The sequence below is a fragment of the Periplaneta americana genome, chromosome 9 (assembly GCF_040183065.1).
Source record: "Periplaneta americana isolate PAMFEO1 chromosome 9, P.americana_PAMFEO1_priV1, whole genome shotgun sequence".
Lineage (NCBI taxonomy): Eukaryota > Metazoa > Arthropoda > Insecta > Blattodea > Blattidae > Periplaneta > Periplaneta americana.
Window position 1 is genome coordinate 11,462,596 of NC_091125.1, and position 288,358 is coordinate 11,750,953.

General features: G+C 35.2%; 1 protein-coding gene across 1 annotated transcript; it reads left to right on the top strand.

The window, feature by feature from the left end:
* Nucleotides 1–50,190: 50,190 nt before the first annotated feature.
* On the top strand, nucleotides 50,191–199,831 carry LOC138705778 (zinc finger protein 341-like). The gene is made up of 12 exons (XM_069834412.1): nucleotides 50,191–50,282; nucleotides 50,372–50,482; nucleotides 75,814–75,933; nucleotides 100,505–100,662; nucleotides 103,892–104,332; nucleotides 136,696–136,941; nucleotides 138,435–138,563; nucleotides 147,650–147,846; nucleotides 163,632–163,893; nucleotides 179,202–179,328; nucleotides 186,546–186,700; nucleotides 195,282–199,831. Exons 1-12 carry the CDS (start codon nucleotides 50,252–50,254, stop codon nucleotides 195,759–195,761), a joined length of 2,457 nt encoding a protein of 818 aa, XP_069690513.1. The 5' UTR covers nucleotides 50,191–50,251; the 3' UTR covers nucleotides 195,762–199,831.
* Nucleotides 199,832–288,358: the final 88,527 nt, after the last annotated feature.

Genomic DNA, 288,358 nt, shown 5'->3' on the forward strand with positions numbered 1-288,358 from the left:
GAAAACTTAGCCTCTTGGTATTTTATGAGTTTACTATTTGGTTGCATATTACTTACCGTAATGTCTAAGCCTTGTTAGAGTTAACATGGTGACAGTCCGTTATGATTTCTTAGCCTAGGTCAGTGTCTCTAGTTCACAATAAAATACAATTAAAATGCAATATAAAATACAATAAGATACAGTTTTAAACAATTTAAAGAACACTATATAAAATATAACATGTAAAAAAACTATATACACTTGTAGGAATGGCTGTGTTGGTCAATCGTTTACGCCGTTAAATAGGGCGGTTTCTACTGGTCCTAATTCAAATACTAAAATCATTGTCTGGAAAACGAAGCACTTGTTGAGGTTACTGAATTTCTGTAGTTGTTTATACTGTGTGTTGTTATTAAGACCTTAATGGGCTTTTCACTTATAACCAGTTTCACTCTAACTTAACTATTCAGAAATTCATTGATGTCTACTGATATGCAAGTATCGGTGATTAGACGTATGTAGTTACAAGCGGTTTAATGTCGAGCTCCGTGAATCTAGCAAAGCCGTGAGTGTCTGCAACAATTACATATTATTAATAAAATATTGATTCGATGTTGATTTATGGTTGGAACTATTAATAATTGAAGCTTATGCAGGTGGAGTGACTTACGATTTTGCTGTTTGTCATGCTGTTCTTGTTGGTTGCATGGCTTGGACTAGACTGACGAGCTCGCTCACAATATATTTATTTCTTAATGAATATCGAATGGCATCGAAGGTGGGGAGGGAGTTGGGAGTATCTGATTGGCTATTGTGTGTGTTTGTTTTGACGGGAGCAGTTTAAACAGATTAAATAGTGTATTGTTTGTGTTGGTTATTTGTTCATTAAGAAGGTGTTGTCCAGAGTTGAATTCTTTTACAATATGAAATTGCTCAGCTGTATCTATTGTAGAGTTATTTGTAATTCTTAATACTTTTAATATGTCGTTTATATTGGTTAATTGGTGGTTTTCATCGATGAGGTGTTGTGCAAATTTGGATTTATTCCTATTGTAAATGAAATCTGAGGTATGTTCTCGGTACCTAATTTTGAAATTACGTCGGGTCTGGCCTATATATGTCTTCGTGCAATTTTTACATTTTAGTTGGTATATGCCACTGTTTAAGAGGGGTTCGTTACTATTGATTTTGTTGGGAATTATGTTATTTAGTTTATTATTAGTGCTAGAAGCTATATTGAAATTTTGTTTTTTGAAGAAATTACAAAGTTTATATGAAATCTTACGTAATATGTCACACTGTGCCATTGTTTTTTGTTTTTTCGGGTTGGAGTGTGGTAAAATCATTTTTATTTAATTTTGTTTTCCTTTTTTGAATTAATCTATTGATTAGTTGTTTTTCATATCCGTTTTTCGATGGCTATTTTTTTATGTAATTAATTTCTTTGTTGTAATTATCTTTGTTTAGTGGGGTTGTGAGCAACCTATCGATGAGAAAACGGAATTTGATAATTTTGTGCGTGGTGGGGTATATGGAGTGTTTATTTATGGAGTGTGTAGTTGCTGTTTGTTTCCTATATATATATATATATATATATATATATATATATATATATATATATAATATTATTGTTGGGGGATCTATTGTTATGTTTAAATCTAGGAAGTTGAGACTGTTTTTATTACTTTGCTCTAATGTAAATTTTATGTTTTGATGCCATTTATTGAAATCATCTTGTATTTGTGTATTCAAGTTTTGAGTGTTTTCGTATACTATTAATGTATCGTCGACATATCTTGCGTAAATGCTAAAGTTAAATTTCTTGCTTAAGTTGTTTATATGTTTGTTTTCTAGGTCCTGTAAGAATATGTTTGTTAAGTATCCGGAAAGGGGGTCGCCCATAGCTAAACCTGAAGATTGGGTGTATATTTTATTATCAAATTTGAAATAGTTTTCTTTTAATGATATTTTTAGTAATTGAGTGACCTGCTGGTTAAGGTTATTCTCAAGTTGGGCTTCATTGAGCTTTTTAGTTATTATGTTAATGGTTTCATCTATTGGTATGTTTGTGTATAAGTTTGTTACATCCAGTGATAATATTTTGGTATTGTTTGTAGTTTTCAATTTTTGAAGTTTTTTATAATTTGTTTTGTATTAATGTTGTTGTATTGAGTATCTTGTGTTATATTTTTATTAAAAAAACTTATATAAATGTTTATTGAGCTTGTAATTTGGTGCTTCCCTGAAATTAACTATTGGTCTCATTGTCATTTCTGTTTTATGTGTTTTGGGAAGTGTTTTTAAGTTTGGTGCTTTAGGATTCTTCATAATAATGCTGTGTGCTTTACATTTTGGTATGAAATCTGGTGTGTTTTTATGGCGGTTTTGATTTGTTTTTGGTATGTTTCTGTGGGGTCCGCTGTCATTTCGGTGATCTGGTTGTTATTGAAAAATGCTTTAGTTTTGTCTATATATTCTGTTTTGTTCAGTAGTACTACTGAATCATTTTTATCAGCTTTTATATGTATGATGTTGTTATCATCTAGTTTTTGTTTTAATAACTTTAACTCTTTATGTTGTTTCGTAGCTGTTTTGAACTCTTTTTAGTTATTGGATCTCATATATAATTACCTATTATTTTAGCAGTACTATATTGTAAAAAATTTTTTGTTCTCATGTTCACTGTTCTGGATTATGTGTTGGGTTTCGATTGCTAAGTTTTCTATTAGTCTACTTTGTGTATGTTGCTTGGTGGATAGTTGTGTTTGTATCCATTGTTTAGGATATTTGTTTCTTGGTTGTTTAGTTTAAGAGTTGTTAAATTCACTATCCTGTCGTTATGTATGATATTGTTGGGTTGTTGTTGTAGTTGGTTATTGATTAGGTTGTTTAGTTTTCTTTGTAGTGTCTCATGTTTCCGTTTCATTACTTTACTAATTTTCTCTTGACTGTTTTGGTAAATGTGATCCCATAACATATACGTCTACATACGTCTAATCACCGATACTTGCATATCAGTAGACATCAATGAATTTCTGAATAGTTAAGTTAGAGTGAAACTGGTTATAAGTGAAAAGCCCATTAAGGTCTTAATAACAACACACAGTATAAACAACTACAGAAATTCAGTAACTCAACAAGTGCTTCGTTTTCCAGACAATGATTTTAGTATTTAAATTAGGACCAGCAGAAACCGCCCTATTTAACGGCGTAAACGATTGACCAACACAGCCATTCCAACAAGTGTATATAGTTTTTTTACATGTTATATTTTATATAGTGTTCTTTAAATTGTTTAAAACTGTATCTTATTGTATTTTATATTGCATTTTAATTGTATTTTATTGTGAACTAGAGACACTGACCTAGGCTAAGAAATCATAACGGACTGTCACCATGTTAACTCTAACAAGGCTTAGACATTACGATAAGTAATATGCAACCAAATAGTAAATTCATAAAATACCAAGAGGCTAAGTTTTCATTACATATAAGTTAGTTAACACAATACTCTAACATCTGATGATGATACATAAGTAGTATCGAAAACGTTAATATTATTTAAGAAGATAAGCACAGGTGGCCCAACAAAATTGTTTAGTTCTGAGTAATTAATTTTTTTTCTAAGCAGTACGGTTAGTTTGTCAGCTGTCGGAAATTTTCCGTTATCGTAAAAGTCAAAAAGTGTACGTCGTACAACGTATTTTTGGAAGTCGTCTAGATTTGTAACTCTTTTAGGAACATTTATATGCTTCATAGGAGAATGGAACAATTTATCGGCACCCTGTATTTGCGCTCTTTTAACTTCTCTGCATACCCGGGACACTATAGAGACATTTAAAGAACACGCCACGGCAGTCAGTGCTTGACATTTTGAAAAGTTAAGATTTTTACGCATTTCTTCAGAAGAGTATTTCCTAGAAAAATTATAAACACTAAACACCATTTTCCGAATTTTATTGACATATCCACTCGGTCCACCATTCCCACTTGTACTGGGCTCACTAAGAGACATATTAATTGTTTTGAGAATGCCAAATTGCCAACACACGAAAAAGATATTACATTACACTTTCATATACCGTACTTTAAACAGAGCCAACTGCACACAACACCATCAAAAATCGAACTGACATTTCAATTTAGTAGTCTCTCTTCTCTCCTCTCACAAACAGATGACTCTGTTTATATTCTGAAGGGACCCTTTGTTTGAAGCTGTAAGTTTATGGTTCTCAAAATTCTTACATATGATAAACATTCCTTATCGCATCGCAGCTGTATAAACATCGTCCACTACTTCATTGCTGGAAGTCAGCACAAAAGCAATGAGACAGAGGCAACTGTGATGGAAAAAATGGAAATCTTACGAAATTACGATGAAAACAGTACTCTTAATCAGAAACAACTCTCTGATTCATTAGAAATCCCATCATCCACATTAAGGAAATTATAAAAAATCGCGACTGAATCTCTGCAGCTGCGACGTCGGAAGGATGTAAGCGCAGGAAAGTGAAGGTGATAAACATGAGGACTTTGAAACACGCACGCGACAAATAACTATAAATTACTTTTTTTCGAAAGAATTGAATACAGTATATATTGTAAATGTAAATGTTTTTGACGTACAGTATAGTAATTACATAATGGAGTAATGCTGTATTACCTTTCATGAATCATGTATTTCAATAAATAAAAATGCTAATAGTTACTGTATATAAGTCAAAATTAGTATACCTGTCTGATACGCGGTCCCGATTAATACGAGGTTTACACGCGGTCCCTTGAACAGCATCTTATTGGGGTTTTACTGTATTAACCCATAAAATTGGAACCACTGGGGGGGTAGAAATGTGATTTTTGTTTCTTTGTGTTCAGAAAACATTAAACATTCATCATATATACATGCAGGGTCCCAACAACATACCAATTTTCCCAGCGCACTATTTGATTTTGAGATTTCTAAGCGGCGACTATGCAGCGGGTCTGCGTAGCCCATATGTTGCAACGCAGCACTACCGCTATTGGCTATCGCCGATAAGCAGACACACCTGCAAACGTCAGGAGGTTTGAGCGCGACTGTAATTTGTATCTTAACCCTAAGTTCGAACTAAAACTCATGAGTATGATATGTTCATACCTGCACAAGTACCTTTCAGAACCACACTCATTTCGCTGATAACTCACTCACTGCATTGGAACTACGACACATTTTACTGATTCTATCCTGATTCCACAAACACTTCAAAAACATTTCACTGTTCAAATACTTTGCACTGCCACTATAAACTATAAAACTTAACTGACAGAAACACATTTCACTTACACAACATACTTCACTGGCACAACACACTTCACTGACACAACACAATTGTTCACTGATACAATACATCAAATAACAAAATATCAATTACACTTTTTAAATAGTGTGTATAATATACTACCGTCTATTATTAAAGTCCTTAAGTCTATTTTAAATACATTTTTTGGTTATTGGTAAAGCCTTCAGTAAGTCTGCAGGTAAAGTATTCCAGTCCCTGATAGTACGATTGAGAAAAGAAAACTTTCCAGTGTCCGTCCTCTGTCTTCTTTCCTTAAATTTATATGAGTGAAAAGTAATTTGGCGGCTGCAACCTCTGTATGTTTTGCTAGAAGCGGCGGCGGTGGTACGATCATCCACTCCTCCTCTTTATCTTTCTTATATTGGCTGCTTTCGCCAGGTGGATGGCACATTGGAAAGATTGGATGTGCGCAGTGGAAGACGTTTAGAAATAAATAGCGTGAATTTGTAAAACAAATATAATTAACAATAATCAGTAACAATGTACATAAATGGAAAATGAAATAACAATAAATATGAAATGGGTGAGTGAGAATAGGACAAACTAATCTGAAATGATATCCCCAGGATATGTAAATCATGGAAGTATCACAAGGCTGAGGCCAACACACTTATACGTGATGAAACAATCTAACATGCCCGTCTCTCGACAATCAGAGACTAATCTATTAAGCATATGTTCATGAACCACTCTCTAAATATATATATATATATATATATATATATATATATATATATATATATAAACTATCTGAGTACGAATCTGAACACAACACCCAGCCAGCACTTTAACTTAATACATGATCCATACGACTATAGATACCACTCAAACTGAGTAACCAAACTATAAATACATGCACACTCAATAAGAGAGAAACTCTACCCAGCATAAGGCATTACATGACTGATCACTATACATTACCCATTGCACATATTGCTCACATAACCTGTGCAAATTGCACTAACACAAATCTCTGCACTTTACAAAATGAACACCCAACGGAGAGAGAGAGGGATGGAGACAGATACACGTAATAAGTAAACGGACGATAATTCCAATCTCAACGATCATTTAAATAGCAACAAACTCGACGTATATGATAACAAAATAGCGGCGAAGGAAACCAATAATAAAATGGAGCAGGGATTACACTAAAAACAATATGTGAGACCGTAACCGCTGCTCTATCACTCTAACCGTCTCGGAACATGAACTCACGTTTCAAATCAATCTCATAACATAATCCCCAAATACAATTTACCTCAAACACATATATATCTCAAATATGTTACTCGATGCAAATACTAAAATTTTCCCCCAAGACGTATCACTAGCAAGCGATGTTTCAAACTACGATCCACTAAAATCCCAAACACACACGACGCAATTTAACTACTCCACTGATCTATCTCCCACACGTACAAAGCCCGAGTCACGTTGACTATATCTGCCGCGTAGCAAAATCCTAAGTCTTGTTAATGTTTCTGCTGCGGACGAGAGCTTGAATCTGAGCCAACTGTTTCCGTATATCTCCCGCGTACCTGAGCCTAAGTCTTGTTAAGTGTATCTGCCGCGTACCGGAACCCAAGTGACGTTCCGTGTATCTCCGTTAAAACAGGTAAACTCTCTCCCCCTCTATCCTCGTAGACGTAATGCACCGGCCAATAGGGTTATTTGGAAAGAACAAATGAAGGGATTGATAGCGCTATCAATACTGTGACGTCTGAGAGCGCTCTGACGGATGAAGTGACGTACTATGTGAACGGCCGTGGTCGTGGGCACGGCTCAGTTTTGAACATTGCGCATAATCGAATTCGCGTTCGCCTGTCCGTGAGTGTGTCCCATTTTAATGTTGAATTATTACGACAACGCTTGAATCTTTTCCAGTGTCTTAAAATGTTCTAATCTGTAAAGATCCCAACATGCAGCACCATGATCCATTACTGGACGAACTAGTGATTTATATGCAATCTCTTTGGATTTATCAGAGCCTTTCTTAGCAAAGTGTAAATATCGTATATATAAATATGGCGTAACCTGTGTGATGCAAAAAATGACTCTGATTTTAGTAAATAATTAAATGTATTGTTTTAATTTTATGATTGTTATATGATCGTTAGCCTAAAATGTTACACTCAATATGCGAGTAATGAGAACTCTATTTCTTTTTTATTTATGGAAGCAGCATTGAAGTAAATCTGCGTGATGCCGTTTGGCACCTCTAGACTTATATGTTAACACTCTGTGTTATTCGAAATGGTAATGATGTAGAGGGCTAAAGTAAGCTCCTTTGCAAATTTATCACAATATTTTCATTTTTTTTTCTGTCGTTTGGCCCTAACTGGTGGCCTTCTATGTATTTTAGGGGAATAACTTTTGAAGAAGCTCTTGGTATTATTGATGAAAATGAAAGTGATGTTCAAAAAACATACATATAAACTCCTGATGTTGCCATTCTAACTGATGAAGATTAGCTGTTGAGGATAAGGGTGGTATACTTGATTGTACGTGGAAAACAGATCAGGGCAAGTGTTGAAATGCTTTTGTGCCAAAAGAAGAAATGACCAACGATAAACATAGCAGATTTCTCAGAATTTCGGAATAAGTCACCCATATAAGTCTTCGATATGTTTTTGATGACAAAATTAATGAATTTCTTGTAAATCGTACTCATCGTTACGCACTTTCCAAGAAAAAAAAAATCCTCAAGTTATGAAAAAAATGGGGGTATTCATTGTTAGGCCTATACTGTTGTTGAGTGGATATATTATTTTTTCTGAGAAATGCAGATACTGGAATTTGAAGACCTCGGGGGTAAATAATGTTAACCCATATTTATAAAGTTGAGAGATATGAGGAATTGTATTTTCAAAAAATATCTGCTATTACAAGTATTGATATTGGAATCTTAGGCCCTACTGCTGAATATAATTGTACATACGACTCTCTTTTAAATATTATTAATAAAAAACTCACATAATTATAGTCATTAATTTATAGACATTTTATCATATTCTACATTAGATGCGCCTATATGTATGAGGGTTATAACTGCTTACATGAAATAATGGTACAAGTAGTGGACAACTATTAACACAAATAAAATATCTTACATTGATTTAATATCTAATATTAAATTGCTGTAGTATATACTTAATAAATTCAATGCTTTTAAATCGTAGCCTTCATTTCGGCTCATTTCCCACGATACTGTTTATAATATACTCCAGAATTTTTTTGCTTGCTATTTATCATCTCCTGGCTTTCTCCTCTCTTTCTTTTATGTCCTTTTCTTTGCTCAGAGACACTGGCGGAAGTGAAATCCTTGAAAACAAAGACAAAGACTGTGTAAAAGTAGGCCAAATTAAAAAGTAGGTCACATGTTTTACATACCGTTATTTAGGCCTACCTCATTATTTTTCTTTAAAATAGGTAACTGATACAAAATCTCATAACCTATATTTGAACTCTATACTAAAATGTAAAAAAAATGATAGGCTAAGCCACTGATCACGTTTATAAAATGAGCAATGAATGTGGCGTAGTGTTGAAATTATAAATAAATGCATGTTATTAATAATTTGAACAATAGTCATGCTAATATATAACAAAATTATATTTTATAATCATTTAATGCTTTGGCATGTAAATAATATTACAATCCACAAACCCACATCAGAAACCACGCGGTACACATAGCTATACACTATCCGGGCAACTAACCTGCATACTTTATTCTGATGAATTATTTATACCAACTGACGTTTCCCTGTAATCAGGATCTTTTAGGCTGTCGTCACCATAGACAAATAATAGAGGTCGTCACTATCAAAATCATCATCGTTTTCACTGTTTTGCTCTTCATAAACACAATCATCTTTAGCTGAACGCTTATGTTTCACTACACCATTCTCCATCTTGTGATTGTGATTATTTACTACACATGCATGTGGATTGTTATAAACTATAGCCTGCATTGTTCTCCCATTTCCTAGTAGATTCATGTACTGCTTGATGAAAATGAAAGTTCTTGTTGGATATAACTGTTTGCACCAAAAACATTGAAAATATAAAATGTAAGGGTTATCATTATTTACCCCCGAGGTCTTAATTTCTCTACATACATGAGAAATGAAATTAATGGTTCCAAACGGTCTGAAGACAAAATGTGGAAATTGAAATACGTAATGGATATCCTGCAACTCATGTTTTCAGATAATTTCAGAGCCGAGGAAAATGATGCAAGTGATTGCTTATGATGAATGCATGGTACCCTGTTATGGTGCCATAGTTACAAACAATGTAACAGAGGGAATCCACTCCAATTTGGTTTGTGCCTAAATACATAAAATGGTTACTTAGTGAACTTTGATGTGTATCAAGAAAAAAAAGCCACAGAGGAATGATATTTATGAAAATTATTTTGGAAAAGCAGCAGCCCTATTGGCACAAATGATAGAAAACCTACTTGACAATGTGAGAAAATTACCATTCAAGTTTTACTTTGATAAATATTGGTTACTGTTTAACATATTGAAACTAGATAGCTGGTATGCCTTTTCAAAATAGAACGTTTATTTTCCCCATTATAAGGACCACCCTACTATCTGTGGATTTATTTTATTAGGTTATTTTACGACGCTGTATCAACATCTAGGTTATTTAGCGTCTGAATGAAATGAAGGTGATAATGCCGGTGAAATGAGTCCGGGGTCCAGCACCGAAAGATACCCAGCATTTGCTCGTATTGGGTTGAGGGAAAACCCCGGAAAAACCTCAACCAGGTAACTTGCCCTGACCGGGCAGACGCGCTGACCGTTACTCCACAGGTGTGGACACTATCTGTGGAATATTACAAGGAGGACATTTTCATCGACTCTTGTAAGGAACAACTAGGGCAATGTTACGAGTGATTCAGGTTCACAGCTAAGGCAGCTAAACTTTAGGAGTTATTTCTTCTGTACCTGACCAGACATGTCTGGTCAGGTACAGAACTCCAAAAGATATGGCAATCACCAATGGCTCTCTGCACAGGAACCAATTCAAGGCTGTAAAAAACATAAGATACTATAATAGACTGGATCATCGTGACGCTCCAACTAAGGATAAGAAGAGACGCTATTGTGCATATGAACGTTGCAAAAGACAGACTATGTTCCAGTACAAGAAGTGTAATGTTGGAATATGTATTGATTGTGTCGTTTAGTTAAATTCAAAATAAAAATTGTATTCATATCACGTTTTTCGTCAATTATTATACATTGTATTGTATTACTTTCAATTTCTAACAAAAAGTACATGAATGTAGGCCTATGTAATGTTAACATAAGAGCCTAGCGATGCCATATGGTATCAGGCATTTTTCGCGAAGTATGCTATGTTTAGTGAAAATGACTGTGTTTTTCATGTAATTAAGGACAAGTGTAATTGAGTAAAGCAAAGATTAAAAAAATGTTTAATAAAAATAATTCAGACTTTACAGGATATGCTTATAATGTGGAACCAAGCGAGTTTTTCTCCTGTATGATTATAGGATCTGAAAGATCTCAACTTTAACTGCCAGATTAAATTAAAATATATACATTACTAGATTTGGACTAAACGTGTTTTTCCCGTGGACCCTTCATATGAATATTGATGTCTTTTCATGAAATGTTCCTCGCGCAAATGATGTGTTTCAGAGAGAAGGTCCGCCTGTAATTGATTACTTTTTAATCTTTTCGCTCGCAATTTGATCTACATCTCTTCAAAATGCGCAAGTCTCAGGTAGTTCGTTGCCAATAATGCAGCATTAATATTTGGCTTCGCATATATAATACTTTCAAAATTGAAAAGCATGATCTAAAATACAAAATACAACTTAACTGAAACATCTGATTATTCATTTAAATTTAGCCAGTTGTACCATAATTACACATTATTTTTATAGTGAAGAGAGCTATAAAATAATAAGAAAGTGATTTATGCTGATTGAAGATAGATATAATGAGATATTCTTTATTTTAATAGCCAACATTGTCTGCCACATTCCTTCATGAGGCATAGATGTCTTTTCTGACCTCCACATCGTTTTATTTTCTATTTTTCAACTGTTATCTTAGGTAACATTTGCATCGAAGGTGTTTCCAACCTCTGATTCGTGGCAAAAGGGACTGCTAGATTTCGGCGCGTGAAAAATGCGATGGTTGTGAAGTTGCCGTTTAATGTTAGCTTGTGTTCTTCAAAGCTGTAGTGAACGACATGTAAATTAGCTTATGACAGCATCTTTACCAAAATTGTACTATTCTTTGTTGAACTCTCGTCTATCTCCTTTCTAAATTGCTTTCTACTGTAGTACTATACATATGAAACTGAAGAAAATTCAGATTAAACTCGCCTGACATCTACAAATTACTGGTGGAGCAGTCAGTTTCTCCGGAAACCAAACAGTTCAGATATAATTATCACAAAAATGCTACATTAAGCAACTCGTCTATTTCATCTTCTACAGAAGATGTTCCTTCCACTTCTTTATAGGATGAATGATGTTTTTTAGGCCTATAGATTTCTTTAGAATTGTGTCTACAAATCGTGGCAACTTTCGGGTATGAATTTATTTATAACTTCAGTAATATCTATAATAATGTTATATACAAATTACTCCTTATTTCAATGCTTTTTTATGATCCCTTAACGAATAACCTGCCAAGGATCTTAATGAAAACCTATCCTCACCTCCCAAGGCTTGTGCATCTCCATTCTACTGCCTTATACTTACTTACAAGTGGCTTTAAAGGAACCCAAAGGTTCATTGCCGTCCTCACATAATCACGTCATCGGTCCTTATCCTGAACAAGATTAATCCAATTCCTACCATCATGTTCCACCTCCCTCAAATCCATTTTAATATTATCCTCCCATCAACGTCTCCGCCTCCCCAAAGGTATTTTTCCCTTAGATCTTCCAACTAACACCCTATATGCATTTTTAGATTCATCCACATGTGTGTGTAGCCACCGGCGTGGCTCAGTCGGTTAAGGCGCTTGCCTGCCGGTCTGAAGTTGCGTTCGGGCGCGGGTTCGATCCCCGCTTGGGCTGATTACCTGGTTGGGTTTTTTCCGAGGTCTTCCCCAACCGTAATGTGAATACAAGGTAATCTCTGGCGAATCCTCGGCCTCATCTCGCCAAATACCATCTCGCTATCACCAATCTCATCGACGCTAAATAACCTAGTAGTTGATACAGCGTCGTTAAATAACCAACTAAAAAATAAAAATCCACATGTGCTGCATGCCCCGCCCATCTCAACAGTGTGGTTGAAGTCCAAATTCATATAAAAATAATCTTATTCCATCTGTAATCGTCAAGGACAATGCACCCTATCATGGAAAAAAATTAGATAATAATAATAATAATAATAATAATAATAATAATAATGCTAAACAACTTGCAAAGGAATGAAGTGCATGAGAAAATTCACTCTTTCTTCGTTAGGGAACTAGACTGAAGTTTTATAAAAGCAATGGCTCTATCCGTTTCACTTTATAATTTAGAAACCTGGGTATCAAGTTGAGACAACTCAAAATAAACTACAAAGCGTAGAAATGAGATATAAATAATGAGAAGCACAAAGTGATATATAAGCTTAGACTTATAAAAAACGAGGCGTTAAGGAAAGAATTAGACATCTACACAAAAATCATAAAATAAAGGACTATTGGTTACAACTACCAAGTAGACCCCAGACTATGCAAAATAGTGCAACTAAAGACCTTGAATAACGAGAGATGTCGGAAGATCAAAAGAAATGGAAGGGCCAGCAATAAAGTCATGATTATTATGAAGTCTGAACAGGCAATAAGACTAATCGGTGAAATGAAGAAGGGAGAGGCGAAGAAGAAGTGAAAGCTCTGTAGTCAAGTGCTCAGTCTTAGAAACCAACAAACCACCAAGAATATTGCCTAAATTTATATGCATTCGGTTTCGGCATTTATTTTAGTTTATTATTTCAGTAACCATTACATCTACTTGTTTGTCTTGTTTATATCACAGTGAGAGAAGAAGTCTCAATGTTAGGCCTATATGTTGTGCGGTTGAATCTTCATGTCTCAAAACCTCCATCTAATAACTCTTCACTTTATTCTTTAAACATTTAGATGTATTTATTTTGTACGCAATGCAATTCAAGAATAGGCATTAAGTGTTAATAGTAATTATTGTACTGGTATATTAAATAATAACATATACAATGTTTAATTATTGGCAATTTCTTTCTTAAGTTGAAATATTTAATGTTATTTATTTGACACTTATTTACTTACTTATTTACATACTTACTTACTCACTTACTTACTTACTTACTTACTTATAGCTTATAAGGAACCCGGAGGTTCATTGCCGCCCTCACATAAGCTCGCCATCCTATCCTGCCCTATCCTGAGCAAGATTAATCTAGTCTCTATACTACAATCATAATTCACCTCCGTCAAACCCATTTTATATTATTATCCCATCTACGTCTCGGTCTCCCTAAAGGTCTTTTTCCCTCCGGCCTTCCACTGTCACTTTATATGCATTTCTGGATTCGCCCATATGTGCTACATGCCCTGCTCATCTCAAACGTCTGGATTTAATATTCCTAATTATGTCAGGTGAAGAATGCAATGCGTGCAGTTCTGCATTGTGTAACTTTCTCCATTCTCCTGTAACTTCATCCCTCTTAACCCCAAATATTTTCGTAAGCACCTTATTCTCAAACACCCTTAACCTATGTTCCTCTCTCTAAGTGAGAGTCCAAGTTTCACATCTATACAGAAGAACCGGTAATATAACAGTTATCAATTATTGTAACTTTTAGCTTTTTTGAGAGCAGACTGGATGACAAAAGCTTCTCAACCGAATAATAACAGGCATTTCCCTATTTATTCTGCGTTTAATTTCCTCCCGAATGTCATTTATATTGTTACTGTTGTTCCAAGATATTTGAATTTTTCCACTTCTTCAAACACAAATTTACAATTTTAATATTTCCATTTCGTACAATATTCAGGTCACGAAACATAATCATAATCATATTTAATTTATGACACTATACGAATATAACTCTAAACTTTGCATTTAGTAGTCATTTGTTTTGAAATTGACAGAGATAAAATGTTATAACTAGGGACCATACTTTGTCCCAGGAGGCTACAAGTTTAAGTATTTCTGGAGATTTTACTGTAGCTGATGAGTGCGTCCATGTAGCAAGCGACGTATTTGTGTCTTCTCACGCGACTCCTGTTTTGTCAAAACGTAGACTACTTTAAAATTTCACTAGTATTCACAAATTATATTATTTAAACTGTGTAGGTTACACCAGAATACGCTATTTTTATTATTTATAGAAGAATGTAGGCCTACACTGATCAAACATTATTTACACTGTTATGTACAGTGTTGTTATTGTAATGCAAGGTGTTTTATTTCTTAATACTGTAGCCTACTTATTTTGTAAATAGTGTATAAAGAGGCTCCAGGCATTGACTACTTTCGAAAGCCGATTGTCAGAAAGACTGCTTTTCGTCGCTTGAATTTAATCTTTCTCCAAATAGGCTATATATTTTGTGAAATATGATTTTATTTTTAATGTATCAGTTTTCCTTCATTATAATAATACATTATGCAACGAGCCTATAATGGTAGTAATTAAAACGCGAGTATGTCTGTTTATGAAACGAGCGCAAGCGAGTTTCATAATTTTCATACGAACTTCTTAATTACCATTATGGGCAAGTTTCATATGACTTTTTATGCTCGACCATATTTCTAACTTGAAATTATTCATAAGAATTCATGTTATGGTTATGTATGTGAGGAGCGGAACTGACCTGAATTGTGAGATGTGCGCAGATGCGAAAGTATTGATTTTTTCCGAGAATAATTGAAAAACGAGATGACAAATTGAATTTTTTTAAATATTATTTACAATTAACGCTAATTGTTATAGTAACAGAACATAACCTTCTACGACAATATTGGATTTCCAGCCTCCGTGACTTTTCGCTAATTGTCTTTCGATTGCATATCCGAGAATAATCGATACTTGCGGTTTTATAATGGTACAAAGGTGATTTCTCATTGGCTGAACAACTGAATTATAATGAATAGGTGTACTTTAATGAGGTGCATTAAAGGGCTACTACCAGGTGTATAATTACTACATTTTGGCATGGTCGAGCTTAAAATATCATTCCTTTGATACAAATTGTCTTATTTAACGTTAAATTGTAAATGTTTAACTCTTGGAATTACATGTAACTAAACACATCTACATTTTATTATTATTATTATTATTATTATTATTATTATTTATGCTGTGTAATATCTTAAATGTTTGTATTGTATCGGAGGTGGCCCTGGCTGATCCCTCGTCCGGGGAGGCCCTCCATGTCCTTGTGTGGTCAAAAAAGTATGTATTTGATCCACAGTTTAATTCCTCTCCTGACAGGTCGCGGCCCTGTAAGGCTCGTGTGGCGTGGGTCGTGTAAATGAACCTACAAGGGAGAGGTTAAACTTAGGGAAATAAGAAGAAGATTATTATTATTTTTCCATTGTTTTCTGTGTTGCTATTATTTATATTTCCTATAATTTTTATACCGGTTGAGTGGAAGAGAAGGGCTTATGGTCTTAACTCTGTCAGTAAAAGTAAATCAACAAATCATTTAAATTGTAGAAAACATCATCGTACTATCAGTCTTTATCACTGTAATGCATTGTAAACTGTCTATGAGATTTAGTTTTGAATCATGAATAGAACGTCAACTTCAGCACAAACAAGATACTGTGACACGCGTCAAATATGACGCCACATCAGTATAGTCTGCGAACAGTTAATTTTATCTCCATACGCCTGGGACAAAATACGGTCCCTATAGAGCAGCCGTGGCGAAAATGTAATCGTGCGCCGAGCCACTGTGTAACCTGCAACGTGCATAGCACCTATGGAGGGAGGCGGACACCCGAAGGGGAAGTGAAGCAACTGTCTGACTTATTAACGGATTTTCATTTTCCTTACGTCAAGCATTTAAATATAATTTTATAGAGTATAAGGTTACAAACTAATTTTTAGTACGTGTAACGAAGAAAGAAATGAACAATAAAACGTAGGACTCATTATCATAATCTAAAGTTAACTGTCTTCAGAATGTCTCTGCGAAAGAGTTTCAAAATCAGGAATTATGTCACTTACTGCCAGTCGTAGTTGATCACGAAGGTATTTGTCTGTCAGTCGTGATCTGAATTAGGTTTTTGCTATTTTCATTGTTGAAAATAATTTTTCACAAACGTAAGTTGTAGCGAACATGGCTTCAACAGAGCAAGCGAAAGAACGAAGCTTCGGATATTTATTTTTAGGCAAAGATTTGAAAAGTTCAACATTTGTCAAGTCCTTACATCTAGCTTTCATTGTAACATTACATTGTAAATCTGTGAGTTCAAATTGAAGACCTAACCGCATTATTCGCATATCTGCTGAAAAGGATCGAAATAATAATAATAATAATAATAATAATAATAATAATAATAATAATAATAATAATAACAACACTTAACCTTTTAATGTTTCGTGAGTAACATGTAGCATGATGTCGTTTTATGTTATACAACCGTTTTCCTGGTAATACTTGTGAACAAATCATACATTTAATGTTCTCACCACATTGACAGCAAAAAAAAATGTGTCCTACTTGAAACTTTCGTTTTTTTTTAGAGATACATGGTTTCGAGAGACACATTGCGATGATACGCCACTCGCAGGTCAGAGATAAATACAAATGGAACGGAGTTTGACTCCAATGAGTGAGAGGGTGGGGGTTGGGGGAGCAAGAGACATGCACAGCTATCATTGCGAGCCACAATGTGCTCGTGAGTTACATTTTCGCCACGGCTGCTATAGGTATTCGCACCTTAAATTGCAATACAGCGCTTATGGAGTGCGTTGTTGCGACATAAACTGCAGAAGAATGCTCGCAACAGTGGCTTAAACGAAACGTCACAACTACATAAGCTTATCTATGAAACGTTTTTTCTTCATTTGAGAATTTGTATATAACTCCGTGATCTCCATGAGGGAAAATTCGAATGTGTGTATGTTGTACGATAGCTGCAAGAGCTATCTCGGCGCGTCAAAACGGAACAGAACAGATATCCACCCTTTTCTAAATCATGAATCCGGAACTAAATTAGCTACAGATTTGGGGTTTCTTTTAAAAATAACTTCCGTCTTCAAAGGACATTTCTCCCGCTTGATCCCATGTATAGACAACACCAGAAAAAGTTTTCCGCTGGCTGACTTTTTCTTGTTTTCGTGTAAACATTTTTGACTATGACTAAAAAGAAAGAGACAGTCTGCATTCTTTTATCATTCAAATGTTGATTTAAACTTACGTACGTGGAGAGTGAATGTTTCTTTACCAACAGTAAAAAGGAAAAGTTTCTAACGGATTTAATGTAGGATTTATTATGAGATATGTTTCGTGTAGCGAAGATTTTGCATTTGGGGTAAATTTTCATTATATTGATATTTAACCCTTAATTACTTCGTAAGACATTTTTCATTAACGCACACAGATGCAGCTTCAAATTCTCTACATAACTATATTATATTCATGTGTTTTAATCGATTACTATATATTTTACGGAAATGTGGCAACCTAGTTAGATTTGAAAAGGATGGCGCTTATGATGAAATTTATGAGAAGGAAACAGACTAATAGTTTCCATTCTTTGCTCTACTGCAATTTAAGATCCGAATACTCTACAGTTATAATTTACAATATAGTACAAGTAAATAACATGGCATTCATATTATTTTATCGATTTGCATTATGTTTTTCAACTTCAGTCGCAAGTTAATAATGAAAATTCAACATTTCAAAACAACTCTGAGAATCATTTACGTAATTAAATAAGACACTGCATTTTGTAGATAAAATTTACTACAACTGTAATTATAAAATTTTGCAAAAATCCCCGCACTCATTCCTGTCGGGACCGAGTAATTTCACGCAGAGAGACAGACTTGAGGATAAATTACGATGGACGAAATTTCTAGTGCAACAAACCTAAAACGTGTATAAATATTATAATAAGAGTATGATTACCTGTGCTTCAGTTTATTTTCCCAGGTTTTCCCCATCTCTAAGGAGAATGTCAGGTAATATATGGCGAATATTCGGCCTGAATTCGCCAAATACAACCTCACTATGATCAGTGGCGCGGCCAGAATTTGATTACGGGAGAATGTGAATTAAAAAAAACTGACTATAATGCATACGGTAACAAAACTTTAAAGTTTCATTACTTAAAATTATAGTTTGAATGAATCAGAACTTCTCATTGGACTAAATAGGTCCCCACCTAAGAGAAACCTAAATTAATTTGCTGCTGAATCCAAATGGACATAAATTCAACATATATTATGCTTTCTCGACAACAATGCAGTTATGCATATGCGCAATCCATTATCACATCACATGCCAGTACCGCAAAACAAAAAAATTAGTTTATCTTTCACACAACGTTTTCGTCACATATTATCCTTAAGACATAGGTTTAATTTCTACTTATAATGTACGCATGTTCATAATTCAACATGCTTGGTTTGGCAACGTAGGCCTACTCTACTGTAGCCTATGTCATAGGCAAAAACTACCTTTATTTAGTGATAATGTATTTGCTTTCTTTTTATAATATTAGGGATTTGATGTGACTTAAGTATAGGCCAAAGTACTTTAACGAATTTATTTTAAACAAATGCTCTTATAGAGATCTACTTAAGTGTTTATTTTACGTGTTAATATTTTATAAATAAATGTTCGTTTAGAGCTTTACATAAATGTGTGTATTATAACGTGTTAAGATTGTATAAACACGGACTTTGAAATAATAAAAAAATGACAAGAGGACAAGACATGGAAGTTAACAATGAAATCATGAGAAATAGAAACTTTCAAATGTTGATAAAACAGGATACCATAACCATGAAAACATTTAATCTTATAAGGTGTAATATATGCCCAATATTCGTCTCCTTGCCTAAATTCGTTCCCCACAGTATTTCGCCCATAATGTGTCGCACCCTGGTGATGGTCAATACAGACTATCCCTCTTTATGCAGTAGCAAGCGTGCTTTCAGTTGGAGCGAGTGTTATTATCTGTTTAGTTGTTATTTAAGTTTTAAATATCTGGAAGGTGGAAAACTATTCTTCTTATATATTCTCAGCAGTCTTTCACAACCTAAGGTACGTATTTTCATAACATTTTTTGCTTCTATATAGAGAGTAAAGTGCGTAGTGTAAGGATAATATTAAACGGAGTGGACATTGCAGCGTGCTTAGAATAACATGCCGCCATACGTTTGTCGTGCACATGCCTATATTTCGTCCCCCAGGATGTGTCTAAATTTCGTCCCTGGGACGGATTTCGGAATGCTACTCCCATATCATGTAATTTCAACAAGGCTGTTGTCATTTATATTTCTGCTGGGTTTCAGATGGGAAAACGGAACTTTGGAGCAAGAACGAAATTATAGAAACCGTAAAAGCTGTTAGGGAGAAAAAGGTGGGCTACAAATTGCATCTAATCGACATTAACCCACCCAAGTGACAGAATATCAGGAAACTGAATCTGAAACTTAAGATTCTGTGATCAGTCCAAAAGATATTCGGAAAGTTCCAGTGATAGAGCCATCGTCTTCCAATAGGTGTGGCACAGCACTTCTAGTAGCGAGTACACCCCATAACAACAATGTTCAGACAGCAGCAGAAAAGAAAATCTAATGAGTCTGAAAACCAAAAGCGAAAGCAGACGAGAAGAAATCTTAATGTCGACTTCTGCACCATTATCGGTTCACAACCTGCAGCCTGTTTCAACGAGAAAAAGTGCACCGAAACAAACAAACAATAAAATTTCCTGCGAGTCTTCTAGCGACAGAGGAAGTGATGATGAAGACAATGATGATGAAGATGTACGAGTTCTTAGAGTAAGTTCCAAAAGGGTGTAGTAAGTAAACGGGAAGATATTTAGAAACCATTTTTGTTGCATTGCATTCCCCACACTTCAATTACTTGTCAACATAGTCTCCACCATTATTGTGGCATTTATCGAGTCGTGGTACAAGTCTTTCTATCCCCTCATTGTAGAATTGCGATGCGAACCACTCCCGCACTGCTGTTTTCACTTCATCGTCGCCATCAAAACGTTGACCACCGAGGAACTTCTTGAGGTGCAGGAAGAGATGAAAGTCACTCGGAGCGAAATCCGGGCTGTAGGGGGAATGGTCAATTTGTTCCCAGCAAAATTTAGAGATGAGATTTTGGGTGTCACGAGCTGTGTGTGGCCGAGCGTTGACATGAAGCAACACAACTCCGTCGGTCAGCATCCCACGTCTCTTGTTCTGAATTGCGCGACGGAGCTTCTTAAAGGTCTGACAATAGGTTTCTCTATTAATGGTTTCACCCCGAGGCAAGAATTCGGTGAGTAGGATTCCTTTTCTGTCCCAAAAAACAGTGCACATGATCTTGCGTGTTGACATGGTCTGTTTGAATTTCTTTTTCCTTGGCGCTGCAGTGAGCCTTCATTCCATGGACTGCTGCTTCGATTCAGGTGTCATGTGAGACATCCAAGTCTCGTCACCTGTCACGATATCGTCAAGAAACTCATCACCTTGCTCATTGTAACGTGTGAGAAAGCTCAATGCACTGGAAGCTCGTTTGGTTTTGTATTCCTCGGTGAGCATCTTGGGTACCTATCGTGAGCACAATTTTCGATATCGTAATCGATCTGTCACAATTTTGTAGAGAACCCTTCGCGACATTTGTGGGGTAAATTCAAGGAAATCAAAGAAATTGTGAACCTCCTGTCCTCATGAATTTTTTCATCGACGCACGCACCAAACGCCATTGATCAAAGGTGGCCGACCGATACGCTGCTCGTCATGCACAGAGACGCGTCCCTGGTTGAACTTCCTAACCCATCTCCTGACCATTCCATCACTAATGGCATCATCACCATACACCGCACAAAGTTGACGATGAATGTCAGCTGGTTTGATGTTTCTCGCATTCAAGAAACGGATAACAGACCGCATATCACAGTTGGCGGGGTGCTCGAGCACTTTAAACATTTAAACTGATCACAACTAACCACACACACACACGGACTGAAGCTCTGAAACTGGATGCATAGCTTGCACTGAAGAAAAAAACACGCATGCGCAAAGTAACGATTGCAGTTATGCGACGGCTATAATTGATAACGGAACTTACTTTAAGAACACGCCTTGTAGTGTGCCCGTTTTGTGGGAAAAAAAATTGCATACGAAAAACAAGGACAGGAATTGATAAAATGCACGCAATGCTGACGAAATGTGTCCATCTTGTGAACGCAAATAATTTATTTCTGACTTGTGTCTGAATGGGTGAAACATCAAATTGAATGGTTTTAGTTCTATTGGACGCGTCTTAGGTTAAAGTGTTAAACTATGTAATTTTGTTTTGAAAGTGCTAAGAAACTTAAGAAAATATCATAGGAAGATTTTTTTTACAATATGTAATTTAAATAATTTTCTAAATGCTCTCTCACGTACTTTCTATAAATATTAGTTATTAATATACATCCTTGATGTACTATGTTTTCATTTCATTGTACTATTGAAATAATTGTCATTCAATAGTTTAAAAAGTATAGGGGACGAAGTTTAGACGGCTTTATTGAAATGTCAAAAATTGCACATTTTCATTCTTCAAGTTTTATATTCTATTTGCTTCCAAATTTATGAATTTCGAATTCTGTGCCTTGTAGTTAAATTTTGAAAGTTCTTAACTAGATTAGATTCAAGTCTTCAACTTCAATGGTCTATGAATGGTGAGACGAAACTAAACGGGGAACGATAATTGGGCACCCTACCTTATAATAAATTTAAAAAGTATCTTACAGCATTGAACAAAATGGCAAAGGATGATATATATACAAAATTCTCAAAGTTGATTAGGGTGAAAATTGTTTTCTTTTTCTGGAATTGATCCGTTCAGGCAGGCAATTTATAGGAAACTTTGTAAAATGTTTCCTCCTATTCCTTCTTCCATCAAAAAAGCCTTGTAACATGCTTGTGCCTAAAATGTAGTCACCCACATTGGACAACAGTTATTAAGTGGACGGAAACAGTAAAATTCTTTTAATAACTTGTAAAACTAATTCACTTTTCACATTAATAAGGAATGCATCGCGCTCCCAACCATTTCTATAAAATATACATCATACATTCGTGTGTTAATGCTTTCAATATTCCTGTGGTTACTTGTTGTTGTGGTTTTTTTTTGCCAAATGTTAATATCCAAACACATAATAACACGTGGTGCTTCCTGAAGAAATTATGTCTCCAAATATGTGGAAAGCAGTTAATGTTTTCAAAGCTTTTGTTAGATTAAGAACTAGCATCACACAATGCTGCAAGAATTAATTTTCGTAATGTAATGTTCAGGTGCTACAGTCAATGTAGGACCCTCCTGCCCTACAGAACAGACACCGGCGAAGTAGACAATATTCAAGTCCCTAACTGCCTGCCGTCAGGCTTGGGTTCCGGCGCAGCTAGAGAGCAGGTTAAAATTTAGGACTGGCCCATTCAGCCCGGGTTTTATAAGCTCAGTCCAGGCGGGACCCGAAAAGCCAGCCTGTGTGCTCGTATTATAGAGTGACTTGCATTCATATATTATGTTTATCTATCATGAAACAGTACTAGTTTGAAATCTAAGTTCGTTGGTTATTTAGTCACTTCAAAAAATTTGTATTTGGTGGAAAAATACGGCAGAAAATTTTTGATTAAAGTAACATAGTTTTGCAATTAATTGCACTACAGAATTTAATAAAATAATAACAAATATTATACATTTCAATTTACTGCAAAGTGTATCTGACTCAACAAAATACAGTAGTAACATTTCTTAACTTGTGACTGATTAAAAAAGAGGAAAGGAAAGGAAAGGAAAGGAAAGGAAAGGAAAGGAAAGGAAAGGAAAGGAAAGGAAAGGGGAGGGGAGGGGAGGCAAGGCAAGGCAAGGCAAGGCAAGGCAAGGCAAGGAAAAAAGGAAAAGGAAAGAGCGATACCGTGCGGTAGCCCACTCACGAAGGTAAACAGTTATGGCAGGCCTGAATGAGGTTTTGCCTGTCTCTGCTACAGAAGTTGCCCACTATTCTGGCCACATTTCCTCCAATCTCTTATGCCCAATGCTTCTACACCCTTGCCAACGTCATCATGTGAACTCTTACTTGTTTTGTCTGGTCTCCTTCTGTCCTCATTTAAAATTTCTTAAAAATCTGAGTATCACAATAGCACCCAGCACAGACCATAAACGTTTGACGTCATTACAGGCCTACTGTAAATATTCTGTTGCTTTGTGTTTTGTTACCTTTTTCGACCTTAAACATGATATTTATAAGGTTTTAATGTTTGAAGTAATTATCGATTGACCTCTACAATGGCTGATTGGTCAGACATTTAGCCTGTCACGCAGGCGATCCGGGTTCGAGTGCCAGTCAAGACAGTGACACTTGTGGCGTAAAAGGTTGCAGTTGGGATTTTCCTCGGGGTTCTCCTGTTTCCCCACATTTGGCATCTACATCATTCCGTCAATATTTCTCTATTTCGTCATCATTCCGGAGCATTACCCGAACGCCGGCTGGCTAGTCACGTGGGGTTGCCTGCTCAAAACCTAGGTACGCAGCGAACCGTAGTCAGCCGGTGTGAGTTTGGAAATGCGCCTAATTTGAGGGTTAGCGCAATAGATCGTGAAAGGTCGCAATGCCAGATCATAATGCCCCCTTTGAAGTTTCATTCCATTCCAACTTACAAAGACCTTAAACTTTATTTCTACTGTGCTAGTCAGTTTTTTAAGTTGTGTGAATTTTAAATAAGCAGTTATAATAGAGGGAGGCATTTCTTATTTTATAAATTAACTCTACTTACTCAACTGTCTGCCGCGCTCGTCAAGTTTAGTTCTGGCAACTGTAGCTTTCGCTTCGTATTTTTCTCCTACACTAAATATTTGAATTATAACCTAATCGTCTTAATATTATGAAAGTGACTATAAATTTTACAGTCTGAACACCAGATTCAAGTTATGAGCAGTAATTCAAGAAAATTGTGTATAATTAAAAACGGTGTAATTAATGGCGATTTATTGTCCGCAGTCTTGGGACCAAATTTATATTGTTTTGCTGCAAACTGAGACACGTGCCTTAATGCGTCAAGTTGAGCAACTAATTTGGAGTAAATGCTAGCAGTTGTTCGTTAATAGTATTTATCTGCTTCTGTAATTGCATTCAGTCTTCGTAAGTAGAGCTAATATACAATAATAATAATAATAATAATAATAATAATAATAAATTAATAATAATAATAATAATAATAATAATAATAATACAGTTCTTCAAGGGCACAAACCGACTAGCCGGCTGCTGACTTCACGTTTACATGCCGAAGTAGAGATGAACGATCATCCAACCAGAATAGAGGTATCGTGTGGTTAACATAATGATCCTCCCAGCCGTTATAGCTGGCTTTCGTAGCCGGATTTCGCTGCCTATCGTAGCTTTCCAAGTTACATCACGATGCTGAGTGGGAACCGATCTTATACACTGATAAAATTTCATGAGGCTGAGCTAATAAGCAATGAAACAATCGAAGGCTTAGTCTGAAACTAATGTAACTCCAAAAATTGACATCTTTAGTCTTTTTGCACAAATCGATAGCAAATTCGTTCTTCTACTTGGTCACAAAAAATCGTTACTCAGTTCTGAACACTCTTGTTTATAATACAATTCGTAGCTACAAAATATGTTTGAGACGTATTCGGGTCCCATTCCCCACTGAGAATCCATAAATTTTGGACAATATTAAGCAAAACCTCGTTGAATTATAGGTGAATAGTAAGAAAAAGGTTATTTTACTTTCACAAATAATAATTCACTAACATAACAATAACTTAAAATAATTTTAATAATAAAGTAAATTAGAAAAGGAAAACAAAATAAAAAGCGACTCTAAAAACAACCACACTTATGTAAGTATACAGTAATCAACCTCCCAAATACTGGACATACAGAAGTTAATAATACGCTAAAAACTGCCAGGCCCAGGCAGGAGTAAGCTCCACTAATACCTGAATTTAGGTCTGAAAAACCAACTTGCCAAAGAGGGGCAAAAGCAGAGGCGAGAGAGAGAGAGAGACAGAGAGAACGAGGAATAAATTAGCTCACTCTCGTTCACTATGCCTAAACAGTGACCTACTATTCATACAATAATTAATTGGAATATGTTTTATATGTTTTTCTCATGTTAAATTTTACCTGGTTAACATGTTTCAGCCTGTTATGGGCCATCTTCAGAACTGGCTGGTGCTGGTCTTGGCGCCTTTTGTTTGTGTTTCCTGTGGAGGTGTGTTTGTGTAGTGTAATGTGGAGTCAAAGAATGTGTGTGTTCTGAAATATTGAGTTATATGTTTTTGTGTGTCTATATATTTCGTATTATTCTAGTGTGTTTAGTTTCTGACTTTTTGGTTGAACATGTAGAATTTCCATGTCTGTGTTTATGTCTCTGTAGGTGTGGTTAGCATTTGTGATGTGTTCTGCATATGTGGAATGTTTTGTAGTTTTTATAGCTGTGATGTGTTCTTTGTAACGTATGTGAAATAATCAGCCTGTCTGTCCTACATATTCCGTGTGATACAGTATTAAAAGTTGTCTAATCAAGAAGTGTGATGAATAATTAATTAACAAATACAAAATGAGTATTATCTAATTAAAAACTATGACCGGAGAACCAGCTCCACAAAATCACTTTAAAACACAAGTCCACAGTCGACGCTGCATATATCACAAACACAGTCACTGTCAATGATGACTCAGCAAGCGTATACTTCACCAAACGTATCCTTATGACCGATCAGATATAAAACATAATACTTAATAAGACAGAGAGTCATAAAATGGCTATAACTGAAATACACATTTAAAGTAGTGAGCTAAAGTGGTCACAAAATCTATTAATCTAATAAACCTGAAACCTGAAACGCCCATTATGAACCAGGCAAAGATGTAATGCACCACTCGCATCAGCCAGTAACTACACTCTCTATCTCTTCACAAAATGCCCTCAACTTGGCGCTTTCTATAGTCCGGTTCAGCTTACTTAATACCCTAAGGGTGAAACCTAACCATTTTCCCCCCATTACTATATATGCTAGTGGATTATGGTGATTTTCTAGTTGCAGGTTGAACTTTCGGGTAAATCGCAATATAGCGAACATAGAAGCTCCGCCCACGACCCCTTCCACTTTTCCCCTACTAGCTCACCAAACACTCTAGCGGGAAAGAGTGGAAATAGAGGTTTTGGGTGGAGTAACATCTAGTGGAGGAAAGTGGAACAAAAAGAGTGAATGCATGCGGCATCTACGAAGCAAAAAAAAGGAACTTGGTCCTGTCTCCCTCTCTCTCTCTCTCTCTCTCTCTCTCTCTCTAGCCTCTCTTCTTCTCTTTTCCTCGCTCCGACTCTCTCTCTTTTTTTTTCTTCTTACGACTTTGCTGACGGTAGTATTCGGACTATCTTCCTAACGAAACGCACGCACGGTTTCTGGCGACGCTTTAAACCTCTCGGCTATCGAGACGAGTTGGTGGTGGAAGGGAAAATGGATCTACTTATATTCAAGGGGACTGCCATAACGTATTGCAGAAATGCAATGTACTGGGGACAATGACCGAATAACGTGGGTAGAAGATGGCGAGCTTGTGAATTTCTCTTGGTAGGGGTTGACTACGGGGTGGCATAAGTGTTAACGCGCGCTGGTAGAGCTTCATTGTGCCCGTGCCCAACTTCGAGTACAGACGAACCACGTGTTGTGATGAGCCGTACCGAAGAGTGTACTGCTTCGTGAAATTGAGGAGAAAATGTAAAGGCGCATAGATAAGGTATTGTGAGCAGCATGGCCTACTTGCTAGTCATTACGAGTGTCCGACCTGTGGTAAAAACATGAAATTAGCGGGGGCAGAGAGAGAGAGAGAGACCAGCTGCCGTGTGGCGAGCGAGATGCTGAGCGGCGAGGGTGGGGATAACTTCCCCTACTGGCGTTCGCTATATTGCGATTTATCCTAATTTTCTTTTGCCAACTTCGTTTCAAATTTCGATACTGGCAAATGCAGTGGACTCTCCTAAATTCGACTGAACAGAATTGAAATTTCAAGTCCAATAAGGGTAGTGGATGTGGCAGGTAAAATGAATACAAATTCTTATTGGTTATCCATCAACGAATATAGTACTGTACTTGCATTTCCTGCCCGCCTCGAAACTTGTGTATGCGCTTCTAGTACCACAGTGGGTTTCGACAGTTCCATCTCACAAACGGCACAATTCTCAAATAGAAAAACAAGAATTCATTAATTTAAAATCAGTGATTAATATGGATGTCCTAATAAAAAAATATTCTGTTTTCCTTTAACAAAAGTATCACTACAAGACACAGAACCAATTCCCATTCAAATGGCAAACCCATTTCTTAGTGCCCGTATAGGGGCGTGTCTAATTCTCCTACGTAAGCAGTCGAATTACAGAATGTCCAACTTGTTTTCTGTCGAACTTAAGAACTTACATTGTACTACAAATGGTAGCGATTTTGTAACTGTTAATGTTGACAGCTGAGACAGACGTTGTCGCTACTGGAGTTCCATGGAATTAAAATTGTATTCTTTAATTTCTGAGCCGGTTACTCGAAGCTAGTGAAATTTGAACATGGTAATAATTAATTAATGTCAGTATTAATATTAATACTTAATAGCAATGCTGTAGTTGGGCCGCGCCGTACCATCTAAAATAAAAAAACTCGCTGTTAACATGCCAGCAAAAAATATAGACAAGAAAACATTCGTTATGTTCAACTAGTCTTTAATACACTTTGAAATGCAGGATGTAAGATCTCTCAAAATATTTAATTTCGATATCTGGCATAAGAGTAACTGCTGACATCACATATCCTTTGCTTAGATTCGTTGTTTTATCGACAACCATGCTCTAGCACCTCAATAACAGTTGTGATCTGTTAATTTAAAGCTTACAGACCATCGTTGTATTTCTAATTAATAGGCCTACTAATCTCAAAACACGGCGCCTCAAGACTGAAGCCGCCAATAATAAGTAAAGAAATTCCATACAAACGTCGTACTGACAATCTAAGATTAGTGGTACAAAATAGAAGACAAGTAAAAAAAGAGACTGTTGAAAGATTTAACTTGTAAATATAAACATACATAACCTGTAGTGTTATATGCATCTCACACTTGTATGAACATTTCCATCTCGAAGAGAAGCGAAAGTACATTCAGGCCTTCAGGGTATATACTGACTTCAATGTGAAAGCACCAGAGCTTTGTAGTTTGTTACATAGGCCTATAATAGATTTTATTCAAATTTCAAATTCATAATGCGAAAGCGCATTAGTGAATGAACGATATCTGGACTAAGAAAAGATATAATCTTCTAGTAAAAGAATTTCTAGGTTTTTGTTCCCAAAAATGTATTGGGCCATCAGTGTTAGCATTTAACACCATGCCTTATGTGCAATTGTGGCTGCGATCTGGAAGGAGATCTGCAGAGGAGCCAACATGGCGATGAAATAACCTTGAAAAAGAAATGCAGAAGAAGTAAGAATATAGAGTGGAGTTCACGTCTCTATCAGCGCTCTTGGTGGTACTAGCTTGAACTACCGGCCCCCATGTTTTAACTGGTTAGCTCGCTTTAGCAGGAGACATAAAGACACGTGGAGCTCGTTGAGTGCAGTCCTGTGAGTTCTATACTAAACAGGAGCAGTGGCGCCTCATACATATTTAATGCCTAGTGCCAAAATTAGTGGTAGATCCAGGATACCCTAAGGGGGAGGGTAACTCTTTTTCCTACTATTTCCTCCTGGATCCGCCTATGGTCTAAACCTAAGACAAGAAATAAGCAATAATAATAATAATAATAATAATAATAATAATAATAATAATAGTAATAATAATAATAATAATAATAATAATAAAAGACGAGAATTCCATGCAAATGCATGTTTTTATAGGAACATAGGACATAGCTCAAACTTAGTACTTATCCATTTCATTACTTCTGCTTCAAAATACAGTATGTGTACTTTTCCCGTGCATATTTGCGTGTTTTCGACTTTTTAGGGATAAAAACATGCATAATGCATATTTACGTAATTTTTAGTTTAATAATGCATATAATATACATTACATTCAGTTTAAATGCATGTTTTAGTGGTTTTGTGTGGACACCTCAGTTTCTCGATTTTATGTCCCATATTTCAACTTCAAGAATCAGGATTGAAGAAGAAAAAGAAAAAACTAAATAACAGAAAAATTAAATACAATGTTAAGATTTTCACAATAAGGTGTCAGAGGACCTTTCCCTGGACGGAATTCCACTTTTACAACACTTTACCCACGACCCTCTATACACTGAGTGTCATAAATGAATTTATTACGTTGGATATTTTGAGAATAGTAAGTAGAGAGGAAATATAGAGGGTTCAAGGAAATTGCCGACAAATAATTTAGGTCAAAAGCATCTTCTTTCAGGGAGGTTGTAAATTCTCTTCCTTTTCTAGTACTAGTAGCAATTTAGATTCTTCTAAAATTGGAATCATCGTTAAACTGTGTTTGCAGTGTGTGAATATCGTAAGTTGTTAATGTGCTTGTTTATTCTGTTTGCGCGTGTTAATGTGGTTCTAATATGTTTCCAATTTAAAGATTCCAAAAGTGTACTCTTTGCACAGTGGATTACTGTAAAGGAAAATATTTTATTAGGTCAGATGAGGATGTCGTATTTTGCGGCTGTTGGAGTAAAGAGTTAAGCAATGCTGTTCTGTTTCCGAATATTTTATATGACAATTGTTCTTTGCAAAAAAAAAATTACGAAACTTGTTTAAAATAATTATTAAATTACGATGTCCGTTTTTAAGTCGTATCTACTGTAGGTAACCGTAAGGTCTATTATAATTTCAGATGAAATGTACTAAAAAATATCAAGTCGACCAACATGTCGCATCTGTTTCACATATTGCAAGAATGCAACAAAAGAAAGAATCTTCAAAGAATTTCATAGATCCCTCAGTTATCCCGTGGGAAAGTGGATTGGGACAGGGTCATAAATGCTAACCCTGACTGCGGATTCTTTTGTTCAGTGAAGAAGGTTATTTGTGGCGAAAACTTGAATGAAGAATTTGACCTGACACTGTCACAAATATGTTCATTCAAGTTTAAACCCGTAACTTCTTGCAATATAGAGAGGTCATTCTCTGCCTACAAAAACATATTGACTGACAAGTGCAGGAACCTCACAGAAACCAATTTTAAAATGTTGTTAGGTTTTTAACTGTGCAAAAAAAGTGAAGTGAAATAAGACATTTGAAACAAAAATAAAAGTGCATATTTTAATGTATTTTTTCGCTTGATCATGCGTATTTCATTGTTTGATAGTGCATGAATGCATGCATGTTTTGGGATTTTATAGTGTATGAAATTCTCGTCTCTAATAATAATAATAATAATAATAATAATAATAATAATAATAATAATAATAATAATAATAATAATAATAATAATATAATAAAATAATAATAATCACTCACCAAAATTTATAGAACTGTAGCACTTGAGCACTTCTGTTGACCAGGTTAATATGCGCGATAGATAAAACCCATTCGGCGATACTCCTGACTTGAAAATAAATCCATCATTTTTTTGTTGAAGTTGTCTATTTTACAAACAAAACTCCTCAGATTCATCGTGCCCTCTTAGTGCTAAATCTAGCGCCCCACAAAATCGTATGCAATTTATTGTTCAATTTAACACATATCTGTTTTTATCAACTTGCTCATTGTGATTTGCAATCGCGAGTCTGTAGTGTGAATTAAACTGATTTTCAGTGTTCGCTTTACCCAGCATAGACAAACTGAAGACGTTATTCATATTAACCTTTGACTTAAGATGTGTTTTTATTTTACCCCATCAATGTACTAAATCTGTCACACCCACTTTCGACCAGCTAAGTTCACCTCCGAACAGAGCACACGGGAAACAGTAGAACGCATTTTTCACATCACATCCACACAACTAGTTGTTTTTTAAATAAATATCTGGGTTGAATTTGCGAGATCTGTTAACTTTAGCACTTTGCTGCTTTTGATGAATATTTAAGTGTGGTGTAAGTCTGCCTAATTCTTTAACACGAAGTTTGTTTTCATATGTTGATGTTAAAAACGGAGATTTCAATAAAGCGCCAACCGAATTCATTTTTTAACAGTACACAACACGATAACACGATAACACGGCCACTATTACGATGACAACCTCACGACTTAACACGTTCACACTGCAATAATTGGTACTGTTGGTAGAAATAACGAAGTGAAAACTTTCTCAAGCCAAGTTTTCAAGAAACCGGGAGAGATTGTATTATCTCATTGTTGCAGTCTTCTCTCTAAGAAACTTGTTCCGACAAAGCGGAAGGACAGACAGAGCGAGAGGTAGTAAGGGATCGGCGTAGAAAATGGGGATGTATACAGTTTTACAAGCATTGCAAAAGCGGGCGGCAAATTGTGCCTGGCACATTTTAAATCATGATTTAGATGCTGAAAAGGACGAGCGAATATGAAGATTGCGCGCGCATCCCATTATATTTCTTATGGGATGTAGTGCCTGGCACAGATCCATCCTCCAAACACTGGTTACAACGTGTTTCTCTGCATAGATCATATTGACGGTAGAGTTTTTGTATAAGCGTAACTTGTTTCTCTCAGGTTTTGAGCGGAAAATATGAATTCTCCTTTTCCTTCTGTATTCTGGTAGTGCCATGGCACAACGGCACTACCTCTAAAGCCGCCCCTGAACAGGAGGCACATTTCAATGCTTTAAAAGCGTGGGCTGCGTATGGAGGCGGCATGCTGGGCGTGCGTGCTTCGTATCTCTCCGAGTATAGTGAAAGTCACATAAGAACAGTTCCTAAACAGCAAATATTGCCGTCTTATCAGTATTGCCAACTGTTACCAGATATCACCATATGAAGTAAAATCATGATCCTACATATTGAATGACTTATCGGCCCCTATCCTGAGGAAGGATAATACAGTCTCTACCATCATATCCCACCTCTCTCAAATCCATTTTAATATTATCCTCCCATTTACGTCTGCCTCCCTCAAGGTCTTTTCCCTTCAGGTCTTCCAACTAACAGTCTATATGCATTTCTAGATTAACCCATACCTGCTACATGCGCTGCCATCTCAAACATCTGGATTTAATGTTCCTAATTATGTTCGGTGAAGAATACAATGCGTGTAGTTCTGCGTTGTGTAACTTTCTCCGTTCTCCTATGACTTCATTCCTCTTATCCCCAGATATTTTCCTAAGCATCCTATTTTCGAACACTCTTAAACTCTCTTCCTCTCTCCAGTGAGAGTCCAAGTTTCACAGCCATAAAGAACAATCAGTAGCATAACTGTTTTATAATTTCTAACTTTCAGCTTTAAATATCTACACCACACATTAAATAATATAATATCGAAAAGACCCATACCACTTGATTAATAACTATAAAAATATTTCATTTTTAATAACAATATTGTTATCTTATGTAAGTTTTGTATAGACTACTATATAGCCGTCACTCAGTAAATATTATAGAAATGAAGACCTAACTTAAATAATCTCTACGCCTACTTACATAACCCCAAAAGGTTTCACTTTCATATCATCACTAAAGCATTAATCTGTATAATTAGTGACAAATACATCATGGCATTCACTATAATAATATTTAATTTTTAATAATAATAATATCATCAAACATTCTTAAGTTTTGTAATTTTTAATATTCAATACACAGAGAGCTGTACTCAGAAAATTATATACCAGAGAATCTGACCTGTAAATTCTTTTTAATAAGTCATGAGGTTTTTTAATAACCAATATTACAGAAACGTTCTGAAAAAGTTACACAAATGAAGATCGACATACTGGAATTATTTCAGAGAATCTGACCCATCTGAATTCTAAATATGTCAGCAATCCAGCAGGTCGTAGCCTTCGTGTGATATTGTTTATTGTACTAGTGCGTTTGTGTTTTGTTTTATTCTGAAAACCCAATATGTATTTCTCAAGACTGACGACAGATGGATTTTGGAAAATATGAAAATGATGTAGAAAAATTGACATTTCACTGAAAACTACTATTTTTATGAAAAACTTTGGGTTCCAAGCTTCAAAATGAGGGGTCATTTATTAAAATCCGTTTGGCCGTTTTCCCATAATTTCCATTACCAGTTCAAATTATATGTATGTATATATATATATATATATATATATATATATATATATATATATTTGAAAAAAAAAAAAAAAAAAAAAAAAACCTCATGCTGCCAGACGGAAGGTACATAGAGAAAGAAAGCGTGTCTTCAAGGGTTGATTCCAATGTCAGTGAAATCAATACATTGTCCACCGCAGTGGGGTAACGGCTAGCATGCTTGACCATGTAACGAGCGGACCGGGTTCAAACCCGGGTTGCGACAAGTTACCTGGTTTAAGTTTTTCTGGGAGTTCCCTCAGTCCAGTAAGAGCAAATGCTGGGTAGGCCTAACTTTCGACGCTGGACCCTGGATTCATTTTGCTGACATCACTTTCATCTCATTCGGACGCTAGATAACCTTAGTAGTTGACAAAGTGTCGTAAAATAACCAATTAAAACATCAACACATGAGGCGTCTAGAATCAAAATCCGCCAAGTCCATCGAAGGAAAAAAATGAGTTAAAGTTATTTTTCTGTGTATCTTCACATGGTCAATCCGATGCTGGCATTATTTTTCTGCAATATCCGCTGGATTCCTCTGAAAATGCTGGACAAAAGTTAGGATTAGTTTCAATATCCACTAGATCCAACTGAATTTCGGCCATTGTTAGTTTCAAAAACCTCCAAGTCCCTTTCTGCCAATCAGGTTGTGGGACTGCTTTACCCAGCATTCCTCAGCTGTGCGATGTTGATTTATTATTTGTGTGGTTAAGCTCTTGTTAAACCTTATTAAGTTTAATTTCTACTCTAATAATATTCAGTGAAATGGTGGATAGATAGAGCAGTGAGTTACAAAAACGTTGACAAAGAAAAGCTCCTGTAAAAAGACTAAATAGGGAGAAATGGAAAAGAAAAATGAACAGGAAACAAAGGTAGCCTATGTGTGGTTGAAATTATATTTTCATCACATAGAAAACATAATATGATGAATATAAATATTATGTACAGTATTAAATTATTATAACATACTGTGCGCCTATTCTTACCAATTAATAATTAATTACTTAATTTTGTCGGTACTCTTCTTGTGGCCCTCCTGCTATACAAGCTTGTGCCCTAAATGGCTACTCATTGAAGCACCTCTAACTATTAAAAAAGTGTAAATTACATTTCCTGTGGTTGGGCATTCATTTCTCCCTCTCGATCGCATATTTGGAGTAATCAAAAAAGAAATAAGGAAGTGATTGTAGATCCTCAAGAATATAAAGATGTTATTGGCAAACATGGAACAGTCTTTAATCTTGGAAGTGAATATGTAGGCCAGACATAATTTTAAGATCTCCTGCTATTTTAAGTTCAGTCCCTGTAAAAGATTTATTTTAAGATACTCTGCATTGAAAAAACAGATAACAGTGCAAGATGAGTTTAACTATAGAACTGACACCGTTGTTGCAAAGGTAATAATAAGAAAAAACAATAGAATTTCAAAATGGTTGATCCTGATATTCTACTGTAAGCCTTGGAGTGTCTTTGAACTCACTTAAGGTAAAAGGCGTGACCAAACTTTTGGAGAAGCACTTCGGGCCTGATTGGCAAGAGCATTGAAATTTATGTGGAGATTATAAATTCAAGAAATACCATTGAAGGTGAAGAAGAAGAAGAAGAAGAAGAAGAAGAAGAAGACGAAGAAGAAACTGTTAATCTGGGGGAAGAGGAATGTGACAATATTGTGTAAAGTTTATATGAACTTCAAAAGTGTAACATATTCAAATTTATATTGCTGTTATGTTTAAAGCATGTGCATAATCATACTTCATATCTGGGTTTCATTGCCTACATAATTTGTAAGGTGTAAGTTAAAATGTTTTCCTTTTTGACACATTTTTATGCTTAGAACTAATTCTCTTACTTTCAAAAGCCTCCAAATACACTTTTCAGTTTCAAAATCAGTTAGTAGCTATTTTAACCTCACGAATTTGTTAGTTTCAATGAAGGAACAATCCTGTAATTTGTTTGAATGTATCTAATGATAATAAAATACTTGATAAAAGCATTGTTTATATCCCAAGAATGTTTATTTATATGGAAACAGTTTTTTCCATTTTCCCACAAATTTTGTTTTATGGACTTGGAGGGTTTTGATTCTAGACGCCTCACATCATAAACTGACAGCCGCGAAGTAGGTGAAAATTGTGGTGAGAGTTACAGATCAGCTTTGCAGTGCAAGACAGACAACGAAGATTTTTTACAAAAAAAAATGCTGGCATGAGAAAAGATAGTATATATTCAGTTATGGAAAGTAACATAGGTACCCTACAAAATCACAGCACACGCAAATGAACTAAATATATTTTCTTGTTTAAATATTCACGTATTGTACTTAAATCCATTTTATTCTAACGCTATTTGACTGATACAAGGAATTTCATTATCATACTTGAAAATCCGGAAAATTATGGAATCAGATAATTTAATAAATAATATAAGCTTGACCACAGATCAATTTACACTTCACTGACTATTTTAAAGCATTTGAAAATAATTAATAATAATAATAATAATAATAATAATAATAATAATAATAATAATTTAAAATGGGTCTGTATTACCTAGTAATGTTAATAATGAATATCCTGCAATCGGATTAGCTACTAATCGGATAGCTAATATTTTGTATATTGTTGGACTATTAGTATACCTAGCATTTTACGTGGCATTCCAATAATACAGAATCAAATAGAATCAACATATTTTGTAGGCTTATATGTAAATATCTTGATTATTTGACAATTTTTACTATTATACATAACATTCCAGTAAAGATTACGGATTAAAGAATGAATAATCAAAGCACAATGAGTTGTTTTTATTGCACACTTTTTCCTCTATTTATTAGGCTACAATATTACAGTGTAACCCAAACAACATGAGGCCTAAGTCATTTCCTGATTTATTTAAGTAACTTTATTCTAGCATGTATTTCTGCCTGAGGTAAGCGGTTGTCAAATTGTCAACAATACAATTTAATTTCAACATGTAACAGAAGTCACACTTGAGCTTAAATAGTAAGTTTCCTTAAATAATAATTCTGGTTTCCGTATATTTCATCAGTGGGTAGAAAATTTACAACAAGAAATTGTGACATTTGTCCTTTTTCGAAGTTCCTGTAAGATTTTCTCATTGATTTACATGCAGTTCACGATTGCGGCATAGTAAAGCGAGATGGCGGATAAGCGTAAAGTTAAACTTCAATAGCAATAGCAAGATTATTACATTCAGGTTACCCACAATGCATGAGGCAGTGGTATAGGGATATCTTATGCGAAGTTTTACAGTTAGATGGCAGAAGCGTTCCATGCGGCACAACATGTTTTAGGGCTATATTATGTCTTATGCTACATTGTCTTTAAATTTATTTATTGGTCGTATTTATTTATAGGTCGATATGCTACAGTTGATTACGTTCTCCTGCTTGTTGGTTTTCTGTGCGTGTCAAATTATATTTATAATTATTTTAATATAATTCAGCATTTTCTTACATCATAATTTAATTTAAATTACAATAAATAATAGCGTACACTTGCATAATACTGAGCGATTCCCCTTAAGAGATGGATGGAGAAATCTGCAGTATGCAGAATATAGATACGAGTAAATTGAATATTCATGAACATGAACCAGAACTTTGAGAACGAGGTGCAGGAATAAAAAAATAGAAGATGAATATTACCTCCTTAATCATTAATATTGTAAAAACAGGATATGCAGCCACCAATGTGTTTTCTTATAGGGAAGGGACTATCGAGATTTAATTCCTCATATTTTTTTCTATAATTGCAGAAAGATAAAAAATGCAATGTTTGATAAGATGATATAATATGATCGCAGTAGTATCACGATTATTCCTATGTTTTGTAGGTTAAGAACATGCATTTTTCAATACTATGTAGGATGATTTTGAAAATTTGAAGTAAAAACATGGTTTTAATTAGTTTACAGCACATTAAAGCATTATTCACGAAATGGATTTCACTATGGATCGTCCTGGATAATAAACATCCCAGTTAATCGAGAGTTTACTGCAGGTGTAAAATGCTGGCGTAAACCTCGGAGACTTCTAGAAGTACTGAATATAATCTAAGCTAACATTGCTTGCTGTTGACGTTGCATATGTTTTTATTAATTTTTCTTTCCCCTCCTCCAAAATGAAACTGCAGCCAGCAATATTTTACTTGAAGTAGTTCTTTTTGTTTAACTTTCGAGGCGTAATTTAATTGGTTAAGTTTTTTAAAGGTTTAAAGCATATATTCAGAATATTTCGGGACCTGAATGAAGACAAAAGCCTTTCCCTGGTTTTTAAACATAGGAACACAACAAAAATTTGGCATTATGAGTTAGTTTTAAGAGTATTTATTGTACTAATACACTACATAAATCTCAATGTTTATATACCGGAAAACAAATGCACACGCAAAGCGCATCCCTCAAAGTATTGTAACTTTAATTCAGAACAAGAACAATCACTTTCTATAATTGAATCTAAACACTTCCGTCAACAATGGGATTTCCACTCCTCACAGTAACACTGTGTTCGTTAGTGCACTCCACAGACGACAATGGCAATTTACTTGGATTATTGAGAACAACAATGTACTGCTAAGCTTAACTAATGTTCACAAAGCACTATTTAAAAATCAGAACTGTCAGTTCTCAGTTCACAGTTCGTTTGCCTTGGCTAGTTCTTCTAGCTCAGTCACTCGAGTTCACAGTATCTCGAACCCCAGACCTTCAGAGACAGTCCACTGAACCTCGAACTCAGGTCCCCCAACTGCGGTCCACTGCACTCGAACTCAGGACTTCGGACGCTCACAAGACTGGCTGGCTTGCTGTTCACCGACTATAACAACAACTAAACTGCCCATGTACACTCGTGTGTCGTAATTTATAACCAAACCATAGTTACGAGAAAGTACGATGCTCGAAATTTCTACTTCTACAGATTTCTGGACGATTCTGTTCGGGAGGGTCCGTCCCCACCTACACCCCGCACAGCGAAGTACCACCAGCTTTGCGCCCCTCCTTTTCCTCGCGCCGTAGTGCACCTCCCTTCGCCCTCTCGGCATGCAGACGCTCCCCTTACGTCCGCCACACCGAAGCGACCAACGTTTCGTCTCCCGCGCGCCCTGTCGGACACGCGTTCGAATCCCGACGCAGCTGTCACATTGCTCCCTCCTTAGGGCTGCTCGTCCCAGGCAGTCCCTTGGTAGGCTGCTAATCGGTCCAGATGCACCATCATCATCTTCCCTCGGAGTTGTCGCTGGATACAGTATACCACGTCGTTGATCCGGGTCACCACGCGGTATGGTCCATCCCAACCACGCTGCAGCTTCGGTGATTTTCCTTTGGTCCTGGTAAGTCGATACAGCCACACCAGGTCGCCCTCCTGGAATCCTGCAGAGTTGGCTAATCTGTCGTAGCGCACTTTCATCCTGTCGCTGGCCATCTTGAGGTGCTCTCTGGCCAGTTGGTGCACTCCATTCAACTTCTCGGTCAGTTCTGCCACATAGTCAGTCGCTGGCTGGCGTGCCAAACAGCAGATCACAGGGCAGGCGCAGCTCTCTCCCGAAGACCATGTTTGCCGGTGTCATCCCTGTTGTATCGTGGACCGACGCTTTGTAGGCCAAAAGGAACAGTGGAACTCTGGCATAACAGTCTCGTTGATGATTGGACACCACCTTCCGCAGGTGCTCCTCCACGGTTTTGATGTAGCGTTCCACCATGCCGTCGGACTGTGGGTGGAAGGGAGTGGTCCTGGTTTTATGCACCCCCAGACGCTCGAACAATTCTCCCATCAGGTTAGATTCGAAGTTGCGCTCCTGATCACTATGCAATTCCCGGGTATTATTATTATTATTATTATTATTATTATTATTATTATTATTATTATTATTATTATTATTATTGTAAACAGAAGATGCTTATAGGTCCATTATGTATTAGTTTGTGTTATATTTGTATTGAGAGTGATGGCGGATTAAGAACTGGAATACATCTAATCCGCCATGACGTGAACAATGATTGATGAAATAAATAAATAAAATAAATATATAAATTCCAGGGGCACCCCGAATCGGCAGATGAAGTTGCCAAGTAGTGCGTCTGCCACCGTCGAAGCCTCTTGGTTGGGAATCGCGTACACCTCTGGCGATTTTGTGAAGTAATCCATGGCGACTAGCAGGTAGCGGTTCCCTCGATCCATGACCGGGAACGGTCCAGCAACGTCGATGGCGATCCTCTCAAAAGGAGCTCCCACGTTGTACTGCTGGATGGTTCCTCTGCTTCGTGTCCTTGGTCCGCGACTGGCTGGACATGTCGCACCTTCGGCACCATTGTTCCGTGTCGGTTCTCTGATGCAGCCAGTAGAACCTCTGCCTTAACTTGTCCAGCGTCTTGTTGGCTCCCAGGTGGCCTCCAGTCACGCCAGCATGCGTCTCCTCCAGCTCTTCCTAGCAAAAAATTAATCTCCTTACAATTTCAGTTGTTGCCATTTTTGCGTTCCAAAAATGGCGGGTTTCATGAGAATGACCCATATACAGTTGCGAAGCTCAATACTTACTAAATATGCAAACATAGACAGTTGAAATATGCTTCCATAGATAGTTGCTCACCACCAGGATCGCTACTATCGCCTCATCACAGACTCTTTCCCTAGCAGACGATAAAATGTATTGTATTTTTAATATCGTGTTCTTTTGAAAAATTAACACCTTCCTTCCACTATTGAAATACGAAATACATAAGGTTTATATATTATTTTCATAAAGTATATATTATATTTTATAAACTCACCTTCCTGGATCTTTCGGAAGGATAACTCTGACCTCTTTTTCTTAGAATTTATAGTGCAACAAACGTCTCCTTGTCCCATATTATTATTCAAATTATTGTATTTCAGCCATTTACAGTTATTACAACCGATAACGAACATTTCACAGTTTACACAACTTTTCACAACAATGCGAAATATGGCACAGTCAATGCCTTTTAGATCTAGACAAGGGGCCCGTTTCACAACCCTTACAAATTACAAATTAACCATTTACAAATAACAAGTAAAAGATTACAAATGCTTGTAAATTGTGTTTCACAATGCTATTTTATTAGTTTGTTAAGTCTGACGAACTTTACAAACGATGTAAGAGTAATGGAACGGAGAAAAATTCTCTCCGGCGCCGGGATTTGAACCCGGGTTTTCAGCTCTACGTGCTGATACTTTATCCACTAAGCCACATCGGATACCACCCCGGCGTCGGACAGAATCGTCTCAGATTAAGCTCCAACTCTTGGGTTCCCTCTAGTGGCCGCCCTCTGCACTACGTCATGGATGTCTATGAACGTAGGACCGAAGTCCATACATGTGCTGAGGTGCACTCGTTATGAGTGACTAGTTGGCCGGGATCCGACGGAATACGCGCCGTCTTAAATCACGTTCTCCGTTCCATTACTCTTACATCGTATGATGACGCAGAATATCTGCATGGAAATATCATATGTACTTCGGTACATTAAAATAATATATATGGTATGCGTAAATCACTTCTCCGAAGCAGTGTTGCCAACACATAAATTATATTCCCGTCAGTAAAACATCTGGAAATCCGTCAGAATCCGTCAAAATTAAAAAAAAGGACCGACACAATATACCTACTTATATATAAATAAAAAAGCAAATTTTAACACAACTTACCAATCTTGATTAAAGTAATAATTCATCCACATCATCTGTCTCTAGTTCTGCAGTTGATGTGCTGGGTTGGTCTACGCTGCGGTACGCTGCCATTGTGCCAATTTGGTTGAGAACATCGTCTGGTAGGGTATAGTCATGACAGCATTTTTTTACACGCTTAAGTCCAGCACGCACAGTTAGAATCGAATTCACCATATTAGTTTTAAGTCTATTTCTAAGGGAAGTTTTCACATTGTTGAGCATACTAAATGCTCTCTCCACGTCAGCATTCGACCACGGTAAAACCAAAATCATCATGGTAAAGTCTGAGAATTCTTGAAATGGATTTTGAGAACTTGCATCCTTATATGACGCGATATTATGCCAAAATTCAATTATGTTGGTAACATTTTGCCATTGAACAGTGGTTAATTTAGACCATTGAAAATCAATTTTTGTTATTACATTTCCAGTTAACCCTAATTCTTTGGCTAATGGGATTATACTCTCTTTAACTACTCTCAAACACTGTTCTGGTGCAATTAAAGACACTTTTTGCAAAACCTGTACATTTCTCGACAGTCGCCGTTGGAGTTCGTCTGCTAAGCAAAACAGAAAATTTTCGCACCTATTGCGAAACACTTTTTCATTATCAGGGCTGATTTTATTGTCCTTTTTCAAATCAGTTAATAAAATTTCTACTTCATGGTCAAGATAAATATTAGGGGACTTGTATTTTCTAACTTCCACGGTTAGCAGATCTCCCCTATAACCAGGCACAACAATTCGTCTAGTAATACCTACAATGAGTAGAATTAAATCTTTAAGAAGCTTCGAAGGATCTGCTGTACTTGACTGGAATGACTTATTGACTTTCTGACATTCTTCTAAATATGGTTTAAGAAATACAAGATAGTTTATTGATGACGTCACAGTACATACCATATAAGAGTTCAGCTGCGTAGCACTTATTTTGAAGTCTAGATGTATCAAAATGTGTCTGTAATTCAAGCCACTGATTTTGTATGCGATTGACAGCAACTTCAATCGATAGCCACCTTGTATTTGACTGCTGTACAATTTTAAGGGGATCGGCTCCATCATTTATTGCTTGGAATAAAAACCTATATGTGATCTGTCGAGAAGATGACTTTGAAAACCAAGAAGAAGTTTCAGATGTTAAAAATTAAATATTTCTTGGCAACATTTCTGCAGCAGAAGACACAGCTAACTGAACTGAGTGACAAACACATGGAATCAATACAAGATTACCGACTTCCTGCTTCAGTTTCTTATAGACCCCATTGTTAATGCCTACCATTACTGACGCATTGTCGGTCCCCACGCCTCTCATTTGTTTAATGTCTAACCCGTAGTCTGAAAGTAATGACTTTATTGCACTCACAATACAATCTGCATTTCCCTGTTCTAGTTCAACAATTCCAAGAAAAGTGGATACAATTGTATGTTGTTGTTTCGAATAATATTCAATGCACACAGCCAGTAGTTTTATGACAGAAATATCTGTCGATTCGTCAATAAGAAGACTAAAGTGGCCACTATCAATATCGCTCTGTAGTTCTGATTTAAAATGTTTGAAAAGAATATTCCTAATCAAACCACTACATTTTGTGCGGTGAAGTCGTAAAAGATAAGCATTGTCAGCACCTTTGAAAAATCTCTTGGTAAGATCGGAAAGATGATCAACAGACCTTATTAAGCAATGGTTAATTACAAAAAGTGAAAGAGCAGCCTCAGCAGCTGCACATTCGTACGTATGTTTGACTGGTATAAATTGCAATTTTGACTGGCGCGAAGTTGAAAATGGTTCTGATGCTTTTAAATGTTTCTTAGTTCTTCCATGATCGAGTAAATCTGACAATCGCACATTCAGACTGCACTGACAATACTTGCACCGCGCAATACTAGGGTCTCCAGGCACCTCCAACAGCCAATCCTTCACTCTTTCATCACTTAACCACTCTTTTCTCAATTTTCTAGTATAGCTCATCTTCCTTTTCTGACATGTTAAATCTGTCAATAAAACATTCACAAAGCAGTACAGACACTAATAATCGTTTCACCTTAAAAAAATACACATTCACAAAGCAGTACAGACACTAATAATCGTTTCACCTTAAAAAAATACAATGTAGGTAACGCGATATAGAAACAAACGTACACTTACGGGGCACACTGCATTCCACTATACAGAACGCACACAGAATAATGACTTACACTTTCTGATGCAATCAGCTCCATCTCAAGATTCTGGACACGTGAGTCACCTATTCGTTTTATTATGCTACCTCCACACTCTCGCCGAGTCGACCCGATTGACACTCGGCGAGTCACTTGGCGAGCGCAAACCGCGTTGTTGCGAGCGATGTACCCGTCCACACCAGTGTTGCCAACTGGACGGAAATTCCGTCAAAAGTGACGGCTGCTGTCATTTCATTTGTTTAATTTTTGCGGAATTTTACTTTTCATTGAACTGTGTCGAACCATGTTAAAGAATCTCCTTTTTCAGATTTCCTCATAGTAATCCAGTCGGAAGTTGATGAATTAATATTTTATTCAAGATTGATAATTTAGTTGTGTTAAAATTTGCTTATTATTTGTATATAGATATATTCAGAGGGCCTTATTTATTTTATTCATTTATTTATTTTATTTATTTGCTTACTCACTCACTCATTTATTTATTTATTTTTATTTATTTATTTATTTATTTATTTATTTATTTATTTTGACGGTTTCTGACGGATTTCCAAGTGTTAGACTGACGGGGATACAATTTGTGTGTTGGCAACACTGGTCCACACTCTCGCCGAGCCAAGGCGAGGCGAGACGTTCAGTTGTGACGTGTACCACTGCCATCGTGATCTAAACCAGGCCGTAATGCAGGATGTGTGACGTCACTCGATGGGTCGGGCTTTTCTATTTGCGTATACGGAGCTGAGTGAAATATATTACTTTAATGCGTGTCAGTGCTCAATTTTATTTAGTGTAATGTGTGTATAAGATACGTTCACTTCTTATTGCATAATATGTTGCAGAAATAATTACAAAACTGTGTTATTTTAATGTGAACGGAGTTTTAAATGTTAACATAACCTGTTTGCATCAACATTTTAAGTTTGGAATGGAAGCTATTTTGAGATTTAATAAAGAAGAATTATTTATATTGTGATTTTAGTTTAGCACATCTATCTTCCTTACTTGTAGGTAGAAAATTTACCACAGTCCCTCCTATGAAATTAGTGTAGGTACGTACGGTTGTGTGTTACTTCATCTGGTAGGTTAGATAAATAGAATTCAATACGACCCAGTATAGTGGGGAACAAATAAATAATACAATTAAACTGTTATTCAATGTAATGTGTGCATAAGTTCCGGCTAGTTCCATTTATTTGTTGCATAATGTGGCAGGAATAATTATAAAACTGTGTTATTTTTATGTGAAGAGAATTCACCATGTTAACATAACCTATTTGCGCCAACATTTTAAGTTGAGAACGAAAGCTATTGTGAGATTTAATAAAGAAAAATATATTTAGGATAAACTTCAGAACACGGTTATCTTCCTTACTTATAGGTAAAAAATTCACCACAGTCCCTCCTATGGAATGTACATTCGGTTATATTACTTAACTAGGGTTAAACGAGCGCTGAGGTATAATTCCGGTAACTTCTGAACTGAAAACAGTTGAATTTATTTTTTGTGGAGATGCATTTCATCCTCTATGCAAGGCATAATAAAAGCCTGAAGTAACCGAACTAATTAGTATATGCAAGGTGTATGAATACGAAGGGAACTACCTCAGCGCTAGTTTAGCCCTGGTAACATATTAAACTAATCAGACTGGAGTACCGTATGAAACGAATAAATACAATTGAAGTGTAGGCAAATTGCATTTACAAGTTATACGTAGCGTTATGCTAAATTATGATGCATAATTGCGAATATAGAAATAAGGCAAGTACTGATAGAGTAAATATAACCTATAATGTCAGTAAACATAACCTATAATGTCAACACATCAAAATATGCGTGCGATGCAACTGAAAATTGTTGAAACGTGCTTAAATGAATGTGCAAGAATTTCGTAATGAAGCGAGCGTGCTTTATTTCAATTAATTACAATATTAGATACTGTAACAGTAATGAAAACTATAAGGTATAATTTTTCATAATATACTATATGTATCTCGCTTTTAGTTCAAATTGTGTATATTATCAAACGTATTATTTATAATGTAGATTATTCACACATAAGAAGGGCGCAATAATTTAAAATTAATAAAACAAATACGGTAAACTAACAAAAATGGATTAGACAAGAGTAACATCAGTAACGCTGCACTTAGGCCTAATCATAATTTACTTTACATCCCAGTCAATGTTTCACTTTCACGTGTATATTATTACACATGTTTACTGTTTATAACACCAAAAATTCACTTAACCACATAAGGGCGCAATATTTAATCGAAATAAAGGCAGGTATTACACATACGAACTTTGCCTGCAACAACATAATTTTCACACCAAAAATAATATTATACCTTACGTTGCAAGTGAATTGTGTCTCAAGTGTCTCACAGTCACTGTTTAAAATTTTACTGACGCGATTACACTGCATTTCAGAGAAATATATGTTATTTTTCATGTACTGCAACTAATTGATATGGTTGAAAGACCGCCCTTCGCGATCAGCTGTTAAGCGAGTCACGTGGTCTGTCTTACGGCCTGTATTAGATCACGACGGCAGTGCGTGTACACGATGGAAGCTACCGAATTGCCGCTGCATCAGCTCTGTGTGCGCTTAGTTATTACAACTATTGGTAACATATCACATAAAAAAAGTCGGAAGCCTCGGAAAAAAAAAAGATGGTGGATGAAGCTATACACAAAAATCGGACGAGATGAATTTGCCGATATTACATTATTACTCATTTAGTATAACTTGTCTATGAACATTTCCAACGTGGCAACGATTTTATTATTACACAATATATCGACTCTAATGTTATCACAATATTTTAATAAGAATTTATAAATGATTAATAAAAATATGACTATTCATTTGTTTGCCAAGATAATTAAAGCCCTTTAAAACTACATATTAATTTATATTGCAGGGACATGATAGAAAATATCTTTAACGAGCAATTTTTGTGAACCATCAGGAGAATTTGATAACTTCTGTATCGCCAATTATTTCGAAGAAAGACACAACTGAGAAAAGCGATACCAGACAAATTGCGGCTCGCCATATTGGCAGCTAGAATAACTGAAATATATTGAACAGACAGTCGCGGAAATTTGATAACTGGTGGTCCTCCAGCTTCGGGTTTGGGCGAAGGACTAACAACCCATCACCGTAAAAAAGAGCTTGTTGCGAAACCTCAATATAAAATTTAGCTTTTGAAAAAGTGGAAAAATTCAAGTACGTTGGAACAACAGATAAATGACACTCGAGGGGAAATTAAACGCAGAATAAATATGAGAAATGCCTGTTATTATTCAGTTGAGAAACTTTTGTCATCCATTCTGCTCCCGAAAATGCTGAAAGTTAGAATTAAAAAAAAAAAAAAAACAGTTACTATATTACCGGTTGTTCTGTATGGTTGTGAAACTTGGACTCTCACTTTGAGAGAGGAACAGAGGTTAAGGGTCTTCGAGAATAAGGTGCTTAGTAAAATATTTGGGGCTAAGAGGGATGAAGTTACAGGAGAATGGAGAAAGTTAAACAACGCAGAATTGCAAGCATTGTATTCTTCACCTAACATAATTAGGAATACTAAATCCAGACGTTTGAGATGAGCAGGACATGTAGCACGTATGGATGAATCCAGAAAAGCATATAGAGTGATAGTTGGAAGACCTGAGGGGAAAAGATCTTTGGGGAGGCCAAGGTGTAGATGGTAGGATAATATTAAAATGGATTTGTGGCAGGTAGAATATTATGCTAGGGACTGGATTAATTATTTTCAGAATAGGGACCGATGGCGGGCTTATGTGAGGGCGGCAATGAACTTCCGGATTCCCTAAAAGTCATTTGTAAGTAAGTAATTGAGTACAAGAGTCTACACCAATGGTATTCACTAGAAATTAAAGAAGAGCCGAAAGTGGAAAATAGGAACTTGCCGAGAGCCACAATGCATTTTACAGTATTGAAGCTTAACAAAATGCGCAGATTTTTAATTATTATATAATTTGGTGTCTTATTATTATTATTATTATTATTATTATTATTATTATCATTATTATTATTATTATTGCTATTATTATCATCAGCATCATCGTACTGATATTTTGAAGTTAAAGGGCGGACTCTGCTATCCTTATGCAACTCATATCGATACGAGCAGGTTGATTTGATGTTTTATTTCACCTGTAATCTGTTTTGAATGAGTTTGGAAATTTAGAAAATAAAGTGTCACATACAGCTAGAAGACACTCTTAACAATCACCGAATCTATAAAGAGCTTAATGTCTGCTACGTGGCACGATGCTTTTGTTGTCAATTGATTTTTATGTACAGGGAATACATTACTTTCTGTACAGATATTACGGAATTTTTAACATTTTCAGTTTCTCTATCTTTGATTGAGAATCTTTTGAGTACCGGTATCTGTTACAAAAATTTGAATGCACGCTATGTCTGTTAAGATAAAAACATTTATAACGCAGTATTATATCAAGACATAGTAAGACATGAGACATGACACTGCTGTACCTTTTTTAAAATGAAAACAAATGCGCGTTGTTGTTGAACACCTTCACTGGCAGTAAGGATGCACGGTAACCAAAGATTTCCCCAGTTGCACATTATTACAGAAATTAAAAAGAAAAGGTAAAAAAATAGTAATAGCAGGCCTAATATTAATTCAATAGCCGCAATAAATCACTTTAAGAGCCGCATGCGGTCCGCGGGCCGCGTAGTGAGAACCACTGATCTGCACTTTTTGTTATTGTATCTGGGGTGACGCTCGGGTTCACCATTCGCTTCCTTTGACTCGGACACCAAAAACCGACACGGAGCGGAGCGCAGGCGAGTGCGAGTCTAGGCGAGACACGGCGAGCTCACCGTCCACACTCTCGCGCTCGCCTTGGCTCGGCTTGACTCGGCGAGAGTGTGGAGCTAGCATTAGAATATATTTGTTTAATTTTTTAACCAATGCCAAGCTATGTGTCCACTTGCTGCAGGCCTGATAAAGACAGCTTCTGTTGGGAGCGAGGTCTTATCTGGGATACACTTTTGTTATGCCGACCTTCCACCTCACATTCCAATACACGGTAGTAATCGTGTCTTCAAGTCGCAGGAAAGTTGCAACGTTCATACTCGGCGTAACCGTCAACCTCTGACTTAATTACGAGGAATTCGAAACGGAAGATTCCTTAACATGGTACAGTACGGACAGGGCTATTCAAAGAAAAAGTAAAATTCCCCAAAAAATTAAATAATTGAAAATGACAGCAGCTAAAAAAAGTCAAAAGCCGCCGATGTAAATCGTAATTTCCGCCAGGAAATCCGTCACCCGTCAAAGCCATTTTTTTCCTTCCGCTACGTTGAAATTCCGTCAATTTTGACGGAATTCCCGTCCAGTTGGCAACACTGCTCCGAAGCATGCTCGAGTGGACACGAACTTACCCGAGTATCGCTGGAAGCTGTAAAGTTACCTCTTCCCTCGCGGAGTATTGATAAGTGTGTAATATACTGTTTCAACAAGCTAGTTTATTTATATAGTGATAATTCGGAGAACAACTAAGTTCGAAGAGTTTTTCGTGTGACATAATATTGTGTGTGAAATTATACAATGGTTCCTAAAAAAAATCCGTACGATTTACTCATTCGCGGCCTGAGTTAAATCTGACGAGATAATGGCAATGGAACAGGTGACTCCTGCCTGTTCCAACTTCAACGAGAGAGTGTGAGCACCCTGATGCGAACCAAGACAGCGAGTGTTGTGTTATCGATCAGCTGAAGTCGAGAGCGTTTAGTTAAAGCGCGGTTATTTTGAATGGCAAACCTACTCCTCTCCAAAACTAAAACAAAATCTTATACAAGACATTTTCAAAATAGTTACTGTAATTCTGTGAAACGGTTAACTGGGTGCTCGTCAAGCGGTAAATTGTAGGTTTAATTTAGGTTTATTATTTTTAGTTAACGGTGTTACATATTTAGGTCTAATAATAATAATGGTAATATAATATTATTAATTTGTTTTATTCTTTTTCTAATTAAGTTTTAAATGAAGTAAAAAAAAGAATTGGTAATGTTGCTAAATCATAATACAGATTATTATTATTATTATTATTATTATTATTATTATTATTATTATTATTATTATTATTATTATTATGTGTTGTTTCTGACCTGTTCCCCATCGAGAAATAGCACCGCACGCCACTGCTTTTGGATGTTCCCATACCTTGTAGGAGAGATTCCAGCGAAACGGGACTCGAAACGACTTCAGAATACCGCGTAAGTACTATTGCATTATTGAATTATTTATTTTTGGTGCAGGGAACTTCTTTATTAAGTGCGAGTATTTATTAAATACATTCTTCGTATATAAATACTTACGCGGTATTCTTAAGTATAGCACGGGACTCATTCGAAACCTTTCATTAAATTTATGCAATGATACGAACGTGTTATTAATTCTTGCCCCGAGAATTTTACGTATACTATAAAACGTCTTTGCTCGTTGCTATATTGGCTCTTTCTTAGCTCTTTGCTACTAATCGAGACTTGTGATGAACGTTGTTCGACCGGAAGTGTTTGGTCGATTGTTAGTTTCCTTCAGTTTATGTCCTCTAATGGGGTTAGTAAAATATAGGCTAGAATGGCTCATCTGCTATTTGATACGTTAGGAGGTGAGAATTTAGGTCTGGTATATAAGAATTCTATCAATTGTTTCTTATCAAACTTACTCTTATTCACATTTTTCTTTCTTTTCTTATAGGTGTGTCTGTGGATAACCAAACGGCTCTGACAGTTCAGTCCCTGTTAGATTCTCAAAGTTTGTCGAATGAAAGTTTACCCGGCACCACTGTTGTTGCCTCTCGTCCACCAAGTAAGTTTCAAAATAACCCTAATCGTTATTGAACCTTAGTTGATGGTGTATTTATTATAGTTGAAGAAGTGTTTATTTTTTTGCCAGGCGACCACACCTGTACGTCATAACATAGATAAAATACAATTTTTCATCAGTAACAATTAGACCTAATAATATTTTTTAGGTAATAGCAACTTTTAAGCCTACTTCTGCTGCTTCTCTTCCTCAAAATGTAGGCCTACCAAAACTCATAAGTGAAGTTTCTGATAGGCCTAAAGCGTTTTGTTTGAGCTGTAAGCCTTTTTGATATGTTTGTTGAATGAAATAGGCTTAGTACTGTGACACCTTGACATGAAGAAAACTGCACATAACCTGAAAAAACAGTGTAGCGGCCGGTTCCCGTCGCCCACGCTATGATATACGCATTTGACACCTGGTAAAGAGCTTAGTTGCACCAATCTTTCAGATTTTGCCGGAAACTCCCTAAAATTTACAGGGAAAGTCATCATATTTTCAGATTTCATATGCTATTTGATATACTTAGGCCTATTGCATAAAGTTCAAAGAATGAAGAGGAATAGTATACATTACGATACCCGCGTATGAAACCGCATTACACAGAAATTGTGACGTCACGAAATGACATCAATAAAATACACTAGGGGATTGTTTTTGGTTGTGACATTCGAAGAAAATATGATACTGTTAATCAGTAAATTTATACTGTAAACAGTGGTATCGTAAAGTAAACTCATCATAAATTTCAGTAAAATATAATAATATAGGCCTACCTATACTACACACAAACTTCCGTGTCTCCCGACACTACACATTTCCTCGGCCTTATGTCACTTAAATAATCCCCTCAACCTCAACCACTAACCTCGTCACATACTTCGGCTTGGTAATAATACATGACGTCATATGACCAATCAACGATACTAGGAAATTGCCTTTTGTATGAACAAAATAAGATGAAACTTCAATATCTCCCTACACTACACACGGGAGAGAAAACTTACTTAAATCATTCAATCCATAACTCGTTGTTGAAGCCTTTTCACATTCCTCGGCCTCACGTCACTGAAATATCCCCTCAACTAATCCACTAACCATGGTCAGTTCCACGATAGGTTGGACATTGAAGTTAAAAATGAAATTTCGTGTTCAGTATATGTTCTTTATATCATTTTCTTCAGGAAAGTTCATATTTTCAGAAATTAACAGAAAAGTTCGATTTATTTAATTCATCTTTGTTTTACATATATCCGAAGGGAATATTTTTAGTGTGTACTTTTGATCTGTCAAATTTACTTTGGCAGTTTGTTGCCAAAGCATAACTTAAAATTAATAAACAAAGCTGTTCTCTGTTGTAATTCTATTAACAGAAAGAGAAGACTTTAAAATCAGTGTCAATTTACTTTTATGAATGTCAGTGAGTTTAAACATTTGCTATTTTTAAAATAAGTGTTTTTATGTAACACCCATTACAGAATATGCTTAAAGTTACTCTCTTGCTCTCAGTTTTTGTCCTGAAGGCACCAATTTTTGATAGCTAAGTCGAAATATGATGCGAAAAGTACAGTATTTTTTACATTTTTTTAAACTAAAAATAACAGATGTTTTAATGTGATGGGTGTTACAAAATTAGAGCATGGAGAACACAGGAATTCTGTATTTTGATTTATTGCAGGTAGTTCCAACAACACATTATTAAATAGGTTTCAAATGTTGGTAAATCTGAAGTTTAAGTTATCAACAGTCGTCAATACCTGTTTCCTCCAAAAGCTTACTTGTCTGAAAGATTTCCCACCAAATTTACGTTAAGCTGAATGTTTGGTCGAAAGTTCTGATTTACATAAAAATTATAGGCTACAAAGGTAAATGTACTTATGTTCTATTTTAGTTGATCATAGTACTTTTCTATTCTGTAACATTATTTCTTGCTTACTTAACAAGGAATGAATTACTGAAGATATTAACCACTAGCATAACCTAAAAATAAATGCAGATTAAGCTGCTGCATTTTTAGGATATACGAAGCTGTATGTTAACCATGCAATTATTAATTTTAACGTTTTGAGATAGCTGGATACCGTATATATTTAATTGCAGAATGGGGAAATCAGCAGCTGAGAGGCAACCTGAATGCCCTAGGCGAAGAAAATTAAATAAAGATAAAATTCTGTGGTGTTCGAGTAAAGGGGGAAAAGTAATTTTTTGTGCAAATGGAATTTTGTTCCCCAGATGAACACAAGTTAAATTATACAAGTTAGTGTGCACAAATGAAAAGAAAACTAGCAGTTGTGTTTTGTGTAGAAAAGTATTTTCAGTAAGAGTTCCAAGTTTAATTTTCATTTATCACCAAGCTCATTTTATGACATCTCCCCTTACCCAAACAACACAGATATGAAGACTATTTGCAGGAGGAGAGAGAGAGAGAGAGGGGGGGGGAGGGAGAGAGAGAGAGAAGGAGAAGAATTTACTGCTCACAGTAAGAAAACAAAACTGAAAGTTTGAAACTAAAGGGCAAAAAAAGCTGCATTAAAAAACACTAGTGTTTTCAGTGAAACGAAATTCTACTCACTAGGAAAAGCTGTCCAAAGAGTACAAATTGAGACAGCTCTGAGTATGATGCTGCTTAAGTTGTTGTATTTTGTTTTGTAATTACCGTTTTAGTAAAATTTATTAAATTCCATTGTGAGAAATATAAATTTATATTTAGCATTTGTTGAAGTGAGCATATATACTAAAAAGTAAATTTATTTTAGGAACAATATCATAAGCGAATCTGTACTTCTTGCCACACTATTTTGATTTTATGGCTGTATTTTGTATTGTTTCTATTAAATATATGTATTAATTTACTTTAGAGCGTCAGAAGTACAATTTTGAAGCTGTCAACATCATATTTGTAATTTACAAAGTGAAAGTTAACTTAAAAAAAATTGCACACTTTGAAAACATATGTCTACCATTGATATTAGGCTACCAGTACTCTTAAGTCTATATAGTGAACTACAGAAAATATATGTTCTATGATTTGAACCAAAAAAAAAAAAAAACAAATGTGAAATTTCTTCAGACAAAACACCCGTCACATTATTAAGTAACACCCGTCACATAAGGTTAATTAAATTGTAAGTGTAGGGCTTAATATTTTAATTACATCCATTATATCACTTGCTCCTTGAACTTTCCTCTCACTGAAAATAGGTAACACAATTAATTCAAACTGTAAACTTCACAGAGTTATCGGTTAACCTGTATCATTAGTTTATGCATGTCTTTTTCATGTTACACCCGTCACATTGTTTATTTCACGTGACAAATAATGTTTAGAAAAAAAAATAATTAGTTGTGTCTGACAAGCAAGAAGTGGAGATTCATTGGAGTATAAAAGAACTAGTAAAAATATTTTATTAATTATTGTATTCCAATTAAATATCGAAGAATCTCTTTCTGAAAGTAACACCCGTCACAGTGGAATTGACCCCATGTCACATACCTCAGTCTCATGACACTTACAGCTATCCTCTCATTTAACCCATCTAACCCATAATGAAACCCAAATCAGATGTCAGTCCCATTACTCACATCCACCTTGGAATAAACCATTCCCGAACACCACAGCAATCAAAATTCTAAAATCCACTCAGGCCTAAATAAAAAAATTATTTATACCAACATTGAAAACATAAAAACTCAAATCCACTGCCTACTAAACTAACAGACTTCTATTCTATAACATAGAAATGAATAACTAATGACTTAACACAACATACGTGAACATCATAGACATCATATAAGAAAATTGTTCCAACTTGTGTTATCGTAATATACACTAGACCCGGATGAAGTTAGTACACTAGAATGAATTTGCGAACAGTAGTAGGCCTACATTCGGACAGACATTCACTTATGTCCATTTTGTATTTATGTGAAGGTATTTGTCTTCAGTAGTTTTGCAACTGATTTAAAAAGCGATTAATCAATGATGCTTCGAAAGTCTTTAGTCCAGGGCAATTTATTTCAGTGCAATGGAGATTTAAATTGTTTTCTGAACTATTTGTACTACAAATACGAGTATTAGACCTATAAATTGTAGTCTGATTCTCAATAAATACTGCATGCACCCTGGATCAAAGTGACATTTATAAGTGAATTCAGCCCAATTTTACTGCTGTGTCTGAATTTCGTCATTAGACCTAATTTGCAATCTTTTATTTCCTTTCCGATTTGAGTTTAAAGTTAAGCTATGAATAGGTTACCCAGCTCTCCTTTCCAATATGTGACAGTGATTCAGTTTTCTCACCTGTAGCTATAAGATAAAATAACTTATGCATTACAAGCCATTGGAAACCAAATTACAATTCTTCCATTGCTCTGTAAATTTTATAAATCTAGCCTATTCCACTTTCTGCGCATTTGGTGATGGAAGTCATATTGTATTATGTAATTCAGCTAACATAGTGTTCTAAAAAATTATTCATTGCAGCCAGTAGTCCTGATACTAAGAATATTGTCACTAGTTTAAACTACACTAACTTAAAACACAGAATAACACTACACTAAATTAGTGTATACTAAAGAATAAACCTGACTAATGTCTTCAATTCGTTGCTGAAATGAGTTTGCTAATCGATTTTTACCGTCCTGACACCACAAAATTCGTAAGTGTAATCGTCAATTTTTTTTATTTGAATACCACCCTAGTTTAGATGATGAGGGAGAGCTCGCCAGTGTGACTGAATTTGTTAGTAGGTCAATTCCACAATAGGTTGGACAATGAAGTTAAAATTAAATTTCGTGTTCAGTGTATGTTCTTTATATCATTTTCTTCAGGAAAGTTCATATTTTTAGAAATTAACAGAAAAGTTCGATTTATTTAATTCATCTTTGTTTTACATACATCTGAAGTGAATATTTTTAGTGTGTACTTTTGATCTGTCAAATTTACTTTGGCAGTTTGTTGCCAAAGCATAACTTAAAATTAATAAACAAGGCTGTTCTCTGTTATAATTCTATTAACAGAAAGAGAAGACTTTAAAGCCAGTTTCAATTTACTTTTATGAATGTCATTGAGTTTAAAAATTTACTATTTTAAAAATAACACCCGTCACAGAATATGCTTAAAGTTACTCTCTTGCTCTCAGTTTTTGTCCTGAAGGCACCAATTTTTGATAGCTAAGTCGAAATATGATGCGAAAAGTACAGTATTTTTAAAATTTTTTTAAACTAAAAATAACAAATGTTTTAATGTGATGGGTGTTACAAAATTAGAGCACGGAGAACACAGGAATTCTGTATTTTGATTTATTGCAGGTAGTTCCCACAACACATTATTAAATAGGTTTCAAATGTTGGTAAATCTGAAGTTTAAGTTATCAACAGTCGTCAATACCTGTTTCCTCCAAAAGCTTACTTGTCTGAAAGATTTCCCACCAAATTTACATTGAGCTGAATGTTTGGTCGAAAGTTCTGATTTACATAAAAATTATAGGCTACAAAGGTAAATGTACTTATGTTCTCTTTTAGTTAATCATAGTACTTTTCTATTCTGTAACATTATTTCTTGCTTACTTAACAAGGAATGAATTACTGAAGATATTAACCACTAGCATAACCTAAAAATAAATGTAGATTAAGCTGCTGCATTTTTAGGATACACGAAGCTGCATGTTAACCATGCAATTATTAATTTTAACATTTTGAGATAGCTGGATACCGTATATATTTAATTGCAGAATGGGGAAATCAGCAGCTGAGAGGCAACCTGAATGTCGTAGGGGAAGAAAATTAAATAAAGATAAAATTCTGTGGTGTTCGAGTAAAAGGGGATAAGTAATTTTTTGTGCAGATGGAATTTTGTTCCCCAGATGAACACAAGGGTTAAATTATACAAATGACTGTGCAAAAATGAAAAGAATACTAGCAGTTGATATGTTTTGTGTAGAAAAGTATTTTCAGTAAGAGTTCCAAGTTTAATTTTCATTTATCACCAAGCTCATTTTATGACATCTCCCTTTACCCGAACAACACAGATATGAAGACTATTTGCAAAAGGAGAGAGAGAGAGGGAAAAGCTTAGGAGAACAAAGAAGCTATCAAGAAAAGAACTTACTGCTCACAGTAAGAAAACAAAACTGAAAGTTTGAAACTAAAGGGTAAGAAAAGCTGCATTAATAAACACTAGTGTTTTCAGTGATTCACCTGTGTACGAAATTCCAGTCAGTAGGAAAAGCTGTCCAAATAGTAAAAATTGAAACAGCTCTGAGTATGATGCTGCTTAAGTTGTTGCATTTTGTTTTGTAATTACCGTTTTAGTAAAATTTATTAAACTCCATTGTGAGAAATATAAATTTATATTTAGCATTTGTTGAAGTGAGCACATATACTAAAAAGTAAATTTATGTTAGGAACAACAGTTTAATATCAAAAGCGAATCTGTTTTTCTAGCCACACTATTTTGATTTTGTGGCTGTATTTTTTATTGTTTCTATTAAATATTTGTATTAATTTACTTTAGAGCGTCAGAAGTATAATTTTGAACCTGTCAACATCACATTTGTAATTTACTAAGTGAAAGTTAACTTAAAAAAATTGCACACTTTGAAAACATACGTCTACCATTGATATTAGGCTACCAGAACTCTTAAGTCTATGTAGTGAACTACAGAAAATGTATGTTCTATGATTTGAACCAAAAGAAAAAAACCAAATGTGAAATTTCTTCAGGCAAGTAACACTTGTCACATTATTAAGTAACACCCAACACATAAGATTAATTAAATTGTAAGTGCAAGGCTTAATATTTTAATTACATCCATTATATCACTCGATTCCGTGAACTTCCTCTCGCTGAAAATAGGTAACACAATTAATTCAAACTGTGAACTTCACAGAGTTATCACTTAAACTGTATCATTAATTTATGCATGTCTTTTTCATGTTACACCCGTCACATTGTTTATTTCACTTATATCACCTGACAAATAATGGTTAGAAAAAAAATAATTAGTTGTGTCTGACAAGCAAGAAGTGGAGATTCATTGGAGTATGAAAGAACTAGTAAAAATATTTTATTAATTATTGTGTTCCAGTTAAATTTCGAAGAATCTCTTTCTGAAAGTAACACCCGTCACAGTGGAATTGACCGTACCGGTACATGTACATTGCTCGCTGGATCAAGGAGGTGATGGAATGGTTCACTGTCAGTCAGGTGACCTGAAAAATAACCAATCAGTAAACCATTATATCCTCTGCATCATTCTGTGTGGATTGTGCTGATGAACTCTACATGCTCTTTAAAATTGAATAGTGTGTTCACATCTCTTTGTTTGGGCCTATCGTCATCTGCACCTTCTCTGTTGCCAAGCTGATCATTGTGAGAAATTGTCATCCACAATGTGTCACTCATTGATCTGAACAACAACACTAGGACTGCCAGTTTTCTCCTTTCCATTGTAGGCCTTTTCCTCCCTTGAAAATCATACACACCTCGCAACAGTAACTGAATCAGTCAGACAAGTTCTGTTGCTAATGTGATGATCCCTCAACGAACATTAGATACATTGAAGCTATAAAATGATAGGCTACTTGTATATGCAAGGGAGTGTATAACCAGGAAGTCTTGCACTGGAGGTATTTTCGCTTTTTCAAACCATGTGCTCTTGCACATAAATTGAGTCAGTCTTGTGTGTCCTCTCCTGGAACAAATCTCTGGATAGTATGTGTGGTCCTATCTCATTACAGGGTGAAGGGCTGTCAGGAGCAAATTATGCATGGGCAGAGTAGGCAGATGCTTTTTCAGAGGGTGGTAAATTTTAAGTAAGAAATTTGCCTCTTAAGATGAAAGGTCAATAATAATATTCATTTCTTAATGTGTTGAATTAACGCGATACTTTGGAGTAGGTCTACAGGAAGTGTTTCATTACTTGATTAGGCCCACAGAAATGTCTTTGTTTTTTTCGACATTTTGAAAGTTGGTAATTTTGAAATTGATTGAAGAGATACAGGACTTTTTATAGTACCTATTTGATTATGATACATGCTTCAGTAGTTTTTATTGGTTGTTATGATATATTGTTTTAAGTTCATATAACATCTATTATTAATCTGTAGCACTACTACATAACTAGTTAAATCAAAAGCATGTAAACCTACATATTCAATCATCTAAACATTACAAAAAATAAGTGGAAAGGTGAGAATTTTGAGGCAATTTTAAGATAACTGTAACTCACGGACTATTTTACATATAAATAATGTTGGCAACATAGACTGCAGCAGATTTACCCAAACATTGACATCTCTCTCTGGATATTCATGTGTACTCAGCATCCTTGTGTTCAGCAGAATACATCATCTCGTGGCTGAAAAGAGTAAAAAATTATCTGTGCACAAACATGATTAACAATCGTCAAAACTCACTGTATTGCGTTTCATGAATAGAGAGAGTTGTTTCGCCAGGATTTTAAACCAGTAGCAGATTAGTTTTGCAGGAGGCAAGAGGACTACCGAATGTTTCAAAAGAAACTTCATAATCCTGGTAGAACACTCATTTATGTATCATGTAGGCCTATTGCATTATCCATAACAATTGCAGAATTAGGTGGAATATTAGGTAAAAGCTGCTCCTGAGACTATTTCTTTTAAATTGTCACTCTCCATTTCTTGGTATGTTGAACGGAATTTGAACACTAGTAACCCATTTTATTACAAAACCCTGTTTACTACCAGCATGAAGTACTATAATCCTGGAACCTTTACCATTCAGCGCACGTGGAACTCCATTGGCATCACTAATTGTCCATAATTTTTAATATGTCATTCAAGCTTAGAATGTAACCTTCTCCACACAAACATAAAATACCGTATTCCTTCTTAATGCAACACTGTTGAAATTATCTATATTATTTTTAGAATAATCCCGTGACCTTTTTCATTGGACTTCTCAATTCACCTGTTTGTTTCTTCTTAAGAATTCTACTTTTCACTAATTCCAATCACTTTAATAGTTCTTTCATACACTTAATGATGGATATCATAGGTTTACCGCACCTCGCAGCATCATATTCTTTCTGAAAATACTCGTGAACCCGGAATGTAAGCTCTTTATTTTTGGAACGAATATGGTTCTCTCTTCCACCAATTAAATAAGACACTATAATTAAACATAAGATAAAACTTACAGTTCGCCATTTATGACGAATTCACAAAACCACAATTCACACCAAACTGCTTGAAATAGCAAACTGGTTATGACTGTAGCATTTGTATACAATAGAAACTACAGAAACATTAACTTTTATTTCAACCCTCCCTATACCTGCATCAGAAACAGTAATGTGCAAGTTTTCCAGGAATATGGTCAAGTAGCCTCTAAGGCTATTGAGATCAACCCTCTCTGTTCGTGAAATCACTATAACTATCATCTCCATAGAGGCCAACATTTTGGAGAAAATGGATCTGTACAAAATCATTGATTAGTTTGCTCAGCAGAAAGCTGATTATATATTGCAATTCTCAACTTTCAGTTCTCTCCTTAAAGTCAATATAGAATTCATAAGCCTGATTTTGACGTTCATTTCCTGCATTGTGTATGGGCACCCATTCCATGATCTGTGGTGAAATAGAAAATGGCAACATTTCATATGTAACAACACTTGGCAACAACCGAATGCTAATGTTATTAGTAAATAGACCATGAACCAATGTAACTTGTGTGACCATGCCCAATGACGCCATCTTCCTCGCTATGGATGGACATAATGCCGAAGTTGCATATATAATTAATTGTGGTGCACAATCTCTCTGAGCAGTTACAGATCTGGGAAACCACTAGTTTAATTTGTAATTGCGAATTCTGCAATATTAAAGTTATAATTACAGGACGGAAAAATGTGTGTTAAGACTTAAGTTCAGTGTCAATGGACTGTACTGTTGTCATTCACTCGCGTAAATAACAGCAAGAGAGAGTCTGGTAAAGAGAACCTCATCACTTCATTCAATCGATCTATAAATACTGGAATGAAGTTGTAATATAGGCCTAGTTATGATTTAAAAACTTAGGCCTACTTCAAATGTTAACTGCTACCGGCTGGATGATTAAAGGCTGCATTACACTGAACCATAATCACAGTAAACATCCGTAAATTATCGAAAGAGAAAGTTCGACGTCTCTCACTCAAACAGTTTTTCAACATCGAAAAGCTTCTTTCCATGTCACAAGATGTTAGAGGTGCAAATGAATAAATCGCCATAGTATCGTCGTTTTTCTCTCCACTCAAAATGTTACACATAACTGTATATTTTTTTTGCAGAATTTGTTGGAATTTTTCTTTCACCTTTTCTGCATGTTGTTCATGGGCTGCCTTATTTATGGTATTAAACATAGTTCCTGTTATTTTAATTCCTTTGGACGTTTCCAACCCAGATTGTTCTAATTGTTTTATAGCATCAGGCAAGATTGCAAAGTTATTATTTATTAACTGTAAATTCTCAAACAGTAACTTATAGGGAGCCAAAAAGTGTTTTTGTTTCTGGTCAGTGTTGCAAATTTTGTTTCTCTTCTGTAATATTTGTTATTCCCCTGTTACAAATACTTGTAGAAACAATAGGAACATTGCTGAAAGTGTGCTAGAAAGCCCATCATTGAGAGTGGGAGTTCGAACAGGTGAAGCATAGCAGTGAGTTCTGCGTTATACTGCACTCGATGCGGTATAAGGTACAAATTGTTTGAAAAATTTTCAAAAACTTTACAATCTATGTTTCATTGGCAAGACAACATTTTATAAAATAATTTCAAAATTCGTACAACCAACATTCAGATGTAGTTATTTTCAGATTCATGAACAACTTACCAATTCCCTAAAAGATAAAAACGTACGAATTACAGGTGATGGCCAATTTGACTCACCTGGTTATAGTGCAAAATATGTGACTTAAAGTGTAATGGACTTTGATTCAGATAAGATTATAGACTTCATAGTTCTGCAAAAGGGCCTAATTGTAGGCGATCTTGAAAAAGCAGCATGCATAGAGGAATTAGGAAATTGATAATACCTAATATGAATGGTTGGACCATCAGTTTTACATTTGGCACATGGCAAAAAGCTGACCTAAAAACCTTAAAGGCACCGCAGAAACATATGAGATAATACAAGTGTGGAAAGACAGCATCATAAATCACTTATGGTGGTCATGTGCTACATATGAAGGTGATTCTGACGACTTAGAAGACAGATTCATTTCTGTATTAAATCATGATTGTAATATACACAAATGGGGAGGAACAGAGACATAATAAAAAATGTGCACACATTCACCCATACAATAGTGAGAGGAAATGAATCGAACCTTGGAACCAGGGATTACAATGCTTTGAAAAAAATTGTATGTAACCCTGCCTTTTTAAAAGACCTAAAGCAGACTAATCAATTTTGTCACACCAGCAAACTTGAATCATACCATAATGAGAGATTGCTTTAAACCCCTAAGAGAAAACACTTTCCATATGGTGGAATGGTAACAAGAACTATGATTGCGATAATGGACCATAATTACAACATGAAAAGAGAGGTAACTGGCTCCAGACTCCAATACTCTAAAGCCACTAAACGATGGGTGGAAAAGAAAACCTACAGCTGGAAGGGAAATGCGTGGAGAGAAGATACGAGTATACAGAAAAATGTCTTGGAAGTAGTTCGTGGTTATCAACTGCTGCAATTCGATGATCCACATGTTTTAGAGGTTTCCCCAAACATAGCATTCATGCCCAAACTATGTGACTCAACAACTATGGCGCAATAGAATAATATAAACCATGTACTAATTTATTGTTGACGTGAGATAAACACGTATCTGCAGTCCCTTCGTAAGGAATAGTTCATGTCTCTCATACATTCACTCACTCAGTGAAGGCATTGACTTAAGGTACGTTTTCCTCGGTGCGGCTATTGCGATGATCATTCAACGATAATCATTGAGCACTATTTCTTTGTATTTTATATGGAGCTGTTTTCCTCCGAGCGACTGCTGCGACTCTAGAAAATACAAAGAAATAGTGCTCAATGATTATCGTTGCACGATCATTGTTGAATGATCATCGCAATAGTCGCACCGAGGAAAACGTACCTTTAAGTTACACTGGATCTAAATATTAAACCTTTTCAGTTTGAACCCTTACCAGATCCAAGTCGTTCCAATCGCTATGAGTGCGAAATTCAAAATAGCCAGGTTTTTTAAATGGAAGGGAGGGCCGGAAATAAATATTGGTGTAAGTGTACGAAATGTGAAATAATGGAAACGGACATGGAGAGTTTGTGTTGCTGTGAAATTAATAATGTTGTTTATCTAAAAAAGGAAAATATTGTCTCTGTTACGGATAATCCTTATTTTCGAACACTTTAGACACAAAGGCGTTAAATTTGACTAGACATAATCTTAGTCTAAGAATTCTAAACAAGCAGAAAAAAACTACTTACAAAAGACAATACAAAGAACAAAACGTGGCGATATGTTGTTTATAAGCAGTTTGTTGCTTGGATAAATTCGTGGACAGCAATTGGAAGAAAGAATAGTGATTATACCTTCATGTGTGGTGAATAAAATTAGAACAATATTTCCGGAACAGAATGGATTGTACACGGGATTTAAACTGGAATAGGGTTTGGGTAAGTTATTATTATTATTATTATTATTATTATTATTATTATTATTATTATCATCATCATCATCATCGTCCTTGCAGGTATTAGGCCTAGTGGCCTGTTACAGTCTCCATCCATCTTTTCAGGGGACGTCTCAAAGATCGTCTTCCATGTGGTATATAGTGGAGAATTTGTTTTGGGAATCTGGAATGGTCCATCCTATTGACATGGTTAAGCCATTTTTGTCTATAGTGGTTGAGATGTTCATAAATAGATGCAATTTTCAATTCTTTTGTAATAATAATAATAATAATATTATTATTATTATTATTATTATTATTATTATTATTACTACAGTATACGCATGTGATAGGTCTTAAGTATATTAATAATAACTGGCTGTAACATATGAAAGATCCAGGGGAAAAACGTGTTAAGTCCAAAATTATCAATTTTTTGTTTTGGATGCCAAATAATACCTCAGGCAATAGAGATTTCAGTGGTTTAATTGTGCAGAGTAAAAACTTGATTAAGCCAGAAATATTTGAAAAATGATAACTCAGATACAATAGAATGTAATGGACCTTGAAACTTTAAACTTGCTCTCCTGTAAAAACAGTAAAATGTGACTAGCACGTTCTTCCCCTGGACCCTTCATATGCATATGTATTTACTCATTCTACACTGTATGTTAAACGGAACTACAATGCAGTCTTTTGAAGCGATCACTGATTATGACGTCAGAGCTTGCAATAAGACTTTAATATTTCGCAAACTAAAAGGCATAGACAGATGTGACAAATGCCATTAATTCAAGGATTACTTTGGTAAACATCCTATAATATAATCGAATTAAAAATTTTATCGTGGACTGCTCCTTTAAATTATTGTCCAATAAATGAATATAGACTACATATTTTCAATGCAACACAGTTCTTCTGTTACACACGACATGAGAATATTGTAGTCTAGTCACATGTTACTTCTGCTCAAGTCTGCATATTGGGCAGATTGTATGTACCTTTACTATATTTTGATCTCGATGTCCTCTCTCCTTCCAATAGGCACAGGTGGGACGAGATCTCTATTATTTTTTTTTTCGAAGAAAATTTTTTTGGTGTTGATGATTTCATGTCTTCCTTTTCGTTGCCTCTGTGGGAGTAGTTTTAAAGCCTTATGTGGTTGGTGGTGGAGTTGCTGGTGTTTGAATAGATGAAGGACCAGACACAATGTATCTTGCTTCTCTTGTGGTACAAGAGATAGGCCATAATTTTGCGAAATGCTCTTTTAAAGCAACCAAAATAAAGAGCAAGTAGAACTTGGTGTGCCTTACAGAAAGGAAGGAAATTCTACTGCTCTTATTCTTGTTTATCACTCATCACTGAAGTGTTGTTTTTATTTTGACCCACACAGTTGTCTGCAGGAAACTCAACATTTTCTTCACCCATAGAAAATTTTCAAGGAAGTGATGTTACAGGGATACAATTGTATTTGCACATTTTTCTGCAATGCATGCTTCGGGTATCACATTTAGTATGAATTTGTTTAATGGCTCACAAGCACTACCGAACAGACCTACGGTACTTTTTACCCTGTAAGGAAGAAGATTGAACCTACTTGCTGGGGATCATATGGTAGATACCATCTTTTGTGTAAAATCAAAGCTGTAGTGCATTATATCTGTAAGTGTTAAAGCCATGAGGTCCCAAATTCATAGGAGAAACTACTTTCTTTATGTTGTTCTGGCACTTTGTGTCCTTATAGGCAACATGCTCTTTTTTAACATGGCTTAGATCTTAGATGATCGGCCAATCTTTGAAAAAGTATATCCTTTTCTGTCTTTATCGATTGTGGCAAGCTTCTCTATAGCAGTTAGATTTTGTGTGCAATAATTGAATCGGTCAGAGCTAAAGGCATTATGTCATTTGCAACTTTACAGGAGAAGGAAAATACATTATATCTTCAAAAAAATTTGTTGTACACATTTTTCACTCTTCAGTATTATAGAGTACTGACAGACACTACATTTTCAGTAATGGATAAATATTTAGATTTGTTATTATTTACAGATAATTGTTATATAAAATTGACATAATACCTTTTAGCATCGAAATTGATTTTCAATAATTAAATCAGTTTGAATTGTATATAACACTATATTTATTCACCGAAATATGATTCTAAAATATGAAAGTGTTAGGAAGCAGTCAATTATCTAATACAATACAAAAAAATAATTGAATTTTGAAACCTACTGAAAATTAATAACAAATACACAGTAGACAGTAATAGGTTTATTTGTATAAAAAATCATCAACACAAGTTATTTTAAAACAAGTTATGACAAAAATTAGCAAAAAAAAAAAAAAAAAAGGGTGTTGAAATACTGCACTTACTTGTCTTAAGCTTCTCCCCTGATCTTAATATCTCTTGCAGGCCTTTTCAGAATTTCTTCTTAAAAACTTAGTGCCTCAGGTTTCATGCATTTAACTCATATTTTAATATCCTGTATCTTTTTATAATTGATTGGTATTTTCTCATCATAATATGCTTTTTCTTGAGACTTCTACAAAGAAATTTTAACTCAGACTTTCCCAGAGAGACTGTGTTGTATTTTATTGGAGAAAATATAAAATCTGAAATGTTAAAACTGTTTAAAAGATGCAGGAGAGAATGCTTGCTTTTGTTTCTTTCAAGTAATTTGGTTTCATTAGAGATTGCGGTTTTCTTAAATAGTTTAGGCCACCAGGTATCGCAATGTAATATTTAATCTTGTTCTACAACATGAACTTAAACTTCCTTCTTGCTATGTGCTGTAAGTTCTATATATTCTTGGGGTTTGTGTACTCTGTCAAACTTATTAAGTTTTTCTTGAAATCGCCGAAATTTCTCTCACATGACATACGAATACCCGTGTTCAGGAAATCTATGCATTATTGTATTAAATCTTCCTTCAGCTTTAAAGCTATGCACATTCTTACCATTATATGTTTTTTATTATGGTCTAGACAGCCGTCTGAAAATAAGTCCAGATCCTTGACACTGTGTGGAACATAGTTCTGTACAAATTGATACTGGAATTAACTAGCTTCATTAGTGTCTTTTTTGCCTTCCCATTCATGATATGAGTATACTGCAAATTTCCCCAGTTTTTAAATTATGAACATTAAAAATATTCACACACGGTTGACATAGGAAGTACATTTCCTGTATTGTAATGTTCGGTAGTGGGAGAGTTTGCATGAAGTCAGAGACCACCCCACTCGAATATTCACTTGGACTGTATACTGAATAATCTTTAGACACTTGTAAAATTTTTTTGCTTTTTCACAGATGAACCTTCAACTCAGCCTTTACTGCAAGTTTTGAATTTTCGTGAGTGCTTTCCAATTTTGAATTTAGTTCTTCATTTAGAGAAAACGTGTCTATTTGAGATTCTCCAAATCGTTAATTGTAATTTTCTCGAAAATATTCCCTGTAATAATGATATTTTACTGTTGAATCAGGATCCATGTAGAGCTCATACATGGATTTCACAGTAAGACGAACATATAAGTAATGTACTTCAGTACATTAAAATAATATATATATATATATATATATATATATATATATATATATAATGCATTTTTACCAGTGTAGTGAGAAGACTTAATGTGATTGTCTATAGCAGGGATCATCAGCTCAGAGATTCGGAGCAAGCTTGCTCGACATTTTGAAGGGGCAGGAGAAGCATTCAGAGCATTGAAGGGGAAAGTGGCGACATACACAGTAAACTTCAGTTGGAATAACGTTTCATGTGCATCCTACTCAGGAAAGTGTTTGCAATGGAGGACGACACAAATAAGAATAGATATCAATGCCATTAGGCTTCAACCATTTGTGGGGAAAACCTATTCAATTATTGAATATAATAATATGGCAGAATATATTGAATCTCGTTAAAATATTTCATTAACATGCAGAGACATTAATCGACTTTTTTATGCTAACTAGTAGGCTACGCAAAATATTTTGCCAGAAAAGGATAATGATACTTGAAGAGCTTAAAAAGTAATAAGTTTGAGGACGTAAGTACATATTATGTTATTATTTCACGATAAATTCTAATCAATCTAGACTAGTGGTTCCCAACCTTTTTTGACTGGTGACACACTTTACTGAATGCCCACAATATCGTGACACACTTAATTGTGTTTATTAATAATAAATATAATAATAACCAGTGCTTTTCTTCTGGCGAAAAAGTTGGTGGAACTCTGTATAGAAATTTTATAGTGAACGGAGAGATGATTACTGTTCACTGCATGGGAATTTTGTCGTTTTTATCCCACGTTTCGTCCAACTAAGACTTTAAAGGTCTAAGCGGAATTCAAAGAAAAATTATATTAAAAACGTAGATATTCACACTCGGTTCGATGAAGAAGAATGCAACGAAAAGTACTGGAACGCCATTCCAGCGTGTTCCACGAGAAAAAAAAGTACTGTTAACTTTTGTGTAGTCTCGTACATCCATAGATAGGTCGATGTTAACACGCAATCAAAAAAAAAAAAAAAAAAACAAGCAGCAACTTGATTGGCATTAGAAAAAAAAACAAAGGTATGTGTCAAAAATCCCAACCTAGCTATGCTGGATATCCGATAAAAGATCGTTTTCGAAAACTCACCTATTTGAATTAATGTGAAGTCTGCACCTTGTGGATTGTACAGAGTTTCTCTATATGTACCCTTATGGTTGACGTAAAACATCTTCAAGATTCAACAGTCTGTCCCTTTGTTTAGATTTCAGTATTTTTATGGTATAAAATGCTGATTCACACAAGTATGACGTTAAAATGACAGTTTTAAATATATTTTTAGTTTATTTGGCACCATCGCCTGATTTGACAAAACATTTCCGTATATAGGACACTGGGGATTTTGTTTATACTCATCTCCACGCCACATAAAACCATATTGGAAGTATTCATCACTATATTAACGAAACGCAGGGAATTTTCGCTCACATTATTTGAATTAGCACTGCTATCATCTAACCCAGGACTTGATTCAGATTTCTTTTTCGAATTAAAACTTTGACCATGATAAAATAGTCGCACTATCGCCCGCTCACACGTATATACTGAAACTGACCAGTAAGTTCGGACGATTCTAAACTCTGTTTATTACTAAGTGGGAAGAATAAACGAATTACTGCACTCCAACCACGAGAAAGTCTTCGGAGACTGAGACGAAGCGGGATAATGCTGTGAATGAATGGTGATGTCATAAGATGTCATAAAGTCACACACGTGGATACTCTTATCTCTATTGGCTAGCTGTCACAGCACAAACAATAACATTGTTTATACTACCCTAGTTACAAAATTAGATCACGGTTAATCTCCTGGTCTTTTAATCTCTCCATACAGGAAATAACATATGGAGGAGAGCGCATAGTTTTTAAACTGACATAACGGTAATATCGTCTATCTACTTCGTTCCAATAGATGACGCAATAGTAAGCACATTCCTTTCACGGTTGATCTGGTTGGAGAACAGTACTAAGCATTGTTGCATTGTTCACTTTCATTCGTATTATCGCCAGGCAGAAAAATTAAACTGAGCATTGTTGCAGGTGTTCACGTTTCATTGGTAAAGTCTGTCTCAAAATAAAATGTACCATTCAAATAATTTTTCTTGGAAAGGGGAACTTTCAATAATCTATCAATTAGGAAAGTGAGCGTGCTATGTTTATGGGACTGGGGATAGTTAGATTGTGATGAATAGTATGAGTAGTATTTGTAGGTTTTCTGAAAATATCGTAATCAAAGTTATGTTTTCTGATGATTTTCAAATCTAAAAAATTAATGGATTTATTAGTTTCAAGTTCGAAAGTAAATGTCAAGTTAGGATGCAAGCTATTAAAGGAGTGCAAAATGTCTTCATGGGTGTCAGCATGACTCTCGAAAACTAATAAAGTGTAATCAACATATCTGCTGTAGGAAATGATGTTATATCTAGCAGCAAGTCTTTTGATGTGCTTGTCTTCTAAGTTCTGTAGGAATATATCGGCTAAAAAACCGGAGAGAGAGTCGCCCATTGCTACACCTTGGGTTTGTAGAAAGTACTTATTGTCGAAACAAAAATAATTTTGTTTCGTACAAACAGAAAGTTACTGCATTAATTGGTTAATGCTATTTTCATCAGTGTTAAGTTTATGCAATTTCTCCGAAATGATTTTTAAGGTTTCGTCAAGTGGAATATTGGTATATAGATTTTCGATATCTAGAGAGGCAAGTTTTGTGGATTTGTTCATATTTAGGTGTTGCAATTTTTCAATTAGTTGTTGGAAATTGCTCAAAGAATATTGTGACAGTCGAGAAACGATCTCACGACCGGCAGAAGGAGGGCGAGGTCGGCCGTAGCTCGTCGCGGCAAATGAAGTGCGCGCGCATCTGCTTCCTGGGGCATCTGCTGTGGCGTAGAGAGGAGAGGAGAGAGAGCGACTGCGGCAGAGAGGGAAGAAATCTGGAGAATTCGGGAGGTGCCATCTTCTGGACATCCGTGGAAATTTCTAGCATCGTACTTTCCCGAAACTATGGTTTGGTTATAAAAGAAGAGACGCAAGTGAGCTAGAGTTGTTGTAGTCATTGGACAGCAATCCAGCCAGTCTTGTGTAGCAGTGAAGCCAGCTTCGAGACCGGAGTTCGACTTGATTATGTCCGCAGCTGTGTGAGCGTCCGAAGTCCTGAGTTTGAGTGCAGTGGACCGCAGTTGGGGGACCTGAGCTCGAAGTTCGGTGGACTCTCTCCGAGCGTCTGGGGTTCGATATACTGTGAACTTGAGTGACTGAGCTAGAAGAACTAGCCAAGGCAAACAAACTGTGAACTGAGAACTGACAGTTCTGTTTTGTAAATAGTGCTTTGTGAACATTAGTTAAGATTTACAGTTCATTGTTGTTCTCAATAATCCAAGTAAATTGTCATTGTCGTCGGTGGAGTGCAATAAGAAATACTGTGTTGCTATGTGGAGTGGAAATCCCATTGTTGACGGAAGGGTGTAAACTAAATTATTGGAAGTGACTATTGTTGAAACAATAAAATTACATTATTGTTGGTAGAAAAGTTAACAATATATATTATCCATTTTTAGAATTTGTTTGAGGTATTTCAGCAAAAATCGATTAATTTTATGGTTGGGGAATTTATGCTATTATCAACTGGACGCATAGATAGATTCTTTTTATGGATTTTTGGTAAAGCCTTAAGAATTGGTAAACTCGGGTCCTTAGCAATATATTTGTGTGCGTCTTTCTCATTTATGATGTCCGGAGTAGATTTTATAGCTGATTTTACCAATTTTTTAAGTTTATCAATGGGATTAGATTTTATTTCTTCAATGTTATTCTTGGTAGTGAATTCATAGGTTTTACTAATGTAATCTGGTTTTTCCATAATTATAACTACATTGCCTTTATCAGCTTTTGTGTGGATCAAATTATTATGTTTTAGTTTTTCATCAAGTGCAGTAACTTTCTGGTGGGTTAATTTTGCTTCCTTAAACTCTCGTTTAGTATTGGGATCGTCTCAGTAATTCTGAATAATTTTGGAAGTATGGTATCTCAAATAATCTTTGCAGTTGTGTTCACAACTTTGAATGACATTTTCAGTCTCTATAACCAAGTTATCAATAGTGTTATTCAAATGGTGTGGAGGGTAATTAAATTTATAACCTTTATCAAGAATGTCCAATTCATCTGTAGAGAATGTAATATTGGAGAGGTTAATGGTTCTTTGTGCCACATGGGTATTCACATTGTGGGCAACTTTATTCTGTTTTAACAAAGAATCTAGCTTATTGTATAGAACTTTATGCTTTTTTTGTCATAATGGTTTCAAGTTTTTCAGGAAGGTGGTATTGAATAAGGTCCCATATAGGTCCAAAATATTGTGAAGCTGCGAGGTGTGCCTGATATAGCTTTCTGTTCAGGTATTCTTTCTTACGATATAGAAATTTGATTTCGTTGTTAATACATAAGATTTGTGCTTGCTCTTTTGTTCTCTTAGAAGCAAAATTGTTTACCTTGATATGAAATGTAGCATATTTAGGTATCACCTTGTAAGCTAAGCATTCTTTATTAAACTTAATATTTGCTATCGTATTATATAATTTAGTCTTTATGTTCAAGCAAGAATTAAACATATTTTGTGCCTGAATGACATTACAAAATTTGAAACCCATGTTGGTCCAACAAGTTAACAAGTAAATGAAGATAAAATATATAATAGGTCCTTCAGTAACTGTCTATTTTTAACCTAATGCGTAATACAAAAAATTTTTACATTAGGTTAAACACATAAGAACATATATGACTAGTGCTTTTGCTATTAAGATAGAATCTTCAGATCTGGTTAGCATATTATGAAGCTTTTTACATAAAAACATAGATGGAATGCAACATAATGAAATATAATAAAATACATGACGTGAGAAAAATTACAATATTAAAAATAACTGTGCAAACAAAAGGCAAAGTAAACATAATGACTTGAAAAACAGGCAAATGGTTGTAATACTTCAAACCTCTATAAAGTCTAGATATTAAATTATAAAAACTATGCCTTGAGATAAAAGTATGCAAAACATGTGTGCAGCTTATAAAATATGATAGGGACGGTTAAAAGAGTGAAAAGTTGCAACAGTCATCACGATGTATAGAATGGCAGCGTGTAGTGAATCTGCAAGAATCAATAAGAAATGTTTTAATAAAGGAACCTATGTGGGTCAAAAAGATTATGTGGCGATAAAACACGAGATTTTAGAAGCTGTGGGAAGAGACGAAGTTAACTGGCCGGTTAAGTGGTGGCGACTGGTGCAATGACATATAAAAGAATTACATCATGACGTAAGTGGAGCGAGAAGAGTTCCCATTGGCCAATTTGAATAAAGAGTTATTAGAATTAGGTAATTGTTCATTGAGTAACGAAATGTTATTACTAGGCGATTTAGCTATGTAAAATTTTTCTGCAACTAAATTAATGTTCCCGTTGTTGATAGGTTTTAAAATTTGTAAAGCGTCAGACATGTTTTGCATGCTTTTATCTCAAGGCATAGTTTTTATAATTTAATATCTAGACGTTATAGAGGTTTGAATTATTACAACCATTTGCCTGTTTTTCAAGTCATTATGTTTACTTTGCCTTTTGTTTGCACAATTATTTTAATATTGTAATTTTTCTCACGTCATGTATTTTATTACATTTCATTATGATGCATTCCATCTATGTTTTTATGTAAAAAGCTTCATAATATGCTAACCAGACCTGAAGATGCTATCTTAATAGTGAAAGCGCTAGTCATATATATATTCTTATGTGTTTAACCTAATGTAAAAATTTTTTGTATTATGCATTAGGTTAAAAATAGACAGTTACTGAAGGATCTATGATATTTATCTTCATTTACTTGTTAACTTGTCGGACCAACATGCCTTTCAAAAACTTCAGAATACTAGCTAATTAAAGAAATGATACTCCTGAATAGTTCATTCTTTATCTGTAATATTATTTTACCCTTAAAACTCAAGAATAATGGTATTTTGCAAACAACTTCGAATTAGTGTAATTCTGAAAATATTGAGATTATGAGAAATGTTCATATGGCATTTTTTGCTCAGAATGACTTTGGAAATAAGGTCCATTAGGGACGGTAAGCCTCGTGAATCACTCTGTATACTGTATAACATATTTTAATTTCAAATCAAAACTACAGGCTACAAAGATGCACATGTACTGCACCTCATAGAATGAATTATGTAGTGACCTCATAAATGCCTAGCGTGTTCATATGATCATGGCACATTTAATTAGTACACGTGTCATAATGAAAAACTAAACATCCTTAGCAATACAGCAGAAGCTATGATTATTCTAGAGAACTGTCAACATAAATATCCTAATAAATATCTTTAAATAATGCAATAAAAACAATACTTATACAAAGGGTTAACTGATAATTAGGGGGATGCCTTGCTCCTTATTTATAGTGCCAGCAGGAGTAGTCAGCTGAGGAGCTGTGTGCTGGTTGGCTTTCCGTATCAGTTAACCCTGAAGATGAGAAAGATGAACATCCTCGAAATATCGGTGGATCACCAACTTATGACCTGGCTGGAAGTCCGGGAATGTTTAGAGTTATCACGTCATCAGGAAAGCTTCATTAGTAGTATATATTATTTTTTAAACAGTTTAAATAAACACACGCGTGCCACTATCATATGATCACTCACAGCTGTAATGGGTTAAGATATGTGGATCATATGAGGAGACACAGAGGAAGGCAGGAAATAGGAAAGACTGGAGAAAGCTGGGTTTGCAATGAAAGACCTGTCTTTGGGCAGAACGCTAAATAAATGAATGAATGAATTGGAAATTCAGTCAATGGCTTTCCTAACATACTATGTAATGTGTCATATAAAACAATTTTTATCTTGAAGAGGAAGCAAAACCGAACAAAGTTATATTAAACTGTTTGGTTTGAAATATCAAAGAAATTAATGTCCTTACTTACGGTTCACTCTGAATACATGAAAATTCTTACTGAATAACATTATGACATGTAATGAGCAATATAAGCTAGAAATTTTACATAGAACCGAGATATTTTATATTTTAATTCATATTTTTTCTTCGGGATCAATTTAACACACACTTGAGTATTAATGTTACAAATTAGTTCTTGAGTACTTAAGTTTAAAGTAAACTGTAGGATAGTGATAGCTGCTGAGTGTGTGTGTGTGTGTGTGTGTGCGTGTGCGCGCGCGTGCGTGCGTGTTTTTTTGGGACTTGCTCACTGGAAGTGTCAACAAAATCTCCAGCACTTTTGTAAATATTTCAGAATAGCATATGCCAACTTACATCCCCTGATTGTATGCAACATTTTTATAAGTTTCTCTTTAATTGCTGCTGTGGCTTATCACTAGTGTAGTGTATTGTTTCCATCCAAGTAGGCCAGGTCGTGATGGAATTTGTGGTGGACAAAATAGTTATGTTGTAGAGGAATTTTCTTCGGGATGCTTCCATTTCCCTCTTTCATTCCATCAGCACATTCCACCTTCCCGTCACTTCATCTATCATCAGCAATAGTTAAAAAGAGGCTGGAGTGAAGTGTTGGGAGTAGTATGAGTTTTGGATGCTGACATAGGTGCAGTCACAAATTTCGGATTCTTGTTATGAACAAAGTAAGCTACAATCATGAACATGAGTGGTAGAGTTATTCCTTCTTCACATATGTACCACACAAGGCGACACACTTCTCTCACTGATCAGTTAGCTGGCAGAGACCCTGGTTGTAAAGTCCTCACTTTGGCTGTTAGGCAAATAATATTTAAGGAGAAAAATTCGCTCCGGCACTGGGGATCAAACCCGGGTCTTTGGTTCTACGTACCAAGCGCTCTGACCACTGAGGCTACGCCGAATTCAATCCACAGCACCGGACCGAATCCTCCTCCTTCAATGTTTCCGTTTGTGGCCTGTCTCCAAGTTAGGCACATATTGTGTTGATGTATATGTCCAATGTCAACTGCCATTATAGGCAAGTGTTCCACTTTGACAGTCACTTTGTCGTCATCCTGGAAACACTGTGACACAGCACACTCGTCATGTGACGAAGGAGGAAGAAGTCACTAGGTGCCAGGTCAGGCGAATATAGAGCTTGAAGTGGAATTTCATAACCCAGATCTGCTGCACAAAATGAGCTGCCCTGTTGTCGTGGAACAAATGCACCCTGTTGGTCAGCTTCCAATGGTTCTTTGCCTTTTTATTTCCGCATTTATTAATCGACCTGTCTTGCTCAACTGATCGATGTCTCAAATGTCCAGATCAGTTTAGATCTCACCAAGTTGTTGAATTTAAATTGGTAGCTGGAACACAATTTTTTAAGGTATGTTTTGCTTCTTCCATATCTCCAGCATTGACAGTCTGACTGTTTCATATGGATGTTTACAGCTGTTGTGGGACTCCTTTGTCTACATGATATATTTTTCTTTTTACTGTGTTTACTTTTTTAAAAGTTATAACGTTATTAGTGATTCTAATGTAACTTTTTTATTTTACGTCATTACTGAGTGGTTGACGTTCTATCATGCCAAATACAAAGATGTAGTTCTACGTTAAAACAAAAATGGTGCTAGGATTCTCGTGTTTTGCATCATGTCACAAATGTAGAAATATCTTACATATCAGAGCCATATATCTACTCCATCAGGGAATGCATGAAAAGCTTTCCTTAAACTCATGAACAGAGGCTAAGATAACAAATTTGTCATAACTGAGGTAAGAAAGTGGCTAAGAGACGAAACAGCAGAGTACTATCACGAGATTGTTTATTTTCTCATATCTATGTGGCATAAGATTATTGATTTGAAAAGAGACATGTGGAAAACTGCATTTGGTAGCCAAAAGATTGAGGAACTATCCTTGAATGAGAAAAAAAGTGTTCTCTCTCTCATTGAAAGCCCTTATAGTTTAATGAAGCCCCACTGTAATCAAAGCAGAATATTACTGATGTCACTATCGGAAATTTATTATTATTATCATCATCAGTATCGTCCTTGCAGGTATTAGGCCTAGTGGCCTGTTACGGTCTCCGTCCATCTTTTATTATTATTATTATTATTATTATTATTATTATTATTATTATTATTATTATTTGTTTCAGCTGCAATAACACTTGATGAAGAAGATGTGTTCCAGTGTGGCAAGTGTAAAAAGCAGTATACATCATTCTCACTGTTCATGGCTCATAAAAAAGAGCATGCCATAGGAGACCAACTTGCAGGTATGTTTAAAACCCTGGGTTAAAGAAGTCAAATTATATCCTTCGTTATTGCACATTGCTACGAGACTTCTTAGCAGATTTTGTATTTGTTCTGATGAAGCTATTATTTAAGAATAATCATATAAACAGAAATGTATATTTGTTTTTAATACACCTACAATAATACAATTGAACCCCGATTATCCGTCACCCTATTAACTGATCAGCGGATTATCCAACTGTCTTTCTCTCACCCCTTTCTTTCTTTCTTTGTTGCGGAAAAAGTACAGTAGCCTATGTGGTACTATACCTTATATTAATTCCTATTCTTTTGTAGAGTCTGTTATTATAAGCCTTTATCCTTACATATTACTACTGCCGGCAATAGGAACAGTTATTGATAGGCCTACTTGAAAGTGTTTTGCCCAAATTGTAAAATAGTCACTACCTGCTTTCAAAGAAATGGTCCCAAGAACTTCCGCAAAATTTATAGCAAACCCGTGCAGCATTCAGTCCTTATTCTACTGTTCCAGTGGGCATGCTTAATAATTTATATGCAAAATATCTTCCGCAGTTGTCAGAAGTGTTTTTTCAAAGTATCGAAATAAAAGTACAAATAATTGATCAGTTTGGAAAAAGAGAAACTGCAGCACAGCTCGCATCAGAATACTAGATTAGTGTTACAAATATGCGCGATTTAATTAAAAACAAGGATAAAGTGTACAAAGTCTGTAAATCTACAACAGGAAACCTCTACTATTCCTATCTTTCCGCATAGAATCAACGCAAGGAATTTACTTGCCCCTTATAAACCCATTGTTGGCAACCAGACTTATGGCCAGTTTTTCCAAGTAATGTTTAATTTGGCTAAACAAATGTTAAATTAACAGCTGGTTTATTTTTAACGTTTTGTTAAGATGTTTTCCATTTTTCCAACATAATTTTGTTTAAAATAACCAACACTTAACTTTAACTGTCGTTAATACTATTCTAACTACTCAACAGCAGTTGGTAATGATTTTGCATGTATAAGACAGCGTCTTATTGGCTGATATTATTATTTAAATTCTGTACTATGGAGTAAGTCATGAAACATGTGTAAAATCGTAACCTATTGCAGTAGCCATGATTCATACAGTACAGAGAATTGATAAATGAAAGTTGCATTGACTGCTATTGAATAATAATAATTATGTATGGTTACATTTTATAATGCTAAATATGAATTTCTGTTTAGAAAAATCTCAGCATTATGACCACCAGGTGACAATAATTACATGAATGTGTGTGTAGTCAACTGCACAGAAAACCCCGAGGAGAATTCCATATCATATAAAATTCTCTAATTTAAGTTCATGTATAAATTATATGTAATTTCGTCCTAAAGAAGCAATTGCTGCTGAAACATTTTATTATTTACTCACTGCGTATTTTGAAGCACTATTGACATCGGCTATAGTTGAAGAGCTAGTAACATAGGATCTAGAGTTAATAGTAGCTAGTGAATTGGAACAAGTGGCCTATTTCAACTAGGTAACATACAACTGAGTTTTATTTTAAGACATGAAAGTGATTATTATAACTACATACCGGTACCTAAGAAATATTACTAAATTAATACATAATGTGCATTCAAACATAACAAAACTTAATTGGTATATTAACTCTCATTTATTAGAATTATATTATAGCTAGCGACAAGATATGTTTGCACTGGCTTTAAAACAGAAGCGAAAGAGCTGGATTCTTGGAATTTATAATCGTTTTCTCTCCGATGGAAATTTAATTTTCCAGCAGGATAATCACCCCGCGCACACTGCCATAAACGTTCAAAGACGGTTCACGGAAAAGCATGAAAAAGAGGAAGATTGACAAATATCGAGACATCCCACCTCAAAATCCAGATCAGTTCTGGGATCAAGTTCTGGTTACCTGGGAAGATTTCGCTAAGGACCAGAACTATTTCCGCGATCTGGTGGACTCAATGCCCCGAAAATGCCAGGCAGTGATAGACGCCGATGGCATGTGGACAATGTATTAGATCCACATGTGTATTTCTTTTATTTTTCTTTAATTTGTTTGTTTATCTTTGTTTTATTTCGGGAAGAAAATTGATCTCCCAAGAGTTTTTTAAATTCTCCTAGTAGAGCCAGAGTTGCGAAATAATAAGGTCCACTACACAAAATTATAAAAATGAAGAAAGGTAACATATATAAAAATTAGTTACGTGAAAAAAAAAAAAAAGTTATCGCCGAGAACCGAACACGGGCCATAATGGCAAGCCAACACGCTACTGACTACTCCATCGGGGTGTCATGACGTAAACAGCGCGACAAGGCACATATAGCTGGTAGGCTTGAAGTCTACGGACAGCTCACATACTAACATAATCGTGTAAATATTTCAATGTTCAGTACTAGTTAATGTTTCATTTGGACTTATTTACTGAAGCTTGGTGAAACGGTCCTTACTGTAAACATTCCTCAAAGAGAAACATAACATGTTATTTTCACAACTTTTGTCTGAACAGCTGTGGTGTTATCCGCCATGTTTAACTGTTTGTTAAATGAGTTAACGGCCTGAAATCCTACATTTAAAGTTAACAAACGGTTAAGAATCTGTTAAGCCAAACTGGTGTTGAACAAATGGAAAAACTGTATTTAACAAACTGTTGAAGGTTTAACAGTCGTTAAGTCTTCTAACAATACTTGGACAAACCGGCTATTAGAGTGAATTTCTGATTAACTATCTAGCATGTTAAACACAAGACCACGGAGGAAATTATGAGGCTGTGTAATCAACTTACTTTATGAAAATATTTTATGGTACGTATTATCCGATTTTTTTCGATTAACTGTCCAGTCCACCCCTTTGATTGCCACGGATAATAGAGGTTTTACTGTATTTAGTCAGACGAGTGAACAAACAAGAATGGGTGCAAATACTTACTTTATAGCAAGGTTTTACAATACTTCTGCTTTCTCTTTATATGAAGTATAGGAAAAGGTAATGTGATGCTATAAAAATTGTAGTTTTTGGTATGTCATCTGTGTTTCAGAATACAAGATGAGTCAAGATTTTCGTAAGGGAATACCACAACTAATTCATAATGCTCTTGACAGCATTTTGGCCCAAGACTTGTTTTAATTTACATTTAATTTTGCTTTGTAATGAAGTCACTAGGGAAATGTAACTTGAGACTGTTAACATGCAGCTACTAATTACAATAAAACTTCGATTTTACATTCACTGAATTTACATTTTCCTGGATTTCACTTTATAAATTTGTAGTCTGTACTGAAAGGGTTTAAGGTCAGTGTTAAAATTTCCCTGATTTCACAATTCCTGATTATTGCTTTTTTGTGATTATACATTCGAATTTTTAAGACTTCTAGTGGAAATTCCGTTGATTTTACGCACATTTCCATTCATGAAACTTTCATCTAGCATGTATTATGATTGATTTAGTGGAGTGAAATTAGTCAGTGAAACAAGTATGGGAACAAGGAAGCAAAGCTACACTATTTTTGTTTTGACTTTTGTTGGGAATGTAAGTACAGAATTGTTTAGTAATCAACAACCATTGCAAGTGAAATTAATAACCTTCTATTTATTGCGAAAATATCTCCAAATGAAAATAAAATGAATAAAGTATTTTTTAGACATTTGTAAAAGTAGATCTTTTAACACTGCTCAAGTTTGTTAAGAATTGAATTGACTACCAGTATTGTCAGTGGTGGCTCGTGGCTAAAAATGAGTATCTGCTATAAAATAGGAAATTAAAATTTGGTTGACCTACTCACTAGTGGCATAGTGTGAAGTCCATGCTGCGCTTTTATTGCTGTAGAAGCTGTCAATTGGCGTTGCCAACACATCAATTGTATTCCCCGTCAGTCTAACACCTGGTAATCCATCAGAATCCGTCAAAATTTAAAAAAAGACCCACTCAATACATCTATATACAAATAAAAGCAAATATTAACGCAACTTCCTTAACAATCTTCGTTAAAATAATAATAATTCATTCACAACATCTGCCTCTAGTTCTGCAGTTGCTGATGTGCTAGGTTGGTTATGCATCCCCAAAAATTAAGCAATATTAAAAGTTGACAGCAGCTGAAAGAAGTCAAAAGACGATTTAAATTGTAATTTCCGCCAGTAAATCCGTAACCTGTCAAAACCATTCTTTTCCCATTCGCTACATTGAAATTCCATCAGTTTTGACTGAAAACTGACGGAATTTCCGTCCAATTGGCAACACTGATGTCAATTATTTTGGAGTTGATCCCCTCCATATTGGCAACCAGCACCAAAATTTTAAATTCGAATAGCATTCCGGTGCTTGGAGGTTGAAGAAGTAGAATAGGAGTGCAGCATCTTTGAATTAAATTTTATTACATATAGTACATATAAATAAGCTAATAATAAATGTTATAAACAACACATTTCAATTCCATAGGAAAGTTTAATAAGTAGCATAAGAATAAAATAGTCGTCCCTACATTCTGTGATAGAATTTGTAAAATAGACACAAACTCACAAATAGTACACTACTGCTTCTCAGAGATGTTGTGACGTCCGTGAACCGATCTACAAATAGTCACTCACTCCTGATTGGTTGTAGGTTTTATAACATGCCAATGGGAACGAGTCATTTCAACTCACTGCTTTGTCTTGCAGCTCACACTGTTTATAATGGGATACCGTAGATTACATCATACATCAAGAGAATGTAAGCTCTGTGCACATGTGCAAGTTTCGCTGCATTTCACTGACTGGGACTTGCAGACAACGTATAAGCTATAGACAATAGATTCTTTGTACATTGGAGCACGTAAAATGAAAAAGAGAGAAAAAAAAAAGATTATACACAGGACAGAATATTAATTGTGTGTTGCAGCAATGCAACACATAAAGAGCGGCCACCACTGAGTATTGTATGGTTGTGTGTGAAAAGTATTTTAACGTGAATTTCAACTGCTCAGACCAATAATTGTCAATTATTTCTCACCTGAAGTCACACTGCAGCAATTACACCTGAGCAATAAAGAGGTTTGAACAATACCAGATCTACTTATAAAAATTACTGTATTTGGTTGAGAAAAATACACAAATTAAATAAATTGCTTCAAGAATTAATTTATTGATGACTGTATAAAACAATTAAGAACTAAATATAATATTACAAAAAAAAAAAGAGAGAGAATGCACCCAACTTTGAACAGGGAACCTCTAGATCTGCAGTCTCCAATTTTCTACCATTGAGCTACGCCACTGCCTTTTTTAATGCTTGACAGTTAGAATTAGAGAGAATATAGCAGTGGAGAAATGAGGGAAATGTCTCAATATTTGCATGGATTAACACCTGTCTAAAAAAATAGTATACGAAAAGCATGTTTAAAATGATTTTATGTCACAAACGTCTCTGTCCACAAAAATGCCATTTTAACACATGTATTGTAAATAAATATTCAACTCAGGTGGGTCATTCCATGTGAAGTGATTCAGTGCAATTTACCTTATCACTTTCTTCTCATTTGATTTTCTGCACATGTTTAATACTCTATGAGAGAATCTCATATCTAAATTTTTATATTTTTCCCTTATCTGATTTTTGTTTTATCAGAGTTTAAAATTAAAAACCCTTACTAATTTTCACATAGGTGAGTATACATAATTGCTATTTTCTCAGGCTGTAATTGAGATATTAAGACAACTAAAAATCATTTTGCTCAAATTTTAACAGGCTTTCATGATTATATGTAACATAATTATATTTGTGGAAGTCAGCATTTTACATTCAAAATTCAAAATTCTATATCCAAAAAACCATAGGATTAGAAATAAAAAAAATAATTTCTTCTTTGATATCTTAAGATTATACTTACAAATTTTGAAATTGGGATCTGAATGAGATCTGTTTCACGGATTTTTATTCACTGGTGCACATTAAAAACTGTTATGAATTTGTCTATTAATAATTGAACCTTTGCCCGGAAAAACAATGTAACAATTTGTTATTTTTGAGAAAAATAAGAAAATGTGTTAATGGTAAACATTTCACTTTATTATTGTATTTACATAGGTTGGATAAAAAGTAATGGCAACACTGCTGTCACGTGACGATGGTGCGTTCGAGAGCTGCCAGCTGTGTGGACATGAACAAGGACTGTTAGATGAGTCAGTGCACCAGCGGCAACAGTACTCTGTCAATCTACTGCAGTGTGTAGAACGTTGACTTTCATAGGGATAATGCGAGTGCCCTAAGACCACATTTACAAAACTAGAGCAACGTTCCTGGATCAAAATTGAAGTGACATGAGGTCGTAGTGCACAAGAATGTTTTCAGGGACTGCATGAAGCATATGCCGATGCAGTGATACCATATCGCACAGTGGCACGATGGGTTAAAGCGTTCCGGAAAGGCAGGGATGCCGTTCAGGACAACCTCCATACAGGACGACCCCGCGTGGAGGACAACTCAGTTCAACTCCTTGCTTCCCTGTTGGATGCTGATCGCTGATGCATGTGAGTTAGCAATGGAAGTCTGAGTATGTCACAAAACTGTGCTTCATATTCTGCAAGACATTCTGGGTTACCGAGGTTTAACAATGGCACCGCTATTCAGACGCACAGGCCTTGTTGGACCAGTACCAAAGGAAAGATGACGACTTTCTTGGACGAATCATCGCTATGGACGAAACCTGGGCTCGCTCATACGAACCAACCAAACTTGAAACATCAATCAAATGAATGGAAGCATCCAGGTTCTTCTCGTCCGAAGAAAGTGCGCCCTACACAAAGTGCTGTGAAGGTGATGTTCATTGTGGCGTATGACATTGATGGGGTAATACTGCACCACGCTGTACTTCCAAGGCAGACGGAAAACGCGGACTACTGGAACATCCACTGTACTCACCCGATATGATCCATGCGATTATGATCTTTTCACCAAAGTGAAAGAACCACTGTGAGGGACCCGGTACAATACCAGAGATGAACTTATCCTTGCTTTAGGGCGGTCAGTACGGAACATCAACAAAGATGGACGTGCTGATGGTGTACGATGCCTTCCAAACATTTGGCAAAAGGTAATAAATAAGGGGGGGGCGACTATATAAAAGGTACGTAGATGTTGTACCCCTGTGAATAAAGCCATGTCAGAAATATCGAACTGTTGCCATTACTTTTTATCCAACCTTAGTATATAAACATATGTGAATACTGTGAAGATACGTTCATTAAGTACCCCTAAGCTATCATATTCATTGTTGTAAGGGATTGTTTGTGTCCACATCAATGGAAAAATGATGTGTACAGGGTGATTCAGACCACCCGTAACAGTAATTTATTTCGGAAACTAGTGCATTAAAATTTTCGAGAAAAAATATTTATTACTAACCACATATGAATGTTCACTTGAGATTAATTTCATCTATCAGCTCTAACAGAAAGTAGGATCAGTGGCGTATCACTTTAAAATTTCAAACGGGAGTATGGGTCAAATAGGGTACCATTTGATAGAGCTCTTCAAAACAAACAATTTTCATAGGAAACGTTTTTTTATTAATTCCTCTTCTTTCAATGAGAAAACATATGAAAAGGCAATAGGTGATTCGGACCACACAGAAGTAATTTATTTCGGAATCTAGTGCATTAAAATTTTCGAGACAAAAATATTTATTACTAAACCACATGTGAACTTTCACTTGAGCTTGATTTCAACAACCATCCTTAACAGGAAATTTGGTCAGTGGCGTATCACTTTAAAATTTCAAATGGGTGTCAGGGTCAAATAGGATACCATTTGTTAGAGCTCTTCAAAACAGACATTTCATAGGAAATGTTTTTATCAATTCCTACTCCTTCAGTAAGAAAATGTACAAAAAAACAATGCCATCAATATTGAGAAATGTCACAAGACGAAAATGTAAACAAGACAATTAATGTTTACATGTTACTGAAAGACTAGACAATTCCATTAATTTTTTATAAATGTTCAAACTGTCTGCCATTCTGAGGAGCACACACCCGTACTCTTCTTCTAACATTGTCAGTGACTCTTAACACTGTTTTATGTCATCTCTTGTTGTGGGACAATCTTAATAGCCGATGTTTCTTAGCTGTCCCCAAAAATAGAAATCCAAAGGATTGAAGTCAGGAGATAGTGCTGGCAATGCCACAGAACCTAATCTCCCAATCCATTGCCCAGGGAAGACCTGATTGGCTGTATCACATGCCACCAAAGAGAAATGAGCTGGGCAATCATCCTGCTGAAGCCACATTAGTGCTCGTTTTGCCAGTGGTACGTTTTTCAAAAGCTGGTTGAGGATGTTCTTCAGGAAGTCAGCATACATGACACTATTCAGAGCACCTTCAAAGAAATCAAGTCCAATGATTCGGTGTCCAAAGATGCCACACTAGACATTGACACTCCACCTATGCTGGCTGTCCACTTCTCTCAGCCAGACAGGACTGACTTGAGTCCAGTAGTGGCCATTATAAATATTGACATCGCCATTTCTCTTGAATGTCGCTTCTTCTGTGCAAAGAATACAGCGATGAAACCTACAGATTTTACCTGACAACTCTATTTTTGGGGACGATTAGAAAACATCATTTATCAAAACTGTCCCACAATAAGAGATGACATAAAACAGTGAATCCGGGAGACCTGCCAGTCACTTGACCACGCCGAAGTGTTACGAGTGACTGACAGCGTTAGAATAAGAGTACGGGTGTGTACTGGACAGAATGGCAGACAGTTTGAACATTTATAAAAATTAATGGAATTGTCCACTCTTTCAGTAAAATATCAACATTACTTGAAGCGTCGGCTGGAACAACGTTATAAGTTACATTTGGTAAAATTTACAGGAGCTGCAAAAATGTGTACACATACAACGTTGTTCTTATGGAATAGCAAACTTTTGAGTGGACAAATTTCACGTACTGCATTGATGGACAGTTACAAGCCAAAGAGTATAGCAAGGTAACATGACATACAACATTATTACATGGAAACACGCCGAATGAAAATTTTGTAACTTACAACGTTGTTCCAGCCGACGCTTCAATTGTCTTGTTTACATTTTCGTCTTTTAACATTTCTCAATATTGATGCCAGTATCTTTTTGTACTTTTTCTCATTGAAAGAGTAGTAATTGGGGAAAACGTTTCCTATGAAAGTTGTTTGTTTTCAAGAGCTCTATCAAATGGTACCCTATTTGACCCATACTCCCATTTGAAATTTTAAAGTGATACGCCACTGACCCTACTTCCTGTTAGAGCTGATTGATGAAATTAAGCTCAAGTGAAAGTTCACATGTGGTTTAGTAATAAATATTTTTTTCTCGAAAATTTTAATGCATTAGTTTCTGAAATAAATGACTGTTATGGGTGGTCTGAATCATGCTATATGCATAATGATGATACATTGTTTTTCCATAAAACGGTTTTCTTCTTGTATTATGGATGCGAATTAATTTTTTATGTGAAGTTAGGTGCCACTGAATATTAAAAAATACTAAAAATAAATTTGTCCCAAAATTGGTCACATTTTATTCATGGTGTGGAAGATACGCAGTTCAAGGTATGAAAAAAGACGAAGGAAACAATGGCAATACAGTACTACAATGCAGGCACAATATCAATAGTAAAATGGTCTACCGCTTGGAGTAACAGCATGCCTGACCGTGGAATGAGCTGGCCTGGGTTCAAATCCTGGTTGGTAAAATTACTTGGTTGAAATTTTTTCCGGTGTTTTCTCTGAACCCATTAAGAGCAAATGCTGGGTAACTTTCGACACTAGGCTCTGGACTCATTTTGCTAGAATAATATTACCTTCATATCATTCAGACGCTAGATAGCCATAGCAGTTGATAAAGCGTCATAAAATAAACCACTAAAAACAGTAAGATGTTCAGGGTTTTAAATGCCATTGTTGATCCTTTGTGCCATCACCATTAGTGGCAACTAAGACTCTGTAAAAGTCAGCATGCCCAGGCTTCAGATACCGACACATGTCCAGAAGATCACGTAATTTCTGGGATTTGATTGGAAGAGTACTGAAGCACAATGACTGCAAGTCCAGGTTACATAAGGCATGAAATTTCGCCATAATGTTGCATTTTTTTTCCACGTTTGAGACTTCAGGAAAAATAAAACAAGTTTTCCACAGCGCTAGCTCATTAAGATAGAAACACACTGAAATATGTCCAGGATCATCAGATATCAATTTTATTCACAATAAATCTGTGACTTTATTCTGTGATGGTCTGATGTATGCCTCGACTTTTGAAAAATCTCTGAAAAACTGCTGCTTCATAACCAGGAATTGGAATGACTGACTTGGGCGAATTTCTTCTAGGATTTGTTTCCACTTATTGTAGATCACAGCACAGAATAATGGTGTTTGTATGCTTCTTGGCTCTTTCTTGATCAAGTGATAGGTTTCTTTTAACCTTTTTCGGCCTTTCAGTGGTGTAGTTTACTTTGCTCTGTGGACCTGTTTCAGCGCACATGTGTATGTAATATCTTTCACGAGTTTTGCAAGTGTCTGATCGCTGTTGTCCAAATTTCAATTTAAAATCCGTCATGAGGATTTGGCGATACAGCTAATATTGAGCTGTAGTGGATCCATGTTTTTCTGTTTTTCTGCAGACGGAATTTCTAATCCATTTACCTTCACTGCGTAAGTGTAAGTTGCTTGTCTAAAGGAACTTTTCAGGGTATGTCGTTTGATGGGACTCGCACTATGCATCCAGACAAATACAGGGTGCGTCAAAAACACTTGGCGGTTTTTCCAATGCAATACAAATCATACCCGCTGAATATCACTTGCGGTAGAGTTGTTTATCAAAACAGAGTCCGTTACTGCTACGCAGCGCTGGTTTTGAATGCAGTTTGATACACGTCATGCACCTAGTCGCAATACCTTGGTATTGTGGGTACATTAATCATGTCCGATGAAGCATACTTCCACTTTTGTGGATATGCCAACAAGCAGAATTACCGATACTGGGCTCCCAACAATCCTCAGGAACTGCATGAACGTCTGCTGCACAGTAAAAAGATGATAGTGTGATGAGGAATTTATTCGGATGGCATCATTGGACCTTATTTCTTTGAGGATGAGGTAGGAGCAACAGTTACTAAACTCCGTGCGTTACATGAATATGCTGGAAATGCTTCTTCCGAATTTCGCCCGTGGTCATCGTGAGTGGTGGTTCCAGGTCACAAAGCTAGGATCTCCATGACCATTTTTAGAAGATTGTCATGCAAACAAAGAGCGATGGCATGTTGTCGAGTTGACTGCCTGGGACTATGACGCACTGCTTCGTGAACCCGTTCCACATTTGCTGGTGTGCGAGCCGAACGAGGACATCCAGGTGGCTTGGTATCCTTTATTGACTCCACTGTACGCCATTTTGTGCCCACAATACCAAGGTATTGTGACTAGGTGCATGACGTGTATCAAACTGCAGTCGAAACCCACGCTGAGTAGCAGTAACAGAATCTGTTTTGATAAACAACTCTACCGCAGGAATGCGGTGTTCAGTAGACCAACGTTCCATCACAACTGAACTCCAAACATACACAACACAAGGATACCCACTACAGCAGCAACATTCAGCGAGTATGATTTGTATTGCAGTGCAAAAATCGTCAGGTGTTTTTGACGCACCCTGTCTGCTTATTGTATGACTTCTGATGAAAGCTCTTGAACAGCACCAGTTTCACGTCAAAAGGCAGCAGGCACCCCTTGTTGTTGAATGACAACAGTTTTATGCGCTTCTCTTCTTGATGTATATGCTTCCCTGACATCCTGCAATCTTTTTGTTTTATTGTCTTTCTCTTCTGATGGATTACATTTAAGTTTTCGATACCTATTTCACTTCTTTGCGTTGGACAGTCAGATTTGCGTTCTTCCAAGACCTGCCATCTTGCTTACAGATACACTGTTGTACCAGCATCACAATGGTACACAAGTGGAAGAAATTTTAGGTAAATGGCAGGAGTAGACACCTTGAAGCATATATAATGTTTTTAGATCAAAATATCAGTATCTCATTTTTTGTCAGATAGCCTACATTGTTTTTCCGGGCAAGGATTCAATTTTAATACCTATTTGTCTTTAAGTTTTTGTATCATGTAGATGATTGTTTATTGGTATTGTACACTAGTTTTAGTAACACTGTCAAATCCTAAAAATTCTGTTAGTGAAGTAATTTACATCAGACTATTTCGTTTATATGAAGTCATTCCATTTTCTGCCAATAAAGTGTAATGAAATTTTGAATTCCAACCAATCACTGTTATACATCGCGATAATTTCTGCAGCTCGGTTTATCACTATCAATTTATCGCATGGTTGTTCTTTTGTTTAGTTAGTGTCGCCAACCAACTGTTTCCACATAAATCGATGAGCATGAATCCATTGTCTTAAATAAAGTGCGAAATTTTACTTCTACATATTCATCTTTTAATTCCATGTCCATGTCCATTGTATCTAAAGAAAATTACACTCCTTCATAACAATTGTTTATTTAATGAATGTATTAATCAGATTATTTGTAATTATACTATAAAATATTTCAATTAAATCATGATTTCAGCAGATAATGAAAACTTATTTCTATTATAACAACAAGAGAAAAGTGCAGTACATGTAATTAACATTTTTAAACCTGTATTTCGCTTTTGTCAGTTGGCATTATTGAATAATATTCAATTTCTTTATTGCAGTAATCGTTATTCATCTATTTCGACTACACAATGTCTGAGTAGGTTAGGTATTCATATACAGTTATTAACATTTTTTTGAGCGAATTTTATGGATATATTATTTACATTTTTATTTTATTCACGAAATAGTCCTAATAAATGTCACTTGAGGTCTGAGATTTCCCAAATAAATCTTATCTCTTGTGACATTACTATAGATAAATCACTATTAACTATTGGAATCACGAACTTAGAACCACAAACTACTTCCACCAGAACCTATTAATGAAGATGGTACTGGTCAAGCTTGGTGTCAGAGATTTAAGGATGTCACATGTAAATTTTGGTAAACAACCCCTCACTCCAAGTAGTAAGCCTGTTACATCCCAGTTGTAAAGCGAAATGCCATATTTTTCACTGAGGTATGGAAGACAAGATACATATTTAGCTCGCTTGTTATCATATATCTGCAGTGCCTGATTTGTGTCTCGCTCAAAGCATTTTGTAGGGTCTAAGACTATCGCTTTCTGGGTTCTTCTATTGATGGAAATTATATCCACCCTTCTATGAGAGTCATCTTCAGAGACACAAAGAATCTCCTCATGTACTTCCCATCCTCTGTTTCTTAGCAGGTTGGCACGATGGTGTCTTTTGTTACGCAGTAACTCCCCCTTCTTTCAGAACCCCAGTATGTGGCCAAGTGTTTCAGTCTCACTGCAGCCGGAATGGTGACAACGGATAGTACTGAAGGTTCTGCCAGGGACAGATCTCACCATGGTGACTTTGCAACACATCTTGATGGCATTGATGTATTCCGAGGACGAAAGAACTTTTTAGAGGAGATCCAGGAGTGACTTTGGGACATTCTTCATATGTACAAACACCTTTGCCTTTATGTGGGAGATGGCATGATATCTGGAATGATTGTTTTCTGAGAACTTCTCTGAGATGTTTTCCTGTAGTTCGAGGAGTAACACTGTTTGGAGCAATCTTCAGGCACATGAGAGATGTTTTCTTCTACTTTTCTAGATGTGCATCATTCACCTGTGCCAGTCGCCTACAGATGTTATAGTGTTGAATACTGGCTCTCAGAATTCCAAGACCTCTTACATTCTTCGATGCATACAGCATGGCATTCGGAGTGTCATCTGGGAGAGAATATTTCCTTGATTACACTTCTGATAATTTTATCAGTATTTTTCAAAAAAATTTGAGGAAGTTGGCTGTGTGTGGCACATTGCAAAGGATAAACAAGATCTGGTCATATATATTCATTAATTATTTTTATTTTTTGGTTTGGTTTTAGGGTTATTCCATATCAAATCAACAAGGCGCTCAACTCGACCGACTCAGATTTCTTTAAAAATTTGAGGGTTTGTTTTACCTGCCACACTAACTAAAACTACCGAGTTTCATATATCCTGTGCTTTTCGTTTTCTGTCAGCGGCATTTCAAACATGAAGAAAAATCATATTTTTGTAAGCACACCGCTTCAATTAAAATTATATATCTCAAGAACATCTCCAGATAAATTTACAAAATTTGGGTGATACATTCTTAATATGTGATAGTTTTATTGCTTATATTGTTTTCTGCATGTATTCAATTACACTAAAAAACATGGTGAAACAGTTTTCATATATTCATATTTAAAAATGTGGGGGTTCTATTTTAAGGAGAAAAATATATAGTACGCCTCAATTAGTGATATAATGAACTGATAAGTTTCAACTTGGAATCATCATAGGTTACAAAGATAAAAATTATTATGTCACTGCAAGCGTAAGCTATCCATATAAGTCGCGATAATTATGTCCCACACATTCGATGTATTTAATTATATTTGATCATATTCTTGAATTTCGCTATGTAATTTAATATGTAGTACATAATTCGAATTTTTTAAATTATTGTCTGAAATAAATTATTGTCACATGGATTTTGTTAAACCTGAAGTTCTGTAAGAAATGCTTACCTTTCATTGCTGAGATGAAATAGACTGATCATCTTTCCAGACAGGATGCTGCGTTGTTTCAGCTGCATTTTAAAACTGCTTAGCAAGTATAATACCCATCCTAAACAGCAGGACTGTATGAAACTTGTGTTCCAGGCACTGCGGTGGATTTTGCAAATCGAAGAGCAAGCATTTTTTCCTCTTCAGTATAGCTTTTTTCAGGCACATAAACGGTATTAATGTTTGGGAGATGATCCCTTGTCCAGTCGTACAATTCCCTAGGTGTAGTTATTTGTTTATCGGATGGTCTCTGCAAACTAGCACAAGCCGCAAACGTTTTAAGTGTCCCACTTACAATGTCGCATGCTCTTTTGCCATGTGATATGCAAAAATAATGCAATTCTGCTAGAAATCCAAAATCTTCTTCATGTAATGTGAGGTTCAGGAAATTTTTTCCTATTTTTATACTGAGCAGAGAATCCATCGGAGAAATACATAATTTTTGTGGTGAATTACAGATGTTTGTTTTTATGACTCCATTAGATATTTTTGAAACATATACAGCTGTAGTGTCATATTTCAGGCAGTGTGAAATTATTACCAGATTTTTAATAGAGACTGTATCGGATGACAATTCGTTATAATATATTACGAAAGTATGAATGGTTGTCTGCACATTAGCCCTGTGATATGACTGAATTTCGTCTTGGATTACGAAATAATAGTTTTCAGCATAGTCGCATAACACAACAAGCTGGCATGGCTGTAGAAATGATTTCATATCACGTTGAAACTTACTTTGTTCAGATGATATAAATGAGTGAGTCAGTAAATCACCAAGTTTCTCCAAGAGACAGTCGAAAAATTTGCCTATGGGTTTCATTATGGTCTCAAGCGTTGATCGGTCAGTCGTCATCCACTGCTTGTAGGTCACTGATTCACCGAAGTTTTATTCGAAACATTTCTCTAAACCCTCTCTTATTTTGAATGGTTCAGGACATTCTGTACATTTCCTGAACAAGCAATTTATATGAGGAGGATTGCACACCATAGTAGCCAAGAAATGTTGATAAGTTGGAAGGTATAAAGAAAAATTTTCTAGAAATCCACATAGACCTGAAACTTTAATAAATTGCTTCCGGCATAAGTTTTACATTCTGATGAGGACAAAAACCAGACAGTATAGTTCCACTAACTCCAGCTAGAATACAATTTCTTGGTCTAAGAGCTGAAAATTTGGAGAATATTACCTTCATTTCAGGGTTCGAATTTTTAAGCGCTGCATATAATTCATTTCAGCTCATGTGATTTACTCTGTGATTCTTTAATCATAACAAATATTTCTTACCAGGCATCATTCTGCTTATCTCGTCAGAACAACAGAATTCTTTAACTTTACCGGCAACAGCTGCAAGCAAGGGTTTTCAAGGTTTCGGATTTGGTGAACACAAAATTCCCTTTCCCTATGCCAGGACTTTGGCTTTCCGAATTATGTATTCGAAAGCTGAAAGAAAATCCTTTTTTATATTATTTATGCCCCAGCTTTTAGGTAGTAGTGTTAAAATGGTGATATTCTCACTTTTACCTGAATTTTGAAAATTTTCCTGCAACTGAGACAAAATTTCAGAATCAGAACTTGATGAAGGTCCTGGTTCCTCGGCGTCTTTAATGTCGAAGACTTTATCTTTTACAATATTTTCAAATTTCTGTCCTTTATATTTCTCTTGTAGCCTTTTTTTTGTTTAATAAGGAACACACCTTGGTCAAAAAGACTTGTATTTAATGAACTTACATTTGCTGTAGAATCGACGTATTCTTCATTTCTAGAGTCATTCTGAGGATTCTGCGTAATAGCATCATATTATATTTTTATTTCATTGCGACACATAGTGAACACCTTTTGTTCCTGTTTTAAATCAGGAAATACATTAAGCATCCACGATATAACACTTCTTAAATTTTTCCTCTAATTACAATGCCCTGATTTCTTGAAGGGATTGCAGCAAACATATAACTTAAAACGCGACTCCATTACATCGCACAAAACTACCACATACTACAAAAACTAACGGCACTGCACTTGAAACAGATCACACGTTTTGTATAAATTGAAGACTGTATAAACTGCCACTCATGATGGCCTGACAGATCGACGATGCAGATAAATAATCAGACAAGTACGAACTCGCACGCATGCAGTGTTGGTGTAAGATGGGTTTAAGTGCTACAAACCAAGACATTGATATATATTTTTTTTTACTGATATTCCTGAAACATTACCAAAATGAAACTTCACCAAGGGGAGAATGCTCTTACCTCTATAACATAGGCTATATTTTTCGCGAAATAATTTGTGTCCCACATTTTTAGATATTCAATGTTAAACTGTGTTTCACGTAACCATTCAATAAAGAATTCGATACTTTGATGCAAACCTATTTTTATTGAAAAGTATGATTCCTTAGCTTTAAAATAAGCCCAAGTTTAAGATTCTACCTCAGTTAGAAGAGAAGTTATGAATTATTTTTTTTAACATAGTATGCAACTTTTTTACATTTTTTCTCATATTGACAGAATTGCTGTATGGATACTGTGCATTATTGAGGGCTAAAATTTTACATAATTAATTGACTTAAGGTTCTTTACTATCCCACCAAATTTAATGAAAATCTGAGGTGGTCGGGTTGAAAAGTCCACTTTTTTGTGTTGATTTGACATGGAATGGCCCTTTAACAATATGCATCGGAGAGATTATTGAGGTCACGTGATAAATTAGTTATAATTTTCTTTTTATCTAAGTTTATTTCTACTTTGAATAACAGACCCATCTGATGTTGTAAGTTCTCCTGGCAATAGTTTTCCTTTTTTAATTGTAATACATTTACTTTTGTTGGGATTAATTTCAAGACCTATTTCTACTAGCTTACTCTCTGCCAGATTAATAAGCTCAACAGCTGATCTCTCGTCTTTTCTGATTAAAGCCAAATCTTCTGTAAATGCAAATCCATTTACGCAAGACAGGTTAGTACTAACAGCATAACTGTACTGCTTACTGATGTAATAATCCGTCAGATTTTCTAGTACATGATCTAATGCCAAATTGAATAATATAGGTGGCAATGAAGAACCTTGCAGAACACCATGCTTTACTCTGATTGGTTTACTTTTAAATACATTTGTATCTATTTGTAGTTTGTTGTCTATTAACAAGGATTTAATTATGCAGTACAAATTTTTTTAAATATATGATTTGCTAAGAGCTCGTAAAATATTATGTTCATGTCCAATCGAATCAAAGGTTTTCGAAATGTCCAAAAATTACAATGCAGCAATTCTTCTTTTTCAATTTAGGAGATTTAAGACATCAATTAACTAGAGAAGCGTTAATGTGTGTTTCTGTCAACTTCACAAATCCTCTTTGTTGAGTATTTAGGATAATGTAAGAGCGAAGTTTTGAATCAAAAACTCGTTCAATAATTCTTCTAATTACTGAAAAGATTGAAATAGGTGTCCATTCCAGAAATGGATGAACCACCAATTAAATATGTTGATATGAGGAACCATTCTATGAATGTGCCTACTTTAGAGTACTTGAAATCATCATATTTCTCACAAGAACTGACGGCAGACTGTGGTTCAGCACCAAGTGACTTGTTAACTGCAAGTTCAGACGTGTTCTGACATGCATGTTGGCAACAAAGCAACTTAGTTCTATCAACACCAGAGCCCTAAAACACCAATAAAATCAAGTGCCAATATTCAAACTGTCACTGTCACAAAGAAAAACATCATTCTAATTGTTTAAATATATTTAACTGCATCTTATGGAAAGTATATTATATATTTTTGTTACTGAAATAAAAACAATTTGAAGAATAAGAGCCCATTGAGATCCCAACTTCGAAATTTGTAAGGGCAATCTTAAATCATTAAAGAAGAAACATAATTTTGTTGTTTAATTTTTAGTCATATTGTTTTTTGGAAATAGAATTTTGAATTTTTGGGCCCACCCACTACTCATCAGGAAGAGAAAAAGGAATTGGTTAGGTCACTGGCTAAGAAGAAATTGCCTACTGAAGGATGCACTGGAAGGAATGTTAAATGGAAGAAAAGTTCAGAGGAGAAGAAGATATCAGATGATAGACGACATTAAGATATATGGATCTCATGCAGAGACTAAGAGAAAGGCAGAAAATAGGAAAGATTGGAGAATGCTGGGTTTGCAGTGAAAGACCTGTTCTTGGGCAGAACACTATGAATGAATGTAAAATGCAAGCATCCACAAATATAATCGTGTTATATATCAAATGAAAGCCTGGTGAAATCTCAGCAAAATATATATATATATTTTTTTAAATTTGTTTTAATATTTCAATTACAGCCAGAGAAAATGACATTTTTGTATATTTGTGTTTGATCAGAATCACACATTTTTTCTTTAATTTCAAATCATTATAATTGAAAACGAGATGAATAAAAATTATGAAATTAACTATTTACACTCTTTTGTGGGAAACCTGTTGACATATCAGATTTCATAAAAATTTATTAAAAATTGGATCACTTGACATGGAATGATTCGGGTATAGATGAATAAATGCTGATATTAGTCGAAGCTGATAGCCACTTAGGAATGTCACTCTGATGTGCACATAAGTATGACGATGAAATGTGACTCCTGTTCCTGGGCATTGGTTCGAATCTCTCTTCAGTCCTTGTTTAAGATTGTACGATATTTTCTCACTTGTAAGAAAAATGTCATATAATCCCATACTGAATCCTTGAACTCATCTTGCTATCACCAATTCCATAATGAAGATGTCATATAATCCCATACTGAATCCTTGAATTCATCTTGCTATCACCAATTCCATAATGAAAATGTCAGATAATCCCATACTGAATCCTTGAACTCATCTTGCTCTCACCAATTCCATAATGAAAATGTCAGATAATCCCATACTGAATCCTTGAACTCATCTTGCTATCACCAATTCCACAATGAAAATGTCATATAATCCCATAATGAATCCTTGAATTCATCTTGCTATCACCGATTCCATGAATACTAGATAACCTCACAGTTGATGCAGCATCATTAACCCATTTATGCCCAGGTGGGTCGTTTTCGACCCATTGATTAAAATTATTTTCCACGTGAATTAGTCTAGGCAACACTACGTATCTACTTTTCTTAGATGCACAAAGATACAATGCACTTGTGGAACACGCAGGAAACCAAGAGACCACGTCATTATTGCGCGGGAACTTGCCGAATAAATATGACACAACTACCGTCTGCCTTGGAGAAGAAAAAGTGAGTAAAAACTCTGTTCAATCCGTGAATTTTATTAACAATCAATGTTTCCTGCCAAGAAGATTCAGGAGAATATGTATCTTGTATGTTTTTGTCAATATTTACGCTATTTGCTGTACAGTAGGGCTTAGAATTTAGTGTGGGTCGATAACGACCCACTAAGCACTTACTCGAGGATTACCTTTCACATAGCTTTTCATTATGAAATCATTTTGTTTTCTTATTATTTTCCTTTGAGCGATGTTTTTACGAACAACTATCTCAATAGAAGTTTGTATAAGGATTAGGAGTGCTTTTGGTAATGATAATTCTGATAGCATTTCTCAGAATGTCTCAGGATTATTACCGCTTTCGTTTACATCATTGTTTTATTTGTGTAATGTTATATCTCACCGCTTTGGATGCACTCTGGATAGTTTTTGACGGACTAAGTAGTTCATAATTCTCGGCACTAGCGGCACCTATGAGAGCCGGGTGTGAATAACAATCAGAATGACCCCGTTTTGTCTTTTTATTATCTTCATGAGAGTTCTCTACTGGCCCCATCTGAAAACTGAGATCCATCATAACAGTTTCCATAATCATAAGTATTCCCTCTTTTCAGAACCACTGGTCTGACAGTAATCTATATTCTAGGATAGTTAGATTCTTCCGAAATCCCAAAACACAGGGCAGATATATTCATTGGTCTGCCTGACTCCAACCGAGCTCAAATATAAACTGCAGCAGAGTTAGTGACAGAGCTATAAGACATTGTTCAGCGTTATAATGAGGAAGGGGCACCGATATTAGAAAAGATTAGGAGCTTATCAGCATGAAATTGAAAATTCTCCACCACCAACACGTAGAATAAAGTGAGAAAGAGATAAAGGTGAGCATCACATCTAACGAACATGAAGTAGCCCCTTTACAAGAAGAAGAAATCAAAGTTCGTCTGCCTTATGTTTTCCATAAATATAATTGCAATATGAGTGGAGTACATACTTCTGATATACGTGGAACAAATGGCACATACCATTACTTTCGTGGTTATTAGATGTGTGCATGAACAATGCTTGGCTTCTCAGTCGATCATATGAAAAGTCTTTGGCTGCACTCGCCTTCGGTCACGAAATAACGCAAGCCTAAAATTTGACACTTCTCCAAAGAGTGGAAGACGAGTTCGTTCCTTCGATACCATCAAAGAACACCGGAGGATGGATCACTGTGGGCACTTAGTTATAGTCCAACAACAAAGACGGCAATACAAGATTTTGTGACAATGTAAAAGCATGTCAGAGATGCACCATATCATGAGTAGAACTAAGGACTTATGTCATATATTTTTAGTAGGTTATTTTACGGCGCTGTACCAACATCTCAGGTTATTTAGTGTCTGAATGAGATGAAGGTGATAATGCCGGTGAAAAGTGTCCGGCATCCAGCACCGATAGTGACCCAGCATTTGCTCATATTGGGTTGACGAAAAAACCCGGAAAAAAATCTCAACCAGATAACTTGCCCCGACCGGAATCCGAACCCGGGCAACCTGGTTTCGCGGCCAGACGCGCTAACCACAGGTGTGGACCTTATGTCATGTTCCATAATTTATTGTGTTTCAAATTATTTATTTCTTCCAGTACAGGGTTTCCTTATACCAGCTATAACGGCTGGGGGGATCATCGTGCTAACCACACGATACCTCCATTCTGTTTGGATGATCGTTCACCTCTGCTTCGGCATGTGGACGTGAGGCCAGCAGCTGGTTGGTCGGTCTAGGCCCTTCAAGGGCTGTAGCACCACGTATTTTTTTACAAGGTTTCCTTTCAGATGTGTGAATGTAAAATACGGTATATGTAAATGTGAATGTAGCTCTCAGGGAAATTATTCAATAAATATTTTGAAAAGTCGTATGCGTTTTTAATATGGTAACGATTTGTTTACACATTACTTTTAAATTTAACAAGTTGCATACTACGCAAAAGCATAAATAAAACAAAAATAATCAAACAAATTATAATGAACAAATTCTCGAGCAAGTGCCTAGTGGGTCATTATCGACCCACCCCATAAATTTTTACCGAAGTAACTAAATCATTATTTTCATGGTTCCTCATGCTTACAACGTCCCTCTGACTCACTTAATATGATACGTGAAACAAAAATTAAAAAAAAATAATCTGGGCATAAATGGGTTAAATAAGTGATTAAAAATATTTATATGCAAATATTATTGATATTGTGACAGCCACGTGAGATTCGATCTCGCGACTGGCAGAAGGAGGGTGAGGTCGGCAGTGGCTGGGCACGGCAAATGAAGTTGCACACGCATCTACTGCCAGGGCATGGCTGTGTGGTGCGAGGAAAAGTGGGGAAGCTGGAAGCCAGGTGAACTGATTGTCGTAACGGGAATGATCTCGAAATCATAGTTTCTGGAAAGTATGGCTTAACTTATAAAAAGCGAGCAGTCTTCGAAGAAAGTTAGTTGTTAGTTGTAGTCATTGCTAGTTTTTGGTCAGCAAGCCAGTCAGTCTTGTGTAGCAGTGAAGGCAGCTTCGAGATCAGAGTTCGACTTGAGTGTGTGTCCGCAACTGTCCGAGAGTCCAGGCGGAAGCAACGCAGTTGGAAGACTTGAGTTCGAGTGCAGTGGACTGTCCCCGGAAGTCCTGAGTTCAAGTGCAGTGGACTGTCTCTAGAAGGCTTGGGTTCGATATACTGTAAACTTGAGTGAATGAGCTAGAAGAACTAGCCAAGGCAACGAACTGTGAACTGAGAACTGACAGTTCTGTTTTGTAAATAGTGCTTTGTGAACATTAGTTAAGATTAGCAGTACATTATTGTTCTCAATAATCCAAGTGAATTTTCATTGTCATCTGTGGAGTGCAATAACAAATACTGTGTTGCTGTGTGGAGTGGAAATCCCATTGTTGACAGGAGTATTTAAACAAAATTATAGAAAGTGATTATTGTTGTAACAATAAAAATTACATTGTTTGAATTAAAAGTTACAATATATTAAAGTAATAATTCATCGTGTACACTATTCATAAATAGGTTGTACCTTAAGGAGCATGATTTGAGAATGAGAAGTTGGTACTGACTCCACTCCTATCCCGTGCTATCAGTGAAAATTAGGTGAATTGTTTGTCCAGCATGTTTATTTCATTTTTTTGTGAAACCGACTATGTTTTTATGTGCAAAATAACTTTGAATTTGAGGTGTCATGCTACACAGTAGCAAGTGGTTGATCTCGCCTTGTCATTTGATTTTAGAATCATGTTAATGAAATTATTTCATACCATGAAAAAACCAGTGATAGGTACTTCTTTATAGTATGTAAACTTTTGTCACATCAAATTATTCTATTCTCAGCTATCACATGGTAAAGAAATGCCTGTAAAGTTCACCACTTCTGTAACATGACCACATAGTAATTTATTGTGCACATGTTCATGAAACTGACAAATCTCCATCTATGTATGTACAGGTTTTTCTCTGTTGTCAACCATTGTATCTTGAATATTGACGACATTTCAGAAATTCTTCTTTATTACTTATTGTATGTCTTAACCATACAACTTGACTACGGTACAGAAAAAAAAAATCGCAAGTTGAAGTTTTTCTGGAGTGCCTGTGGTGATGATAGTGAAAACTGTTATCAGAAGAAAAATGTGACAAATTGCTCTGAACACACAGTGGAATCCTAAAATATGTTGATAAATTAATAAATACTTCTCTGTATCGATGGCCCAGAAACAGACTCTTCTAAGTCCATTTTACTATTTTTTTTTTTTCATGAGAGCTATTTTAAGCTCCTGACATTTAAAACTCATAAAACAATTTGAAATAGCTTCATAGCAACCTTATGGAGAGGAATATTCACAATTTTGTTCCATTCATATATACAGACAATAACTTGAAGACAATGAAACACAGATTTCTTTCTTATAAAAAGTTAGACTTAGAACAGTCTGGTTCTCAGTCATTGATATATCAATAATTCAGCGGAATGATTATTTCACTTATAGATACATTTTGAAGCCAGTATATTTAAATTCAAGATGTTCATCAAGAAAACAATTAATATTGAAGATTGAAAAATGTACAAATTGGAATTCTTGTAAACAATTTGAATGTTCATGTATTTTTTGGATTGAATGTGGAAATTAACGAAACATAGAAGTAGGTGCATTTTACATGATTTCGTATGAATTTAAGTAGGTAATACTGTCACAAGGTAGTGTGTTAGAAACAAAACATATTGCTTTCATCAATTGGTTATCTATTATATGTAGAATTTAATAATAATAATAAAGCGCACAAATTGTGCATAAATTTTCAAAAGATGTAATATGTAGAATTTACATTTACACTAATAAAAATTTGAATACATAATCTCTGTGACAAGAAGAAGGGAAATTCTATATAAATAATTGTCATGGACCATTCACATATCATAACGGCATTTGAAATATCAGTTTTTTTAATCGTTGACTGAAAAAATATATAATGAGCAAATATGTACAATTTCACACAGCATTATTTATTTTTTATTACGTGTTTGACAAGATCACCTTTGAAACACTCACAAAAAAGATGCTTGTCGCTCTTCCTAGATGCTGGGCAACCAGGGGATGACAGAGATGCGAATGGATACACGAACACTCTGCAGGATCGTGAGGGGGAAGTGGGACAACCCATTATATTGAATGAAACAGACATTCTAAGCTTCAGCATCGATCATGGATCCCTTAATATCAGCTCAGGGTCGCAGGTAAGTTTTTTCATTACCAGTTCAGGTGAAAAATTACTATTTTTGCACGTCATATTTTTCCAAACAGGTGGAAAATTAGTGTGTTAATATTAGAGCCCGGATGTTTGGCAAAATGCCTTTTTACTGGGTGGAAGTAAATCATTATTATCATAGATATAAATATAATTTGGGATAAATCAAAGTGATAGGGCTAGAGTGAGGAACAGTCTGTTATCAGGTGACAGAAGGTATAAGATTGGTTAGCTAGAATGCCTAAATTCAGTGAACCATTGAAAAGTAAAGTTCATTCTTATGTTAGTGAATTTGGTGTCTATGTGTTTTCAACTAATGGAACAGTTTTGTTATGTAAGGTTTGTGAAAAGATTGTTAATCACGAAAAAAGTATTTTATAAGTCAGTATGTGACAACTACGAACCATATATCAACATTGCCTCGAAGAATGGTGAAAAGAAAATGATGCTACTTTCTACAGCATTTGCCACATCTAGCAAACAATCACAATTTTCTTTAGATTTATGCAAAACATTAATTGATGCTGACATTCCTTTCTGGAAATTAGAAAATCAGTCCTTGAAAAACTTTTTACAAAAATATACAGGTGAATCAACGTTGAGGAAAATCTACTTGCCTATATACAAATTTGGATCTCCAATTATGAAACCACAGATTGCAGGAAAAACATATTGCCAACGTAATTATTGGAGGGATGGAACCCGTGGAGGATACAGCACTTAAAGCATTCTTGCTATCGTCAGAGGAATTGGAAAAAGCGAACATACAACCATTGCTCAATTGTTCACAAATTATTTGAACTTACTTTGGTGTGGCGGTGTAAAACACAATGATCTCCTCTTATCTGATGCAGCCCCATACATGAAGAAGGCTGGTAATACTTTGAAGGTTCTATTCCCTCAAATGTTTCACCTAACGTGTTTGCACATGGTTTTTCACAGAATAGCAGAAGAGATTCGCAGTTTATTTCTTGATGTAGCTAAATTAATATCCAACTTAAAGAAAATTTTTCTCAAAACGCCAGCTTGAATTCAACTCTTCAAGACTCTTGTCCCTGGACTCGTTTTGCCTCCTGAGCCGATTTTAACAAGATGGTGGGACATGGATTCCTGCTGCCCTGTACTATGCCAACAACTTCAGAGAGTTAAGTGAGGTTGTTGCTGCACTCTCTGAAGACAAAGCCGCATCCATTTGTGAAGTGAAAAAAATTGCTAAGTAGTGTCAGTGTCCGCAATAGCTTGTTGTTCATAGCAGTTCATTACACTAACTTGCCTGAAACTGTCACAAAACTTAAAAAGGGAAGAATTGCTTGTAGCATAAATGAAGATAGTGGAAGAAACTGTGCACCAACTTGAAGCTATACCAGGTGAAGTGGTAAGTGCCATTAGTGAGAAGTGTAAATGTGTAATGTCTGCTAATACTGGCTTGATAGAAATAAAACAAATTACCGGTAGTGAAATAATGAAAGGTGATTCTACAATTGTGGCAAACATAAGTCTGTATACATTAACTCGTTTCAGATATTCACCAATTACATCAACAGAAGTAGAACAATCTTTTACTATAATAATAATAATAATAATAATAATAATAATAATAATAATCCGTGGCACTACAGCCCGTGAAGGGCCTAGACCGACCAGCCGGCTGCTGGCCTCACGCCCACATGCCGAAGCAGAGGTGGACGATCATCCAACCAGAATGGAGGTATCGTGTGGTTAGCACGATGATCCCCCCAGCCGTTATAGCTGGCATTCGCAACCGGATTTCGCTACCTATCGTAGCTCCCCAAGTGCATCACGATGCTGGGTGGGCACCGGTCCCATACACTGGCCGAAATTTCATGAGAAAATTTCTTCTCCCACGAGTCCTAGGCAGGATGCCTTAGACCGCGACACCACGGCGCGGGACTATCTTTTACTCTAATGAAGACTATTTTGTCAGATAGAAGGAAAAGTTTGACACAAGAACATCTACAACAATACCTTGTGGTAATGTACAACCAGGAAAAATGTGAAACTATGTAAGTTAAATTTATTGCTAAAATACATTATGCCTTGTTTACAACAATACCTTGTGGTAATGTGTAACCAGTAAAAATGTGAGTTATGTTGGTATAATTTAAATTTATTGCTAAAATGTATTATGTCTTTTTTTAAATTTATTTGGTGCACCATTTTGCCACACTCTGATGACTTATCACACATCATAGACGTCCACCAACTGATGATGAATCTCTGCAGCTGACATCTTCTTTGCATTGAGAAATTGCATACAGCACGAATTTTCTGCTTGGACCATTGTTCAAGTCGACCCTCCATCTTTAACTGACTTTTGTCAGCAAATGCTAGTGCACAATGCTACCAATCAATATGACATTACCAACTGAAACAATACAAACATTTCGCCATAGTTAGATGCTATCTAGCTTCGATGCCATGGACAATAAATGCCTTGGAAACTTATTTTTGGGATGCCCCCTCGTAATTATTGACTACTGTGTTTAATTTATTTCCTTTGTGTAATGAATTAATTTTCTTCTCAGGTGGAAACTTTATACAAAATGTATTACTTTCTCAATGCTTATTGAAGAGTATAACATGTATGAAGGAATAATTATTCCTCATTCTAGCACAAAATATTTCAATATTCGGTAACTTCATCACTATATAATTTTATTCTAGGTTTAACTTTACTTAAGTAAAAAAAATCTTTCTTTGTTCTTAACTTCTACAATAAACTGTCTAGCCTTTATTAATCAGTTAATCTTTTGGTACTTTGATTTTTATTGTATTTGTAAATTTAATGTTAATTGTAATTATAATTGTAATTGAAGAGTTCGCAGGGAAAACGATGAATGTCACATTTCTGTTAAGGATTAGATAATGATCTAATTGAGTCTATAACTGCAAGATGTAATGCTGTTTCTATAGAAAATAAAGGAAAGGATTACTGTATTCGTGGTGATAATTCTCCTTTTTACCATTTTTATAAGAACAACATTAAATTTCTTAGTGATTCATTGAATTAGATAATGACATCAACCTTAACAAAACTGTGATATTCATCGTTTTTCCCGCGAACTCTTCAATTGTATTCTTAATGTTGTAGTTGTAATCCTCTGGTAGAGGGGAAGAGAAGGTCTGATGGCCTTATCTCTACCAGATAAAATAAATATATATATATATACTATACTAATTACTTGGATGTTTTATAGGTCCTTCCTTCTCTGTCACATGTGATACAAACTGGAACTTTCCTGACGTCTGGAGAGTCCAACAGCTCACTCAAACCTCTATCAGAAGTTTCGGCAGGCAGTAGTCTCAATGTGGCAACACTGGAAGGCCAGCCCATCATCCTGACTGAAGGATCGTATGTGACTTCTGGCTGCATGGAACAGCACCACCATCAAGGCACTGAACTGACTGGCTCAGATAGTGACAAGATGGTGGATTATGGCAACAATACAGAAGCTAACCTAGAGTTCCTAGACACATCTGCAGGCACAGTGGAGTTCACAACGCAGGGGATTGTAACGCAGCCATCTCAGGCAACAACTGGTGATGCAGAACTTTTGCTGAGCACAATGGTGCAGGATCCACTCAGCATCAAGATGGAGGATAATGTTGATGGTCAACGACTATGTAAAAATCTCAAGGTATCATCTTTATTTAGTAATAATGTTATTTGTAATATTTAAAATATTGTAATCTTATTTATTTTACACCAATCTTGGTGTCCATAAAATACGTTTCTCATCATTATGAACTCTTTACATTTAAACCACATGGTTTTTTTCTGTGAATCTCAATATATTTCATCAGCTTACAAGCAAAACACATTAAATAAAAAGTATTACTTCTGAGAAAAAGGTGTATATAATATACATAATGTGTATTTAGAATTGGAAAATGAAATATACTTAAAGAGAAATAACTTACTAAAAATAATAATATTTTCAGACTTCAGAAAAACTCCTTTTTCTTAGAAGTAATATTTTTTACTTAATGTGTTTTGTTTGTAAAACGATTTGTTCTTCATTGTTTCATCACTCATTTGGAATGTAAGCTAAAGAATTGCTGATTTTGGAAGCCTGTATTTTTCCAGGCACTATAAATGATATTTCCAGTTTTGGGAATCTCACTAATTGTATTGTACAAAGAACCTGAGACTTACTGGTAATGTCGGTATTTCTCTGATGGTCATATCTGATAAAACTTAATCATAATGGTGTCAGAAAGTGCATTTATGCTGCTTCAAGTTTTGAGAATTTCTTCTATTTAAAATCCAAATTTCATTCCTACATTGAAATGCTTTTTTGAACTTATATGTTATATCATTTACCTATAATTTTATAGCAGCAAAGGGAAACCATATCAGTTTCTTGAATTTAAAAATAGAAGAAGTAACAAATTTTTATAATTGCAATTTCATTCATTTCATTTAGTTTTCTGCCCAAGGGCAGGTCTTTTCCTGCAAACCCAGCTTTCTCCAGTCTTCCCTAGTTTCTGCCCTCATCTTTTTTTCCTCATATGATAATTGCAATAATGTAATATAAAACTAACACATTGTAATTTTTTTCTTCTTCCAGTAAACAGAATTCGCAAATTTTGTATCAAGAACATATCATCAAAAAATATTATGCAAACTCTCAATAAATTGATGCATGGATAAGTTATCAATAGATTGTTTTAAACATTATTTAATGTTTTAAAAATTGATTAACAATGCTATAATTAATACCACAACAATCACCATTGAGCATATGTTCTATAATAAAGTTACCAAATATTTGGGTCCTGATGTAAACAATGAAATGTATTAACCTGCCATAACTAGGGCCTGAGTTTTATTATCAGCATAGAATCAATATGCATGCTTACACATCTATTCAATTTTATTATTCAGAAGCGAAGAAAAGTTCTCTGGGTGTCTATAATCTGGAAATATGTACGAATGGGAGTCTGATTGGGAGTGTGTTGGGTAATTAATTAGCTGATCTTCAGAATAAAATACAATATATCAGGACTGTTACTGGGCAGAAACCTGAACACAGGTTTCAGTGTCACATTTTTGCCAAGTTAACATGTAACACCACCAGTTAGCACAACCAGAAAGCACTAATAAATGCTATAAAGTTAACAAAGAGTTAAAAGAAACAACCGAAAATAAATTGTGTTGTGCAGAATTTATTTTGTTTTTCACATAAAAGGAAATTCTTTTGTGAATTATGGATTCGAAAATTTTAAGAAATGATTTAAAATAGAAGTAGGTCTGTAATTGCTTACTTAATTTCTTTTGCCATTTTAAGGACAGAAATTATTGCTGCTTGTTTCCAAAGTGATGGAAATACCACCCAGACCCAAGTTAAAAACTTCCTAGGTCATCAATTAATCGTAGTTAGATACAATAACAAGTTATCTAACTATAAACAAGCAAAAACAGGACTGCCACAAGAAGCGTGTTAAGCACAGACCTATTTAACATAATATCAATGACCTGGCACTCAGACTTAAAAAGATTCTAAAATTGAAAGTGGCATTGTATGCTGATGACCTAGTTTTCTGGACATCAGAGAAAAATACTACAAAAAAACACCACCAATTAATTAAACAAATAACCACAACAACTCTAAAGGTGCTGAATTTATAGTCAGAGGAAAGCAACATGGCAATTAACGTCTCCAAAACAGGTTATCAATTCTTTACCCTCAAGCACAATTCATATGAATTCACATGAAAGTAAACAATACAACAATACATAAGAGTAACAACACAAAATATCTAGACATATTATTAGATAAACTAAACTGGAACTACCAAATAGAAGAAACGAACAATAAAGTGAGCAAAAGTTCAAGCATATTTAACCTGCAATCACTTGTGTTATGAGGTTCAATCTAACATTTTTATACTTTTTGCTATAATTTCTTTGTTTTTAATTTTGCATTGCTATCCTTTTAAAAATGCCTCGTTAGATTATTTGGCCTTGCTGTGGTGTGTTTGTCGAGTAGATGAGATATTTGGGAGGGGTGAAAGGAGTGATGGAAGCAATGGGTGACGCAATGTGCTAATTCCTGTCTCACAGAGCGAGCAGTCAGGTGTGTCTATTGCGAGGAGAAATCTAACTATGGAGTGATCATGTGTGTGATATTACAAAACAAGACGAGTGTGAATTTAATGTTACAGTTTAATTTAATTGAGCCTCATTGTTATTCTGGACATCATGAGTCAAACGAAAATCATTAGTTGGTTACAAGAGGAATCAGACAATGATCAGTACTCTATACCAGCTCCAGTTTCTGACTTAGATGGAGATGCTGAATACAGCGAACACAATACTACTTCAGAATATTCAGATGAAAGTGATACTGAAATGTCTAATGATAATGTTGGAGCTGGAAGGCCAAGAACAGTAAATGCCATTTACAGTGACACTAGTTATATTAAGCCTGTATTTTGTTTATTAGATGGTGTTTTATAAATAACAGTTCTGAGTGCAGAGTTATGATACTTGTATACGTAATAAAATAAAGACTATTAATAATATCTCACAATTAAAACAATAGAAAAATAATATATTATGAATGTTATGATTTATAAAAAATGATCAGATTTTAGGTACCGACAAACAATGCGAGTGATTGCGTTACACAACAAAGCATGAGTAATCGTGGGTTAACAATTAGCTGGAGTAAAATGGTGAAGCTCAGTCACAACATTTAATAGAGTCCACAAAACATACATTAAGCCAGTACTACAATATCGTGCCGAAACCCTAATTACAGCATGAAACAAAAGTCATAATGTGTCTACAAACTTCGCAGAATAGGGCCCTTAGTACGAGGAGCAGTGAAAACAACACCAACAGAAGCTCTACATCTATATATCAACCATAAACCTGTCAAAACAGAATATGAAAAAGAGCAACAAAGCTAAGGTGTAAACTTGCAGCGAAGAAAATCATGTCAATTGACCCAACACAAACCCCACCACAGGCATTGAAAATCCAACCACCTTCCAACACAAGACAGATGACATAATAGGAAGGAATAAAAACATCCTTCCCACAAACAAAACTGCTTCCATCTATAAATCCTCTAGAATACCACAACTACAACACGCATCTGAACCTTAACATGTCAATAAACAAGAAAAGACATAAACAGCGAACAGTTTGCATTATTCACAATTTATGAAAGATACCCAGAACCCGACTGGTGGAGGGTACATACAGATTGTTCCAAAACAAGCCCTCAAGAGAGTAGTGGAGTAGGTATTTATAGTAAAGAATTTGCACACTACATAACAATAAGCAAAGGCAGCACAGCATTCGATGGAGTAAAAGCAATTCAAGTTGCACTAACTAATTTAATACACAGAGCCCAAAAATTCAATACAGCAGTCATACTGATCGACTCAAATGAACAATTGACGCAATAGTATCAAACAGGAACCCCAAAAATAAAGCAATAGCAGAAAGTCGAACATTTCTTCGAAATCTAGAGAAAAAACAATAAATAATTACTCTACAATAGATCCTCTCACATGTAGGGCTATGTGGAAATGATATGGCAGACCAACTTGCAAAAAAAGGAACAAAACTTTTTGAACAACCCAGCAAAACAGCACCATTTCATGGCCTAAACGAAATAATAAAGTCAGAACTAGATAGCCAATACATCACAAAAACAAAAGCAATGTATCATGAGAAGAAGTGGATCAATATCGACAAGATGGAATGGACTATCACTCCTTACCAAGAAAAGAAGTAACAGCAAAATTTAGACTCTACATGGGACATGACTGTCTGGCATACCACCTGCATCGCATCAACATAGTAAACTCTGAAAGCTGTCCATCTGCAAAGATGACAGCTCCACAATGGACTCCACCCACCTCCTAACATATAAAGAACTAGACACAGAAAAACAAATCAAAGGACCAGGCAAGTCTCTATTCCGAAGCAAGAAGGAAGATGACATTAATTAAAGAGTCAACCATTGGAAACTATCTAACAACTTTCATCTTTCAAAAGAGATGAATCCAGATCCAGTTTTAAAATATACATCTTGATTACACAACTTTTAACACTGTATCACTTCGGAATATGTATGATAAGAACTTTCTTGTGTTAAATTTTAACATACCTTGTTAACATGTTTCGACCTATTTTCGGTCATCTTCGGAACTGGTCGTTGTTGGTCTTGGCACTTCTTGTTTCCTGTGTGGGTGCGTTCGTAGTGTAGAGTCAAAGAGTATATGTGTTTTGAAATTGAGTTGTGTATTGAGAATATCGTTGGGGTGTGTTTTCGTGTGTCTGTATATTTCATATTGTTCTAGTGTGTTGAGTTTCTGGCTTTTTGGTTGGATGTGCAGTATTTCCATGTCTGTATTGATGTCTCTGTAGGTGTGGTTGGCATTTGTGATGTGTTCTGCATATGTGGAGGTGTTTTGTAATTTTGTTATGTCTGTGATGTGTTCTTTGTAATGTGTTTGAAATGATCTGCCTGTCTGTTCTATGTAGAAGTTGTTGCAGGTATTACATTTGAGTTTGTATACGCCTGTGTGGTTGTATTTGTTTGTGTTGTTTGTGTGTTGAGGTGTTTTTGTAGAGTGTTATTTGTTCTGTATGCGATGTTGTAGTTCAATTTCTTGAATGAGGTTGCAATTGTATGTGTGTTTTTGTTTTCGTATGTTAGTGTGATGTATTTTTTGTGTTCTTGTGTTTGTGTTGTATTCTTCTGTTTTTTGTGGTTTTGTTTTGTCTTGCGTATTATGTTGTCTATTATGTTGGGGTTGTATCCATTTTCTTGTGCAATGTATTTGATTGTGTTTAGTTCTTCGTTGTAATCCTGTTGGTTCATTGGTATGTTGAGTAGTCTGTGTACCATTGTTCGGAATGCAGCTTGTTTGTGTTGTGTGGGGTGGTTGGATGTGTTGTGTATGTGCGTTGTTGTTGTTGTTGTTGGTTTTCTGTATACTTGAATGTGTGTTTGTTGTCTACTTTTGTTATTGTGATGTCTGTTGTCTGCATGTTTGTTGTTGTCACGCAGACAACATCATATATTGGCACAGATACGAAGATGACATACTAATACTATACAAAGGTAACAAAAGACAAATCCAAAACTTACATCAACACATAAACAAAATACACCCAAAGCTACACTACACATTAGAAATTGAAAACAACAAATCCATAAATTTTCTAGACATCACAATAACAAAAGCAGACAACAAACACACATTCAAAGTATACAGAAAACCCACAACAACAACACACATACATCCGAACTATGGTACACAGACTACTCACCATACCAATGAACCAACAGGATTACAACGAAGAACTAAACACAATCAAATACATTGCACAAGAAAACGGATACAACCCCAACATAATAGACAACATAATACGCAAGACAAAACAAAACCACAAAAAACATAAGAATACAACAAAAACACAAGAACACAAAAAATACATCACACTAACATACGAAAACAAAAACACACATAAAATTGCAACCTCATTCAAGAAATTAAACTACAACATCGCATACAGAACAAATAACACTACAAAAACATCTCAACACACAAACAACACAAACAAATACAACCACACAGGCGTATACAAACTCAAATGTAACATCTGCAACAACTTCTACATAGGACAGACAGGCAGATCATTTCAAACACGTTACAAAGAACACATCACAGCCATAACAAAAATACACAACACCTCCACATATGCAGAACACATCACAAATGCCAACCACACCTACAGAGACATCAACACAGACATGGAAATACTGCACATCCAACCAAAAAGCCAGAAACTCAACACACTAGAACAATATGAAATATACAGACACACGAAAACACACCCCAACGATATTCTCAACACACAACTCAATTTCAAAACACATACACTTTTTGACTCTACACTACAAAACGCACCCACACAGGAAACAAGAGGTGCCAAGACCAACAACGACCAGTTCCAAAGATGACCGAAAAATAGGTCGAAACATGTTAACAAGGCACGTTAATAATATTTAACACAAGAAAGTTTTTATCATACAAATTCCGAAGTGATACAGTGTTGAAAGTTGTGTAATCAAGATGTATAAAAACATTTATCTACAAATCTGACTTTTCAGGAATAGCTTCCTATAAAATTGACTTAAATAATTTCAGTCAATCTTGCTGACAACATGAAGTCCACTATAGTCCACTGTAGTCTATAGTCCACTGTAGTCTATTCAGTTGTTTTTCTCGAGAAATGAGGGGTATTTTGATTGGTGTTCATTATAGATGCCTGTTCCTAGTAGCCAGAGTTGGGGTGTAGTCAATATATACTGCAGGGCTGTGTCTTCTGCAACCAGTACTGATGATTTTAATTTACTTCTTTTGTGGTTTAAGGATTGACAGTATAGAAGAATGTGTTCCAGATCTTCATCATGATTATTACACCCCAGAAAAGTAGGAGTATCGGAAATGTGAACTCGGTGTAGGTACAATTGAGTGACAATGTGACTGTTTTGGCTCTTGTTAAAAATGTTTGAACATGTCTGGGCAAGTTTTGTACATTTCCAGGTCATTTGGTTTCTTTTGTACAGACTGTAAAATTTTTCCTTTGTCAGAAGAGAGCCAATTGTTGACCATAAGGCCGGGTGCACACAGAATCAGACGCGACACGGCGCGACGCTACGCTACGTTTTGCTTTACAGCGCCTCGCGACAACTGATTTGCTGGCTGTGGGATTGGAAAACTGGCCTAGGGTAGAAAATGGCGTCAATAATAGAGAACTGTCTATAAGAAAAATTATATTGTATTTGCTTATTATTACCTAAGGATGCAAGCTCCTAAAAATCTATACAATTGAAAGAGTCTTAAAATTAAAATGTACTGCACAAACGTCATTTTTTATGTTTATGACTACTTCACAACTCACAATAAAGAAAAATAATATATTAAATCAATAATGAGTGATAGTATAGAGCAGAGAATTAGGCTTACTACAAATTACACTGGTCAACAGTCATTTTGCACCAGACATAAAACTAACAAATTCTTACTAATTTCGACCTCCTGAATTAAAAAATAACAAGCAAAAAATTCAATCACTTTGGGTTATCGAGATGCACAATATAATTAATTTTCTAAGCATTTTATATAAAAAAATCATCGTATTTCGTGTGTAACTATTTTGTTTTACAAATGTGAAGACCCTTTATGTGAAAACAATATTAGTATAAGTAGGCCACCATGTTATTTATTTATTTATTTATTTATTTATTTATTCTGGTGTAGTTAAGGCCATCAGGCCTTCTCTTCCACAACACCAGGAATACAAATACAATAATATAAATAAACAGAAATAAATACACTATAATATACAAAGTAAAGCTGCTCAAGAAATAAAGAGAGAGAAAAAAAAACACTATAAACAAAGTAAAGCCACACAAAAATATACAGGTTGCAGTCACACAAACTTTAAATGAGTGATTAAGTATCATAATTAATTCCATCCTAACTAATTAACTAACATAAACAAGAAACTTGCAATTTTAATCTAGGTTAAAAAGAAAAAAAAAACACAAATCAATACTTCTAGCAATACCTAAAAAACATTAACTAAGACAAAATTTTCCAATTTAATTTTGAATTGTGATAAAGTCCGGCAGTCCCTGACATCATTAGGTAACGAATTCCAGAGGCGAGGTATTTCTACAGTATAGGAAGATGAGTATAAAGACGTTCTATGATGAGGGATAGAAAGAAGTGCTTGATGTCGGTTTCGAAGAGTTGTAAGAAATTGAAAGCGCGATAACAGATATTTCGGAGTAGAAGTATGCATGATTCTAAACAGAAGAGACAGTGAATGTATTGTTCTTCGTTCCTTCAGACGCACCCATGAAAGTAACTGGAGGGAAGGTGTTATATGGTCAAATTTACGAGTATTGCAGATGAATCGTATGCACACATTATGAACACGTTGTAGTCTCTCAGCTAAGCGTGAACTTACATTAGTTAGCAAGGAATCGCAATAATCAAAATGGGGCATTACAAGCGTCTGAATAAGATTCTTTTTTAGACTAAGTGGTAGAAATTCTTTCATATGAAACAAGGAGTGAAGTTGAGAAAATATTTTTTTGCAAATGTGTGTTACTTGAGTATTCCAATTTAGATCGCTATCCATAAAAATGCCAAGATTTTTAACGGTTTCACTGTATTTAACAATAATCCCATTCAATATTATATGTGGTATAGTACTGCTATCAAGAGTACTTCGTAGACGATTATGTCCCATTACGATTGCTTGCGATTTCTCTGGATTTAACCTTAATCCAAATTTGTGTGACCACAGTGAAATCGAATTTAAGTCTTCGTTTATTTTATTTACTGCGTCACTAGTCTCATCAGGGTGGAAATGCAAATAAATTTGCAAGTCGTCAGCATACATATGGTATTTGCAGTGTTTTATCATTTTAGTCACGTCATTAATATAAATCATGAAGAGTAAAGGTCCGAGAACTGATCCTTGTTGAATTCCAGCACTTGTTATAAGCACTTGTAGAAAGGGAAATTATTTTATTGCCCTTCTACGAGTCTATTTTGAGGGAGTGAAACAGGTTCGCGGTATAAATTCACTTGAGTTTACCTGATTTTACTTGAGATGTGCATTTCTTTCATGGTGAGCTTTAATTACATTACTGTAGTTTATATTTTGCAATATATCACCATGTCAAAACCACTTCTAGAAGCGGAAATTGTTTTATTGCCCTTTTCGTTTCCATTTGGAGGGGAAGAAACAGGTTCGCCATATGAAAACACTTCTGTTTATCAGGATATTTCTGTGGTGTTAGTATTCTGTGTAAGACGTGTATTTCTTTGAAGTGTGCTTTAATGATAATATTCAAAGTACGAATGGTTTATATGTGCAGATTTGAAGGTTGTAACATTGCTTTTTGGAATGCAATTAGGCTACACAAAATTTTGCTGCTTTCTGTACGAATTGGACAGTCGTGCTCGAGATATTTTATTTTTATTTTATTTTATTGGGTAATTTTACGATGCTTTTTCAACATTGGGTTATTTAGCTTCTGAATGAAATGAAGGTGATAATGCCGGTGAAATGAGTCCGGGGTCCAAACCGAAAGTTACCCAGCATTTGCTCGTATTAGGTTGAGGGAAAACCAGGTAACTTGCCCCAACTGGGAATCGATCCCGGGCCACCTGGTTTCGCGGCCAGACGCGCTGACCATTACTCCACAGGTGTGGACTCGCGCTCGAGATAAGCATTATAAAATAAAACGACAATCACTAGAGCCGAGGAAGAAAAATATTATACATCAACCCCTTGTACCTCAAAGCGAAGTAATTTTACCCCTTTTACACAATAAGTTAGGGTTAATGAAGAATTTTGTTAAAGGGATAAATTATAAAACTAAAGGATTTAAAAATATCCAGGAAAAATTTCCTGCTATTAATAATCCGTGGCGCGACACCCCATGAAGAGCCCAAACCGACCAGCCGGCTGCTGGCCTTACGTCCAAATGCCAAAACAGAGGTGGATGATCATCCAACTAGAATGGAGGTATCGTGTGGTTAGCATGATGATCCCCCCAGTCGTTATATCTGGCTTTTGCTACTTATCGTAGCTCCCCAAGTGCATCACGATGCTAGGTGGGCACCAGTCCCATACACTGGCCGAAATTTCATGAGAAAATTTCTTCCCCCATGAGGACTCGGACCAGCGCGCATTCCTTAACATTTCCTGCTATTAGTGATTCATAAATAAGAGAGGGAGTTCTCAATGGACCACAAATTAGAGAAATAATGGACAATCACTTCGAATCTTTGCTGGAAGGAAAAGAGACAGCCATCTGGATTGCATTCAAGGAGGTTGAATTAATTTTCTGGATAACTGTAGAAGTGAGAACTATGAAGAACTAGTGAAAAATTTACTGTTGGCGTATTAAACTAGGGGTTGTAAAATTACCCTGAAAATTCACTTCCTTCATTCACATCTTGACTTTTTTTTCCCGAGAATTGTGCGATTTCAGTGTTGAGCATGATGAGCGCTTCCATCAAGAAATTTCAACTATGGAAAAAAGATACCAAGGACAATGGAGTAACAATATGCAAGCAGACTGTTGTTGCACTTTAGCTCGTGATGTACCTGATGCCCAGTGTAAAAGAAAATGCAGAAAAAGAAAGCTGTAATCCTCTGAACAGTGAATATTGGTAGGGGGGGGGGGCGGTACAATCATCCACTCCTCCTCTTTATCTTTCTTATATTGGCTGCTTTCGCCAGGTGGACGGCACATTGAAAGGATTGGGTGTGCGCAGTGGAAGACTTTTAGAAATGAATAGTGTGAATTTGTAAAACAAATATAATTAACAATAATAAGTAACAATGTACATAAATGGAAAATGAAATAACAATAAACATGAAATAGATGAGTGAAAATAGGACAAACTAATCTGAAATGATATCCCCAGGATATGTAAATCATGTAAGTATCACAAGGCTGAGGCCAACACACTTATAAGTGATTAAACCATCTAATATGGCCGTCTCTCGACCATCAGTAACTAACCTATTAACCATATGTTCATGAACCACTCTCTAAATATATATATATATATATATATATATATATATATATATATATATATATTAACTATCTGAGTATGAATCTGAACACAACACCCAGCCAGCACATTAACTTAATACATGATCCATTCGACCATAGATACCACTCAGTCCAACTAACCAAACAAAAAAATACATGTACACTCAATAAGAGACTAACTGTACCCAGCATAAGGCATTACATGACAGATCACTATACATTACCCATTGCACATATTGCTCACATAAACTGTGGAAATAGCACTAACACAAATCTCTGCACTTTACAAAATGAATACCCAATGGAGAGAGAGAGGGATGGAGACAGATGCACGTAATAAGTAACGGACGATAATTCCAATCTCAATGATCATTTAAATAGCAACTAAACTCGACACACATGATAACAGAATAGCGGCGAAGGAAAGCAACAATCAAAATGGAGCAGGGAAAACACTAAAACCAAGTGTGAGACCGTAATCGCTGCCTTATCACTCTAACCGTCTTCGAACATGAACTCACATTTCAAATCATATCTCATTACATAATTCCCAATACAATTTACCTCAAACACATATATCTCACAAATATGTTACTCGATGCAAATACTAAAACTTGCCCCCAAGACGTATCACTAGCAAGCGATATTTCAAACTACGATCCACTAAAATCCCAAACACACACGACGCAATTTAACTAGTCCACTGATCTATCTCCAGCACGTACAAAGCCCGAGTCACGTTGTCTATATCTGCCGCATACCAAAATGCTAAGTCTTGTTAAATGTTTCTGCCGCGTACGAGAGCTTGAATCTGAGCCAAGTGTCTCCGAATATCTCCCGCGTATGAGAGCCTAAGTCTTGTTAAGTGTATCTGCCGCGTACTGGAACCTAAGTGTGGTGCCGTGTATCTCCCGCGTACCGGAACCCGAGTGACGTTCCGTGTATCTCCGTTAAAACAGGTAAACTCTCTCCCCCTCTATCCTCATGAGACGTAATGACCCGGCCAATAGGATTATTTGGGAAGAACAAATGAAGGGACTGATAGTGCTATCTATACTGTGACGTCTGAGAGCGCTCTGACGGATGAAGTGACGTACTAGGTGAACGGCCGTGGTAGTAGGCACGGCTCAATATTTAGCCTTATTGTCATTATATAAAACAATATTTTGAATAGATATAAATTCCAAAATTTCTCAAAAACAGTAACCCACAACTGTTTTTATTGTCATATTCGTATTCAGGAGGCTCAAATTATATAGAAAACATAATATCACATTATATATCATATATATGGTTTTACAGTGCAGTGAACAGTTCCGATCAGTGATAATTTATAGCGTCAATGAAAAGTGTTCTATAGTGTCAGTGAAATGTGTGCTATAGTGTCAGTGAAATGCGTCATAGTGCCACTACAGGGAATGAGATGAGAGTAAAGTGAAAGACTATTGAAACTTATGTAGAACCTATAGATAATTATGTAGGTTGTATTTTATTTTATGTTTTATTATTATTGTGTTAAATTGTATTGTGTATTATTATTGTATTGTGTGTAAAATTGTATATGTGTTGTAAAATTGTATTGTGTATTGTAAATTTTATTGTGTATTGGTTATCATTTTATTGTGTATTGTTAATATTGTATATACCACTGCCACTGGGTGCTTGCCCACTTGCAGTGTAAATAAATACATACATACATATCATATTATATCACACGCCTAGCGCAAAAAAAAAAATGTTAACATTTGTTACGCAGTGTTATTATTATAAATTATTATTCACCTGGTGCTATCATCTCAGTTGCAATTTTTCACATATTTTCAGAAACCACATTATTCTCGTGATGTTTCAAAGATTGTACAGAATGTATCTTTCCTGTACTAAATCAACTAATTTATCCGCATCGAGCTCCATTATGAATAATGTGCACTACACAACAATAGTATTTTTTGTAGATAATGAAAGCGTGCAATCATAGCCACTACTAACGCATGCGCAGTATACTGCAGCTATCAGACAGTCTCCTCACGACGAACTTCAAGCAGTCATTCGATGTTGTCTCTTCGTGTCTCCTCGTGTCTGCTCGTGACCATCGCGCCGCATCTGATTCTGTGTGCACCACATCATAAGAAATCAATGGGAGACAAGTACCACGAGACAAAATGTTGCGTCGCGCCGCGCCGTGTATGATTCTGTGTGCACCTGGCCTAAGTTTATAATATGAGACTTTACTGAAGCAAAAGCACTGGATAGAGATATCAAATTCCAAAACTTTTTGAATATGTCTTCTCTTACTCTTGAAAGCTTAGACATGTACCTTGTGCTGTCTCCTTAAACTGGCATATGTTCTTCATGGTTCATGGTTCCGTTTGCACCTGATAATCCCAATATTCTTTTTCCCTTTCAGAATACCTTTTTCTCTAAGTTTTCTATTCTTCTCGCAAACTAATTAGACTTTTGAATCTGTGCCTGTGTTTTCGTTTCTTACTTTTTTCTGAGTAGTCATATTCAGTCTCAGAGTCAATGTATGTGATACGGAACTAAACCATCTCGTTCACTTTCATCTGTCATCTGATCTTCAATTTGATCCAATACATTTGAAGAACTAGGGATAATGCTCTTTGGAAGACCTACTATAGACCTTATAGAGTAATTTGAACTGACTGGAGCTTCCTATTCGGGTTCGTTTCCGGCATCAGATTTTTTTTTTTGCCTTGCCAAAGATGGTTACAACTGTTTGAAGACATTTAGAACAATAGAAACCCCATTTTCGAGTCGCAGAACATGTAAATAAATAAAGTAATAAATTTAATAATGCATTATGTAGCAATAAACATCATACAAAATACTTGCTAAGTACCAAAATCCACAGACTTAAAAAAACTTTTAATCTCAGTACCTAGAAGGTTAAAATATTGAAATCGAAAACTAACTGAATTTCTAATTACTTTGACACTAAAGAGTACTTGAACAACTCAAGACATCATGTACAAGAACATTGGTTGAACTTTAATGGGAAGCAAGAAAGTAAATGGAATATAGTCAAGCATTTGGGCATTAGATTACTACTACTACTACTACTACTACTACTACTACTACTACTACTACTACTACTACTACTACTACTACTAGTAATTGAACTGTTATAATTATACATACGGTACTTCTGCAATATTTCAGTTGTTAAATGTTTGAATTATAGCAATAAATACCCAAAACTTGTTTGACTACGTGAGAGCACATGCCAAGGTCGAACACACTGAGAGTCACTATGGAGTTAGCAGCGAGCTTTGAAGAATTGGATTTGGCTGTTTTACTCATCAAGCGTTTATGTATACTTAGGAATTGAATTGTGCATAGCTATTTTTCCTACGCGATTTGTCGTCTCATTCCCTTTCGATTGGTATACAAATGTAATTTGAAACAAAAAATGGATTTAGCAGGTTTACACTATAAGCCAATGATATGCTATATGAGTTCAATAATTTTGTATATTGAACCAAAATGAAATATTCATTTTCTTAAAAATTCAATAATAATAATAATAATAATAATAATAATAATGATAATGATAATAATAATAATTATTATTATTATTATTATTATTATTATTATTATTATTATTGTTATTATTATTTATATATTCATCTATTGATGTTTGTGCTGGACAGCAGCAGTTGGCCAATGACAGTCCAGCACAGAGATACAAATAAAACTGTAAAAATTTGAACAATAATAAACAATAAGAAAACAAATTTTACAATGGTTAATTTGTACAAAATAAAAGGTTTCACAAATTCTTTCACCTAAAAGATATATATATACACACACACACACACACGCACGCACACACACACACAGTGAACCATAAGCAATGTTATTATTTTTTTAAGAAGTTATTCTTTGAGTTATTTCAGACAAAAAAAAAGCTCAACTCAATTTTGTTCGTTTTTGCTTTCTTTTTGAGGAAAAAGTGTTTAATGTAAAAAATTTCATAGTGTGTTCTGGAAAGCCATTGATTTAATTCCCAACCTGCTCAGTCAGTTTAAGAGAGCAGTTTACTGTGGTAATAAATGTTTGAAAAAATTTTACTTTTATATTTTAAATGTACAGAAATTTGATTCGAATAAATGTAACTTTTCGTTCTGCAAAAGAATTTTAAAATTTTACATTTGTTTACATTTAAAGGACAAAACTAAAATTCTTTCAATCATCTATTATCATAATACACTGTTCTCTTAAATCGACTGATCATACTGGGAATTAAATCAATGACTTCCCAAAACATGCTATGAAATATTTAATTTAAAAGAATTTTTATCTCGAAAAGGAATTAAAATCGAGCAAAATTATATTAAATAGTTTGTTTGAAATATCTCAAAGAATAACCCCCTGATATTAATGACATTACTTACGTTTCACCCTGTGTGTGTGTATATACAATGACACAGTTTTGTTTAGCTGTGCGATTTTCATTTTCCTGTCTCCCGCCGCTAGGAGCTTATCTGCGGCCAAGCGGCCACCCAGTCTGCTGGCACTGAAACATTTAGTATAGGAATTTGTACTTACCCAGCTCAAAGTAGGTGTTAAAAATGTCCCCCACCAACTGCTACACACTGTTGACACCTTCTTATGAAAATAATTACTTTAAGACGTTCTGCTTCACTGCTTGACTCAATTTCAGCTCTTATACAGTATACTCTTTAAGTTCATTTATTGTCTGTGGGTTTTTCGCATAAACCTGAATTTTAAGTGCCTCCCCATAGATAGAAATCGCATGGTGTTAAATCTGGACCTCGTGGGGCCCAAAAATTTTTACTGATAATTCTCCTTCCGAAAATTCGACACAATTTTCTCATGGATTTTTTGGCAGTATGAGCAATGGCAGAGTCTTGTTGGAAATATACTGAGGAACGTTCTCCATAAGTCAGTTTATCTAAAAATGGGTCAAGGATCTCATTCACATAATGCTCACTGGTAATTGTGCCCTGAGTGAAAATAGGCCCAATAATTCTGTGTTCATTCATTGTTCACCATATGCCTATTTTTTCACCTTACAAAGGTGTTTCGAGTACAAGATTGTGGAAATAGGCCCAATAATTCTGTGTCCATTCATTGTTAACCACATGCCTATTTTTTCACCTTACAAAGGTGTTTCGAGTACAAGATTGTGAAAATAGGCCTAATAATTCTGTGTCCGTTCATTGTTCACAACATGCCTATTTTCTCACCATACAAAGGTGTTTTAAGTACAAGATTGGGTTTCTCCTGACTGTAAAAATCGATGATTTTGTGAGGATACGTGTCCATTTAAATGAAAATAGGTCTCATCAGACAAATATATTAATGTCGGATCAATTTCCTCAGAATTTACTTTCTCTAAAATCCAATTACAAAAATGCAACCTCTTATTGGGATCTCGTTCATTTAACTTTTGAAATATCGAAATTCTTTATGGCTTTAATTTAAGAAATTTTGTTGCTTGATGAGAGAACTTGTAACTTACTTCTGTTTCCTGCACCAAATGCTTAGGAGATTTTTGCGGGGTGTGCTCTAGTCTCTGTCCAATCTTGTCTAATTTTTCTTCTGTAAGAACATGTTTCCTCCTTTGCATTTTACGATCCTTTACTGAACCTGTCTGTCTGAATTTTTTGGCTAACCTTCTTCTTGTAGTGGTATTAGGCACAGGTCTATTTGGAAATTTTTTACGAAAGTTCTGTCGTGTTCTTGCACAAGATTTTCTGTATTTTATGTATGTAGTAAGCATATACACATGTTCACGTAATGAAATTCGCATTGCAACAATGCCGAACACACACATACACAACACAACTAATTTAACCTTCACGCACGAGTGCAGATGATAAACTAACTCGCAACTGTCACTGTATGGCGCGGCGTTCGTTAGTGGAAGCAGACAGGAAACACACTAGCTGCGTGGATGACGCGGCAAATGAAAACCCCGCAGCGTAACAAAACAGTGTCACTGTATATATTATATGTAACATCATTTATATGTTTTTATGGTGGTCTAAGGAAGAAAACGTAAAAGTGAGAAAAATGTATAACTGAAATGGTATTTGATTACCTACATCAGAAATTGCATTAATAATTAATAACATGTGATTTTACAAAAAAAAAAAAAAAAAGTCAGTTACAAACACACTTCCTCTTTCTTCCACTCATTAGAATTCAAAAAACCAATCAGCAACCTTCTCATATCAGTTGAGTCTACTGCCAAAATATTTTCAGTTTGGAGGGATGTTGGATAGTTGTATTTAGTGCGGTCATTTTCTTCATTTCTTCCCTCTGCACATATCTCTTGATTGATTCTGAATTGATTGTCCCACTGGCATTGTAACCGATTTACTGAAGCTAGCACTTGTGGGGACAAGAATGGGCAGCTTCGAATTTCCAGGACTTTCAAAGCTGACCACATCTTAACAATGAACACATATTATACCGTATTTATGTGATTGTAATATGCACTTCTTTTTCTTGATAATGTAGTCTTGAAAACTGGGGTGCGTATAATATTCGCACTCAAACACTCCGACTTGAACAAATTAAAATTAACACTCTATTTATGTTACGAAATATGGTGGGAAACAACTGACAGAAACGTCCACTGCGAGTTCATATTTTTTCGTTTTTTGCGCACTTTTCATAATTTCTTGTCCATTTGTGACAATAATTACTGATAAGAAGAATATTTTTAACTACAAGAATGACTTAATAACATATTTTCTTTTATTGTCAGATTTTATGAATACATCTCTCAACAATTGCGCATCTTTAATTAAACCAAAAGAATTTATCAATAACACTGGTCAACAAAATTAAGCATATATTTTGTTAAAAGATAATTAATGTATGAGTCTGTTTTCAAAATTTTTCTATCACCCAAGGTTTTTTAGTAGTTATATGAAATATAGTTGAAACTATTCTAGTATTGATACCTTGTAACATTTTACTTAAAATAATATTTTCTTACCTAAAATACGTGTGAAATAGATTTTAGGCTATACTTGGCTTGAGAAAGCTCTCTTTTGAGTGTCCGGCAGTAGTCTGCCAGAATATTTGATCTCCATTTTTTTCTAATATCGCCTTTCCATTTCAGAAAAATCCTGATGAAAATGCATCCCACGTTCGTCATTCACTACCTGTAGGTTTTGAGGAAAGAAAAATTAAATGAGGATCCAAGAAGTTATTTTCAGAGACATATTACACCCCATGACGTTATAGTTCTGAATCAGCTTACTGACAAGTTTTCTCTAATCTTCTGATTTGTGGTTCCTAAAAAGTAACAGTCCATTGAATGATTCTTAGGTTCCCAGCATATCATTGGAACTGAAAAAGACATATGACGGGATCATTTTAGCCAGCCAGTTAATAGAATTACATGGAGCACAACAGATTTCAGGGGGCCCAGCTCCTATCCTCATCTATTTTGCAATCAAAATAACACTCGTAAACTTTTTTAACTAATGTAGTAAAATTCGCCTGTGTGCTTTCAAAGTTAACTAACCACAAACATAACAAAAATTGTTTATGTGATTTACACAATATTTCGAAGTATGTTTCACTTTATAAGATACTTTTACCACACTTAAAATTAGAAGAAGACACATGTTATGAAACTTGTTTCATGATTGTAAGTTCCAATTCAACTGAGAATTAATACTAACTCTCACAGTCTTATGAGGAATAAAATTCATTGTTATGGATTCTGACTAGAGACCGGCAAATCAGACAAGACTCACGCCTGTACCTGGTTGCCGTCAGGCTTGGGTTCCGGTGACGCTACAAAGCAAGTTAACTTTTAGCCTGAACCCATTGAGCCCGGGTTTTATAGGTTCAATCCAGGCGGGACCCACGAAAGCCTGCCTGTTTGCTCGTATAATAAGGTAGAGTGACTTGCATTCACGGAAGCCAGTCTGTGCTGGTTAAGATGAAACAGTACTAGTTTGAAACCTAAGTTCGTTGGCTATTTAGTCACTTAAAAAAATCTTTATTTTATGGTCCAACACGGCAGATATTTCTTGATTAAAGAAACACAGTTTTACGATTTATTGCGCTACAGAATTCATAAAATAATAAGACAATATTATACATTTCATATTCCTGCAAAGTGTATTTGACTCAACAAAATAGTAACATTTCGTAACTTGTGACTAGTTGAGAATGTAAGGGAAGGGAAGGGAAGTTAAGTTAAGTTCGTAACTTGTGACTAGTTGAGAAAGGAGAGGAGAGGAGGGGAGGGGAGGGGGAGGGGAGAGGAGAGGAGGAAATATGTTGAAAAGATATTGGTAACAATTATTATGAATATCAACAACTATTATAGAAAAATATTTCATTTTAACTTTTTCCTTATCAACAATTAAAAGCCTCATGAATACCTGTAAAATGTATAAAAGTTTTTCCTTCTTCAGAATATTGATTTGCTATTTAACTTCTGAGGGACAGATTTCTTTTTGTTTATGAAGCTGGAAGTTTGATTGGTTTGCATTAAATTTATATTACTATGATGAAAAGGAAAGTGCCAGTAATTTATAATAACTGTTGGGATTTAATGGATATTATGTTGATGAGAAATAGTTTTCTTTGTCTTTATTAACGGTACGTTTCAGAAGACAACAAATTAAGTTTTCAGTAGTTTGTCTATATCTGTAGGCTTCTTGTCAGGTTTGAATGACTTGGTTCGTATTTATCATGCATCTGAAAGCAGCAGTCTGGCTCAGGTCAGCGGAACCCAACAGTCCTTTCAGATCACTAGTAGGACTGTTTGGGAGTCACGTGCAACCACACTGCCTGCCTGCTTGAGAGGGAAGGTAGCAGGCGGGCGAACGATACGAAGCGTAAGCCCGCTTATGGACGTAAACAGTCACAGGCAAACCTGATTGACAGTTTGCCTGTCTCTGATTCTGACTTCACAGGCAACAAGGATCTAAAGTTATAGGTCAATTGTCAAAGCAATAAACTGAAATATTTTCTTTTCAATAGCATGTTAAGAACTGTATATAGCAATAAAAATAAATCAGTTTTTCTAAAATTACAAAAAGAATGGTAGGTGGCAGAAAAATTCTGACTTCATTTTTGGAATCAGCAAATGAAATTACATAAGAAACAGCAGAAATTTTACATTTAACAAAATCACTGTTGACCAGTGTAATTAATTACTGACAAAAGAGTAGCATTACGTTAGTCATTGTCAATCAATGTTCTGATACCAACCCAGACCTGTTGACCGGAATTTCCAGTTCTGATACTTCAAATGGGGATGAATGTGATATATAGTAGAGGTAAGGGAGTGCCTTCATAACTTGTCTTGATAATATAATTTTAATCTTGAATGGTCTTAAAGCACAGGTGCATATTATATTCACTAGTTTTTTTTTTTTCTGGATTTTAGGATAAAAAATTGATATGCGTATCAATAGTATAAATACAGTATTTATGCAGTCTTACATTTTCACAGCAAACCTAGTTTCGAGAAAAATTTAATTGGAACGTACAAATGAAGTGTAATTGTGAAAAACGTGTAAGTGAAGTTTTACTTTATATTATATTATATTATATTATATTATATATTATATTATATTATATTATATTATATTATATCATATATCATATCATATATATCATATATCATATCATATCATATCATTTATATGTCATATCATATCATATATATCTCGTTGCTGTGAACAATTAAGTCTAATACATTGAATAGATCGAAACCACATCCATGCATGTTAACATTTTTAATGCATCTGGAGACTGGAGAGAGAGAGATTTAGAATTTCGATTATAGAAAAGATTGTTAACTCTCGTGTTTTGATCAGAATACGTAAGCTGGTAATGCTTATGAAAGATTCACAATTTGTGTCACCTTTAAGGACCTTACATAAGAAGAGGTAATCAAATTCATATCGAGTTCTAGCATATAAGCTTCGACATTTAAAGTAATCACATTTTACCTCGTAGTTATACGAAAAGTTGTTATGCAGAAATCTGAATGAACATAAGAATATAAATTTTCTTTGAATATTTTCCAATTTTGCCGAATCAGTAATTGTAATAGAGTTCCAAACTACAGATGCATATTCAAGTTTCGGTCTCACTAATGTATAGTAAAGCATTAATAGAGAATCAGGTGTAGAAAAAGGATAAATTATTATTGACCGAATTATTCCTAAAATTCTTGTCACATGACTGTATAGTAATCAATGTGATTGTGAAATTATAATTTGCAATTAATACAGGAAGGTCTCTAATACAGTCTTTTCTGTTTATTAATATATATTATTTAGGTACTAGTTACGTTTTAGTACAGTAGTTTTTCGTGAAAATGAAATTACATAAGTTTTGATTCGTTAATTTGCATCCCATTATCATCTGACCATTTAGCAATTGAATTGATGTTATCTTGAAGAGATTGACAGTCAACATTACTTTTGATTATGCGAAAAATTTTACGATCGTGAGCGAATAATAGACAGGCAGAACTATTCTATTGTGTATATCATAAATGAAGACTAAAAATAGGAGAGATTCCAAATTTGAGCCCTGGGGCATGTCACGTACATGTTAAATGGATCAGAGAGAGTATTCGACAGTCGTACACATGATTGTCTATTGTATTAATAATTTTCAAACCTACATAGCTTACAGATAGTTCTATATTTTCTAATCTACATAATAAAGTATTTTGTGGAATTACATCATATACTTTACTGAAATCAAAATGTATTCTATCAATTTGATTCCTGGGTTTCAAGTACTGGTACAATCTGATTCAAATAAGAGACCAGGTTAGTTGTAATGGATTTGGATTTACAAAATCCATGTTGTGCAGAATGTATTTTGTTTTTTTACATAAAAGGAAATATGTTTGTAAATTATGGATTGGAAAATTGTTGAGAAATTATTTAAAATAGAGGTAGATCTGTAATGGCTTATTTCATATTTCTTTTGTCATTTTTAAACACAGGAATTATTGCTGCTTCATTAAAAATTATGGAAGCACCTCAGTTTTCAGACTCAAGTTAAATATGTGAACTAATAAATGTATAAGAATTTCAGAATATTCTTTAATTATAAAATTTGGAATACCATCAGTGCCCATTGTTTAGTCGGTTTCAAATTTTTTATTGCTCTCCTAACATCATCTTGTGTTCTGTAAGTATGGGCCTACATAGGCAGTCTATACAATTGATTTTATTGCTTTTAAACTTAAGTTTAAGCATTCTCTGAATTGAATTAATTCTCAAATGCATGGACAATACCTTTTTGATCAGTAAGGTGTTTGTCATTAGTGATTAATTTAGAAAGGCTGTTTTTCGAAATGATTCAGCATATTTCCAAAACTTCTTAGGTTCATTTTTTAAATTTTCTTCAATATTTTGAAGTAAAATTAATTTATAAGTTTTAATTTTTTATTTTACTAGTTTTCTACAATTAGAAAAAAGTTTGATAATAAATGTCAGTTTTGAATTTTTTTATAATTTGTATGTTCCTTATCTTTTTTCTAATAAGTAACGTAAGCTGTTTGATAACTATTTAGGATATCAAGATCTTTTAGTGATGGTGACTGGAACTGCCATAGATGTGACATTTTTTAACAATATAACAGAGTGAATTAGTTGCTACATTTACGTCTATATTCTGATACAATTCCAATCCTAATTATATATAATCCTTTCGCTGTAAGAAAAATCCTAATATAAACAATAGCACGTGACTGAAGTGAGGCTTCATTGGCCACTGTTTGGCGCCATAGAATCTCAGTACATGTTCCCCCCTACTGTTGTACATTCTGTGCCATGTTAAACATTTCCCGTTACTCGTCAAGTAGGTCTAACCTCACTACTATGCATTTCTTTTGCTTAGGAAACATTTACTTTATAATTACTGTAATTAAAACTCACATAACTTATTATATATATTTCAGACTATTTGTTTTTCTCCGCTTTTGAGAGGGTTTCTACTCTTATGTTTAATAACCACGCACACCGAGGATGCAGAAGCCCACGTGCTTAAGTGAAGAGCTACGAGCTCAAGTGATGCCAGTTTGTTACAAGAACAGACTACCTCGGTATTACTGTTGGTATTCATCCGCGTTCATAGTACATAACAAAATATAAAAGTAGCTTTTCTTTTACATATCGTTTCACATATGAGTGAAGTTATATGTTTCACTGTATTTAACAACTAGAATTCAATTTTTTTATTTTCAAATAATACAAGATGATAGTTTCCAAATACGGACTATATTTTCCTGCGTCGTGTGAGTGTTTCGACTGGCAGCCAATCACGGGTATGACAGCCACGTGCTTGTGTTTACAGTAGGATTTTTCTTACAGCGAAAACAGTATAGACTAGTGTAAAGATTAAAGTAATCACCTTGTTCATAATTTAAGAAAGAACTTTTTGACTATGAGTAGAGTAAGATAGTATAACTTCCAGGTTTATCGAATAATAATAATAATAATAATAATAATAATAATAATAATAATAACAATAATAATAATAATAGTCCACCACTGTGGTGTAATTAACAGTTAGCATGTCTGACCATGAAACTAATGGGCTCAGGTTCGAATCCTGGTTGGGACAAGTTACCTGATTGAGGTATTTTCCGGTGTTTTACCTCAACCAATTAAGAGCAAATGTTGGGTAACTTTCGGCGTTGGACCCTGAATTCAGCTTACTAGCATTATCACCTTATCTCATTCAGATGCTAGATAACCATAGCAGTTGATAAAGCATCATAAAATAACCAATTAAAAAAATAGTAATAATAATACTTACTTACAAATGGCTTTTAAGGAATCCGGAGATTCATTGCCGCCCTCGCATTAGCCTACCATCGGTCCCTATCCTGTGCAAGATTAGTCCAGTCGCTACCATCACATCCCATCTCACTCAAATCCATTTTAATATTATCCTCCCATCTATGTCTCGGCTTCCCCAAAGATCTTTTTCCCTCCGGCCTTCCAACTAACACTCTATATGCATTTCTGGATTCACCCATATGTGCTACATGCCCTGCCCATCTCAAACGTCTGGATTTAATGTTCCTAATTATGTTAGGTGAAGAATACAATGCAAGGAATTCTGCATTGTGTAACTTTCTCCATTCTCCTGTAACTACATCCCTCTTAACCCCAAATATTTTCCTAATAACCTTATTCCCAAACACTCTTAATCTCTGTTCCTCTCTCAAAGTGAGAGTCCAAGTTTCACAACCATATAGAACAACTGGTAATATAACTGTTTTATAAATTCTAACTTTCAGATTTTTTGATAGCAGACTAGAATACAAAAGCTTCTCAACCGAATAATAGCAGGCATTTCTCATATTTATTCTGCGTTTAATTTCCTCCCAAGTATTATTTATATTTGTTACTGTTTCTCCAAGATATTTGAATTTTTCCACCTCTTCGAAGGATAAATCTCCAATTTTTATATTTTCAATGCATACAATATTCTGGTCATGAGACATAATCATATACTTTGTCTTTTCGGGATTTACTTCCAGACCTTTTGCTTTACTTGCTTCAAGTAAAATTTCTGTGTTTTCCCTAATCGTTTGTGAATTTTCTCCTAACACATTCACGTCATCTGCATAGACAAGAAGCTGGTGTAACCCATTCAATTCTGTTATCCAGAACTTTCCTAATGGCATATTCTAGAGTGAAGTTAAAAAGTAATGGTGATAGTGCATCTCCTTGCTTTACCCACAGTGAATTGGAAAAGCATCAGATAGAAACTGGCCTATACGGACTCTGCTGTAAGTTTTACTGAGACACATTTTAATTAATCGAACTAGTTTCTTGGGAATACCAAATTCAATAAGAGTATATATAAAACTTCTCTCTTAACCGAGTCATATGCCTTTTTGAAGTCTATGAATAACTGAGGTACTGTACCCATATACTCCCATTTTTCTCCAATAACTGTCGAGTACAAAAAATCTAATCAATAGTCGATCTATTATGCCTAAAACTTCACTGATAATCCCCAATAATTTCATCTACATATGGAGTTAATCTTGTCAAAAGGATATTGGACAAAATTTTGTACGATGTCAACAAAAGTGATATTCCTCGAAAGTTGCTGCAGTTAGTCTTGTCTCCCTTCTTGAAAAATAGGTACAGTTGACCGTTTTTGCAAAACTTGCTAACTGCAAAATTTGCAAAATTGAGATTTTGATGAATTCATTAATATAAGGTAGGCCTCTACATGATATAAAAGTGGTCTTAGTAAAATTGGATTATTTCTCTTCATTATAGTGTGTCAAAGTGTGATCGTTTTTTCAAAACTTGCTTTCTTCTATAAGTAAGTCTTACAGCAAAATTTGCTTACTACAGTGTTTGGTCTCTCCTGTAAAATTTAGTTTTTTCAGTTAGCAAGTTTTGCAAAAACGGTCCTCAATTATGGACTCTTCCATTGTTCTGGTACAATTTCCTTTTCCCAAATAGCAAGTACAAGCTTATAGATTTCCCTAGATAATGTGCTTCCACTCTCTTGTATTAATTCTGCTGGAATTTGATCGATACCTGGAGACTTGTACTTTTTCAGATTTTCTATCGCAATTTCGACTTCAGAAAGTGTGGGTTCAGGTATAAATGGCTCAGCAGTTTGTATTAGAATTTCATCCCGATCATTTCTGTTTGGCCTATGTACATTTAATAGTTGCCCAAAATAGTTTTTCCATCTGTTCAGGATTAAATGAAAGTCTGCAAACAAGTCACCATTCTCATCCTTGACCACGTTTACCCTTGCCTCATATCCATTCTTAAATTCCTTTATACCCTTATATAAATCTCGAATGTTTTTATTCTTACTATTTGTTTCGACCTCATTCAGTTTTTCCTTCAAGTAATTAATCTCTCTTTTTATTCCTAAGTGTATGATTTGCTTCCTGTCTTTCATTGAAATAATTATCTCTATTGTCCTCAACTGGATCCTGTAAGAATTTCAATTTTGCCTGTTTCCTTCTTTCTACTACCATGCAACAATCGTCATCAAACCACGGTTTCTTTTTCTTAGTTTCGTAATAACCTATGCTCTGCTCAGCTGCAATTCTGATACTATCTATGATATTTTCCCACATGCTATTAACACCTAACTCTTTCTCAACTTTGTCGGAACTTCCTAAAGCGGCAAACCTATTCGAAATTTCGACCTGATTATGTTGCTTAGTTTCCTCGTCCTTTAATTTCAGAATATTGAATTTAATAGTATTAACTTGTTGCTCTATTCGCTTGGTTACTGATTGTTAGTCTTTCTCTTAATTTTCCAATTACCAAATAATGGTCAGAATTGCAGTCTGCCCCCCTGAAAGTTCGAATGTCTACTATACAAGAATTTCTCTAATTTCAACAGAGTATTGTAAGTAAAAACATAAAATTTACACTATACAAATATAAGGTATAAAAGTTAATACAAAAATTGCATGAATGTGCTTTGTGACATAAGATTTACAGTGTATATTATGAAGTTATATAAACTAATATACATACTAGTATGTCTCTGTTTATCTATCAAGATGTGATCTATTTGGTTGTGTGTCAATCCATCTGGAGAAGTCCAAATATATTTATGTATATCCTTATGGGGGAATGTTATACTTTTGACAATTAAATTTTTTGATGTAGCAAAGTTGACTGACCTAACTCCATTGTCATTATTAGTTACGTGTAGGCTCTCTTTTTCAATAGTTGGTGTAAAAATATCCTCCCGTCTTACTTTAGCGTTGAAATCCCCCAAAAACTGATCAGAAGTATGCTCCATTTCCTCATAGAAGCTATCATTTATATCGTCGTCTTTTTTTTCTGTAGGGGTGTGAGCATTTATAACTATGATATTGCACCATCTACCCTTAAGTATTAAATTATGATAACCTGTCACTGATAAATTCGATCTTTTTTACTGCTGGTTTTATTCTTTTATGAACAAAGAATCCTGTTCCTAGTTGATGATTATTATTTCCTTCCCCATATCACAACAAGTAACCTATTTGTGATATGCCATTCCCATCTAACCTAACCTCTTGTACTCCTACGAAATCTAGTCTATATCTATTTAGTTCTTTTGCTACTAATGTTACCCCTCCTGTTCTATAAAGATTAGTAATGTTCCAAGTACCAAATCTCATAACCTTATTCCTTTGCTGTGGTTGTGCCAGAGAATCAGTCCCATTCCGAGGCTTATTGTATGGATTTGTAACAAGCTGTTTTTTACGGTGATGGGATCACCCCTTATTGGCTGTCCACGACTGCTTATTCAATATATTTGCAGCTACTCTCCATATCTGGAGGCCGTCTCCTCTATCCGCAACCTGAGGATGCACCATGCCATGGTGATAGGGACTCAAAATATATGGATAGTAAGAACAATAATAATAATAATAATAATAATAATAATAATAATAATGTGGCTGCCGTTAAGAAAAGGGTTTCCCAAAGGACACAGCATACTATGATTACAAAAACAGTTCCAATACACAACATAAAATCAAGGTAAACTAAAGAAAATATACATAATATTAGAATTTCTCACCACTTCACTCTTCATACAAATCAGTGGCTGCTATTCAAGTGAAGTAGGTGAGGGCCACCTCATTTTATCAATAAATTAAAATGGAATGAATTCCTCACTAAACCATATTTTGCTCTACTTTTTAATATGTCTTGTTTGGCTTAATCCACTCAGTTAACCTCCTTCTGGAGTACTCAGAAGAACCCCTCACTAGTCAGGCCACATGGCTATCAGACCAGGTAGTGAGGGATGTGAATGCTGAAAGTCTGAAGGAGACTTTACTTTTAGCCTTCGGTAAACCTGGTTGCCATGACAACGACTTGCTTACTGTGAATTGCCTATTCTTTCCGCGATGCTATTATGAGGGTCTGTTGAAGAGCCGTTCATCTGGTTTCTCTCCTCTTGGAAAACAGAATCACTCTCTTGTATGAACATTGGACCAGGGTGGCAAACTGTAATATTTTGCAACCAAATAAGGAAACATAAAATATTGTGTAAAGAAGTTAAATATTGTTTAAATTTAAAATGTAACAATATATATATTTCAGTATTTTTTTAATGTTAGCATCTCTAGAATATTACTTTTTTTTTTTTTTCTGCAATATTTTAGGTACTACGTAATAAAGAAAGTTGGCATAAAATTTTAAACTACATTGTAGTCTATATATATTTCTTGTCATGACAAGTGCAGTGAAATGTTAAGGTGTTAGCAAGTGTATTAATACGATGAAAACATGAATCTATTAAATGATTTAGTGTGTAATCTTCTGGAGACACCGTACTCTTGTTGTTCTGTAGAAGATAAACAAGGTATTTTAAAATACGGCAGACCGACACCTCACATTAATATAACTGTGGAGCGAAGTGTAAGGTAAAAGATTTGAAAGTGATCTGAGAAGCGTAATTTTATCCCTATGGATTTATTTGTGGTGTTTGTTTTTTTTTTAAGGCATTGTATTGGTGAAAATCCTAAAATTTGTATTTATTAACATATGAATTTCAAATTTTTACCAGATCATGAAAATACAATGTTAATACAACACACCAAATTGCATTGCTGTATATTGTACCATTCCCGAGGTATTAATTTTTAATTGCTTAATTTTTGTTTCATTAATATGGACCATGTGAAGAACGGTTTCAAATTTGTAGTAATATTAAATTTAATATTTACCTCACAAGACTAATATAAACAGACTAATTTGGGATTTTTAAGAAACTGTTGTTACTTTTCTATTAAAAATGTTTAAATATTGATATGATTTTTTTACCATTTTATGTTATTTGCCAAAGATTTTTTAAAATCATATGATCATTATTAGCATTATGAAAAAAAAGCCCAAATCAGATTTTTAGTTCAGTATTTATACACAATTCCTGGAAATTTAAAGACAATTACTTGAAAACTGTATTGCGTAGTGGATTTTGAAAGCAACAAAATGCTGAAAAAAATATTAGGGAAAATGAATTTCAAAATTCAAATGTGAAAAATTGTACATTACCATCATCCCTACCTCTGATTGAGGTTCTGACTGATGTGTACTTCTATTATCAGATGATACACCATACTTGACAGTTTGTTAGAGGAAGAACAATTAAGCTCAGTTGGTAGAGCAGCTGGCTACGGACTGAAAGGTCTGGGGTTCGATCCCAGGTGGTGACAGGATTTTTTCTCGTTGCCACACTTTCAGAACGGCCCTGAGGTTCACTCAGCCTCCTATAAAATTGAGTACCAGGTCTTTCCCGGGGGTAAAAGGTGGTCAGAGAGTGGTGCCGACCACACCACCTTGGGGTCATGGAAAGCATGGGGCTCTACCTCCATGCCTCCCAAGTGCCCTTATGGCATGTTACGGAGATACCTTTACCTTTTTTTTTTTTATACATATGAAGTCTGATTAGTGTAATATGTAGCTAGTTGGCAATGTATGCAATGGAGGAGAAAGGAACTGGTCATCCTTCCCCTTATTTCCTGACTTAGTTGCCTAATGAGTGGTGCCTTGTTGCTATCACTTGTGACGTTTAGACCTGTCTTTGGACAGTTGACTAAAAACAAACATCATCCTGTTGCCCTAAAACTTACCAGAGGAGGATGCCATATTAAAATAGAAAGTTTATTCATTATAAAATACTGAAAAACGTATTTTTCCATTTTCGACCAAAATTTCACATGTACTTATTGCCTTAAGTTTTCTATTCAGCAGAATATTGCTTTGATTTATGTGTAGCTGCATGATTTTACTATATATTGGAAGTCGCATGTTCTGAAATTGATTTAAAATACAAATACAGTTTATGAATATGACTGTGATTTTGAGTTTTGTTATGGGAAAGTAATATTTATTCATTTCTTGTATACACTTTTAATTTGATGTGTTGTGTTAGATTTTTGTCTTTTTTATATCATGTGGACTTGTGGTATATATTGTGTGGAAGTTTTGTTGGAACAGTGAATTCTTCGGTGTTAAGGGGGTGTAATCTCTGAAAATGTTGCAAATTTGTATGTGTTATATGCTGTGAATTTAATGAAATTTAAGAAAATTGTGAGTATATTTCATTAATTCAATATGGCCATCATATAGCTTACAAAATCATTCGCAACATCATCAATGACATCACGGCCATCCATCAATTCCATGAAATTGCCCAAAATTCTATTGGTCTTCACCTCATTTATCTGGAATGAGCCGCCACTGATACAAATAATTTTGGAGAGTTCACTGTCTGTATAAATGGTTCTGAGAATTTGTACTATACATTTGACCACTGTAACGGCCAGAGATTTGAATGTACTGGTTGGAAAATTAAATCTCTTACAAAATTCAGCAAACAGTTTGAGATGGTACCACAAGAACATAAAAATAAACCTATCACTTCAATATCACTACCAATTTTATACTTGTGCTTAAAGTATTCACGAACTGGCTCATAAATATATTTCTTTTGTATGTTTACTTGTTGAGGTTGATCAACACTAGTCTCAAACTGAACCATTGCATCAATTATTGTGTCATTATTATGTTCTTTGTCAATAGCAATTAGATCAATATGTCTTATACTACCTACCATTTGCAGCAGTGCAGAATACCTCTTGGTGGATTTCAAAGTATTGTGACAGGCTCTTTGCAGGAAGAATAGAATGGAATATGCAGTTTATTGCTTTCACGTGTTAAATATTAGGTACAGTACCTTGTACCAGTGATACAGTGTTAAAAGTTGTGTAATCAAGATGTAGAATAGAATGTTTTATTTTCACTGGCAGAGTTAAGGCCATAAGGCTTTCTCTTCCATTCAACCAGTCTTAATCAATACAATAGTTACATATTTAAATTATGAATATTTACAATACACTTAAAAGATTCTCCAGCGATATTCTTCATTTAAGTTTTAACGACTAGTACATGTTTATTTAAATTGAGAAAAAACCTCTCTTACCGCATGATGGCAAGTATTGCAAAAGAGCATACCATGCTGGCAGATCCCAAGATGTGAGGGAGAATTTCAGTGCAGTGTCTATACTGAAAACCATCTTGAGAACGACCTGGTGTTGCTCGTAGATTTACAGTTTGCCCAATCATTTTTAGAGCCTCTTTCCAGTCCAATATTGAAATGCCTTCTCGTGTCTTTACCCATTTATTTCCAGGCTTATACTCTTGGAATAATTCAACTACTTGTTCTCTGTGTTTTAATGCATACCATTTCTTATATTCTTCACTTGTCAGAATGTTTTTTAAGATCATTCCAGATTTCTGACATGGATGTGATTGTGAGGCTCTACCATCTACCATTGATATTTATAGATTCCGAGTTTTTGGAGACATTGATCAGCTTCTGAAGTGAGCTTTCTTACAGCGCTGACAAAAGAATTTTCTTTCTTTATTAATGTAATGCACTTATTAAAATGTTGAATGAATGCCTCCCACGTTGTCTTTAACAATCCTAATCCTTTGGCAGTTGGTGAACTGTAGAGCATACTACCTAGGGTGTCATTAGGTAAATCCAGGATTCACTTCAATGTAGACTTCAGAAGGAAGTCGATATCTTTCAGAAATGACATTGGTAATTTATTCATCGGAGTTGATTGAAGGTAATATACTGATGTTGGCCAGATAATAATAATAATAATAATAATAATAATAATAATAATAATAGTGATAATGATAACGATAATGGTATACAAAAGACTGTCAATTAGTTCAATTTTTGAATTTATGAATTTACATAATTTTCAATTAGGAGTTTCTACAATAATTATTATTGTGGTATCATCTCACAGCAAGAGTGGAAAAGAGAATAATATTTCGTCATTACACCTTGAAAAACTTATGTGACACTGGTTGAAAATGAATAATGTGGTGCAAAAAGATCAAAAAGCTGTTGAGAATCATCCCTTATAATTCAGTATGTAAAAACTCAGTGGTTTCTTTTGTATAATGAAAACCTCTTTGGAAATTTGTAATGTGCTTTGCTTCTCCTAAAATATTTTGGTTTTTCTACATAGCTGCTTTTTGAGGTGCAACAATGATATCTCACTATTGACTTATTCCTTTATTAATCTTCATAAAAGAAGAAACCTGTTACTTATTTGCACTACATTTGCTATATTGGGCGGCCAGATTTATTTTCTCATAGATTGGAAACATCATCTACAATTTTTTCCACCTAAAAATCTAAATCCCTGAACTGGATATGAACCTGTGTCCAGAGAAAATCCAAGTCTATTGAAGACATCAGGTTGCTTTTCTTGTTTGTTGCAATATTGCTTCATTCCTTGTTAGGTTAATTTTGTACAGTTCTTTCTTTGTAATGATAATTTATTATTTTGATTACAGCTAAAATGCAAGTACTGTAGCAAGCAGTTTGCCAAGAACTTTGACCTACAGCAGCATATGCGAAGCCACACAGGAGAGAAACCTTTTCAGTGTGTGGTTTGTGGTAGGGCCTTCTCACAAAAATCTAACGTGAAGAAGCATATGGCCACACACAAAGTCTGGCCACTTGGCCTAAGCCAAACACTTCCCAAAGAACCAATTCAACCTGTTATAAAGAAGGATTCTAGAGGGGTTACAGGTGATGGAGTAAGTAATTTAAAAGTGTACTGCATGTTACATTTTTCTTCTTCCTGTCTTTCTCACGTGCTTGTGATTTGTGTTGTGTTTATTTTATTTTATATGCTTATTTATTTACTATTTTTGTATTGGTGTTGTAAGTCATGTTCATGTTGTGATTTTGTATTTGTGTTGTTATTTTGTAATTGCATTAATTCATTTCTGTGCAAGGACAAGTCCTTCACTGCAAATCCAGTATTCTTCAGTCTTCCCTTTTTTCCGTTTTCCTCTCCATCTCTGCATATGATCCATGTATCTTCAAAATGTGTCCTTCCCCAGTATCCCCCTCCCAGACATCTAAATTGGGGTGATAGTTTACATCTGGAATATTTTACCATGGAAAGACTCATGCCATATTTGTAGTTTTTTCTTGAGAAAAAAAAAAATGCAATAGCTTCCCTTTATTTTCCATGCACCACTCTATCTTTCATATCCTAAGTTCCAGCATCGAGGTGAGAAGAATAGATTTGACTAATGAGTCATCCACACTTCTCAAAATTCACTGCAAGGCTTTAAATATTAGTTCTATTAGGGTTTTGACCTGATCAGAGACTGGGAAATCCCATTTACTATAGCCTTGTTGTCAGCATCTTGGAGCACAATACCACATCACACATTGGACAGTTTTTGGGCTCATGTTCGGTGCCCGTGGCACGATCCCACGTGAAACTTTAAATCAACTTAAACAATATAAAATTTCTGATGCAGCGATTGATGCCATAGGATCTCACGTGTTAAAATCATCCTTAGCTATAATTAGTAATCATTTGTACCCAACAAAATTTTTATTGTAAATGATTTCCTACGTTTTCTTATCTTAATGTTTTTTCTTTTTCTTTCCAAGTGTCACAAAATTGTTTTGTTTACTTATTATTATTTATTATTAGTAGGCTGATCTATTGAACCCTTATTTAGGGCGGCTTTTGTTTCTACAAATTATCTCTATAATTGTGCTGTTTGATTTATTTTGTATTGTATTATTTTGTGTTTTGTATTTGTATTTGTTGTGTTCTTTGTGATGTGTTTTGTGTTAATTGTTTTTTGTTCACTTTTGTATTGTATCAAAATTACCACCCGGTATCTACCCATTTGTAATGCAATAAATAATTAATTTATTCATTACTGTGTTAATAATGTTTTATTCTTAAAAAAAAAAACATTGTACCACAATTTTTTTCGCTGCAAATCAATTCAGTTTCTAGTTTTACAAGTAATACTTTATAGTTTCGTTTTTGATTGATATTATTCTGATGCAATCACTTGTAACAATGAAAAATGTAGATACATATTATAGAGTATTCATTTTACTGTCGTTATACAATAACATAGCCACATATTTAAATGAAAAATGTAGATACATATTATAGAGTATTCATTTTACTGTCGTTATACAATAACATAGCCACATATTTAAATCTATCATAAATATTGTCAGCACACAACATTCTGTCTTCTGGTTCTAGGATATAAACTGTAGTAATGCGGAAGTAGAATTGATGGTGGATCGAGCTTATGTATGCCAGTATTGTCCAACAAGATTTGACTCCTATTTTGAATTGAAGACACATATGAAGAAACATTCACATCAGAAGGTGAGGATTAAAGAAGGTTAAGTTACAAGTCTTAGAACTTTCGCAACATGAAACACCAAGTTGGAGGTCTTTATTAGCTTTTTTGAGAAAAATTACTTCAATACATATTTTAATTCTTAGAAGATATTAATATATAGTGAGTCCCAGTAAACATTCGTTGTGTTTGTCGGCTGATCAGTAGCAGGTTCCCATGGTAACTGTTGCTGGTTGCATCCACGAACCCACAGCAGCTGCTGGAGGCATTGCCTGTCTTGTGTGATACATAATTTATATCACATCATTCATAGAATTTGTTTCATTAAACTTATTCATTAAATTTAGTATTGTTTTACTACACAGAACTGTAGTTATAAAGTTTTCCATGGGCTTGCTGCAGATTGCAGGTTGATTGCTCCACGTGTTAGCTGTGCCAGTCTGTCCTTGAAAACTGGCAGTAAAGGTAGTGAATCAGCTCCTCATAAATGGAGTTTGTCTCTTAGGTTGTGTTGTGTTTTGCAATGGTTACATATTCAGTGCATGAACGTATACAGATTTGGAAATGTAAATATGCGAAAAGAAATGATTTGGCAGAACAGGGCAAACTTGATAAATATCAACCATTAAACTTATGTATAGTGACGTACTCCACATAGTGTAATGGTTAACTGTTAAGCCTGTACCATTTGAGAAGTGCCAGTGATTTGAATATCAAGTGCTCAGCATTAGAAACCAATCAATGTTGTAAGCAAATTTCTCAACAGTGTTTTCATTATCCAGCTACAGTTTGTAATTTTATGCTGTTTAATCTTTAATGGTGCTCTTTGATTTCTAAAAGTAAGAACAATGTTAAAATTTCCTAGCACATTTTTCGGTATTGCTCAACTCTGTTTCCTTCATCTTTATCACTAAATAATTTTGTCTCTAAACCCATACATTAATATATAAAAAAATTGATAAATGAAGATTCCATCAAAAATGAATATAGGTTGTTAGCCCTATTTAGTACATTTATTTCATGGCAAAGATCTCTTTGTCAGACAAAATTACTAGACCAAACCTGTCATTTTGTTCTCAACTTTTTGTAAAGTATGTCACTACAGTAGCAGTCATGGAAACCTCTGGTAGAAAAGAATATAAATGTAGGAATTAAAACTCATTTGTTTACAATATTCTATATAAAATACATACTGACGTACAAATATGAGATATATAAATTAAAAATACGTATCAGTTACACTGAGACCAGTCAAAAAGGGTTAATTGGTTAGATGTCAAATGCTTGGCATTGGAAACTGACCTATAAATGTTATACTGTTTTGGGGTTACCAGATCTCTGTGATTAGCAGGACACGTCCATATTTTGAAGGTCAGCCCTGCCATCCATATTTACTTTTGAAAATTTAATGAATGTCCGTATTTTTTGTAAAAAGTTGTAATGATTTGAAATTTTGAACAATATTTTCAATTGAAGCTTCAGTTTTTCTTCCGTAGATTTTATTCAGAGGCTCAAAATTATCAAACTGTTACAATAATCTCTGGCAGCGCTCGATGAGTATAGAAGTACCGCACTCTTTGGTAGGGTTCTAGCAGGAGAAAGGAAGTTGGTAATACTGCACCATTCTAGATTGAAAGGAATTATATTGGCATATTTTTATTTTACTACTTGTGCTTGTACAGTTTGATCTATATTATCTGTTATAATTGTATCCATAAATTGTGTGTAGTGTGTAATCACAGTGAACCATGGGAAAAGAGAAGCATAAATTTACTTCAGAACTGGAGAGAAGGTACAAGTGTTTCAGAAAAGGGTGTACTGATGAAGCTGAATGTTTGGTTTGCAAGGCAGGGACATATATTTACATTGTTAACTGAGAGGACTGGATCTGGAAAGTTATATTTTCACAGCAACATAAAAGTAGTATACATAATACATCATCATCTTCGAAAATAACTGATCAGTTCTTTAAAACAGGTTCGCCATTTTTGACTGACGAAGGACATGCAGCAGAAGGAAGTTTAACCGGTCACACTGTCATGCATCACAGTAGTTACAAGACTATAGATTGTGTTTCGAAGTTACCGTCGAAAATATTTCCAGGTTCTGAAATTAGTAAAAATATAGCTTGACGCCCTTATTAATAATATAATTGGACCCCATTCTGTGAAATGAAGTATCTTGTTTTGGTATCTCCACAGATGGTAGCAATCACGGAAATATAAAAATATTTCCAATAGTTACTCAGTATTTTAATTTCAAAGAATGAGGGTTGCAAACAAAGCTCATTGATTTGATATTTGATATATTTATTTCTACAACTCTTATTTGGTAATGGGTCGCCACCACATCTCTGTAGCTCATTGATGTAAGAAGTGTAGCAAATGAAAAGGCTGAGACAATTTCTACATTGATATCAGATGTCCTTCGTGAGAATGGAATTGAAAGTAAATGTGTTGGATTTGGGGGAGACAATTGCAATTCTGGTGGCATAAACAGAGATTGGGAAAAGAACATTTTTTATAATTTGAAGTCAGTGTTGAATAAAAGCTTTGTGATGTAGGATTTCCAGCTCATATTTTGCATAATTGCATTCAGCATGGTATGGATGTTACCAACTGACATTGAAAGTATTGTCCTCAAAATATCCAACTACATCTCTATTTACACAGTTCGAAACGAGACACTAAAAGAATTTTGTGAGTTTGTGGAGATTCAGTACAAAACATTGTTGAGCCATTTGAAAACACGTTGGTTGTCATTTTTTCTTGCTATTGAGGGCATCTTGTATCCTGTACTGAAGTCCTATATTTTATCATTAGACTGCCCTCCAACACTCTTAAAGTAGTGTTTCTTTGATGATTTAAGTGAAGAATACTTGTTATTCTGTCAGTCACTGATGTCAGTGTTTCATGAGAAAAAACAATTATGAGGCATGATAATTCAGTTATTAAAGTGAAGATCCAGCTTGAAGGAACAATGTATGTATTAGACAGTAGATTGAACCACAAGTTTCTCCTCCTTAAAGTAAAAGAAGTTCTAAAATAACTAGAAGAAACTGCAATGCAGAGGCAATGTGACAAATTTACTGAAGAAGTTTGTGAGATATATTCTTCCTGCCTTGAATACCTCAAAAAATGAGCGCAGCCAATGGAAGAATTAGAAACATTCAGAAGGATGACCATGAATTCTGAACCAGATTGGTGAGAAGTTGAAGCTACAGTCCAATATGTAATTAGAAAAGGAATTAGCAGTGATGATGTGAAATTATTTGATCAATTTGTGAATCTTCAGAAATATGTGACAAAACAAAAATAAGATCAGTAGTTTATTGATATTCCAATGCACAAAAAGTGGGCAGACTATTTCAGTGGTAATAATACTGTCTGCTGTTCAGAACTGTTGAAATTGGATGAGTTTTTTTTTTCAACTCCAGCCCACAACACGAATATTGAAATATTTTTTTTTTTTACTAATTAATGTACAGTGGACAAATGAGCGCAACAAACTGAATGTGGAGTCTATTATGTGGTTGGTGTGTGTGAAATTCAATATGAAAAACTTGACTAGTGGTTAGTTTTATGACTCTGTGATGAAGAGAAAAGATCTTCTCAGGAAGTTTGGTTCATCACAGAATATAACTGAGGGCACTGAGGTAGTATAGTTGAATATATTATTTTATTTCATCTTTTTGTATTAATATAATTTATTTTTCATATTTTTTTGTGGTGTCCTGCTTTTGTCCTGCTTTTCAAATCAATTTGTTCTAGTTTTTACTTATGATGCTCTGGTAACCCTATATCAAACATGTTCAATGCTGAGCCCTTGAAATCATTTCATGTGGCCCCGTATTTGTAAGTTATGATCTGTTTGGAGCCTACAAGAGAATGACATTAAAAAAAAAATAATAAATTGTTACCAGCACATGGAGGCTTATGTGCGAACCTTCACCCTGTTCATTCTACTGTATAAGAAAAGAAAGAAATCCCAACTGTTTTGGGAAATGCCAAGACCATTATTTATGATGCCTAATAACCACACATAGCTTTGAAGTCTCCTTGCATTATTGAATGTGCTGTAAACTTTCTACTTTTCAAAGCAGAGTGAGTGCCAGATGTTTTATGATCATTAGGGTGGTAAAGTTTGTAAAAATTGAAAATAACATAGGTAGCTTTCAGTTTGCAGTTGTTCACTCTCATAGTGAGAGGTTTGTGGATTATCAGTTCTGTGATTTTTTTTGAAGTGGTGATTATGTAAGTATAAGTAAACAACAAAGCAGTGTGTTTAATTTGTAAAGAAGCAGTTTCGGTTTTTAAGGAATACAGCATAAAGCGACATACAATACCAAACATGCATCTTCATATTATGATAAATTTCAGGGCCAGTTTTGCAAAGACAAAGTATCTGAACTTAAAAGTAAACTTTCGGGACAAGAATATGTTCATTCAGTCCGAATCTCTAATCAGAGCGAGCTTTGCAATATCAAAAATTATTGCAAAGAAATCTAAACCATTCTCAGATGACGAGTTTGTTAAAGAATGCCTTCAGAGTGTTGCTGATATTATAATATGTCCTGACAAGAAAACGGAGTTTGCTAAATTAAGCTTAATGCGATAAACTGTGGCTTGCTGTATTGACGAATTAATGACCAATGTAGAGGAAACTTTAAAATTCCAACCCACAAATTTCGGGTTCTGTTCTCTGGTGCTCGAGAGTTGTGATGCTAGCAATACTGCCCAGTTAGCAATTTTCTTAAGGGGGGGGGGGGGGAGTTGATAAAGATTTCAATATTACAGACGAATTCACTGCTCTTGTCCCCCTTAAAAGTACCATTAAAGCTTTTGATTTAATGGGAGTGTCACTGAAATCTTGAACAGACTTGGTTTGAAATATATAAATCTATCTGGTGTAACAACTGACAGAGCACCTTCATTTGCAGGAAAATGATAAGAGTTAGTTAAATTACTGCAAGCAGAGGCAGCTGAGTAGGCGATATTTCTGTAATACAGTATCACTGCTTAATATACCAAGAAAACCTTTGTGCTAAATCCCTAAAGACAGATAGTGTTTTGAAGGTCGTCGTAAAAGTAGTGAATTTCATTCGTTTGCAAGGTTTGTGGCATAGAGAATTTCAGAATTTCTTAAACAGTATCAATTCAAAATTAGAAGACATTGTTTATTACACTGAAATAAAATAGCTGAGCTGTGGTAAAATATTGAAACGAGTGTTGATCTCAAAAACGAAATATAAACATTCATGAAGGAAAAGGGAAAACCTATTGCAAAATTTACTGGTACAGAATGGATGTGATTTTGCAACAGAACTGAAAGAACTTGATTCATGTCTCCAATGTAAAGATCAATTGATCACTACTATGTTTGATCAAGTGAAGGCCTTCGAAACTAAATTGCGACCTTCGGAATTACAAATAAAAAAAAAAACAAAAATTTTGTGTATTTTCCAGCACTACAAAAGTGTAATGATCAAAATTCTCAAAAGTATGCAGATATTATATCAGAGCTAGGAAACAAATTCTCTGCTGAATTTCAAGACTTCAAGGAAAATGTTACAAATTTCAGTCTGTTTTCTTCCCCTTTCACTATTAACATAGACGAGGTCTCCGAGGATCTGCAAATGGAGTGCATTGATTTCCATTGTGCGTCAGACCTAATGAATGAGTTTTACAATGTCCCCTTACTAAAATTTTATCACAGCTATTTTCCCAGGGAAAAATATCCAGGCATTGATAGACATTCACTTCACTACAAGTCACTTTTTGATAGCACATACATATGCGAGCAAGTGTTCTTCAGGATGAAACATATTAAATGTGCAATGAGAACACGAATACTGACAGTCATCGGGAGAGTTCACTTCAAGTTGCTATAACATCAATTAAACCAGATGTTGGGAGCTTCGTTCATGAGAAGCAGTACCAAATCTCACACTGAGAGAGTGCCCCTTTGCCAGAAAAGATTGGACACACCTGCTCTATACTGTATGTCATAATCTTTAAATACTGGTACATTCTATTGTATCTACACTTCACGTGACTCTCTCACTGATGCCAAACTTCTCTTCAAGATGCCAGGTAAAATTGATGTAGCAGTAGTTTCAGTAAAAAGGAATGTTCATCATACTGCAAATCTAGCCAATGGATATAACTCTGAACTCTAAATAAAGAAATATGCTGTGCATGCGTGTGCACACCTTGGTTTCTGCATGTTGCGGATAGGTGGCAGAACTGTGACTCATTTTCAAGTAGTACAGCACTTCAGCGGGCCACGCTATGCATGAGTGTAAGTGTAGTGTAGGGAATGGGTGAGGATGATAATAAAGAGGAGGAAGGGAGAAGGGAAAACCTGGTGCCGAGACGTAACCTACTCCTGTTGAATAGCACCAAGGAGACTGCCAGGCTTAACATTCCATTTGACAGACTAATCACTATTAACAGTGACATATGCCTTCTCTTCATGTGACTGTGGAGAGATTTGGGATTTAACCCAGGCGTATTGGTATATAGTCTAGTGAGCAGAAGTTGTTCACTGCCTTCTCTCCTAGTCCTGAAGTAGAAATTTTACACTAAAATTTCTGACTCCACTGGGATTCGAACCCAGGCTGACTAGTCTGGTGACAGATGCACTACCACAGAGCTAACTCAATGGACCAGAAATATACTAAGAATCAAGTGTTGCTCCATATTAATAAACTTTATCATATAAAATCACAATGAAAAAAATTGTGAGAGCTAAGTATCTACCTCATAAAAGTAGTATTATATTATAACAGAGCAACTAGAGAACTTAAAGCTGAATTAAAAACTCAACATTTCATTGGCCTTGAAAATATATTTAAAACTTTAAAAATTCAAGATAGAAAAAAAACTAAGCAAGTAACAAAAGATGTAACATTCCTTCGCCATTAAAAGTTGGTAATAAATGATTCTCATCTCCTGAAGAAAAGGCAAATATGTTTTGTGAGCTTTTACACTTTAAGTTTCTACTAAATCCTAGCATTAACATTGCATTTAACAATGAAGTTAGAAGTTTGTTCTTCAGGCTCTTCAATTGTCAGTCTTAAGTGAATTTTTCACACTTGCTGAAATCAATAGAATTAAAAGATCTCCAAGAAAGATGTCTCCTGGATAATTCAGTCCTGATTAGAAAACTTTCCAAGGAAAACAGCACAGTTAACACAAATATGTAACTGAAATCTTCACCTGACTTCTTTTCCACAAAAATGGGAAAGATAAAAGTGACTTTATAAGATTTATAGACCAGTGATTTTATTCTCTTTCTTTTCCAAAATATTTGAGCGTTTGCTTCTGACACTGATGTTAATGTAATAATGTCTGATGTGCAGTTACAATTCAATCACATTAATCTTTCGTGCAACAACTGCAGCACATAGTGATGTCATTCTTGATACTTATGAAGAAAAATCCATTTGTTTTGGTCTCTTCCTTGATACAGAGAATGCTTTCAACAAAACTTGGCATGTGGGCCCACCAAGGAGTGAGAATGTCTCTGGCATTCATTTCAGAATCATTGAGTCGAATTTGTGCAAATACACTTTCCCTGTTGTATATGAAACAATGCAAAATTGAAGTCATATCCCATTTCCTCAGACATACCTTAAGGTTGTGTTAGGTCCATTATTATATAGTATAATTTATGCTGCTGATTTTCCAGTGCTTACAATAGCTCATTTTGCTGATGATATTACAGTGCTAAGCAAAGGTGACTTCAAGACTTTTATAATGAAATTTATACCCATTGCAACAAATGAAGAATAATCATGAACCCTTTAGAATCTAAAGTTACCTTCTTTACAAACAAGAAAAATTAACTCTATCTCCCATTAAATTTGTGAGGAATACCTGTTTAGTAGCTCAGTTTCTTAGATATCTTGGCCTCACACTTGATGCCAAGCTAACATGACAGTTACATTTCACTGAAATAGTTGAAAAATGCAGATATTGTAGCTACCAACTGAAACATACAATATCACAGAACTCATCACTCACCATGCAGTATAAATATCTTGTATATTTTTCTTGATCAGGCCAGTCTGGCAATACAATTGTTCTATATGGAGTTCTGCTTCTTGCACTCAAATGAAGAGAATTCAAACCATCCAAAATAGGTGCTTCAGACACTAACAGAGCACTCTGGCACATGCAAAATACCACCCTACATGCTGATCTAGACTTTTTGGAGATGCATACAAGCCTCTGTATGACCTATAGAAGACCATCCTGAATCCTCTGATTTGCCGAATTTCTGAAAATTACTCTCCTGACCCACCAGTCAGAAGATTAAAAGGAAAAGACATACTGGTACGGATTTATTAAGACCATAAACCTGTTCTGTTGATGTGAAGACCATCTCTGGATGGCTCTCCTAATACATGTTTCATATTTTAATGATTTGTATTTAGTGTGAACACCACCATAATTGGATGGAGTTATGTAACGAAAGACCAACCAGCAAAATCACTTTTCAGAGATATTGAGATATTTAGTTGGAATAAATTATAAACTCATAATATCAATTATGTTCAAATTGAAATTTGAACTGGTTCTGAGCATACATGAGAAAATACCAAATATGATGTAAATTTTGCTATAACAAACTATCTATATGTTGGTTTGTTGTCACAAAATACAAAATGGAGAAAAAGCAAGTGAGCAAGAACTAAAACTCAGTGTTGAAACTGGAAAATAAGAAACCATGTGTTCAGGTGTTTTTTTAAGATAGTTTCAACTGTTTGCCTGCAGATGACACCAAAATCTCATTTAAAAAAAATTGCTAATTGGTCTGTTGTTGCAGTATATACAATTAAGTTCTTATTATTAAAATAAAATAACTTTCACAAATTTCAATACATTACTTTAGCATTTCAACATGATGACAATCTTTGTCATCAAGATTAGATGGATTATCAGTGGACCTCAGTACTGTTCCACAAGTGACGAAATATGCATTTATTTCGTCTGTTAATGAAACTTGTGATTGAAACAATAACATTAATAGATATAATAATTCATTGTCACTGAAAAGATTCTGCTTATTTTTATATTTATGTTTGTTGTAAATTATTCCTTATTAGGTCTACAAGTGTATCCAGAAGAATTGTCAGCAGACTTTTTCTGACCTGGATGCGTTCGTCAATCACACAAGAGTCCATGCAAGTGAAGTGCTGTATCGTTGTCATGTATGTAGACAACAGTTCCAATCACTGGCAGAATTAGGTGTTCATCAGTACAGTCACAATACCAAAAATGTTCCTGCTAAAGTAGGAAGTAGGTGAGTTAAAATAATTCTAAATATAGCTATATTTTATCTGTGTTTATTCACATTTTACAGTTTTATATACATACGTACACACACATACATATACACAGGCAGACACACACACACACACACACACACACACACACACACACACAGACACAGTGAGAGAGAGAGAGATTTTTAAAATTTGCCATTTAAAGTTTTTGGACCCAAATCGATCTTCAACTTTAAGCTTGTTTAGACTGTCTTCTGCATTGCGTCTTTTATTAAGATATTGCTGCACCCACATTCTCATTTTCTTCCTTTTCAAGGTCTTGTAACAAGCAATAGAGACAATTATGAAGCTAAATCATCTTCACCTGAGTCCATTGTCCAAGGTTTGAAAATGAGACACTACCTACATTAAAACCTCATAAACTGTTTATGATGGACTAGGCAAAGAAAGTAAAGTGTTAAATGAAATTAGCATTAACAAGTTCAGTCAGCATGTTCGGATGTTAACAGTAAACAGTTTAACATTTAACGTGTTTTTGTTAAATGTTTATCAGTGGAGACGAGGCTTAAGAATGAGATACTAACATGTCAGTATACTGCCAAACATATAGTACAGTACATGAAGAAGATAGGTGGGTCATTCCATACAAAATTTAAAAATTTGTAACGTGAAGTTCTGGATTTTTTCAATATTCTAGTAAGTGGATATCATAATAATAAATAGTTAAATGGCTTAATATGAAGTTCATCAGACCAATGCTTGAAAAGTAATGAACAGTGAAATATTCGGGGAGTTGATATGTAGACTGTTGTTAAAAATATTATTAAAATGGCATGCTTCATCTTAACAACGTAAAAATTGTGCCAATACAATGATGACTCTATGTATTTAAACTTACTTCTGAGTTATTATGGATTTTTACTTCGAGCATGTGTTAAAACTTACAGTAAAATAAAGAAATGTTAATATTTTCAAATCGAATATTTTTTTATCATGCTCTATTTTTTTACAGTGAGATAAACAATTTCTCTATTAAGACACCCACACGCATGCTTAGCGATCAATGAAAAATGCCAGATGTTGCGACATCCGCTCAATGGTACGCTAATAGATTTCATGTGAGAGTTCGTTTTTTTCCTGTTATAATCTCAGCGCAACTTTTCCCCTTCAGTTTAGAGGGTGATTTTGTTCTGTTCTGTCATTGTAACTTTTTTCCTATAGTTTAGATGGCGACTTTGATCTGTTCTGTCATTGTAAGTTGTAAGTGTTCAATATGCCTAAATTAAAGACGAAAAGTTGGAGTCATCTGTTGAATGTACAACTGTTTTGCATGGAATTACCCTGGTGCTTTCGAGCAATTGAGAACCATACTCAAGCAGGAAGTGGAAATATGTTGGAACAAGCTATATAATGATTAAAATTTTGTATTTGTTGATTATGACAAAGTAGTCAAAGTGCTGACAAAATCCAATTCTGTGTATAGTACAGTTTCTGAAACCCTTTAAAGAATTGATGCTTTGGAAGGAGCTGTATATTCAACTATTCAACTTGTGCTTCTTTAGGTTCATAGGTTGAAGCACCACTAAATTGCAAGAGATCATGAAATAGAAGACATTCTAGCATATTTAAGGAACGTGCATTTCGTTTATTGGAAGAAAAGTTAATAATCAAGATGTCCATAAGGTTGGTACATTGCTGTGGCTCAGAAGTAGAAATTGGTGAACCATCCGAAGCAATACCTACATCACCATCACCAACAAAAAGAATGAAGTCATTTCCAGAATGGCAAGAAGATAGTGTAAACAAAACCTGTAGAAAATTATAAAGTACATTTGTATTTAACCCTTCTCCGGGCAACCTACTTTTGTAACGTTGATGGGCAAGGAGGGTCCGTCGGACCCACAAGCCATTTTAATACGTTGACAGAAGAAAATCATGTTATTGTACACAATATTAGTCTTCTTTATTAATGATATTATTATAGTGACCAATATATCCATGATAATATATATAAATCATATAATTTTAGTAGTTTTTTTCATGCGATAATAGAAACACATTTAGTGTATGATCTACAATTTTTTTTACTTTCGTCGTAAAACGCACACACATTTACACAAATTTTAGGTTTTCTCATTTCTAGCACACATGCATTAGTCACATTCCCACACGTCATTACTCTCACACACTCACATGTCATCACTCTCACACACTCACACATCACTCACTGTCACGTCATCACTCTCAGACTCTCACACGTCATCACTCATCATTATTCTTACAGTTTTTACACACATGGGTCTTCACTGTGCTCATTACACATAGATTGGCCACAATTGTCACAGCTTTGTTTTTGTTTGCGATTTTTTTCATACTTGTACATATGACACCTTTTAGTGCTCTCCTGTGGTTGGGGCGCAGCTGATGGAGAGGCCTACTAGCTCTTGGCATGAAAGGAGCATTGGTCATTACAGTTTTTTCTGAAGTTCTACTCTAGGTCTTCTTTCAATTTGAGGTTGGATGAGACTTTCAGCAACAGCTACAAGGATCAACCTCCTATTGTTCTGTTTTCCAAGATTCCACGAAGCATGAAGGTTCATCCACACAACAAATGCAGCAATTCCACATACATTTAAAAGATTCATAAAACTGGAAATGGCCAGCGATTTGTGCGACTCCTTTTGTGCTATTATAGTGAAGAATAATTTGTGGTTTATTTTCTTCTTCCGAAATGGTTTGTGTGTGTGGTGCATTGCAGAAAGAACAACTGCCTTATTTGGTTTTGGTACATTGAAACCAATGTTACATTTTTTGTAAATCCGAAGATGGATAAACACTCTGGCAGTCTTTTATTTGTCTGAATCTCATATATATATTCCAGCTAAGGTGAGACCATTACTGAGGGGATTCTCAGCGAGTTCTTTGTCAGTAAAGTAATTATCGCAAGTTACATTTCTCTTTGTTCTTTGACAAGACAGTGTTTCTACAACCCTTCGACCTACTCCAGAGTGTGCCCTTACACATTTTTCTTTTCCGGTGTATGGCAGACCATTTAGGGGATAGAATGTTTTGGAGTCACAAGCCCACCATACTTTCATGCCATATTTGTCAGGTTTTGATAGCATGTATTCCTTGAAAGGACATCTGCCACGGAATGGAATAAGTTGTTCGTCAACCGTTATATCAGTAAAAGGAATATAGGCCTAATATTTTTTTAAAAATCGAATTCACATTTTCCCAGACATCTATGATCAGGGCAAACTTATCCTTCTCACGGCAAATGGATCTTGTTGTTTTGTCATCAAAGCAAATAAACGCTAGCAAAGATTTGAATCTCTTGAGACCCATGGTCGCTCTAAATACTGGAACACCATACAAGCTGTTCCACGGAATGTCATAATTAGTATAATTTGCTTTGAGGTGTCCTGCAGTTACTAGTAGACCGAAAAATGGCCGTAATTCAGTGTCGTTACAAAACTTCCATGGGTGTGCAACATTTCTTTCTAAATACAGCTGCTCAGCCTCTTGATTATTTATCTATGTCACTTATAACTGAATAAGTATAAAGATTGAAGGCATCAATAGACTTCCCAGGTGAAAGAGTGACTTTATTTATTGACTCTTTGATAATATTGTGAGCCCCAGCTCGGCCTGTCGGAAAAGGCTGAGAGTTCCACGTGATGCCATCTTTACCAAAGAAATTAGCAGTTTGAACGAATGCTTCCCTCCATATCCTAGTTCTAGACGGTCGACACTAACCTCTTGTGGATCACATTGGTGATAACTGCTTTTCTCATTGATAGATAGATCTTCATCATCAGGGGTTTTAGGGTCATATTGTGGCTCTAAATGATGATCACTAACTTCTGATGATCAGATTTGTGTTATCGGCGTTATCTTCTGGTTCGTAGCTAGAATCGTCTTTTCCTAGGTCAGATTCTCTAAGCAAATTCCGAATGGATTCTTCACACAAGTACTTATGCTGAGTCTGCCAGAATATTTGATCTAATTACTACTCTTCAGTATAACAGCATAACTAAGATCCATTCAAATATACTGTAACATCTAAAGACTGTACCTTTGTTTCTTTGACTTTCTTTGGCTTTTCCATAAAATTACTCCCATGTAAAAATAAAGTAAAGGTGAGAGATTCAATCACTCTTTCTATTATAAACTACACTGTATTATGGCTAGCATAACTTCACACTGACTTCTTTATATTTACTATAATGCATAATGGTTCATTTTTTTAAAAAATGTCGTTGTTGTTGAGCTTCGGAAATAATTGTGCCAACATTCCATTGCTGTCAGATTATCACTGAATAGTTTGAAAGAGTGAAACCTCGTTACGAAGTGAGAAAAACCAATAAAATATACTATGGTCCAATAGACCCTGCATGCCCGGTTAAGACTTTAAAGAAGTAAAAGTGTTCTAGAAAATTTGTGCAAAATACTACATTATTTTCCTTCTCCCTAAATATAAAAAACACAGAAATTAACAAAGTCATGAAGTTTCAAGTAGGTAGAAACTATAGTTTTAATTTTATTCACAAAAATAGTAGTGCCAGGGCCCGACGGACCCTGGTTGCCCGGAGAAGGGTTAAGAAGATAACATGCTAACGATGATGAACTACTTCACTGCTGAAACAAGAACAATAATAACTAAACTTCAGTGTAGCTGGGAATCTAATATCAGGAAAGAGATGCATGCTTGATCTGGAAAGAATGAGTGATGCTCTTCTAATTAATAATATTGAGAAGACATTCACTGTATTATAGGCTAATATTAAGATGCATAAAATCTAATTTTATATAGGCCTAAATTTTCTTATCTGTAAAATCTGGAAAGAATCAATAATACTCTTCTAATTCATAGTACTGAAAAATATTCATCATGTTATAGTGTCACATAGGCTAAAATTAAGATGCATAAAATCTAATTTTATGTAGGCCTAAATTTTCTTATCTGCAAAATTAGTTTTAAACTCTTCAGTTTTATGTATAGTCAACCCTGTTTGTGGATGGTTGCCAGCAAAATGTGGACAAATAATGTATTTGTGTTATGTTTAAATTATTATTTTTGCCGATAATTGTATTCTTTATATCTGTGGTACAATGTATCACTTCCTGACATGAAAATAAGTACTGTTTTTAGTTATTTTTCTGCACATTCTTTTTAAATTTTTTTAATGGTATTAAAATCTTACCATTCCACCAGATATGACTTTCCTCTTTCTATGTTAATCCCTTACTGCAAGGGAAAGTTTTGCACACACTGGTTTAATATTCAAATAACTGAAGTAGTTCTCTCTTTCTAAACTGATGTCAGTGTTCCATATCTGTCCCAGTATGCGATTTGAAATATATGCTTATACTGTAACTTTTATTCAACAATGATGTGAGTTTTATTTCCAACTTTAATGACACACCCGTCAACAATGGGTATTCCACTCAACACAGCAACACAGTAGTCATTAATGCACTCCACCGAACGACAATGACAATTCACGTGTATTATTGAGAAGAACAACAATGTACTCCTAATTTCAACTAATGTTCACAAAGCACTATTTACAAAACAAAACTGTCAATTCTCAGTTCACAGTTCGTTCGCCTTGGCTAGTTCTTCTAGCTCACTCACTCAAGTTCACGGTACGTTGAACCCCAAGCCTTCCAGATAACAGTTCACTGCACTTCGAACCGAAGACTTTCAGATACAGTTCACTGCACTTCGAACCCAAGACTTCCGGATACGCCGCACTTGCCTGGACGCTGCCACAGTTGTGGACCTACTCAGGTTCACCTTGCTTGAAGACTAGCTAGGTCTCTCACAGTTGAAAAACTAAACTTTTTGCCGCTCACTTGCCCCTTTTATTTAGTAAATCACACATTCTCGAATGTACTGCATCGTGTAGCATCTGCAAAACGTCGAGAGGATTGCGCTTCTAGAGGCTTCCCCTGCTTTCTCCGCTCAGTCGCAGTCACTTTTCTTCCCCTCTCACTTTGCACCGTAGCTAGCGTCTCGTAGTTTTCCTTCTCCTCACCTCGCACCGCGCCCCTGTGCCCACCGAAGCTCAAGCCTTGCCTGCCTACGCCCTCCCTTCTGCTCGACGCGTGCGCGACTCCCGAGGCAACCAGACACCAGCAGATCGTTTCAGACAGGTGCCACAATAATATAAGTTATATGAATATAAAACCGGTATGTGCCATATCTGTCCCAGTATGCAGAAAGAGGTTAACAGTGATGTAATAATTATTTATGATATACAGTAAGTATCATAATGTATCATATTGCAGTACGAGATGGGAAAATTGTTAAACAAGGTGGAAGACTAGTGTACAGCTGCAGCTCCACTGATAAACATTTAACAACAACATGTTAAATGTTAAACTGTTTACTGTTAACATTCCAACAAGTTGATTGAACATGCTAATGCTAATTTCATTTAACACTTTGTCCACATTATTAAACATGTTAAACTTAACTTTCTTTGCCTAGTCCATCATGAACAGTCTATGAGATTTTAATGTAGGTAGTGTCTTATTTACAAACCTTGGACAATGGACTCGGATGAAGATGATTTGGCTTTTGTAATTACCTCTATTGCTTGTTACAAGGCCTTGAAAAGGAAGAAAATGAGAATGTGGATGTGGCAATATCTTAGTAAAAGACTCAGTGCAGAATACATTCTAAACAAGCTTAAAGTTGAAGATCGATTTGGATTCAAAAACTTTGTGAGAATGTTAGAACACAATTTTAATTTAGTGCTGCAAAAATACTTCCTTTTATATCAAAGAAAGAAGCACAATTAAGAGCACTTCACTCTGCGTTTCTTGGCTTCTGTAATAACTACACAATACCGTATTTGCTCGCGTAATTTGCGCACTTTTCAATTAACTTTGGCCACTGAAAAATTGGGGTGCGTAAAATATGCGGATTTTTCAAATAAGAGGTCCTGTTCTGAGTTTATCTCAATTAGTATATGTATAGGTAAGTATTTATGGTAGGGCTAATTTTCTATACCGGTAACTTGTCTCTACCAAGGACAAGCATTGTTAAAGTAGCGGGACTTTGGGGTTTCTTTCTGAAGCAGGTACTTCAGTTGCTGGTGAATGACCTACGATGGACTGTAGGGAAGGAAAATCCCTACTACACTGAAATAAATATGTACGTAATCCCTACTACACTGAAAAAAATATGTACATAAAATGTGTGCGCAAAATACACGAAGCAAAAATAAAGTTCAAAATAATCCCTTAAAAATTAGGGTGCGCAAAATACGCGGGGGCGCAAATTACGCGAGCAAATACGGTATGTCTAGATTCTGTATTACTTAATATGATTGAACTTACTACTTGTAAAGGAAGATTAGTCCTTGTTTAATTTGGATTATTTCCTCCTCTCATGAAGCTCATCGCCTCAAATCCAAACTGTTTTGATGTGTATATGTAATTCACATTGTCCCAGACTTCCTGCTAATTTTTTTGTAGCCCCCAGCTGTAATGTGAATGCAGGTATAATAAATATATATATATTTTTCAATAGAGAGTGTTTGCACCCTCGCTGTATACTAAACGGTTAATGCTATGTTGACGTAATTGATGAAGGAACCAATCAGAGCCATTCTCCTCATGTTATTTCAATAGCGGAACCCTCTATCTCTAGGCAAACAATGTGAATGTGAATTAAGTTTACCGCAGGCCTTGTTCGGTGTTAAAACACTGTATCTCATTTTAATTTACCACTGTGGATGATATTAATCTACTTTGAACAGTTCAAAATGGACAAATTATTCAGGCCAAAGTACAAGAAGGCTCAGGAAAGAATTTTCGTTGAGATTCGAACAGATAAAAGATTGAGTCTTGAGAACCTTGCAACATTCGAATGATGTAAGAAACATTACGTAATCAGCAGTTAGAGTTCCTACTTTTCAGTTGCAGATGTCACACAGTCACTTAACCTGCATCAGTACTCTCTGGTATCTAAAATGATATTAAGGTTTTTTAGCAATACTTTATCAAACATTGTGAGTTTCCTGACCCCATAGTCTTTGTGCATCTTGTGTAATTTAATTTAATTTAATTTATTTATTTTAATACTTTACACTTGAGCTTCATTAGGCATTGCAGCCCGAAAGAGCAGAAGCTAGTGCTCGGGTGCAGTTCAGATCAGTTATACAAAATATATGACAAAATTAAGAGAGTTCATTGAGCACAATAACATTAATAAAAATGGTAAAATACATGCAGCATGTAATAATAGGGTCTATATACAAATAGAAAATACAAAAGTACATAGAGTATCAATTTTTAACTCAATTAGCTTAAACAATTAAAAGTTAATCTGATTTGTTTCTTAAATCTATGTGTGTTAAGTGTACTTAGCTCAGGGTAAGCTCTAATTAAAGCATTATATATTTTAGGTCCAAAATTTCTGTGTTCCAATCCAGCAGTTGTGTGGCATTTGGGAGTATTTAGAAAGAAACTGTAGTTTTGTCTCGTATGGTATTCGTGAGGATCAAATTTAAATTTATTGTGGTTTTTATGGAAGTAAATCAGCAATGTTTGTTTATAAATTTGTTCTAGATTTGATACACCAAATTCCTGAAAAATTAATTTTGTTGGGTAATCAAAAGGTTTATATAGACAAATTTTGATAATTCTTTTTTGGGGCAAATTTAAAGGATGGAGAGTCGATTTTGCCATTCCTCCCCAACCTAAAATACCATACTGAATTACTGATTGAAACAGAGCTATGTACACAGTACGCAGAACATAAACAGATAAATAAGAGCGTAGAATGGAAAAATTTGTGGATTGTTTTACGCAATCTGTTACACAGGAAGGACATATGCTTGTCCCATTTTAAATGTTGGTCAATAATAATGCCTAAATATTTAACTTGTGAGGATATACTCAAAGCGTTACATGAGCAAGTAGGTAGGTTACAATCATGTATTGTTATATTTCTATTATTATTCATTTTTAGTTGCTCAAGGCCATGTGATATTAATGAAAATAGTATTAATTTTGTTTTAGAAGCATTCAAAGAAAGTAAGTGAGCATCCAGCCATTCTTTAATAATGTTAATACCACTATTAGAGTTTTGATAAGTTTCATTCCAACTCGAACCATTAAATATAACCACAGTATCATCAGCATAAAAATACAGGGTATCAGAATATTTCTCAATGTCAATTTTAAGTAAATCGTTGATATATATTAAAAACAAAACAGGACCTAAAATCGTCTCCTGAGGTACATCTATATCAATGTTACGTGGTTCACTAAGGTGAGCATTTGTTTTACTTGCTTGAGTTCTGTTACTTAAGTAAGATTTAAATAATTTTAAAGCCATTCCATTAATTCCCAATCTATCCATTTTATTCAAAAGTATATTGCGATTGACTGTATCGAAAGCTTTTTGTAAGTCTAGAAAAATTCCTAGACATTTATTTCCTACATCTAATTGTTGAATTATTTTTGAAGTAACTGCCATAATAGCATCATCAGTGCACAAATTTTTTCTCAAACCAAATTGATTATCATTTAGTAGTTTATTTTTTTCTAAAAATTGTATTAACTGTGTTTTTATACATTTTTCAAATACTTTAGAGAGACTGGGTAATAGTGAAATGGGTCTGTAATTATTAAGATTATTTTTGTCTCCAGACTTGTGAATTGGTATCACCACAACATGTTTTAGGGGTTAGGGAAATACACCTTGAGAAATGCACAAATTAAATATAAAGGCAAGTGGTTTAGAAATAGCTTCTATAATAAGTTTCAGGGTATTTGTTGTAATACCATCAATACCAGGAGCCACATTATTTTTTAAACTGTTTACAATATTAATGATTTCACATTCGTTTACAGGAAACATAAACATAGATGATATACCGTAGTTTCCCCTAACTATGGTCCACATTTGTCACATTTTTCTTTGTATATTCAGTACTATTCATCCAAATTAAGTGAAATTTTGGCTTCGGACTCTTGTAAGTTTATATTAAATAAATATTGGCATATGTGTTTGAAATTATTTCATTACAAGTGTTAAAAAAATAATAAGCATTGGTACATAGTTGTATTCTGAGTTGCCCAACTATGGTCCACTCATATATTCATGCTTGAAAGCATGAAAGCATGAATGGACTATAGCTGGAGCTGTAATTATTCGTAAATCAATACATTGAGTTTCTAATTTAAGGGTAGAAACATAATCTAGCACAGAAATATTAAAAATAAATGAAAAGTACATGGATTCTTTTTATTAGTACACATTACATAAACACTCAATAAACAAGTGAAATCTGAAAGTCATTTTTCTGCAATAATGAACAACTACACTCACCGGCAAAAAACCGGGCCACCTAAAGTTTCTCAATTTTTTATGAGGTGAGAATCAGAAAATCCTTTATGAAATGAAGAAAACATTGCTTCCCAGAAAAAATAAAACTTATTCATTATCATTTGCGCTATTATTTTCAACACCAAACAATGGATATAATTAAAAGGTGTAAAAACTTACAAATTATATCAATTTTCTTCCAAATGTTCAACTGATTTCCTGGCCACCCAGATGTTGCTAATAGCGGGTATTGCCTCCCCGCGACTGTATGACTTACCATTCGCTGATTCAACCCTTCGATCAGATTCTGGATGTCAGTCTGGTCGATTCTATTCTATTCTTTACTTAGAACATTTCGGAGCTGCTGTAAGTTGCTGTGAGGAGTTAGACGACTTCTAACTCGCTTCCCTAGCAGGCCCCACACATGTTCAATAGTGTTTATATCACGACTTCTTTCTGGCCATGTCATCTTTTTCAATCCAATGTCGTGAAGGAACTCATCCACGATTCTTATAGCATGAGGACAAGCATTGTCATGCATTAACAGGACTTTCCACCAATAAGTGGGGCATATGGTACCACATGTTAAATTAGATCTTCTTCGATGTATCTTGGAGCAGTCAAAGCACCTCCATTAATGAAAACAAGTTCTGTGTGAGCTTCATACAAAATGCCACCCCATATCATTACTGATCCACCTTGAAAACTGACACGTGAACTGAAAGTATATGAAGAAAAACGTTCTCCTTCTCTTCTCCACACTCTTTCACGTTTTTCTGTAAACTAAATCTTGATTCATCTGTGAAGAACACTCGTTGCCACTCCCCCAGGTTCCAATTAGCATGATTGTGAGCAAAACGTAATCGTTCAACATGATGTTGCTGGAGCATTTCTTGGCCTTTAGCTGGTCTTCTGGAATCAGCCCACATTCATCCAGACGTCCTTCTACAGTCCTCTCACTCACGTTAACTTGTCTTATTTTCTGGAAGGCTCTTCTGGTCTCCATTTCTCGCCACCTCAGTAATTGCCACTTCTTACTATACATGAAACAACAGCTCCATTGTTCTTCACTTCCAAAATTTTCCCTGGCCACAATTCCTCCTCTCCTCATAAGTAACTATCATATAATTATGTGCCTTTAACATTAATTTAACAGATTTCGTCTTCTTTTCAACATCTGCCTCACTGTCTGTAAATATGGAGAGAACACCAGAATCATATAATCTGTATCCAATTCAATTTCATCGTTCTCATAGTCACTTACAGGGATGGTTGTTTTCCTTCTACCCTGAAGTTTTTGTTTTACCGGACCATCATTCGTGCTAGTACCATTGATGCTGGAACAGCCTGTTTCTTTGTTTACTGGACTATAATGTTAAATGGCGTTTTAGAATATAGTGAGATACCGTATTTGCAGAAGTAAATAATCACATTTATCACATTTTATTGAAACAAATATTTCAAAATGAAATACAACTATGGTCCACGAAAAATTGTGGTACATAGTTGAGGACTGACTTCTAGATTTGAGGTTAAACATTTTTCACGCAGAGTCCTTAACCTCTGCCAGTGTAATTATTACGTGAAAGTAAACACTATATAGCCAGATTTAATTGTACAAAGAATCGTATATCTATAACGTACCAGTTCTACAGAGGAGAACTTAATAAAACAGATAATCACAAACTGAATGATTTCGTGTCTTCACACATTCAACAGAATGATGCACACTGACCTTGTTAAGCATCCATATCATTGCCACGTGTAATGGTAGATAGAAGCATCTATGGGGAACATGTTGTTGTTGTTGTTTTCTAATGCCAGGCATTTGACAGTAAAGTCATTTGACCTCTTGCACTCCAATATTTTTCAAAGATATTATCATGACCAGCCCATGAAGCACAGATTTTGAGGTGTTCCGAATCCATTTCTTGGTTTGAGTTGCACAATGGGCAGTTAGGGGACTGATATATTCCAATTCTATGCAGGTGTTTAGCCAAACAATCATGGCCTGTTGCCAATCTAAATGCAGCTACAAATGTTTTTCGTGGTAAATCGGGAATTAACTGTGGATTTTGATGCAGAGAGTTCCATTTTTTCCCATGGGACTGTGTTATCAAATTTTGTTTGTTGAAGTCTAAGTATGTAGATTTAATAAATCTCTTCACAGAGTAATACGTAGATTTAGTAACAGGTCTGTAAGTAGCAGTGCTGCCCTTCTTTGCTAAAGCATCCGCATTCTCGTTTCCCAGGATTCCACAATGGGATGGTATCCATTGGAATACAATTCTTTTATTGAGTGATATTAATTGAGAGAGCATTTTAGTTATTTATGCTGTTTGAGATGAAGGTGTGTGTTTAGAGACGATTGATAGAATAGCTGCTTTGGAGTCTGACAATATAACTGCATTCCTAAATTTATTGATGTGGCATAGAAGATTCCTGAGACATTCACTTATTGTAATGATTTCACCATCAAAACTTGTTGTTCCATATCCAAGTGATCTATAAAGTGAGAAGAGACAGCACGTAACACCTGCACCGGCACCTTGTTCTCTGGAGATCAAGGATCCGTCGGTGTATAAATGAAGCCAGTTTTGTGGAGGGTACCTAATATTAATTGTCTCTAAAGACAATTGTTTCAGTATTTCAGTGTTTACTTCTGATTTCAGTATTTCTTCTGTTAAATTTAGATTATATTCTATATTTAATAGAGTTAAAGGGTTTGGTTTAATCTATGGGGAACATAATTCCATCACAATGGCGCCTTAAATGGCAAACACCTAACTCTTGGGGGACTAAGTAGTACATAATGCGTTTTGGACCATAGTTGGGTGCCTGGACCATAGTTATGGGAAATTACGATACTTTTATTATAAGTGAGCTTATAGTGATGACTATTAAATACTTTCTTTTTTATATTAGATACGATGTCATGACTTACATTAAATTTGTTTGCGATAGTTTCCTTATTTTCAATTTTTATTCCATTTCGACTTATAATTGTCTTTAATGTACTATTTTTATTACATTGTGTGTCAGTAGCTTCGTTTATGGTCTGCCAAAATTGCTTTGGATTGTTTTTATTTTTGTTGAATTTTTCAGAATAATATTTGATTCTCTGATTTTTATTACATTAGTGAGAATATTTCTATATTTTCTGTAATAATTTAATAAAACAATGTTTTGTGGGTCATGTTTAACTTGCTTAGCGAACTTATCCCTAGATCGTATTGATTTAACAATACCTGTGGTAATCCAAGGTTTAATTTTTTTGTACTTACTTGAGAATTTGAGAGGGACATGATTAGAATATTTACAAATTAGGTTACAGAGTATTTTATAAAAATTATCGAAACATGTATCTGCATCTTCATTGTAGAATATCGATTCCCAATTCATATTATTAATATGAGATATTAGGCTTTTATGGTTTATAATTAGCTTATAATTGTCCGAAGGTTCAGTGGCTTCTCTGCTAATACTTTTATTACCGATTGACAACAATGCAAAAGTCATATAATGATCTGTTATTGCACGTGCGTAAACTCCAGGTATAACATTTAAGTTATTTCCCGTTTTTAGGAAAATATGATCAAGACATGAATTGGATGATGTATGAGTAATGGAATTTAAGTATTCCACGTATCCATATTCATGCATGATATTTAAATACGTGTTGCCAAAATTATCTAATCTATTTTCTAAGATTTGAATGTTTATGTCACCCAGAATAACATGGTTTTTTAAATCTTTGTATATTGACAAGAAGCTTTCAAAATTTTTCAGAAATTCATTTTTGCATAGTTTTGGAGATCTGTAAATTGCAGTTTGGTGAACAAGAGTATTATTATTAAGTGTTAATTGAAAATGTATAGCGTTTCAATGGGAAATGTCAATATCACTTAAAGACACTACAATGTTTTTCTTAAAATATACAACTATACCATCACATTTATTATACTTATTACTTTTAACAAATTTTTTATAACCATTAATATCATAGCCAGAGTCGTGATCAAGCCAGGTTTCAGTTAGGACTATAATATCAAAGTAAAAGAAAAAATTATTAAGTAAAACACAGAGTTCGGAAAAATTTTTGTTGATGCTACGAATGTTTAAGTGAAATATTTTAAGATCTGATAGAATATTGGTAATATACTCATTGCAGTGAAGTAAATCATTAAAAACCATTGTGTTATTATTATTATTATTATTATTATTATTATTATTATTATTAAATTTACACTGATGGATTTCATTTAATATAGTATTACTAGCCATTGTTAAGTCAATTATATTGTATAATTAAACATTCCGACACAATAGTATTTACAAATTATTTACATCGTCAACATTAGTGATTTTACTCACGGGACTGGCTTCATCTTTTCTTGCAAATATTTTACCATATCTTGTCCAGACAAATTTATAATTCTTCAGCCGTGCTGTATCCCTTGTCTTGTTCAAAAGGTCTCTGATCACTGCTGTCAGTTGATCACCTGCCGTGATTCTTCCTTCCGGAAGTTCCCTGTTGACTTTCTTTGTCGCAATCCCAGGGCCGCTGTCATCTTTCTTGGCCTCATTCCTGAACAGCTGGAGTCATTCATCACGACTTCTCCTCTTTGTGAAGCGGATGACAATAGGACGCGTCTTTCCTAGCCTGGATGGTATACGCTTACATCATGTTGCACCAATTCACTACCGCCTATGACTTCCGATATTTGGTCAATGACTTCATAAGTTGATTGTTCATTGATCTCCGGAACTCCAAATAGCATTATATTGCCTCTGCGTGTGTACTGCTGCAGATCACTCACTTCCTGTTTGAGATGGTCATTTTCTCTCCCTAGCCTCTTCATCTCCTCCTGCATGGAGTTGAGTTCATGTCTTGTGTGCGCCAATTCCTCTCTAAGATTATCGAACTTGGAAGACATGAATTCAACTGATTTTCTTAGTTCATTGGCCTCCATCTGCACTGAAGATTTAAGATCCTTAAACATAAGTTTGAGGGTGGAAATAATCTGATTGTCCTGATCCTTCCCACTTCCTCCTTCACAGTTTGCACCCTTGTTTCTACCCATCGTTAAGACTGTAGTAACTCGCACCACGGAGCACACAAAAAAACCCGACTGCACTCTCCGAGCTTCTGAACTGATACTAAAATTGAATACATGTGAGAAGAACATATCACTAGCATAGCTTAGGCAGTAGTGCTTTTGCCTGCTAATCTGTAGCTGCTCTTGGTGTGGGTTCGAGTCTTGCCAGGCCTGGTTACATGGTTGGGTTTTTTCTCCAAGTTTTCCCCAACTGTAAGGCGAATATCTTGACCTCATCTCATCAAATATATTCTCGAATGCTAAATAACCTAAAAGTTGGTACAACATTGTGAAATAATGAATTAAAAAAACCATACAATGACAAAAGTTAATTAAGATTGCTTTTTTTCAGGTTCTTTCGTTGTGCAAAGTGCAAAAGCAAATTTTCATCACCTGAATCACTAGACCATCACATGGCAGTTAGCACCCATAGCTACCCCTGTCCACACTGTGGAAAAGTATTTGCTTGTGAACGATATCTACGACGACATCTTCCAACACATGGGACAGCGCAGTCCTTCACATGCCAGCAATGTGGCAAAGGCTTTCGAACTGAACAGTATCTCAACACACACATGCTCACACACAGCACTCATAAACCTCATGTGTGTCAGGTTCGTATACTTTGTTATAGAGTGTTATTCAGAGTTTATACTTTCATAGAAATAATTTATATCTCCAAACTAGCTTATGTCTGATTCCTTCTCCTCCTCTTCCTATTGTCGTTTTCATTAATACCTCATACAGTTGAACTTGGTTATAGCCTAGATCTTATACACCCAGATTGCTTGGCATTATAGACTTTGATGATAACAACTTTTGTCAGGTTTACTATGCTGCCATCTAGTTGTTACATAAGGAGTCACGTAATAACTTCCATTTGAATTGTATTAGCGTCTGTACTGCCATCTTGTGTTCGTTTATGGCGGATGGGTGGCGATCCTAGCGGTTATTCTCTTCAAAGTGCAACAAATTTTAACATAGGAATGAGTAATCTACAGTGAAACCTCTCATTTACGGACATCAAAGGGATGTAACAATCTATCCGCATCTGGGAGGTGTCCTTTATTGAGAGGGAGGCTCCCCATTATAACGATAAATTTATAATGTACAGCTGTCAAAAGAAAAAGTGGCCGCTCTCCTGAAACTATGTTCCCTTCGGGTATCTTCGCTACAATTCGGAGACAGGCGATGTTTCATGTTGTTGGACCACGATGCCTGATATCTACAGTTATAATTGAAGTATTCTGTGTGTTATCGATAGCATAATGGTAGCGTTCAGGCCTCTTATTCATGAGGTCCTGCGTTCGACTACAACCACGTGCTTTTTATGTGCTTTTTATGTTCTTTTTTGTTCTGTTTTTGAGAGCGACAAACTATACATAATGGCTCCTTTCTCTTTTACGATTATTTTAGTAATTAACATCAGGTTCATTAATATATTATGCCATGACTTTATCATTATGATATTGTGGCTGCAAATGGAAAGAAAAAAGATTTTATTCTCAATAAAAATATCTTTCGTGGCATAAACAAAACAAATTTACTGGCGTCGGCCTTAAAACATTCAAACAATTAAGCGTTCAAAAAACAAAACAAAAAGCCACAATTCAATATTTACTCTATCTTCCTCTTATCTCGATCATCTTGCAGTCGAGTGGGCATGGAATTGACTAGTCTTTGCAAATAGCGACTGTTTTAGACACGATATTCCAGGCATTCTGAACATACCCACATACATAAGTGTTCTGTCCATGGGCAGGTCTTTCATTGCAAACCCAGCAATCTCCAATCTTTCCTATTTTCTGCCTTCCTCTTAGTCTCCGCATATGATCCACATATCCTAATGTCGTCTATTATTCTTTTCAACCAGAGACCCAACCAATTACTTTTTAACTTTCTAATCAGTTTCAGCATCATTCTTTCTTCACTCACTTTTTCAAACACAATTTTATTTCTTATTCTATCTGTCCACTTCACACGCACCGTTCTTCTCCACATTCACATTTCAAATGCTTCAATTCGTTTCTCTTCATTTCGTCGTAATGTCCATGTTCCTTCCCCATACAATGCCACACTCCACACAAAGCACTTCACTAGTCTCTTCACTAGTCTCCAGAGGTCCGTAGAAGATCCTCCTTCTTCCATTAAAAGCTTCCTTTGTTCATGTTTGCATTTTTTCTTGGGAAGGATAGGCCTAAATGCGGTAACATCCCGTTGCTTTCCGTACAACACTATCTCTTTCGCATCTTATTAAATTCCAGGGGGCCCAAGCGTGGAGATGAGTAGAGTGGATTTGACTAATTGGGCCCTCCGGACTTCACCGAAAGTCATGGCAAGGGTTAAATATTAATTGTATCAGGATGTTTGACCCTATCACAGATCGGGAAATCTCAATTAGCCTTTGCCCCCCGCATCCTGGACTAGCTTCTACGAATCATCAGAAAATCTTCCAATTTTTCCGAAAATGTTTCCACACTTTTGCCCTCGTAGCTCAGCGGACGAACGTCGGAATTTAGATGTCAACGTCTCAGGTTCAATTCCTCGTTACTCCTTTTCATTTTATTGTGGTTCAAGATAGTATAATGTAATAATACAAAAAGAAAAACTAATACCAGTATTATGCAACTGGATTTTTCCAAACCTAATATTAAATTTATGTTATTTATATCGCTAAAGAACGATTACAATATAAATAACTTGAATATTATTTATACAGTATCACTAAAGAACGATAACACAATATAAATGATAAATATCGGTTTGTTTAATTAAAGTTATGTTTTATTTAACGACGCTCGCAACTGCAGAGGTTATATCAGCGTCGCCGGATGTGCCGGAATTTTGTCCCGCAGGAGTTCTTTTACATGCCAGTAAATCTACTGACATGAGCCTGTCGCATTTAAGCACACTTAAATGCCATCAACCTGGCCCGGGATCGAACCCGCAACCTTGGTTGTTTAATTAATATAAGATATTATATAATACGTATTTAATTATCTAAATAAAATAACCTATTTTACAAAGAAAGATGCTTATTTGTGTTATAATAATTACTTACATAAAATACAGATTATTTATATTGCGAAAGAACAATAACAATATAAATAACTTGAATATTATTTTATAATGCTAATGAAGGAAAACAATATAAATGATAACTTGAATATTATTTATATCGCTAAAGAACGATAACAATATAAAAAACGTGAATATTATTCATATCGGAATTTCACAGATTTATTACAGATGTATTTAAGAAATTGTAGAAGGATAGTAATTAGTAACAGTGTCCTATTTATTCTTCTTGGAGCCAAATTTGTAACTTTTAAAAGTGTGGTTACTATGTTGAAGTGTATGTGTTGCAACGGATGCTTGATTTGTTATGTATGTGAGTCAGTTATGGGATGTTTGATGTCGTCGCAATGTCGTAATTATAGTTTGATTGTGTTTGTGTGACTATTGTGTATTAATTTATGATGTATGGTACGGAAATCTGCATATTTGTGTTATAGAAGTGTTACGTATGTGTGTTGTTAATGTTTTTGTATGTTTCAAATTGATAACTGATATTTGTTTTGCAATCGCAATGCCTAATTTACGGATTGTTTATGTTTTGTTTACATCACGTAAGCTAATTAAATTTTCTTTTCCATTTCTCTTTATGCTTATCTTTTTTGTGTATAAAACTATAGCCCTAACATACATATGTAAAATAGGGCTAACCCCCATTGGAGATACTGTAACTACAATAGTAATAATTATTATTCATATCGTTATAAAACGATAACAGAATACAAATGATGTCTTGAATTTTATTCATATCTCTAAAGAACGATAATAAAATATAAATAACGTGATATCCATCAAGAACGATAACTGGATATAAATGATAATTTGAATATCATTTACATCGCTAAAGAACGATTAAAAAATAAAATAAAAACTTGAAGAAGGCCCGAACCCAGAACCTTTGAATCATTAAACAAGCACTCTACCGCTGGTCTGCGAGGAGCAGATATGGAACACTTTCATAGTTCCGGAACTGCTTGTACAAGCACATGCATCGTGTAACATCGCCGCGACCCGAAGTGGACTTTGAAAATATTCGCTGTTCACGAGTGCGGCCACTTTTTTTTTTTGACAGCTGTACATTATGTATCCCTTCACGCTTTAAATTAAATGTGTTACTGTGGTTTAATTCAAAATACAGTATACTGCAGTAAATTCTTTGCAACTTTGAACTACAGTAGATAAGACCAAAAAGGAAAATACAATGCTATGCCATGCAATTTTATTCTAGGTCTACAGTTATGCATACTGTAATTTACAGTTTTCAACTTAATCTTTACGTTCAGGTGTCATGTCTCTCGAAACAGAACAACTGATTAAAGTGAAGAGAATAATTCTACTAACCCAATCATATGTCGAATACAATTTCACAATCGCAAAAACCTTGAACCCATCAGACAGGTTAAATTTTATGACTCTGTTTATCCACCCACTTTCAGCTAACAAGGGGTAGCCGGCTGGGCTAGTGGTAGCCTACAAGACCCTTATTATCTTCTTTCATGAATTTATGTACAGTTCTCAAAACTAAATTTTCCATTCTTGTAACACATTAGGTCTTGAAAACCAAGTTCTGTCTGCAGTCAGGAGGTAAAGAAAGCTTTAGGACTGTGAAACAACTCTCCGTTTCCGTGTCTGTGTCTGAGAGTCTGTAAATGAGAGTTAAATTTATCATTATTTTGGTTAGAACATAAAAATCTGTCTGTATTTGAGGATTGTCCGTATCTTGGAGGTGTCCATAAGGAGAGGTTTCGCTATATATGTGATCTGGGGTTATAGTGTCATCAAAGGGAATAAAGAAATGTCAATGTAAGGAAAATATTACATATTTTGTACACTACTATAATTGAATTTATAATCTTAATAGACTTACAGTACAACTTCTTTTAAATACTTTACACCATGCTTATTTTTTATTATTATTTTGAAAAATATAAAAAATGAAAATACTGCACTGGATTATAGAACATCGAGTAAAATACTATACTGTAAAGTAATTAAACAATTAAACTGGGTTGAAGAAATCTGAAATTTTTTCTGTTTTTTTTGCAAAATACTGGATCTGTAAATCATTCTCAGTTCTTTCTTAACCAAACCAAGTTCTTTTCACCACTGTCAATTTGTTTTATAACATTAACTTCATCATCCACACTTAATACGTCTCTTTTTTGTGCCCCTTGCTCCATTGCACAGTGGTTCTGATCACCTCAAAACCCGGCCAAAAATATTTAAAGTTAATTGACATTCACTGTTTAAATTTTTTATACTACATTGACTTAAGTAAGTCACAAGAAACAAAAATACTTCATTGTATTACCAATGACCTCAAAACCCGGCCAAAAATATTTAAAGCTAACTGACATGCACTGTTTAAATTTTTTATACTGCATTGACTTAAGTAAGTCACAAGAAACAAAAATACTTCATTGTATTACCAATTAGACCATTGGTTCTCAACCAGTGGTTCGCGATCCTCTTTTTAAAATTAGTTTTCATTAATTATATATAGCATTGAATTAAAAATGATAAATATTGACATTTTCATTTTATAATATTACATATTACATCAAGCATCATAAGAAATTAGTACAGGATGGTGTTTTAAACTCTTCTTCTTCTTCTTTTGTATAGGCACATGGCCTGTTTATCTTCACACAGGAGACGATTCAGTAGAAGATGACATCAGTCCTTCCTTCCACCGTTTTTTCAGTCGGTCCACATCTCTTTTGCCACTGGGAATCATATCTCGTGCTATTTTAATAAGTCGTGAGTTATCTGCTCTGTCTATGTGCGCATTCCATTATTTCTTTCTCATATTTATGAACTTTTTAACGTCCATTATATTGCACTGTTGTCTCACATCTTCATTTCTTACTCTATCAAGTCTAGTTTTACCAACTATGGCTCGTAGAGTATTCATTTCTGCTGTAAGCATGAGTTGTTCAGTCTTTTTTGTCTCTGCACAGGTTTCTGTACTATACGTCATCACTGGTCTTATTGTGGTTTTAAAGATTTTCATTTTACTTTCAATATTGAGATATTTATTCTTCCATATTACATCCCTTAGGCAGCCCGACAGTCTGGAGGCTTTGGAGACTTGATCTCTTACTTCATTTATTACATCCCGATGACTTGTTATATTAACCCCTAAATATTTGAAACTCATGACCTGTTCTATAATTTTACCATTAATTTCCAATTTGCATCTTATTGGATATTTAGATATGCACATGCATTTTGTTTTCGTACTTGATACTGCCATATTGTATTTGTATTCAGTTATTACAAATCAGTGAAGTAACCTTTGAAGATCATCTTCAATGTTGGCCATCAAGACAGCATCATCTGCATAGCATAGTATGTTTATTTCCCAATGAATACCCGGGTAAATGTTTTACACTTGCTATTAATTTATCCATCACCAAGTTGAATAGAAAGGGGCTAAGCGAGTCTCCTTGTCTAATACCTGTAGAACACTTTATTTCATCTGTTATTTTATCATTCATACGTATTTTTGTTCTTGTATTCAAGTTCAATTCCTGAATTAACTTAAGCAGTTCTTTTGGAACATTGTTATCTCTTAAAATTTCAATTACATCTTTGAGTCGGACCCGATCGAATGCTTTTGTAACAACGAAGCATAAATACATTGGGTTTCTAAATTCAATCGCTTTTTCGACTATCTGTCTTAATATAAAAATAGCATCTATTGTGCTTCTGTCCTTTCTAAAGCCTTGTTCTTCCCTTATTTCAATATGTTCTTGAAGTCTTTTATAGATAATCTTACTGAACAACTTTTGTACAGATGACAATAAGGTGATTCCTCTGTAATTTTCTGGATCATGTTTGTTAACTTTTTTGAATATCGCGACTGTAATACTGGTTTTCCATTCATTAGGAATTACCAGTTCCTTCTTAATTAGATTAAACAATTTAGTAATTTCTACTGTCAGTCTTCTGCCTCCAGATTTTAGAAATTCAAATGGAAATATTTTCTGTTTAAAAAAAAAATTGAGAAACACTATTTTTCACTATCTTTGATTATGAGATCTTACCTGAGGAAGTCATTCACTATCATCACTTCCATGCAGAGTATATCCGAACTGAGGATGAGTTTCTGAGCAGAGAAGGTCATTTACTTCTCTGGGAAGATTCTTCCTTCTGGGTTTCATCTGAAGTTGCTTTCTAAGAGAGGAAATGACTGGGTCTGATGTCTCTAGAAGTCTGTACATGACGTCGCGTTGAAGTGCTTATTTCTGGCTTCCTGAGCTTCTTCAGACATCTGTCCAATAGGGAGTATTGCCGAAGAAATTATTGTGAAACCATGTATTAATACTTTATGGACAGAAACGGGCATATAATACCAGGGGTAAAGAGATATAAAGTGTTCGGCAGTTTTCCTTGCATAATATTCAAATGCTTGAGTGTTGATTGTAAAACCACTGGATATTGTTTTTAACACTATTCCAAATCGATGAATTATTTCTCTGTCTAGCCCTGTAATTTCTGAAGATATGTCTTCCCTGTTGAAGAATGTTCTGGCTGTATTGCCATCATTTGATGTTCCACTGCCCCCCGGTTTTGGATATTCTACACAAAGTCCCAATTCCCTCCAAAATTTTTGCTGAATATCCAGCTTCCGTTTCTCAACTGCTTCTTTATTTTTATTTCCTCTGACTTGCCATTGTTTAATTTCCAGCCTATAAGATATGTGAAGCAAGCATTCGAAAAAACGAATCCAAGCATGTGGTGATGAAAGACCAAATTGAAATGTTGATGCATCTGTAGGTTTCTCAGCCAAAGCGTCCAGTTGGTTCATCATTTTCGGGGTAGCTCCACAAACGTAATAGTTCTGTGAAGAAGTTGAGGTCATAGCGTTACACACTTTGCCATCTACCATAGTTAAGATTAATTGATGAGTTACTTATGCCTGTTTTCCCTTGATGTTGCATGAAATTTTTCTCAGATCTTTTATTTGAGTATCTATATTGGAAGCTTCTTCCTTTACAAGATCTTTTCTCTCTTTCTTAAATTGAAATGTTATTGGTCGACAAAATAAAGTAGAAGAAGGTTTAGGATTCTGCCACAACACTACTTTTTCAGATTTTTCATCAATAAAGTAAAGCTGTAGTGGTACCGAGAACGTGAAGAATATATCTGAGTCGGAAAAGTCCTCTTGTTCTGTTCTCTGTTTATATTTTGACTGTCCGCTGCTTCCATCGAATCCCCATTAGAAAATAATATTAAAGATTTTAGGTGTTTTTCTTTTGTCATGGATAATACTGGTTCTTGTACTTGCATCAATCTCACTGCTGTATGATCTAATAAATCCTGAAGTTTAACTTCTGCACAGTCTTGTGTTACAAGAACATTTTCTGGGTAACATCGTTTTTTTAGCAGTTAAAATGTTGTGATATGATGGGTAGATGTCGGCATTAAGCTGTTTTGCTCCGTGTCTGCGCAAAAGATAAGAATATTTAGTATCACCAGATTCTAGAAAGAGAGCTAAAGCATTATCATTGTTATATCTCTCAATGGAATTTGTGCTAGTTGATGCTGATGCCCAGGCTTTTCGTATTTTTTATGGTTTTGTTGGTGCTTTTTGCATTTCAGCTAGTAATTTTGCCGAATCTGTGTCCCCACTTTCCCTGTATTTCATTTCAGCTGCAAAAGTTAATGATTCCACACATTCAGAACTTCTTAGAGTTTCTGTTTTCCTTCGTTTTGTCCACACTACTCTCTTCAAAATCCATGTGTGGTCTTCGCCTCCTTGAAGATGAACTAATATTGACATCAATGTCAGAAATGAACTCACTGCTAAACCACTTTTTGTTATCTTTAAGGAATCTATCTCTTTTTCTACCAGCTCTGTCTAGTCGTTGAAACAACTCTCTACAAAATCGGGAAATATCCCTTTTTAGTATTTTCAGTTTTTCTTCAGAGCTTTCAATTCTCGCTTCTGCTATGACATGGTTCAATAAAAAAGTCTGTTGTTCTTTTCTGGCACTGGAGTTTTGTTGCAATATCGCATATAATGTTTCTCTTTTCCATCTTGCAGTCTATCATTAAACAAAGAAATCCTAAATAAGTCGACTTTTTAAACAATACAGTACTAATTTGTAGTGATATTTCATAACCGTAGATTGAAATAATAATCATTATTTATGATATAAAACCACAGTTCAGATTTTTCGTTTAGTATAAACTTGTAATTGCAATTATCGGTAATTTTACGTTCTAACCTATTCCCTCAGTAGCAAATGTTTCTTGATATATCATCAAAAGGCGCAAGAAGGCGCAAGAAGGCACAATTTTTTCTTTTAAAATATAAAATTAGAACTGTCAGACAATATCTTCCAACATAAATCAGAACTGGGGAGCTTTGGGAAAATTTTGTAGGTCTACGTAAATATTTTTTTAAATTTGCGATGGTAGATATTTACTGCGGTATTAAATGCTTTAAAATACAATGACTAATAAATGATATGATTAAAAACCCACTGTGTCAGAATACTATAGACATAAACAAAGTCAGAAAATATATTACTCACCATATAAGAAAAGATTAAGATTCCAGAAACGTGTCTTGAAATGCACGTCAGAAATAAGCTTAGCGGCAAGGGACCAAGTACACAAACTAACTCTCACTTTCACTTCTCACCACTAACTGAGGAGGGTGGAAATGCATTCGTCATCTGCAGTTTTATGACCCACAGACATAACAGAACAATGGCAGGTAAGGTACATCCTGTTATTCGCACTTTGAAAAATCGATTTTTGGCCGGGTTTTGAGGTGATCGGTACCACTGTGCATTGTACTGAATGTAACACCTGTTTGCGAACTGTGTGTCTGAAGTTACAGTTTGAACTGAATGTCTGGATTTGTAGTATAGCACATAATTTCGTCTGCTATTGTTTGTAAAGGGTTGTTGTCACAGAGAAAGAGTTTGCGTACCCCACACTCCGCCCTCTTTTCTTAGAATTTCAGTTTTTGGCCTATAAAATGATAAAGTCGCAGTAACAGTACTAATGATTAGGGGCAGGAAGTTCATGCATTTGCATATATTTTTCCATTGTCTGTCTAATTGCTGATTAATTATCTTCACCAATCATCACCATTTAAGCTTATCAAACCAAATTTTATGTTGCATGTATTTGCATATTTTGGCGTTTTTTATAAATGCATAATAGGCCTATTTCATGATATTTATATTATTGTGGCATATTTTCACGTTTAAGCTTATGAAAACTGAGCTTGTTACATAAAAATGCATAGTTCGGATTTTTAAAATAAAAGTATCTTACTCTATTTTTTAAAATTGGTATTGATTGAAATTATTATAATTACTTTTACCAGAAAAGTATTCAAAGTTTTGTGGCACACCTAACGAATCTCATGGCACAGTAGTGTGCCGCTCTCAACAATAAATGTGAATTTAATCTCATCTAGTTTGACCTATAATGTTTTTACTACATTTATTGCTTATTATTATTATTATTATTATTATTATTATTATTATTATTATTACTACTACTACTACTACTACTGTTATTATGAATTCGAGTTCTATTATTATCATAGTCGTTCTCAACGATGTTCATTTCTGAAAATGCAATTTCTTCGAAGTCAGGTTCAAAATCTGACACAGCAATCCTTAGTTGAGCAGTTAAATGTTATCTGTCAATCTCGATCTCGTTTTACATTTCACATAATTTAACTTTGAAAAGAACTGTTCACAGATATATGTGGAACCAAACATGCGTGCTATATTTGCAGCAAATGTATGCAGTCTCGGGTACTTACTTATTTATGTCCAATTATTTATAAATTTCTAGACCAGTTACATTGACACATTTGCTTTTCAAAAAAGTATCATTCTGTAAACAAATTACTTCCATTTGCAGATACGGCCTGACATCCATGATATTAATAGAAAATGGATTAGCGAAAAGCAAGAAATCATTATGCTTATCATGGAAGTCATGAAATCTAACATTTATTATTTCGTGTTTCAAATTTCCAAGCATGCTTATATAATTATCATTATTACCTCTGTTAACTGGTGAAGAAAGTAAACAAGGAAAATAATAATATTGCTGTTGTTTCAATTGCTCTATCCACAAATCTAATTTCATTACGAAACTTTTGATGTGATTATAAAGGTGTACAATGTTCTGGTTTCTTCCCTGTAGCTGACAGTTCAGATCATTAAGATGCCCCGATATATCACACAAAAATTCCAAGTCTCATATCCATTCATCGTTATCTAATTCTGGCATATTCTTTCCCTAAAAGCAAATAGAACGGTGTAATTAATTCATATGATAGAAGAAGTGTATCATTAGCATCGACAAATTTTGATAAATTTATCAAAAGCCCCTTACCTGTTGTTTCATGTAATCGCCCACTGCAATTCTTAAGTCAAAAAATCTCTTCGACTCATCCATCTAACCTGTGTATAATACACAAGATCTTCATAATTCTCGTCATTATCACGGAGGAGTTGCCTGAATTGTCTGTGCATTAGAGCTTTTGATTTGATTTTATAATTGTTTTTGTAACTACATCCATGACATGTTGTAAATTTATTACTTTCGCAGATAAAGCTTCTTGGTGTATGATACAGTGATATGCTTGCAGTTCCTCAGGTTTTCTTATGGTCTTTAAATGAGATTTTAAGCGACCAACAAACCCCAATTTTTCTCCACACAAAGCTGGTGCGCCATCAGTTAGAACAGAAACCAATTTCATCAATGACACTTCATTAGTTTCTAACACACTGCACACTGCTTCAAAGATGACTTCGCCATTGGTTCGGGATTTAAGGGGCACTAAGTCAAATAAGTACTCTTGAGGTGACAAAGTGTTGTCTACACCTCGAATGAATGAAACAAGTTGGGAAGTATCAACAAGATCAGTTGTTTCATCTAAAGCTAAAGATAAGTCACAAAATCTTTAATTTTGGTTTTGATTGTGTTCTTAATGTGATCACCAATTGTTTCAATTGACCTACCGACAGTGCGCCTGGATAACTTAATACTCTCGAAATTTTGTGTTTTACTCAGACAGATTAATTTTGCAGCTTTAATCATATATTTCTTTACTGCCTCCCCATCTCTGAACTGTTTTAAATCACGGGCAAGTTCCCAAGAAATTGCAAAACTAGCCAGTAATATTCTGTTTTCTCTACATATTTTATTCTCTTGAATATTCTGGTGTTTCTTAAGGTCACTTAATATTTTTGTACGTTCTCAACCTAAAAACAATTTTCAAAAATTATATTTAGTATACTATGCAAATGTTAAGATCATAAATTTTCTTCGGAAGGAGTACGAAAAAATAACATTTAATTTGTCTTATCTTCTAATTCATCATGTTCTTTATGACATAAGGAGTAATGTCGTTGTACACTGGTGGCCATAATTCTGGAAACTTTTTTTTGTACTGAATTATTATAACATTCAGTATTGATTCACGGATTCATACAATTGAAAATGTTATTCATGACTGATCCGTTAATTTTGGGGTTGTAATAAAGGTATTACAATAAATCCTGAATATTTTAACAATAAATAATCATTACTATGTATTATGTTCTTGTCGTTTAAGATCTAAATATTAATTTCAGATTTCATTATAATTTCCCATTATTTACCGTAATAAAAACTGGTCCATTGTTGATTTTAAGATTATTGTTGATCAGTAGAAGCATTGTTGAGCACTGTTGGCATAAAATATGGACATTATTAGTTGTTTCTATCATTAGTCTGACTTAAGATTTCGTTAGGGTAACACCTGATTGCTTTACAACAAATTTTATTGATCCTTTTATCACAATGGATGCACGAAAGGATTGGAAACGTTCTAGGGCAGTCACACTTCGAGAAGAAGGTTATACATTCAAGGAAATTGCAAGGAAACTTGGTAAAGGTGCTACAGTGTCTGGCGTCCAGAAGGTATGGCAGAAGTACAAATCCACAAAATATTGTAAAACAACACCTAGGACTGGTAGAAAACCTGAGATGTGAGACAGATTTGTCGATTAATAATAATTAATACAGGATATAATGAGAAATAATAATGAAATCTGAAATTAATATTTAGATCTTCCCATAATTAACGGATCAGTCACGAGTAACATTTTCGATTGTATAAATCTGTGAATCAATGCAGATGTTATAATAATTCAATACAAAAACAAGAAGTTTCCAGAATTATGGCCACCAGTGTATATTAAATTTATTAATGCCTAATAGGATTTTCGAGCATAACATACATCGTACATTCTCCCCTTCTAAACAGCAAAAAAAACTCTTCCTCCTATTTCTCATGAAATAATCGTTTTCTAACGCGTACACACTGCTTTGATAGTGCCATTATGCCACCACTGATATTGCTTATGAAACTGATAGAACCTGCCCATGCCTAGGAGCTACATGAGGGAGGAACAAGGACTGTGAAGATGATGTCACTCAGAGCGATAAGCTCTGTGAAGGTCAGTGAGGGACCAATTCTCAAATGAGGCACGGATGCCCATCTATGGGTTAGAGGGCTTGGTATGTAGGCCCAAGAATCTGGGTTCGATTCCCCGGCGCCAGTGCGAATTTTTCTTCTCTAATAACCATTGTTACCATAGCAGATAAATTCTGTAGGACCAAAAATTAATCTTTAGTAGATTCTTCGCCCAACAGTACATAGACTGTGGAATCCCAGCCACCAAGTCACTCAATTGAGTGCGCTCCTTGTACAATGGCAGTTGACTTAATATAATATGTCAACATATATGTCGAACATGGAGTAAGGTTACAAAGGAAAAACACTAGAGGAGGGAGATTCGATCCAATTGAACTTCGGCATAGCTCAGTGGTTAGAGCGTTTGGTACGTAGACCCAAGGGTCTGAGTTCGATCCCTGGCACCGGAGCAAATTTTTCTCCTCTAATAACTATTGTATAAAACAAGTTTTACTCTAATCTCTTTGTGAAGACTGTAGCTTATTGCTTTCTGATTGTTGTGTTGTCATTGATTTTTGTACTTCCTGCTATAATTCTTGCTTTATCTCTTCTTTGTCTCTTTTTTTTTTTCTTTTGTAAGATATTGAGTTCGGAATTTCGGAATAGCTTGTATTTTATTTTTTTACATTTTCCAAAGTTAATAGGTTTCGTTAGCAGCTTGTACTATGTAGTTATTTACTTCTTTGGTTATCTCTCCACAGTTTTTAATGAAGTCTGTGTTTTGAAAACAGAGTGATTCCCTTCTCTCCCCTCCCCCCACGTCTTTATTTTGGTTATAATGACCCAGTGTCCACTTGCTGGATCTTCAGTGACCTGTATTGTGGTTCTGTTATATTTACTAATAGCCTGTCTAGATTTGTAGATTCACCATTGTATAAGGGTTGTTAGCATTGTAGTATAGATCTGAGGGGTTAGAATCTATGAATTGTTCTATTGTTTGTCCTATTTTAATGCGACTTTTATAGCCCATCGTTTTGAATGAGCAATCAGGTCTCCTACAATGGTTTTATTCTCATCTATGTTAATTATGTCTAATTTTTAAGTTTGTATTATTTGAAATTTGATGAACTGTATATAGTAGGCCTATATGTCACAAAGTTGGCGTTTTTTTTTTCTTGAAGGGAGGCACAGTTTTTACAATTTCAGTAGTATCTATTTAATTCATTTCTTTAATATTATCGTATTCTGCAATCATATTTTGACTCCTACTAATATTCTGCTGGCAACTTGTACGTGGTTATATAATGCTTGGATCTTGTAGTTGTTAATTTTATAATTATTTTCTTTCTCTTCCGTTATAATAGTTCTTAATATTATAAATATATCTAATAGAATGTTATGTATCATCCATCGACTTTTTGGCTTGAGAGAATTCTGCATTTCATGTTAGTATTGAGAGATAATCCCAAACAAGATAGAGCCGTTCATTTTAGGATACCTTAAAGATTCAGCCTACTTTTAAATCCAAAGGACCATGTAACAATAATCAACAGTTTAAAATTAACACTTGAATAAAAATAATTATAATAATTATATGTATAATTAATTGCAAAACATATGACAAACAAAATGTTTCATCATTGGGCAGGTACCGTCATGTTGTTGTTGTTGTTTAATAGCTGTCCAAAGACAGATTTGAACCTTACAAACAATACCAAGAAGTCACCACTTATGAGGCAACTAGGCCAGGAGATAATAGGGTAGGATGGCCAGTTCCTTTCACCCTTCATTGAATACATCACAGACTAGCTACATATTACACTAGTCAGACTTCAAATGCATACAAACAGGTATTCTTCCTCTGACACATATCATCAAGTGAGATATACTGTCTGATAATAGATGTGTAGTACATATCAGTCAGAATCTCAATCAGAGGATTATCATCATGTTACAGTTAGCTTTTATTAAAGAAGAGCAAAATACATTAGTTAGCATTGTACAAATGATTGTGTAAAATGCCCAGAGAGTCTTTAAGAACTTGCAAAGCCATATTCTTCAAGTGTTGATGTAAAGTCCAAATCTTCTGAACACTGAAACATTAAAGCTGAAAATTGTTCCACGAGCACCAGAAAGAATTCTCATGACTTCCCAGAATTGAATGCAGTATTTTTCTCCCATGTAAGTGTGCCAGTACTGTAACTCATTTTGCATTATCCAGAGGCCACCTGCATACTATAATGAATATGGAGACAAGTTACTTTGTTCTCCCATGTTTGTAAGAAGTTACATTTTGTATCTGTATAATTTCTTGCAGTCTGCTTATTATCTTCAGAATCTTGTTGTTGATTTACTGTGAGACAGGGTAATGTTCAGTACATTTCTTGGTTTTATTTTCAGCACTGCCCAGCAGCATTCAACCGCAAAGACAAACTTGTAAGGCATTTGCTCATCCATCAGTCAATAAAGAAGTTCAAGTGTCCATTCCGTTCATATTTGGGCTGTCCCAAGGAATTTAATAGGCAAGGTAATTTTGCAGTGTCAACATTTAGCTGTTTGATTGTAGTTCAATGAATCCATTTGAATGGAGCCTGCCAGACTTGAGTTCTGATATTTTCTGAGTTTATTATTGAATCATTTATTTTAGTAAGGGCACAAGAAGTCACATTTTCCCAATTTTACAGAAGACACCATTTTTTTTTTCATTTCTTTATATTGCATCTTGAGAAGGATACTAAAATACACTTTAGACACGAGTTTCAGATTTTTTAAATGAAAAGAGTGGTTTCTTTTGAATTTTTTTTTTTTGTCTTGGACATGTGCTCTTGTTAAACAAAACACAGGAAGAATGAGAGTTCAAAAAGTGGACATATTACAAATCAATGCTTTAATGAATAATAAGTGTAAAAACTAGTGATAAACATGGAAATATGCCTCCTTATTTTCACTTTCGGCATGAAAAACTTTACTCTGCATTACCCTATGTTGTAGTTGGCCAATTCACAAAGGTGTCATAGACAGACAGCCTCTTCACTTACATATTTGAGAACTTTTTTCGTGTCTTCAATTTTTTTTTTTTTTTTTCCATTAATAGGGTTTTTCTTCAAAAGCTCGTTCATTCGGTTATGTGCCCTTTCTCAAATAAACATATTTATCTAACCTCCAAAGCAACAAATGGAGTCGAGTTAGGAATGTGCCCTTTCTAAACTTAATTCTGCTGCCCCAATAGAGTATATTTTTAACAAAACATCAATTTAAAAAAAAAAAAAGTGACTTGTGTCTTTTCTAAAATAAACAACTCAATTGTACAGCATGTGCAAGCCATAAACAGTCTTTATTTCTTTTTCTTGTGCTTTTATGCCACTGTTAATTTTAATTCCTCAGTCTCAAACGGACTGAAATATGGTGTCAGTCAAATGCAGAAGCAAAATTTGCTTTTCACAGCATTAAAGAAGAAACTAAATTGCATAAACTGCATGTCTCACGGAATATTACATGTAAGGACCATGACATAAAACGAAAAGTTAATATTGATACGAAAGATACAGACATACTAAAAGTTCTGCAGTGAAACTCCAGATCTTTAAGAAATAAAATTGAATTATTGAAGCAGGATATTCAAGACTTTGGCAATTGCATAAAAGAATCTTTCTTGATCGAAGGTCTCTGATATGATTAGAAAAGGACCAAGTATCCAGAATTTTTAATTTACGTCTGTAAATGGAGAGAAAATTATTTTAAAAAATTATGAAATTTCAAAATTTTAACTTTTAGTGTCCACTGAATACGTTTTATTTTTTAGTTTCGCAAGTATTTAGTTTATCAAAAAGTGATGGTGTGTTTCGTTAACCATAGTATATAGAACATGCAGTAAAAATTTCCTGTTTCTAGCTTATCAAAATTTTCAATCTTTACACTTTGAACAAGACGAAATATGCTAAAAAAGAAAGTGTGAAAAAACAGATTGTGAAGTTTGCATGCAATTCAAATTCAAGGGTGCAGCAACCATTTAAATATGGTGTAATTTTTGTGCTTCAAAGTGCCATAGAGCACTGAAACGAAAAAAAAAAAACAACTTGTAAAGTTTGCATGGAATTCAAATTCAAGGGTCCAGCAACCTTGAAATATGGTGCAATTTTTATTCTTCGAGTGCCACAGATCACTGAAACTTGCTCAACATATAAATTAAAGATTGGTGATTTATTTTTACGGTAAAAAGAAAGAAAAAAGAAAATACTATTTTTGTCTGAAAATGATCAAAATGTATCATTCTGATGACTTAATTTAGTAAACATCATTAAATGGAATAATGGTCCTTTAATTCAATATGACAGTCCACCTCTGTGGAGTAATGGTTAGCATGCCTGACTGTGAAACGAGCAGGTCTGGGTTCATATCCTGGTTGAGAAGTACATGGTTGAGGTTTTTCTGGGGTTTTCCCCTCAACCCATTAAGAGCAAATGCTGAGTAACTTTCGGTGCTGGACCCTGGACTCATTTCGCTGGCATTATCATCTTGATTCCATTCTACACTAGATACCCATAGTGGTTGATAAAGCGTCAGAAAATAAACTAATAAAAAAAATCAATATAGCAACATAATCTACAAATGTTTACTAAATAATGACAATTTTACTTAATGACAATAAAGTACTTACATATAAGTATGCATGTATAAGATTCACAAGTACATTAATTCATTCTTTGTGCTCTTCTAACATAATTGGATGTTTCTGTGGTAACTTACAATATAAAGAATCAATCTTCTTAATGTATCCAGCTGTTTGCTGACAACATAAAGTCCACTATAGTCTACTGTAGTCTATGCAGTTGTTGTTTTTCACGAGAAATGAGGGGTATTTTAATCGGTGTTCATTATAGATGACTGTTGCTAGTAGCCAGAGTTGGGGTGTAGTCAATATAAGTTATACTGCAGGGCTGTGTCTTCTGCAATTGGTACTGATGATTTTAATTTACTTCTTTTGTGGTTTGTGGATGGACAGTATAGAAGAATGTGTTCCAGATCTTCATCATGATTATTACACCAAAGACAAATAGGATTATCAGAAATGTAAAATCAGTGTAGGTACAATTGAGTGACAGTGTGACCTGTTCTGGCTCTGTGGTAATGTTACAAACTTTCAGGGGTAATGGAGAAGGCCAAAAGATCAATTTTTGATCAGGAACCATTATCCAGAAACATTTCAGTCGAAAGTTATAAACTATAATTTGTTTTATTATTATGATAAATTAATTGTCTTGCAATAATTTTCAAGAATGTTCTATGTTCATCGATTATATTATGTTTTGGCATCCTACTAATATTTCTGATATGCGCATACAGGACTGTCCTAACTTTTTTTCAGCATTAAAAAAAGATGGTTCTTGTGCAAGTAAATACTGTATTACATATCAGAGTTTGGTGTAAATATATACTCACTCTGATTCTAGATATCTTGTGTGGTTTGTTTGCAGTGCTACTTGCTTTTGGCTGTTCTTATTAGTTTTTTGTTTCTTGATATTCTCTGTTAATTCTTGTTGTAGTCTATTTTAATTTTGTCAGTATGGTTGGATGGTCCAGGTAATTATTCCAAGTTATCCAGTTGTAGATTATGTATTTTTTTGTAGGTTTTTAAATCTCTGTATGAACCCTTCTTATGTTTTTTGCAAAGCCTGATTTTGTACTTGCTTAAATTTTTCAAGATTTGATTTGAAAGCTCTAATAATGGTTTCACATCCATACTGAAGGATAGGCCTGATATAGATCTTATAGATGCTATTCATTAGCGATCTAAAGCTTCCCCATTTACATCGTGCAGTCAGTCTGGGTGGCACAGTCGGTAGAATGCTGGCCTTCTGTGCCCAAGGTTGCGAATTTGACAGGCTTATGTCAGTAGATTTACTGGCATGTAAAAGAACTCCTGCAGGACAAAATTCCGGCACACCGGCGATGGCAGTTGTGAGTGTCGTTAAATAAAACATAATTCACAATTTATATCGTGCACATCTTTTTAGAATAGAAAGTCTTCTCTCTGCTTTTCAGTTACTGGTGTTATAAGATGTTTCTGTGGTAGTTTTGATAAAAACAATCACTTCTAGATATTTAAATACTGTGTTTGGGCTATGTTTTGGTTGTTTAATTTGAGAATGATTGATGTAGCTGATGATTCAAGAGTCAGAGTGGACAGCTGGTATTTTGTTTTGTCAACATTGATCTGCTTATATTACAATATATTACGATGTACCGAAGTACATATTATGATATTTCAGTGCAGAAATTCTGCTTCATCATAATGATGATGGAAGAGTGGGACAGAGAAAAATTATCTCCGACACCGGGATTTGAACCCGGGTTTTCAGCTCTACATGCTGATGTTCTATCCACTAAGCCACACTGGATTCCCATCCCGATGTCGGATCGAATCCTCTCAGTTTAAGTTCCACCTCTTGGGTTCCCTCTAGTGGCCTACCCTCATGCACTGCATCATAGATGTATGACAGTTGGCACAATGTCTACACATGTGCAGAGGTGCACTCGTTATGAGTGACTAAGTGTCAGGGATCCGACGGAATAATCGCCGTCTTAAATCACAAAGTGATTATTTTTCCGCATATCATATATCACGATGTACCAAAGTACATATGATATTTCAGTGCAGTAATTCTGGAGCTGTCATAAATCACAAAGTGATTATTTTTCCGCATATCATATATACGATGTACCAAAGTACATATGATTCTGTCGGATCCTGGCCACTTACACTCTTAACAAGTGCACCTCTGCACATGTGTGGACATTGTCTATGGTCTATGGCGAGTCCTTGGCATCAACCCCTTTGATTTGATTACCCCCCTTGATTTGATTACCTGGTTGGGTTTTTCCGAGGTTTTCCCCAACCAAAAGGCAAATGCCGGGTAATATTTTGGCGAATCCTCGGACGTCACCTCATCTCAATACATCTCGCCAAAATATTGTAAAAAATTGCACAAAATTGTAAAAATTGTAGAAAATTACTAGATTTTGACTTGTTCCACATCTTAAAGCTTCATTGCTCATGTAAGATTTATGGAATTAAATAAATGAATGAATGAATGAATGAATGAATGAATGAGATGAATGAATTGTGCCAACTGTCATGCATCTATGACGCAGTGCGTGAGGGTAGGCCACTAGAGGGAACCCAAGAGGTGGAACTTAAACTGAGAGGATTCGATCTGACATCGGGATGGGAATCCATTGTGACTTAGTGGATAGAGCATCAGCACGTAGAGCTGAAAATCCGGGTTCAAATCCCGGTGCCAGAGAGAATTTGTCTCTGTTCCACTCTTGTATCATCATTGATCTGCTTGTCGTTCTCATGACACCATTCAGATAACCTGCATAGTGCACAGTGCAGTGTTCATTTGGCTGGAAAGTTGAGCATGATTTTTTTAGTTTTGCTGAAGTCCTAATTACAAAGTCATCTGCAAATAGTGCTGATTTGATGTGCTGTTTTAATTTAGCTGATCAGTATTGTTAGTTTGAATAGAGTTGTACTAAACACAGTTCCCTGGTTAGGCCTTTTCTTGACTTTTTTTAACTTCGATGTTATTAGATTGTTCAAATGAAACCCTGCCATCGCTAATAGATAGAAATTAAAGTAATTGATGAATACTCACCACGGTTGTTAACACCACTTTCACTGTGACATTAGGTACAGATACTGCGGGCTAGAAGTGAACCATTGTTTAGTAGCATTTTACACTGTTTTGACTAATGGAATTGTGGTTCCCTTCAGGCTTTTCTTCAAATCTCCAAAAATATGGAAATTGCATGCAGAGCAAGGCTGGGCTGTAAGATGAATGTAGTAGTGTTTCCTAGCAAAACTTTTGCAACTCATCCTCTATTAATCTGGTAATGTGAGCTCAAGCATTGTCATAGATTGAAATAACTGTTCATGTCAAAAGGCCTGGGCATTTATTCTTGATGTTATGTATAAGGTTCCCGAGAGTGCTTGTGTAGCGTTAGGCATTGATCTTTTAAAAAATTCCACTAGCAGTGGACCTCGATTACCGAAAAATAAAAAAGATAACGTCTTTCTCTGCATTCCCTCGCAAATGGAGGTTTTTAGGACGAGGGGATCCATTGTGTTTCCATTCCATTCCAGACTGATGGGAGTATGGCTCAAAATGATGGCACTAGGACTCATCATTTGTCACAGTGTGGTGCAAGCACTGATCACATTCCTCTTATCATGTGAGATTGTGTTGGCAGATTCTCATACATTTGGCTTTCTTCTTAGCAGTTAAAGAATGTGGCACCTACTGTGCATAAACTTTGCAATACTGCAGATATTAGTAGAGAATTTTATGCATGCTTTTCTAGCTGGTATTCAGTAATAAACTAAGTTCACTTATTGTTATTCTCCTATTGTCTCACAAAAGAGCATCGACATGTTGAATTGAATTTGGTGAGATTGCCTTAAGCACTTGTCCTGGGATTGTCCTGTAGAGATGTTTTGCTGAAATGAAACTGCACACACCAATCCTTTACAGCTGATTTCATTAGGCATATCTCTCATATACTGCAACCATCCGTACAAATGAAACCAAATGACCTGGAAAAGTACTAAAACTTGCCCAGACATGTTCAAACATTTTTAACAAGAGCCAGAACAGGTCACATTGTCACACAATTGTACCTACACCAATTTTACGTTTCTGATACTCTTACTTGTCTGTAGTGTAATAATCATGATGAAGATCTGGAACATATTCTTCTATACCAGCGTTGTCAGACAGAGACTAAACAGAGCGGAGCACTCCACTATGACTCGTTGTGTGCTCTGGTGTTTCCACAGACATAAGCAAGTTCACGCTCCGACTGCACTCTCTAGCTCCACAACCGGTTTTGGAGCTTGCAACTCTGACACTACTGTTCTATACTGTCCATCCATAATCCACAAAAGAAGTAAATTAAAATCATCAGTACCAGTTGCAGAAGACACAGCTCTGCAGTATATATTGACTACACCCTAACTCTGGCTACTAGCAACAGGCATTTATAATGAACACTGATCAAAATACTCCTCATTTCTCATGAAAAACAGAAACTGAATAGACTATGTGGACTATAATGGACTTTATGTTGTCAGCAAACAGCTGGATACATTAAAAAGATTGATTGATTCTGCAACCATTCTGCAACTTGGCAGATATGCACTTCTGTCACAGTATCAGTTTTATAGCAGAGCAGTTTTATTGCATTTGATGATATGAAAAGAGCTATTGTTTCACCAGCTATTCCCATTCTTTTATATGAGTATATGCAGGGAGCATGTCCAGTTACTTTTGTTCTAACAAAAAACAATATTACTTAACATAATCAGTCGTCATGTCAGAAAATGAATATGTTATATACCGTATTTGCAGTATGCATTTAGATATTTATAACTAGGTGAGAGAGTTTGAGTATATTTCAAATTCTAAGTATCCAATACCTCTTGAAGTTTGCTAAGTACACTATGCCACAAAGGTAACTTACATTCGTCATTTATGTTTATGATATATTATATAAGGATGTGTGTGTACGTGCATGCACGCATGGGTCGTGTGTGCGCACGCGCAACATAAAAGACTCTGTCTAATTTTCTGAAAAGTTTATTTTTGTGACTTGATTCCCTTGTGCTCTGAGCGCCCCATATGCAACAAAAAAAATAAGGATCAGTGTAACAATTTTTAATACAAGTTACTTTTCTTACTGCAGATAAACTGAAGTTACACATTCTGACTCATAGTTCTGTTCGTCCATCACTACAGTGCAGGATATGTAACAAAACATTCCAGCGGCAGACACAGCTACGTCAGCATGACAGAACACATCACCATGTAGCACCTTATATCTGTCAGAGCTGTGGTATGGTATGTATTTACACCTTTATACCTGAACTTCGCTATATTCTAAATTCATTGTCCATATTAATAATAATAATAATAATAATAATAATAATAATTTTATTATCATCATCATCATCATCTTTATTAGGAAAGATTGGAGAAAGCTGGGTTTGCAGTTTCTGCCCTTGGGCAGAACACTAAATGATGAATTGTATTTGTGGTCGCAGTCATTGTTTTCGTCACAATATTTTTGCCATTAAAGCTTATTTGGTTGATTTCAGCAATCATAATTAAGAACTTTCCACAAACGATATCAAATGTTTTATGGTTGTGTGTGTCAGCCTGGTTGACACAGTTGGTATAGCGCTGGCCTTCTATGCCCAAGGTTGCTGGTTTGATCCTGGCCGGGTTGATGGTATTTAAGTGTGCTTAAATGCGACAGGCTCATGTCAGTAGATTTACTGGCATGTAAAAGAACTCCTGCGGGACAAAATTCCGGCACACCGGTGATGCTGATATAACCTTGGCAATTGCGAGCATCATTAAATTTTATTGGTTCACTTCGAATACTAGCTAGTGTCTGAGAACTGCTCACTTTTATGATTCTTTACAAATCACCTTGTGGGTACTGCATTTGTTACCATGTTTTAACCATGACAACTCTTTTTAGTTCTTTTTAGCATTCTGATTATTGTATTGTATTTTTGTTTTGTGAAGAATTTTAGATAAGGGCGCAAATAGCCATAGTAGCTGATGCGCCCTTTTTAAACTCCATTAACTAACATTTATGGTTGTGACGCGTTATTTTGATTCCTAAAACTTTTTTTTTTTTCGTAAAATTAATTTTGTACAATTTTAACAATGCTCAAGAAACTGTTTCATTTGGAGGTTTGGTTGGTTATGGTTCATTGCAAACAACCTCACATGGTGGTATGTCCAGAAAATGACGAAAATCAAAATTTGCTTTTGAAATGAAGACCTGAATATCTAAACATCCCCATTTCTCTTCATTACTTTCAAATTGTTTTCAGATCTGTGTGACTCCCAGAATGACAGTTTTGCAATTATAGTAGAATCCCCCTTAACCGGCAATAAAGGGACCAGGCTAGTTCCAGATACGAGCTTTTGCTGGATAGTTCGTATTTCATGTTGCCAAATGTTGAAACTGCAGTGATGTGAAGCTAATTTCTCTACCACTTGCTCATAACTGAATAAACATAAATACTGTGTGGATTTTCTTTATTAGAAAACATCACACAACACAAATAATTCATTCATTCTAGGTTCGAATATTCACTGAAAATGAAAGTTCGTGTGAACTTCCTAATATGGCAACACTGATGGCCCTAACATAACTAAATAAACATAATAGCTGTGTGGATTTTCTTTATTAAAACACATCACACAACACAAATAATACACTAATTTTAGATTAGAATATTCACTGAAAAAGAAAGTTTGTGCGAACTTCCTAATATGACAAAACTGATGGCAATGTGGCAGATTTAAACTTTTTCTTTTTTTCTTTTGGCCCAGCTTAAAGTGCCGTTGTTTTGGTTTGCTGGTCACGAGGGATTTTACTGTCTGGCTATGCTTATTGTTATCTAGAAGATTCTACAGTTAAAAAAAAAAAAAAAAAGAATTAAACATTTTTCCCCTATTCATAGTCATATGTAGCTATATGGCTTCAGATTGCATATTTGGTATATTGATAAAAGAACTGAGGAAATATGTAGGCCTATCTATCATTCTGCCATTCATATATTATGAAAATATGGGGAAATAAAGCTTTTGGGAAAAGATTGATAAACATAATAGGGATGAGATAAAATCCATGACGAGAAATATTATATATGTATCAGTATGTGAAACCTTTAAGAATCATGTCAGACCAACTGTACAAAATTCACATTATGCTTCTCGATTAGAATTTGACGTGCTTAAGATGAGTGCTTCTGTAATGTCTAAAGCATTCGAACTTCCATCACTGAAACATGTAAACAAAAAGAATGCCAATGAAGCGAGAAAGTTGATGAGTTATTTTCTGGGTAATTCGGAAAAGAGTAAAGAAATCTATGGTAAAGTTTTACAGAAATTTACATTTTTAACTGCTGTAATGACGTATTGACCCCTTTTTTTTTTTCTTTTGAGATTTTATGTATACAACTTTTAACAATTGTGCGTCTTTAATTAAACAAAAAGAATTTATCAATGATTACTGATGAAAGAGTATTAGGTCTATGTATGCCAGTATATTTTTTTTCTGGATGTTAGGATAAAAGAATTGGGGTGCATAATATATTTGATGGTGTATTATATTCAAGTAAATACGATATTTGTGAATACCTGGACAAGGAATTCCCACAAAGATAGATTGAAACCAAGAAACCAATAAGATGGCTCTGACATCATTAGATTTATTTTTTGGGGATACTTAAAATCAGAGGTCTATAATACACAGTCAGAATATGTAGAGAATCTGCAAAACAAGATTTTGGAGACATACAGACATATTTCTTCCCAGTACTGCGTAATGTCACAAGAGTACACACAAAAAATAATTTGAAAGTTGCATTGCAGAAGAGGGGAAGAAATTTGAATATTTATATTGAAATTTGCCTTATATATCATTTGAATCATGATTAAGAGTATAACTAATTTATAGAATGAAATATAGGGTGCCCCATTTTAAAAACATAACTTTTCGGTTTTACAAATGTCTGTAAAACACCATATAACTGTCAACTACTCCAACCGGTAGGCTTTTGTCAACCCTAAAATTATTTTTAGATGCCCTAAAATACTCTAGTTATGGGAGTGTCCCAAAGGCTATAGAATACCCCAGTTAATTGCAAGGAATCTGTGCAAACTAATCAACTTTGTTGGGGTTAGTACATGGAAAAATGTATGATGTACTGTATGATCTGCTAGTTGTCCTTCTCTGGACTGTAATAATATCTAAAGAGGTTAACAAGTTGGACTCTTTCTGCGAAGCTGAGTAAGTTCAGGCATGAGTTCTAATCCCACTCAGGCTGATTATCTGGTTTCCCCAATTGTAAAGCAAATATCAGATAGTTCCGGAAGAAATCCTAGGACTCCTCTTATTGTGACAAATTTCACTGACCCTAAATAACTATGCTGTTGATACATTATCATTAAGTAACCAATGAAAAATAGTAACTAAATCCTTAAACAAAGACGTGGAGTTAAGAAATTCACATATCTTTTTATTACTTTATCTTAATGCATTCTATAAAGAAGTATTTTATGCTTTTTTGTTTGACTGAAATTACACGTTTTCAGCATACCTGATTTTGAAGAGGTGGTTTTTGCATGACACCTGTCTGTGTAGAGCAGTTTCTCCTAACTATTGGAAGGTTTTTGTTAATATTCAGAATCTACAATTCAATTTATTCGGAATAATACCTATGAAATATAATAATTTTAGTAAGAGCTTAATGGTTGTTCATTTGAAATCAACTCACAATTACAGTTTACTTCAAATAAAAGTCGGCGATTTTCTTCGTAGTTTTTTTTTTTTTTTTTTTTTTTTTTTTTTTTTTTTTTTTTGGTATTACATAGAACAGCGTTTCTCAAACTAGTGTCCGTGGACCACCTGTGGTCCTTCAAAAAAGACAGAAGAAAAAATAAAATTTGAACAAATTGCGTATCACACTATAGCTGAAAATCTCAAACTTCGTAAATTACACATGCAATTGCCTTTTACTTTTTCTTCCAGTACTAATATTTTATGAAATTTCTTACCCTACCCATCTACCAGTTCCCACTCTACTCTCAACAACAAAAGACGGATTTAAAGCACTATGAATGTGGCATTTCTGACCATCTTTTTCCTGGATACTGGTGCTGAGCCTGTAACCCAGCCAGGGATAACCTGAATTCATAACAGAGGACCAAAGTACCGAACCTTTTCATGTATTGATGACTATCTTAATAGTTTTGCAGACATCCAGTCTGCACATTGAAATGGGCACGTACTATATGTCGTACACCAATAATAGAACTTGCCAAATTGCATCTTTACTTGTTGAAAATCGGGCATGTTTCTGCATTAATTTTTTTATTTGTTTTTCCAGATGACGACATAAAAAATTTTAGACTCTGCCTATTTAAAAATCCTAAAGGTTTACTTTTTACACTTGCATGTTTCATCTCTAAGTGTCGTTTCAATTTTGCAGCTTTCATACACTCATTTGAAAGCACTTCGTAACGAACAACGCACTGAGATTTTGGTTCACTCTCATTGCCACTCCAAGCAAATCCAAGTTCCAAATAACTCTTGTCATATTTACGGAAGTATTATTTTCTTTGAATAGCTACTACTAGGACTAGATATTTCTTTAATGGCACTATAATTAATATATTTCTTCACACACAGCTTCTGAACTATTAGCACTGCCTAAATGAAGTATATCATCATGTTCCTTTCTTTTTAAAGCTCTGGATCGAAGCCAGTTTTCCATTATTTATAAGGGCACTATTTAACTGAGACATAGACAACTACTAGTGTGTACCATATATGAAGGGTTTCAAACAACTAACTGCTAACAGGCAAGCGATGAATCAACAATGTACAGAACTTGTAATAAGTTACTTGTGATTGGCTACAAGAAATATAATTACAAAAGTATTATAATTAATTAATTCTATTTTAAAATATAAGTATACTTGTATTAAAATACTAGCTGTACCCGTGCGCTCCACTGCACTTATTAAAAAGAAATATAAAGTAATTACATAATTAAAATAGAACATTGGGTCCAGGGAACATTCGTGTTTGATGGAAGAATAAATCGTTTAATATGCTACTTAATTTAAATTGTATTTAAATAATTAAAATGCTATCATATTGGTCCAGAGACCACTCATTTGGTGCAAATATAATTCGTTTAGCATTTTTCTAAATTAGTCTTGAATGCATCCTTTAATAAATCACTCCAAATTAATAGAGTTGATTGTGTACGAAGATCATTTTTATGTTAACCTTACTGTGCATCTTTTTTTTTTTTTTTTTTTGTTAAATTTATTTTATTCACGCCTCAAAATCTGTGGTCATGTTGCGTGTTTAGAATGTGTGGGTATATCAGTAGGCTGTTTTTACTCTTGTTGAGTTCCTTTTTATGTGGACCAAATAAAGTTGCAATAATCAAGTTATACAATATTTCGCAGAATATCAAGTTTTCTGTGCGTACAGATTTCTTTTCATCTTACCTTAGTCCTCATTTGTAGCATTACATCCATCTAGAGAAACTACAAATTTCAAATAGTGAAGGTTAATTAGCTTCTGAGATTACTTCATACAAATACACAAAATATTCTCTGTATATTGATATTGACAAACGTCAAGGCCGCCTTAAATAGACAGTCATATTTTGTTTTGATTTCATTGTAGCCATCGTCGTCGCTCCTGCAATAACTCCTATGTCATATATCAATTTTCAGATTTTTGATCTATTAAATAACTTAAATAGTGATGCAGCAAATAATACAATCTACTATATATAACTTAATTATATTTCTTTCTTTCGAAAATGTAAGAATTCACGATCTCTTATGCACTACTGCCATAGAATGAATAAATTTGTTTTTCTTCCTACTAAAAATTTAATATTTTGCACATAGAAGTTACGGAACAACGACGCTATAATCTGAGGTGGCAGTGGAAATGTATTGTAGTGTTATTTTAAAACTCTTGTATATCCTTAAATATCAGTCCTATCAAAATTTTGCCTGGGATAAAACTTATCGGAAATCATCTTTAAAGAAACTTTTGTTATGCAACACTTTTTCACAAAAATTAATAATAAGTGAGATATTTCGGTTTGTTTAATTCAGGCCCCCTTATAACCCCCCTTTTAAATAAAGTATTTTGAATGCCATGTAGCCTAAAATCTAAGTTACAACGAACTTAATTTATGTTCCAATTTTCATCGAAATCCGTTCAGCCATTATCACGTGAAAAGGTAACAAACATCCAGACAGACTGACAGACAGACAGACTACAAACAAAAATTTCAAAAAAGCGATTTTCGGTTTCAGGGTGGTTAATTATATATGTTAGGACCAATTATTTTTGGAAAATCGAAAATTACCAGAAAAATTTTGGCTACAGATTTATTATTAATATAGATTCTACAGAAATGATAAATTTGCTTTCTAAGGGAACAAGAGTAAGGTGGTCCGCAGAACTGTTCTGACTTAAAAATGTGGTCCCCATTTCAAAAAAGTTTGAGAAACGCTGACATAGAATAATCTGACAAATAAAATGGTTTAGTATCGAAGGGAATGTGATGTTCTTCAGAGAAATTAATTATTAGTTACAAAATTAGTTTCTAGTCTTGCTTGTAATTTTGCATCTGAAGTTACATTCAGCACAGAAGACTAGGTAATGAACAAGTACCAAAAAGAGTTGCACATTCTTGAAGGATTAACATTCACTACTTCTGAGCTCTCCTTAGTGTGCATGGGTAGATGTCGACAGAAGCAATTGAGTGGTCTGATTTCACATTACTATAGGTTTCACAAAGAAAGTACTTAGAATCTTATTATAAACTACTTTTTAGTATGGATTTTCCCTTATAAAAAATTAATGTTAAAAAGTACGGTATTTTTTAGACATAGCTATAGCAGATGAATTTGTACAAAATTAACAACATACCTCTATTTAAACAATAAAGTTTATAAACGAAGTTAAATATCTTACGTTTTGAGATTATGAAGAATGCTTTTTTTTATGAAATCCAAAAATAAAAGTTATCTTCTTATTTGAATGCATAGGAAATTATTAAATTTATGTATGCTTTTTGAGTGGTAATTCAAGTAAAGAAATTATAATCCTACAGTCATAAGTCATTACTTTTGCTGTGCAATTTTGTACTACAGCTGCAAAAGTGTATGTCATATTTACTCAAGCCAAAAGTGTATGCAGCACACTACTTTTTGTTCTGTTCATTCTGAAAGCTGCAGAAGTTGCAAATTTGGTCATGCACAAGGCACTAAGTTTGCTTATCACAATGCAACTGTAGCTTTGTATCTCTCAGTAGATCCTTAAATTAATTTTATGGTTTGGTTCATGAATAGGTGGCGGATTTCTGTGACCTAAAAGTTAGTATTACAACTTAATATAGTTCAAGATCAGCAAACATTTCCTATGTCTCAGGCCACTCGGTACCTTGTTATGGTCTGATGAACAATGACTCTGAAAAATATTCACTATTTCCCTGACAGTGAATGTAAACAAAACAGGAATTATATTACAATACATTCCCTGCATGTAACAAAATCTGTGGTGTACAGTTTACATTGAAAATAATTATGTTCAGGTTGCAGAAGGATAGTGAAATACATTCCAACTATAACTCCTCCTACCTAAATCCCAACCTCACCTTCACATGGTGCAACCTGTTCACAAACAGACGATGCTTTGGGGACCAGTCACAGCAGTATAACTGTTCCAATACATATAGAGGAAATGCCATATTAACACCTGTCCAGAATTTTAATAAGAAATGTAAAAAAGAAGGAATTTTACAATTTTCTACTTGGAATGTTAAAAAATTATCATATAAAGACGATCACCTTGATGATATTTTAGCAAAAGTATGAAAATTGCAGCAATCAGTGAAACAAAAAGAAAACAAAAAGGTTTAAAAGAAACAGACAATTATAATAGTCAGGACCTAGACAAATGATGATGGTGATGGTGATGGTGATGATGATGATATGTATCAAGAAGAAGGAGAAATTTGTAAGACCACGAAAATGCTGGCATGAAACTGTAACAGATCCACTAGGATCTAACATGTGAAGGACATGATGATGATGATGATGATGATGATTATTATTATTATTATTATTATTATTATTATTATTATTATTATTATTATTATTATTTGAAATACCACATGTTTAACAACAAAGGCTTACTTATATTCTTTATTAGACACAACTAATGTTATATACTTAGTGTTGTTTTTATTTAACTTTTAGGTCAGAAAAATCCACCCCTATTCCTGATACTAAAAAAAAAAAAGTTTTGTAATCACAAATTGTGAGTAGCAGCTCGCTTATCAGCTGCTTTAATTTATAGAACAGAGAACATTACATCAAATCACAAAATGAGAAAGATAGTGGAGTCAAAGAATAAAAAATGGGAAACAACGCGAAAAACTTCTAATTCTTCACAAGCACTTTGTGTGTTCAGTGAACTCCATTATTTTTTTAATATTTTGTACTGTTCCAATTAGTAGACCCACTCAATTTTGACATCTTTATTAGGAATTTGTCGAAATAACGACAATATACTTCAATAATATGCACAATATATCTGCAGCATTACTCTCGTAAGAAACTACCCTACATGAAATTGTGCTACTGTGTGTTAAAATAATTTTTAGCATCATACATACTCATGTACATTGTAAATTTAGGAATTGCTGCTTATCATCCCGAATCATGTAAAGTGAAGTGGGTAGGCATTAGACACACACACTTATGTCAGATATTAAACTGTTGCAATAAACAAAAAACATACCAGTAATGAGAAAGTATGTATCATCTTGCTATGTGAATGATTCTCTTGCAGGGCTTCAAAAAGAAAGTGTCATTAGCAGCACATGAGTGTGACACTTTGCATGACCAAGTGGAAGAAAGTGAGGTTCCACAGGAAGGAAATGTGCGACGTTCCCATGTTCAGCCCAGACTACAGGTGGCACGGAGAGGTATCAGGAGGCCAAAATTGAGATTGCGAAATAAAAGAGACCTGAAAGATGGGGATAATAACAGTGGTGACAACAAAGTGGGGGACAATGTTCCCACGATAGAGATCATTGTGATGCCTGTTCCAGTCTCACTAGAGCAACATTCTGGTACAGTTGGTGGCACCAATAGTGATGGAGGCATTAGCAGTGTCAATGGTGATGCAGGTGAGAGAGCAGGTGTGTACCATGTGGTATTTCCTGCTGATTCAAAAATGCAGACAATGTTTAGTGCAAGGGATGAAATGATCCTGAATCAGTGCACCCAACAAGACCAAGAAGTTCCAGTAGCTTCCACAACACTTTGATAAAGGTAGTGTTTTTATAAAGTGGCTGTGTCCTTAGTTTTAGATTTTGGTCTTGATAATTTTGCGGACTACATTTTCAGTCCATAATGTTAATGTGGCCAATATTACTATTACCATTGAATTAAAATGGAGGTGCCTGCATTTTTTACCACATTCTTCCTACTACATCTCACTGATATAACTAGAATGACTAAATTTAATTGTTAAATTGTTTTTATATTAACGTGTTGGGAGATAAATAGTGTCGACAGTTATTATAAGAAACCATTTTTGTTATGGCGATAAGTTGGGAATTCATGCAGTTAATTTCGCATAAAATGCCAGTGTATAATTTATTGTATTAATGTGTGTAATGGTCACACATATTTACAAATTTCATGAATTCATGCATTAATTCTCATCATGGTACATAAAATGAATCTTAAATACACAATATGGTGCTTTTTTTAGTCTATTTGCTACTGTAAGTATTTATGACATAAAAACTATGTTACAATTTCTTAAAATATTATATAAATATTACAATTGAAACAAAGAAAATGTTTCCATCAATGTTGATAAATTTGAAAGCGACATTCAGATATTTGGCTTTTATCTTCATCATTAGAGTTAAGTAACTATTTTCTAGTTACCAGTACACTATTTATTTCAGTTGCCATGTCAACTTCTAAAAATATTGTCGTCTAATGAAGCTAAATTTAATCTTAATATTAATCAACAAAAAAATGGCTTGTGTTATAAGTAACTGGAGTTTCTTGAAGAAATGTTATTTAACAATAAAGATATTTTTATTTTGAGCTTCAGAATGTCTTCCAGTCAGTTGCAATAGTAATCTGTAATAGTCCAACGAAGTATGAAAGTTTGATGACTATGGTTAGTGTCTTATCTCCTAGTTCTACAATGAAGTAGTTGTATGTTTCGCATTTCAATATTCCTTTACATTATTTTCGCTTATTGTTGAGAGTTTCACGAGTGTGTGGGTGTGTTTGTGTGTAGTGCATGTATGTATGCTTTCATAGGGACAAATTCAGGAGGTGATTCCTTGTCCTATGAATATATGTCCTGAAATGCATTTGTTCTGAGATAGATGGTAACATTGCTGTTCACGACATCAGTTCCTATGATTGTATCTGTGAAAGTGAGTCTACACAGCATTTTGTGTGTCTGTATCATTAGTTGTATGATGAGGTATGTCACTGATGGATAATGAAACTCTTGCTCTGTGGTACACTTTGCCGTTGTCTGAACAGCATCTTGACAGATGGATCATTTGAGGGGGTTCTGTTGCATGGCCTTGATTTTTACTTGTTTGTACACTGAGCCAGTTTTAGACGTGCCAACTCTAGAACTTGTGCATGGCACCTTTAATGCTGTTCAGATCAGATACAGGCCAAAACATTCGAAAGGATGCATCAGTCCATGATGTGAAGTGTAGTTGCTTGCATTGAGAATCATGCGAGACACTTTGAGCATCTGCTGTGACTCGACCAGAGATATTTTTATTCATTTATCTAAGCGGTAACAGCTCCCTGTATTAACAGGCTGCCATAAAGACAGAGCATATTGTACAATAGGCAGTTGAAAGTATAAATAATATACATATGTTGAAGTTTAATGGAGTCTTACAACAATGACAAGAAATGACTAAATAAATAATTAGGTACTAATTAATAATTTGAAGATCACTGTTGACCGTAGAGATGGTTTCAGAGTATAAATATTGATCCTCTCAGAGCTGCAAGAATGATGTCATCAATTGCCTTCCTCTGTAGGCCGAAACGTTGTCAGGTCTGGAAGAAGAAACCGGGAATAGTTCCACGCGCTCCAGTCATAAGGCCTATTATTTCAATTTGTTGTAGACTGTATTTGTCCATGAAATATGGAACGGTACGTACATATATGTCGTTTTTTTTTCCCTATTTACATCTTCAGGTTGGCTCTTTTGTTTTTCAAATTTAACGGTGGGATCGATGATGTAGCCATTGTTGTTATTGGGTGGGATGTCAGTCATGTCTATTCTTCTTGTACTGCCATTTTCTGCCAGTCCATGAACTTCTTCGAACACTTGAAAATTTATTGATCTAAACTGTTCGGCGATTATCGAACGAATTCTATGGTGTCATGAGTTACGGAGTACTTCACCATGCGGACAAGAGCCCAGGACATGTGCAAGTGTTTCTGGCTCTCTGTGTCATCGCCGACAAAGGATGTTGTCCCGAGTCCTGCCCGGAAGGGAACGTACGGAAGACACATGTGCAGTCATTTTAATAGCTTCGCACCACTCGCTAGAGGTTAGGCCTTCATGATGTATCAAGGAATTCGTCGGAGTAAACTCGCTGTATAGCTCTACGCCAAGACCTTTCTGAGGTAGGTTAGCCCACGCCTCTAATTCCTTTTCTCGCAGTTTTTCCCTCATACGTCGAGCGTCACACAAACTGGTTCGTGGGTCTTTAATTATGTCGGATGTCTCGGTTTTTCATCTTAAATTCTCTATTGTGAGTTAATTGTGCATTTCTGGACATAAGTTCATAGGATCAGGAATCACCTTTCGAAGTTTGTCTGTTCCCATATTTTGAAGCATATACAGTGTATCTGTATGCTTGCATGTGTTGCAATATAACCTTATTGCGTAAAAAGTTTAAATTTTGAAGTGAATCATCTAAGATAATTATAAATGAAATTTGGATCATGTAGAAGTATGTTCCGTTTAGAATTTCACGTATATTCAGCAGCGTTAATTTTAAAGTATTTCTTCTCAAATTTATCGCAGATGTTACTGATGTAGGAGAGATTTTCCTTTCTACTTATTTTATTTCTCATTTTGGCAATTCATCTCAGTCTTATTTTGATAACAAAGATATGTGCATTCTTTGAAATGTTTTCCTCTTCCTTCCTCACAGTCTCAGCAATGACTATAATCTTATGGAAAATTCAAACAATGACGAGAGGAATGAAGAGCACTTCTTTTCATTTTGTGATGTTTGATTTTAACTAGTTTATATGTTTATTTTCATTGCCATAATCAGTATTATATTCTTGAACACGTTACACCAATTTTTTTATATTGTTAACAATTCGTTGATTTTCTCTTCATTCTTTCTTAAGTGTATAACAATTATAATTTTAGTTTAGTTCCGTGGTTTGTAGATTTCATTTCCACAAGAATGAATATGATACTTCTTATTTTTTCATATAAAAGTTTTACCTTGAAAGAATAAATTGTCATCCACAAAACATAGCTGTTAAATAGTTTAACCCAGGCCTGCACAAGGTTTGCGCTCTCCGAGCCAGCTCACAGCTCATGAGCAGAATGCAGGTATTAGCTGTGCTCTGTATAAGGGTGGACTGGAAAAAGGGGTGGATCTCGTACAAAATATACACAAAAGGAAATACAGTACTAGTAACAGTGTTTATGAAATGAATTCCTGCTCAGTGTTTGCAAAACTATCTTGGACTATTATTACTTAATAAAGAAATATTTATTTTACAGAAGTAATAGAAATTCTATAGCTACTTAAATGTACAATATCATTTTGTTATATTTTTGTTTATCAGTACATCAAAATGAGGTTTTATGCTGTTGGCAGCTAAAAGGAACAGTAGCCTACTCATCATAATGAAACATCAGTTACAGATGTTCGATGTCTGCCTTTATTAAAGTTGATTATAGAAAACAGTTGCTCACAAATATAAATGTTGAGCCAAACATAGCAATCATTTTCACAGCCAGCCTGTGTAGTCGTAGTTATTATTGCTAATGTTTAGTCTTGTAAAACTCAACCAGTCTAGTAGTATTATTCAAACGATCTTCAGCCCTTAGGTCACATTGAAGATCAATAAATTCGAGCTGTAAATTGTTAAATGTTACGTTCAGTCTTTTAGATTCCTCCATACTATACTATAGCAGTAGGTAAGCAACGTGAAACAGTTACTGAGAATAGGCCTACACACTGCACTCCACTAGATAACTGAGTGTTCGTTTCCCTTTCCTCTACCTATAGCAAGTCTGTCATTCTGACGTATCTTCCTCTCTGTTTTGGCGAGCGGTAAACACCGATCTCCCGCTCCGAAGGAGCGCTGTTTGTGCAGGCCTGGTTTAATCCCTAAAAGCCTGAATTATATATATATATATATATATATTTTTTTTTTTTTATCCCCCCCGCTGTAGTTAAGTTACATGCATGTAGTAGGACCCAACAATATGATTTCATTTCATTGGCAAAACCTGGACGTGAAAATACAGGCTGTAAGCATATTGTAAAACTAATATAAATACTACATTGTCATTATCATGAAAATGAAAATTATAGTCACTGTAGCTGAACTTACATCTTATTACGTTTTTCCAGCTCCAATTATGGAGCTGATCTATGAAATACAAACATATATGTTAAAAGATGAAATACTGGCAATCTCTCTGAAAATTATATTTTCTGTTTTCTTTCACATCATGTAAAATAAAATTGCAGAACTAAAGGAGGAATTTTATCGATTCCAAAGCAAAAATTGTGGTTTATGTCGTAATTCTTCAAAAGTGTATTCTACTTCTTGTCCTAAGCCGTAGTATCACAGTGGTCTAAGGCATAATACCTGCACTTGCATTATAGAATCAGCGCTGATTTGAGTCCTCATGAGGGAAGAAATTATCATACAAAATTTCGACCAGTGTATGAGATTGATCCCCATCCAGTATCCTGATTAGATTTGTGTGCCACACTAGGTAGCAAAATCCGCTTTCGAAAAAAAGCCACAACGGCTGAGCGGATCATCATACTGACCATACATTACCCCCATACTGATTGGATGATGTTCACCTCTGCTAGTCAGCATTGACCCTTCATGGGCTGTCGCGCCACATATTATTATTATTATTATTATTATTATTATTATTATTATTATTACTAACTACTACTATACTTTACTGCTTGCTTGCTGGAGCCTTCTCACAGTACAGTAAAGCATTGTAAAATGCATTCGCTTCATATCGAACAAAATTATTATGTCTTTGCAGATATTTCTACTTTCCTTGAGTTATGGAAATCAGATCCACAACAAAATCATGTAAAACACATTTTCATATATTTATAATAAAAAGAAAAAATACGTAATGTTTACTGACATATTAAAGGAACTCTGCAGAGCAAAATTACCACTATCTTGGAGTTTTCAAAGCATCATAAATAGCAGCTGTTAAAAAGCATAAAGCTGCTTATACGTCTTACATTTCATGTTGGGGGTTTGGTTCTGATAAGTCAAATATTAAGGTACTGTAACTTTAATATTTGTTTTTACATTTTCAGTCATAAAGACATCATAATATTGTAAATTTTATTGGTAACAACAATGTAATTTATTCGTCACAACAATAATTCCTTTCTACAATTCACCTTAAACGCTCTCGTCAACAATTGGATCTTCACTCAACACAGTATTCGTTATAGCACTCCACCGACGACAATGACAATTTACTTGGACTATTACGCACAACAATGAACTGTGTTAATCTTAACTAATATTTACAAAGCACTATTTACAAATCAGAACTACCAGTTCTCAGTTCACAGTTCTTCTATCTCAGTCACTCGAGTTCACAGTATCTCGAACCACAGACCTTCAGAGACAGTTCACTGTACTCGAACTCAGGTCCCTCCAACTGCGGTCCACTGCACTCGAACTCAGGCCTTCGGATGCTGACGCAGATGCGGACGCACACTCGAGTCGAACTCCGGCACACAAGTCTGGCTTGCTTGCTCTGGCTTACTCACTGACTTAATAACTGAAAACTGCAAACTGGAAAACTGCTGTCGTTCCTTCGCGTCCGTAATTTATAGCAACAGCGACGTAGCCTCGAAGGCTCCACGCGTCTCTAGAGATGGCACTCCAGAAAAATCCCGAGCCCTCTCCTCTCTACCAGCACCAGATGCACGCGCACTCTCGCTCCACTCTCTCGCCGTGTTGGCCCTTTTCCCCTCTCCGCCGCACGCCATCCCAAGTGCTCCGCGCGATCTTCTCTCTTGCGGGACGCTGGTCGTGAGTTCGAATCTCACGTCGCTGTCACATTGCTCCCTCCTTAGGACTGCTCGTCCCGGGCAGTCCCTTGGTAGGCTGCTAATCGGTCCAGATGCACCACCATCATCTTCCCTCGAGGTTGTCGCTGGATGCGGTACACCACGTCGTTGATCCGGGTCACCACGCGGTATGGTCCATCCCAGGCACGCTGAAGCTTTGGTGATTTCCCTTTGGTCCTGGTAGGTCGATACAGCCACACCAGGTCGCCCTCCTGGAATCCTGCAGAGTTGGCTAATCTGTCGTAGCGCACCTTCATCCTGTCGCTGGCCATCTTGAGGTGCTCTCTGGCCAGTTGGTGAACTCCATTCAACTTCTCGGTGAGTTCTGCCACATAGTCAGTTGCTGGCTGGTCGGCGCTGGGTGGCGTGCCAAACAGCAGATCACAGGGCAGGCGCAGCTCTCTCCCGAAGACCATGTTTGCCGGTGTCATCCCTGTTGTATCGTGGACCGAAGCTCTGTAGGCCAAGAGGAACAGTGGGACTCTGGCATCCCAGTCTCGTTGATGGTTGGACACCACCTTCCGCAGATGCTCTTCCAAGGTTTTGATGTAGCGTTCCACCATACCATCGGACTGTGGGTGGAGGGGAGTGGTCCTGGTTTTATGCACCCCCAGACGCTCGAACAATTCTCCCATCAGGTTGGATTCGAAGTTGCGCCCCTGATCGCTGTGCAATTCCCGGGGCACCCCGAATCGGCAGATGAAGTTGTCAAGCAGCGCGTCGGCCACCGTCGAGGCCTCTTGGTTGGGAATCGCGTACACCTCTGGCCATTTTGTGAAGTAATCCATGGCGACTAGCAGGTAGCGGTTCCCGCGATCCGTGACCGGGAACGGTCCAGCAACGTCGATGGCGATCCTCTCAAAAGGAGCTCCCACGTTGTACTGCTGCATGGCTCCCCTGCTGCGGGTCCTTGGTCCGCGACTGGCTGCACAGGTGTCGCATCTTCGGCACCATTGTTCCGTGTCGGTTCTCTGATGCAACCAATAGAACCTCTGCCTTAACTTGTCCAGCGTCCTGTTGGCTCCCAGGTGGCCTCCAGTCACTCCAGCATGAGTCTCCTCCAGCACTTCCTTCACCTTGCTCCTGGGCAGGACAAGTTGTTCTATGTGGGTCCTTCCATCGGCCGACTCCCAAATCCTCTTCAGGATACCGTCCTTGACAGTGAAGGATTCCCACTGGGCCCAGTAGCTCTTGTAAGTGGTGCTACGGTTGGCGATATCGGCCCATACTGGTCTCTGGCCGGACTCCACATCACGCAGTAGCTGTCCAATGTTTGGGTCCTCCAGCTGCTCCCTCCTTATGGCGGCGTTATCCCATCCTGGGCTCGGCTGGGCGGCAATTGCTCGGACTGCGTGGGCGCCATCCCGCTCTTCTACTTTCAGGCAGTGTTTGCAGCCATCCAGGCATGGGCGTCGTGATAAGGCATCAGCGTTGGAATGTTTCTTCCCTTGTCGGTGTTCGGAGGTGAAGTTGTACTCCTGCAGTCGTTGAACCCAACGGGCGGTCTGCCCCTCCAGATTCTTGAAGCCCAATAGCCAGGTGAGTGCAGAATGGTCTGTCCTCAGATGGAACTCCTGGCCATACAAATATTTGTGGAAATGCTTCAGGGCTTCCACAATGGCAAGAAGTTCTCTACGGGTCACGCAGTAGTTTCTCTCAGCCTTGGACAATGTTCGGCTGAAGTAGGCAATCACCCTCTCTTGCCCGTCCTGTTCCTGAGAGAGTACTCCGCCGATGCCTATGTTGCTAGCGTCCGTGTCGAGCGTGAACTTACTTCCAGGGATGGGATATCCCAGTACAGGAGCAGTGCAGAGCGCCTCTTTCAGCGACTGGAAGGATGACTCCGCCTCGTCTGTCCACTGGAATTGTCGTTTCTCCTCGGTCAGCTGGGTTAGAGGCTTAGCGATGTTGGCGTACCCAGCTACGAACCTTCTGTAATAAGTGCAGAGGCCGAGAAAGCGGCGCAGCTCCTGCTTGTCCCTCGGTCTCGGCCATCCTCTGACGGCTTGTAGCTTCTCCGGGTCCGTGGCCACTCCGTTGGTCCCTACTACGTGTCCCAAGTAGTTGACCTTCTTCTGGAATAGATGACATTTCTTCGGGTTCAACTTCAGTCTGGCTTGTCGCAGTCTCTCGAACACTTTCCTCAGGTTCAACAGCTGTTCGCCGAAAGTCTTGCCCACCACGATGACGTCATCAAGGTACAGCAAACAGGTGTCGTATGTCAGGCCTCTCATTACGGACTCCATTAGTCTCTGGAATGTAGCCGGAGCGTTGCAGAGGCCGAACGGCATAACGGTGAACTGCCATAGTCCCTGGCCTGTAGAGAATGCCGTTTTCTCCTTATCCTCCGGATGTAGCGCCACCTGCCAGTATCCTGACTTGAGATCCAACGTCGAGAACCACTCTGCTCCGGCCAGGGTGTCCAAGGTGTCGTCAATTCGTGGAAGGGGAAAGCAGTCTTTCCTGGTGACGTCATTCAGTCTTCTGTAGTCCACGCAGAAACGCAGGTCCCCATTCTTCTTCTTCACCAGCACCACAGGTGATGACCAAGGGCCGTCGGATTCCTCGATGACCCCTCTTGCTTTCATGCCCTCCAGTTGGCTGTCAATCTCCCTCTGTTTAGCTAGAGGGACGCGTCGAGGGGGTTGTCTGATTGGGCGAGCATTTCCGGTGTCAATGCGGTGCTGAACCTTCTCCGTTCTCCCGTAGTCATTTTCAGACAGACTGAACACGTCCTGAAATTCTGTCAGTAGATCGTGGACTTGTCTTCTTTCTCTTTTGCTTAAATTCGCCGGCAATTCTCGAGCCAGCTCTTTCAGTGATGGGTCTAGATCTGGACGTGGTCGGTGACACTCCTCGTTTTCTGCCAGCGACGTCACAGACACCACCGGCTCGACGTTACCTAGTACAGTTCCACTAGGCACCTCCTTGTCCCGATTGGTGACATTCAGGACCCTCACCGGTACCACCTTCTGATTCGGGAGTAGGGATCTGGCCACATAAACACCATCTATCGGAGTTGTTTCCGAATCGAGGAGCAGGTTTCTCTTAGGTTGTCCGTCCAGTCTTGCCGTCACCACCATCTCGCAGCCTGCCGGGATTGTAACATGATTCTCCAGGGTGAGTCTGTTGGCCATGGGTTGGTCTTCGACGTCCCTCAGGAACACTTCATCCTGACCAAAACGCAGGATACGGCGCCTGACGTCCACCGTTGCATCGAAGATCCGCATGGCGTCGAGTCCCAGGATGACGTCTTCAGTGATGTTGGCGACGAACACCCACATCTCCAGTCTCCTCTTTCCCAATGTCAGATCCAGGAAAACCTCCTTTTGGATGGGCAGGTTCTCGCCTGAGGCAGTACGTAGCTCATACCGGCGCAGCGGCGTCCTCCCAGGTAGGCCGCGCACGACTTCCGGTCTGGCGATAGTGAGCGACGCCCCGGTGTCTACCAGTACTCTGCATGGGCGGCCTCTTATCCATCCGTCAGCAATCAGCCCATCGTCGCATCTTCTGTTAACCGTCTTCAAGATCAGCCGAGGGGATGGTGATGACGGCGCCGACGTGCCCCTCATCGCATCGGCCCCTTTTAGTTTTCCTGTTTGTGACCAGATCGGTCACAGTCCCTCCTCAGGTGCCCAGGCTCGCCGCAGGACCAGCAGGTAGGCAATCCTCGTCTTCGTCGCTCGGGTGATTTTGGTTGACGTTCCTCGACGTCGGCGGCCGCGACGCTCCTAATCCGGTGCGATGCCGAGACGTTCGCCGTCAACTTGGCTGCCTCCATCCTGAGGGCCGCCGCCAGAGCTGCATTGATGGTGCGATGCTCTGCCAAGAGTAGCTGTTGCTTTATTTCCGGGTCTCGAACTCCGCTGCCGAAGGTGTAGGCCGCCTCTCCAGCGATGAAGTCATTAGGTAGGCCCCTGAGCGCCTTATGGGCCAGTTGTTCCACCGCCATCGCGAATTCTTGCAGGGACTCGCCTGACTGTTGGACCCTCGTTTTTAGTTGGGTCCTAAATGCTGCAGCAAGTTGATGGTCACCATAACGTCCCTCCAGGGCCGCCATTATCTCAGCGGCTGTCCCATCTTCTGGAACGCTGTGAAGAATCTCCGACGCCTGTCCTTGAAGCGCGGTCAGCAACTGAGTAGTCTTCTCCGCTGGGGTCCAGCCATTATGTGCTGCGGTGGCCTCGAACTGGCGACGGAATATCGCCCAAGACGTCGTACCGTCGAACTTCGGCGTCTTGACGTTGTGATGTCTGGCTGAAGGCGATGATTCCGCAGGGCCACTATATGGAGTCCTCAACTCTGTGGCCGCTTCTTGCATGGCACGTCGAACCTCCTCGGCAACTATCTGTTTTTGTTCTCTAGCCTGGCGATCCACCAACGCGAGGATGTGCTTGTTTTCTTCAGCATGTTTTTCCATCACCTCACTCGTCTTGTCCAGCAACTCGCTCGTCTGCTCTTGACGGCGCTCGAGATCGCGGATTTTGCCGTCGAAATGGTCTACCTCCTGTCTCAATTCGGTTACTGCCTCGTTTATAGTTGTAAAATTCTTGTTTAGGTTGTCAAGGTCGGCTTTGAGTTCGTCTTTCACGATGGCGACAATTCCATCTACGTGGGCTGAAACGCTTTCAATTTGCGTAGTGACGTCATCTTTCACTCCGCTTATGTCGCCTTTCACTTCACTTATGTCACTTTTCATCTCCGTTTTCACTTCACTTATATCGTTCTTCAACTCACTGATGTGCTTGTTCATTTCGTCTTTCATTTCTGCTTTCATTTCCGCGATGGCTTGCAGGATCTGCTGTAGGTTCTCCATTGTCGGTAATATCCCACTCCTGACACCAATGTAAATTTTATTGGTAACAACAATGTAATTTATTCGTCACAACAATAATTCCTTTCTACAATTCACCTTAAACGCTCTCGTCAACAATTGGATCTTCACTCAACACAGTATTCGTTATAGCACTCCACCGACGACAATGACAATTTACTTGGACTATTACGCACAACAATGAACTGTGTTAATCTTAACTAATATTTACAAAGCACTATTTACAAATCAGAACTACCAGTTCTCAGTTCACAGTTCTTCTATCTCAGTCACTCGAGTTCACAGTATCTCGAACCACAGACCTTCAGAGACAGTTCACTGTACTCGAACTCAGGTCCCTCCAACTGCGGTCCACTGCACTCGAACTCAGGCCTTCGGATGCTGACGCAGATGCGGACGCACACTCGAGTCGAACTCCGGCACACAAGTCTGGCTTGCTTGCTCTGGCTTACTCACTGACTTAATAACTGAAAACTGCAAACTGGAAAACTGCTGTCGTTCCTTCGCGTCCGTAATTTATAGCAACAGCGACGTAGCCTCGAAGGCTCCACGCGTCTCTAGAGATGGCACTCCAGAAAAATCCCGAGCCCTCTCCTCTCTACCAGCACCAGATGCGCGCGCACTCTCGCTCCACTCTCTCGCCGTGTTGGCCCTTTTCCCCTCTCCGCCGCGCGCCATCCCAAGTGCTCCGCGCGATCTTCTCTCTTGCGGGACGCTGGTCGTGAGTTCGAATCTCACGTCGCTGTCACAATATATAGAGTATGAATAACTTATTGTTTTATTAACGTACTATAAACATTTAATCAAATGTTTTTGCCTTATGACTCATCACGGTTTTCATTTCTTCTTCTATATCTAAATATATATTTGTAAGATAAAAGTCATAATATATTAAATATAAACAGATATTTAAAAAAACAATTAAATTGCGAAATGTTTAGATTGTCTAAAATTTATCAACATATCATGGTTTTGTGACACATTCAGCTGTTCATACTGATTCAATACGTGATTAAATTTCAAGTTGTAACTATCTGAAAAAATACATCTACTTGCCTTGGGAAAGAGCAATGGAAACGAGGATTGACCACCAGCATCATAAGAGTGGTACCACCATCAACGAGATTATTAGGTGGTCTGATATGAGCAGCACAGCAATGGGGCCTACCTTCATCTATAGGTGAAGAATAGGGCGAAAGGTATTGCAGACTCAATTAAGCAATGCAACAGAATAATTAAGTTAGTACAGTGCAAATACCTTTCATCCAAAATAATCTGAGAGTACAGTAAAATACGCCTGGAAGGATGAAAATGAAGTTAACTTCGACTATACTGAATTGGATCTGCAGAACAATGATGGACTGGATCAGGCATGTCCAAATTGAAGCAGGAGAGGGGAATGTATGGTCACTCATTCCACTCCGTGCAAAGCATTGGCATGTGCCACTTTGCGATATGTAATGGAATGTTTGTAAATACAAGGCGTGCCTTCCTCATCTGCATCTACTGTTGTCTTTTTTGTGACTTCAGTGATATATTTTACTTTGAACGAGTCAATCAATATTTGCTGCTATGGATGATGTACAGAACCTTAATAGATGAACCAAATGATCCTCGCATAGTCTACTGCAGTAGTGGTTTTTAATATATTTAATTCGAGAGAAGCTTTGCTCGCAAATGTATGGGAAGCCAACCATTGCCATTAAATGTGATACAAATAATCGCAATTTGGAAAATAAATCGTTTGACAATGATTTAAATAACTCCCAACCTCATTCTTTCGAACATTGTATGGTCGTACAATTTTTTAGAGCAAGTAATTTCATTTGAAGTTCGTGTGGAGCCTCTGTACAAGGGAAAGACAAGGGGTTGGTGAAAAGTTTCATATTCTTTTCAAGTGATTTTAACTCTGCAAAGTGGGATTCAAAAGTAGCATGTGGTTGCTTCACAACTGCCACGTATTTTCCCATTTACAGTAGAACCCCGATTATCCATCACCCTATTAACCAATCAGCGGATTATCCGACTGTCTTTCTCTCACTCTATTCTTCCTTTTTTTGCTGCGGAAAAAGTATGTGGTGCTATACCTTATATTAGTAGCTATTCTTTTCTAGATTATATTATTATAAGCCTTTATCCTTACATATTACAAGTGTATTTACTACCAGCAACAGAAATAATTACTGGTAGGCCTACTTGAAGGTGTTTTTTTCCAAATTGTAAAGTAATCACTTCCTGCTTTCAAAGAAATTGTCCCAAAAACTTCCGCAAAATTTACAGCAAACCCATGCAGCATTCAGTCCTTGTTCTATTTTTCGAGTGTCTGTACTTCATAATTTCTATCCAAAATATCTTTCACGGGTGTTAGAAGTGTTTTACTAAGTCTCAAAATAAAAATACAAGTAAATAATTGATCAGTTTGGGAAAAGAGAAATCACAGCTTCTCTCGCATCAGACTACGAGATTTCCATTACAAATGTGCACGATTTAATTAAAAACAAGAATGAAGTGTGTAAAATCTGTAAATCTACAACAAGAAACCTCTACTATTCCTATCTTTCCACAAAGAATGAACGCAAGGAATTTACTTGGCTCTTATAAAATCATTGTTGACAGCTGGACTTAAATTATTACCACTAAACTTCTGATTCACTATCTAGGCTAGCATGTGAAACACAAGACCATGGTGGAAATTATGAAACTGTGTTATGGACTTAATTTACGAAAATATTTTATGGTACGGATTATACGATTTTTTCGATTAATCGTCCTGTCCACCCCCTGGATTAGCATGGATAATAGAGGTTCTACTGTATAGTAAAAACTGACCCCAAGCATGGGAAATTATAGAAATCACAAACCTCCAGTTGACCATGAAATAGTCTCAACTTTTCCATGAATGTAGTTACAGAATCACTTAAAGTATTGTTTGATTTTTACCCTGTAAGGTTGTATTCAAACAGTCAAGATGATGAAACAAATACGTCAGAAACGCAAGATTACACAACCATTCTTCTTCATTCAATTCAATAGCTGCATTCCCTTGGCTTGTCATGAAGCTTGCGATCCCATGGCATAACGTGAAAGAAATGTTTCAGCATGGCACTCCTACTGAGCATCTGATGTGGCAATAATATGGCACATCTGAATACTCTGATTCCATCTCTTCTAATAGTTCCTAAAATTGTGTATGACGAAGAGAGCTTTTTCTAATGAAATTCATACATTTGATCACTACAGACATAACATTACTTAGGATAACTGACTGTGCACATAGAGCTTCCCTATGAATGATACAATGTATTGATAGAAAGTCAGATGTCACATCCGTACTCTGTAAAAATTTCCTATGACTTCCACTATAACCATTTTTGTGGCCTGTCATGAATGGTGCTCCGTCAGTTGCAACACTTACCCGTTTATTGCACAGAAGGTCAAATTTGCACTCCACATGATGTATGGCATTGAAAATGTCGTCCCCACATGTTTTATTCTTCAGAGAAACAACATCGAGGAGTTCTTAAACTTCTTTTAAGTCATTATCAATACCCCTCAAGAACACAGCCAGTTGAACATCATCAGTTCTATCTGTACTTTCGTCCCAGGCTAAAGGAAAATATAGTAATGATTTAATTTTTTTCTGCAACTGTTGTTCCACATTGCACCTCAAGTTTTCAATGCGTCTTGCAGTAGTATTCCGTGAAAGACTTAGAGATTGGAAGGAGTCTATTAAATTTGGGCACATGTTTTCAGCTGCAATAATTAGACAGTCTTTAATAAATTTCCCTTCCTGATATGTCTTCATGTGTTTTCCTATTTTTTCGGCAATATGATATGACACTCGTGATTTTCACAATATTAGCAACATCAGATGTTGATATTTTCATATTGCTAAGTTTCTGGGACCTAATTTCCCCTGTAAATAAAAGTACGGAATATTAATGTAGTCTTAATTATTTCTTATTAACTCATTTACTAAATTGAAATGTCTACGAAATCGCAAATACTAATGATGGTGATTACATATCTGACAGAATGTGTCTACCATATTAAACTGAGAGACACCTGTTAAATGCTTGTTGCAAATTAGACACTGAACTTATTTTCCTGATTCAACACAAAAGTATTCTTCCTCAAATGCACTTTGAAAATGATACTTCCGGCATTGTGAAGCTGACATTCTGTTTATGTTTACTTACAAACAGCACACTCGCTACTGAGCACTGTTCATGTACCGCACCAGCATTTCCCCTCCTGGACTGAAGTCGGGGGTAGCAATGTTCTGACGATAGTAGGTACTACTCTGATCACATATATAACGGATTGGCCATCCCCATGTTAAAATCGGTAACATGTGGAAGAGAACAACCACCAGGATCACCTTTGTTGATTGAGAAGGACCGCTAGATTTACATTTGAATGGTATGAATGTATATACCCGAAGTGTCCATGTACTCGTGCTCGGATACAGTCCAGTAGAGCCTACATAAATTTTACAGATATCAATAACAATGCTGATGATAGAAATAATAATAATAATAATAATAATAATAATAATAATAATAATAATAGAATAACAGTGACAGAGATAATACAAAGATTGTAATACCAATTAATTAACAATAATAGTAATAAAATTATAATACAAACAATAATAAAATAATAACAGTAAGATTGATAAAATAAATATAAAAACCACTTAGCTAGAGTTAACACAATCTTCGAATCTTCTAACATGCAACCAGTGGAAGTTAATGCTGAAAAACAAGATATCTATGAGTCAAACTGTTCATTATTTCAAGTATAAATACAGTAATAATATTGAAATATATTAATCAAATTTCAGTTATAGGTCTCCCTTTGGTGCTAGAGGTACCATATTGTGACTTTTTATTTCACACAACAATGGCTTTCTATATTTCTGAATTTAAACACTCCCGTCAACAATGGGTATTTCACTCCACACATCAACACAATATTCGTTATTGCACTCCACAGACGACAATGACAATTCACTTGGATTATTGAGAACAACAGTGTACTCGTAATCTCAACTAATGTTCACAAAGCACTATTTACAAAACAAAACTGTCAGTTCTCAGTTCACAGTTCGTTTGCCTTGGCTAGTTCTTCTAGCTCATTCACTGAAGTTCACAGTATATCGAACCCAAGACTTTCAGAGACAGTCCACTGAACTTCGAACTCAAGACTTTCAGATATAGTTCACTGCACACCGAACCAAAGACTTCCGGCCGCGTTGCTTCTGCCTGGATGCTCACTGCTGCTTCACAACTCACTGGCTTGCTGTCCAAACTAAAAACTGGCTTGCGTCTTCTATTTATTGCAAAATCACACTTTCTCGTTCCTTCGATGCTCGAAATTTCAATAGATGCCGAGAGGATGGCGCTTCTCGAGACTTCTCCGGATTTCTCCCCTCAGTCGCAGTTGCTTTTCTTCCCTCTCTCTGCTGTGGCCCAGCGTGTCATTGTCTCCCCTCTCCTCTCTACGTCGCGCTTAGTGCCCCGCGGAGCTCGCCTCGTCTCTCGCGCCTCCTGCGCACCCTCCCTTCTGCTGGATGCGTGCTCAAATCCCGAGGCAACGAGAAGTTTCTAGCAGGGTTGCCACAATATGAATATATATATATTTTTTTTTTAATGGCGGGGAAAATATAAATTTTGAGAACTCTCTAGAGACAGAGATAGTGCAAGTCAATCAAGTATATATGTGGCGATGCTAAGAATTCGTTTGTGTGAAAACGTACACTGTTATTAATTATGAAATTGATATATTTATATTTGTGTCAGTGTTTTATTAGCATTTTGGTAGTCATCATTCCATTTCCATCCACTAAAAGTTACGGCTATATCATTGGCATATGCGTATATACCAGATGTATTTCTTATATCGATATTTAGCAAGTCATTGATGTATATTAAAAACAATAGAGGGCCTAAAACTGTACCTTGTGGCACACCTATATTTATACTACGGATTTAACTGAGTTGGTCATTAAATTTTGTTAATTGGGATCTGTTGCTCAAGTATGAATTAAATAGATTTAAGGCAGTCCCTTTAATACTACAGGAATGAAGTTTAGACATGAGTATATTATGGTCTACAGTATCGAAAGCTTTTTGAAGGCAATTCCTTTAATACCATAGGAATGAAGTTCAGACGTGAGTATATTATGGTCTACAGTATCGAAAGCTTTTTGAATGTCTAGAAAAATTCCTAAACATTTTTTACTCAAGACTAAATCACTAATAATTCGTGAGGTTACGTTCATAATAGTGCCATTCTGTACTCAAGTTATTTTGGAAGTACTTGTGTTATTTTGGAAACCAAACTGCTTTTGGCTTAATAGATTGTTTTTTTTTTCTAAAAAATTATTTAGCCTGCTTTTAATACATTTTTCTAATAGTTTAGAGAGACTTGAGAAGAGTGAGATGGGTCTATAGTTATTATATTGTTTCTGTCACCAGATTTGTATATAGGTACAGTATTACTACAGCACATTTCAGATCAGATGTAAATACACCTTGTGATAGGCGCAAATTAAAGACGTGGGTTAGTGGTTTCGATATAAGTTCAACAATAATAACTTTGAGCATTCTAGTAGTGATACTATCAATAACCGGAGCCACATAATTTTTTTAAAGATTTAGCAATAATAATTTTTTATCACTTACGGAAAACAAGAACATTGATGATGATGACGATGATTGACGATGATGATGATGATGATGACGACGACGATGACATTGACGATGACGACGATAAATAAGAAAAGGAAGAAGAGAGCCTTGGGTTTTTATTTATTTTTGATGCTGTATTGTGTCCTAGTTTGTAAATTGATCATTAAGTTCGTTTGCAATATCATAATGATTCTTAAACCAGATATTCATGAATTTTTTTTTTCTATTTGGGATCTGAAAATTTCTGATGAAATTTGAATCTGGGAACCTTAAATGAAGTAGACAATTTATCTTAATCGGATTCCCTTACTTAGTAAGCAAGAAATTAAGCATCCTCTCATGAGGACATCAGGAAAATCCACTATCTCAGCAGGGTTTCATGAAAAGTAAATGATGAGGTTTCAAAGCATTTATTTAATATTTTTCAGAATAAATAGAATAATGCTTTCCAACAACTCACCTAATCAAAGAACAATCAGAAAAGCAAAATATCATAAGCTACATGAACCATAAAATGCATTCCGTAAACTCATAAATATCGTGCTTTTGTGTAAAGGATTGAAACTTGAAGTATATCAAAACTGGGTCTGAAAACTCTCTAGGACATCAATAAACCCCTAAAAATACCAATATAGAAAAATTAAAACTAATCATACTCATACACGAAATATGTATAACAAAATGCAACAACCTGAGGCTCCCTTTTTCCCCAACACTAACCTCTAGGTAAAAACATCAATCGCTGAACTTAATACTTTCATATGGTATATAAGAAAATGTGAAACATGTAATGAACACATTTCACAATGTCACATTTCAAGCATATCCTACTGCACTTCTTGGAGCATTGTCTGCAGTGTTCTTGCTTTTTTCTATTAGCTTGTTGTCGAACTGAAGGTCTGCCACAAAATGCTCCACACCATCATAATGCGTCTATACATAGCACTTTTCGTTTCTTAGTGGACCTGCCTTTTGATGAAAGAACTGTTTTCCTTGATTTCAGAATAGAACTGGCTACATTTTTTTTTTTTAATTAAAATGATACAATTTTCTGCCATCTCTCCTGTATAGTTACCATGCGTTTTATTCTCCCAGATCTATTGTTTGTGCAATTGATGGAAAATAACATTTTTTTCCAAGATTGACACACTAAATAAAGAAACATTTTCATCAACTCGATTGTTTCCATCTATTTCTTTGTTGTTTCTGGAGAATATTAGGTCCTTTATCTGTTGTAAGTTAGTGAATAAATTATCAAAAAGGAGCTGATATAGCATGTCCTGAATAGGAAGCTCATCAGCATACGATATCACAATTCTATATCCCAAGTCTTCATCTGCATACTTGTCATTGCACGTTTCTGCCCCATATGATACAACCATCACTGATACTTCCAGCCCAGAACTTGAACCCAAAACGAATGTGAACCCACAGTGAAGTACTTGCAAGAGAAAGTTGAAGTTTAGATCTATACTGCTCTAGATAGAGTGCAAGGAGGGGGAAAGCACTTGTTTCTTGGATAGGTTGAGGTGAATTTGCATTATCAATAGCTGATGAAGGTTGCGGTAAACTAATTATAGCCTCCTCTCATAGCTATGAAGCTGGATGGTGATCAAGATTTGGACAGTCTTCTGGTCTTGAATCCTCATCCATATCATTAGTCGCATTTACTGGAGGTAATGCAATAATGTCGTAAGAATCAATTTCGGAATCATCATTCCCTTCAAGAAACTCTTATCAGATCATTCAGAGACAGGGCTTTCCTAAAACACAAAATAAGTTGTATTTTCCTGACGTCCTCATGTGAGGATGAGCTAATTCACCTCAAAATTGCGGGACCCTACAGCGACGAAACTAGACAATAAACCATCTAGTACATCGAACATCATCTCTTTGGTTGTATCTAACTTGCATTTGTAAGAACACATTACTCGCTTTTCCATCACGATGTCAGTAAGCTCAGCCATGGAAAATACGCTCCACTGTTATTACTATGATAATTCAAAAGATTCCTCAATTAATTCTAAACTATTAACAGGTTGATAAACCTCGCGTGAATAAATTGGACTTATTAAAATAGTCCCTACCCATGTTGCCAGATGGCATACAAAACACATTATTGGTGTGTCATATGAGGACATCAGGATAATCTGGGTTAATAATTAAGCCATCTTTATTCACTATTTCCATAATACCGTAGAACATTGGTAGTTTCGTTAATGGTCTGCTAAAATCTTTTGAGGTCATTCCTATTATTGATAAATTTCTCTGAGTAGTAATTAACTCTCATATTTCTTATAACACAAGTTATAATATTTCTGTACTTTTATATTTTTTTGACAAGTGTTCATTCAAAGGTTCACATTTTACTTTTTTAGCTAGTTTGTATATCATGAGTATTGATTTAACAATACCCGAAGTGATCCAGGGTTTTAATTTTTTATATTTACGGAATACTATTACTAGAATGAAAGATATATTTACTTATTAGATCATGGAGTTTTTTGTAAAAATTTTGAAAACTTACTTCAGTGTTTAGACAAACAAAAACCATTTCCCAGATCTCTGAGTTAATATTTGAGACTAAGCCTTTGTAATTAGTATGTTGCTTGCAATTATGTAAATTTACGATGGGATCCGTAATAATGTTTTTAGTAGTGATAGTGACTAGGCCAAATATCATATAATTGTCTGTAATTGCACTGTTGTAATCTCCAGATTTAAAATCTAAGTTATTAGCTGTTTTGAAGAATTTATGATTAAGACATGCATTATATCGAGTAGGAGCATTTAAGTATTTCAAAAACCATATTCATGCATAGTATTCAAATATCTATTGCCAAAATTATCTAAATTGTTTTCTAAAATTTGAGTATTAATATCACCTAAATAATATGATTTTAACGTATTTTAGTTCATATAGAGATTGTTCAAAGCTATCCAGGAAATCAGTTTTGCAGATATTTGGAGATCTGTAAATTGCTGTTAGAGAAAATGGAATATCGCCCATAGAAAAGTCAAAATGAATAGAGTTACAGATTAAATTCCACATCCTTTGAGCAGATAGTAATATAATCTTTAAAATATAGGCCTACCACTATTCCATCACATTTATTATATTTATTTCCTTTAACATATTTTTATAGCCATTTATGTCAAAACCGTTATCATGATCGATAAGAAGAAGAAGAACCATTATATCGAAAAAGAAAATAAAATTTTTTAGTAATACACAAAATTCATAATAATTTTTATTTATACTACGAATATTTAGATGAATTTTTAAATGTGATAGACCAGTGCTAATATAATTGTCATAGAGAGAGAGGTCTTCGAAATTTTCTTGGGATTGTTGTTTTTGTGGTAGTACTGGTTAAGCTTATTTATAGGTAATAATATTGTGTTCCATTGTTAGTTAGCATTAAACAGGTATTAGAAAGTAAATGTTTGGAATAATGTGCAAAGCTTTACAGGTTGTTTACGTCATATGTACTACTTATCTTAATAACCAAACTTCTTTCATCTCAGCGAACCAGCATTTTTCATTTCTGGTCTACACGAATTGGTATCCTTCGTTTCTGGCGGCATCTCTTGCGCTATTCAGCAGACTTCTAGTCACGGCTGTTAAATGGTCCCCTGCAGTGAATCTTCTGGTAGGTAGATTGACGTTCATCTTAAGAAATGGGATGCCAGGTCTATTATTGTCTTTTCTTGCCTCATTCTTGTAACACTGCCACCATTCATCACTGCTTCTCCTCTTCATGAAACGGATGGGTTGGGGTGTACCTGGATGTGTAGAGTGATGTGTGCAGTACACATTGGGTGGATCCTCTAAGGCATAATGTCTGTAGCAGAGGCTGGAAAAGATGTTTCTTCTGCTGTCACAGCATCTTTTCCAGATGGGTCGATTTTCTTATAGACCATAACTGCTTCCTGATTTTCCCAGCTCTCATGTTGGTGGTGTCTTCATAGGAGTTAATGTATTGTACATCCTCTGACAACCTGTTGCACCACATGAGTAACTCCACATTCCTTAGATCTGGTACCAGTTGTCACATGCTCACAAGTAACACGTTATTAGCATGGCACGTTGTAGCAATGTCTTTAGAGGTTGATTTTAGTGCACGCTTCTCCATTCTTCTTGCTGGGACTGACGGTCACTACTCTGGATGAGTTTGGATGGCTTTAGTTCATCTTTGGTTTTTCAGATTACTGCTCTGATGTTTTTGTCAACCTTGGACACTATCTGTGACAGCATCTGGTGATTTTTTCTCTTCTTTTCCGAGTTGAGTGAATTCCACAAGTGTTGCTGGCATGAAAAATCATTATAATCTTGCATCTGTGAAATTTCTTTGTTATGCCTGGTCTCGTCCAGCTTCATTCACATAACCTCATTTATCTTTGGCATTGCTTCAGATCTTTAGTTGTCTTTATTTTAGAGAAGATCTATGTGAGCAAGTTTGTAGTAAAGTTTTTAGTAACTGTCCAGTTTCTATTTCCACTATTGTGGATTTTTTTAGATAGTCAGCACTCTATAATTTAATGAAGTATCAGACCAGTATGAACAGCTGAATGTGTGGCAAAACCATGGCATGTTGATGAATTTTAGACAATCAAAACATTTTGTAATTTAATTGTTTTTTTAAATGTCTGTTTAAATGTATCATATTTTTTATTGTTTATCTTATAAATGTATATTTAGATATTGCTTGTGCATGACCAGATTTTTCTTCCAATTCAGTACTTTGTAAGAAAACTTGTCAAAAATTGATTATTGTTGAAAAAAAGATTTGTCAAAGACTGTTTCATATTGCTAAAGGTTTGACAAGATTATAAAACACATGTTTTTTAAGTTCATTGTAATAACTGTAGGCCTATCTACCAGATATTACAATATAAATATGTAAATCCTTTTGGGAATAACTAGGCTAAACAAAACAATATTTATATTACTTAACTGTACGGCAATGGCATATGCTGAACCAGGAGTATGGGTGTTCTGTTAAAAATATATAGTTGGTCTATAGTCGCACAATTCTTATAAGTGAAATATTGGGTCAACATTAACTGCTATTTTTAATGTATAATTTAGTATTGTTTCCATGGATTTAGTAATTCAAATTACGTTCCTCTTTCATTTAAACATTAGCTGTATTCATCTTTCTTGTCAGGCGAACTTCTCAACCACAGCATTATAAAATGAGTCTTTGTCCTTCATTTTGTGCATTAACTCTTTTTCAATTGATATCAAACTTAAGTTGCACAGTCTTTCTTGAATCTGAGTACTTCTTAAGTAGGTCTTGATTTGTCTTAATGTAGAAAACGAACGTTCCACAGAGCTTGTAGTACAAGGAATGGTCAGTATTAACCTAGCAAGTTATACACTTCACTAAACCCAAAAGAGAGGAAATTTTCAGGCATAAAACTAACACGTTCGTGAACATCCTTTCCATGAAATTCAGGTGAAGTGTAGAGAACACTTAATTCATTCTTCAGTCCAACACGATCAAATAAATTTCTGTGCTAAGCCAAAAGTTTCTTTAGGAGTAGTTTGGGAAATGTTTTTTCTATGTTCACAATATTTCTGATATTGTAACAAATGAAAATATTCTAATTTATCAATATGAGAAAATCTAAAATAATTTGATGCATTAGGCAATCAATAATGTCCAAGTACAGCCAGCGATAATTATTTTCTTGTTCCACTTTATCTGGACAGTGCCACTTTGTTTTCACCTGATAGATTTCGTCCTTATTTTAATTTGTATTGTTCCAAACTGATGAATATTGAAGCTTATCTTTGATGTCAATTACTTTCCTGCTATAGTAAAGAATATCAAAATGTTTTGTTTGTAGAAGATTGTATAATCTATCCAGCCAGTGATAATTATTTTCTTGTTCCACTTTATCTTGATAGTGCCGCTTTTTTTCACCTGATAGATTTCGTCCTTATTTTAAATTGCATTGTTCCAAACTGATGAATATTGAAGCTTATCTTTGATGTCAATTATCTTCCTGCTATAGTAAAGAATATCAAAATGTTTTGTTTGTAGAAGATTGTATAATCTATCTGTATAAGTAAACAACATTGAAAATACTTCCAATAGAAATATAGTTTCAAACTCTTGAAGGAAAGCTAGAAAACCACGTGATTTTATGACAAACTCGCACCCCATATACCAGAATGTTTAGTAATGCTGTACCATATTTTCGAAGAACTCACAAAGTTCATATCTGTATTTTTTTTTACAGTATGGCAAAGTCTTGAGGTAAAATTCCATCTGGTTGGTGCTACAGTGGGTAATTTCTTTTGTACAAATTCATGCAACACATATGTCCTTTTAGAGGATTTAGAAAAGAAAGCAGAGTCTCCACTCAATGTTTGGAAAAATATTCTACTTGCTTTAATAACTGATACACTCTGTTGGAGAACAAGATTTAGAACATGGGCATAACAGTGGGTGAAAATTGCACTTGGATAGGCTGGTAAGACTTTAGATTGTAAGCTATTCACATGACTGCTCATTACAGAAGCTCCATCGTATGTTTGACAGAAAAGAGTTTAGTAGAAATTTCAAATTCATTAACTACTCATTCTACGTGAGTAAATAAACCATCTGCTGTTCTATGACTACTAACATCTACAAAGCCCAAGAATCTATCATAGACAGTATCGCCCTTTACATAGCGGAGAACTGTAGATGAGATTTCTTCTCAATTTCAGAAGTTTCATCAAGCATATAGCTACAAATGAAACTGAGTTAATTTCATTTTTTATTTCTTCTTTTATTACATCAGTAATAGTTTTACAATATCATTCTGAATTAATTGAGAAGTTTCTCGTAATACTGTGGACGAATTTAGATTGTTTTCTAAAACGTAACTCATATTATTTTAATACATTCAAAAATTCTAAAAAAATTTCTTGTGTTCAAAGAACTGATTCGTCATGTCCCCATAGGGGAGCTCCTGGTTAGCTAGAAGACAAATAGCGTCAATGATTCATCAATACGGCTCTATTTTTCTTTACCTCTTTTTTGTGTTTACTGGTATCAGTTCTTCATTTATCATCAAGTAAAGAATCAATTCACTGTTTGCCGAAAAGTTTTGATTTGAGGAAACATTATACATGAGTTTGAGATTTTGAATGTTTCTGCTGTGCGCTAGACAAGTGATTTAAGTTAACAAATCCATGCTTACTTCAAACCTCATTTTTGCTGAAAAAAACAATAAGCATGGCCAGCTTCACAACCTGCTAACCATTGTACATTTTCATGTTGTGAAATAGAAAAATGTGTAGTGTATTGTTCGGTTTTTGTTTTATATTGTTGCACTAAATTCGGAAGTGGCGAGGTAGATCTACTCTTATTCACTATATGTAATTTCTCTTCTAGTCGGCAAGAAGAGAATGGTTTTTGCAAAAGATCTTTTACAGTCTACATTTCCAAGTGATATTGTCATTAAATAAGTAATTTAAATTGTTCACCTGCACTGGCACTAGAGTCGGGCAAACAGCCTCTTACTCCCTCTTGTTCTCGTAGGCGATACTAACTAGCCGATAACGCCAGTTCCGATAATCGTATTCTGGAGATTGCCACTCTCAGGAACGAGGGATACCGGGTCCCAGCCTGTTATCACATGGCCGACTTATCATTATGAAATGCGTACACTGACTGCCAGATTAATTGCCGCTCATCACTGCAATTCGTGACTCTTTCTGAAATATTGATGTTCATAAAGTAATTTAAGAAGACACAACAGTGTGGTGTGCAATAATACAGCACATTATGATTGTCGACATGTCGGAGCTTGCAACAACAAAATATTCCATTTTTAAAACTTAGCAACAGCTTAACTGGATGCTCTCGCACACACTGCTTTTCACTACCTAACTGTCACATAAGTTAAACAAGGAGGACAATGTATTGCTATGAATACCTGATTCTGGAATAGATTTTAAAAAGTAACGATATATTCTTTCTCGAGTTCAGAATTGAAAACAGCTTTCTATTTCAGTGGTAGCATGGATTTTATTTCACGATTCTATAAAACTACAAAAATTTGCACTGTGCACTGTCTTGAATTACACTCAAAGGCCAACAGGTCTTTAAAATTTAACTTTGATATTGTCAGCAATGGTTTGCATGAAAATAAAATCAAAGCGTTTTATGTACAACTTGTTTTCCTAAAGTCAATGAGCAAGTGTTAATATGGAGTTAGTGCATATTTTTTTTCACGTTATTTGAATAAAGTTTTTTCTGTATAATGTAGAAATTACGTTTTGTTACTTAGCCCCTTTAGCATGATATCCCTTCAATTACAATATCTTCCCAGTTTTCTTTAGAGTCATTACAAATGATATTTTAAAAGAAAGCAGTCAGTTGTTCTCGGTATTCCTTTACTACATTTACAAGCCAGGATGCAAAATTCCATCTAGTTGGTGCTACTTTTCGGAGTTTCTTGTTCATAAATTCTTGGAGTTTTTCTTATCTTATAGGAGATGATGAGAAAAATGCAGTTAAACCTGACAGTTTTTTTGAAAAAAATGCAGCATTCTGGAATGGATGAAGGGTAGTTTGTTTCAAAACTTAATTGAGAACACGGCTATAACAATGAACAAATAGTGCTTGGGGAAACTTTTCTTGTACTTTTGTTTTTAAGCCATTAATATTTCCCGCCATAACTGTAGCACCATCGTATGTCTGTGCAATTAACTTATTGCCGATATTGTATTCTGCTATAACACCTTCCACATGCTGAAACAAAGCAGTAGCAGTTTTGCCCGAACTGACATTTGTGAATCCTATAAACCGTTCTTGAACATTGGCAGTACTATCAACGTATCTTAAAACAGTGGACAATTAACCCTGATTAGAGCAGTCACTTGTTTTATCAACGACAATGGCCACAAAAGGTGCTTCTTCTATTTCAGATTTTATGTTCTTTACATAACCGGTATTAAGTCATTCTGAATTGCAGGAGAAGTAGCACGAAAACTGTTGAACTCTCTAGATGATTGGCCCGTAAATGGTTAAATTCACTTAAGGAACTTAAATATTCAATATAATCTCCTTTGTTGTCTGATTTCACACTCTTGTTATGACCTGAAAAACCAATTCTTGTTTTCCAAGAAAGCAGACTGTGTTAATAAGACGCAATAAAATCTCCCGATTTTTTTTTCACAAGGTCTTAACTCGAAAGTAAAGTATCACATACACTTTCGAGTAATAGCAATCTCCTACACATAGAGTGAATAATAGTTTACTAATTCTTTGAAGTACGCACTGGAAAAGCTAAATGGTTTACTTTCATGTACTTACTTGTTTTCAGTTTTATTTCTTTCTACTACAAGTGTTTACTGTACTTGCAACAATGCATTTTAACACCTGTTCATTTTCACCTCGGCCTTGGCACAACTTCATTCAGCAATTATAAAAGTTGGAGATTAGACGTATTTCTTCCTTAGCTTATAAAGATGGATAGTGAAGATGGAAGTCAACAAGAACAAGAATTTCTTGATAGGATGATATTGGTCACCTTGGTAGAAAAGAATTCTGTGAACAGTAGAATCTGGCAACAGAGCTCCGATTCCACTGCATTTTCTCTTTTTTAATTTACTTGATGTACCTTTTTTTTGTGTATTGGACTTTCTTCTTCTTCTTCTTCTTCTTCTTCGTTTGTTTCCTTACTGTTGGCTGGCTTAAACCCATACAAAGACTGCACGGCACTTTGGAAAAACTGGGATTTTCTTTTATATAAAGTATTTGAAGTAACGTCTTTTCCCAGCCAAGCAGTTTAGTTAGCTTGTTACCTGTTATCGAGACATCAGTTTTCTTCTTCATGTTATTTTCTTATTGTTAAGAAGTTTTTTCAATTTCTGGACAGATACTGGTTTTTCTGTAGGCCTTAGCTTGATGAACCTGCATGAAAGCAGTCATTTCTAATAGTGAAAAGAAATTACAAATCTGCTTTCCACCTACCTTGAAATTATGTTACTGTTTACTTGTTACAACAAGTACACTCCTGTTTTTATTTAACAATTTTTATGTTAGTACTTGGAAAATGTATATGGTTTACTTACTAAGGCCTTACTTCATTGCATAAGTACTATCTATTAGAAAATAAGTAAACTCGTTTATTATTCACCCTAATCCTAGCAAGTACTTGGAAAAAGTGCTTACTTATTTTTATTTACCTCACTCATTGTGTTGGTGATATGTAGAGCTTTTTGCTTATCTATAAGTTCTTGTCTTCCCCAAGTTCGCAAAGTTCATGCTACTGCAAGTGACAACATTCTAGGAGAAAAATTCGCTCCGGCGCCAGGGATTGAACCCGGGTCCTAGGTTCTACGTACCAAGTGCTCTGACCACTGAGCTATGCTGAATTCAATCCACAGCACCTGATCGAATTCTCCTCCTTCGATGTTTCCCTTTGTGGCCTGACTCCAAGTTAGGCATATATATGTTGACATGTATCCAATGTCAATTGCCATTATACTAGAAACGCACTCAGCTGAGTGACTTGTTGGCTGGGAATCCGCAGTTATTATGCACTGCTAGCTAATAGAATATTATAGATGTATTAATTTGTCCTACAGAATTTATCTGTAATATTGACACTTAATATTCTAGGAAAAAAATTCACTCCGGCACCGGAGATCGAACCCGGGTCTTTATTTCTACGTACCAAGCACTCTGACCACTGAGCTACACCGAATTCAATCCACAGCTCCAGATAATATTCTCCTCCTTCGATGTTTCCCTTTGTGGCCTGACTCCAAGTTAGGCATATATATGTTGACGTGTATCCAATGTGGTCAGAGCGCTTGGTACATAGAATCAAGGACCCAGGTTCGATCCCCGGCGCTGGAGCGAATTTTTCTCCTAGAATATTAAGTGTCAATATTACAGATAAATTCTATAGGACAAATTAATACATCTATAATACTGCAAATGAGCTTTTGATTTGTCATGTTTTAGGACTGCTGTTCGAAGAGAGTTTGTATTAGAACACCCCTCTTTTGACCACACATTATTTACATGGCTAAATAACAAACATGGCCAGCAAAATAGTTTAGACAGTTTAGAACTACCACACAACCAATTCCATTTACCATATAATGTTGAAGTGAAATGACGTGTGTATTCAAGCTGTTTTTCTTTTCATGGACAAATTTAACTCAGGAGTTGGTCTTCCCATTTTCACAATTTCAACTTTCTTGTATGTACGACAGTTAAAAGGCACTTTTAATAAATCTTCTACTACATAGTCATTTTCCACACAAATCCCTCCAGAAACTTGCTCTGCCATATTTTTCACAACATCACTTCATAAGAAAATTAAAAACTTAATAATTGACAATTAATGTAACTCTAGACACTCGAACAAATCACAAATTTAAAATACTGCATTGCAAGAACACAGTCACATTCATGAGCTTGCATACTAAACATATTGTCGCTTCGCACTTGCAAAGAAACTGATCACGACTGGCCCAGCTAACACTGCATGATGGAAACAGTGGAAGGGGGGGAGGGGACTGTTATGTGATAGGAGAGCGTGTGGAGAGCAGTCAGAGGCTACCACTCATAGTAGCAGTTTCTACAGCATTGTCCCTTGACAGATTGTTTCTTTTCTAGAACAAAGAGCACATATGAATCTAATAATTACTTTAATTTTATTTACTGTGGTAAAACTAATAATACAAATTTGTTGCATTACCGTATGTTATATTATAATTTTTTTTCTTTTTGTAATTTCCGGTAGTCCACAAAATATATCCCTGAGCTAGGCATAAATAATGATATGTTACTTATAGATATTTATTTCTTATATTCGGTAGTTATTTTCAAGAAAACACTTTTGCAGTCTGTTGTCACAGTAATTTTACTTTTTTTTCCAGAAAATATAGACATTCCAGACGTTCTGATTTTGAACTTCTGTTCCTTGGTATATATGTCTCATGGGACATATGCTAGTACCTGTTTTTTTTTTTTTAATGTTACAGTCTTATTTTCTTCTTTTATGATTTCATGAGTTGGCAGCACTGATTACTTATTTTAGCACTCTCATGAGTTTTCCTCGTTTTCACATGACTTCGTTTATATGATCCATGTTGTAATCACATGACTGCTTGCTTTGCAATATGTATCATTAACGTAATCCACGAAGAGTTACCCTAATTTATGATGGGGGGAAAAAAAGTGAATTGTTCTGTTAATGAAAATAAGTTACCATCAAATGAGGTAACTTTGGATCAGTGCCATGCGGATCTTATTGCATTAGGGTAGGCTCTTCATGTTTGCATGCTACATAGGTATACAACTTACAATATCTCGAACACACTGATAATTTGATATTTGATATAATTTTAGTCAGTTCTGACATCAAACCAGAGCAGCCAGGAGGAGGGTAAGAAAACAGAAACCTTCTGAAACTAATGATAAAATAAATTAGTAATTAAATAAATCATACCTTATTTACTTGAAGGTGAACTCCATTCTGCGTTCCTTTTTAGAAAACTCCTCAATGACATCGGTGTGGAATGTAGGGGATTTTCGGATTTCTTTCAGCTTTTGCTTCTCAATGGACATCAAAGCTAGTGCTCAATCTTTCTTGCCCTTGAGTTGATCTTTGAAATGATTTAATCCGCTTAAGGGCAGAAAACGACCTCTCAGCAGATGCAGATGTGCTTGGTATGGTCATAACCAGTAGGGTCAATTTGTACAATTCGATAAATGCTGTGTTGAGTTGTTTTGATTTTAAATATGTTACCAGTTCATGAGGGTATTTTCCACGAAACTCCTCGATTGAATATAGGACTGTCAATTTATTTTTTAGACGGACTATATCAAACATTGCACTGTGCTTTACATTCAGCGCATCCAGGGTGGAATTAGAAAAATTTAATTTATAAGACTGAAATTTGGTTGGATCAAGTAATGAAATAAATTCCAACTGACGGAGATTTTCAAACCTATCTGTAATATGGTTTGTCACATTGTCTATTATTTCGAAAAATATTCTCCTGTATTTTATGACATTTTCCAGGCATTTTCTTTTTCGCGGCACTTCTTTACATTCGAATTCATTACAAACATCATTCTATAATGCATCAAATCTGTCTCTCTCATGTAGAACAATACGTTTTGTTTCATTAACCTTTTCTACACAATACAGAATATCCAAATGCTTCGTCTGAAGAATGTTGTACAGAATGTCAGTGTATGCATGGATCTTTGATAACACATTTAGAAGAAATTTGGTCTCAAACTCTGAAAGGAAAGACAAATATTCACGCGCAAGAGCAACAGTTTCACTTTCCTAGTCTGATGAGTTGTTGAGTGTATTTTTAAAAAAGTCTACCAGCAATTCACGGTTCTTCTTTACAACATTGACTATTATGGAAGAGAAATTCCATCTTGTGGGTGCATTTCTTGGAATTATTCTGTTGGAATATTCAGTAAGAGCATGCGTGCATTTTGTAGACTTGGAGAAGAAGCTATTTAGTCCATTCAATGTTTGAAAAAAGATCCGGCACTCCTTAATACTCATAGCTGACTGAGATAAGACTAGATTTAGAACATGACTGAAACAATGAACAAATAGAGTTCTAGGATAAATGTCTTGAACTTTGGTTTTAAGTCCATTTATTTCTCCAGCCATCACTGCCGCACCGTTTTATGTTTGACCACCTAATTTGTCTCTGATATAAGATCCCACTATGTCCATTACATGATTAAATAAACCATTAGCGGATCTATCTGTACTCACATCAACAAAGGAAATAAACGTTTCTTGAACCTGTACTGTCTGGTCATGGACATATCTGAGAGTGGTGGACAGTTGTGATTTGTTGGTTACATCAGATGTTTCATCTAAAATAATTGCAACATGCTGGGCCATGGAAATGTCATTCTTAATAGATTCCATCAACACGCCACTGATAGCAGTTATCAGGTCATTTTGAATTCTGTTCGATGTGCCCTTAAATGTTGTAGACGACTCTAGATGTTCTCGAAGAGTAGTGTCGTAGCTGCTCAACAAATGTAAAAGTTCTATATAGTTGCCTTTGTTAAGTGAATCTTCACTTTTGCCATGCCCTCTGAACGGCAATTCTTGCATGGCTAAGAAGCACGTTGCATCGATTAGGCTTTTCAATATTTCTCTGTTCTTATTCATCATTTCATTGTTATGGGCCACATCCGATTTCAATTGTTGATCAAGTTGGGTGTCAATACAAACACTTCCAAAACAAGAAAGCTGAACAACCGAACGCAAATGACACTGCGATTGTTCGTGTTTGACAATGGCATTGCTGAGATTATTTAAATTATTATAACCCTCTTTGTTCCACACACTTCGTTCATTACAAAATAATAAGCATGGCCAGCAAAATAATTTATTAAGATGACTGCATCTGGTTATCTAATTAGTTTTCACATATTGGTTCACATTGAAATAACGTAAATATTCTCTACTCTTTTCTTTATGTAAAAACTTTAAGTTTGGAAGCGCTGGCACTGGTCTTCCCCCCACAGTTACAATTTCAACTTTTTCGCTAAATGATCTACAACCAAAAAGCTTTTTAAAAATCTGTTCAATTATACAGAGATCTTCTGCCATATTACAACAATATCGCACTAGTTATACCTCACTTTGTTTAAATAAACTCTATAACACACTCACTTTACCACCAGAAGTTCAAATAAACACTATAATACAGTAATTTCATCACCAAAAGCGCTTTCAACAGCACCTACCAGCCTAGCGTATTACGGCAATGGGCAAGACACGTAAATCAGGGCGCATGCTCCAGCTGTTGTAATGTACTGACTATGAAGGGAAACACTACGCTCACTGCAGGGCCGGGTAGGCACCGTAAGCCGGGAGCCCAACTCTCCAATGACAAAAGGATGACGTGAGAGCGGGCACACAGCGGACAATAATTCAAATGCGACATACAGTACCAGCCAAAAAGAAATGAAAATAGGATGCCAAGCCAAAGTTTCCTGAAATTAGTTAAGGACTCTGCAGACTTTCTTAAGTTAACAGTATTACTTTTAAATACAAATTTAAGAAATTTCTTCCTTTCTGTCTGGGTAGGCGCAGCAGACCTAGCCTACCCAAATGCACGCCACTGGATATGTTTTACCTATTTTCTTCTGTGAAAAATTTGAAGTAGGTCTATTGCAGGTACAAAAATCAAATTGTTATATGGAATTAATAATTATTTTAGAACAAACATAAACCATATTAGTAACCCAATTTGAAATATTAATTATTTAAATGTGTCCAATGTTTCCTCTATGAATGGGGTAAGTTTAGACACTGATAACAAATCCACATTGGCTGTACAACTTTACATTCAGGGGAAACTTTGCCATATAGTACCTATTTTATACTGTATAAAAATAATATATACTGATCAGCTTGATGACATTTTAGCAAAAAAAAAGGTATCAAAATTGCAGCAATTAGCGAAACAAAAAGAAAACAAAAAGGATTGAAAGAAACAAATAACTATATTCAATTATACAGTGGAGTTAATAGACAAGAAAGAGCAAGAGCTGGGATTATCTTAATGATTCATAAATCACTACGCTCCTCTATTGATTATTATAAGTTTTGGAATGAAAGATTAATAGAAGTTCGAATTAAACTTAGAAGAGATTTTATGACAGTAATAGGCACCTATGCACCTGTGGAAGGAGATGAAGATAATAGTGAGTTGTTTTACAACAAATTACAAATCATCATCAATAAAGTTAATAAATCTGACATGTTACTTTTATTAGGGGATTCCAATGCAAGAATTGGTAATAATGAAGTTAGAGGACACATTGGAAAACACGGCGAACCAACTTTTAATAATAACGGACAAAGACTACGAGATTTTGTGATTTACAATGATCTAAAAGTAATGAATTCTTTCTTTAACCACAAAAATATACACACATATACATGGAACGCAAGAGGATCACAATATATTATTGACTATGTCATTTGTAATCAAAAATCGTTTAGCTTCGTTTTAGATGTCGAAGCTTGTAGAGGTCCTGAATTAGAGACAGATCATTATTTAATTGTATCCCCTATTAGAATACCAGCACCATGGCATAAAAGAAATATTAAAAATTCCAAGCAAGAAAGTACTAGGCTTATTTTTAAAGTAGACTTATTGAGAGATGATAGTATTCAATGGCTTTATGAATGTAGAATAAAGGAATATCTTCAAAAAATCAAAATCTCGGATAATATAGAGGAAGAATGAAACAACTTAACAGATATTTTTAAAAAGGCTGCATTTGAAAGTATTGGCATAAAAAATATTAAGCAGAAGAGAAAAAGAGGCATACTGAAATGGGATGAGGATATCAAAAAGGTGATAAATGATAAACGAGAAGCATATCTCCGATTTTTACAAACAAAAAAACTTGAAGATGAAATTGATTATAAAAGAAAGAGAGCAATTGCAAAACGGGAAACAAGAAAGTGACACAGAGAGAAATGGAATGACTTCGTCTCAAGATTAGAAAGAGATTTAACATTACCAAGACCCAAAACTTTCAAAATTTTAAAGAAAATAAATTCGGAGATAAAAGAAAATGTTGTTATAAACCCTATTCCTAACGAATTTCTACTTGATTACTTTAAAAATATATGGTTTCAAAAAAACATCTCTCTTACATTAAAGACTTCCAACAACAACACAACAGATATTATTACTTACGAGCTCATTGAAGTATATAAACGTTTAAAAAACAGGAAAGCCCCAGGCGAGGATAATTTAAATTTCGAGCTTTTTAAATACGCTGGAGAAGAATTTACCTATAGATTTTTATATTTCTTAAACAATATATGGGCAGGATCGAAACCCCCAGAAAGTTGGCAAAAAGCCATTGTAGTACCCATTTATAAGAAAGGAAACAAAAAACTATGTGAAAATTACAGGGGTATAAGTCTTCTCAATTCGGGATATAAGATGTATACAGCCATAATCAAAAATAAACTATCACATCTTTACGTAGACAAAATCACTGAAGAACAGACTGGATTCCGAAAAGGAAGATCATGTTGTGACAGCTATTTCACCATGAAGATTTTTAATTGAAAAGCACAGAGAATTTAATATTCAAATCCACTTGGCTTTTATTGATTTCATAAAAGCATTTGATGGCGTTGATAGAAATAAAGAGATTTTACGCTATGATAATGTGCCAAACCAAATCATTCTCTTCATTTATAATTTATATCAACAAAATGAAATTGCCATAAGAACTGAACGCGGAACTACTAGCTGGACTTCATAAACCAAGGTGTTAGACAAGGGTGCGGTCTTTCCCCTCTGTTGTTTATTATATATATGAACCATATTTTATACATTAAGAGGCAAAGTCATCATGCTGGAATTCAAATTAACCGAAACACAGTTCTCAATACACTAATGTTTGCCGACGATCAGGTTATTATCGCTAAAACAGAGGATGCTTTACAAAGAGCCATTTATAATTTGCAAATAGCCACCTCAGAGTTCAATATGGAAATCTCAAAAGAGAAAACAAAAGTCATGGCATTTTCGGGAGAGAATCCAATTCCAAGTAAGATCATGATAAATAATACTTTAATTGAACGTGTTAATTCCTTTAACTATTTAGGTTACAATCTCTCTTACATCACTGATGAAGATATGTCGAACAAAATATCTAAATTTATAAAAATCACTGGCGTAATTAACACCGTCTTCAAATCATCCCATGTTCAGAAACATACAAGGCTAAAGGTATATAAAACACTAGCTCGACCAGTCCTCACTTACGGTAGCGAGGCATGGACAATCAGAAAAGCTGATGAGCAAAGGCTGATGACAGCTGAAATGAGGTTCATGAGACGAACAGCGGGATGCTCTTTGCTGGAACACCATAAAAATGTGGACATATTGCAGGAACTAAAAATGGATCCTATAGTTAATTTTGTTCAACAATATCGACTTCAGTGGAAAAAACATGTCGAAAGGATGGATCGCACTAGATGGCCTAAACAGATTGTACCAAGAGGAAAGAGGAAATTGGGAAGACCACGAAAGCACTGGCATGAGACCATAACAGATCCTGTAGGGTCTAATACGTGATGAATATGATGATGATGATGATGATGATGATGATGATGATGATGATGATGATGATGATGATGATGATGATAAATTTAAAATGAAGCAAGTAACTCTAATAATAATTACGAAGCATACTTCCCTCTTACAAATAATGCAGCTCCCCTTCTGACATACCAGAAGTTACAGTAGCTCTGAGGTAGAAGTAATAATTACAACACTCATTTTCAAATAATAGAAAATAATGTAATGCTTGTCTATATTAAACTTGAAACACAAGTAGCAAATTATAAAATTGGCAATAGTGTACAAAAAATTTAAACAACTATTAACAAACATTAGCAATGCAGAAAAAATACTTCTTCTTTGCTGTAAAAAATGAAATTTTTTTCACAGAGAGCAGAGCAATAGAAACAAAATTACTTATGAGTTAAAACACAAATGAATGCTCAAAATGTTTTTTGTCCTTATTAACAGAATGTATGAAAAATTAATTCACAGAAAGTTGGAACTGAAGTATAACATTGTCAATTATCAAAATAACATTCATTTTTTTCTGGCATATACAGGTCTAAGGTTTAATACATTTTCAAATGTGTCATTGATTCACCATTGAAAATAATTCTGTCATTTTAAAGTGGTAAGAGGAGCATCAAGTTGACAGTAAACTGAGCTAATATCAACATTATCTACATCTTTGAGATCAGCCCATCTGAATCTATTTCAGTAATATGTTGAAGGAAAGTAACTTTGTAAGAACCATCATCATTCTTATAATTTGGTCTGCATAACTCTTCTCTTTCGGTGTTTCATATTGAACAACTATCCAGTTGCCTGCTTCATATATATCTGATGAATGTTCTGGTTCTAGTGCAGAAACTGGTTCAGGATGCTTTTCTCGACAAGGATGTTCACTTTTCCATGATATCAAGGTTGCTGCATTTGTGTCATATGCTTTTTTCTGTGAGTTATTTGAGGCATTAGTTTCACTTGTAGAAGATCCTGTCTGCTTGCTAGTGATACTTTTCCCAGGTGGAACACTGACTTTCTTCCTCTAGACTACTCTTTTTGATGTCTCATTTCTCATATTCTTCAGAATGTCTGCAACAGCACTGGATACTATGGAAAAATTACACTACTCAACAAGGTTTTCATAACATGGACAAGAATAACTATTTTCATGTAATTTGTAGTCCTGATTACGAATATGGCACTGAAAAAGTGCCTACACGTCACGTTTTTTCAGAAACTTATATTTTTTAGTTAGTGAATTGTATAAAAATGTGTTAAAACCTAGCCACTTTAAAAGAGGTTCTTTTCTTTAACGTAGATCTTTTACAGAATTATATAGCATTTCCGTTCTTTTAAGGTACCATTTGAAACATACTTTCACTTTTGTGGGTTGAATGAGTGTTACCCTTAGCGATGGTTTTTTGTTTTATTACCCTTATTATGCAGCTACACGGAGGGTAGGTCACATCTGGTTATAACTGACTAAGGGAAAGGAGGAAATACGTTCGTTGTTGTATTGTTAGACAAGAAATGATCAAGTCAGCGATTAGTTCTGATTGTGGAGGTGTTGTGAGCGATACTAGTTATTCTGTAATAGTGTTAAATGGATATCAATCGTCGTTCCTGTAAAAATTTTCCAAATAGTTTCTGCTATGTTTGTGGGGAATTAACTTTGAAATCACAACATCGATAAATAACAGACAATGTAAAAAAGGCATATTACTTGTATTTTGGCTATAAAGTGGGTGAACAAGACAAAAATTGGGCACCACACGTGTGTTGTGTAACATGTTACATGAAGTTAACAGAGTGGTTGCGGGGAAAAAATAAAATGTCTTTTGCTGTTCCAATGATTTGGCGACAGCCCATCAGTCTTCTGGAAGATTGTTACTTCTGCATTATCAAACCACAGGGATTTTCAAGGAAAACTAAAGATAAAATTGTGTATCCTAATTTCCCACCAGCCATAATACCCATGCCACATCTCCTGAACTTCCTATCCCTATCCCTCCGCCCTGTGGGGAAGATTATGTCATTCCAAGGAACACGAATTATCAGAATCCTCAGACTACCTTTCAACTTCTGCTGATCCCACCTACATTCCCGAACATCATAGAACACCACATCTGATACGACAGGCAGAACTTAATGACCTAGTTAGGGATTCAGGTCTTTCCATGCAACACGCTGAACTATTAGGTTCTAGATTACAAGAATGGGATTATTAGCAAATGATACCAAGATTTTCGTGTTCAGAAAACGAAACGATAAACTGACTAGTTATTTTGTAATGGAAAATTCTGTTTGTGCCTGCAAAAATGTGAACAGGCTTATGGATGAATTAGGTATTCAATATAATTCAGAAGAATGGAGACTGTTCATCGATTCATCAAAACTAAGGTTAAAAGCAGTTTTATTGCACAATGGCAATACAAAACCTTCCATCAGTAGTTCATTCAATCACAATGAAAGAAAATTATGAAAACATGTCACTAATATTGAATGCAGTAAATTGTAATGAACATCACTTAGCAATTTATGGAGATTTGAAAGTAATAGCTTTGTTGCTTGAATTACAAAGAGGGTTTACTAAGTTATGTTGTTTTTTATGTTTGTGGCACAGTCGAGCAACAGCACAACATTATGTGGTGAAGAACTGGCCTATCAGACAAGGTTATATTCCTGGTGAGCATTATATTAAATATCCTCCGCTAGTGCAACGTAAAAAAGTACTTCTTCCCCACTACATATAAAACTAGGGCTAATGAAAATTTTGTAAAAGCTGTAGATAAGAGTGGAGAAGCCTTTCAACACTTAAAGACACTCTGTTCCCTGAAATCAGTGATTCTAAATTAAAAGAAGGCATATTTGTCGGTCCTCAAATTAGAAAACTTTTTAAGGACAGCATTTTTTAGAAAAAACTTAACCCCAAGGAATTACCAGCATGGAAATCTTTTGCATCAAAGGGTTTTTAGGGAATCACAAGGCAGAAAATTATCGCCAATTAATAGAGACGTTACTAACAAACTACAAAAAAAAAAAAAAAAAAAATGGCCTGCAGTATGAAACTGATCATCCACTTCTTACATTCACATTAGAACTTCTTTCCTGAGAACTTGGCGACTGTAAGTGATGAATAGGGAGAGTGATTTCTCCAAGACATTGCTACACTGGAACAACGGTATCAAGGAATATGGGATCCAGCGATGATGGGCAATTATTGCCAGTTTTTAAAAAGGGAAAATTTCAGTTCCCGTAAGAGAAAAAATGAAGGTATTTTTTATCTTTCACTATTTTATTGCACGAAGAGTGGTTTTTATAAGTCTTAATAGCTAATCAGTTATTAATATATCAGTTTTATCATATCTAAGCTGCCTTTGGAAATTTTCACACAAAAAATGAGAACAAAATAATTTTTAATGGGTCAAAAATCCTGATTTTTCAATGTATCAAGTAAGTATCTATAACACAAAAACGTGACGTGTTACGAACTTTTCATTGTCATTTTCGTGCTCAGCGCATGCAAATTAGTTAAGATCAGCCTATTTTATTAATGTTATGGAAAAAAAGTTCAAATTTGTTGAGTAGTGTTATCAGTGGTTCGCATATCTGGTGTCTTTTTCAGGACAATGTCTACATCAAATGGATGGAATCCACATGTTTTGAAACCTGATTTTAGGTTTTTGCTGGCTTGATCATTTTCATGTAACTTACACATCAGTTAGTTTAAGTGTCTTGAAAACTGATCTTTTGGTAGACAAGTTAACCTTCTCTCAGATGATTTCTTTCACTGCAAAAGAATATCATTCCAGTACCTTTTAAGTGGTCCTTAAAAGATCACATCAAGAGGCTGAAGAATATGTGTTGCATTTGCAGGCAGGCGCACAAATGATATATTTAGAGCACATTAATCTGCCAAGACTTGTTTAGAAAAATGGGAGGGCAGGTTTATACTTCGAGATTTTGAGCCCAGAGGTTTGCAATTGATCGAAACCAGTCATTGAAACATATCTCATTGAATCATCCTGATGGAAAGCAATTTATATGCTGCACCTTTGGGGGATCTCCTTCTGTCCACTGCTCCCACATGTTCTGTGCCTTCTAGACAACATATAGTGGTAGAAAATTGCCACTAGCTGTTCCTGCAATCATGATCGAGAGTGCTGTTTTTGTGCTGTTTAAAGTTCTATCCGGATATTTTATGCCCTTCTTCAAAATCAGCTTATGCCTGCTAGGATCGTCATTCAAATTGGTTTTGTCTTAATTTAGAATATGACTTCTAGAATACTGTCCGATGTTTCTTTGAAGTTTTGAAAGAAGAATTGGATTTCTTCAGAACTAATCTTTGCATGCTTTGCAGAGATATTCTGACATAATCTGGATGACAACATATCAGCATTACACTGCAGAAAACTTTATACCCAATCTTCTCTAGGTAATTTACAATTCATGATCTTTGTGTCAGATAAGTCGTTTACAGTATATATAAAGAGAGTTTATTTTCAATCATATGACATCATTTTCAATTTATGTTAAGTTAAGTAGTATTCTAGGAACAAATGTGGCTGTGGAGTGTGTATTTTCTCTTGTGAGTGCAGTTTGGACAAAACTTTTAAATTATTTGAACATAGACATGCTGAAGCCTGTAAATACAGTGAAACAATTTCAAAGAATGTAAGTGCACGGATGTCGATGACTTTTTCTTGAAGAAGGAAAAAAAAAAAAAAAGATTTAACTTAGTTTCATAAGTCTGCAAAATACAGTTCGCTGTTCTCAGAATTAGTGGTTGTGTACCAGTAGTACAACAGTAAGTGTCATTAAACTGTAAGCCTCGTTACATCCTAGTTTTAACAATTCTTTCAAGTATTCCACTTTTTGGTGTACAAGATCTGGGAACCCTAGGAGAGTAGCATTTGAGAATATACAATATTCTAGTTATTTCAGGCAGATTGTAGTAACCCTAGTTTTTTCTTTGGCAATAATATAAACAGAAGGTAGATATTCATAGCTTCCATGTTCTGTAGGAAGCATTCTCAATATTGATTGTGCCTGTAGTTTCAAAAAGAAAAAAATATCTGTGTTACTGTAATTTGATGTGTTCAGATGTGGTTATTTTGTGTGGTATATTTCTAATCTCTCTGCTTGAAATAGTTGTATAGAAGAGTTAATTTAATCCTGATGTACAGTTACAATACTCGTATGTTATAGTATTGGTTCATGGAGTGCCGCAACTCTAGATTATGTATGACCTCCAGTGTATGTACAGAAATACATTTAGTTTTCAGTTCTGTATCCTTTCTTCAGCTTTTGATTCGTCCTTGCTTCATGGGAACATAGACGTTAAGATTTAAAATTCTTTGCTATTTATTCATCATCATCTATTCTATGCATCTCAACTTTCTGTTCTCAATTTAATATTATATATTTTTAAAACATATCAGTGACAAACAGAGCCGTGTTTTTTGTATTATGATAATTATTATTATTATTATTATTATTATTATTATTATTATTATTATTATTATTATTATTGATAAATTCTAGAAGTTAATTACAAAGTAAGCAGAAATTATGTGCTTTTCATGTGAATTACAAGTGACTTGTAGCTATACTTTAACACTAGTTTTAAAGAAGTTTAGTTGTTCTATATGGGTTAGTTAGAAGTAAAAAATAATCTTTCTGTTATGATGTTGTTGATATTATGAAGTCAGAATATTTTTATTTGATAACTCCATTATTTTTCTTATTGTGTGATAACTTTTCATTCAAATATATATGAAATATACACTGTATATATAGATGGAAATAGTCTAATGCTGATAGAAATTATCTGCAGAAATAGTTTTGCCTCTTTTTCTTTTGACGATGTGTACAATACCAAGTTGAAGTACACTATGCCTAGACAAAATAGGTAAAAGTATGTTTTGTAATAGATATTTTTAGTTTTGCTAAAAATTTACAGGCATTGCTTGCATCACCTAGACATTCTGTGCAATGCTTAGTGATCAGAAATTGGAAAAAAGTGACAAAATTCAGTTTATCCAGACACTTGATGAAAACTTGTTTATAACTGAATAATAATGCTTGTGAAAGTCTCTAAATATAGTAATACTGATATATGAGCTTAATATGGCACTAAATTTTAAAAAATACATATATATTTTTATGAAAGAGAACGCAATTCCATCAATGATTTTACATTATTGAATCATGCATTGTTATTATTCTCAAAGCATGGATTATAAAACATACCTTTTTAATCAGATCCATCACTTTCGACATCCTCCTCCTCGTCCCCCTCTTCTGTTATTGGAATTATGCATATGCATATGGTTTTCGAGTTGTCCGTTTTTGAAAGGTTAATTACCTCTGCAGATAGGGATTCTTTTGTCTTTCCAGATAGTTATCTAACAGATTAAATAAGGAGATCAGATAATAATAGTCTTTTGAAAATGTTCTCATTCGTCACAACTATTGAAGTCTTTCTCAAATGTTGTTCATGGAAGAACTGAAGCTCCCTATTTCGGGCTTCTTGTGCCTCTTTTGACATTTTTTCTATAGGAAGAATTGCTGCAGAAATGACCACCCTTCATGCACAAGAATCTTGTGCACTGATGTAGGCATATAGTACCATGGGTACTTCTCTATGAAAATATAGGCAGTTTGTAGGACATAGTCTTCAAATGCTTTCTCATTTATGTTATAACTGTACGAAATAGTTTGTAAAATAGTGGCAAACCTGCTAATGAGACAGCCATCAACCCCTGTGATGGAAGCAGTTAGATCTAGATTATTGAAGACTACCTTTGCTGTTTCCTCCATGGTGTCACTACCCCCTACTTTTCTGCTTTTTGTTTGTTAACAAGCAAGCCCATTTCAGTTCTAATCGTATTTATTACGGAAATTGTTCTAGTGTCTGCTTTTTGTTTGTTTTCCATACCTCGTATTTGTCACTTCTTTACGTCCATTCTATAGGACAGAGAGATCCAGGCATTAGGCCTAAGTGTTGAAAGCCCAAATTGCAGGATAGCGACATCTGTTTTCTTTTTCATGGACTCATCCAAATTGTTCATTTGTTGTGATGTGGTTTAAATATGTAGCAAATTTGAGTTGAGGGGGTTTCTGTGATAGTACTGCATATCTTGCCATCAATCATTGCCATTATAAATGTATCTGAAATACTAACTTTTTGTCCTGTACTGGTTGTGATTTCTGTAGCTGAAATGGTGCAATTTGATTACCTATGTAAGCTTTTTCTGCTAATGGTAGAGCAATTGTTTCTTTTTTCATAGCATACTGATCAATCGACAGTATCTAGGGGAAGAGAGATGAGAATTTTACCAGATAACGATCCTACCAGTAAGATGTGTGTTCTTGAGGATAATATAACTAAATGGGCACAAGACAACATAGGAAAATATTGAATCACTGGAACTTTTATCTTCAAAATTTTGTTTTGTCCTCTATTGTTATCGAAACCCCACTTCGAGCCTGCATGCTCTGACAGCATAGAATCTTGCACATTAATTACACGATTTGATGTATGGTCCAATTCCTGCAGTCATACCTATGCATGCAGTTTGCTAAATTCTTCGACTGCTTTGGAGGATAACAGAGTTCTTTTGCATTTAGTATTCACTGTTATGAAGGATAGATATCTGCTTTTCTCTCTTCGTTTGTGTTCCAATTTATTTGTATTGTCTCTAGTTTAGACTTGCCTCTGTAATAAGAGAAATAGCTTCATCTTCTGTGTAAGGGTGAGTTTGTTTATGAATTTTGGAGGAACTCCACAATTTGTGAATCTTTTCAGTGTAGTGAAAACTATTTCTGATACTATCTTTGATGTCATTACCCTTCCTTCTTTCTTAAGTAGGATTTTGGTTGCAATGCCAGTTTTTCCTTTACATAGCTCTTACCTTCCTAGATTTACCACCTTTGACTGCTTTATTTGAAACTCAAATGTGAATATCTCCTTTTCTTTTGCCTTTGGAAGACGATTGAGGCTGAGGTGTTGGCCTATCAGAGCCAATCAGAATTGATTTTAAGGAAGATGTCATACTTCTGGTGGCACTTGTTGTGTCTCTTGAAAACTTCACTACAAAACACACAAAGGTGGCTATGATTTTTTTTTTTTCACTCTTATCTGATAGTTTATTGGTAATCTTGTTTCTGTTGTGACAGATCACAATCAGATGTCACACTTGTTTCTTGTGACAATATCACAGCCAGATGTGGGTCTTGGGTCTTCTTGTTTTGTCAGAGTGTCACAATCATGATTTTTTTTAATGAAAATGATACTTTTATGTGTAAGCTGTATGTAAGACTTGAGAAAAAAATCAAACTTTTGCAAAATACATATGAAGAGGAAAACACTTGAAAAACTTGCAAAATGAATAATAAACAAGACCAAAGGCTCCAACTAAAAATTTAAAACCATTTCAAAATAGAAAAAAAATTAAATTTGAAATTTTAAAGCATAATTTATTATAGACATTACAAAAATGTTGATTACAAAGTTTCATAAATCATTTTTGACATATCGTAATGGTTATCATTCCCACCAAATATTTAGAAGGCTCAAGTTTGATCTCGGGGTTTGGCTATTCCAGACTGGTTTTTTGTGATTTTCCTAATCCTTCCAGTTGAATGCTGGGATAACACCAATTTAAAGGGTCATGGCCCAACTCCTTCCCAGTCTAATTAACCCTTCACCATTATTTCTCATCTATTATTCTATCATCTACTGTGTTAGGCCTGCCACCAATCCATCAAAATACATTGCACCAGTCAAGATTTACCCTCTGTAGTGAACTACATCAGTGTGGAGAACGGTGGGAAAAATTAATGGAAATCATTGCGAAATTGTAGAAATTTATTACTTTATTCAACACAAAAAATATTTTTTTCTTGGAATTTTATGCGAAATTAAAAATAAAAACACGGCTCTAGTAACGAAAAAGTGAAAGTAGCAGTTATATGCAAGCATAGATTTGTGAGGTCAGATTAGTACATAAAAAGAAACTAGCCTACATATTAATTAGTTTCATTGCCTATAATGGGCTGTTCCTCTGAGAATGGTATAGTCATTCAGAAAGTTGAGACAGATTGTATTACCAGTATCACGTAATTTCAACTTCTCCCCATTGCTACGGTTTATGAAATATGTTAATACCATTATATGTTATTTCCAATTATAGCCCATGTTATTCTGTTTCCCTTGAAAATTTCAAGTTCTCACTCAGTGTGAAACATCAGCAGTGTCTTCCAAGTTAAAATAACTTGAAATTTACCTTCATATGTTCTTGAACTTCGAAATGTTGTTAATATAACTTATTTTGTCGATTAAAAAAAGAAAACATTTTTTGTATACAGTAAATCATATATTTATATTTCATTGTACATGATCTGATACTATTTATTTTAATTGTGATAATAGTCATTATGTTTTAAAGTTAGGGATATTTAGTGTAAGCAGTGAGCCATTATAAATTAATATTATAAAGGAATTAAGAGAGAAGTAAACTCCGTTTGTTACAGGATCATATTTGTTCTTTCTTGATCTCAGAGGAATGATGTTTTCCTGTATACTTGATTTCTGAGTATATCAAGTCCAGAATTAATTTGGTTTGTACATGTACTATGTGCAAAACAGTTTAGTATTCATAGGGATTTAACATGAAAAATCAGTTTCTTGTAAATATATTGTTTTCCCTGTACATTTCAGAGGAAAATTTTATAAGAAATAATTTTTAAGGACTGAAAATACATCGAAATATACTAACAACCATTTTGTTTTCTCAGTAGGTTCAGAGGAATAAATGAAATAAAGTTTTAAGATGTAGCTTTATTTAGCATTATTTTTTTTATTATCTTTACAGACAATTTTATTATTTATTTCTGTTGTATTTAACATCAGAGTTTTACATTATTACATGGAGACTTTATAGGAATAACATGGTACTACTCAAAATCAATTAAATTAATGAAAATGAATGTCATAACATTAATGAAAGCACTAATGAAATAAAAATAATATCCATCAAAGCCAAAACATTAAAGAATATTAATAATTAAATTAGATTCTTACAAAGACACCTTCCATAGTCAAGCAGTAACCTAAACGATTGTAGAACTCTCTCCTTACTTTTGCAAGCTGGAAATGAGAACTCTCATAGCATACACGGATTATCGTGTCTTTTAGATAACTTACAGGTGTCATGATCATAAATTATATTTTTTAAAATGTGCTCACAAGAAAAAAATTATTCGGTGATCTAGCAGGCCAATCTATTGCACCTTCTGCTAACCTTTTCATTCACTGCGTCCTCTACAGAGGACAGCAACTTCAGTGCCACTTGTTGACAGGTCCTTTTAGTCACCTCAAGTGGGCAGTTCATATCTGGAAATTTAGGCATCATGCTGTAAAAATGAGTTTGTGGGCAATTCACAAAAATTTAAGAGTCAAGAACGAATAATTAGACTTTCCTAAACAAGAAACATAATTCGTGACTGAAAGGGTTAAGGAAAGCGACATTTAAATTACTCACATCCATCGGGACATACATAATGTGATAATAAAAATCATCTTCATTGTCTGCAACAGCAGGACCAACTGACTCCTGTAACAGTTCTAGATATTTATCTGTTGTTAGGTAGCCATGAATAAAGCAAGGACTGATGATTGGTGACCTAATACACCAGCCCAGATGTTAACAGCTTGCCTGTACTGACTCTGCACTGGGACAATTAAATGCTCATTCTCAGTACTTCATCACCTAAAATGAAAATTTCTTGGTTAGGAATACCACATGTTGAAAAACAAGCTTTATCTGTGAAGAGTATCCTGGAGATATTGTTTCTACTGTTGTTACAAAGTTCCATCATTGTTTCACAAAATCTCATCCTTTGGTAATATTCTTCTTCTTCCTGAATTTTGTGGTATTTAAAAGACAAAAATTGTCATTCTTAATAATGCTTACTCCTATGTTGACTGCAACTTTTCTTAGTGATGTATTCTTGTTTCCTACAATTTTGAGTATACAACTTAAGTATTTCCATTATTTTTTATTTTTGTTTGCAGCAATCTTTTCACACTTACATGATACATTTACATTTCTTCTTTCTTCAGATCCTTAAATTTATTTAATTTTATTTAAATCTACCACCAGCAGGCTTCCAATTACAGGTGGCTTACATAGATACATACAACAAAATACATGTTTATGGTTATTTTACAAGGAATTTGATGCTCAGGAAAATTCGATGGTGTTCAGATAAAGGGGGTTAAGTCATTTTTCGTGCAAATGGTGTTTTGTAGTGATGGGCTAAGTTCTTTTCCCAGAACAGTTCCGACTGTTCCGGTTCTGGAAAAATACTATGTTGCAAACAACAGTTCCGAAATAAGAGTTACAAGTAGAAATGATTCAATGGTTGAGCTGTTTTGAATTTTTCCATTGCTAATTTTCAAAAATTGTAATGAACCGTTTCGAAGAGTGGATGTCTCTTTGTTGTCAGGTGAAAACCTACTGTTTGTAACTATCCCCACAGTAAGTTTTGACCTGACAACGAAGAGAGATCTACTCTTGGAAACGTTGTGTTACAATTTTTGAAAATTAGCAATGGAAAAAGTCCAAACAGCGCAACCATTGAACAATTCACTGTTGCTCTCCCCCCCTTCATTCAAATCAAGTAGAGATTAGTCAGAGTCGTTCATTGATGCGAACTATCTGTTTTTGACTCTCATTCCTTTTGAGCCCTCGTTCAAAAGAATGGTACAGTATCTTCCCTCTTCCCCAAGCAGCTCACATATAAAATAGGTTAAACTATAAAACGTCTTTGCACACATAGCGTTGGAGGACTTATCGCTCGGATTCCTCTTCAAATATGTTATTGGATGACACAGCACACATTCTTCTCAATAGATGATATTTCAATGCACATTCGAATCAGTTTTGGAAACTTGCTGTGTATGCAGACAGAAACTTCATGTTTAATAAATAAACAGATGTTGAATACAAGGTCAGAATGCAACACTTAGTTTTCGTACATAAAATCATAAAGCTATGGTAACCAACTCAAAAATTTAACATGACATTTAAAACATGTAGTATGTAATTTTTGTTTTCCCTGTTATTTAGTGGAAAAAAAAAAAACTAAAATCATTAACTTTTATTTTTACTTTTATTAATGCACAGTTATAATAATAATTACATTATAATTTCCTAAATAATAAAAAAGATATAACTATATGTTTATATAATAGCAGTAGTGAAACCTCTACACTGGGTTAATAAAATGTTTGAAATGCATCTGTACCAAAGTGTAATAATTTAAACTTTGTATCGCATCTCACTCTGTGTCATTACTGTCATGGCCATACTGCAAGGATTTCAATTTCCATGCTTCCCCCTCCATCCATGTGAGAGTTCCAAGTTCCAATTTGTTCCAACGAAGTTCCAAGTACAACCTAAAGAACAACGAGAACAGTGTAGCCAGAGCTGTCATTGGTTCAACAGAACGAGTTCCGACTGTTGTTTTGGAGTTGGAACATGCCTTGTCAATGCAATACTGTCGAAGACTGAGAAAAAAGATCACCTTTTGAATGCGGGTTTGATCCCAAATCAAGAGCTCGATTACCATTCTCACTACGATTCTTCTTAATTGCAGTGATCTTCCTAATCTTTGATGTTGAAATTGCACTACTATTACCAATAACAATTATTATATATACACACAACAGCTGGACAAGTGAGCAGCTTGGATTCGGAACAGCATTATTTCAGAACAGTAGAATTTCCACTGTAATGCCATTTGTGAACAACACCTTTTCTTGGACTGTGTATACGCATTGCATGAATTTTTTGGATTTTGCCTTTGCTAATGTATCAGCAGTGTTATTTAATGTTGAGTTATTTCTGCCACAGCTTCACGAAACTAGAAACAACAGAAATAAAAAAAAAACAATTGTCTGTATAAAAAACAATGTAAAATGTTAAATGAAGCAAAATATGAAGATACATTTTAGAATTTATTTAAATCCTCTCAGTCTATTAAAAATAGAATAGTTGTTAGTGTATTTCGATGTATTTTTAGTCCCTTAACATTTTTTCATATAAAATTTTACTGTGAAACATATATGGGAGATAATATTTACAAATAATTGATTTTCAATGTTAAATCCATATGTATAGTAAACTGTGTTACACAGTGTATAATGGTTGTGACTTATTGATAGATTTTGTCCAAAAGTATTTCTGAACTCAGTATAGTCTTACAAAAATATCCAGTTTTCAAAGTAGAGCAAAGTAGAGGAGGAAATAAAAGTTCATAGCAACATCTAGTACTTCAACACCTGTGCTTGAGCAGATTACTCCTCCTCCTCTCGTAGGTAACAAGAAATAGATTTTTCCACAATCAAACTGAAAGTCTTAACGCACAAATAAAGTGTTGATCTTGAATAAAATTGATGTAATTTGGCACTGAATTCTGGTGCAACACGTGTTTAGGATGAGAGTACTTTCTACTTAAGTACTGAACTAACACTATTTTATTCTTAGTTGGTGTTGTCATTGTAATTCACAGGATAAAATCTGAATCATTATCTCATTCCATTGCCTTATATGCTTATAAGAGGGTAAATTAGATGTTCAAAGTTTATGGTATCTTTACATTTCCACATGTACAAAGTAAAGAAGGGCATGTTATCTAATTGTCTAACAATTTATATATACACCATAATTGGAAACCATTATCTTAGACAGTGCATAATATAGCAGGTGAGGAGTGTTTTTGAATACCTAATGATAATTTTTCATTACCGAAATAGTCACTATGAAATAAATGAAAATAGTTCTTACTATAGACTAAATGTTACAGTGATTACCCTGTCCATTTATTCAAGAATAAAATGTAGTGTATTTTAGGGTAGGTTTAATTTTTTTTATTAAAACATTTAGGCAAGCAAGGGATTATGGAATTTATCTTTATTTACATTTCATTCATTTTGTTAAAAAATTTTAATACATTTCAGTAAAAAAAATGACAAGTGCTAATTTTATTGATTAGTATTGAATTTCATTTTCAACTTACATACAGTAATAAATGTCCTTCGTCTCTCTAAACTATATTTTAGGGTCAGAGTAAATGCTCAAAGTACGCATTTTCTGTGGTACTATACCAATTAAATGCTGCATAATTTCGTACATAGAACTTTACTGTAAGTAAAGCATTTGTCTAACCTCACATGTATTTGAACCCAAATTCTTTCTGTTGCACATAAAAATTTTAAATCCCTATAATTTTGTAACAGTGCAGATTGTGCTGAAAATTCGAAATAATGCACTTTCAACGTGAGTACGTCTTTGTTCAAGGTGCAGTTGATGAAAAAATCTCGTAACATTTTTAGCATAATGTGAAGTTTAAGGAGCCTCGATGCTGCACATGCCAAAACATGCATGTGCTACCATCTGCTAAGTATTGCATAATCTACTTGCAAGTTAATAAGCAAAATAAAAAAAAAACAAATACAATAAAAATATTAAATAATAAAAACCATATCCCTAATAAAAAATAACAATAAAAGAAAGACGTATTCATGCAATCATTGTGATTTTGTGAATCCCCTGTCAACTTTTTGTAAGGGACTCTGTGTAATATTGCAGTAAACTCTCAATTTAACGGACCTCAATCCAACAGACTTCAGATTTAATGGACAATTTTTCGCAGACATTATTTGTATTATATTTTAAAATGTAATTGTATTATTATTATTATTATTATTATTATTATTATTATTATTATTATTATTATTACTATTACTACTACTACTACTACTTTTGGTCACCAGCAAAAGCACACCTTATGTAATGTCATAAAATGTAGTCCTGTGTGACACTGTGATGCGATTTCATGCCATACTGTCGTAATTATACTTGGTCACCAGTCGAAGCATGCTGTACCTACATAGTGAGATAAAAATGTATATTATTCCTGTGTGACGTGTTGATCTGTTATTATTATGATGTTGACATCAGGAAAATGGTATTTACATTTAACATGCAATTATAATATTACATGGGGGGAGTTTTTTTTGTTAATTCGCCCACAATAGTCTGTTAAATCGAGGGTTTACTGTACTTTTAATTGTGAAATATGGCAGTCACAGTCACAAAATGAATAAATCTCATTCATTTAATTCCAGTGTCTAATCAAGAAACTATGTTCTTCCAGTATTGTTGAGATAGGTGATAGATAATTAAACAGCATATTTTGATTCGCCCTGTGGAAGTGTGCAGGAATTTTGTGAAACTTTATTTTGAAAACCTGAAACAGAGTTGGAATGAAAATGTTATGTGAAATTTTAAATAAGATATTGTTGAAACTGGATCAATGTAATTCTGGATGGAACTGATAGATGAGATTACATTACATACTATAGAATAATGTGTTACAATACAGTCAATTTGGTTTGAGTAATGCTCTTAAACTGTGATGTTAATCCTTGATTAATAATTGAATACCTGAATTAATTTTTGCATTAGGTATGATTCTTGTTTATAAAAAATTATCATAAATTAAGAATACAGAGTTTTGAAAACTCTTAGAATTATATAGTGTGCTTGAAATGAACACAGGAGTAAAATACATTCTGATTAAAATGTTAAGTATTGTAATTTATTAATGAGTGCTCATAAATTGATACGAAGAAGAAAGAAATATTGTATCAAACTGGAAAGCAAAGAATGAATTGTTTTGGGTCTATCAGATGCATTGCTGAAAGGTTATAGTTCCATTGTGTGATTGAGAATTCATTGTGTGATTAATTCATATAGATTTTAATCTCAGCTTTTGGATATAATGCATATATTCCGGTCTGGATTATGACGACTTTGTAATACTCAGTTTGGTCGTCAGTATTGGCAATAAAACGTGTGATAGATTCATCAAGCTTGTATAAAATTCTCAGCACAAGCAACCCGTTCTGAGTTATGAAAAGTACCAAGTCCATCACACAGGAATACATTAGTTTCATTCTGACAATTCATATCGTTCATTGCCTGTCTAACTAGCTTGATCTTGAAAAGAGGGTATACACTTTGTGTTAATCAGTTTTGACACTACTCTTTTGGATGAGAGTTGCTGTTTGCCACTGTATATACTTAACTTTCAGCACCTTTTGCCAGATAGTCATTGAAGTTCAAGGAGTAGGTGAGGAACTGTAATGGGGGGTAATTTCAAAGGAAAAATTGTTCCGGGGCCATGTATCGATCCTGGAACCTTCAGCTGAATGCACCAAGGTTTACCAACTGAGTTACCCAGGAACTTCACCTGACACTGTCTCAACTTTTCCCGTTATGTCCACGTAACTCGAGTATATAGTGTGCACTCAATGTGGGTTTCTGGCATCTTGTCAGCCCACTCGAGTTATGTGGATATAAAGGGAAAAGTTGAGACAGTGTCAGGTAAAGTTCCTGGGTAGCTCAGTTGATAGAGTGTTGGTGCATTTAGCCAAAGGTCCCGGGATCGATACCTGGCCCCGGAACAGATTTTCCCTTGAAATTATTCAAGTCTGCTTCACAGGGAGCTTTACCTGAAAGATAGATTTGTGTAATGGAGAGATTCTGAATTCTAGTTCTGAATAGGTTGTCTCTGTTTCCTTCCTCCCCCCCTCGTATGTTAAGTGATGAGCACATATGAGGGGCATCATTTCAAAACCAGCTTCCTCTATCTTAGTATTTTTTCGTAGTGTGAGAAAGATCTGGTCTGCTCTGCAGAGAAGTCATGTTTTGAACCAACACTTTCTTTTTAACATCATATTAAGATGAGAGAAAGCCCGTTTTATTACATTATCATTGCAAATTTGAATTCTGCATTCATCTAATGTAGAAAAATTCTACATGTTTAACTCAAGAATGGAGAAAACGTGTTTTGAAACCGTGCTCCTCGTATATTTAGTGGTGTTAATAGAAGCACCAAAACACAAAATCATTTCACAACACGAGCACTGAATCAGTGCTTTACAGCTTCATTCACTTCTCCACCCTCCCCATAATTGCAGTGGGAAAACAAAATTAATATACATTCATAAATACTTTCCTGTCTTCCCGATTTTGCAAGCACATCAGATGTAGTGAAGTATTTTTTTTTTTTTAACAGGTGCACACTTAACTGGTAACATATTAAACTGTGGACTGTTATTGCATGCTCTCATGAATTTGTTTTGGAAGTAAATCAGCAATGTTTGGTTATAAATTTGTTCTAGATATGATGCACCGAATTTCTGAAAAATTAATTTTTATAATTCTTTTTTTGGAGCAAATTTAAAGGGTTGAGTGTCGATTTTGCCATTCCTTCCCAACCTGATATACCATACAGAATTATTGATTGAAATTGAGCTAAGTACACTATATGCAGGACATAAATAGGTAAATAAGAACGTAGAATGGAAAATTTGTGGATTGTTTTACGCAATCTGTTACACAGGAAGAAGGTATGCTTGTCCCATTTTAAATGTTGGTCAATAATAATACCTAAATATTTAATGTGTGAGGATATACTCAAAGCGTGACATGAACAAGTAGGTAGGTTACAATCGTGTATTGTTATAGTTTAATTATTAATTATTTTTAGTTGTTCAAGATCATGTGATGTTAATGAAAATGGTATTAATTTTGTTTTAGAAACGTTCAAAGAAAGTAAGTGAGCATTCAGCCATTCTTTAATAATGTTAATACCATTGTTAGAATATTAGTAATTTTCTTTACAGTTTGAACCACTAAATATAACCACAGTATCATCAGCATAAGTCCACATCTGTGGAATAATGGCTAGCGCGTCTGGCCGCGAAACCAAGTGGCCCGGGTTCGATTCCTGGTCAGGGCAAGTTACCTAGTTGAGGTTTTTTCCAGGATTTTCCCTCAACCCAATATGAGCAAATGCTGGGTAACTTTCGGTGCTGAACCCTGGACTCATTTCACCGGCATTATCACCTTCATCTCATTCAGACGCTAAATAATCTAAGATATTGATAAAGCATCATAAAATAACCTACTAAATAAAATCATCAGTATAAGAATACAGTGTATCAGAATATTTCTCAATATCAATTTTAAGTAAATCGTTGATATACAGTATATTAAAAAACCAAACATATTAAAACACCAAACACCTATATCAATGTTACGTGATTCACTAAGGTTGATCATTGATTTTAGTTGATTGACTTATGTAACTTAAGTAAGATTTAAATAATTTTAAAGGAAATTTATTAATTCCCAATCTATCCATTTTATCCAAAAGTATACTGCGATTGACTATATCGAAAGCTTTTTGTAAATATAAAAAAATTCCTAGATATTTATTTCCTACGTCTAATTGTTGAAATTATTTTTGAAGTAATTGCCATAATAGCATATCAGTGCACAGATTTTTTCTGAAACCAAATTGATTGTCATTTAGTAGTTCATTTTGTTCTAAAAATTGTATTAACCGTGTTTTTATACATTTTTAAAATACTTTGAAGAGACTCGGTAATAGTGAAATGGGTCTGTAATTATTAAGATTATTTTTGTTACCAGACTTGAGCATGGTATTACCACAACATGTTTTTGGCTGAGGGAAATACACCTTGAGATATGCACAACTTAAATATAAAGGCAAGTGGTTTAGAAATTGCTCCGATAATAAGTTTCAGGGTATTTGTTGTAATACCATTAATACCAGGAGCCGCATTATTTTTAAAACTATTTACAATATTAACGATTTCACATTCATTTACAGGAAACATAAACATAGATAATAACTTTTATTATTAGTAAGCTTATAGTGATGAGTATTAAATACTTTCTTTTTTATATTAGATACGATGTCGTGACCTACATTAGTAAAATGATCGTTAAATTCGTTTGCAATAGTATGCTTATATTCAATTTTTATTCCATTTGACTTATAATTGCCTTTAATGTAGTAGCTTCGTTTATGGTCTTCCAAAATTGCTTTGGATTATTTTCATTTTTGTCAAATTTTTCAGAATATTTTATTCACTGATTCCTTATTACACTAGTCACAATATTTCTATATTTTCTGTAAGAATTTAATAAAACTATGTTTTGTGGGTCATGTTTAACTTGCTTAACTAACTTATTCCTAGATCTTATTGATTTAACAATACCTGTGGTAATCAAGGTTTAATTTTTTTGTACTTACTTGAAAATTTGAGAGGGACATGATTAGTATATTTACAAATAAGGTAACAGAGTATTTTATAAAAATTATCGAAATGTATCAGCATCTTCATTGATAGATTCCCAAGACATATTATTTATTAATGTGAGATATTAAGCTTTTATGGTTTATAATTAACTTATAATTGTCCGAAGTTTTAGTGGCTTCTCTGCTAATACTTTTGTTACTGATTGACAACACTGCAAAAGTCATATAATCTGTTATTGCACTTGTGTAAACTCCAGGTATGAAATTTAATTATTTCCAGTTGTTTGGAAAATATGGTCAAGACATGAATTGGATGATGGATGAGTAATGGAATTTAAGTATTTCACGTATCCATAATGATAAATACGTATTGTCAAAATTATCCAAGCTATTTTCTAAACTTTGGATGTTTATGTCACCCAGAATAATATGGTTCTTTACATCTTTGTATATTGGCAAGCTTTCGAAATTTTTCAGAATTTCATTTTTGCATGGTTTTGGAGATCTATAAATTACAGTTAGGTTAACAGGAGTATCATTAATAAGTGCTAATTGAAAATGTATAGAGTTGCAATGGGATATGTCAATATCACTTAAAGAAACTGTCTTTTCCTTAAAATATACAACTATACTATAACATTTATTATACTTATTCAGTTATAACTATAATATCAGAGTAAAAACAAAAATTATTAAGCAAAGCACAGAGTTCGGAAAATTTTTTGTTGATGCTACGAATATTTCAGTGAAATATTTTAAGATCTGATAGATTATTGGTAATATAATCAATGCAGTGAAGTAAATCATTAAAAACCGTTGTGTTATTATTATTAAATTTTCACTTGATGGATTTAATTTTAACATAGTATTATTAGCCATTGTTAAACCAATTATATTGTATAATTAAACATGGGTACAGGCACAATACTATTTACAAATTATTTACATTATCAGCATTAGTGATTTTACTCATGGGACTGGCTTCATCTTTTCTTGTGAATATTTTCCCATCTTTTGTCCAGACAAATTTATAGTTCCTCAGACGTGCTGCATTCCTTGTCTTGTTCCAAAAGTCCCTAGTCTCTGCTATCAGTTGGGCACCTGCTGTGATTCTTCCTGCCAGAAATTTCTTGGTGACTTTTTTTGTCACTGTCCCAGGACCGCTGTCATCTTTCTTGGCCTCATTTCTGAACCGCTGGAGCCATTCATCACGATTTCTCTTTATGAAGCAGATGACAGTAGAGTGCGTCTTTCCTGGCCTAAATGGTATATGATGTCCCACGCTTACATCTTGCAGCAATTCACTACCGCCTATGACCTCCGATATTTGGTCAGTGATTTCATATGTTGATTGTTCATCAATATCCGTAACTCCAATAGAATTATATTATCTCTGCATGTGTACTGCTGCAGATGACTGAGTTCCTGTTTGAGATGGTCATTCTCTTGCATTAGCCTCTTCATCTCCTCCTGTGTAGAGTTGAGTTCATGTCTTGTGTGCACCAACTCTTCTCTAAGACTGAACTGTTACTGAACAATCTCTGTTTAACACTAGGGTGACCAAAAGAGTCACTCTATAAATACTTATTAATACCAAGTACAGTCAGTTGACCACTAGCACTTTAAAGCTATATTTTTCTATGGTTTTAGTTTCCAAGGATTTATTTTGATTCTTGGTAGAGCAGTTGGCTACGGGCTGGAAGGTCCGGGGTTCGATCCCAGGTGGTGACAGGATTTTTTCTCGTTGCCAAACTTTCAGAACGGCTCCGAGCCTCCTATAAAATTGAGTACCAGGTCTATCCCGGGGGTAAAAGGCGGTCAGAGCATGGTGCCAACCACACCACCTCCTTCTAGCACCGAGGTCATGGAAAGCATGGGGCTCTACCTCCATGCCCCCCAAATGCCTTCATGGCATGTTACGGGGATACCTTTACCTTTACCTACTTTTGTTTAATTACTTGTTTAAACTCCCTTTATGATTAGATTTTTAAACAGAATATAGTAAAATATCTGATGTCAAAATATTTATTATTTTTTAACAAAGGACAATAAGTAGATGATCTTTAGATCTTTACATACGAGATAAAGTTTCACATATTTACAAAATTAATCTTTTTTAATGTAGCAAAAATTTGTGCTAATATATTATTATATAATATATCACATACATATTTCTTGCATTCTGAACACTCTACTTTTGTTTTTATTTCCGTTGCACAACCTATCTGACACTGTTTGCTTGATGTGGGTTATTGCATCCTTTTGTGTAGGGTGATCATATCTCAGAGATAGAAGAGGGAACACTTGCACCATAGTCAATTTAGCTCGCATCAATCAACTTCCTATGAACAATATTTACGAAGTGTAACTTCTATAGTGTTGACTAGGCTGTTTAGTCATACTATTTAGGTTTAAAACAGACGTAATATAATGGTTAACTAAAAGTACAATCTTAGAATGTAGGCTTTCATGGCCGGCGTTGATAGGATGCGTATTTTCCGGGCTAGAGGGCTGTGGTCTGTCGGTGTTACAACCAAATGTTTCATCCACTACTCCGGTGGACATCTTCAGTGGCGTGGTACACGTGTGTGGAGAGATCTGCTGTGTGTATCAGGAACTGGCATTGAGACTGGTAGCACGTCGATATTTAAGGTGTGGGACTGTTGTTGCTTGTCATTGTCGCCGCGGTCTGCACCGTGGCTTCAGTGTTCTGATTGTTTGTCATAGTGTCTAACTGTCGGAGAAAGGGTTTGATGTGTGTGCTTCTGAGGGCCGGATACCAAGCTTTGTTGACCTTGAGTCCTTCCTCCTTACGGTTAAAGTTGTTTTTGTGTTTATGTATTTCATTAGCTTCCTGATGTAACCTGGCATAGAAGTGTGGCGTACTGCTTAGGATGTCGGTGTCCTGGAACCTGATGTTGTGATCCCCATCTTTAAAAGCATGCTCGGCTATGGCTGACTTGTCCACGTGACCTAGACGGCAGTTCCTTCTATGCTTGGTGATTCGGGTCTTGAAGCTACGCTGTGTTGTACTTATGTACGCTGACTCACAGGAACACGGGATTCTGTATACTCCAGCTGATGAAAGTCGGTCACGTTTGTCTTTGACAGACTGTAAGCAGTTACAAGTCTGCCTAGTAGGAGTGAAAATTGTCTCCACGTTGTGTTGTTGTAGTATCTTGCTGATACGGTCTGTAACTTGTCTGTAGTACTGGAGAAAAACCGTACCTCTCTTGGTTTGGCCTTGTCTCAGATCAGGTGGTGTTTGCCATCTTGGTTTTAAGGCTCTTTTAATTTTTCCTGTGGAGTAACCATTGGCCTCCAGTGTAGACATGAGGTGGCCAATTTCCTGTTTTAGATGAACAGGAGAAAGAAATAGAAACTAGTATAACTAGCATATCTGGCTTCACCACACTAGGGTTACAGAAATGGGACTTTGGAAACTTTACCTCAGTTAGCATTGCAGTATATCACAATAGTCATCTCCAGGTTCTTAGGTGTAAAGGATCGTCGGATTTCTGACAGCAAATTGCGAAACATCGAGGAACTTCTTTCCACATCAACGGATCTCATTGGTGCATACTTGAACCAAGTGAGATCTCGTGGTGAATTGTAAAAATGTAGTCGAAAGAAGCTGAAGTTGCAAAAAAATAGCCATTGAGACCTAAAAGAGAGGCTGAAAAGGATCAGTAAGCTGAAAAACGCCGGAAAAAGGACAAATAAATCCCACTATTTTCTGGCCTACAATGATCCAAAATGAACATATATTATGTTGGGCCTCGTCTTCAGACATTCGAAAGAAAAAGTATTTTTCCTCAACTTCCAAGCCCTACTGATAACCCATATGCCTACTTATCACTTCCTCTAAGGCACTCTTCATGTCTCCTTCCCAACTTTGCCTGTTTGTTTTTCTTTTATAATTTCTTACCATGGTTTGCATCTGAAATTATTAATGAGAAAAACAATTACTTTTAAGATCGTAACAAAAATGTGGGGGCAGGACCGGATGGTCCCGGTTTTACCCCACCCAATTCTGCCAAGCATGCCATTTTATCTCTTAGCCACACACTATATTCATGCCTTGTAATTAAGAGTTTGTTTGAATACAGAGATGTATGCTTAAAACTATACCTTTTAACATAAGACATATAAATATTATTACAATATTAACTTACTTGGTAAATTATGCCCTTGAGAATTGTGTAAAAGTACTTCAAAGCACCAAAAATTTGATAAGTTGGAATAATGGACACAGTAACGCGACTTTTCGCTGCTTCTTCCAGTCTCGAACTGTTTTCTAGAAGCACAATGTGGTTATACATGCTCCTAGTAGATGGCAGCACTTTCTGTCATGAAAAGCAGGATACCCGGTTTTGCCCCAGCACCCGGTCCTGCTCCCTCCTCCTCTAAATTAGTGTTTTTAAAAGAATTTGGTAAATTCATTAGAGAGCAGGAGATTCTCGTTGTGATCACTGGAAGGGAAAGTAGAAATAAAAAATCTAGGATATCTTATTCCAGACTTAAATATAATTCAAAAAGCAAACATTTTTCAGTTTTATTTTATTTATTTATTTTTTTGTAAGTTTCATTTTTTTTATATTTTGATGTGCTTCATTACAAACGCATATGGAAGAACTGCCGCTGGACATACACTTTTATTTTTCTACAAAGTCTTTCCATGTTCTGTACATTTTCTCCAACACTCATTTTACTGTAACTCTATTGTATGAAATTCGCCATCAGTCTGCGTAAGCCATTAGATAAAAGTAGTGATGGATTCAACCAGTTCACTATCATAAGCTAGATCCTGAGTCAAAACAGCAATGCCATTTCACATTTTGATGCAGCCTTTCATTCATAATTGTTTCTATGGGCACAAGAAGAATCAATGAATCCAAATCACATATTAGTTCTTAAATGAAAAACAATAAAAGTAATTTACATTTCAGTATTAAAACAAAAGGAATATTAAAATTAAATAAAAAAAATTGCTAAACCATGATAGAATGAACTTTGAGGGAATCCCAAAACGACTCCCGCATTACCATCCAAGAGGGAGACAATCAAGTGATCAGTTAATAAAGAGATGGATGTAGACCAGGGGTGGCAAACTCGTATAGTAAACAGAGCAGTTGGTATATGAGCACTCAAGCTACAGCAACTGAAGTGGGAGAAGCTAAGCCCTCTGAGAGTGGCTGTTTCCCGGCCCTGATCTAGACCATAACTGACCACATAGCCTAACACTTGTCTGGAAGATGATTATGATATTGAAATAATTATTCCTATAAAAGTTTTGATCAATTCTTATTCATTTTACTTTTCATGATGTTCCTGTTTGGAATTAAGTAATAATTCTTCAGAAAGTGAAATATCATATTGGTCTCGTTGCATTACTTAGAACAACATTCCCTACTTTCTTAGATAATTCATGGAGTTCCCATTGGTCTGACACATGAAAGATATGAGCCTCACACCATTTCAAGTTAAGTAGAGGGGATTTGCATTCTGTCTTTTCTGACCATTTTCACTGTTCTTATAATATATATCTACATCTTATATGTTCGTATTTTGGTATCATTGGAGGGAGCTGAATAAATATTATTATTATTATTATTATTATTATTATTATTATTATTATTATTATTATTATTATTATTTATTCAGATCAAATATTCATATTAAAATACAGCTGATCCCGAAAAAAACCAAGAATAATTTATTTTCGAAATTTATTTTATTTAAAGGAAGCAGCATATTTAATTTTTCTCGTCATTTTCTCATGATGCATTTAGCATTTTCTACACTACCGTTATTTCTCCAGAAAATCTGGTTGATTCAGAAATGATTGACGACTTCTAGTGTTGAAGGTAATAACATCTTCACAAGACAAAAGTGTCCGAAACCTCTTTGAATGAAAATGTCCAGGAATCAGATTCCTTACTTCTGAAAGCGTACCATTATGGAAGATCACTACTTAAAAAAATTCCTACGAAAATTGAATGGTACTTAAAAAATACTAACTCGGAAGACCAATTGCAATGTTCTCCTACAGATGTTCAGGTGTCAAACTCCGTGTACAGTCCACAGATGCATTTGTAATTGTAATGGACAAGTGATTTCTGTAAAGAATATGAGTGATATCTCAGTGATGGCACATTCATAGGCGTGAAGTTATAGTCCTCTTTTCTTTTTTTTTTTTTTTTTAAATGTTATGAAAACCATACAACAGAGTACTTTGCTAAGAACTAAAAGTGTTTCTTGGAAATGGGACAATGCTGTTAAGGACAGTGCATCTATTATTGTAGCAGCAGTATGTTTCACAAACTGGAAACATGTTTCTTGTTTTGCATACCCTGAATCTAATTGTTCAGAATGGGCTTCATTAGATTCAACTCATTCGTAACAAAATGAAAAAAATTATGGAATGTTTGGGAAGTACACAAGCCTGCTTAAAAACAAAGGCAGTTTAGGAGAAATTGATGGAATTAAATCTAAATAATACGTCACTCCAAAGTAGAATTCCACATGACATGTTACATTGGATATGAATGTAAATAATTTCTTTGTGTCAGTGATAGCTATCAGTTACTCTTACCTTCAATATACTTCAAAGAATGCTCTGAGGAAATGGACAGTGAAAAACAAGCCACTACTTTAACAATTACACTTCACGGTCATTGAAAACATTGTGGAGTGGATTTATCAGCAGTTGTGGGATAAATGATTGCAGCAGGTAGACAAGAAACACTAAACCAATGATTTAGGAATGGAAGTGAAATTATTATTTTTGCAGGTCCTGCACAAATGGATGATTCACCAATTAGTACAGTTAGTTAACAGGCTTGATGACATCACTATCGAAGAAGCAATGTCCTCAGAGTCCATCTTCATTAAGTCAAACAGACGGAAGTTTAGTGGAGAAGATGTAGCAAGGTGATCTATCACATTCTCTTGTCGAGCTTCAGTGTAAGGTCTTGCGTTGCCATGCTGAAGAAGAAAATTTCACTCCATCACAAGGTCTGTTTCATGCAGTCTGGAACTTTGGAATCTTTATTATCCCAGTACTACAACTTGTGTTTATTGTACGGTTTTGTTTCAGTATGTTCAGAAAAATTAAACTCTGGCAAGAGCAACCTTTTAAACCAATCCATGAATCACTCCCATTGCTGATATTAAGTCTTTGTTCCTCATATATATAGTAAATGCCCTCTTTCAGTGACTGCAGTGTAATTCTCATTCAGGAACTTCTGTCATGCACTACTGCTTCTGACAAATGTCCGTGATTTATTGCTACAGTTACGTCTGGTGTAACTTGCAGAGTATGGGTCTACAAAATTCAAATCTTACACATAGAAGATAGTTGCAGTTTGTTTTCGTAGTCATCTTGAAAGATGAAAATAGGTATTACTTCTGATGTGACTCTTGTAGAAAGTTTTGTGATATATGGAACCTTTGGCTTGGAATAATATTTAAATATCACGTAGTTATAGTAATGGACGTTGTATACAAGTTACTAGAGTCCATGTCATACCATATTCAATCAACATTACAAGTCTGTTGACCAAATTGAGTATTAAATAAATAGATGCAATACGAAAACCCAGTCAGTATACAGTACGTTTATATTCTTGATGTTTGTAGATTTTCAATATTTTAAATATGTTATAATATACAAGCTAACAGTTTTATTTTGAAGTAAATATTGAAGTTCAAAATATTGTATTCCTTTACCATTAACTTCAAATTGTATCATCTTAAACCTCATGGAAGAGGTATCTATATTAGTATATTACCATACTAATCAGTACCAAACAGCACTTCCTAAACTGTTACACATTCTTATTTTTCTTAATGTGAGTTTGGGAATCGAAATTGTAGAATAATTGGTTTCATTGCTCACTTTTTGCCAACAAGATCTTGTTTATAAAAATATTTGTTCTGGTCTAAGGAGTATAATATTGATATTTTCATTACTTATCAACACATTACATTTATCTTTAATTCTCTTCGACAAAAAGTTTCGAACTTCCACTCATAAGAGAGTACAGAAACAGTCAGTGTAGGTGATGATGTTAACCAAATTCATCTGTGCTGATGTATTTTTGCTGTTCTTTTTATTTGAAGGATACTCAACTAAACTGACTCAATCGTGATAATATGTACCATTTTAATCTCATTTATATTCTAATAAGATATGTATGTATAGAGAACACCAGATCAGATGAGTGCATTTCTGAAGATAATAGAAGTACTACCGGTACCATAAACAGAAAATATCTACATATTATTAAAGATATAGCCGCAGTTTCTATGTTTGCACTAGTTGTACTAGTAACTTTTAACCTGTAAGTTAGTTTTAGCTATTAATTGATTCTTAATGAAAAATTCGAACTTCTTTATTATTTATGTTTGCATTACACAGGGTTTTGTCCAATACAGATGTTTCAAACATGTTTCGAACATGTTTGAAGTAAATTGAACAATCGAGAAGTGAATGTAATGTACTTAGGCATTTACAAAAGTTTCACCAGCTGCCACCATGTCATTTGTCTTTTAGACATTTGTTGGATTTATAGGCCTACTAACTAAAGTTGTAATTGCTGCATTTGTGTTTCTATTGAGCAGTGTTTATTTATTTTGGTATAGTGGTGTGATTTATGAAAAATATAATAAAATCAGTTAAAGAAATTCAGAAAAGAAGATACACATGAGATTGCAGGAACCTGATTACAAGCACAAAAGTAAGATAAAGGATGGAATAAGGGATGTATAAAATATGTATATAGTATTACGAATGGGGGTGAATAAGGCTTGTGGCTTGAAGTACGAAAAAAAATCTCTTCATTTCTAAATTAATTAAAGTTTGAATTTATTGTATGCTCTTATAATGAAAAAAGTTTTATTCCTTATCTTTGTCTGTTTTGCAGCGGGAGTTCATCATATAATTTATATGTTGTTGCAGTTAAGTTATATCTATAAATTTTGCATTCTATAGATGGCCTTCAAACCATGCAACAAAGATTTAATCCTGATAGAAAGTAAAAGAAAGTTGACTACAATTTTTGGTCTTCCATAATAGTCAACTTATTTTGTCTATTTAACACATTAAAATAACTTTCCTGTTCTACCTTGAAGTTCATTTGGGTAAGGATTGGTATATGAACAAACTGGAAATAATAATTTCAAAAATTAATATAAAATAACATAATAATTCGTAATAAATAAAAAGCAATTCATTCATTGTCATTTTTTCGAGAAACAATCACAAACCGGAAATACCGGTAATTATTTAAAAAATAAATGTAAAATAACATAATAACTTCGTATTAACTTTTATTATAATAAAAAGCAATTCATTCATTGTCACCTTTTCGAGAAACAATCATACACTGAAAGGCAAAGATAGAGGGATTAAAATGTTTACAGAGTTGCAATAGAGTTGCTTTGGAAACACAAAGAAATAGCAGGAGTGGAGATTAGGCATTTGCGACTTGCACATACTCACAATCACATGTCCAATGAAATGTGCTGTACTTATTGTAGTCTGTAACCCTACTGCTAAATTTTTATGTAGGTATAACTCTTCTGTCGAAAATTCTTTTTGAATACTTCCATACTTTATCAAATCTATTATAATTCTATTTCGGATGTTAGAATTTTTGGTTTTCTGACTTTTGATATATGCATTTCTTTTGGTTTTTTGTAGAGAGTTCATCTTATTGCATCACAAAATGCGTTGAAATAGTAACACTTTTTCATAACACGTAAATTTATCTTATTTCAAACAGTGTAGTATGGTACTTGAAATTATAGATTAACGTTTTTAGGCTTACTTTCCATTCAGGTTAGTTAAATTTATTACCAGCATTTATTTTCACAGAGTAACTAATTGGCAAACTCTGTTTAACTGCATAACATCATCTAACGTACTAGTGTGTGACACATGTGTCTCAGTCGTATTCTCGAGATGGAGCCAGAATTTTATTCCACATTTCACGTGTGAAAGTTCTGCACTGAGCAGACAGTATAAAATGAAAATAATACAGATGACGTAATAACTACAATAAAAATACTTTTCAATGCCAGTTGAGTGGTTTATTGTACAAACAAAGATTGTAAGAAATAACGAATTCCGTATTTTTCTTCATGCACTACTATTGGAATTTAATAATACAGTTTTTCTTGAATGCTCTTTTAAGTTCTAGGATCTATTTAGAGTTGGATATAATTTAGTAGTAATGACAAATGACAAAAGTATGACGAGGTAAATTGAAATAATAGAGAAAACGAGAGCAACAGTTACTATGTGCTGTGTAAATGTTAGAAAATTACCAAACATCAAATGCTACTTTGTTCGATGACAAGCCACAAAGATAAGAATGCAGCATGTTTTTTTGAAGTAATAGGTTTACAATCAAAGTTCATTAGAAAAGAAAAACAAAACAGACTGTCCCTGTAATGTTAGAGAGAACATTTTGTCATTAAGAGTGATCCAGCCACCAGTGTAGCTGAAGCAGTAACACATTTGCATGCTCATCCAGAGCTGTATGTGCTCTGGCATGGGTTCAATACCTGCTTGGCCCCATCTTGCCAAATAACATTTCACTATCACCAATTTCACCAATAGTAAATAACCTAGTAGTTGATACAGCATTGTGAAATAATCAAATAAAAAAAAGTGTGTTACACAAAGAGGAATGAGAGAGAGAAATTGAAATCAGAGGAAATTTTTGCATTACAATCATAATGATTTGCATTCAAAGGTATATTATGTAAAAAGGATATTATCAGTAAAAAGCGTGACGAGTATGTGTAAGATTTCATGTATGGGTTCCGGTAATTTAATGTTTTCTTTAAAAATCGTCTCTCTCATCATGCAGTATTCTTCATGACTTTTTGTATTACATAGAATAAATCGACAAATGAATTAAAATCGACGTAAAAATGCTTGACTAAGACAAATTATATGTATACTATATTAATAAATTTCTACTTTTCGTTGCGAATTTTCTAAGTTTTGAAAGCCTGAGGGTATACTGCTGGACAGGAGTAGTGGAAAACAAGACATAGTAGGCTCATTGTTGTAGAATATAATTTACCATTACTTATAAAGACATTGTTACATGTGAGTGAACCACTTAAGCAACTTCTTAAAGTTTCTGAATCAAAAAGTGTATCAAGGTACTTTAATGTACATCTTTTTCTATTCAAACCTCTTGTATCACAGAGCATAAAATACGAAAGTTGGGGAATAAAACTGCAAAAAATAAGAGAAACTCAATTTAATCACTACATGTAAACAATTACTAGTCACTGGTATAGTTCAGGCAGTAGTGCATTTACCTGCTGATCTGGAGTTGTGCATGGGCACAGGTTCGATTCACGCTTGGGCAGATTACTTGATTGGGTTTTTTCTGAGATATTCCCCAACCATAAGGCGAATGTCAGATAATCTATGGCGAATCCTCGGCTTCATCTCGCCAAATATCATCTCTTTATCACCAATCTTATTGACGCTAAATGACCCAGCAGTTGAAACAGCATTGTTAAATAACCAAGTAAAAATAAAAAATCATTACTGGCAATTACAATATTCAATTTTAAATAAGTTTCTTGTGATGTTCTCTCCAAAATACCCATTGTTACAATAGCAGTCACATTACAGACACGGACTCAGAAAGTTGGGATATCAGAAACTTAGACATATATACACAGTTCTTAACACAATCCCATCAAATGGGTTTATTGTCTCCAATCCAGAAACCTAAAAATGTTTTATACTAGAGTCTGCAGTCTCCATTATGGGGAAACCCCATACTGTTGAAAGAATACATTGGTCTGCAGATCAGCTACTTGGTGATACACGAATTGTTCCAGCATGCACCAGTTACATCACAGAAGAAGAATGATCTGACAATCCTTTCTGTCATTAGATCACGTCAGACTTTCAGTTTCGTGCTATTTTGGATCAGGGACAGCCCGTCCTTATGTGCTACAGTGCTACAGTCCAATGATAATTTTGGCTCAAATAATGTATTTGCAATACCACCATAGTATTTTATCTGTCACTTGACAATTTCCCGTGGTTATGTTCATGATGCGTTATAAAGTGTTTAGTCTTCGTGCCTTCTTTGGTGCCTCAGGGGGTTCGTTGTGCTACTCAAAGCTCCACATGAAAAATGTAGACAGTTATGCGCATGTGCGAAGCTGAAATCACTGCTCTGATTGGCTATTTTTACGCAGGAAAGTGCTGTAGTCAGCTTCAGCACAACACAGCTTGGAGATTGCAGAAGTAAAGTGTAACGAAAGAATGCTTGTTTGTGGAAGAATTCGGAACTATGTACAATGTATTTGGTAATTCAAGTGTCCGCCTGCTGCTGCCATCTACCAGTTAAAGTTGCTGTCAACAGCTATACTATACTGAACAAAAGAGTGTTCCAGATACAAGTTGGGTTTCTATACGGAAGACCTGACTTCCGAAATATAGATGGCTGTTCATTTGTCACAATACATAGTATCCAACAATTTACAGGATCCATTCTGTGAAGTATCGAAGTTGTTAAATATTTTGGTTACAACACCAATGACCACTGCTGAGCCAGAAATATGTTTTTCTTGCTTGAAACGCATAAAAACGTTTTTAAGGAACACTATGTCCCAGGATCATCTCACTGCTCTTGCAATACTGTCAATAGAAAAGTGTATGATGTCCAAGATGGAGGGGTTTAACACCAAATGACAAGTTCTGCAGTATGAAAGAACGTCGTATGGACTTCATATTTCATCACTAGACGAGACTCCAAATTAAGATAAATACATATAAGTGTAGGTCTCTACAGTAGGCCGATATAGAGATTGTAGCACACTCATTATTTTGACCACCAGCTGCTACTGTTTCGGATGTGTTCATAATGGATGTTCGATTTGACATTCATAAAATTCACACGTCCTGTATAAACGCATCTGAGATAGCACAAAACTGAACATATGGTTTGTTCTGGAGGAGGATAGTATTGTCAGGCTATTTTTCTTCTGTGAAGGAACTGTAACTTATGTCATGTATCTTAATATGCTAGAACAATTCGTGTATTCTGAGGTAGTTAATGTGCAGCCCAACATATTCTTTCAACAGGAATGTGCAAGTTTGAGTGTGTCTAAAAATTAAAACATTTCAGGTCACTGAATTGTATGCAGCGGATTAATTTTGTGGTCACCACGTTTATCTGATATCACTCCATTGGTTTTATTATTATTTATTTTTTTTTTTTTGGTATTTTAAGAACCATTCTCTAAAGTTCACAATCTCCTACTTTTACAAGCCTATATCTGTGATGTGAGCCCATATCTGTGATGTGATTGCTATGGTAACAATGGACATGTTGGAAAGAACATGGCAAGAATTTGGCTTCAGTTTGGATGTTATCATTGCCACTAATGAGTCACATGTAGAAATTTGCTGATAAATGTTAATTAAATTTATTTGCTCTTGCATTTAGTGAAGTTTTATTTAACCTAATATCCTACTTTATAATGTACTATACATTAAAATATGAAAGTTTTGAGTGGAACTTGGTGTATTTTAATGCCTTTATTACTTTTAAAAGCAAATTTTCATAAGTGTAAAAATATTACATTCTACATATAGTTGTTTTACATAAATTTTGAAAAATTAATTACATATTATTATATCTTCGTGACTTATTTATTTTTATTTTACTTGGGCCATTGAGTTGTATCTGCACTATAGAGTGTAATAATGAGGCAGGACAGAAATTAATGCATTTCGTTAAAATTTCATACATTTCAATGACAAAAAACTTATAACAGTGTGGAGTTCATAATAATATTGTATGTAGTTTAAATAATTATGCAAAAAGTTATAAATAATTATTAATTCATGTAGGCATTACTGTTGTTTTAGAAGTGTTATATTTTTCATGTTCTGTATTTAAATGCTGTAGATTGACAGAAGCATAGAATTATATTTCATATTACTAAATGTAGTTTAAAAGTAAAACATTTATAAAATATTAGAGTTACAGTAATTTCTGATGGGTAATAAAAAAAATGAGATTCCCTCTTACAGAGTTGAATTAATTGATGATAATCGACATCCAATATAACAACATAGAAAATATATTTAATACATTGCACTCGTGATTTTCATTTTGAACAATGTACAAAAATTTCAGTGGACGGACAGCAGAGTCATAGCATAGTCTATATATATTAAAGTATGAAATTATAAGTTCAATATCAAACTGCATTCTTACTTAAGATGCAAGGTAAAGTCTTCATTTTGTGTTTTAATTCAGTTGACAGAAAGCATACCTGTAAAATTAACATTTATTCGAACACCACCATTATATTTTCTTTATTTTTCAGTTAACACAAAATATTTCTAAAGGAAGTCTGGTGTTTCAGACTGCATCCCAAGATTTTTCACAGCAGGGCTGTACTATTTGAATACATTTTTTTTTTTTCAAATGTGTCATACACAGTTTGAAACTCATTTCTTAGATTAGAATCTGGTTTATTTTCATGTACCAATAACACAGCAATACTTAGATCAATTCCTAAAGAGTTTTGGGGTGTTATGATTAAAATGCTTGTAGAATAGAATAATAATACTTCACTTGGATTTCTAAGCACAGAAACTTCTCATAGTGCCTTACAATTATTTTTGTATGTCATAACCTGAATTTATTAGTACCAATAATCGTAAGGCTTTAAAAATGAAAATTTAATATATCTCAAAGGGACTTTATTTATACATATGCTGTTAAATACAAAATCTATACCAAAACATCTACGAATAAAGATTTTAACTATGCAACTTGTAAAAAGATGAAAATAGATGTAATTTATATGACTTTCTTATCAGAATAGTATATCCCATAATATTCCTGGCATTGTATGTGATCCATATAAAGCATAACATTTTCTTCAATTAGAGTCATAGAAATAAATTCTGAAATGAACCGACATTATGTATTTCACCTTTAAGAATATTACTTAGCATTAGCCATAACTTAAAAAAAAAGTTGTAGTGTCAGCAGTTTACAGATAAGGAGTTCCAGATTTGATCAAGCCATTGTCAAAAAAAATTCCATTTCTTAACATTGCACAAAATATATATTTATTTAAATTGAAACTATCAGTAATTTTATGATATATTAATAGTACTACCTCCTGATAATTAAATAATTTCAGATCCGATAACATTTGTAGTAAATAAAATCTAATCCAAAGTATGATATGTGGCTAAGGCACAAAATTCGTGGAAAAATTGAACAAAACAAATCTATATTCAATCCTGGCAAGTGATCCAAGAAGTGGCATTCATTAACAGATGTTATTTTATCATTTCATTGTGCATTGATAAAAGTAGTAGCACTAGTAGTTAATAATAAAAAAAATAAATAATAATAATAATAATAATAATAATAATAATATATTGAAATTTTAGAAATAAAATATTTGTGATGTTTCACATCTGATCTGTTGTTATCTTGCACGATATCATCACAGTAGTATTAAAAGAATCATTAAATTTGTCTCAGAAGAAAAACTGAAACAATAACCAGTTTGCTAATACCTATAATTGTAACTAAAATTATCAAGACAAATGCTTAAGAAACCTTTTTCTACAGAGTGTTTGGAAAATGTCATTCAAGAAACACAAGATGTGACAGAGAGATCAAGACATGTAAAATCAGGATAGAAACTTAACTCCAACTACCTAGCAATTTTATCCAAAATTAGAATGGGACACATCATATTTCCAGAGATTAACCCATGAGACTCTATCCAAAAGGATGCATTACATGCCAAAATAGATAAACAATATCACATATTAAATTTTTTTCACGTGTTTCGTCAGTGAGTCCACTTGACTGACAGGTACTATCTATGATCTTTCCATAATACGTGTTTTGGTTCGGTGTTGTGCTCTATCCTGCATTGCAGATTTTGGACGGAATTTTCTGAACACTGTGTACATCTGTAACCAACATTTTGAATGTGGTTGTTCATAAGTTGAAAGGATAGATCATTTATTATTTTCAGTGGTGTAGTGTGTGTGATTAATTTCTACAAATTTGATTATAACAGCATAAGAGTTAAAACATAACACATATGTGGCTTACTGCACTAATTTTCCATTTGAACTCAACGTGAACACCTATGCAGTGCCATTGATAATTTTGCTCTGATATTTTGTTTCTGTGTTCTTGTGTAATATGACCACTATTGTAATTTACCTTATTATTAACGTCGTATTTCGTAAAGTGTCCATGTATTATATATTTTACCCTGGGACCTGAAGATGCCTACGGCTGTTATAGACTACCTATTCTTCACATGAAAAAAGTTCAAAGCAGAGTATTGTCTCATCATTTAATGCATTGAAATTTAAGTACATTCTGTATTATTTGTGATTTTTTAAAATGGAGTAGCAAGTTGATTTGGAATCAGTAGTTCTTCATGGATTTATGATAGTGTGATAAGTTCCACAAACACAGAATGGTTGAATGTATCCTGCTAAAATTGTACTGCTATTGTATAATATGGAATAAATGTTCAATTGATTAACTTCTGCAAGAGTAATTGTAAATCAAAATGTAATTAAGCATTATTATTATTATTATTATTATTATTATTATTATTATTATTATTATTATTATCGGTACTACTCTTACTGTAAATCTTATAACTTGCAACTGTCGAATTGTATTTTCATAATTTAAAAAGAGAGTGAAACTACAGTTCGAAGTAAAGTTAAGTAACAGTTCATGGCAATGTGGACGTAACTTTTCTTTGGAAGTCATTTTATTTTGAAAGAATCAGTGTATATGAGGACCATTGATTATTTTCTGATGCAAAGTAAGATTATATTTGTGAATAGAATGTTGAATAATTAACAGAGATTACTACGTATTTGTTGTATTCTCATGTGCCAAAATTGTCCCTTCTTAAATTGATTGTAGTTTTCCACAGTTATTGTGGTCAAATAGGCTGATTAAATAAAAAAAAAAAAGATCATTATCGTCTCTCCATACAATCATTTCCCTCATGCATCTCTATCGTAAGCGTTTTAATATTGTATCAGATCAATGGATGTGATAAGACACCAAACGTTTATTACCTAAACCGTTCAATTCAAAATGAACTAATGAGATTTTTGTACATATTTCATAAAGTAAATGGTATTGCCTCCAGTGTTTCATTTTGAAGCTCAAATTTTTGTAAGGAATGATGTACTTTCATAAAATGAATATAAATTATAAAATGTTGGAGGAAAAGATTAACTTTAAACCAATAAAAGGTAGAAAGACTCTAGATTATGAAACTTTAAGAATTAATTGATGTCTCGCAATCATGATCATTTTATTACAGCACAGAAATGTTGCCGGGTTATCTTTATTGAAAAAGGAAACATTGAGTTTTGTTTATGTATTTATTAACTTCATTTTCAGAAATTATGTTGGTAAACTGTGATAATAACTTTATAAAATTACAATGTAAAATAATTTTAAGTAATGGTATATTGGCAAAGCATTTTGTAATATATTTAGTAAAATGATTTTTAAGAAATTTCTATCATTAGCTAAATAAGCTTATTATGTTATATGGTACCGTTCTATTGTCCATTATGAATTGCAAAAAAAAAAAAAATGTAACAAGGCCTATTTGTGTTACTGAATAAGCAGCATTCACTCCCAGAATTTTTCCTTTCTGCTTAATGTTTATCTTTTTATTAATTCGTTGCAGATGCTTGAATGGCATCTTTTTCCTTACAGAGTATTATTAGAGGTGAAATATGAAAGCACTGTAAAGTAAATCGACATCACATAAAACCGAGTGCAGTACTTATTTCATTCATAACCTTACAAATGAACATTGTTTCTTTAAACTTCACATGTGAACTGTGTTTCTGATGTATTGTATTATGTTTATGCTCATAGTCACTTCTTCCACTCAGCTGCAGCTTATACAATTTCAAGCACTGCCCTTTACAGCTCGGATTTTTTTTTTTCCTTAATCAACTGTGATTATTATGATTTATAGAATTTTTATTATTTGTAAATGTAAAGTTATTGTCCTGAATCTTGCCTTGTTGAATAATGATATCTGTGATAATGATTTACATAATATTATATTATAATAAACTATAATGTCGTTTTAATTTTATAATGCGTAACCCTATTGTATCCATCGTCCATAACCATACCATTACCCAGACTTCAAGAAGATTGATCTTGTGTGCCATACAAAGATAGGTTATTGCAGTTTTTCTTGGATTGCTTGTGTTTTCCCCGTCAACATTCTACGAATTATCCATAAAAGAAACATATACTGTATAGGCAAACTCATACTAACATTGTGATTTCTATTTATTTCTTATCTTAATGAACCCTTTCTCCGTTTCTTCACTGTAATCTCCAAGACAATCAGGGAAGAAGTCAAGATGGCTATGAATGAAATGGATTTTAATGCTCATATTACATCCTAAATTTTTCATAGCTACCAACATATTTTTATTCCCCAAGAAATTGTCAACGACATTCTTCAATCCTGTCCAAGTCAATCATTTTTCATGGGTCATTAAATTTTCAAAATAGGCATATTCACTAATATGTTTTCGCGGGATATCAGCCGAGTTAAAATTTTGGAATGTTCCAAGCTTTCAACTGCTATCTCTGCAGCCATCTTCAGGGAAGTTGTGTCTGGACAGAAAAGTGGTGGATTATATAGATGTTAGGCTGTCTCAGGTGATACGGGATTGGTTGGCGGATCGGCCAATCCGGGGCCGGGAATTATCATTCCTCGTAAGCTCCGCCCCTCCCGGGATTCTTGTGTGAAGTTTGGCAGGCAACGAGTCCTGTTCCACCGGTTGGAATCGGTTGTTGTCCTCGGTCCGTGATCTTCGTGACCTTGATTGTAAGAGGGCCTAAGCTGGTCCAAGGCCGGTGTCCATGCCTGACTGAGCTGCAGTCCACCGTCTCTGTTAAAGTTGTTTTTCTCCAGCTTAATCTCTATGGCCTCTTTGATTGTACGATCCCAGTAGTGGCTTGATTTGTTAATGACCTTGGTGTGGTCAAACAGTATTTTATGCTCCTTTTCTATGCTGTGCTGCGCCACTGCAGATTTTTCTGGGTAATAGAGCCTCAGGTTCCTCTTATGCTCTTTGATTCTGTCTTCTATTGTGTGACCAGTCTGCCCTATGTATACTTTGCCGCACTCACATGGAATCTTGTAAATCCCTGGTGTCCTTAGGCCCTGACTGTCTTTAACCTGATGTAGATGACTTCGGATTTTGCTCTGTGGTTTATGTATGGTTTTTATATTTAGCTTCTGGAGGATTCTGCTTATTTTGTGTGAGACGCTCCTGCAGAACGGAAGGAAAGCTTTCATTGCCAGTTCTTGCTTGCTGTGTACGTCTATTGTGTTTCTTCTCGTGGTAGCTTGTTTAAGGGCTTTGTTGATGTCTCTCCGGTTGTAGTTGTTTTGTTGTAGTGTTCTACGTAGATGGTCCATTTCTGCAGGCAAGTTGTTGATATCGGATATGACTATGGCGCGATGTAGTAGACTAATCAGGACGGACTTCTTCTGTGAAGGGTGGTGGAGGCTGAGTGCATTCAGGTACAGATCTGTGTGCGTCGGCTTTCTATATACGCCATGTCCGAGAGTACCATCTGCTTTCCTGTGTATGTGGATATCCAGGAACGGCAGTGAGCCCTCAGACTCCACCTCCATGGTGAACTGGATATTCGCGTGTATGCTGTTGAGATGTTGTAGAAACTCTTGAAGCTTGTCTTGTCCATGCGGCCAGACCACGAAGGAAGAAGTGGCTCGGCTTGGAAAGCAGATGGTACTCTCGGACATGGTGTATATAGAAAGCCGACACACACAGATCTGTACCTGAATGCACTCAGCCTCCACCATCCTTCACAGAAGAAGTCCGTCCTGACTAGTCTACTACATCGCGCCATAGTCATATCCGATATCAACAACTTGCCTGCAGAAATGGACCATCTACGTAGAACACTACAACAAAACAACTACACCCGGAGAGACATCAACAAAGCCCTTAAACAAGCTACCACGAGAAGAAACACAATAGACGTACACAGCAAGCAAGAACCGGCAATGAAAGCTTTTCTTCCGTTCTGCAGGAGCATCTCACACAAAATAAGCAGAATCCTCCAGAAGCTAAATATAAAAACCATACATAAACCACAGAGCAAAATCCGAAGTCATCTACATCAGGTTAAAGACAGTCAGAGCCTAAGGACACCAGGGATTTACAAGATTCCATGTGAGTGCGGCAAAGTATACATAGGGCAGACTGGCCGCACAATAGAAGACAGAATCAAAGAGCATAAGAGGAACCTGAGGCTCTATTACCCAGAAAAATCTGCAGTGGCGCAGCACAGCATAGAAAAGGAGCATAAAATACTGTTTGACCACACCAAGGTCATTAACAAATCAAGCCACTACTGGGATCGTACAATCAAGGAGGCCATAGAGATTAAGCTGGAGAAAAACAACTTTAACAGAGACTGTGGACTGCAGCTCAGTCAGGCATGGACACCGGCCTTGGACCAGCTTAGGCCCTCTTACAATCAAGGTCACGAAGATCACGGACCGAGGACAACAACCGATTCCAACCGGTGGAACAGGACTCGTCGCCTGCCAAACTTCACACAAGAATCCCGAGAGGGGCGGAGCTTACGAGGAATGATAATTCCCAGCCCCGGATTGGCCGATCCGCCAACCAATCCCGTATCACCTGAGACAGCCTAACATCTATATAACCCACGACTTTTCTGTCCAGACACAACTTCCCTGAAGATGGCTGCAGAGACAGCAGTTAAAAGCTTGGAACATTCCAAAATTTTAACTCTGCTGATATCCGCGAAAACATATCAGCGAACCAACGCTGAGAAAGCCTCAAATCATACAGGCATATTCACCTTTTATTAAACTTTTTATGTTGAGTCCAACAAATATTTCTCCTTTAAGTTTAGCCTCAGAGAGAGAAAGGAAAATTTAGAACTTATGTATTTAAAACAATCACTATCTTTATGCAATGCTTTCACAAACTGTTTCATTATTCCCAGTTTAATGGAGGTGGCAAGATGATCTTCTCTCGTTTCACCAGACATTCTGTAATGAAATTTTCCTCCCCAGAATTCATTGTTGTTCTAGCAAGCCATTCTCTTGTAAACCAATATGATTCATGAGCATGACTGTCCCAGAGGCACAGGAAACAAGGAAACTTTGTAAAGCCTGACTGTTTTCTCAGCAACATTCCTATGACTTTCAGGTCTCCACATACTACCATTGGTGTTCTGAATAATTGAATGCCTTCAACATCATCTCCATGTTTTCATAATAACCTTTAAGTGCACAGAATATGTTACTGGTATTGAGACATACTTATTGTTTCAGAGTTGATTGTGTTCTATCAATTTACGATAGATTATTGTCTATTGTAGTATAAGATTACGCGCGAAATTTAAATATAGCGAACTTAGAATTACGTGAAAACTGTAGGTGTTTGACGAAAACGGATTTCAATTTTACAGAGAGCATGGAAAAGTCATTCAATATGACCCTTTGTCATGTAAAATGCCAAAACATGGCAACTCTGTGTAATCTTTAAAATAAAAAAACTGTAATTTGGTATCATTATTATTATTATTATTATTATTATTATTATTATTATTATTATTATTATTGTTTAGTTAACTGTCTGAAGACAGGTTGAAATCTCGTGACACCAACAATAAGGCATCACTTAAAACTAAGCTAGGGATAATGGGGTAGAGTGGCCAGTTCCTTTCTCCCTCCAGTGAGACTAGTAACATATTTCACGAATCAGATTTAAGATGTATACAAACAAAATTATTGTTCTTCCTCTGACACATATCAACAAGTTAGATATAGTGCCTGATAATAGATGTACAGTTTCATGAAAGAAAAGTCTCTCCTGAATTTTACAAGCTCCAAATTTAACACATTGTGCATGCCCAGTTCTCCAAAGCAATGGCACACACGAGATTGCTTTGGCAGTTATTGAAATTAATTTTACGTCGATTGTTGTCATAAGCCAAAAGACATTTGAAAAGATGCGATGAAAATTGATCTATTCTTAATAGTAGATGAATATTTATAAATTGTGTAGGAAAATAAAATGGTGCTAACGAAATTAACCTGCATAGTTGATTAAAATAACTCTTTCTTCAATGGTATCCGTAGTCTGCGAGCAAGCATGCTAGCACAGTGCTATTGGAATCCTTGTGATGAATTGTCATAATTGGGGTTGGAATACTGTATCGTGTTTATTTAATAATGACTCTTCGGCATTAATTTGATCTTATTTTCAGATTAATTTTGTGCTTTTTACATTAGCTGTGAAATACCTTCCTATAATACTCTTCAATTAATATTGGGTTAGAAACAGTTGTTTAATTGTTGTGGTGTGAATCATGCTCTGTAAGGAGCTTCAAAAGTTGGGCCATATTTTGTTTCTGGGACTGTACTTATCAGCCAGAACCTCAGTCAGAGGTTAATATGTTATTCATTCATTCCTCATCATTTAGTGTTCTGCCCAAGGGCAGGTCTTTCACTGCAAACCCAGCTTTCTCCAATCTTTTCTATTTTCTGCCTTCCTCTTTGTTTCCTCATATGATCCATATATCTTAATGTCGTCTATCATCTGTTATCTTCTTCTACCCCGAACTCTTCTCCTGTTCACCATTCCTTCCAGTGCATCCTTCAGTAGGCAGTTTGAAAGTCAGTCATGAGGGCTGCAGCACTGGTTGATCAGGAGACAAACTACGCAACTGTCAGTCAACTGGTGAGTTCAAGTGCAATCGGGGAACCATATGCAAACAATGAAATGATCGATATGATTATGATTTGCGGTGAAAAAAGACGAAATATTGCTGCTGCTGTTGTTGGCAACGTATAAGAGAGAGTGTTTGTAGCAGTAATCTCAGAACCTACTTCCGATTTGGATAATTCTTTCATTATTAGAAAGTGTCTCTAAATGGCCATAAGCTGTAGGATTAAAACAGATCCTTACGCACAAAAAGGTGATATACTGTCGAAATATTGTATTACTTAAATATTAATATAAATTACGTATTTGAGTGAGCCACAGTAATGGATAGGCCTACTTTAACTTTATTTGGTCCACATAAAATAGGTCTATTAATTTTATACATTTCAATTTATTTTTTTCCACAAAGCATAATCGTATTTTTACGAGTTTTGTCATAAAAGACGAGTATTTTCCCTGGACCAAAAATACAATATCTATGAAGTAAAAATTAATATTTTATCACTGATCTCACTGTAGCAGAGTCATTTTACAAAGTGTCAAGAAATGACGTTCCTATGCTCATCACTTACCTATATTTATTTCCTTTGTTTCTTAAAATAATATTTATGTACCGGTACCATGTTCATTTTCATTTGCTTTTATTTATGCAAACAATGATGCACAGTGAGACCAACACAGAAATCACCTTTGTGCACAATTCACACTATATTGACATTAGTTTGGAGTGATTTATTAAAGGATAATACTGTATATTCAAGACTAATTTATAAAACAAACTATTCTTGCATCAAAAACAGATGTTCTCTGAACCAAATAATCCTATTTTAATCATGTGCATATAATAACAGTTAAAAAACATGTTAAAGTATTATCCATACACCAAATGTGTGCTCTATGGACCAAAATATCGTATTTTAATTATTCAAATACAATTTCAATTAAGAAACATAACGATTTATCCATGTACCAAAAACGGATGCTCCCTGAACCAAATGCCCTCTTTTAATCATGAAAGTACTTTATAGCTTGCTATGGTACTCTATGAGGTTGTTACGACTGAGATACGTATTGTTAATTGTAGGCCATAAGTGATTGAGTCTACAGTAGCGTGCAAATTAATCCGAACACGACATATTTTTACATTTTCTGTCATTGTTGGCCTCACAGCTCCTAATACCACTTTAATTGACATCTGTAGTACGTGTAATTCCATTGTTGAAGGTCTGTCGTTATTTTTTTTATAATATGTGACATTTTGCCTGTCGTTTTGTACTTATAACCATTTCAATTGTGTTGAAGACTTAATACTGCAATCCTGTGTACATTCTGTCGTCTTCACAAATGGATACAACTCCACGAAAACGGTCTAAAATTATAACATTAGCAGAGCATTCTTCTATGACACAGAGACAAATTGCTGCAGAATGTCACATCGGTTTGGCTACTGTTAATTCGATCATAAAACAATACAGGGAGACTGGATCCATCACACCCCAGAAAAAAGGAAACTGTGGCCGGAAAAGGAAGACTTCACCTGCAGATGATCGTTTAATTGTCAGGAAAAGTAAATTAAATCCTAGACTAACTGCTGTCGACTTAACCCGCGAGTTAATGGCTACCACTGGGGCGAATATTCACGTCACAACAGTGTGGCGTAGGCTTTTGGAAGCTGGACGAAGGGCTCGTAAGCCTATTAAGAAGCAACTGCTAACCCCTGTTATGTGCAAAAAACGCTTAATGTGGGCAAAATTACATCAACACTGGACAGTGAATGACTGGAAGAATGTACTTTTTTCCAATGAGTCTCATTTCGAGGTCCACGGCCACCGTGTTTCTTAGGTACGGAAAGGATCTGAAAAAGTAACAGCAGCTCATCTCCAACAAGCACCCAAATACCCCCCTAAAGTAATGTTTTGGGGTTGTTTTACACATGAAGGGCCTGGAGCATTAATACCTATCAAGGGAATGATGAATTCTGACAAATATATTCACTTATTGGAAACCAGAATCGTACCCCAGCTGCAAAAATCATTTCCGGATGGCAGAGGTGTGTTCCAACAAGACCTGGCACCATGCCATACGTCTCGAAAAACTACAGAATTCTTCAACAAGAAGAATATTCAGGTACTCCCCTGGCCAGGCAACTCACCCGACATCAACCCCATTGAGAACTTGTGGTCAATTTGCAAAAGAAGAATGCAAAAAATGGATTGTTCTACAAAGGAGAAGATGATTTCTGCCCTCATTGGTGTATGGTTTCATGATGAAGAAATGAAGAATATTTGTGGGAAATTAGTGGAATCCATGCCAAATCGTCTCAGAGCTGTTATTAGGAACAAGGGAGGCCACATAGATTACTGAGGTATGTCTTAGATCCTTTTTTTTTTATCCCGTTTGAGTGTTTTTGCATAAGTAATTACGTTGTTCGGATTAATTTGCACGCTACTGTATTATAAGAACTTGCACACAGTGGTTGGAGGTCGGGTTTTGGGATGGCCTACAAGCCAAAAGTTGTGCTAAATACTACTTTGCTAATTATCCAGTGTGGAGTGTTGTGTACATAGAAAACTGTTACCCATTAAGTATATAGCTTTTTCAGTGACCATAGAGTGTCTCTAGAGTGGTGTGTTATAATTCTGAGGTTATTTTCAATTATTTAAGTGCATTTTTTCTCCCATGTGTAGTGTGAGAGGATATCAAAGTTGCACCTTGTTTTGTAGTGCAGGTTTGGCATTAATAAATTATGTGTCCCATGTTGAATGTTTTATATACTAGATGACATTTCACAATTGTGCCCTACTTTACGGAGAATCTTGGCAGACAGAATCCAGTCTCCGCTGTTTCCTAGAGGAGGGTAGTGTATGTGGGACTTTGAATTGGATTTGTACTTCGTTCATTTTACTGTATATGTATAAGTATAAGTTGAATTGGATTTGTACTTCGTTCATTTTACTGTATAAGTATAAGTTGGACATCAATAATTTCGGGTAGTATTCACTGAAAAAGGCTCTAACCATTAACGTTAGGTAGAGAGGCCTATTATGTGTTTGTTGGAATGTTTTATTATTTTTTCATCAATTAAGGTCATATTATATCAGATGAATTTTACATAGTATGCTGTATTTCCATTGCTTAGAGTTACTTAAACGGTTTTTCTCGTCGATTTGTTTGTCGATATCAGCCTTCTCTTAAGGCTGTGCTCTTTCGTTTCTTTGATTTGTTGTAATTTCAAAGGGCGACAGAATCTTACTGGAGAACTTGGTTGTTCCAAATAATATTCAGTGATGAACTTATCATTCATAATGTAACTGGAGTTGTTGTAAACAGCATAGATTCAAATTCACTATGATAGCGAGATAGTGTTTGGTGAGATGAGGCCGAGAATTCGCCATACATTACTTGAAAATCACCTTATGGTTGAGGAAAACCTCAGAAAAAACCCAACCAGGTCATCAGTCCAAGTGGGAATTGGACCCATGTCCGAGCGCAACTCTTGATCAGCAGGAAAATGTGCTACCACCTGAGCTATGCCAGTGGCTTTCAGTTATTACTGTGTGAAAATTAATTAACATATTTTTGTTATTACTGTAAGCATAAAAATTTCAAGTTCCTGTTAACATTCTTCACATTTTACATTAAAACAAAATTTAAACAAAGTTTCTGTAGTACAATATCTGATAACACTTCCTATATTTTTGTATCTACATTCCATAGTTAACCATCGGTAGATATCATTCCAGAATTTTTCATTTTCGGCAGTTTTTGACACATAGAAAGCTGATTTCTTAATGTCAGATATATTGCACATTGATTGGAACTGCATTGTCTGGATTGCATATCCAGGCACAGGCAGAGAAATATTTTGTTTTTTAGACAAAGACAAGTGAAATGAACTGAAGTTCAAGCCACCAGTATACTCATAGGCAGTAACTAAGTCTTTCTTTTCATTTTCATAGACAAACTGGTTAAATGTAGACTCAGTGAATAAAATCTAAGCTTATGGTCTCTTGCAACAGATCGAGAATTTTCTACTGAGATGCATGTCTTTTTTATACAATGATGACTACCGTAATTTAAAATTAGAATCTAGCATATCTGTTGCTTGTACCTCCTGTACCATGAAATTCCCCCCCCCCCAAATATGCGCAGCGGGCGAGACAGCTGAGCCAACGTTTGAGTGCAGAAAGGATCGCAGTCCTGAACTCCGGATCTTTCTGCACTCAACTAGAAATTCAGTCGCATATTTTCAACCTTAGATTTCCGTAAATTGGGAACTTTTCTATGCACAAAGGTGAATACACTTCCAGAGCTTCAGAATATGCTCATAACTCAATTTCATTAAAAAATTTGACTCAGGTCTTTTCTGCAATCATCGATACAATTGTCCTATTGTTCTGGCAGCCATGCTTGTAGCTTTGAACGTAAAACAGGCTTGTTGTTGATGATAACTTTAATGCCACTCTGTACTTTGATCTTTCTAATTTCCCTTCCAAAGAAAGAGAGGGCGACGTGATTCATGTCTTGAACACTTTGTAGAAGCAGAAGATTTCCATTTAAGGAAAGCCAACGAGAGTTTCTAGACAAAAATTTTCTAACACTCTGTAAATTTGTTGCCATCTTGCTATGACAAAAATCTTCCAATTTAATTTCAAATTGTATACACATCATCTGGAAGATTGTCCTCATCACTGATGTCCAATATTTGATATAGAACAGCTTTCTTTGTTTAATTTTACAATTTCATCATGCCATGTATGAAATAGTACTTTCCTCTTCACGCGACACTTCTCTGAAAGAATGTAAATAATCCCTAGGAGTGCAGAAGATTGCAAAACTAAAACATTCGATCACAATTAGTTATAAATAACAACCAATTTATATTCGAATATGAGTAAGCATATCACAGCATTTGTTCTGCAAGTCTATTGGAACTTCAAATATAATCTGTATTTATCAAGAAAATCTTGAACGTCAGCCTCCTCTGAGCCTCGCCAGTTGGCTTTCAGAGAATGCTGTGAAATGTTGATGGGTATATCTAATATGGGGAAATGGGAGAACTCCGAGAAAACCCCCAACTGCGACAATGTCCACCATAAGTGTCACTATGGATTTTTTAATGAAAAATCCCAGGTCTAGCCAGAACTCGAACCCTGACTGCCTGCATGTCAGGCTGAAGGTCTGATCACTCAGCCACTGCAGGGGGCGTATCTAATTATACTAGGTACTGTAAATCTACGAAGACTAATTTATATTCTAACTTCTCCACTCTGGATATTCCTTCCTCTTCCTTGAGCTGACTGTTATCACAAGATTCGTCACTGCTACTGCTGTCACTGCTTGATTCTCACTCTTCTATTAGATTTAGTTTTCTTTACTTGTAAACCAAGTTCTTTTACAATTTGTTGTAAGACAACTAATACTGCTTAGACCCTAATTGTGTCTTAGTCTTTTGACTGTTCGACTATTACCTTCTGTGTGTAAATCTTCTGAATAGTATGGGTATAAATACATCGACAAGCATATTTATCACATCCTTTCTGTTTTAGATTGCCAGTAATTTTAATGTCACCTCAAAATTTGAGACCATGGCCAAGAACAAGAACTACTTCACTCATTATACCTATCCTGTTCAACATCTACTTGGAGGATTTAGTGAAGAACTATTTTCAGAACAAGAGAGGAGTGATAGTAGGAGGAATAAGAATAAAATGTATAAGATTTTCTGATGATATGGCGTTTTTAGCAGAAGAGATGATACTAAAGGATATGCTACTGGAGCTAAATAACAGGTGTGAGCAGTATGGGATGAAGATAAATTCCAACAAAACGAAGACCATGACCATAGGAAGAAAAGTAAAGAAGGTAAACTTGCGAATTCTAAATGAGGCAGTAGAGCAAGTGGACAGCTTCAAATACTTGGGATGTACTATAAGCAGTAACATGAGCTGCTGCCAAGAAGTCAAAAGGAGAATAGCAATGGCAACAGAACCTTTTAATAGAAAAAGAGGCATCTTCTACGGACGTCTGTAGAAAGGACTAAGAAAGAGACTAGTGAAGTGCTTTGTGTGGAGTGTAGCATTGTATGGGGCAGAAACATGGATATTACGACGAAGTGAATAGACATTTGAAATGTAGATATGGAGAAGAATGGAACGTGTGAAGTGGACAGACAGAATAAGAAATGAAGCTCTGTTGGAAAGAGTGGGTGAAGAAAGAATGATGCTGAAACTGATCACAAAGAGGAAAAGGAATTGGCTGGGTCAGTGGGCTGAGAAGAAACTGACTACTGAAGGATGCACTGGAAGGAATGATGAACAGAAGAAGAGTTCGGGGCAGAAGAAGATATCAGATGATAGACGACATTAAGATATATGGATCATATGAGGAAACAAAGAGAAAGGCAGAAAATAGGAAAGATTGGAGAAAGCTGGGTTTGCAGTGAAAGACCTGCCCTTTGGCAGAACACTATGAATGAATACGTTATATAAATAATCACAAAGAAAATTTTTTAATTTAGCTGAGACTAAATTGCCACTTGACTTATAATTTATAATATTGAGGAACGGTGGGTAGCCCCAGACATTAGGGTTTTCTCTAAACTAACAAAAGTTGGTAATCCTGTTTTACTTGCATATGACTTCCAGCTTTGTTGGACCTTGAATGTTATCAGTTGATTGACTTGCGTCAACTGGTGTGCTTGTAATATAATTCTTGCGAGTAATTGTTTAGACTTCTGGTAGCAAGATTAGATTTCAAGACCTCCTACCGATTACACAAGTAAGTTGATCTTTATTATTATACATCCGGTGTGTTGTTAGGAATGTGTTTTACATGTATTGCATCTTACAGCATTAAAGCTGGTATGGTTTTGGTTCTATTAATTTATAGAACGTTATATGCACAGTGGGTAGCCACAGAGAGTCAAATTGCGGGTAGCCACAGACAGCTTGTATTATAAACTGGCATGTATATTATTAGGTCTAGTAGTAATATTACTACTACCAGTACTACTACTACTACTACTACTACTACTACTACTACTAATAATAATAATAATAATGACGGCCTACATAGTCATGAGGTTAGAATGTCTGACTATAGATCCAGAGGACTCGGGTTCGATTCCCGGCACTCCACTCCCAGAAATACTGTAGGTTCAGAGTAGAAACGAAAATAGTGTTACACTTTCTTTGGTAGTCAGTGTAATATGAATGTTTATTGTCTCCATCACAAGAGCTTTTTTGTTCCTTGCAGTTCTGCAGATAATAATGCCGAATTTTAAGGGAAGGTGCATTAACCGAGGTTCCTGGTCGGAAGAATCTATGAAAAATGCGATTGAGCAGGTCTTAAGTGGGGAAAATGTCTATTAGAAGGGCAGCAGACTACTTTCAATTGCCAAAAAGCTCACTACAGGATAAAGTTACTGGAATAAAAGGCGGAAAAGAATGTAATTTTCAACCAAAACTTGGACGTTTTGAGACTACATTTAATAATAGTTATGAAAGCCAGCTTGCCCAGCACATCAAAGATCTTGATGACAGACTGATGGGACTAAGTAAAAAAGAATTTCTCAAGCTCGCGTTTGACCTGGCAGAAAACCTCCGTATCGAACATAAGGAGAAGAAGTCTGCGAGGATGGATTTTTATAAATTGTTCATATCGAGATTTCCTGAGCTAAGCCTCCGCTCTCCAGAATCAACAAGTTTGATGCAGTGTGTTGGGTTTAATAAACCTCAAGTGGACTTTTTCTTTGAAAAATTGTCTTTCTTGATGGACAAATATCACTTTGCTGCATCAAGAATTTATAATGCTGACGAGACTGATGTTTCAACGGTTCACCAGAACCCTAAAGTTTTGTCTTGCAAGGGAAAAAAAAACAGGTGGGAAAACTTACATCTGCAGAGAGAGGTCGTAATGTGACTGTGATGTTTTGTACGAATCCTCTTGGTCACTTCATTCCTCCACTCTTTGTTTTCCCACGGAAGAGGATAAACCTGAGACTCACAATTGGAGCACCGGACAAGTCAATTGCTGGTGCACAACCAAATGGCTGGATGAGTGCAGATACCTTTCTAATCTGGCTCAAACATTTTATTAAACATAGAAAGCCTACACCTCAGAATCCTGTGCTCCTGATTTTGGATGGACACAGTAGCCACAAGGAGCTCACAGTGATCAGTTGTGCACGAGAAAGTAATGTGCACATGATAAGCACTCCTCCTCATACAACGCATAAACTCCAACCTTTAGACAGGATGTTTATGAAACCGTTCAAGGCAGCGTATGCAGAAGCTTCTGCTATGTGGATGAGGCAAAATGCAGGGCTTCAAATAACTGAGAATGAAATCTCTGGGTTAGTTTCAACCACGTACGCCAAATCTTGTCGCCTAGATATAGCAAGAAATGGATTTTTATGCACAGGAATCCACCCCTTAAATCCCGGAGTTTTTACAGAAAATGATTACCTGCCATCACTCCTCACAGACATCCCCGAAGCTCAGGAGGGCACAGCCGAACCACCCCTAGACGAACTACCTGCTGACAACACATCTAGACCAACTGTAGAGGAACAAACTCTTGTACAAGCCAGAGAAGAACGAAATGCTCCCTCAAATTCCAGATCAAGTCCATATGCTTTTGAAAGCCTCACCACACCATCAAACAGAAGCTCCAGACCTGCAGATGAAAGCCCTAAAACATCATTTGAGGTGGACAAGAACAAGACTATGCCAGATGTTAATATTTTGAAGAAGCTTTCACCTCTCCCGGATGCCAGTAAGAGAAGGAGCGAAACTCGGAAAATGTAAGCTCAGACAAGCGAAATTTTAACATCATCTCCATTCAAGAAAGTCCTTGAAGAAAAGAGCATTCAAAAACCAAGCAGATCCAGTACAGCACAAGGAAAATCACAAAGAAAGGTTTTATTTGGTCCTAGCCTATATCTGAGATTCAGTCAACTTCTAAGGATGTTTCTCGAAAGAGAACTGGAGTGCCCGAGAAAACGGTTTGCATAATATGTGGAGAAATATTTGAAGAAAACTAGATTCATTGCTGCACATGCAAAGAGTGGGCACATGAAGAATGTGCTGGGGTTGACCCAGATGTTTTGGTTCATTGTGATCGCTGTCTTCAGGAGAAAACGTGAAGTTGTGCATGGATTTAAAGTGTCTGGGGGTACCCTACATTTGCCAATAAAGCTTAGAAATGTAACTTCCAAATATTAGGTCTACTAATAATATTTATTCCAGTGTTTTCTATCATTTAGTAACGTGTATAAACAATGTCCTTATGCCATGCAAAGTGTATTACATTAATGTGTAAGTTGAATAAATGTTAATTAGTTACTGTAGAAGTAATAATTCTTAAGTGTCCGGTGCTACCCACCTTTCCTCTAAGCATTAAATTGTTGGTATAAAATACGAGTATTATAGTATTTTATGTAGGCCTATACTTATATAATTCCAGCGCAAATAGGAATACTCGTATACATAGAGAGCTTGCCGAAAACCACTTTTTCCATACCACGGATACTGAAAAGGTTATTTCCGCGAAAATATGGGTAAGCCTAATGTATTTCGTAAAACTTTGTTTACCCTCACCGTGAAAACTTAAAGGGAAAGATGGTGTAGTTAAAGTCGATTTTAACTATCCTTTCGTTGCGAATTTTCTAGCTTTCAAAATCCATGTGAACAGTACAGCAGGGCAGCTAGTGGCAAAGATTAGGAGAGACCGGCTCATTGTCTAAGGATTATCATTCCTTGTAAACACATGCTATGCGTGATTTAAATTTTTGAAGCAAGTTCCCATATTTACCTGGTATGTCGAATGATGATATTTCAGTGTATCTCTTTCGGTTATTTAACACTTGAAGTCGGGGGTGTCGAAGATTGCTATTGCTTCCGCAACTCGTTCTTGTAAGCCTACTTTCTGAGTGTTTGTTATGTATCTTTGGGAACACAATTCGACAGAACTCATACCTATTTTTCGCCTATCGCTTCATGAAGTCATAAACATTAGCAATAATTTCTTGGTTCTGGTTATGCAATGTTTTTCATTTTAATTTTAAAAATGTAGGAGACACATTATAAAATCATTGCGAACGAAAGTCGCTTACGGCAAGCTATTGAATCCACTCGAACTGTACTGTGGTTCATTTGTATTTCATAATTATATGAGAGGACGATGTGAAAATGTAAACAACACGGGCAGCGTTATTGCAACTCATTCATACAGGACAACAGTAGCTCGTCTAGTGAGCACTGTGAGTAAGGTCGTACGCCAAATTCGGTGGCTTCAGCTATACTATTGTTGAGTTGCTGTTTCTCTTGTATGTTGTAAATGGCTGGTATTCGTGTAAGTGATTTAGATTTAGATTAATGTTTATGATATTGGTGATTGAAGTGGTGATAAATCATGGTAGGTAAATTCCCAATCCGGTATTTTCTTTGATGTCTAAGGGAAACCGTGAACCTCAGATTGGCTGGTGGTTTGAACCCGGGACCTCTCGCATGCAAGCCTCAAACGCTACCGTCTGAGCTAACTCGCTCGGTAGTGCTTTATTATGTTTTTACTTTTTTTTTTCTTTTTTTTTTCAAATTAGAACATATTCGGATGCTTCTCTATGTGAGGCGACTGATCTATTCATTCAAACGTCGTGGTCAATGGCATCATCCAGAAAAATAAAAAATGCCCCCATATCTTGTTTCACTCTTATATTAAGAAAAATACAGAGAAGGCAGAGCTCCGAAGTGACCCTATAGAAATGCGTGAGTCAGAGATTCAGGAAGTTCTGCATTATATGGGGATGCTGCGACGACTGTGTCACAATTGATATTCGACCTCTGTTGGACACGCGTTTCTTGATCGAGGGAACTAACCTTGATAGCCTGTTGATGTGAGGGAGATCTGGTGTAGTTGCAGATGACTGCAGTGATCTAAAGTGATACTATTGTGGTTATGGGAAGTGGAGACAAGAATGAGTTAGGATTAGAGTACTGCAGGTTTCGACTACTTGCGGCTTCAGCTGCTATGAAAATACCTGTGTGGGAATATGACAGTAACCCTGAAACCATTGACAGCAATATCACCGTTTGTATTTTCAAGTAGCCTAAGTCTTTCCAAAAAGTCCTACGATGTCATAGTGAGTAAGAAGCTTGGATCCAGGTCTGGATTCCTTCCTTGTAATAAACTTTGGGGAGTCCCTTGGATGTTTTGTGCGGTGGCCGGAGTTTGTGAGTGGAGTGAAGAGAAAGGGAAATAATGGTGATGTGATTCTTTCGTGCCAAATGGGTGACGGCCATATTGCGGCTACGGCTTTATTGTCCTTCAAAAATTAGCATAACTGGAGATTCTTTCGGTAGTTTGACTTCTTCAATATTGTAGAAAAACAATTTTTTGAAAAGATGAGCTTGTCCCCTGGTTGGAGAATTAGTAGCTCCAATGAAACCAGGAGGATAAGTTGCATTAATTTCTCCTCATGTTTGTCCCGGGAAAGATTATCATCTGTGGGATGAAACCTCTATACTGAATTCCAGATAATAAAAATTTGAGGTAAACAAAAGGGTGGAGTTTTATCACCTCCCATACCGTCGTACCAAAACATACGTACCTATTTCCATATTGGCTAGTGTTGATGTATGCGCTAGAAATTAGTTCGTAGTTCCTTATTGAGACGTTGATCGTTTATGACAATTTAAACAAGTGAAATATGATAAAATCATGAACCGAGATTTGTCATACGTTCAGAATGCAGATATGAGTTATTACAAATCCATTCTGACAAAATTAAGATTAGCTGTCTAAAGTAGACGGGCTTCCTTCAGGCTGTACTGTTATATTTCATGCAACTTAACATAACCATTTCGCATGTAATGCCGAGACTTGTCTCGCTGTTTTGTAACCCTACAAAGTTATTTCGCCTGTGCGTGCCTATAAACAATGAACAGAAACATTTGCCGCTGTAGCGATCGGAGTCTGTGCTGTAGCGCGGTGGACAGGCAGCAAAATCAAGACGACTGCGTAATACAATTTTCATACAATTATTAAATGTTATCTCCACATCGTTCTTGTGTGAAAAATCGTACTAATCATCAATAAGGTAGTGTAAAAATGTCTTACTTTACAGAATTCAATGTCTGTTTTCATAGCAACTGAAACCAAAAACTAATTTCCATATTAACAGAATGTACCGAACGCACGTGGAGAGTTCGCGCTCTGCAATTAGATGAAAAATCACGTTACACATCACAGCGGCGTAATACATTTCGCATCGAATGTTTGTTTACCTCAATATTTGTATTATCTAGAATTCATTATAGGTCTACCCTTCGAGCATTAAAGTAAATAGAGAGGGCGCTCAATATTACTCCTACCGGATGAATGTGGCACCAAAATAACAGCTCTCTCAGATCAGCTGATCTCGGGCAAAACATTATACTGTATGCTTACGAACAAGCAATTTATTGCAATGATTGGGGATATGACAGCCTATTCTAGAATGTACTCGTATTGAGATAAAAAAATGTTTCGGTAGATCCTAATTGAACAAGTGTCTTGTTTTAATGGCTTGTTTTATAATACAACATGAAATAACTTAAAGATAAGCCTGCTATAAATGGCTTATGAAAATGTGGGATACTTTTACTGTCGACGTTTTAATAAGGAAATTGCAGTTAGAAGTTATTGAAAATGTATTAAGTAAGATTGAAACAAAGGAGTTGACAAAAGGGAGGACACTATTATTTTTTAAAAAATGTTTAATCATGGCAATTTATTTACGTCACTTGACAGTACTTTGCACTTCTTTATCTGACAAGTACCCTTCATTTGGGATGGAGTGAAAACATAGGTTATGTAATTTTATTGATTTGAAAACTATAATAGTGTGAGAAAGTAAAGCTGTGTCTTACTGAAATATTAAATATAATAGCTTTGATTTTGTGATTAACATCTTGAGGGCTCTACCGAACCTTGTATTTTAGAAAATATTCGTAAGTTCGGCAAGTTTATTTACTAGTAAAACTGGAATATAGGCCTAGGCCTACCGCGTCTTTATATAATACTTTAATTAACAGATTAATAAAAAATATAATTATGTAAGCCCATAAAAAGGAATAGGTCACAAACTGGCAGCTATTTATACAATGAGGAAGGAAAGAGCATGATTTTTCGCTCTTTCGCATAAAATGAATGTTTGAAAAAATGTAACGAAACATGTTAACCCATCATGTTTCATCAGAATTTAAAAATTTCCTCGGTATTATACCTACCGTAGGTAACAATGAAACTGGATGCCTTGTAAATTATAATTAAATTCTCACAATAGGCCTTATAAGTAAATATAAAATTATTAATAACAATAATAATAATAATAATAATAATAATAATAGATAGGCCTACTGTTAAAATGAAAGCTTACACATGAAGTCATGACACAATAATAATTATTTATATAAAAACTAGAGGAAACTAATATTTCTACGTTATTTCACATAAATTGGATATTTATACTGGAATAAAAACAATTTAAGTAACAGTGTAGGCCTAACATTTTTCTCATTTTTATACATTGTATTCTGGTTTTGTTTCAGACCTGAGTGAAACTGCTCTTGAATCAATTCATGTCCTTATAAATCATCTAGCCTATGTTTTTTTTTTTCTCTACCCATAGTGGAACCACAGTCTACTATACTATTACGCAAAGGAGAATTTTTTGAAAATATGCAGTTATTTCAATAAAAAGAATTTCAGGGGCTGCAGAATGCTCATTAGGGGTAGAATATATAATATGGGTTGTAGATCTGACCTAATGTATGCTCCGACACCTCCACCACCTTTATTAGTGCGATCATTACGATATTATTAGTGATATTATTATTTTATTATTATTGATGATTAATATTACTACTATTTGCTACTGCTTGTATTTTTAACCTATTTAATCACGTTTGTAAAATTATACGCACATACAGTAGTCCAGTAATGAAGATTGTAAAATATATAAATTAAATTATTATACACTCACCTACTGGATGATTATTCAGTGTTCCTTGATTTTTCTCTTTGGGTCCTCTTTGTTGCGACAATTTTGTCTATTTCGAGTTCATCTTCGAACAACACAGACGTAATAATGTCACCAAGTAGCAAATAGTAGTAACACAGTAAAACCTCCCTAAACGAAACGCGATCGTTCCAGAATTTTTTTTCTTTCCGTTTTCACAGGTTTTCGCTTTACAAAGGGTTGAGTTTTGGCAAAACTAAGAATAGACTACAGCAATAACTGTAGGAAGAACACATTGAAGAAATAATTTGAAATAAAAGTTACTGGAGCACATGCAAAGTGAATTTTATTTTCAGAATTATTAATTTACGTAATTGCAGCCTCTCTCTCTTGCTCTCTCTCTCTCCCCCCCTCTCTCTCTGCGCCCTAGTTTCTTGACACCCACAATTCTTTTAAAGTGCATTGCCGCGACTTTTTTTTTTTTTTTGAAGGGAACATTGTAGGATTTTCTTCGCGTCCTGCATCAATTCAGAGTGTAAATTGCGCCCTGATCCATCGGTTGTGTAACTGAAGTTGTGTTTGATGGAAAATAGATTAACTTCACGTTAGAAAAATCAATCCTTAGATGGCAGGTAGCACTGACTAAAAATAGTATGACCTTAGGACCTTGACGTTTCATTGCTCCATTAAAATTATGAAGCCACTCTTCCATGATAGAATTGATCATCTAGGTTTTTTTTTTATTAAATCGCATAGTTTTACTTTTATTCGCACTGTTATTTAACACTATATTGGCATATTAACACAAAACTCAGA

Bases quoted from the DNA above. Each gene is read 5' to 3' on its own strand.
- LOC138705778 (XM_069834412.1), top strand. From the start codon at position 50,252: ATGGCTCATCTGCTATTTGATACGTTAGGAG. The intron at 50,283-50,371 runs GTGAGAATTTAG...CTTTTCTTATAG, and splicing joins GCTATTTGATACGTTAGGAG to GTGTGTCTGTGGATAACCAA. The intron at 50,483-75,813 runs GTAAGTTTCAAA...TATTTGTTTCAG, and splicing joins TGTTGCCTCTCGTCCACCAA to CTGCAATAACACTTGATGAA.